Source organism: Netta rufina (genome assembly GCF_964035555.1).
Source record: "Netta rufina genome assembly, chromosome: 8".
NCBI lineage: Eukaryota > Metazoa > Chordata > Aves > Anseriformes > Anatidae > Netta > Netta rufina.
In genome coordinates, this window is record NC_140131.1 from 1,728,230 (window position 1) to 1,969,800 (window position 241,571).

At 46.5% G+C, this 241,571-nt stretch overlaps 2 protein-coding genes across 7 annotated transcripts; both read right to left on the minus strand.

Moving 5' to 3' along the window:
• Positions 1-780: 780 nt before the first annotated feature.
• PDE4B (phosphodiesterase 4B) lies at positions 781-154,416 on the minus strand (the record flags this gene model as incomplete). 6 transcript variants are annotated; one of them, XM_084291193.1, is made up of 16 exons in its annotated part: positions 781-2,829; positions 5,621-5,803; positions 6,873-6,995; positions 7,087-7,241; positions 7,941-8,040; positions 8,471-8,635; positions 8,769-8,867; positions 9,449-9,627; positions 13,075-13,168; positions 27,448-27,560; positions 53,952-54,001; positions 57,223-57,293; positions 57,377-57,413; positions 59,010-59,204; positions 151,728-151,963; positions 154,375-154,416. In XM_084291193.1, the coding sequence occupies 16 exons, from the start codon at positions 154,414-154,416 to the stop codon at positions 2,464-2,466; spliced, it is 2,208 nt and encodes a 735-aa protein (XP_084147319.1). In that variant the 3' UTR covers positions 781-2,463. The 6 variants fall into 6 exon arrangements, with proteins under 6 accessions (XP_084147319.1, XP_084147318.1, XP_084147320.1 ...); XM_084291192.1 differs by having other exon boundaries at positions 27,448-27,634; positions 53,948-54,001; XM_084291194.1 differs by lacking the exons at positions 151,728-151,963; positions 154,375-154,416 and adding an exon at positions 135,171-135,406.
• Positions 154,417-190,867: 36,451 nt separating this feature from the next.
• LEPR (leptin receptor) lies at positions 190,868-219,246 on the minus strand (the record flags this gene model as incomplete). The annotated part of the gene is made up of 18 exons (XM_084291140.1): positions 190,868-191,683; positions 196,404-196,479; positions 197,164-197,266; positions 197,842-197,937; positions 198,512-198,694; positions 199,860-200,076; positions 200,744-200,826; positions 200,915-201,074; positions 201,314-201,462; positions 203,467-203,666; positions 206,021-206,138; positions 206,314-206,610; positions 208,723-208,867; positions 208,956-209,101; positions 210,455-210,660; positions 215,139-215,256; positions 216,272-216,580; positions 219,207-219,246. 18 exons carry the CDS (start codon positions 219,244-219,246, stop codon positions 190,868-190,870), a joined length of 3,462 nt encoding a protein of 1,153 aa, XP_084147266.1.
• Positions 219,247-241,571: the final 22,325 nt, after the last annotated feature.

Genomic DNA, 241,571 nt, shown 5'->3' on the forward strand with positions numbered 1-241,571 from the left:
GCTTTCGCGCCTCTCGCCAACCTGGAGGTCAGCTGCCATCGAAGCCCGCTTACAGCTGGGCCCGGGAGGCTTTGATGGAGACTGGTTGTTAATTGCTGCTGCCATTAAGTGCTGTGTGGGAAGGAAGACGCGGCATCGGGGATCTGCGCTTTCAAGTGGCTTCGTTTCGGAGCCAGGAAGTCTGGGGAGAGCCCGGGGGAGCCCACGCCGCGCCGGCAGCCGGAGCACCTCGCCGCGCCGACGCAGGATCGGCCCCGAGCGCCGCGGGCACCTCGTGCAGCGCCCGCAGCGAGGGCGGCCCCGGGGGCCCAGCCCGGCCGTGCGTCACGGCCGGAGCGCGGCGCTGCCCGGGCTGTCCCTCCCGCACGCTGGCAGGATGCGTTTTTACTGGAAAGTCGGTTGTTTTGGGTTAGGCCAGGACATGAAAGCAGCCCACGGGCTCTGGTGCGCCGCCGGCCGCGGCCATCGCCTTCCTGTCTGCTGCGCCTTCCTGTCGCCAGCGCCGCGGCCCTGCTGAGGCTCAGGAGCAGCGCCCGGAGAGCTGCCCGTGGGGCCGCAGAGCCGCGCCGTGCCCCCGGGGCTGTGTCCCCATTCATAAGCCAAGCACAGGAAGCTGGATTTCGGCCACAGGAGGGGTGGTTTTTCCCTTACTCCCCGAGCTGCTCGCTAACCACGTGCCAGCCGGGTTCCTGTCGTGCCTAAAGCCACCGTAGGTACCTTGGGTACTCCCCAAAGTGACCTGCTCACACAGCAAAACACAACGCCGAGGAGAGCCGAAGGGCAGGGTCATGCTTTCATTTATTCACTTCATATAAAAATCTCTTAAGAATGCATCTGAACACAATATATAATACTATAACATACATTGTGTGAAACTTTTGAAAACAATAAAATAACCACCTGGAACAATGCAGTGTTCAACAGACATACAAACCCATTGATCATGCACAACTGTGCTATTTTCATTAACTAGTTAGTCACAAGTTGGACCAAAAGCTTGAAACATATTTTACAAACTGAGATTGACACCGCTCACGATGCCTAACAAGCTTTGTCAGAAGAAGTTTCACAGCACAATTATTACATCAGTTCACATTTTTGTCATAGAAATTCACATTGGGTTGTTCAGAAATTGGAACGTGACATTGAAAAGCCGGCCCACTGGCGGGGGGGGGTCCTTTTCCTCTTCCCCTTCCAGCCTCTCGGCGCCCACAGCCCCTCCAAATCCCCTCCCCTGGGGCCCCGCTCGCTGCGAGGACGAAGCCCGCGGGCGGCTGCCACCCGAATGCCCTTCCTGGGTTGCGTATGTCTCTTCAGCTATGTTCAGGTTCTTGTATTTTATGCAATACAAAAGGTTACAAGAAAAAAAGGCAACTCTTATTCCGAGTTTTCTACACAATTAACATCGCCGCCGACAGGCAATGTTAATTCATATAAATTAATAACTTACAAAACATTACAGTATATACATTACGTAATAAATACACTGTTATAAACAGTAATGGAGGTGTTAGAGCTCAAGGCAGTGCGGGAGGAGGACGGTGGACCTAAACCTAGGAAACGTGAACAACAGGCGAGAGAAACACAAACATCTGAGCGTGCAACTTCCACTGAGCCAAGGAGCTGCCGAGGGGAGCGCGTCACACACTGCCTTATTACGCTTACTGATATAGGTACTGCACGGTGCCATGAAAACAAACTACCCTTTGTCCTGTGCACACGGAAAGTAAAACCCAGTCGAGGAAAAAATACTGTTATTCCTAGCAAGCCAACGGAGAGGGCGCACGATGGCATGAAGTGGCTCTAAATGGGTCGTCTGGAGTAGTAAGGAGGCTACTAAAGGTGCAGCAATGCAAACCAGAGGGTGTCCTTTCTATTTAGTCTGTAAAAGTGGTTAACTGCAATAAAGTGACAGGTATTGCCCATGAAAAAAGGAAGACTGCTTCTTGTAACAGGAAGAATCAAAAAAGTATCCATCAATTTTGAAACACTTTGTGTTGCTCTTTATACTAAACTCCGTGTATTTAATAGACTCTTGAAAAGACATGAAAGTGTTTACAAAGAAGGCACACAGGTCTGCAGACAGGTGGTCAGGTGGACAGGTTTTATACGTAGAGTTATTAATCAGTAGTTTCTATCAGTCTAACTGGTATAAATTCCAAAACTAACAGTATAAAATCTCTCAGTTGTGTGTCATTTACTGTTCAGTTACGATTCAAGCCAGCTCCAGGACAACACGATGCTTTTAGCTGACAAGGCTTAAACCACAATGTAAATCATCTGGCAATTTCCTGAGCAATCATTCACTACACGATCTCCAACCCTGACTCCAATCTCAAGTAGCTGGGGAGAACTTTTAGCCAATGTTAGACACAGGCCTAAGACCCAGGCTGCAGGCGAGTCCCTTGAGACTGCTCGCATGCTCATTAAGTGTTTAAAATCCACTTACACAGGTACAGGACATTATGTGTCAACAGGAGACGTGTCTTCTGTCACAATTTCTATGTTCGCCTCCCTCTGTGACTCTTTTTCCCCCGGCTCGTCCACGCAGAGTGTCTTTGTATTGCTGAAGTAGCCGATGCCCTCTCCTTCCTTCTCGGGTCCGTCCGAATCCTCCTCCTCGAGGGTCAGTTCAAACTGGAACTTCTCCATCAGGCCCTGGCAGTCCCTGCTCCGCTCCTCCAGCGGAGGAGAGGGGCTCTGAGGTATCATGCTCTGGTACCAGTTCCTGTTGTCCTCCAGTGTGTCCAGGATGTCCTGGGCGTCGGGCTGCACCAGGTCAGCCCACGTCTCCCAAAGCGGGTGGACGATGTAGTCGATGAACCCAACCTGAGGAACACAAGAACACGCACAGTTAAGGGAAGGGAAGTAAATGAGTGTCAAAAGAGTTAAGATGACCATAATACACAATTTTTGCAAGGAAAATAGCTGCCTGGGAGCAAGCTCCCTGTCCCAGAACAGTCTGATCACCTCCTACCAAAGCTGCACCCCCAAGTTTGAGGCCAGGTTGACCTCTTGTCCAAAACCAAGCCTTGCATGGAAGGTTAAAGAAAAGCAGGAGCCACCTGGACACTCAGTGATAAGCTGCCACTCCCATCCCTGGCTGCATGAATGATTTCGAATGTCCTTGTAGGTGTCTTTTCCTGACCACTGAATCAACCGCTGCCGTGCAGGAGGCAGGGCGAGTTCCTGCTCTGAAGGCAGAACATCACTGAGGTCCTGCAGAAACAACACCTACCAACTGCCAGTGCACGGAGACATTTTAGACAGTTGTTGTCCCTGTCCTGCGAATTGGGGAAACGTGCTGTTATCTCCCACAGGGCCCCGTGCTGACTGCGGGCAGGGTTGGTGTATTTATGGCACCGTGCAGTCACACCCCAGGGGCTCCGTTTGGCTGGCAGTTGTGAAAATGGCAGTGTTCTCAGGGTGAGCACCGGCCCCGATGCTGAATGTCACTGCTTTTATGGACTCCAGTTTGACTTTTAGATGTATTTTACTACAGCGTGCAGTTCGTATCTGTCCTGAACATTTCTGTGGTGCTGCATCTTTAAGCACTTCAGCGTGTTTCCTCTGCGCTGCCAACGCAGCCACCTCTGCGGACCTTGTAGAGATTTCCCTTCCTGCCGCTTTATTTTGGAAAAAGTGCGGAAAGCAGGGTAACTAACCCTGACAAGAAGTCCTCCTTCACTGCCGTGGACAGACCACTGCTGCTTGGAGTGACGTGCCAGCGCTGGAAAGAGTGAGGCTTGCGGCCGGGTCCGTCAGTCCATCCGCCCGCTGGCGCGTAAGTTCTGAGCTAAATCATTTTTCAATTGTCTGACTAAGAGGACGTACGTCCAGGATGGAGAAAACTGAATGGCCATAAAGAGGATTGAAATTCTTCCGTCTTGGCAGCGCGTGTCACTTCTCTCCTCGCTCCGCTGGACAACATTTCTGTGCAGCAGGAAAATGGCTCTCAAAGGGGCCAGACTCAACGTGCAGATGTTTGCTTTGGAAATCACACATGCCTCCTTCAGACACAACAGGATGTCAATAGAACCATTAACATTCAATTGTAACGTACTGTTGAGGCAGCTTAAACAAAAAGGTGATGAAAATTTCCTGCAGCACATGTTCCGGAGCACTTTTAAAGTGAAAAAAAAATAAAAATAATTCTGTACGGTTAGCCGGTGGCTTCGCCGCCACCCAAAACGCTCAAGGGCTGCAGGACCCACAGCTACAAACTGGGTGCTTTGCAGCAAAGCCATTGTTCCTTTAAACAAACATCCCATATCACAGAATAGCTGGCCAGATGGCCGAAGGCTGATCTTAAAATATTTTGATGTAAAGAGGGAACATCCAGAGCTCTGCAATACTCGCACACTGTCTGCCCGTCGGTTCTTTGTTTCGCTCCAGGATGGAAATGCCACTTCCCTCCCCCCCCCCCGCCATCAGTTGGTATTTTGATGGCAGCCATTTCGTGCAATCCCTGCTCTTTTTGCATAGCAAAAATGCCATTTTGAAACCTCTATGAAGTGCATATGCGAAACGAAAAAAATAATTGGAGCTTACATGTGGAGCACATGGGCATTTTCTGGCCAAGCCTGGCCAAAGGATTCACTTCTTGTTAGGTTAACAAATAAGACAGATTTTTCCAACAAAATCACCATGCGGTTGAGTGAATAATTTTGAAACCACTTGGCTTAGCCCAAGAGGACATTTGGAAATAATTATCGTCAATTTTGTTACTTATTCAAGCTGAAAAACCTCGATGATGGCTTGCTCAAGTCATTTAAAAACAACAACCAAGACACCATTATATGAAGACAGGAATAAGTTTAGGCAAACATAAATTACCGGCTTCATTAGAGACCAGCCAGGTGAAATTTTATGGCCTGGGCTACAGGTCAGAAGAAATTTGACCTTTATATCACTTAATCTATGAATCAGAACTAGGAATGTGCCAGGTAATCTCAAAAAAAAAGAAAAAAGAAAGAAAGAAACATCCAAATTCTTTTTAAGATTTGTAGTGACTTAAACACCTATTCTTTGACTTCACAACGCAGAGACTCCATCAGGCCTCTAATGCCACTGGCCTCATCAAGAAGTGCAAAACTGTTCTGTACAAGCTGAAAAACAACCAACATTCAGACTTTTTCCGTGTCCTGAAATGGAGCTCAGCTTGGGGACGCTCCTTTCGCTGCCATTCAGTGGGACTGGCATTGCTATAAATTTCTAATGTGGGGTACAATATCGGGAGGTTTAGGAGGAGGTGCTAATTAAGAGCTAAGAAGGAGGCTGTAGGGTGTGAAGACAGAAGAGACCTGGGGAGATCAGAATCACACTCTTCCAGCCCGGGGAACAAAAGGAAACCAGCTCACTCTGGAAACTGGGACACAAACAAGGCCAGATAAGCATGCACTTAGAAATGAGGAGACGCCAAGGAGTACATAAAGGAGGCTGAACAGCCTGGTGAGTCTATATGAGCTTCAGGCACAGCTGCGTGTCAGGGTCAATCAGAACCAACCCTCTGAACAGCTGGCTGTTTGCCTAATTGTATTAGAGAAAGCAGATGAATTTTTGCCTCTGCTTTAAAAATACAAGCTTAGGCAATACAAAAATGCAGCTCAAGGCCAATTACCTGTGATTTTTCCACTGACGCTGTATGTTTGTCACACATTGGACTGATTTCCATTCCTCTTTCTCGTTCTTTGTCTCCCTGCTGGAAGAACTCCTCCATGATTCTGTCTGTCCACTGCCGGTACAACTCCAGAGACTTTGTGGGATTACTCAAGTCTGCACAATGTACCATATTTCGGAGAACCTGCAATTATATTAATCAGAAAACTCGTAAAATCAAATGGAAAAAGAGGACGGCTTCAAGCTGTATCTGCTTGCTTAATTCAGAACATTTAACCACAAGACTCTTTGATTATGCAACATTCCATAAAAATATTAACATCGTAATATCTCCGTATATGCGACCAGCTGCTGTGGTCTGCTCCAAAAGCAAACTCTGCTATATGATTTTTAGACAACCCAGTCCTTACAGAGGGTGCAGTGCCGGCGATGTTAATTACATCATATAGGTTTGTTTTTGAATGCAGGTGCTTCCCACCATTCAAACTTTATTTTCATGCTCTCATATGGTTAAACGCTCCTTCTTTATTAAATGAGTAATATCCCCTCCACACACACAAAAATGTGCCTGACTAACTGTGGCTACAAGGATTTAGAAAGCAATGGAGTGACCTGTTTTAACAGCAGCAGTCTTAAACAAAATATAAGGGCAGTTTTCCTATGAGACTGTCCTTAAGAAGCCGGCCATCAAAGCAGAGAGAGGATCAGGACGTACCTCGTCCTACATGTTAACCACGTAACCCCCTACCAGTACTGCTTTGTCATTTCTGTAAATCAAGGATTAGACTATACAGAGCGTACATCATCGATTTTAACCCAGTTTAAGAGTTGCTTTAGGTATGGAGTTACAAATTAAATTCTTGCAATCTTGCAATGCTATAACCATCCGGCTATACTTCTTTGTTACGATAAAGAAATGGAGGAAAGTGGGAAAGAAATTCCAAGAGCCCTCAAAAACTGAGCCTTACAGATTAACCTCAGAGGAACAAGTATGCTTGCAGTTGCATGCTCTAAGCATTAAAAATGTAAACCTTTCTACCTAAAAGACAGGAGACCACCTTGTACCACCTTGTTGGTCTCTGTGGTGCAGAACAGAAGAAAATATATCTACAGTTCTTGCGTGACTGCTGAAAATCTAGGTCAGCAACTTTACTATATATAGCCTAGTGAGAAGCCACAGCAAAACCAGGAACATGGTTTCTTCAGTACTGAACAAAATACACGAAATCCCTAGGGAGCCTCCTCTGACCTACCTGTATTCTATCTGTGTAGTTATCCAGAAGGAGGACTCCTGAACTGGTCACTTTCTTGGTTTCCACCATGGTCTTCAGATCAGCCAACAGACTCATGTGCTTGGACATATCTGTTGCCAATACCTTTATGAAAGAGAAAATGATCTCAGCAAGGGCAGCCATACAAAGAAGCCAATATTTTATTTAAGAGTAGCAGTGTGAGCAGAGGTCATACCATGTCAATCACCATCTTCCTCAGAGTCTGACGCTGTTTCTTGGTCAGGTTCTGGAAGATGTCACAGTGCTCTTCTTGAAGCAGTTTGAAACCCACAGCAAGATGGTGGTTCTCCAAGACGGATTCGTCGTTGTACATCAGGGCGAGTTCAGAATCTAGCAGAGCAACATAAATATGTGACTCCAGGATGAGGAGTGCGTGACTTCAAACAGCAAACGCTTACGCTGGGCACTGAAATGTTTATCCAAATGCAATAAATCGGGAAAGTTTTCTTTTTTTTTGTTTCACATGTGCCAAGAGTACGCAGTTTTCTAATCTAAGCACGTATGTAAATACCATAAACAGCCCTTTGCTTGGGTCTAATGAACAAAATAGTATTTGGTTGACTTAGTTACAGGCTTCAGAACCACTGACAACAGAAAGCATGAATCCTGCAAATGCACTTTCCAAAAAAGAACAATACACATATTTTGGAATCAAAATACATGCTTAGCCTGTTGCAGAATACAATATGAACCACAATATTTAGGCTTTATTGTTGTCAATAGCAACAGCATTATTAACCTTATATTAACGATTAAATTTGCACTCAGGATGGGAAGATTTATTATGCCTTATCAAGCAATAATCACAATATTCAAGGCCACTTTGCAAATTGCATTACAAAAGCTTCCCTTGTTTTGATAGGAATTTAATTTTAATTACTGCTCATTTCAAAATGTAGGACTAGTTTACTGCACAATACATTGAGAAAGCAACACAGTCTGAAAATCATAATTTGTGACCTCGCTGTAACGGAAAATGCACTCCAAGTTTGCAGATGAAGTTATAATTGTACTTGAAATAAAACTCACTTGTATTAATAAGAAACTGATTGGAGACACCAGGGTGATCCACATCATGAATTGCAGCTGCAAAAATTGCAGCAAGGATTTCCAAATCAGTGAAGACAGCCTAGGAAGGAAAAAAGAAATCTGTCAGAAAAGTCCCTATGTTTTCTTGCTCAACAGTTTGGGATGCTGATGTGGAGAAACAAGTTGTTTGTGCTTTCTGAATTACTTTTCATAGGATAAGGCATTTACTCAGAAGAAAGGTATACATGCAGCATGTGCCCTTTAAGATGAAACAGAGATTACAAATAAAGCTGCTGCTGAAATTGCTTTATGATTTCTTCCCTGGTAGGAAACTGAGCACTCAGAAGAACAGGCAGCCCACTGCAATTTTTTTTTTCCAAGTCTGAGTGCTATCAGTGATTGACTCAGTTTAAGGTTCTTCTGTGTTCATATAAGCAGTGTGCTGCTTTTAATCCACCATTCAAAACACCCCATGTTAAAACATGACCATCGCCCAACACAGACCACTGAGCTCAAACTAGGTCACTCACATCCAGAGCAGGGGTGGAGAGAAGAACATGGGTGGACTGGGCAACATCAGCAGCATGTAGGCTGTTGTGGTAAGCTACATCCGAATGGTAGTGGTCTTCTAGAGTCATCATGTACGTTACAAAAGTGTCCGATGAGATCTTGAATGTTTTTAGTAGGTCTCGCTCCTGTATAATAAATAAGTACAGATGTATGTATCAAATAAGGATGCCATATCGTGGAAGGCAACATAGCAGAAAGCAATTAGAAACTAAAATAGAGTTGTGAAAGAATAGCAAATGTGATCAGGAAACCACGAACCTGGAATATAGCATACATAATGCAGGTGAGCGGCCTGTTGTGGGAGTACCTGGCAACATTAAATATGTTGAGACCCCATTTATTCAGATCTTCCAGTTCCTTTTGAAAAGACAAAAAGAGAACAATTAAAATATTTCTCAAGACATTTCTGCATTTATCACTTTCACCGAGGCTTTTGCATGTTCCAAAAGTTTAAGCAGAGAATTCAACCCTAATTGTGGTAATCAAATAAGTGCATGAGCACACGTAATTATTAAAGTACACGAACAGAGAGTAACTGTGAAGTGCTGATGTCAAAGCACTTGTACAAGGAGACCACATTTCTCTGCACCAGGGGAATTATTTGTGATGTTTGTTCCCAGGTAGCAAGAAGCAAGTCACCTGATGGAGACAAAGGCCTCGTAGCCAGTTTGTTGCACATAGCGTTGTTTTATGTTCCCGTGTTTGATAATTACTCAGACTTCATCACAGTTTCTGATTATTTTAGTGACATTTTCAAAGAATTTGTCAACCTGGGAATATGCCATTAGGGTCTGGTCCCATAAATTACAACATCTGCAGTGGCCGTATCACTTAGGGGATACTGATTCCAATTTTACCTAGGGGCAGTCAATCCAGCCCACCCATCCCCTGCTTTGAGATCACACTGACTCTCCCAGAACCGTAAGGATCTGTCATACCTTGGCCAGATGGTCTTCCTTTTCTGTTTTCACACCAAATCGTGAAATGCTGGTATTATTTAAGCTTGAACTATGCATTAATTTTTTCACACCACTGATCTGTGTCATGAGCTGCTGTTTTTTCTTCTTCTCTCTGTCTTTCTGTGTGGGAGAAGGAATCTCCACATCATTCTGCTTGTCTGTAACAAATAAAGGTGAAATGAATCAACATCATTTGCAGAAACAGAGTGTGAGCACCCATCACACCCCTTAAAGTCAACCCTTACCCTCGATCATTAAATATGACTAAGTATTACCCAAGTGATGCATATTAGGGTCCATACCCCCTGCTCCTAAAATAACAGCCCAATAATAAATCGGTGGCACTTATTTATTAAAGGTTTGCCCTCTACAATTTGTTTTTTTTTTTTTTTACTAAAATGTGTAGAATAACATACAAAGTGCAGGGTACATCCCTACTGTCAAGTATGCTCAGAGATAATAGCAATATTATCTCTAAGGTTCGCAGTGGGGCACAAACTTGGCTGTGGAGATGTGTTTGATAGATAAATCTATCCACATCTGCGAGTTGCTGCCTTCACAACTGCTCCATTTGCTGCACTAAAATGGAGATACAGTGGCTCGGGACTTTGATACCAGCCATTTTTTCATGAACTTTTAAAATAGCCTACTGTAATCTCTTTGCACCTTTGCAGAACTGAGGACCTCCGGAGGGACTAGGCATCCAAGCATTAGTTACTTTTGCCTTAGCTTAATTAAAAATCTCCGAAATAAGAACTACCAGTGTGTCTGCAACGCTGCAATTAAGAAGGAAGCCATTATTCACTGCAACAGTCAAGCTGACATCAATGGGTGTTTCCCTTGTGTGCCTTTGCTGAACAACAGAAGGACTTTCCTATATATAATCTCCTTAGCAATGACTAATGCTAAGGCAGTGTAAAATGGAGATTCTTGAACAGAAATATCTAATTCATTAAACCGTGAGCTTCCCAAACTTGGTGAATTCTGGGAAAAGATCCTTTCAGAGTATCTAACAGCCTGAGGAGTAGTGCAGTGGAGAAGCTGAGGAACACAAAATAGGCAAAATCCTCAGAGGAAGACAATATAGCTACACAGTGCATATTGCTATTCAACGTACAGCACGAAGTAGCACTTACGAAAATATGGTAATTAATCTTAAACCTTTAATTGGTGTTTTCATCATGCCTCCGAGTTGGCTAACAGATCACGTTCGTTGCTTTCAGTGCCTAGCAGAGGGCACATGTGGATTCCTGTGCCTTAAGCATTATTCTCCAGAGGCTCCTGCCCACTCTGACTCGTCCTTTCACTGAGATGTTACTGCCTCTGCAGATCTCATCTGTGATCCCCATCGCACTGCTCGGGGCAGCCTCCCCATCCACGACTCGGGGACAGCAGGCACACGAGACCTTTCTACAACGCCCGCAGTCGCTGGAAGTCAAAATGCTGAAGGTGGGGGCTGAGAGCACCAGGACTGCTGCTGCTGGCAGGGCACTGCTTGGTTAACGCTGCTGCCTGCAGGCTTGCAGGGGGCTGGGGACTGCTTCAAGCTTCTGAGCAAGCCGCGTGGCCAAGGGGATGTCCCTGCAGCAGTGCTGGGAACCACGGCACCTCAATACCCCTTGCTGTTGTAGAAAAGGGCAGTTGATAAAAGGCTACTGTGCTCATTCCCATTTATATTATGGGGCCAAGGATAAACCCACCATTTTTAATCTTTGGCCTCGATTCAGACCGAAGGTTGCTGTCCTTACTCTTACTGACCAAATGGCGACAGCAGGACTGGCCCCACGGGCAGAGGACATTGCTTTATTGGGGTCTTCTTCAGCTCGTTTAATAAAGGCAACAGACCAAATGAAGTTATTCGATCTGGTTTTTGTTATTTATAAGCTACCCCCATCTTACAAACGCTGTTTGGAGATACATGATATGTCTGTTCTGTTCTATCCACATATTCCTTCTTTTTGGTTCAATTTCCTCGGTTTTAGACTCTTGTTATTTTGGGCATTCATTAAAATTTTAAGCCAAGTTTCATGAAAAAAGCAAATTCATAAAAAAGCTACAGCACGACTTCCCAAAGGAGCTTTAAGGTCCTTTTAAAAGCTTTATTCATTCCTTTCTAACACAAGCAATCGAGGTGGGAGCTGGCCCAATGTGGAGAGCCTGCACCACTCGGCGTTAACCCAGCCCCGAGTGGCCCTTACACTGCGAATACGTCACCACCATGGAGCATGTGAGAATAAGCAGGACAGGAATAAACAAGACATGAAGGGAAATGCAGTTCCCCGACCTAGCCTGAGCACAGGGAATAATACAGCCACATCAGCAGCAGCTCCAGCTCCTTAGCCCCTGCGGAGATGCAGGCTACCCTAACCTGGGTGTAGGTGGGGTTTCCTGGTACTGCATTCCCTGCACGCTGTCACGAGTGCTGTGTGTTACTTGCACGCCCAGCAGCAAGAATACACCGGGTAGTTCTGCTGCAGCGCGTCCTCCTCTAGAGATGTGCGCCTACTGAAGTGCTGATGCACAACAAACTCCCTGAAAATGCCAGGGTGGCTGTGATCCCCAGTAAGCTGTGCAGGCTCCAGGCTCTCCAGCTGCAGAAGTGGCCTGCTGGCTGGCAGCGAGGCAGCCTTGCTTTTCTTCCCTGTATTAATTCATGCTCTGGATGTCATGATTAAGCTGAGTGATAAGAGAAGACCAGTGGATTCCCACAAAGCAACTCCAGACTTTTACATGGATTATTAATGATGTGATGTGTCCTAAATGCACGCGGTAGTTCCAGTTGCAACTGGCTACTGAAATCACTTTAAAATCCCTTAATGGAAATAATTGTGTGTCATACAGTGAATGCATTCTGGGCCATCTCAGCCGCAGGGCATGAGTCCCCCGTGAGCTCCAGCACACCACACACACTCAGCGTCTCAAGCTATTGGGCTCAGACAGATATGGATGAGGGCTCTTTTTATAAGCAAACAATCACAAATTCTAGAGCTGTTTGAAATCACAGCAAACTGTATTTTTTGTAAAAGATGTATTTTGTAAGCACAGAGGATGCAATCCCCAAACCACTTAAATTCCTGTCGGTAGTCATGAGCTCCAACAGAACTAATGACATGCAAACTGATTTTTTTTTTACAAATATTTTTGACTTCCCGTGCAAAATGAGCAAATAAACACAGAGTAATAATAAAAATATCTGGGCTGGACTTGCTTGTCAGAACCCCTGACTCTGCAGGGGGAAAATGCAGTTTTATGAGGCAGAAGGAGCAAAGAGGAGAGTATGCAGTTGGGCTTGTGTGACTTTGTCCTTTACATAAGGTCAACACAAAAATCAAATATTGCACAATGCAGCTGACAATAGCTTAATTCAGCCCGAACAGAAAAATCTTTCGATTTGGAAAGGGAATTCCTCTGTGGATAACATTATTCAAACATTACACTGCTTTCCTCCCCATATCCATCTTGAAAGTGAGAAATCAAAACGTTTTAATAACGCTCTGCCTCAAAGCACCACTCAGAAATTGGGCACAAGTATAGACTGGTGGGTATTAGGCTGCCATTAATTGTTATCTTTGAGTCATCTGAAAGCTCGGGATGCAACGCCTTACCCAGGAAAGTGTTGGAAATGTACTCAGACACCTGGTTGCCGGAGCGGCTCATCTCGGAGAGGTGTGTCAGCTCGCGGTTCAGCATTCTCTTGAACTGGCAGGGGAGAAGCACACACACAAAGATGGCATTTTTCTGAGCACTGGTCTGAATTAATACAGCTTTAACTCTATTACAAGCAACACACAAACAATTTTTTGTTAAAAACAAAATTGTGGAGATATTTGGAACAGAATCAGTGACATATGGTTCGATTTAGGTCCTTCTCAGAACAACCATGACTAGATATTTCTTTTCAGCATACTACACTGCAAAATGCATTTCCAGCAAAGGCAGATATTAATTTTCACTGCCGTAAATGAGAAGATGTTTCAGGTAATCTCCCTGAAAGATCGAAGTCCTGTATCGGTTTTTATCTCCACATCCTGCAACCTTCTTTTGTTCTCAGTTTCATTATATAAGTTTGCTCCATTTTGCAACATGCAAGCAAAATACAGCTGCATATGCTCAAAACACAACAGAGGAGCAAATATGCCATAAATCTGAAGATCTGCTTGGATCATTGCAGTAAAACACAGGATTTAAGCATTTGTTCACCCAGATATACAAGACACGATCCTCTTAATTTTCTAATCACACATTTTCATTGCAGTATCATTTTATCCCACGAAAGTGAATTCCCAAAGGGAAGAAATAATTCACATACATGTATGCTGCATGCACCGTGCACACGTTTATCTCATGCCATACAGTACACAAAAATAACCAGCTAACGTGCATGTTCTCCTCTTAGGGGTTCTAGCCTAGAAATACAGCACAAAAAACAGGCATTTGTGATCCTTCCGGATTTAACCCACCTTAATATAACCCCAAGATACAGATAACAAATAGTTTGCTTCAGGCATTTTGGAAAACTCCACACCACAGTCCACAGATCCTTATGCAGAAATCGCCGGCAAGAGAGGAGAGCTCCACAAGCACAAGGACACCCCGGTTTCCCAGGCAGTAAAAAAAAAAATCAGCATTCACCAAGCCCAGAGATCCCCAAAAGCCCGGCAGTCGCTAATCCCAGACAAAGCCAGCCTTGGCACAGCATCTTTGCAGAGGGCTGAACGTGGGTGTATTTGCTAGCAGGAGAGAATAATGAAATCAGGGATTGCACGAAGAAACAAGAACTAATCCAAATGTATTCAGCGCGATGGCTTCGAGCACTTATGAATTATGAATCGTCCTGGTTGCTTAGTTGGCTGAAGGGGGTCCCCACTCCACATTAGCCTTGCTCAGCTGAACCGGCTGACAAAAAAATGATGCTGGTTTCTGAGGGGCTGCCAGCTTTAGTAACACAGCCATCTTTTTATAAGGAAGATTAAAATGGAGGAAGCTCTGTGCATATTTAAATAAGTCAAAGTAGGCAGCCCTCTCTTCTCCGGTTATGCTTTTTTCAAAAATCCTCTTCACGACAGAGGCTGAGGATTTTCAAGGCGAGTATTCGGATGGATCGTCGAGACCACGATTTTTCACATTTTCACTGCGATCGCTGTTTTTTTTTCCCCACGCAGCAGAGGGCAAAACGCAGCAATGTAGGAAAACGCACCTTTACAGCAGGGAATCTTTCAGCGAAGGAGTCTAAACTAGCAATAACCTTACATCGGTGATGTCAGCCTGCAGTCTCAAGGCAGGACTTTAATAAATTCTTTCTTTCTCGTTAGGGTATAGGCAAAACCCGAATTCCGAGATTTGCTCGTTACTTTCATTATGTGAAGCCAAAATACAAGCACTTTACAGCAAGCTGCAGCTGCCCTTTTAGCCTCAGACCAGCAGCACAGCGCGTTTTGGTGTGCGTGGCAGCGATCGCAGCGAGGAATCACCCCTTGGGGAAGCGCCCGCGCTGCCTTTGGGCGACCTCGGTGCCTGCCACACGGCCAGGGCTCCCAAAACAGAAGGGCAATCCTTCGTCTCCAATTATTTCCCTGCTCGGGCTGCTTTGATTAAATATTATCAGTGGTGCTTGGAGCGACGTCACGAGGCTCCCTGGTGTGCTGCGGGGCAGCCCCGGCCGCAGGGCTCTGGGTGCAGCACCCACGGCTCCCCGGCACCCCGAGGAGCGTCGCCCCATAAAAGCAGAGCCACAGCGCCTCGGGGCGATGCTGAGGAATGCCAGCACCTACAGGATTCCTCCTCGCCTCGCCCACTGCTCTCTGAAGGGGCTCCTTGGCTCCCGAGCTGTGCTCCCCCACGCTAAACTGCCCACCAGAGCGCCACGCTGGGCCCACAGCCCCCTGCCCAGGGGTGCTGCAGCCACTGCTCAGCACCAACCAGACGGGGTGCTTGGGTTTCGGCCACATGTTCACCTCAGTAATAATGATAAAGGGGTTTGAACCGTGCTGGAAGCACTGGGGGAAGGCGCCAGAGAGTCCTGCCCCAGGCCCCGCACTGGGGCTCCACAGCCGCAGCAGGCCGGGCTGCTGCGGGCAGCAGGAAGTCGAGCTGGGGGACAACACGGAGCCGTGGTGCTGTCCGTGCTCATCACACACTTCTTTAATCTCCTTTTAAACAGAAAAGCTCCTTTTAATGCCCGCTGCCTCCCCAGATCTCCCCCTCACACACAAGCCAGGCCTGGGCCTTGCAGCTGCCGTGACTAACCCAATCCCGGCCTCAATGCCCCGCGTACCAGCACCAAGCTCTGCCCCGTGACAAGACCAGAGCAAAAGGAGCTGTGAAGCCACCTTCTTGTCCCCCTCGAGCTGACGAGGCTCAGAGGCAGACAGCTGAGAAACCTTAGTGATGAGAAAACTCAGAAAACGAGTGGCAAAAGGAGTGCGAACGGAGCGGGAGGAAGCCTCTGGGATGAGGCGAGCTCTGCCCCGATCGTCCCTCGAAGTGACGTGTTTTCGTGGGTCACAAGCACCCGCCAGCAGCATGTGAACACCCCCACAGACCGACGGTGAAGCACGTGCCGAAAGACTTCTCTGGATCGAGGCCTTTATCTTTACAAGAAAAACACCATCATCAGATGGTCACACAAACAACTTTCAAGTCAAGTTACATCAGTTGGGTTTCTGCACAAACAATCGCCCCTTTCAGACAAATAATGCCAAGTGGTGGGCAAACATTTGAAAAAAACGCCCTTACCTCACAAACTGGCTTAATAAAGTACAAAGGGTAGCTCTTGCCTTTCACGGAGGCACAAAGCAATTAAGCGGCCCCCGCAAGGTCACACAAGCCATCCGCAGCAGAGATGAGGCCAGATAAAAGACCTTTGTACCCTCATATCTGATCTTTAACCAGAAATCTGTCCCCTTCATCTCTTCCAGCAGCCTTCATCTTGCTCACTTTTCCAGACTTTTAATCAGCACCCTTTTATAAACACAGACGGGCGGTATTACAGCACGGCTGGGAAGTCTGTCATTGCCAAACCCAGCCGAGACACCCACAGTGCCAGGTCTGTGCCCTGGGAGAACACCCCCGTGCTTCGTACCTCCCACCAGCATTTACCACCTGAATGATGCGGGCACCTGAGCAGGATTTCCTTAATAACACAACACACTTAAAAAAACCAACCCCATCTCGGCATGGAAGGAGGCGCGCTGATGGTTTTCATGGCAATGCCAACGTGCTCCCTGCTGGTAGGGGTCTGGATTTTTTTTTCCCCAGCTTCCTTGCACGTCAGGATGCTCTGGAGCGGTGATGTTTCCTCCGAGCTGCTTTGCCATTTGCCTGCAGCACCCGCGGGGAGGAGGCGTGCTGCTCCCTCTCCGCACAGATCAATGCGTGATGTCATGTGCAAACCCCGGTAACGATTCCTTCGTTGAATCGATCTGACAGCGAAGGGTAAAACAAACAGATTGCGTGCTAGCACTGAGAAAATACCAACTGCTTTGCCATTAAGCAAACAGAAGTGTTGCTTCTTTGGGGAGGGCAGGCTGTGTGCTTCAGAGAGCTCGTGCGCGGCGGCAGAACTCGGCTCGGCAATTCCAGCAGCGCGGATCAGCAACACGTGCCCGTGCGCTGTGATTTTCATAATTAATAATTATCTCCGTGTCTTTTGCAAAGGAAAGAGGCCCTGATAACCTCGCCGTACAGACGGGAGCTGGGGCGTGCCAAAGAGGCTGCGTGGAGGGGTGGATGCCCACCTGGCCCGTGCAAAAGAAGCAAGGGGCAGAACTGGGAGTTGTCCTGGGGCTCCGACCACTGCGATCAACACGTAGAGCTGATGAAAAGGGTGCAAATTCTGGGAGTGAAATGAAGCCCAAGCTGAAATTTGCAGTAACCAAGCACACACGGCGGCACACCTGATCTTCTCATCAAGTAATAGAAGTCTAAAACCATCTGGACAATTGTGTGAGAAAAAGACATCACGGTGGGGGGAGCCTTCCTGTTTCGCATGCTCTGAAGTAACTGCAGAAGTCATCTGAACCAAATTAAGCCTCCCAGAAATTGAATCATTCTTTGATTAATTTTTCATGTATTCTCTGGTAGAGGGAGTCACAGTTTCTCTCCAGCTTTCCAACCCTGCGTGCGTGTGGGAATTTCCTTGATTACTGCTCAGGAACTCGGCTCACAGTTCCCCTCCTCGCTCCTGACGCCGCGCCCTCTCAGTCCACGTCCTCGGCAGGGGCATTTTCGGGATGTGGTTGGCCCCTCCGGCTGCAGGGACGGGCCGAGTGCTTGCCCCAGCACCTGGCTCTGCGGCGAGGACGTGCCCACCGAGCAGGAGCACGGTGACAAGGTGGTGGCATTGCCACCAAGTGTGTGACACCTCCCACAACCTCATGGTGAGCCGGTACAGCCCCTCTCAGCCATCCTACCAAAAGCTCTGACATGGGAGATCGTCCTCGTGCATCAGTGTGGTAAATCCTACCTTTCTGGCTCTTTAGGGAAGAAATAATTCTCTTCCTTTTCCAGGAAGGTTCATCAGAGAGCTACACATACAGCTCTTGGCCTTTCCAGCCCAAAGCCAGTTCCTGCAATAGTCCCGTTGTCATTCCTGTTCCTATTCCCCCTTGGAGCACAGCATCAGAGGTGTTCCTGGTGCCTTACAGACAGCATAAAGACAGGAGGATGTATCTGCTGCTGATGCAAACCCTTTGAAGTCAATGTGTACCAGCTGAGGTTCCCTGAGGCCAAGAGTCCTTATTCAAACAGGCTGCCTAAAAAAGTTTGAGTCATTTGCAGGAGCTGAGGGCAATTGCAAGATAAAAGAGCTGCTAAGATGCTGTGGGGCTCCAGCCTGGAATACCTACGGAGAGCGGGGTCCCACCCCGCACTTTGATGGGGGAATCTCGTTGCAGATCTCCAGCGTGTAAAAATGTTTATAAACTCTGTTCCCGGTGACCCACCCTTCTGACGCAAATATTACATCCCTCGCTCTTCCACTGCGCTTGGAAATCCTTAGAACAAAGGGATTTGTGGTACAAGGGCAACTTTCGCCTTTGATTTCTACGCAAATGCAGCCGGGCTTAATCCTCCTCGGTTTAATTGCCCTGGTAAATCACTTCAGTTCTGGAGGCACAATTAAATCTCGGGGTAGCTCCCCTCGTGTTAGCAGCACCTCTCCTGGGAATGGCGGGCCGGCGGCCCCGGGAGCTGGGGAGGAAAAGCTGACACCTACCTGCCCCGGGACGGGACGGCGATGGGAATCAAGGCGGAAATCATTTACACGCAGGAGGGAAATTACTCATGCATGCAAACGACTACCAGGTCCGGCGGCGAGTGCGTAATGCTTTTGTCCGGACCTCTGGTCGGGCTGAGCGAATGGCTGCGGCACAGATGTGCTACTGATTTAAAGCAGTCAGAGGAATCGTGTCACCTGCGCTGGAGGAGCTGGGAGAAATGTTTTTAAATACCTCTCTTCCTGGCGTTGATGCGCCTTGTCCCGGACCGGTCCTCATTCAAACAGGCTGCCGAAATAAGGGCTCTGCAGCCCGGCACCTCGTTGCCACCGTTCTGCTTTTCACCAAAGCAGAGTTGGGAAGCCTGTTGATTTTGTAGGGCCGGGGTATTTCTTTTGTTGTTTTCTTTAAAAGTTTGCAAGCCAAAAGAGTGAAAGTTCTTTAATTTATCGGAGGAGCAACCCAACCTTTTGGCTGTGCTTTCCTGACGTCACCTCCCATACAAGAAGGATCGCCAAACCGGCCTGCAGCTGCCCTTGCTGCTCCATAATTTCCTATCAGTTTTCCTCTTCAAGCACTCGCACAGCAGACATCAGGAAGGTGCATTTAAATTCAATGTTGAAAGAAAAAAAGCAGCCTAATTTCACATTAAATCAATACTACGGGAGGAGGTTTTCAGACCTATTTCAGTGCCTGAAGAAAAGTGGAATGGTTGCAGTCAACAGACAGTCATTAAAAAAATCAAATGCTTTTGCAACTCTTTCTAGTTCTTGTTTCCTAAAACAATATAGTTTTTAATGTGCTAGAAACTATTTTTAATGAGATACAAAGTACTATTTGGTTTTTGTTTTTTGTTTTCCCTTCAGCTTATTTTTTAAACCAAAAAGTAAACACACGGTTATGAAATCTCCAATTTCACATCAAAGGGGAGTTGATTTATATACGCGTTCAAAGGAAGACTTTAAAGGAAAAACATCATGACCAACTTGTTGGCTTTGTGTTATTAGAATAATTTAGAAATCCACAATGTAAATGTTGATAAATAAATAGCACGTTGCCATAAATCAGCATGTGGCTGCTCATGAAAGCAATAACATATATCTGATGTAGACGGCATAATATTCAGATTTTACCCGTAAAGTTTAGCATTTCATCCGAAACCTCCCCTGGGTGGTATGCATTTATGCAACGCAGCACTTAAAAAGTGATGAAATGGAACCTGAACCACCAGCGTTATCGCCGGTACGCTTCCAGCTCATTTCCAGATAAATGAGACTTGAAATATGCAAATTGAATTAAAATGCCGGAAAGGAGAAACTCCCCGCACGGCCCTGCACCAGGCAAAGGCTGAGCGCTGAGCCCTGCGTGGCAGCGATTCCGAATTTCCTCATTTAAAAGCAGGCTCGGGGCACGTTACTCACTTGCTGGGAAACGGTGAGCCAGAAGAAGGAAAAAACCCCTCCGCCTGATACTGGGGGATCGGCAAGGTCATAGCGAAACCACCCTGTTTATTTTCCTGAAAATGCATTTGTCATGTGTTTACGAGGTGTGCCCGCCCCGCTTCTCGTTGGCACGCCGAGAAATGCGCGCCGTGCCCTGCGGGGCCACATCTGCTGCCAGCCTCCTCCTGCTGGGCAGCCCGCGGGATCTCCTGCCCATGAATTCAGGTCCCGGGGTACCCAGGGCTCTCCGTACCCCGTTTGCACCCAACAGCCCTCATTTTGGGTTAGTATTTGGTGTACTGACAGAAGTACGGCGCTGCGTGGGGCAGACAGGCGGCGTTGGGGAGCTCTGACCCCAGCCGCAGCTCCAGCCGAGGCTGCGGTTTTCTGGGGAAGCTCAGGATGGTTTCTGCTTCACCAGAAGTGCTCTCGCTCTCAGCCATCAGGCTCGTTAAGCCAACCAAGCTACAGCACAACTGTACCTTAAGCCCGAATGCCAGCTGATTGTGTTTTGTATCAATGTCCTCACCGGCACCCCAAAAACGCCTGGCACTGAAGCCCTTTACCTGGAAAACAGCATCCGTGGGACGGGGACAGGGCTGCTCCGGCACCGGGGCACAGGCAAGGTAAATCCAGCACCAGCCCGGTGAGCCCCAGCACCAGGCTGTCAGCCCTGCTCTGGTTTTGTTCTTCAGCCCAACAAGAGGCCCATCAATAAAAGCAGGAAGAAGCGAAAACACCGGTTCTGCAAAATTGTTTTTACGGAGTTTTAACCAGCTGAAAAAATGTTTGCCGTGCGTTAAGCGCGGGAGAAAATTGAGGAAGCAAGAGCTGAGGAGCAGCGGCCTGGGCTGAAGGCTAGGGGCTAGGAAGCACCAGCAAAATTAAAAACTGCAGCAGTTTGTTTGTTGACATAAAAACTTGATTAAAGAAAGCCCTGATGCAGCTGACAACATCTGCGGCCGTGAGAGCAGATAACGCTCCAGCAGGCTGCAGATCTCAGACCAAAATCTTTTGTCAGTCCCACCCATGCAAACCACACTGACGAAGCCTCAAGTGCCAAAGGAAGCCAAACAACTTCGTAAAACGAGCCCACAAACCAGAGCACCTCCCCGGCTCCTCCGCCCGTGCCAGGCAGCAGCAGGGCTGGCAGCGCCTCCCTGGAACCCGAGGGGGCCCCGGCACCCAAGGGGGCACCCCACGTCCTACCCACTGCCCGGGGACACGGGGCAGGAGGGTGCTGGGTGCCCGGATTGCCTCCCTGGCCTTGGACAGCACAGAGGGGGAAGTGTGCTTATCGTTTACCAAGAGGGCAATGCAATTAAAAGCGGGATTTTGTTAATCGTATGAAGCAGCAATTTAAATTTCATTTAAATTTGAGTCAGGCTCCGCAGTCCTCGCTTAGGCAAATCCGGCAGGGGTTTTACCTGAGTAGGAGAACAGGCTTTGGGAAATTCAAATCGTCCCGTGCCCTGAAACGACTTCTGGAAGGTGCTTGCAGGGATGCGAAACTCCGGCAGCTTTGAAGCAACAGCAGCCTGCTTCGGGAGGCACAGAGCTCTGCGGGCCTGGCGCAAGGCGCACGCCACCCCACAAGGCAGGATCCCCCCCCAAAAAAAAAGCAGCGGTTGGTGCCAAAAGGAAAACGAGCCCGGTGCAGGCACCGAGACCATACGAAAGGCACTAATTAATGTAAATGTATTCAAATGAAAAATCCTTCTCACACAGAGATAGGCAAATGATTCGCAGAGTAATTTTTACGTAGCGTTGGCCCAGCTGTGCTGAAATAGCAGCAAGGTGAGGCGCTTCTCGTTTGTTTGCTTTAAACACAGAGCAAAGGCTTTAATCAGAGGAATCTCTCCCTCTAAGAGCTCTGACAGATGAGCTTTCAAACCAATACATCTCCACAACATGTTTTGGCTTTGATAACACAACATCTTTCAATTAAGTTTCACTTAGTGAAAATATTTGGATCGCCAGTAGCCTCCCCGAGAGCAGTTGCTCTGCACCTGGGTGAAAATCGAGGCGTTTGGAGCCAGGCTGTGCCAATCCACAGCACCAGGGTCAGGATTAGGACTGCTCCGAGGACGAAACCCTGCTCTGAGACCCTTCCCTGCCTGCCTCCATCCTCAGCAGTGCTGCTCCTCCGAGATTTCATGCGTCTCCGGGATCCTCGCCTCACTTCCAGAGAGGTCACTGCTCCGCACAGTTACTCACCCCCGCGTCCTGCCCTCCAATCGTGATTCATTTCGAACCTGCCTTTGAGCTATTATTTATTTAAGCCCCACCCTGATGTGTTATAACGTAAAAGTCTGAGAATGCAGAACTTTAAGAGCCGTCACATCCGAGCACAAGCAGAAAATGGTAAGGGACAAGCGAGGAAGTCCCGGGCACCGCCGCGTCCTGACGGACGGCGGCTCCCCCGAAGGGCTCCTGGGAAGAGGGATTTGGAGCAAAACTCAGAGCCCCAAACCCTCAGCTCTGCGGTGGCTGTCCAGATGTGCACTGCCAGCACGGTGTGTGGCCGTGGGGTTGCCCTTTATGGGCTTTTCTGACCCGTTTATGGCACCAGCAAGATGGGATGGGGCAGCAGACACCGCTGGAAATGAAGCCCTTTGCTCCAGGAGGGGATCTCGGACAGTGCCCCTGGGTCCCCTCACCGTGCTGGCACTTCCCAAAGTCAGTGGAGCACCTTCCTGACGTGATATTTGGTATCGGAATCAGCTCAGCTGAGATAGCTGGAAACTGGCAGCCCACGGGGCTAGCAAGGCACAAATATCAGACTGTCAGACACGCCTGTGCAGGGCCCGCTGTTCCTCCCCGTTGTTGCGCCGTGTTTCATAGAAGCAGAAAGATTTACTGTAGAGGCCAGAGAGAGAAGGGGGAGGAATAGGGAGGATAAGGAGACAGCTGACCCCAAAGTCCGTGTGTGAGTGCAATGAGCTGACGCACACGGCGGGGGCAGAGCCAGCTCCCCCGCCTCCAGCACCCCGCAGCTCCTGGGGCTGCTCCCTCCTCACCCCACAGCCCTCACCCCAGCCTCAGGTTTCCCAAACGCTCCCGTTCAAAGCGAAGGGCTTGCTCCCTGCGCGCGGCGCTGCCACACACACGGACGCCACCCGGGAAAGCAAAGCCTCGGCCACAAACGGCTCCTACCGTGCTTGGCAGCAGCGATGCTCTCGTGCCCTGCAGCCCGAGGACTAGGAAACAGTTAACGGGAGCTGGAGCGCGCCGACGTCAAACCCCACACGGGCAGAGCCTCGGCGGGGAGGGCAGCGCGGTGCCAGGGGATGCTGACGGCGTCCAGCCCGCGTGTGAGCCCTGCTGGCCCCCGTGTGAGTCCTCCTGGCCTCCCTGTGAGCCCTCCCAACCCCTCGTCCGCGCATCTCTGCTTCCTCAGCGCCAGTCCCCGGGTGAGGGGAATACCGGCGTGCGGGGCTGGGTGATTCATCCCGGCTTGTAAAAACAGGAGACGTGGAAGTCTCTTTGTCTCGCTGGCTGCTGCGCGGCCCAACAGGCTTCTCTTTGTGAGGCGCTCGGCTGTTTTAAAGGATATTAAACAAAGGAAGTTACAGCGAAGCAACCCAAAGACTAAACAGCTTGGCACCGCTCAAGGGAAACATCACGTACGAAGCGGACAAGATTCGGGGCTGACTCTGGGGCGAACGTGGACGCTGTGCAGCCCGGCACATACCCTGCTGGCACCCGGCCCCGCGCTGCGCCAAACCTCCACCGTGACCCGCGCGAGTTTACATTAGTGCCCAGCTGTTTATTCAGCCACCGTCGCCTCAAAGCGAGGTGCGGCCCCTGCTCCTCTTCTCTGCCCGAAACGCCCGCTGAAAGGCACGCAAGATGAAATCACTTCTGTTTATCTTAGCGGCTCCCGTGCGACGCGGAGGGGAGCACGGAGAGAGAGCCTGCTGCTGCCGGCTGGAAACCTCGCCTGCTGGCAGGGCTGCGGCCAGGTCGGTCAGCTCGGGAGTAACGGGGGCTTCTTTAGGAGCCAGCATCTCCGAATTGAAGTAAGAGACTTGAACGATTTGCTCTGCGTGTTGCAACTGCGCCGGCAGGGAAGGGTCCTCCAGGGAACAGAGCGAGGAGCGAAACAGGTTCCCAAAGTTGTGAGCGCACGAGGAAGACACCCTGGTGACAGCAGCTCGGTTTACTCAGAATTAGCATGTTCCCACAGACCACAGAGGAGGTTATCTGCCCATTTCCTTACTGGACGGGCTGCAAGCAGCTCCAAACGAGACTGGTCTACCTTAAGGACGTGGCGAGGCGCTGCGTAGGTCCCGACACATCCACGTCACCTGTGACCTGGGCTATGCTCCGCGCAGGCAGGCAGGCAGCTCTCCGACAAGTAACACACCTCCCCTGCCCCTCATTTTCTGACTTTGACGCCCTGTAAAAGCTCGGGAGCTGCCCTGACCAGCGTTTCAGCTGGGAAATAAACTGTCCCTTTTTGCTGCGGGAGGGCTGGATGCGCTGAGCACGTCCTGCCCACATCCCAAGGCTATATTAGGCAACGGAGACGCGAGGGTCCTGTGCTTCCGCCTGCAGGACGAACGAGGCTGTGGACAGCTGCCTGATGCCAAATGCAGCATCGCAGCGTGGCCACCGAGAGAGAAAATACCCCTCGTTATCGAGAGGCCGATGAGTCACAGATCCCTCTGAGGCTCTGCAGTTGCCTGGGCTGGACAGGGTAATAAATACAGGGAAAAAAAGAATAGATGTGTTACAGTAACGTAAATACGTGTGGCCTGCTCCCACAAGCAGCACCGGGGAGCTCTAAAGGTCGTTTTGTTTCACTGCAAAGCTGCAGCGCCGTACCCTGCCCGCAGCCAAAGGTAAGCACAGTGTCAGGGAAGGGAATTCCCTTCGTGCTGCTTGCATTCCCCATAAGCAGGTACTTTTCCAGGTAGTTTTTTTTTCTCTGATTTAGGAAGTTAAGTGCTCTAACGGCTGCCACAGAGGACGGATAGGATGCAGGACTCCTGTCTGGCCACAGCACCAAATTGCTGCAGCAGGCACTGGTGCAGCCACTTGTTCTTCAGCAGGTAGTGAATGTGTCAGGAATCACGGACTCTGACAGCACACGGGGCACAGAGCTCCCATTCTGGCCGATTTATGTCCGATCCTCCTCACACCGTGGGTCCCGTCGTGCCAGCAGCAGTGCTCCCTCGGCTCACTCTGATGTCAGTGCAATCAGGCTCGTTAGCTCACAGTAAGATTAGCTGCTCATTTCCTCGCTTCTCCTGTAATTAACCCACGTCTTAAAAAAGTATACGCACATGCCTTAACTGATGTTTTCCGAAACCCATCAGGCTTTAGCCAGGATGCTGTCCTGCATGGTGTTTCCCCCCAGAAATTCCTTTTTGGTGCAGCACTTCTGAGAATCGCCCTGCAAACACGTATGCGGAGATCCTCCCTCCCCGGCTGCTGTTGTTGCAACTCTGGGTTTTCTAAACTACGTCTGTCAGGAAGGAGACAGGAAATTCGAGTCACACTTGCAACAGCTGTGCCATGCCTACTATCAGTCTCAAATGACGTAGTTTGGCTTGAGTGGCGCGGGGCCAGGAACTCGGCAATAGCAGAGGTCAGGAAGATAGGTCAGTGTTTATACTGCTCTTGCACTTGGGAGCATGCTGCGTCTATTTGCTTTCTTCCTATCTATACTGTTTCTCTTTCCGTTTTTCTTTAATAATGTGGAGCCCAAGCATCCTGTTTTCAAAACACTGGGCTGTTTTGGTATTTACCAGCGACGAGTTTAAATGCCTTTGACCGAGGCAGGCAGTTGATTCGGGTACTCTGTGAGACGAAGGCACGCTGCAGCCCCCTTCTGAGACGCACGCTGCCAACCCGGCCGCTTGTGGCACTGACAAGGTCACCACAGGCGCTGTGTGTGTGCCACCAAAACCCAAAAGCCCCAAACTACTTTGTGACCACATCTACTGCTGATGAGGGAAGCGGGATGTGAGACTATTTTATGCTCTTCTTTCATAGCCAGAAACGATACTGGAAGCTGACCAAAAAGCGTGGACATTGCAAAAACTGGTTTTGAAAGAACAAAGTTTTGGGAACATTTTTGCTCACCCAGATGTAAGACATTTCCACACAGAGGACCACAGCTTTTAATTACTACAATAAGCAATTTAGTCTTTCACCTTCCCGAATCCAGATGTAGCCCTTGGCAAAGAAGAAATCTCTCTAAATGAAGGGCATCAACGCCCACGTTCGAGGCGCATCTTTCTCTACAGCTTACACCCTTCCCAACTTTCAGCCTGGTATCTCTCACACAAACTCAGAAAAGAAAAAAAAAAAAAAAAAAAAAAAAAAGTATTCTTCACTTGAAAGCTCGATCTATAAACTTTTATTGCTTCCTTTGCCCCTGCACGTCGTAGTAATCGCTACCAGAGGGAGGAAGCTGAAATAACACGGGATTTGTTTGCTCAAGTTTTCCATAAAATCAGCTTATGATTCAGCACTTCTGATTTCATTAATTTCCAATTAGGAAAAAAAAAATAATAGCTCGGGGTTTGTGCCGTACAGCCCAGCACTGGGCTTACCCACAGCAGCGGGCTGCAGGTGTGGACGTAGCGGGCGCAGCTCTTGCACTGAATACGGAGCACACTCATTCTTGGGACCCTGTCATCTGCTCCACCGGGCAGCCCGTGGGTGTTAAGCAGCTCAGGAAAAGGCACAGCTGCAGAGACTGTGCTGGCGAGGGGATGGGGAGCTGTCGGATGCCCCCTGAGCTCTGCTCTGGTGCTGCTGGGGCAGGGGGTGCCTCGCACCCACCAGCGGCGGTGCTGACAGATCGAGGGCTCGCCTCGGGAGATCCCTCAGCAAAATGCAGCTGCAACGGCTTGGCTCAGAAGGGGAGCGTGGCTCCGGGTGCTGAGAGGGGGAGGCGAGGAAAACCAACTTCAAAAAGTAATGTCAGGAAGGGCGTTAGGACAACACGCTTCATTTTCTTTCCTCTGCGCTGCCTCTTGCCATACCCGGGGGACCATTTATGTCCCCAGGGTGCCCCTGTTGGCCCCACGGTGCGGAACACTTGGCTGTAGCCCCTCAGTCCTTGCGGGCAGCCTCTGGCTCCCGCTGGCTCGCTCAGAGCCCGTTACCCACGCACAGCCTCTGCCTTCGCACCCTCGCCACATGCTGCCACCACTTAATGCTTGCTGGAAGGCCAACAAAACCGGGGACATCGTGGCTGTGTGGCACCGCGGGTGGGTGGCGGTGGGTGACACCCCGGGGGGCTGCGGGCTCAGCACCCAGCCAGATGCTGACCCGTCCCCGCCGCCCCGCGCCCCTCGCTCACCTTGTTGGAGGCCATCTCGCTGACGGAGCGGTAGGTCTGGATGGTCTCCAGCTGGTCCAGGCACCAGTCGAGCTCCTCCAGCGTCTCCATGGCCAGCTTCTGGTAGGGCTCCTCTGCGAACAGGCAGACGGACATGTAGTCGGGCTGAGGCGGCGGCAGCCTCTCCATGCCGGAGCCGCCTCCAGCGCTGCCGGAGGTTCCGCACCGCTCCTTCATCATGCGCCCTCCGCCGCTCTCCCCCGGCCGCCGCCGAGCAAATCCCCGCCCGGCCCTCGGCCGCCCGCCCCGGCCCGCCCCGGCCCGCCCCGGCCCCGCGCCCCGGGCGGGGCAGAGCCGCAGCCCTCAGCCCGCAGCCCGCAGCCCGCCCTGCTGAGGCGCCCGAGGGCCGCGGCCGCGCTCCCCCCCCTCCCGCCCGCCCGCCTCCGGGTCCCTCCTCACCACCCCGCTCCCGGCTCTGCTCCCCGCTGCCCCAGGGCTGCTCCCGTGCCAGCCCCGCGGAGGGACGGAGCGGGTGGTGCGGCCCCCGCTGCCCCGCTTTGTGTGGTGGTCCTGAAACACTTCGTGTGGTGGTTCTGAACGACTTAGTGTGGTGGTGCTGCCCTGCTTCGTGTGGTGGTGCTGCCCCACTTCATGTGCTAGTCCTGCCCCATTTCATGTGGTGGTCCTGAACCACTTCGTGTGGTGGTCCTGAACCACTTCGTGTGGTGGTCCTGCCTCACTTCATGTGATGATCCTGAACCACTTCATGTGGTGGTCCTGAAACACTTCGTGTGGTGGTCCTGAAACACTGTGTGGTGGTCCTGTCCTGCTTCATGTGGTGGTGCTGCCCCACTTCATGTGCTAGTCCTGCCCCATTTCATGTGGTGGTCCTGAACCACTTCGTGTGGTGGTCCTGCCCCGCTTCATGTCGTGGTCCTGAACCACTTTGTGTGGTGGTCCTGACTTGCTTCATGTGGTGCTGCTGCCCCACTTCATGTGGTGGTCCTGAAACACTTTGTGTGGTGGTGCTGCCCCGCTTCGTGTGGTGGTCCTGACTCACTTTGTGTGGTGTTCCTGCCCCACTTCATGTGGTGGTCCTGACTTGCTTCATGTGGTGGTCCTGACCCCCTTCATGTGGTCCTGACTGCCCTGCTTCATGTGGTAGTGCCATCCTGCTTCATGAGGTGGTCCCAACCCCCTTCATGTTGGTCCTAACTGCCCCACTTCATGTGGTGGTCCTGACTTGCTTCATGAGGTGGTCCCAACCCCCTTCATGTTGGTCCTAACTGCCCCACTTCATGTGGTGGTGCTGCCCTGCTTCATGTAGTGGTCCTGCCCCGCTTTGTGTAGTTGGTCCTGAGCCACTTTGTGTTGTGGTCCTGACTCGCTTCGTGTGGTGCTGCTGCCCTGCTTCGTGTAGTGATCCTGCCCTGCTTCATATACTCCTGCTCCCCAACTCCATCTTCATCAACCCCAAGCACTCAGCCCCACTCCCCACCAGCCCTGACCACCAGCTCCAGCACCCCGGTGGCCCCGCTCCCCGGTGCTGCCCCGCAGGCCTCGTGCCCCAGCCTTGCCCAGCTCTGCTCCCGAGCCCCCCAGCTCCATGCTGGCCCCATTCCCCAGCCTCGCGGGTACCTGGTCCCCACCAGCCCTGCTCCTCGGCCTCCCCCAGCTCCGCTCCCTGACCCTGCCAGCAGGACAACGTGCTCCCGAGCGGCTCTTGCCGTAAAAGTTAAGGTTTACATAAGCGGATACAGTGAATCATAAAATCTCCCTATGAATGTAACTGCTTCTCATAACACCAGCGACATACGCTTTACCCCATAAATCTGTCAGACTTAATGAGTTCAGCATTTCTAATGGCCCGGGCTGAGCAGGTAACAGTGACATCAGTGGTCAGGATTGCTATGATATACAGCAAAGTGAATGCTCTACAGCACACGCGCTGGACGTACGCGTGCCCCATAGGCGTGTAGACCCCAGCCCTCCCTACAAGGGGTGCACTCCCCGTGGGGCTCCCTGCAGAGCCCCTCTGGAGCCTGCTGGCTGCCCCCGTGCTGGGAGCTGCTTTCGGCAGGGGAAATCCTCCTCGTCCTTACCCACAGCCACAAGGCACTGAGCTGCGTTAGCAAGCGTCGTGCAGAGACCCCGCGCTCAGCGTTTGAAGTTCCACAGCAGAAAATAAATGCTGCCAGGGAGTAATTGAGCAACGAACTATCAGGAAACACTTAGCATGGATAAAGAAAAAAAAAAACAACACTAAGTCTGAATCTCTGTCATCAAAGTTTAGTGTTTTTTTTTTCTGTGCTCACGGAGCTCCAAACATGGCAAGCGCTCTCTCTCAGAATGCATACTTCTGCGATACATATATCAAAAAGCAGGTAAAAACAGCCAAAACATACAGAACTTGAGCACATTCCCTTTCTAACAGGCATATTCTCCACCAACTACTTTATCATGTAAATTAGTTGAACTGGAAGGGCTCACATTTCTTGCACCAGAGAATGTTTGCATTGATAAAACTAACAGGGACTAAATCGTTATTTTAGGAATAGGAGAAAAATCATCTCACCAGGCAAACCAACAGGAGCTGGCCATATGTTTAAATAATGAGCTGCAACGTGTTATTGCAGAGTACTCTGCTCTAGGATTTCTAAGTAAGCAGAACCACGGCGTGAGCTATGAGTGCATTCCCATGGCAGGGAAGGAATAGCTTCGTGGAGGAGAGGGGTTCTGGCACCAGGCACCAGGTTAGCCCATTTGGGGGTTTCCAGCCTTGCCAGGGGTCGGGGGTGCAGGACCTGGTCCCTCACTGCCTGCCCCTACCACTCTGCTTCGCCTGAAGTCTTCACCTCCAAAGGATGGGAAGAGGAATCTGCCCTTGATAATGTACGTGTTTTGCATGGAAGGGTCCATGCTATTCCCCCGCTCTGTAGTCTGAGTTTAGTGTAGCAAAAGGGGGGAGAAAAATCATGGAAAATATGTCATGTGTTAAGGAAAACGATGAGAATTAACGCAAAGGGAAAATTCAGGTTGTTAGGTACAGAGAAAGTAAGTTTGGTGCTAGGCTACTGCCAGCTCTCCATTTCTTTTAGCTTTAGTTTTTATAAAATGACAGGAAAATACAACTTTATATGGGATTTATAAAGGCAGGACTTAGCATTTTTAGCACAGCATATTTGCATGGATGTACAAAATGCCCCTTGCTCCCCAGGGCTGCCTCTCGCTGGTGCAATCTGCACGCCCATGGGGATCCCTTGGGGCTGGAGTGAGGTCACTGGCCACAAAATGTGGCAAAATGCAGCCTTGGGCCTCTTGGGCCTTTTCAGGCACAACAAAAGGACAGGGGATTAACGATTTAAATGCAGATGTTTAGAAAACTGCCCCCTCAGGTATCTCTAGTCATTTCAATGGCAAGCCTGTGCTCAAGTGTTAGCAGACAGCTTTGCAAAGTGTCCCTTTACAGAAAAGCAGTGAGTTCTGCTACTGTTCAATTCGATTTAGTGCCTGGGCCAGCAGCGTGTGCATTTCCATGTGAAAAACAGGTTTTCAGAACCCAGCTTAAGAGAATTTGGGGTTTCTGCCCCTTCCCCAGCTGGCACAGTCACCTCGCCGCCCACAACTCCCCCAGGTCCCACGCAGTAGCAGCAGCAGGGCTCCCCACAGCCCCAACACAGCAGACTGCATGTCCCTGGGCTCTTCGGTTCTTAGCAGTCCCTTGTTTTTGACTAATATAATTTTTTTCCCATTCACTTTCTTAAGTAAATGATGCTACTGATCAGAGGCTCCGTCAGCTTCTCCACCCTGCCTACCCCGCCGTGTCCTGAGCCAGTGGTTCCTGAAGCCATGATGAGTGCTAGCTCCAAGTGCTCGGCCAAGACACCGAGCAAGAAATTCAGCCATGCAGAAGGAAAGATGCTATCCTGCTCGACAGAAGGGAGACAGAGAGAGCTCAACCCACCTGAGGAGCTCGGTGGCCTCTCCTCAGCAGGGACCAACCAGCCCCGGGACACCAACACAGATCCAACCAGCCCTCCTCGTGCACGAGCTGCTCTGCTCACTCACTGTGTGTTAATTTGTTGGGACTATTTACAAATACATTGTGAAAGCCCTGGCTGTGATTCCGTAGATAAAGCTAAATTCGCACCAGGTGTTTTTGAAATACAGCATGTCAAATTAAAACACGTTCTCCGAGCCCCTATGAAATGCTTCAAGTTACAGCCAACAGAGCAGGCAGATTTAAAGCTGATTAGAAGCTAACTTTCTATGGGAATGATCTTAAAAGGGAGCAACATAAATCTTCCAGCTTTCTTAGCAGTTAATATTTATGCATATATGTGTTAATTACATTTGAATCTTTTAAAATTGACAGGACATTTTGCTAATGATGAAGGACAACGCATGCTATAGAAGAACCCAGGACAGAAAACCTGAGAAGAACCAGCCCATCCCTGGAGCAACAGCCCCTGCAGATGACACAACTGGAGCTGTGATGTAGCACGATGCACCCTGCATCTGTAGGACCACACGCCCCGAACAGCCAGAGCCTTCCCCAGGACCCAGCGAGAGCAGGCTCGCGAGTCCTAACAAGGCAGGTCTGACCTACTGGCTTATCTTGTTTGAGTCACGGGAATCAATGCGCACACCGGGACATGCCAGCAGGGTCCCTACGTCAATACGTGTTTAGCATTAACCTCAAGGAAAAAAAATTACACGGGGTTTTCGACCAGTTTTTTTTAGAGGGAAGAAACTTTGGTCTGCGCCAGGCCCGTCCTCTGCATGTGCCCACATGGGGCGTTGAGGCCACTACGCAGCCTAAGTGCAGGGAGGGGGGCTCAAGAAATCAAATTGCTGCATCTCAGCTGGACAAAGGTAATCTTGCAAACACTGAAACATGGCCTCAGTCCCTATATCCACTGGAGGAGGCTGCACGGTGCCCGCAGCCCCTTCCTCTCCCTGGTTAACCCCGTGGCGGTGCTGGCGATGCTCTGGGGCCAGGGCTGACCCCCTGTGCAGGGCACAGGGGGCACTGGAAGCAGCAGGGGAGTTCAAAACACAAGTGGCAGAACTGAGGGAATATACAGAAGTGGAGAGAAAGCAAAAAGAATTGACAGGAGGAAAACGAAGCGCATGGGGATTATCTCGCTGAATGGCACCTGGAGTCACTGTCAGGCTGCACACCAACAGCAAACACAAGTTCAGATGCTACTTGACGTCTTCTTTCCCCAAAACCCACGTGAAACTCCCACGGGCATCAGGAGGACACCACCCCCCGCCAGACACACTGCTAAACCTCTCCCGAAGGTTTCGATAACCCTGCTGGTAGTGCACAACGCGCACAGTCACTGACGGAAGCAGTTGTACAATTTCTGGATATAGTCTCCTGGAATACTACATGACGTCTCTTCAACTGTATCGTGTTTCAGTTTATATTTGGGTGTTGCATAACCGAGCTCCTACCCGTAAAACTACCTCCATATTCCAACTGGCATTTCCGTCATCTTTTCCACTGCCATATGTGAAACCATTTTTGAGGCGGAATAAAGAACTAATTAACGAAAAGGAGCCCGCTTCAGTTTTACCACAATATTACACGGTGTTTGACCCAGAATTTAGCAGGAACTGGGGTGACATTTCATCTCCAGCCCTGGTCGCTGCCACTCCATTCAGAGGCCACGCTTGCCAAGCCCTCAGAAGAAGCCCAAAGTGAAAAGTTTTTCAATGGGCACTGTGAAAATTCTTATATTTTAATGCATTTATTTGCAAGTTATTTATGTGCCGGCATTTCACAACACCTACACTTTTGGTATTATTTGCCCACTATTTTCTTTTCATCCCTGCCAGACGATGAAACATACAACACTTCTCGCTAGAAAAGTGACCTGGCCGCCCATTTTTAGACGTTTTGTCCCATTTACTGACTCGCCTCTCTTATCTTTTCCTCCCTGCGAGAGCTGCTAATGAACGTGGCCTTGAGGCTTGTCGTCTCCTTGCATACTTGGGAAGTGAACCGTTTAGGAGATCACCCTCTTTTTGGGGAGCGATTCAGCTAAGATCAAATACGCACCTCATCAGAAGGCTCTTCAAGGGGGCTTGGACAACGAGCTCTCTCCTGGCTCTCCCCGCAGCCCTCTCTGTCCTCTGGCTGGCAGCACGAGCGCGCGGGCAGCCCTCAGCACGGGCCAGGATATCCTTGAGCACGGGGCCGACGTTATCTGCAGCTGCAGCTGCCCGGCGTGGTTCCTTTCTCAGCCCACAAACCAGCCGTCCCCCAGCCCAAGGCATGGAGCACGGGGCAGCTCCCGAAGCTTCAGGAGCAAGGGGCAGCTTTGACCTCAGCTCGCACGGGAGATGAACTGAGTTGAGAAGCACCAGACCCAAATGCCGAAATTCAAAGCGAGTCCTTCCCTCTCCTGACTTGTTCCTGATCCTCTCGTCACCCTCATCACTTTGAAATCGATAAGCAAAGACGTGGCTGAAAGTGGAAAGGCTAAAATGTTTTAAGAGTGGCCCAAACACCAGACCCCAAACAGGTGAGCTAAAACATTGGGGATAAGTGGCAGTTCTCTTTGCTCAGTAGGATATTGCCGGTGCCAAACAAGTTAAGTCTTCCACAAACTAGCAAAACACACCCAAACTGGTTCATATTGCTAAAGGTTACCATCTCGTGAACAGATTGTCCAGTCTGGAAGGTGAGAAAGGTTGACCACGAGTATTTGCAGACATCTGTACAAACTCAGCTCTCCTCAGCAATTAAACATCAAATTATGTACTGACTGTACGGATAAAAGACTTCCTCGTTCTGCAAAAAAGAAATAGTTACTACTAAATGCATTGTAACTTCACTCATAAACCCTTCAGACCTACAAAAAGCTGATAGTCCCTATGAAAAAATACATTTCACACTGAAAAATTCAAAGATCAGCCTTGTACAACGAAGGTTCAAAAGCAAGTCCTCGCAGCTCACAGCAGCCCCAACCTTTTACGGTGTTTGTTATTCCACGTGCAAGGCTGTTTGTGTGCTGTGCCAGTACGGCACCTTCTGGGTTATTTACTTTTAATTGCATCCTGGCTGCAATAAATTACAGCTATTTATAATGATGAACTTCTTGAACATTTAAGAGCGGCCAACCCCCAGCACACAGCTCGAGTCTGCCGGCACAGCAGCATCAGCTGGGGCGTGAGGGAGGGCCCTGAGCTCCCCAACACTCCCATTTGCTCCATTATTCCAGCTCATTCAATAAAAAACCAGGATCACTCTGTTTTAACCTTACCTCAAGAACAATTCAGGCTCAGGATCAAATCTGTTCATTTAAAATTAAGAAGAAAACTTGTGCCTCGGGAAAATTTAATACTGGACCTCACCCCAAACCAGCACGGACCACCTGCCAGTGGCACCAAAGCATCCCCTGAATGCACAAGTGTCACACACTGACATCATTTCCCAAAACCTGAAGCAGAACACTCACTGGAAACGAACTGAAGTGCCAGTATTACAGAGGAAAATGCTTACTACCTCCCACTAGTGTCAGGGAAGCAAACTGCCAGCACGGCACTGCTCTTGGTGGGCGAGCTGGGCTGCAGCCACCCGCCGAGCTGGGGGCTCTGGAGTCCGGTGTCCTCGCGTGGAAACACGTAAATGTGCTGGAAACTGCTTACAGGGACTGAAAACTCTGCCTTAGGAGATGTCCAGAAGCAAGCTCCCAGCCTCCTAACTTGTAGAAGTGTTTGGAAATAATATTAGTAACACTAAATAGTATTGTTAATGAGACTAGCAATTTTAAAAGGTACCTACTCCTCAGTGTCCATCCGGACAGAGCTCCGGTTCTAGAGGTTTTAGGCAGATGGGAATATTTTGCTTATTTACAAATATCTAAAATAACTCACAGAATACAAAAGTAAGGATATTCAGATACAGATGTTTCTTTAAAAACATAACAATATACACTAGGAGTCTTTAGCACTTAGCATGTGCCAGAGGATCTTAACACAACCCATTTTTAATTATATAACATATTCATTACACATTACTGTCATTGCTGTCATTGTCAGGGATGATAAGAAATGATTAAGAAGAGAAGGCAGATCCTCTGGATAATCATTTGAATGACAGATTATAATTTTGTGAGCAGCATAGATAGCACTAATGTTTACTGGAGGCTTCATTCACATTTCTCAGTCCTCGACTACCAGTGACTAAGAGCTTCTGCCTAAGCAAGCAACAGACTGGGATATCAGAACGCACCCAAAATGGTTTGTTGAAAATGCTGCCCTGGTGGGAGGCTGCCCTGTGTGACTCGCACAGAAGAGCTGAGCTACAAAATCCTGACCCACGAGCCTCAGCTGAGACCCACGGGATTGCAAACCCTGCTGCAGGTTGGAGAGAAGAGGAAAAGGGGAAGGGGAAGTGGAAGGGGAAGGGGAAGGGGAAGGGGAAGGGGAAGGGGAAGGGGAAGGGGAAGGGGAAGGGGAAGGGGAAGGGGAAGGGGAAGGAGAAGGAGAAGGAGAAGGAGAAGGAGAAGGAGAAGGAGAAGGAAAAGGAGAAGGAGAAGGAGAAGGAGAAGGAGAAGGAGAAGGAGAAGGAGAAGGAGAAGGAGAAGGAGAAGGAGAAGGAGAAGGAGAAGGAGAAGGAGAAGGAGAAGGAAAAGGAAAAGGAAAAGGAAAAGGAAAAGGAAAAGGAAAAGGAAAAGGAAAAGGAAAAGGAAAAGGAAAAGGAAAAGGAAAAGGAAAAGGAAAAGGAAAAGGAAAAGGGGAAATGGAAAAGGGAAAGAGAAATGGAAAAGGGAAAGGGAAAGGGAAAGGGAAAGAGAAAGAGAAAGAGAAAGAGAAAGAGAAAGAGAAAGAGAAAGAGAAAGAGAAAGAGAAAGAGAAAGAGAAAGAAAAAAGAAAAGAAAAAGAAAAAAAAGAAAAAGGAAAAGGAAAAGGAAAAGAAAAAGAAAAAGAAAAAGAAAAAAAGAAAAAGAAAAAGAAAAAGAAAAAGAAAAAGAAAAAGAAAAAGAAAAAGAAAAAGAAAAAGAAAAAGAAAAAGAAAAAGAAAAAGAAAAAGAAAAAGAAAAAAAGAAAAGAAGAAGAAAAGGGGAAAAAGGGGAAAAGAGGAAAGGAGAAAAAGAGAAAAAGAGAAAAAGAGAAAAAAGTAAAAGGGGAAAAAAAAAAAGCAAGAGTGTGGTGGCCTGTGTGATTTACCAGGGCACATGTGCGGTCACGGCTCAGACACATCCAGCAGACCCTCATTCCCCCTCACCAGAAGGAGCCTGTTTTAACTCAGGAGCGCCAGATCCGTGCCGTGCCCCGAGACAATCCCTCGGCAGCGCCCGGCATCACCCCAGCACCCGGCGCACGGCGCTCAGCGGGACGGGTTCATCACCCAGCGCCGTGCCCAAACCTGGCAGAGCAGGGAGCTGCACCCCCTGCCTCCCAAGGTAGCCGTGGTTGTTTGCAGATGGTGTGGATGCCTTCACATATTTAGCCCTGACAATGCTGAGTGAAGGGCTGACACTAAATAATTGATTTGTTTAATGTATCCTGTCAGTGCCTTCATGCCTGCCCGTGAGCAGAGAGCCATTTCCTTGAATTAAGCCATTGTTCCAGCAGAGCCAACAAACAGGCTTGAGAAAATTGTTCTGTGGATGGGTTTGAAAAGTCACAGGAAACAAAATAAAAGGAGCAGAGCACAACTGCAGAGATTCATTTCAAACCTAGAATGAAAGTGCCTGAGCCTCGTGGCGCCGTCCTATGCCTTGAAGCAGCCCGCGCCCTGTGAGTGCAGGGCTTTTTGGAGAGCTGCTGCGTGCTTTTTGGTGTTTGGGGCATCCAGGGGCCACGTTTTCAACTTTTTTCTCAAGAACAAAGGCTAGAAACCCCCCCAAAGAAGACCTGCTGTTACTCAGAAGCACCCAGCAGACCCCCCACCCAATGCCACACGGCACACGAACGCATCCCCTCGCCCCAAACACTTGTGTGCTCCCAGCACAGCGAGCCACGGGGCTGGATTTAGGGCCTTATCTCCCATCATGGGAACGACGAAGTGTTCAGATTCACTGTCCCCCCCCCCCAGCATTTCACTGCGTGCAATGAAACTAATTATATCTTTTGCAAAGATAGGTGCAGATGTGCTAAGAGAGGCACAAAGCCCCAGCACCTGCGGAACAGGTGGAGCCAGTCCTCTTGAGCAAGCCCCGAACAAATGGACGAGCCTGCCCTTCTGCCCCCTCCGGATCGTATTTTTGGGACTCCGGTCCTACCCGTCGCTCCAGCTGCCCCCTCTCACGTTTCTCACACCTGCAGCCGTCCCGCAGCGAGGGCTCCGTGCATCCCCCCGGCACGGCACAGCCGGGTAGGAGCCGATACCACGGCACTGCAGGCAAACGGAGGGCACGTGGCACCTCACAGACAGCAATTTTAGCAAAATCTGCTTCCAAAGCACGGGGTCCCTCTGTCAGGAACGGAGGTGAGGGTGGTGAAAGCCCCGGGAAGAGGCAAGGCACGGATCAGCTGGCACAGACCCGCCTGGGGAGATGCTGAAGAGGTGGCACCGGAGGAAACCCGGCTGTGGGGGGAAGCAGAGAAGAGCTCCACGTGGGCTCCAGAGCAGCAGGAACAATGGAGCCTGTATTCAGCGATGATAGAGGAAGATAGAGGAAAAAAAAAAAAACAAAAAACAAAAAACGAAGCGAAAGCTTTCTACGGCTAATTGCAAAAAATGGCAGGAAATGAGCGAGCTGCTGCTGCCAGGAATAACGCGCGTAATGCTGAAATTGGCGATGGAAGGGTTTGACGTGAGCCCCAACCTCGGGGAAAACAAGGCCAAGATTTTGGTGGGCACTTCTGGGTTTCGCCTTCTCAAGGCACTGAGCAGCAATGGAAACAAACGCCTGTCTTACCCGGCCGAGGAGTCTGGCATTCGCCCTCCAGAGCCATCATAAGGCACTCTAATTAAAGCCAGGTCCTTCCTGGGACACACGAGGGTGGCTGCCCAGAAAAGCTGCTGGGAAAACAACCCCAGAGAAGTGGCTCCGGAGAGGCCGAGGGTGCCGAGGCTGCAGCAGCACCCGCAGCAGTGGCAGAGGCTCGGCCAGGTTAGGACACGGGGCTGTGGCCGGGTCCCTCAGTGCCATGGTAGCCGCGATGTTTCTGAGTCCACAGCCGACGTGATTGCTGCCCGAGCACCGGGCCAGCTGCGCTGAAACCGGAGCCCCACCGATAAGCAGTAATATTAGCCTGGAGAAATGTCAGCGGGGTGTGTGCGTGGGGGTCATCCGCTCTATCTTTAGCCAGCAAAAAGTTAATCGCCTAAGCTCCCTGCGCACTCAGTGGAAAGTGAACGGGGACCTCCAAAGGGTGCTTCTGGTCTATTCTCAGCACGCCGCCTGCCAGGGGCTGAATCGCCCTCTGGGGGTGCCTGTCCTCCCCCCGCCAGCTGCACGAGGCTCCGAGCTGCACTGAGGGCCCCCCCCTGCCCGCAGCCATCAGGACAAGGCATTGCCATCCTGTTTGACAAGGCATTGCCATCCTGTTTGACCCCCCCAGTTCTGTCCCAGCGCCCAGGGGCAATGCTGAGGGCAGCGGTGCCGCAGCGCTGCTCCGTGTGCCGCCCAGGCTGCCCCGTGTGGCTTTCAGAAAGGCATTGCCCTTACAAACCTGCATTTACTGTCCTGACTTCATGTCCCTACACATCCAGAAATGGATGCCACCCTCGGTGGTGGCTGAGGAGTCTGACTGCTCCACGGTTCCCCGGGCCCCCTTTGCTTTTCTCGGGAAGGGGATTTCTTCCAGCCGTCACAGACCTTTCCCAGCTCCATGGTTTTCCACAAACGACTCAGAAGGGCCTTGCAGCCACATCCGCCAGCATTTCCAGCTTGTCTCCTGCCCAGTTGAGCACAGCCACCCCCTCCAAATTGCCCCTGACCTGCTGCTCCCCATCCCTCTCCTTCCCAAGCAGGCGCTGAGACCCAGCAAAGGCTTTGTGCGGGTCGGCTGTGACAAGAGAGGGCACTGAGCAATTCAGCCATTTGTGCATTGGCTCCCACTAGGCTGTTTCCCCCAGGGATCAACAGACCCACGTTTTCCCCGAGGTTTCCCTCCCTACTCCACACCGTAGTCTCTCTTTTCCCCTCTTTTCCCCTCTTTTCCCCTCTTTTCCCCTCATGCCCCCCACGAGCTGCGAGCCTGCGGCCTGCCCGACTTCAGCCCCCGCACCTACACGCTGCTTTTACATCCTTCCTTTGTTACAAGTCCTTCTTCTCACTCTTCCCTGCTCTCCTTTTCCACTTTGGTCCACTAAGAAGCTCCTTGCCTCATCGAGCTGGCTCCTGCTGAAATTCCTGATCTTCCTGCACAGCGGGACGGCCGGCTCGGCAGCTCGCCCTGCGTTTTCTTCCAAATCGGCCTGTAATTTTTAGGTCAGGCTGCATTCACCTCGTGGCAACGACAGAACCTGGAGGCCAAGCAGCACATGGAAGCCCTCAACAGCAAACAAAGCCATTTACGAGCATCTGGCACGCTGCAGAGCCCTGGTGCTGGGCAGTGCAGCCACCCCAGGCCTTGCTTCGACCGCGACCCCTGTGAGCACCCCAAGGCGAGGGCAGGGCGAGCGGCCACGAGGGGCCCTGCCCCTGGTTTGAGGCACAAATGACACACTTGAAGGAAACCCACGGCAAGAGGTCAGCCCGGGGCTGGGAGAGCTGAAGCCAGCCCGGGCAGAACTGGCCCAACCTGCAGCACCCACGTTGCACCCACCGGCACCGTGGGCAGCGGGGCGGCTCCGCGGCCTGGGCGTGAGAATCGGGTCAGCGAGGATCCACAGGGGCTGGCAACACACTGAGCAGACCCCTGACTGCATGTTTTGTCATGGATCTTCATTCCCCGAGGAAAAGTAACGCCAACATCTGTCCAGCTGAAAGAGAGACACCACTTGGAAAGGACGAGCTAACAAAAAGTGAAGGTCCTGAATGAAGCTCAGAAAGTACCCTCACATTTACTTGGTGTGCTTACAGGCATCAGATGCATGTGCACTCCAAAGCAACTGTCTAAACCTCAGCTTTAAATGTTACAGCATAAAGACAAAAGATCACGATTCCCCACTGCACCTTCTGCATGCCAGTGAGGTGCAAAAATGAGGCGTAAACACCACAAAAACAGTAAGGGGGATGACCAGAAGCCTACGGGACTTCCCAGAGAAGCCATTTCTCACCTGAAGGTAAACCTAAATATTTAATCTGAAGTGGTAACGAGTGAGGAAAGCTGAAGAAGCTCAGAAGCAGGATTTAGATCGGAGGGAGGGTCTCACCTGCAGGGTTTTAGCACCGGGCAGTGCCTGCAGCCTTCTCTCCCCCCTCCCGGGGCGAACAATACATCGTGGCCGCCACAAATCAGGAGCGTAAGTGACAGTGCTTTTATGGTGCCAAATGGAAGTAACAAAATGCAGGAAGCATTCTGTCAGATGTCACTTAGCAGTGATATCACGGGGGAATCTGGGAACGGGATTTGCCTGCATAGTAGGAATTCCTCGGTCCAGGGACAGGGAGAAGCAGAAATGGCAAGGGGGGCAGAATCTAATCTTGGCCTGGTGAATGAACAGGAAAGATTGCTCCGCTCCAACTTGAGCTCGGGGAGCAAACACAAGGTTTGGCACGCTCTCGTTTTCCTGACCAGGCTCGATTCCTTGTTGTCCTGCCTTAATCACAAGGCAGAAGGAGAAACACGAGGTAAGAGGGGGTACCTCTCCCCCGGAGAGCCTCGCAGAAGCGCAGAGACTGACGGCACACATGCGGGAGAGATCTCGAGGAGGAATGCTGGAAATGTTTTTTCAGATGACATTTTGCCAGGAAATTAATACATGCCTCGAACGAGTTTCTGAACGCAGAGCACAGTTACCAAGGCTGACACAAATGTCTAAATGAAGTGATCCCATCACTCCTCCGCTGGACACGCTCCTCAGAGGGCCGTGAAATCTGCCCAGGGGGCTGCAGGCTGGGGGAGGAGAGAACCATTGGCAGAAATAAGCACCAGACCCAGATCTAGGACCGAGGACGAGGATTTAAATCCCAATTCCAGCATCCTGTACACCACGGGGAGCCCAGATTGTGTTTTGGTTTCCCTGGCTAAACAAGGGAAGGCCGGATCACAGCAAGATGAACATTTTGCTGCGTGACTAGGAATGTTTGCTTCCTGAGCACATGGCGTGCATGTGAAGGCACAAGTGTGAGAAAGGCCCTGAAAAATCAGGATATGATTATGAAATTACCTAGCTGCCCACTTAGGATTTAGCAGCACCGTGCAGCGTATTATCTCACCGGGCGCATGTGGGCTGGCTCGGAGAGGGCTGGTAGGCTTACACGTGCAGGGAAACCGACTTGGATCCTGGAAGCAACATCGTTGTGCTAACAAGGCACTCCACCTAAACTAATTAGCCCTGCCTTTCAACAGGCTTAATTAGGTGGGGCACCATCCTGTGCTGTTGTGGCTAGACGGCTTCCGGCTCCGGAGCTGGCTCACCCACGGCGCGTCCGAAGGCTTCAGCACCTCGCTGCCTTGTGCTGTGCACTGATGACATGTTTCAGAGCAGGGGCTCTTGTCCACGTGCCCCCATGGCAGAAATCAAGGAGCTGGGGCTCTCCTGAGCTTTCTGTGCACGCATCCGTGCGAAACGCAGTGCCTGCGCCCCTGCCGATGCTCTGGAAACTCCTCCTTGGGAAGCCAAGCGCTGGCTCTCACAGCAGGCCTCAGACACAGAAGGAGCTATCTAGACAGGAGACCACAGCAACGACTGTAATTCAGCATGGGGAGAAGCCTTGAATGATGTAAAGGCCAAACTGCACCGTATGTCACTGTTTCATAAGGCTTTTGTAAATCACAGGTCAAAGCGTCTCCATCTGGATCGGCCACAGAATTCAGACGCTTTCATCCACAAAGCCATCCATAGCAATTAAACCCAGTTTTGAACCAGGTTAACCTGGAGATAATAAATCTGATGGTGTGCACGCTCTGTAAGAGTGAAAGTCCTTTGTGGTGAAACAAACACCGGGGTAGGGAATGGGAGAGGAACCTCAGGAACGAATCCTGGAACTACAAAGCGCGGTGCCTGACCTACCTGAAAAGCTCCTCTCAGCCACTGGCATTAGGCATGAAGACAAAGTTAATTAATAATCCTTAGCTCTTTATGAGGCAAATTATTCAGAAATTCTTACATGAGGGTCAGAATAAGGCCAGCCGGGTCACCGCAGCAATGTAGAACATGCTATTGGAAAAATGTTAGACCCGTTCAACTCTGATCCCTTGGCTTCTGAAAAGGTCACAGTTTAACATAAAATTTCATCTCAACTTAGTTTCCTTAAGGTCTTCCATAGGAAAGTAAAGAATGTGGCTCCTGAAAGCACCCTGGCCGTAACTCCCAGGAACTCTTTAGGACACACAAACCATCGTGCCCATACGCCCCACTCCCTGCCTTGAAAGCCTGGCCATGCAGTCATCCATTATGTTTTCAGCCAGCATGCCAGACACATTATATTAATTATAAAATACAATTAAATAGATTTTTTCATTACTAAATGTAATTTCTTGAAAGCATTATCCTCAGGGACGGAAGCTTAAAAATTGATTTTGTTTGTAATTTTAATCTGTTCTCCTGCCATAGACGTTTTCTGCGCTCACAGAGCAATGATGCCCACCTCGCTGATTTACCTGGCTTGAACTTCATGTCCTTATTCAGCCTCTCAAAATAAACGCGTGTGACTGTCATCCTCCTGCTGAAAGGCAAAGATATTGCTACCCTGCACTGAGCAGAGCCGCTCAGGTATGTGGCATGTTGCAAAAAATGCCCTGTTTTGACATATTTGGTTTTCAGGTGATACTCTGAGTAAGCCCTATCACCCGATCTGTGACTGCATGAGGCTGCACTGTGGGAAGTCGGAGGATTGCTCACGGTAGATCGTGGGCTGGTCACAGAGCAGAACCAGCAGAAATTGCTTGAATAATCTGGAAGCACATGCAATTTAAAAAGCTGTTACTTAATCCGCCATCATCCAGCTTTTGAAAATGAGGATATTTTACTTGTCAGCCTGGCGTCACTCAGCTCTCCGGGTGCACCCCGAGCCGTCCGGATTCACTTTTAACACATCCACACGCTGCAACTCTGCAAACGTTCAGAGTATGCTCTCAGGCACAAAACTACAAATCTTCAGACCTGCAGTAGCTGAAAACAGAGCTAAACTATTCATTGTGCTAATCATCTGTATTAATCTTCCCTAGCAAACCATTTCAGCTGTTCGGAGCTGTGACTCAGTGTGCTTTATGTTTACCAAACCGCACGTACAGCCTTTAAAAATAATCTGTTTAAAATCACAGATTAAGTCCCACGGGTAAAAGGGTGGGGAGGAAGAGGGAGATGTCAGTATCCTACAAACCAGCATCATTTGTTTTGACAGCTTTTAATATTCCATATTAATAGTTTCACGTGCTGATCTCCACCATGCCTCTGAATCACCCTCCGGCCGGGGCCATCACACCCTGGCCACCAGCTCTTTTAAAGATCTGTTTGGGACACGGGGCAGGACTGGACCACATTTTGCCTGGCAGACCCAGGGACACGGTGCTGGAATCACTACGTGGCCATCCAGAACCAGAAATGGGTTCTGTACACAAACATCAGACGACAATTTGCGTTTCTTCTCACAACTGGCTCATTTTAGCCAGAAAGTGGCTAAATGTGGGGGTCTGAGCCCCGCAGGACTACTTTCCTCGAGTCTGAGGTCTCGGTGCTGACCTGGATCAGGCCCTGGTGCTTGGGCTGAGCCATCAGAAAGCTGCCCCGAAGGGCAGAGGGAGGATAAACTCCAAGCCAGCACCAACAGGCAGCCCTCGAAGCACAAGTGCTTGCCAAATTGCTATAGCAGGTAAGGATGGCCTTCCCCTCTCAAATTATATTATTTAAGACCCTCAGAATATATTTATTTAAGGCCCTCAAAACATAGCTATGTAATCTTCTCAAGCCAAATACGAGGAAATCAAAATGTCAGCGACGCTAATGGCACCTTATTAACAACCTCAGTTAAAATACCAGATTAAATGGACATGAAAATTGAAATGCCCCCACTGAAGGTCAGATGGGGGTTGACCTACAGCAAATTATTCCAGTGGTTGCTGCTTTAGTTCTGTGCAATGTGGCACCTTTCAGGATTTCTTTCATCCAGCAGCATAGCAGAGGCACCCCACGTTAGCCTTGGCCGAGGTCTCGGCGCTGTAACTCACGCTACTTCTCTGAAGTAATTAATTCTGTGTCATAAGTTCAGTGAAATTCATACAATTTCTGCGAAACATCTGATTTTCAGCTGCCCGGGGCTTTCCATTTAAGGCAATTTGCAATAAAAGGCATTCTAGCGGCACACTAAATTGACCACATTTGGACGTGTTACAAACGCCGGCTCAGAGCGAGCAGCTGCTGCTGAAAAATGTGGTGCGAGGAGCATCTCCTCCCCGTGCCAGGCCTGTGGCTCCTGATCTATAAAGTGTGATTAACGAGCTCCTGGCTTATACCTGGGTTCCCGCTGCACATAGATGGAAATATTTAGGAGTTTCACACGATAGCGTTGAAGCCCAGGAAGCCGCTGACAGTTGGTGACATTCAGGCATCAGGAATTTCGGGAAATATCCTGCCCAAAAAAACGTGAATCAAGGAGAAGGCCCAGCTAACGATCTGACTAGGATCTGGACGTGGACCACGTCCCGTAAAGAATTACTGCTAAAACAGCAGACGCTCCGGTTAGGCTGGAAACTTGGGTCTGGATTTCTCCTCTTCCAGAAGCAGCTTTGGGAAGAAGGGAAGGACAGCCCTGCCCAAACACCAAAAGTTAGCAAAATCCATGAGCGACAGCCTGCACACCTTTACTCCCTAGTGCATCCTCAGCTTGTGAGTGTTTATTTGGGTTTCTGCTAACGGGACCGGCCCCGGGCCGTGCTCAGCCCATTCACACCAGTCCCTGAGGGCTGTCCCAGTGCACGCTGCCGGTGCCCATCGCAGCAGGGCCACCACATAGCTCAGATCAGGAGCAGGAGGCCAGGCTGGCTCCTCTGCTTCTCGGAAGAGCACGCTGCTTTTTCAGAGAAGCCAACAATTGCTGTGTCCTGCTTTCATCAGCCTAATGCGCGGCATTTGAAGAAAAATACGTTGGTTGTAAAATGTGACATTTCCGAGCCATTTTGGTATTAAGTGCTGCGCTTGTAAAGCCTCCCTGAACACATGCCTGCAGCACGAAGGGCCGAGCTGGATTCAGTTCATCTTAACCGAAACCATTGGGGTGTCTGGAGCATGCTCTAAGGCCTGGGAAGCTGGAGCCAAAGCAGCCTTGGGATTCAGAGTCTCCTGGGCACGATGCGAAAACGTCTGTTTGGGGAAGTTTTTGAAGAGTCTGGAGGTGTGCTAGAGGAGTTTTCATCTGCACAGACGTTTGGTTTCCTCTTGCAAAGCTATGCTTATGACAGCAGGGTATTTACACTAGAATATCTATATCAGAAAGCAGAGCTTTTAAAAAAAAATAAATTAACCACATCAGTATTCGGTACTTAATAATGGCCACCGATTGTGGCTCTTAGTAAACAGCAAAACCCAAATAACAGACATCTAACCTTGGGTCAGACCCTACGCCCCTTATGGCTGATGAAAGGCTCTTTGCCTCTGGCCTCTGCCAGGCCCAGTACTGAACACGAAACCAAAAGGCATTAATTAGCAAATCAATGCATTGCCAGGTTTTGCATGTTGTTTTTTTTTTTTTCATTTTGAATTCCTAAACTGATTAAATGCCTGAACGCACGACCAAGTCAATCAACGATACCTTTAGACATGAAAATATATCCCAGAGGGACGTGTTTAGATGCTTTTTAAAGTTCACCGCTTAAAAATGTAAATCTTTGCAAGCGTACATATTTTTCCAGTGAACTGAATTAACTTAAGAACCTAGCATGTTTTATTAATAACCATAAATAATTAACAGTTGTTTCCTTTCTGTCAAAAAAGCATCCCAATTATACAATACTTAAGGCTGTCATTCACAGACACTTCTCGGAGAGAAAACAATATTACACTAACACGTTTCATTAACTATTGCCGTAACATTCCTTACCCGTTGCACAATGCCATTATGCCCGTATTAATAGGCATAACACGCTCAGCTATACAAATCTGCTTCAGTCGATCAGGAAATGAAAAGTCACTGGCAATAACACCCACATTTCTGGGTGACCTGAAGGCTGCAGGCAGCCGGGGGGGGGTCATTGCTTGGTGCTGCCATGGGGGGACCCCCGAGTCTGAACCACAGCTCGGAGGCTTTAAAAAACTTTTAAAAAAGCTTTAAAAAGCTCTTTTCTTTTCAATCTTTACAATTGCTATGCTATCCCGTGCAGTTAGCTTTGGTGGCAAAGTGTTTACCCCGCTGAGGACACCAGGCAGATCCAAACCCTGTCCGCCGAGGCCGGCGCTTTGCCCTCTCGCGTCCCTACGAGCTGGAAACTGCTGCCACCAGGACTGATAAGTATCAAACGCTCAGCGGGAGCGTTTGCCCGGCCACGGACCAAAAGCTTGGGCTGCTGACAATCACAAGACAGAGTCAGAAACGCTCACTTTGTAAAACACAACAAAAAGGCGACTTACGCTCGGAATCAGATCCCGCAGGAGGACGCAGCTTTGAGCATGGGGACTGCCCAAGGACAGGCTGCTGCCTCCGGGACGTGTGCGGTGCATTACCCTGGGAAAGTCTCGGCACAGATCCTCAGATGCAGCCTCTCACACTCCCATTGCCAGCTGTGTCCGGGACACAATGCTGCAGCACTGAGCTCAACCTCGGGGGAGGAAGGAGAAACTTATATATAGCTGCTGCGGGGATGAGCCATGGGTGCTGTCGGGAGCCCGTTTCAGCTCTCACTAGCTGGAAAATGCCGATGACATGGAAGCTGAAGGGGCTGGGAGCAGTGGGACAATGAAGAACCCTATTCATCACTAAGGCATGCACAAGCTGTGCCCCGCAACCTAAAAAAATAACTCCGCCTGCCAGCAGTTTGGTTTGGGTGCTTTTGTTTGTTTTGGTTTGTGTTTCTTTCTTTTTTTTTTTTCACAGTCCAAGTACATATTTCTCAAACTCATATGGAACTGATTCAGTGCATTGAGGACCGCGATGTCAAAATCGCACCCACAACCACTATCATCGTTCTGTGCAGAAAACAAAAGAAACACAGATTTTATCAACCCCGATATTAGCCATGGCAAAGCCTTATTGTCTTCACGGAGGCCTTAAGCAATCCCGCCCGAATGGGAGCTGAGGGAAGCAATGCAGGGCTTGCAGGGCTTGACCTGTGTTTAAAGAGCAGAGTGAACGTGGGGACACAACGCAAGCACGCCGCTACGAAGACCTCTTCGTTGCCACCTTGGCTTCGCACTTGGCTGGGTCATTCACAAAGAAACCAGCCAGCAGCCATTTCAATAACCTACGGCTGCTTTTATGGCTTTATGCTACAGAACAAAGTGTGGGATCGCCAGCGGGATGACCACCTCGACCAAAAACCAGTGTTTCGGCTCCTAAACTCTGCAGCCGATCCCGACATACCTGCTGATCTCGCCAAGGGACGGCTGCTCCCTCCAATGCGTGAGGGTGCCCCTTGCTCATGTCCTCAGCTCCCCAGCTCACCGCCGACGGCCGGGGCCATTCCCAGCACGGGGCCGGGAGCAGCAGAGGTGGCACGGGGCCGTGGGTGCCCCGGCAGGGCCAGGAGCTCGGAGCCCAGCCCGCAGAGCCCGGAGCAGCGCAGGAGCACGCGGGGAGTCCCGCTGGCACCCGCCGGTGGCAGCTGGGCCCCGGGGAGTGACAGGCTCCTGATGGCAGCAGCACGTGTAGCATCTTCATGTGACATCCACAGGTGGGGCGGAGGGGAAAAACAGTTTTCATCTGTTGCTATGGAGCCGTGATTAGCTTGTGTGTCTTCAGAGCCTGCCGAGGAGAAACGACGGCTATTTTCTTATCTAGATGTCATGAAATCAGCCCTCGCAGAATTTCGGGAGTCAAAAGGCTAAGCAGGTTTGCCTGAATACCCTCTGTTACTTGATACACGAATAAATCTAGCCGGGAGACCTAAAACGGGTGTCGTTTTTCAGCTGGGAGTTGATCACAAAAAACTACTCTTTAGCCTCATTTGGAGTTTATGTGCACAGTAAGGCAGCGACAGCGTGCTAAATAAAATGCTGCCATTATCTTTGCAGAGAACAAGCCTCAGGAAATTAAGGAAAAAAAAAAGAAAAAAAAACACAAAAAAACTGGTAGTATTGCAAAGCACGGTGATTTCAGAATAAACTTTTCCCTTATTCCCTCCAATTGCTAAAAGAAAACCTGATGTTCCTCTTTTAAAATGTGTCTGCCTCTAGGTCTTTGGCACAGGTTTGCTGATGGGAGGGCCGGCAATCTATTTAATGACTGCATTGACGTCAATAGCATAACTGAAATACTTACTAAGATGCATGAGTCCAACTTTCAGGGGGTGTGTGTTCGCAGGCAGGAGCAACACACGAAACGGACTCGCCGTGGGAATGAACTGCCCCCGCCGAGCGGGGATCAGCCCCCCGACAGCGGGCCTTTTCCTGCAGGTAGCTCTTAGGGCTCGCTCCGAAACGCGAAACACGCTTCTCATTTCCCCCAGCAGCCCGCGTCACCCCTTTGTTCAACAGCCCTCGTTTTACTCGGTGGCGTCACTCAGCTGCTATCTATCTGATGTCTTCGGCCGTTTTGCTGCTTTCCAAACCATCTGCATCACCAGGGCACCGCAGCCCTTAGCAGCAGCCTTTCCAGATAAGCTCCCGGCCCCGCTGCCGCGCGGTGCGCCATCGGTTACTCCTGGCGCGGCTCCCCGGCGGTGTGCGGCTCCTCTCGCACCCTTGCTGAAAGCCTAAAGCACGGCAGAGACTTGCACAAGCTGCCCCCAAATCTACAGTCCCCATCTTGCAGTCCTCAGCCAAACTCCCGGCCGAGCAAACCACGAGAACAGAATTTCGGGATGAATCATCTATTTTGTAGATGCCCAGAGCCATTGTCCGCACGCCGAGCAGAGGAAGTCTGGTGCAAGAGCACCAGCTCCACGCTAATTACACGGGATTTATAGATATTTGTAACTTTGATGCACAGGGCTTCTGAACTCCTCCAGAAAGTCGGGGCTCTCATTAGCACGAGCACCAGCTTTATCCAGTCTTTTGTTTATGCTTTATACAAATGTTCGTGCACGAGTCTGTGTACGTCTTACACCCACATAAAAAATGAAAGAGTACGAGTTTTGAGTTCGTGTAAAGGCATGTGAGAAGTGCAGACAAACGTGCGGATGAGCAGGGAAGCAGAGACTGAGGCACAAGCAAGAAAAATACCAATCTTTCACTCCCACCCCCAGAGAGGAATTTTAACAAAGCTTTAATCCCCTGAGCCCTGAAAAGCCGGTGTGTGACATATCCCAAAGCGCTACACCCCCCGAAGCCTCGGGTTGCAAAGCCGATCAGCTATACTATATTGCTAGGTATATAATTAATTGTGAGGACATACGGTAATTATTCAGTGTTGAAAGTATCCGAGGGGCACTTGGCTGCCTGCTCCTGGGAGAAGTTTCTGCAACCCCCCCAGGGCCGCAGGGAGGACACCGTGTAGGGGACCCGCGCACAGCACTCCGTGGGCACTGTCCCAGCCTCCCGAGAGAAATGCTGGGGGAAAATGACCCGTGCTGGTGAAAAAATGACCTGTGCTGGGGGAAAATGACCAGTGCTGTCTGCTGGGTACCCATCTGCCAGCAGAACTGGGCCACTTCTCCCCAAACCCCTTGGGAATCCAGCAGTGGCTTCTCGCTCCTCCTGGCATCCCCATCGGTGCGGTGTTTCCTCTACGGCCCCAGATTCATTAGGGCAGCAGTGCCCGCCAGGAATCAGGGGCCTTTTACACACACGTGGGAAATGAGGGGCCTTTTATGGTGAAGGTGAAGGTGGAGGGGATGCCCTGAAGAGCCTGGGCTGCTTTGGGCAAGCCAGGCATGAAACCAGGCCCACAGCCACCACCGCGCGGTGATGCTGAGGCTTTGGTACTGGGATTAAGCAAACAGTGGGATCCCATGCTGGTAAACAGGATGGTAGGAAAAAGTACTGGGAAAAGCACAAAGGAAATGAAACTGGAAAAAAAAAAAAAAAAAAAAAAAAAAACACAAAGGAAACAAAACAGATGGAGAAAAGATGGCACTAAACCGGGTGGAAGAACGAGAGGCTTGTGCTGAACGTGGCTGCCAGTGGCAGATGATTTAGTTTGGAGGAAATCAGGATCAGCAACGAAAATAAATATGGAGGAAGGAACAGAAATAAGCAGGAACTGGCAGACTTGTTGCTGGTTACAGACTTTCTTGGCTGAGTTAACCGGGCAGGAGCTGAAGCTTTCACTGCTACCAGGGGCGGAGGGAGCTGAACCGCGGGGAGCGGGCACTGAGACTGAGGGAGCGCAGAGGTCAAAGCAAGGAGCTGTGGCAGAGCCCACATTAAAAAAAAAAGGAATATATGAGAAGGAAGCATCACAGACATGTGCATGACGATGGTTTTATACCTTTTGTTGCTGTAACACCAGAAGAGGTAGCGGGCTGGCAGCTGCTCCCAACGCTGGCACTGCACGACGGCACTGCGCGGTGCCACGGACTGCTCAGGAACCTCACGGCCCTGCCAATCCCCATTATCCTCCCCAGCTGTGAAGTACATGAGCTAATTAAGGATTTATGTACTTTTTGCTACAGCTTCATATTTCCACGTTATGGCTTCTCAGTTAATTCATAAAAGCAATTTTGTTTGTTCCTGTGATCTGCGCTTATAACAAAATAACAGGAAAAATCTGCCAGATTTACTTAAGCTGATACCAAGGACAAAACACAGGATGTCCAATGCATATTCCTCTTCCTTTTATGGCTGTGGTTATAAGGTTAAGAAAGCTCTGAAATCTACACTGACATCAGGATCGGCTTTGAAAGCCCTCTGTCCCATGAAAAACCTGACCAGAATTTTTCACGGTTGCGAGAAAATGAAAGCAAAAAGAAGAGGAATTTCACGATTTCGACACAGCTCATTCATTTCACCATGGGCCTGGGTCCTGAGTGATGCAACTCCTCGGGAGCACACGAGCCGTGGGTTTGGCTCCTCTCTTTTTCAAACAACTGACAAATCCCGTAATATTCCGCCGGAGTAAACAGCTGGCGCGAATTACTTCCAGTGCAAACGCTGAATGCAATTTGTCTCCCTCCAGGGTAATTTTATTAATGTATGCCAGTTCGCTGCAAACCCCGAGTTCTGTACTTTTCATAACAGGATATAAATCACTCCGCTAATGACAAATAAAAGGAGACATATACGAGGTGCTCATACTGATGTCAATTGATGGTGGTAGATCTGTGAATCAATGCGTGACACGGGAGAGCTAAAATAAAAGACCGAGCTTTGCCGGCTCACCCGTCTAGGGAACATAAACACATCTCATCTCGAAACACATTGTTTCATCTAGAAGGATGTAACACAGCCTAGTCCCAATCCAAACATTGCTGTTTCCTTCTCCAAAACTTTCGGGACAAACACTCGGCACCCTTTCAGACACAGGAGCCGCTGGCACAGCAGTGGGAGTGTTCCGATAGGAAAAGCTCTCCCTCTTTTCCTAATTTCCAAATCAGAAGCCATCTAGGGGAAAAGAAAAAAACTGCACACACCGAAAAAAAAGAAAAAAATCCCTTATAAATCTTTGCTCTTTCTGCATTTCAGTGGAAGCTTCCTTAGAAAGCACGTGGCCTTCACTGCTTCCTCAGCTGGCCTCACCTGGGAGCAGGACGAGGAGCGTCCCCTCTGTCAGCTCCAAGCCTCGTAACCGCTGGGCATTTGCTTTTTTCACACCTCAGGTCGGATGTTAATGCAGTTTATTTAGACAGACCTGTCCACAGAGCGCTGAAACACTGAAAATCAAGAGTCAGGATCACAAGGGCTTGGTTAAAAATGCTAAAAGTTGGATTCTGCTCAGTTGCTTTCTCTTTCTGAGCTTTCCAGAGTAACCCAAAACTTCCCCGACAAGTGCCAGACCCTTCAGTCAAACAGGGAGCTGAAATTTTCACCTATCCCCAGTGGTAGGAGCTACTGCTACGTCCTCAGAAATGTAGAAAAATGTCCACAAAGCGTTAAAAAGCAGAAAGCTACCGTTTCCACAGAAAGTGCTAAGAAAATTAATCAAAAAAATTCCTGGAAGGGAATTATCTCCCTGTTATCAGATCCTGCAGCCTATATAAACAGATCCATGCAAAGGTTATGAAATTTTCCGTGAATTCTTTTACCTAGGCCACAGAAGCAAAGTCTTGCTAAAACAGATCTTGAAATAAAGTGACGAGTTGCATTCCTGCTAGCCCCGACTCGATGCTGCTCACAAGACAGTGCGTGAAGGAGGAGCTGAAGCTCGCATTGTCCTGGTCTCTTTCTGCATCTGAGATTTTCCACACTCCAGCAACTCTTTTTGAGGAATCTAACCCAGAAGCCTCCTGTGCTGTACGTGTCCCCAGACAGTAAATAATACCCAGCATGAGAGGAAATGATAGTTCTCCAGGCTTCACACGCTGTAATAATTAAATTTTACTAGTCCCTCCTAGCGCTGAATTATAAGAGAGGCTGAGATTAAACCTTACACACAAGCACTCCTCCAAATCTCAGCTCCTTCTCTGTGGGAGTAACATTTAAATTAGCGTCAGCAGGACCAGCTCGGATCCTGAGAGGGGTCCCACAAGCACTCAGGACCACGAGCTGCACACAGTGTGTCCAGACCCTTTGCTCGGGGTTATTCACCTCCCTGGCTAAAGCCGAACCTGGGCGTTTGCTGCAGTCCCTGACCCGAGACAGGGATGAGGACAAGGTGACAGGGGGACACAGCCCACAGAAAGGGAACAGGCAGGGAAGACGATGCGATCAGCCCCCCTTACTGACTGCTGCTCTCTTGCTAAATGCAGGTTTCAAAAGAGCACAAACAAACATCGTAACAAACAAAAAAAAAAAAGCCATTCTAGGGCAGCCTAATAAAAGCGGAGGAAGTTTCACCTGAGAGAGGTTTTTGAGATTGCAATTTTTACATAGAGCACATGCTAACAACTGAAATAAACAGGATAAGGAATACAGCTGTGTCTGAGCCTGTTCGAGGCTTGTAGGCTGCTGCTTGTCCAGGCCTGCGCAGCACAGGGACTCAGAAGAGCAGCAGTCACTGTGGCCATGACTATCAAACCAAAATCATGTTCGCCTTTTATGCTAACACACAAGGATAAACACAAACCCCAAACGATTACAATAACAACAATCTGGGCCTGATGGTTCTCCCGTGTTGGTTTCGCACGAGTCAACCAGAAGCAGCACTGGAAGCCCAGGGCTGAGCTGGGCTGGGGGAGCAGGGAAGCAGCCCTGAGTGAAACGATGTGCAATCAGCCTTCCTCTTCGTTTGGCCCTGGTTATCAAAAAGTCACACACCTACCTTGTAGGTTAACTCTGGAGACAGGTGGCTGACTCGTTGCAGGAGATCTCCTAAAAGGGATAAAGAATACTCTATAAATAGGCTTTATTTTAACTCTTCAAGTACTGCTGCTGTCAATTCCTGGAGCTAGAAGCCCTTTTCCATGCCTGCAAAGAAGCCAGACCACTTTCAAATGGCTTGGCAGCTAATGAGCAATATCAATATATCTGTTAGAAAAACCCAAATGTGTCCTAAGCACACACACATGCTAGAAAGAGCGTATCTCAGGAAAGATGTGCCAGCATCCCACGCTGCCTTGGCAGCTTCGTGGTCAAAACATGCCCGGAGGTCAGCAAGGGCCAGTTTCTGTGATTGAAGGGCTCGCTGGGTCCCAGAATCAAGGCTGAAAGACAACAAAGTCTGGACTGGACCCTGAAGTAATGTCAATTGTTATACCAATATAGGTATAAAGCTTTAAATTAGGATTTAACAGCTTGAGTTGCACCTGGAAGTAAATAAGGAGACACTGTAGTCACTAGTGCAAGCTCTAAAACCAAGCTGAATGACATTTCTTGACTAGGAGCAACAATTTCATGGGGAAACTCTGGATTTCAGAAGGACCAAGCGCTATCTGAAAAATCAGCTCAAGTTTAGCAAGCAGGTTTGACTGGAAAAATGGAGCAGTATTTATCCAAACGTCAGATGATTTCATTGTGACATTCGCCAAACAGTACGGTTAATTTTTCACATTGAAACCATAGTTTACCTATAAAAAACAGAGTTTTTTTAAAAAAAAAGAAGTTAAAAGGAGTTAACGCAAAACCAAAAATGCTTCATTTGGGATTGAACGTGGTATTTCAGGCTGACCAGAAGTGAAACTTGGCGCTTTTCCTCCCCAAGAAGTTTCTGATATGTTTTAACTGAAGCCGGATTTCCCCCTGCTCTCTCTTAGGCAACCTCCTAACCCCAATTTTTTGAGTCAGCCACTGAACCGAAACATCCATTATTTGCCAGCTCTCCTTTGAAGCTCAAATCAAAGCAAGCGAGCAGCTCAATTCTGCTGCACTCGTAGCTCCAGGGGGTTCTTCAGAAGTGCTCCAGGAAGGCCTCGCTAGCCAGGTAAGCTCCGTGTTTGAGTAAGGCAGCGAGGGTCCTGCTCCAAAACCTCGCTCCTGGCTTCCCAACCTGCCGGCAGGGCGAGGGCGAGCGGGGCTGCAGCGAGCGGCGGCCCCACGGCCACAGCACTCGCCTTTGGGGTGGGATCTCAAGGGCTCGGCTTTTCTGGAGGGAACCACGGGCCACAGATTCTTCGAAGGGCTCAGCCCAGCACGTTGGATGCTGACTTTTCTAAAAAGCCTGCCCCGACCTGCCCGTGCTGAGCCTTTGAAAATCCGAATCTTGAAATCTTTGGAAAACAGAAACTCCTCGGCGGGGACACCGCGCTGCGGCTGCGGCGCTTGCAGCGTCTGGAGAGCCGTGCTCCAGGTACCTCCAGCACCGCGCCGAGGTGCTCAGACGTGCCTTCGGGGGGCAGGGAGGGGTGAAATCATACTCGGAAGGGTATTCCCCGTGTCGGAGCCTGAACAGGGCACGGCACCGCACCCAGCACCCTCGAGTTACGGCCGGCTGGGCCCATCCTGGTTTGCAGAGCTGGCAGAGGAGCCCCGGAGATCTGCGTCTCGATGCCACTGCCCCTTCTGGGTCACCACGTGCACGTGGCTCCTGCCTCCCACTCCTTCTTCCTTGCCGACGGGCATCTCGGGGAGCTGGCACCGGATGCTTTCTGACCGTGTCCTCGGCCGCATCTGCCAAACTCAGGCACTCCGAAACCATTCATCACACTCTCCTCTTTTCCAGGCAGGAAACTGTCTTAAAAACCCCGATGTTAAAGTCCAAAAAAATAAAGAGTTCTTGTTTTTCATTGTTGTTTTTCTTTTTCTTTTTCTTTTTTTTTTCCCAGTCCTTAAGATTCAGATTTTCCAGCATGTAAATAAGTGGGACAGCATCCTCTTTCTCCTTCTCAGGACAGAGGGGGTGGAGGAGGAGGAAAAAAAAAGGGGCGAGGAAGGGTTAAAGAAAAGCTGCGATTCTCATGATCCCCAGAGCAGAAGTTTAAGAAAAATACCACATATCATGAGACATATGATAAAATCATGAGCTGGCAGCACGGCCGTAACCCAGCAGAGCTGTTTGGAAACTGTGCGGGAAGCTCCGCAGCGCCTGGAAGCACATTCCGCCACGGACTTGGCTGTTTGGCACATAATGGCTTAAGCATTTAATGACTTTTACTTTGGCTGGGCAAATGACTTTACACCTCAATCAAATCTGGGAATGTTTTCACAAGGACACTGCGAGATGCCTCTGTGTCCTACAGGTTACGCCCTCGCTTCCTTCCGGCCCCGTCCAATTTCAGATTCCTCGTTAGGAACGAAATGCTTCAACTATTCAGAAAAGCCAAGCGGAAAAACAACAACAACAACAACAACAAAAAAAACGGATCTATTTTTTCAGCCATCTGTTTTTCTATTAACCTCCATCTTGGAATGCGGCGCTCGGTTTCCGATCAAAACTCGCCAACAGCAATCAACGGGAGGAAAAACCTCACGCCCAAACCAAACGCCGGGCCGTGCGTGGAGCGCAGGACGGTGCCGGCAGACACAAAGTGGTGTGCGTGGTGCAGGAGCAGGAGATGCCACCGATCTCAGGGCAGGACATCTGCAGGGATGAGCGATGCTGGTTTGGGGCAGAAAGGCTCTCCGGGGGCAAAGCAAGGCAGAAAATGATGACAGCTGGTGCGCTGTGAATGGCCAAGGGGAAGCGGGGGTTGTGATGGTGGAGTTTGCTTCTCCTGTTTCGGGGTTTCTCCTGTTCAGTGTGAAAGAAGCCATCAAGTTCAGACCCATTTGGTGTCTCTGCTGCTACGGGACACCGCGTGGACCTGACGGTGGCATGGGCAGGGTGGCTGTGCCCGTGCGGTGCCACCACGGCCAGCCCAGGCGTCACCATCCACCTCCAGCCTCTCCTCCCGGTGCCCGTGCTCCTGGGGAACACCTGAGGCAGCACAAGGCAGCACCCCGGGTTGAGCTGGATGGCTGAAGAAGCCCAAAAGGGAGCGGTTTTGTGCTCGGGGGGCACAGCACAGCCCCTCGCACCCCCTCACACCCTCATCGTGCGGCCCCCAGGCTCCCAGCGCAGCCCCTGCCTCTGGGCGCCCTCAGGTGGGCAGAGAGGGACCAGCGGCGGCCCCAGCCCCTACCCTGGTCCTGCACGGCTCGGAGAAGTTTGTGCTTACTTGTTGGCCGTCCCGTGCAGGTTGGTCAGCAGCGTGAAGTTGTTCCTGACGCTCCTCAAGCTCGCCAGCACCTAGGGCGAGCAGAAGCAGGCGTCAGCGCTTCTCCCACCCAACGCGTCCCCGGCCGGCGCGAGGCAGCGGGCTCCCGACTCACCTGGGCGAAAGGTGTGACGATCAGGTCATCGCCGTGCCTGGGGGAAACAAGAACACGGCTGGGTCAGGCACGCTGCGGGGACAGGGACCCTGTGCCAGACCCGTTTACCGGAGCAGGGCACTGATGCGCGCCGCCGGGCCACGGGCTCGTACCCAACCCCAGCCCCGAGCACTCTTGTGATGAATTTGTACCCCAAGCAACGCTTCAGTCACCCCAAGGAGTGTTTCAGAGGGGGGCCTGCACCCAGAACACAGCCTTCAGCCCCTGCAGCCTTTCCCTGTGTGACACCACACCAAAATGACAGCGCTGGGAAGGCCTCGGCTCGCCGGGCACATCCAGGGACGACAAGCAGCCCGGCTGGATTGGTAACGCAATAAAAGCCAGGAAATTCAAAGCGAAGGCAGCACACTCACACCGCGGTGGAAAAAACCACCACGGCCTGGGTAAAGGTCGGCTTTGAATTTCCTGGCTTTTGTTGGTTTGTGTCACAGTCTTTAATGTTATTCAAACACCGGCTTTCGCCCGGCCGTTTTCATCATGGAAGATGTGAGCGCAAGTTCTGAGAAAAACACACGGCCACCGTCACCATCAAGAGGAAGGATTTTTCTTGGCAGTAGCGCACAAAGCTCTTGTGTCTGTGTGATAAATCCCGTACAAAGGGATCTATTTTTCCCAAACTGAGCGCAGAGTGGGCCGAGCTCCTGCTGCGAGGGGCTGACCTGACCGTGGCTGGAAGGCAGGGAGAGGCGGTGCGCTGGCTGCACGGAGGGATGCTCTCTTCCAGGGGAACTCATAATGGAGCCTGCTGCTACCTAGATTTCTACTTCACAGCAAAACCTGTAGGGCCTTCTTAACAGCCAAGTGTTTTTACGAGCACTTTTTTATGGCTTAATGGTCACTTTAAAACTTTAAACTGCCTTTTAAAACAAAGGGCTGCAAATCCAGGCCATTCGTTTAAGCTTTGTGCGCTGAGTTATATTGATCCTCTCAAGCCAACCATCTGGCTCGGCTTTCTGCTTTATTTTTCACTCAGTTCTAGCAAACAACTCATGACAGAAAAGGGGACGGAGAAGAGGAACGCTGTAAATATGCGTACAGTCATATTTCTGTTTTTCAGGCTCATGGCGTGCGGTGATGTTAACCAGGCACCGAGAACGCACGGTGAGAGCTGAACGGAGAAAAACAAGTGCAGGAGGGCACAGGCACACATCCCCTTGCAGCTCACAGCACGGCTTTGAAAGCTCTTCTACTGGATTATGGAGAAATGTTAGGAAGAACTTCTTCACTGAAAGGGTTGTGAGGCATTGGAACAGGCGGCCCAGGGAAGTGGTGGAGTCACCATCCCTGGAAGTCTTCAAAAGACGTTTAGATGTAGAGCTTAGGGATATGGTTTAGTGGGGACTGTTAGCGTTAGGTCAGAGGTTGGACTCGATGATCTTGAGGTCTCTTCCAACCTAGAAATCCTGTGATTCTGTGTGATTTGGAGGATGCGATGGGAAAAAGGCTGTCGTGCCTTGGCAGGCTGTGAGAGCACCTGTCTCAGGCGCTAGGGCTGTGAAATGTGGGAGCCACGACAAGCCAGGCAGAGCTCCCGTTCGCTGTGAAACACAAGGTGAGCTGAGTTTGTGCTTACTGTTCACTCGGGAGAGAGGAGTTCCTGGACATTGTCTTTGGTGACAAGTCGTAGTCGCTGTCCGAGCGGTAGAGGAAGGACTCCCTGCGCTGGCTGTGCCCCGGGAAGGCGGTGTGCAGCACCAGCCCCGAGGAGGAGCTGGCCTGCGGGTCCAGCGGGCTGCGACCTGGGGACGGGCCATTTTCCACGTCGAAGCTGCAAAGAAAGCACAGAGCGTGTCACACGTGCCTACCAAAAGCCATTTTTTGTCACTCCGGCTGCCTCGTGCAGTGCAGAAGATGCAGCGTTGCCTTCACTGCAGCCTCCCACCGCTGTATTTCCATTGCGTGCCAGCAGGGCTCTGCATTAAGATCCAGCATTTACCCTTGAGCTTTCTCCCCTGAGTTCACTGCCCTGTCCCCTGCACGTGCTCTCAGCCTGCAGCAGCCGAGCACCAGTGCCGGGCTCCGCAGCTCTCCCCATGGCTGCACAGTGCGCACGAGCCACATGTGCCAAAATCTCACCCCACTCCTTGCAAACCTCACGGGGACTAAAGGCACTGCATCGAACAGCCACACACTGGCAGCACCACGCTGCCCTCCTCCACCTTTTGAGCAAGGCTTTGAAATCCTGCCTGATGCACTCCCCAGATGTGTGACCAGGTCCCAGCCACGCTGTGTGAGCCAGGTTGGGACCCTGGGACCTTGTTCCAGCTGGGAAGCCCGAGGCTCCGTCCTGCAGCAGGAGCCGAGCCCTCGCGCTCCCCTTGCCCTGCTCCCATTCCTCCTCTCTCAATTTTTGCTGCTGGCGACCCCGCTCATCCCATTGAGCCAAAAGCTCCTGCCTCAATTAATTTCTTTTCTTTTTCTTTTCTTCTTCTTCTTTTTTTTTTTTTATCTGCTCTTTTACCAACGACTGCTTGAGTGCATTTTATTTCTGCCCACAAAATAATTATCAGAGGGAACTCAGCGCTGTAACTATGCTGTCCACAAACTACTACCAGCTGATAATTAATCTGTACCTACTCAGAAAATTAATGCTGATTACTCCAACCATTTTATCACACATTTCCTCTGTCATGAACATTAAGCTTACGGACACAAATGGAAACACAGCATCCAGGTAAACCTCAGCATTTCGCCGGGCACAGCCGCTTCTGGCGGTTTGCTGACAGGCATCAGCAAACACTTGGGGAGGAAAAGGGAAAATGCAAGCTGTAAAAAGTGTAAAAGTGAAGGGAGAAAGGCAGAGGGCAAGGCTGGCAAAAAGGGAAATTGCAAAGAAGACTGCACAGCAGCAGTGGCTGGAGGGGATGCACCTGAAATCTGTTCTTGTATGGCTTCTCTGCCTCGAGGTGGTGGGAAACGTTCAAACCCCTTCCTCTCCCCTCTCCTACCCCTCTTTCAGCATGAAGCTCTCTGCCAGCCTAAAGCCATCGGGCACAGGAGCTCCCACCCAAGTCCTGTAGGATTTTTAGTGCCTTCAGGGGATGTTTCATGGCCCGAGGTGAAGGAGCCCCAGTGCCCAGTGCCCTGGGTTGGAAAATATCAGGGATGTCAGACCTTGGCCAAGACAGAGCTCCCCAGGAAGCAGCCTTCCTGCCCCATGAAGCCTTCCAGATTTCGGCAGCATTTGTGGTGTCTCAGGACCAAGCATCGCCACCCCTTCCCCTTCCTTGGGCCTGATCCAGCTCTTGGCCAACCGTGTCCTCAGCCATCGAGCTAACACAGGATCCCCCTAGCAGCAGCGACAGCTAGTCAGGATTTTGTAATTATCCCCCCAGAGGGTGGGCATTGCCCCCTTTTTGTCCTATTTTGCCCGTGAACGAGCGCCGCAGACGTGGCACGGCCTCTCTCCTCCATCCCTCTGCGCTTTTTGGGAAAGAAACCAGGATGAGAAGAAAGTGAAGAGCGAGGAGGGAGGCAGCAGGTGGCAGGAGTTAGCTGCAGCTCGTTCCCTGGCTGGAGACCCAGGGAAGGATTTGATGGCACAGGGAGAGCGAGCGGAGGAAATACGCAACAAGCCGCCGGCAGGAACCACGCTGAGCCGTGGGACACAGCAAACCCCTGTGCACTGGTCTGGAAAATAAAGAAAATGAGCAAAGGCAAGCCTCCACTGCCCAAACCCTGCAGTCTGGCGGCGATGTCTATGATTTCTCTACATTAAAAATTGCTGCAGACCTTTGGCATAGGGGAAAAGCCCAAGCAGGGCCTTGACCCTTCACCCTCCGGGCATCTTCGCCAGCGTGCGCGGCCGAGGACGGGTCCCCAGTGCCCTCTCCAGCACTCCCAGTGGCTCCCAGCCCTTTCTGCTGCCTCCCCCAGCAGGGGATCCCCAACGTGCTCCCTCCGGGAGCATCAAGGTGTGGGAAGCTCTGGGTTAAGGCTGAGACACAGAAATGGCTCCGTGGCTGAGGTGGGGTCTGGAGCCAAATGGCTACCGTGAGAGCCCCGCAGCCTCGCGCTTTGCTTCCAGATCTGTAGCATAAAACACACGGGCAGACACATTTATTTCAGTCTGTGGAGCCAGGCAGGCTGTGTGGGCTTTGCTCGTACGAGGAATTTACACGTTTCCCCAGGATGACAGCACTGGCACGAGCCTTCCATCTGCTCCGCTCTCCCGGGCTCACCCCGAGGCACGAGCCCCGAGCCTCTGGCTACGGCCCCACCTTCACCACGGCATCAAATGGATTTCCAAAACACGGCATTTTGGGACGTTTGGGCAGACTCTGCTCATCACAAAGACCCTCTGGCAGCCGTCACCACCCTGTTCCTCACAAGGACACTCAGCTGGAACTCTGTGACCCCGAACAATGAAGCAATGCCGCTTCTTACATCCTCAGATCTGCACAGGCACGGCCGCTTCTCCCCGCTATCTAATTTCGTGCACCTGTTTCCCGTTATCGGAACAGCTTGCTGCTTTTTCCGAACGATCTTCTGCGCAGAAAGGGCTGTGCTGGAAACCACCAGCTCTTAATAAAGGGCGCACGGGCTGGGCACACCAGCATCAAGCACGCTGATGGCTGATGTGGGTGCACGGGCACGGCGCTCCGATGACCGGGGGTCCCCATCCTGCACCACCAAGGGAGCAGGCAGCTGCTCCCAGCTCGGCCCAGGCTCAGGAGCAACTGGGTAAACTGGGCAGGAGGGAGGAAGGATAGAGCATGGTTGGTTCTGGGTCCCTACCTTCCCACCAGCCGCTTGCTCCCCCCAAAAATGAGAGGGTTCAGAGCCAAGCTGTGCCACCACAAGGACCCACCACGGGAACACCTTGCTGCTCAGGGGCCTCCTGAGCATTCAGATCCCTCGCCAGGTGTGTCCCTGGAGAGGCTCCCAAGTGGTTTTTATCCCTGGAGCCCAAATGCTCATTCCCCTGAAACACAGCTCCCGAGCTCCCCGTGCCCCCATCGCCGCCGCCTGGCACAGAACGTCCCCCGGGGCTCGCTGGAGCACAATAACACAAGCTGCCGTCTGCTGCAACGCGTTACTGAGCCTCTGTGGGTATTACACAGCAAAAAAAAAATGTGTGTTCCTTGACTTGGTGCTGTCTGGGTGCAGAAGCTCACCTTCCAGCAGCTCTCCTGCCCTTCAGCAGCCCATACCCGTGCGCAGGAGGCAAACAGAAGGGTGGGCACAGCCCCGGCGGCTCCTTGTGCCACCTCCTTGCCCTGGGTCTGTTGCAAGCACTGCCTCAAACTCGCAGCTACCAGGGCTGTCTGTGGCTTCTCCTCACTCTTTTTTTCTCCAGCAGCACCAGTGGAAGCCAGCCTGCCCCACGGTGTGCCCCATGGTGTGCCCCACGTGGGGCTGCAACAGCCCTGGGTGCGGCCGGGGAAGCGCACGAGGGAGGCAGAAATGAGTTTGGATTTTCTCTTAGCGTGGAGGCTTCCAAGAAACCTAATCCTTCTCGTGTTTACTGCAGATAAGTAGCTTGACATTATCCTGTAACACGTTGACATCATGTGGCTGGTTAAGCCCCCTGCAGAAGAACTCCTGAATTTCAGAAACCAGCGGTTATTTTCCCAAACGCGCATCCCCGGCCGCGTTACCGTCTTACGGTGGTTCACTGCCAGCCAGCTCTCAGAATCACAGGGCACAGCCAAACACAGCAGGCACCCTCCCTGCTTTCACTGCCAGCAAAATGAAAATGCAAATGGTGTGTGCACAACTGGAGTGTGCACGACGGGTGTGTGTGCAATGGGAGCGTGCACGACCACTCCTTGCACTGCCACCTCCTCAGGGCTTTCCTTTCTCCTTCCAAAACCACCCCGGCTACCACGCCACGGAGCAGCTGAGGCACAAAAGCCTTTCAGTCAGTCCTAAGATTTACCCTTTTTTTTGCACTAACCTGTTAAACCTCCCTCGGCCCATCCACGATGCCCGAAAGTCAGCTGGTGACTGCGTGGAAAGCGGCTGCACCGAGAATCGCGCCCAGCCTTTCTGCTTGATTCATGAAATAACGATCTGACCCGATCCGTGCATTTCTTCCTGTAACTGGTGTCTGTGCTCCCGCCAGCAAAAGGACAATAAAATGTCCTCGAATGGCATGCAGATTGTTAAATCCTTTGGGTGCTCAGCCTCCCGCAAAAATAATTAATCTGGTTGGGTACATTGCAGCAAGATTTCACTTGCTTCAGATCTCTCCGATGTCTGTACTCCTCATCTCTTAAATCAACAGCACCAGACACTGCACATAACAAATGGCCATGGATACTGGATGAACTCTCAGTATCTCAGAAGGCCTCTAAACAGACTTTCAAGGTTAATACTAAGTAATTACTTTTATCCTTTGTTTCCTTTTTCTCTCCTCTCTTCTCTTCTCTTCTCTTCTCTTCTCTTCTCTTCTCTTCTCTTCTCTTCTCTTCTCTTCTCTTCTCTTCTCTTCTCTTCTCTTCTCTTCTCTTCTCTTCTCTTCTCTTCTCTTCTCTTCTCTTCTCTTCTCTTCTCTTCTCTTCTTCTCTTCTCTTCTCTTCATTTTCACTTTCTGCTATTCAGGTACATGCCTTAAAATCAACCTTGATGACTCTGTGTTGGCAAACTGGCTCCACCAGAAGAAAATCCTCCTCCAACACGAGGAGAAGCCACAAGTGGTGGGCAGCAAGGGGAAAACCTCCCCCTGGCAGTGACCGATTCCTGCAGCCCGCTGACACGGTGAACATATGTGGAAAAAGCGAGGGCTTCCTGAGCATGGCAGGGTCCCAGGGTTGGTCCTGACAGACTTGCCAGCTGGTGATGGCAAAACACTTGGAGGCAGTAAACGTCTTTATCCTTTACATAGCATACCCATTATTTCTCTTTTCTTAATGGCTTTAACCTTTCTCACATCCTTGCAGCTTGCTCCCCGTCCCAAACCAAGCCTGACCTGCTGCGTGCCTTTCCATCCAGCTTCTCAGCCACCTCGCACCTCCTCTGTAGCACTCTGCGCCTTAACAGCACTGAGCTGCCACGTGTTTGAGCTCCTCATGGAAGATCAACCTTCTGCAAACCCTTTGGAGGGCTCCAGCCCTGTGCCTGGCCCGGCTCGTCCATGCCCCGCTTCTCCAAAGCTCTGGTGTGGCAGCAGAGAGCGTGCTGCTGGCACCCGAAACATCCCATAGTAACACTCTCGGTTTCTGCAGACCTGCAAATCTTCCCGAGACCCGCTGCAGGGCTCATTTTGATCTTACTTAATTAACAGTCTCTTAGAAGATCCGTTTCATGCTGCAAAGGACTGAAATGCAAAGCCATAAATACTTGGAGATTAGGAAAAAAAAGTAGTGGAGAGCTTGCTACAATCGATTGCCGTTACGAATAATGCAGTGGGTGAGGTTTTCAGTGTGAATAAGCATAAACGTGTAGGCATGACACAAAATCACTACATCTGATCGTGGCTTGAGACTCGAAGCCATCACAATTAAAGCTCCGTCCTTCCGCTGATAGAAGTGAGACACCCTGAGAAATCGGTGTGTTTAGGGAGGTTTGCAGTAAGCTAATGAAGGGAGAGTTGGTAGAATAATCAAAGGGCAGAGTGGGATCATTAAAAAAAAAAAAAGGAAAAAGAGGAATTGCATGAAAATTGCACCTAACTGTAGGCTTTTAACCCTTCCTGGGGTGAAATGCTGGCGGGGGCACCTGCCCGCCCCAACCAGGCTCAAGGGCAGCCTCTGAAGCTCTGCCCCTTGTTTTTTGGGCTGCTGCTGCCCTCCGGCAGCCATCGGGCTCGTTCCTCCCCGCAGCACGAAACCGGCCAGCTCCCAGGTTAGAAAACCTTCCTGTAAATGTGTTTGCAGACTCGGGACTGGACGGTGTCCAAGAAAGCAATCAGTCACGGGGCGAGCCGGAGCGTGCGCTGCCTGCCTGCCAGCCCCGGGGAGCGTCTGGAAAAGATCAAGATTAGAGGCAGGGGGTGGGAGGGAGGTAACGGGTATTCCCTTTGTACCGCTCCGTCGGGACCAAATGTGACACGCTATATTAATAACCTGGCGTCAGCCAGCCAAACAGCTGACCCAGGGGAACATGAAATACCAGGCAGATATCAAGGGCCTGGTGGCAAGTCATGTGAAGAGCAAACGAGATAGCGGGGTGCTGCGAGATGCAACCGCAGGACAAGAGCTCCGTGTCAGGCCCTTTTGTTCCCGGCAGAGCCAGCCCCGAGCACTTCGTGGTTTTCATCTTCTGCTACTTTACATGGTCAGGGGAGGCAGCTCGGCACACACAGCAGGAGGGATGGAGAGGGAGAGGGCATGTGCCAGGCCTAGGTCACCCTGCCGAGGAGCACGGATTCACTCCTGGTGTTTGGCTTTGGATGGCTTCAGCGTCCTTGCAGGGTTTGCTTCAGGTTCTGAGCCTGCTATAGTCAGAAATGTCCTCAACAGTTTCATCTAACAATACACTTTGTGTGCTGTTAAGCAGCCACACACTGAGATCACTCAAATTCTATCTAAACGTATACTCACGCTAGTCTCCAGAAGCAGAGGCAGAATTAATTCCCATCCCTTTTAATTGCAAGGTGGAAGCCAAGAGGCACCACCACTGAGACAGCCTGAGACCACAACCACGGGCCCCTGATAGCTCTCCTTCCACCAGAAAAGTCACCCAGGAGTACACAAAACACACTCACCTCCAGCTGAAATATGGATTTCCAAGGTTGCTCTCACGGAAAGTTTTCAGCTGCAGCAGGCTCATTTGTAATATGAGCACAATTCAAGTAAACACGCAGGTTTTGTTTAAACTGCCTTGAAATTAATGCTTTAAGTTTAGAATGTGTCCTAGGAAGATTTTAACCCCTGGAATGTCAGATTTAACACTGTGCTAGCCCATGCTGTGCACACTTAAAGAGCTGTACGGGAACACGACACCCAGGGTCTGCTCACACTGCTTTAACAACAGGGAATAGGAAACTGCGTGCTTTAGTAAATGGTGAAAAGGGGAAAGTAATAAAGGTATTTTCACATGTAAGTCCTTGTATACTATTTCCTATTGCATATTTGTACATATAAATCTGTATTTTCTATGTTCATGGCACAGATACAGTTTTCATCAGGCATGTGGCCTGCCTCCCCGCCCAAGGAAGGGTACGGCTTTCAAACAAACCCATGATGCAGAAATGTGGATGAACACAACTCAGCTGCTTAATGACTGTCAGAATTTAATCGATTAGTTAATAAACCCCACTGGTTCACCTCAGAGTTAACCCAGGAGCAGTGCTCCTTCCTAGACTCTCGGAGCAGCTCCGTGGCCGTCTGAGTGGCCTTTTGGGGTACTTGAACCTCTTGCCAGCATGCAGACGGTTCAATAGCAGCATTCAAGTCTAGAGTAGCTGGACTGGCTGCACTCAGTCTTCACAAGAGGATGAAATTCTTGCTGCAACCTAAGAAAGAAAAATCACTTAGCACAAATAAGACTTTTTTTTTTAACCGCTGATTAAATAGATACTCACAAGATAGAGCACAATGGCTTTGATGGAGCCGTTGCAACCTATTATATAAATCCTCATTCATGCCCATGAGAGCTTTTCCTTTTCTTTCTTAATAACAGAAGAGAAAACGCAGCCATGTAAAGGATGTTAAATGGCACAAAGGTGTGTGACTGGTAAGTTCACAGCCCAGAGCAGCAAAAGGACCGGGCGCTGGGGCTGGAGCCGTCGGTGTCCGTGGCCAAGCGCTCACAGAGGCCGTGCTCTTGGGTGCCAGGAGCTGCAGAATTACTCCTCTTCCGAAGATTTTGTCTGTTTACAGAACTAACCCATGGATGCACAGGAGTGCCCACAGGGAAAGCAAAACGTCCTGTGAGGGGCTGGTCAATACCTGGCAAGCGTCCCTTTCTCTATGAGTGCTCCTCCACCGTGCGCCCACCGGCAGAGCCGAGCATCTTGTGGCCACGCAGGGAGCTCAGCCCGGCCCCACACAGCCCTTGGGGACCTGCAACCCATGGGTCCAGCCCAGAGCCGACCCCGTGAGTCCCTCGAAGCTCGGTGTGGGCTCTGAAGCCTGTGCAAGCACAGCTTTCAGGACTGCTTTAGCAGACAGGTTTTGTTGTTCAGCACGCAGTGCGCTGCACATGCTGTTATACCGACGTCAAACCTGACTGAAGGTAATGCTTCTGCTACAGCTGCGGCAATTTTCTGTGTTTCCCCCTGAGAATGATATTTTTTTTTTTTTTTTCAGAATCCAGTTCTTAACACATTTACTCTGAAATAAATATATAATATGGCACCAGCCATCAGCTGGTCTCATTAGCTGGGCTTGCTCTACCGGTGCTAAAGCTCGTCTTGGAAACCTGCAGTAAGCGCAGAGCTTAATAAAGCAGTTTTTAAAGCACCGTATAATTTCGTTGCAGTAAAGCAAAAGGGGGTCAGCTTGTTCTCCTAGACTCCACTCCAAACAATTTATCGTCTTTACAGATGAAACAAATGCAGGCAGCCCTTTATGACTCCAGCGAAACTAGGCCATTCAATACGCGCCCACTTCAAAACTCCTCTCACAGACGGCTATTCATTCAGCTGATATTTATTCTCTACATTTTCAAGAATGCCTTTTCATGCACTCCACGCGGCCAGATACAGGTACTCTGTCCCCCAGCAAACCTCTGCTTCCCCGAGTGCCTCATCACCAAGTCCCAAATCGAGCCAGGAGCAGAGGGCTCGGTGCCCTGCACCGGGGAGCCCAGCGGTGGTGCTGAGGGACCAGGCAAACTGGCTCAGCACCAGTACCCTTGGTGGGACATACTGGGAAGCGTGCTGATCTTTGGGACCCATCACTGTAATGGAGCACGTAGATCAAGCCCCTTCCTCTCAGCTCCTCGGCACCACAGAAGTTTGCAGGCTCCTGGCAGGCTCCCGGTCCCCAGACACAGCTGCAAGCAAGCAGAGCGACACGACACTGCCTAGCCTCTGGGTGCTGTGCCAGTAAAACCAGGAATTTAGCTCCCTGGAGTTACCGTCAGCGTAGACTCATGCCTTCTCCTCCTGAGGTCACCCAGCACTTTGGCTGGAGTGGACAAATGGTACCGGGCACAGGGCTTCACCCCGAGCCTCCTGCAGCGGCACCGGAGGAGCCCCTATGAGCTGCCGGGGCAAGGTAGCTTGCCCCACAAGCTAATGGTGAATGAAAAAATGACCTGGAATTTCAGTTCTGAATCTGTTTTTCTTACTGATTTCCTCTGCTGGTGTAAGTCCCAACACCTGAGGCACTGCTGAGTTATGTCTTTGCAGGGATAAGGGGGGGCCGTGTCTGCAGTCCCCAGAAATTCAGTGCGACCCTGTACGGTGTGAGCCTCGTACATGCAGTATGAGGCTGAGGAGCCATCCCAGGGGGTGATTGGTAACCACCTTCCTTTTTTTTTGGGAATGGGTTCCTGCCAGCAAGCTGCCCCTCACTTTTGCAGAGCAGCAGTGCTGCTTTTTCTTGGGGAAACACGGACGAAGCGGCGCTTGGCAGAGGCACTGTTTACGCAAACAAGCAGAAAGTGGGGGAGGACGTGGGCGGCAGCGTGCGTTCCCTAAAAGCTCGTGATTTCCTCCTCCCTCTCCGGGGAGAGCTGGGAAGCGGGAGGCAATGAGGACAACTCCTTAACCAGTTACAGACCCAGCCCTGCTCCTCCCAGGACACGAGGAGCCAGGGGCTGCTGTGTGGAATCTCCCCTCCGACTCATTCCCAAGACTGGGTGATTCTGCCCCAAACATTGATTTATAAACTTGCTGAATTAGTGAATGATGTTCCAAATAGCTTTGCAAAAAAAAAAAAAAAAAAAAAAAAGTAAACAAGGTAAGATTTAATCTCTCCGCTCTTCGTGCATTAAGTCATTCTGAGGACTTAATTTTAAAATACAGAAGTGTTCTGAGAATGTTTTGTAATTACAAACCAATAAGAAAAATCATCCAGGAGGAATAATTACATAATTTCTAGATGAACTCACAGCTTAGAAGAGCTCACAGCTTAGAGGAGCAGTAATAAATAGATCCTCATATCATTACTGTTGCTGCGGCTGATGACTCACCACTGTTACTGGGATCATATCCCAGAATAGTCATGCTACTCTGTGTACTGCATACAAAATTAGCCATGAGGGACTTACTATTAAATGAAACAGATTTGGGGTTTTAGGATTCATGTGGTCATAGCATAAAAACAAAAGCTGTTAAACATTTTACCGGACTGCATCAGGGCGGCGGTACCTCCTCCTGGCCGGACAGACGCAGCCCCGCGGGGTTTTGGGGTGACAGTCCTGTGTCACGCCCTTCTGGCTGGGCTCATGCAGGGCAGCCCTGTCCCAGCCAGCAGCTAAAACCTGCCATCTCGAGAGAAAAATGCAAGTCCTTTGGCAGAAACGGAACGGAACAAGTGCAGGTGTCTGATACAGCTTATGAAAAGGAAAGGGATCATCTAGCTAAAATCGGTGTGCCTTCCCGAACCAAAGCCAATGGTGGATTGCTTTGATGGAGCCTACCTTAGATGCACACCAATGCTGAATGAAAAATTGAAATGTCCTGCTACTAAACCAGCCCCTCGGCCTCCAACAAACCTGCTAGAGACAGCAGTGGTTTGCTCTCAGGGATCCATCCACGCTTGCACATCACGTACGTGGTGTTTATGCTTACATGTCCCACTTAAGGGTGGTTTGTTTGGACTTGTCAGTGCATAACACAAGTTGTCAAGCTGTACAGCAGATGTCAGGGTAAAAAACAGATTTGGGAAAAATCTGGGAAAGCAGCCCCCCAGCTTCTCAGCCTCACTCCTGAACGCGTCCTGTGCTTCCATCCTCAGCACTACCCACACCTCTACTGACACGCACATAGCCCTCCTCACAAGCGGTTCACTGGGCAGAGCATTAGGGCAACTGAAGTTTATTTTTCAGCTGAAAAAGTGCCCTCTTCTTGTGCATTATAAAATGAACAAGAGAAATATTTTTTGATAATTTTTACAAGTTTTATCCACTTTTGAATTCACTGTAAATTCCTGCATAATAATCTCAGTCCCCTCTCAGCTCTCACAGCAAATGACGCAGAGCACGTGCACCACTGATATGGGCACACAACTAACATTGTAACACTGCTCATCATTTCTCTTCCTGTAAACGTGCCCTGTTCTCAGATTTCCACCCGTTTTGTGTGTATCCTCTGGGTAAAATGCCAGCTATGACACAGCACACCGACCGCGAGCACAGTCCCACCACATCCTCCTGTGTTCATCATCATCTCCTGGCCTCTCTGCGTGCTGTCGCTCTTCAGATCAGCAGTGTTTTCACTCCAGCCCCCTCCTTGGGTCATGCTGTTCCTCTGTAAATAGCTGTAAATGTTCTCTTCCTGGCTCTTTCTCAGCCTTATTGATTTTCAGAGTGCCCTTGTACTAAAACCCGCCGCATCTGGTTGGAGTTTCTCTCCACCACTCAGTACGAATGTCATTTATTCCCTGCCTCTATTTCTCCTTACCGGCTTGGCAACACTTCTCAGTTTAGTGGCATCTCTTCATTTAATTAGCTTGCTGTTTATTTTGTTTTCCAGATCATTAACAAAAAGGTTAAATAAAACCATATGCAGCACAGTCACTGAGATACCAACCGAGAACCTGCCCGCAGGACGCCACGTGGGACTTCAGCTGGATTGTGGCGAGGTAACTGCAGCGAGCCTTTACGTTTATACTAGTTTATTTCTGCATTTACTCAAACCGAGGGATATTTCATGGAAACTAAACTAAATAAATAAATAAATAAGCAAATAAAATCCACTTGCTGGACTGTTCAAACACAGTGCAAGTCCCAGCATTGCTCACTGAGCAGTGGGTACTGATGACCACTCACGATCCCGCCCTGCTCACAGTAATTGTCTTTGGTTCTTTTGCCCTTCAAGCTTTGACATTTCACTCCTCCTCACCACTTTCTGGCAGGATTTTAGCCAAGTGTTTGCTCATGCCCCAGTTACTACAGGTGGGCAGTGCAGCTGGAGCCGTAGCAATCAATGGGGAGATGAGCTTGATGCTTTGGAGAAAGGAAAAAAACAAACCCATGGTGGGTTCCCCATGCTGACCAGCCAGCTCGATGCCCTGCATCCTGCTGCTGGAGCCATTACCAACGTGCTACCACCTTAATGAAATTAATTCTAGCATTTTTATACGAGCTACACCTTGAGATATTGCCAGCCACGCTATCTCCAGGCCTTCATTTTGGGATGTTGGCTATTTTTACAAAAAGCCACTATGTCGATTTCTTGAGAGAACTCCTATTCTGTCCTCCAAAGCAGCACACAAACTTACCAAAAATGTTTGTCTTCATAGCAAACCAACAAGCTAACTAAAGCAGCATTCAGATACGTGACGTTTGCTTTCCATCAGACTCCGCTAAATGTCCTCACGCACCAGGCCATGCAGCCGTATGCTTCCTGCCAGGAATCATGAAATATCCCGAGTTGGAAGGGACCTGTGAGGATCATCAAGTCGAGGAGATCCGTCCCCATCGTGTGGGGCCGCAGACCCACTCCGAGCCGAGGCCCTGTTGGTGTGAGGTGTGCTCGGGGCTCTGTGGGGCCCCCCGGTCGGCTCCATCATTTCGAAGCACCTCATCCAGCCAGATCCTGCCTCCTCCAGCACTGCCTTCATCCTCACACACAGGAAAGCAGAGCTGTACCTGTCAGAGTTTCAGAGTTTAGGCCATAAAAGTTCTGCCGATCTCTGCAGACGCCATTTCATGCTGTGAGGGGTCACCTCAGGCCTTGAGGAGCGGCCTCTCCCTGCAGGACCTTGCCGGGCCGCCCGGCCCTCTCCCTCACGACAGCCAACGTGGATCCCCCAAGTTTCTCTTCATGCTCTATCCAAAGCCAAGCACCGTCTGTCAAGTCCCGCTCCTCTCCCCGTTCCCCAGCTTCTGTAAACAAGCCCACCAGCCGCATATGCTGCGCTTTGCTCATGTTTGGGCTTTTGACAGCGGGCCAAGCACCGAAATCACAAAGCTTCCTTCTGCGCCAGTGTAGGCAGCACAGTATATGCACGTAAATGTGGCAAATCATCTCTTAGTGGGCTCTTAATGATGACAGATTTTAATCCTGTGCAAGTAATTGCCCAGACCACCACCTATTCAGTTCTACACACATGTGCTACATTTGCTTTTTCCAGTCTTCTGCTTTTTCTGTGCCCTCACCCCAAAAGCACGTTACTGAAATCACCAGATAATGCCTTCACTACATTATATTGTCAACCTGTCATGTTTTACCCACAGCTTCCAAGCATAGTGCATAGTGCAATCAGGCCCTTTGGACTGACTCAGCTCCCTGCCATGTCCCTAACAGGCCTGCACCCACCGCCTTCCTCTGAGATACCATGAGTGTGCCATGGGTTCACATGGCCTCCAGCTTAGAGAAAAAAAGAATTTTTTCTCATTTAATGGCAAATCTGGGGTATTTAAAACACTCTGTTTAGGTACTACAAGTGTCCCAGCAGCTCTCAGGGAAGCACAGTTAAAGCTTCCTAACCCCAAAGCCCTCAGACACTTGTGTTACAAACCCAAGTTTGGTGCTGATACTGAGCCCAGGCACGGACACGGCGCCGGCACCCACCAGCCCCGGGAAGGCAGGAGTGCTTTCTGCCCTCTCCAAGAAGTTCTTCTTTTTCCTGCACTTGCATTTCGCATGCTCTGGAATGCAGATGCTTGTTTCTAAAGCTTGATTGGGATTTCCTGCATAAACCTCTTTTACAGAGGTTAATAACGGGGATAAAGACTTCTTGTAGCTACAAGCGTTCAGTTATCTGTTACAGCGAATAACGGGATGAAAAAAAAACAGGCTTGCAATCTGGATCCTGCAGAAAGCAGGAGGGAAATTTTGTATACCTACTGCACTGCTTTTGATCATATTGGGAATTCTAGAAGGCGAGTGAGGTTTTTGGGGGGCTGTGGAGGCTGCATGGAGCTGCTCTTCTGCATCTTGAACCTTTGCCCCGTTTATCACAGGTGATCCCTAATGCTTATTGTAATTGCCCTTTTAGTTAATGAAATACTAACTACATGTGGGATGTGAAAATTGAACAAAATAGGAAAAGTTTTTCAAGAAAAAAGCTTTGCTTTTATCCTTGTGAATTAGCTACCAGCGATGCATCCCACAAATGGGCACCGCTCTGGGATGGCAGCGAACGCACCCATATTCGCACTGCCCGTACCAATGCTGGCCTGAGGGCACAGCAGGGACGTCTCAGGAACATCATTCCTGTCCCACAAAGCTTTCACTCACATCTTTAGGCCCACTCTGCAGAAATGCTGCTGCTTTCTTAAAAGCTCTTGCTTGCACTTAGATACAAAAAGGAAAAAATCAGTTCTTAAAAAGAGAAGAGAAGGATTCCTGATGCCCACCGGAGAACCAGAAGCCTGATCTGTCCAGAATCACCCTTCCCGTGTTTGTTGCCTTTCTGTGAGAGCCCAAAAGGCAGACGGGGCTGGCTGGAAGCTTCACGGGGCACCTGTGGGCCCGCAGAGCATGGCTTGGCCGCTGCACTCACCCAGGTTCATGCGATCCCAGCCCGCGACGGCTCCATCGGCGCCGCACCAGGGCTCCGTGGCCAACGGCCCCGTTAGAACTGTTCAGCTCACCCAGAGTCTTCTTTTGTTCGGTGCAATTAGCAATGAAAACGGGATTAAAAACTGCAGGTGGTGAGCGAGTTAAAGCTCTCAGATGGAAGTTGAATTTTTTGGGGAAAAAAAAAAATCCAAGGTGGCAAAATCGTTGCTTTTCCTATGAAAGGATTTAATTATCATTTTTACAGGATCCCTCTCCTTCCCCAATTATGTCTATGTTTTGTTGCTTTTTTAGGTAGCTATCAATATAAACTCTAGAAAATAAAAATATCTGCAAGCCTCTAATAGCAGTTCGCCCTTTTTAGCTCCTTTTTCTTTTTAGGGAAATCGCACCACATGTTCCATCAGTCTAATGAAAGATGAAAACGAGCCCAAGAAGCAATCGAAGTGGGATGCCATGCAATCCTAAGGATTCCCGTCGTTATAAAGTTACGAAGATTATTTCATTTGCATTCGAGGTAAATAATGTAAAGATGATAATGCAGCTATGGCAAGGGAAGCACCGTTGTTCTAGGTGCTGCTTTCTGCCTCGAAGGAGCAGCTTGGGTAACACAGGCAGGGACACCAGGATGAGGCTCAGTACGGGGAAGGCTGCTAGACCCCTAGAGACTCCATAAGAACCCCTCCGAAAGGAGCTTTTCGAACAGCAAAAGCAAACGCCCGTCTTTCTTTGGATTGCTCAGAGCCAATTAAAGCACAATTATCCTATTGTTGAAGATCACGCTTCAGCCAGGCATTGTCTTCACTGAAGACACATTTCAACAGCGCTTTCTTTTTGCTTTTTACAGCCATTTGTGAGCATAAGAAAAATATTTGGCTTTCTCTTCCCAAATTGTGCCTACAGATTTCTGAGCCGCGTCCCTCAAACACACCCCGTGCATATAAAGCGTTTCTTTGCTGAAGAGCCTACCCATTTACTGAAGGCTACGGAAATAACACCCGAGGAGAAGCAAATCGTTGGGGCCCCGCAGGTAACTTGGAGGAAAAGGGGTTTTAGGCAGGGCAGGGGCCCTGGGGACACCAAATAGGGACAGACACCGGTGGCTGCGGGGATTGAGGGGATCAGACCGGGCCCTTCAGTGAGCAACACCTGCCAAGGGCATCGCAAATACTGCACGAACCGAGGCCAAAACGCTGTTAGCCTCGGACCGACTGCCCGAGTTTCATGCCAGCAACACTTGTGGGGTCCTTCCAGAAGAAACTCAGGCAGAGGAATTGAAAGGATACGTTAAACATTTTTGATTTCAATAGTTCAAGAATAAATTTACAAAGCAGGCTCAGTCTATGTGCTACTGTGGTCTGCAAAACACTTTCAGCTTCACGTCCTGCACCCCTGCCCCGCACCCGGACCCATCCCCACCAGCAGGCACTGACCACGGGGGTCCCAAAAGGGAACATTATTTATAGTTTCCAAAAGGGAACATTATTTATAGTTTCCAAAAGGGAACATTATTTGTTTCCAAACCAGAGTGTTATTCAAACGACTTCCAGCACTGACCTGGCCAGAGACGGAGCAGCACCATCCCAGCCATCCTTAGTGTCTGGTTTTAATTATTCCTTTGCAACGTAGAGCAGGTGCTTACTCACTTGCACACCCACCCATTGGTGCATGGTGGCTGGGTTGATTAATTTTAATGAATACATTTTGGATAGCTCAGGATGATGACCAGTTATGCCGCCACCAAAGCCTACAGCACCGCTGTTTTTTTTTTTATTCAAGTTTTGTTAAAGAGTTTGTGTATGCATGATGGGACAGAGGAAAGGGAAGCTCAAAAGAGGACCAAAAATGTATTAAACAAGAACAAAATGCCTGGTCTAAACCACCCTAAACTGTACTGGTCGATCACATCAGCTCGGTGGCCCCCTTGTCCAGGCGCCTCATTTACAGCCCTGACGCCTGCGATGGCGGTGCCGTGGGGCTTTATTTCAGCTTCCCAGAGCTAAAATTACTCCTGCCACTCTCGCTGTGTGCTGTGCACCGTCCCCGACACCTGCAGGCTGCAGCTGCAAAGCATTTCCCACCCCATCAGCCCCAAGCAGCTCCTCGGAGCCATCTCCAGACAGGTTCTGCTCCACGTCCTGCCCCCTCAGCAGCCCCTGCTGCTTTACCCGCGTGGCGGGCAGGCGTATGGAGATAACGCATTTAATAATGCATCAATAACGCATTTGTCCTCTTCTCTAAATATTTACCTCTTCAGTCTCCAGTCCCTGAAGTGCCACCCATGACTACCAGCCTGGTGCTGGACCAGGAGAGCACCTGCACGTCTGTAGGGTGCCGCCCGGGACCTCGGGGTTTGCATTGCCCACGCTGAGCTACAGCTTCATCACAGAGCCTAGCGCACAGGGGCTGCAGCAGGATGTGTTGTACGAGCAGTAATAACAGAGAATTCATTCTAGGTAAGAACAGGATACACGTTTGTATGTGTGAGATTACCAAATATAATCCTTGAACCTACAGAATAGTGAATTCTCTACATGTTCTGTACTCTCACAGGGTAAATATCGTTCTGTATAGGGTCATCCACCACGCTATCCGATAACTTCCTACCATAACCCCAAGAGCAGAGCTCCAGCAGTGAAACCAGTCCCGTCCAGGGGCAGAACAGGGCACTAGGACCCGGCCCCGATCCCCCCAGCATCGCCCCCAGCCCACGGCCGCCAGCCCAGGGCAGAGGCAGAGCCACAGCCAGCTCCGGGCACTGCGGTGCCACATCCACTGCCCGCAGATCGGACAAGTTACAGAGGTAACGCCACCAAAGCGTGCAAGGGAAAACACGTTTCAGGGGCTCCTTTACTTTTTTAGAAGAAAATATATTTTCTCACACAGGTTTTACAGACAGAAACCTCCCTCTTTCGGTTTTGAGGTAAGCCTTGCAAAGCAAATAGCTGAAAAATGGCCCTCACATATGAAGATCTTGGAAAGCGACTCAGAGGTAAGCACGACAAGGACAGATTGCAACAGAAATAATTAAGCACAATACAACACTTCCCGTCCTTTTCGTGCTTCCCAGTTCCCCGGCGTGAGGGTGCCAGCGGTCCCAGATCGAGATCTGCTCAGATCTGGGAGCAAAAGGAAACGCTCAGCGAGCACCAGGGAAATGTCAGGGCTGAGGAACACGAACGTCCTCACCAACACCTCTCCGCTTTCTGCAGACGTAAAGCTGCACGCTTCCAAGCTCCTGTGCCCACCAGAATTGCACCGATCCAGACAAAGCCCAGTACCAAATGACCACTTACCAAATCCACGAGTGACGGCGACTGCGCGTGATATTAATATTTAACATCTTCCAGGGCGGTATTTCTCTTCCAGTCGCCTGAAAACGCTCAGTACGTTTCACGCTTACTCCCAACTTCTGTCTTGCCTAAGTTTTATCAGCGGCATACAGCTACTTGCAGGAGTTTTTGTTCTTTCTGATTACATGTCAACTCCCATTTCAGGGTGGATGTCACTTTATACACGAATGCAAATGACTTGGCAATCAAAACGCGAGGGTGCCGCGGAGCAGCCTCGGCAGACTCCCATATTTCTTCGTCTACAGCAGAAAAAAAAAATAAAAAAATCTATTTCTGGCAAAACCCTGACTGTAGTTTCCTGCTCTCATTTGTATAATCCCTTCCAATGACACTGACACAGGAGAAAAAAAAAATAGAAAAGAAAAGCGTGCATTTTCCAAACTCAAGAAGCATCCCCGTGTTCCTGTTTATCCTTCCCAGGTCACGCTCATTGTTCACTCAGCCGATGAACCCGAGTTTCCCGAGGCTCCCGCGTCGCGGGGTGGTGGTGGCAGCGCGGGGCAGGGGGACAGGGCACCCCTGTGAGCGCAGCACGTGCCGGGGACACCAGGAGCAGCCCCGATGACGAGCTGGGAGGGAGCAGGGCTCTATGACAAAAGGCCTGGCTGAGCAGTGACATCGGACTGCAAGAACCGAGGAAGCTTTCTGAAGGCTTCAGGCGCTCTGCAAGGGGCTGTGCTGGCCATCCTGCATAAACACCGGCGCGCTCGGCTTCGTTCCTGTCACCCGGGGACGTGTCGGAGCTCACGAGCGGGGCCGCCAGCTGCCTTTCCAGCCCCCTCCTGCTGGTCGGAGAGGTGCTCTGGCGCTAGGAAAATCCTCCCAGCAGGTACGTCCACAGCCGCAATCTCAGCCAGAGGCTCTGAGCAAGAGCAGATTTCTACCTCTCTGCATAAAGCGGAATTTTACAGGATTTCCATCGAAGCCCTGCTGCTACCCATCCGGCCCCGCACGGCTCGCGGAGCCCCTGCCACCGCCCCGGGGACGCTGCCGGGGACAGCCCCGCGCCGCCGAGGGACCCGCGTGGTGACAGGGTGACAGGGGAGGGCTGATGAAGGACGGGGAACTGAAACCGCCGGCAGCAGCAGATGCCCTTGGGTGGCTCGGGAATGCTGGAGCGAACCTGCCCGCCCCGCGCCGCTGCCAGGATGGAGGTGACAGCTCCCGAGGTGGGCTGAGATGTGCTGCCCGGCGTGCTGCGTGGGGCTCGGCAGTTCAGAAACACACAGTATGGATGAGAACATTTTCCATTTTCCATAAAATACGCCAAAAAAGGAACCGTGCCTATAAAGATGGAGTAGGGTTAACCAGCACGTCAATAGTTTGGACCTTCCCAGTTGGTTTGCTGCATCTCTACGTTTGTCTGTCTTGGAATGGGCCAATTTGACATGAAATGGTGAACTATTTTGCCTTCTACTCTGTGCAGACTGGATTTATGCATTTTATATATGAAAAAAGCCCACAAACATGTATGGATGGAGAGAAATACGCAGATATATAGCCATACCCAAACCTGCAGCCCCAGTAACAGACCTTGGACAAGCGGCCACTGGTACACGCAGCCAGCAGAGATGTCAGTCCTGCAGTTATGGCTTCAAAAAGGGAATTTCCATCTCCAAAAGTCATGCTATGCTATAAGTGGAATGCAGACGTCAACGCTTTGGGGGCTAACAAACTGCCACCCCCACAGTCACCCCCACGTCCCTCCGCAGGCTTCCCACCCCTTTGCACCAAACAAGCTGAAAATGTTCACAATTTCATGAGGCACATGGAAATTCCTAGGCAATATGCTCCTGGTGCCCTAGGTGATCCTGCCCTTTTCTGCTTTTCCTTAGCTCTCAGCCTGGCACATTGAAATATCAAAAAAAAAATAAAAAAAAATAGCCTTCAGTGTGATTCTCGTTGGTTTTGTTGAAAAAGACCAAAGGCATTCACTGTTCACTTGGTAGCAGAAGTTTCCGTGTGCTGCTGCTTCTCTTCCATCTACTCAGAATCTACTGAGATTCTGCATTTTCTGCCCCTGCTCCCCTTTCTGCAGTATCTCATTTCACGTTTCCAACCCTCCCTTTCCCTCGAGCACCCTGAACTTGATGTGGATAATTGCAGGGAACACGGCAGTAATGAAACGCTGGCTGGGTGGGAAGGACCATGTCTTTCTCCTGTGTTGTTTTTTTTCTCCTACAGCTACTCAGACAGTTGAATAATTATCCCCCATTAGAGACCCAAATGAAAAACCAACACGACACACACGAATGTAATTCCAAGGCTACGCTCAGGAGCCACTTTTCCCTTACCTCTGGGTCTCGTCACGAGTGCCCTGCCTCCTCCTCCCACACCACCCCTATCCCACACCCTTTAAAAATCACCAAACCGCTCATTTTGATCCTTACCCAGTGGGTGCCACAGCTGCGTGTTTAATGTCTATTAATTAGGGCTCTGCAGGCCCTATTAGAGATGAACCCTAGCCCCATGGGTTCACCTTGGCCACCCCAACGCCCGTGCTCGAGGGAAACACCTTGAGCATGTTTTGTGAACAGTTATGGGGATTCTCACAACCACTTGGTAGGAAAGCAGCACAGAACATTTCTCCCGTCTTTCAGACAGGTTACATAAGGCAGCTATTGTGCAGCCGGAACGCTTTCACACTGGCTTCAAACACTCCAGGTCCTCCAGCACTTTGTTACCTTTTTCTCCCCTCGATCAGCAGCAGATTGCTGCAAAGGCTCGGGAATGTTCTCCGTCCCCCGAAGGTACAGGTACAGTGGCCTGAAAAAAGCTGCCCGATATTTTTGACATTTTGAGACGAAACAGAAGCACAACACCTTTATCCAAATGTTCGCATTTCATGGTATCTCCAGATTAAAAGCCTTATACACATTCAGAAGTATATCGGGGTTTTCACTCCAAATAAATAAGATATTAAAACACCAAGATGAATATTTTGCCTTCCTTCCAAGGTGTTAATAGTGGCAGATCAGGATAAAGCACAAAAATCCTATCTTATAATCTGAAAGCATGTAAAGCATGCACCTGTCAGAAGCAAACTTCCCATCTCTTGCTGCTCCTGGTGTTTTATTAGCTGTTTTGCAGAGCAGCACTGACCCTTCTGCAAACGTCTGCGTCGTTGTTTCTTCCAGCACACGCAACTACCAGAGGCTGATTACAAAGCTGCCCATTGATTTGGAAGGGATGTGATTGCCTGGGCACCAAACAAGCCACTCGGCCATGCAGAAGGTTTTCATTCATTCTTTCTTTCTGGCCACACTGATTCATAATGATGACATCCTGATTTGCAATGCAAATCCCCTTTTTTCTCTAAAGTAGGCTGCCCAAGGAGCGCTTTGCCTTACCAACCCTTACCTTAATACCAGCATCTTCCGTGTAATACTGGAAAATATTCAAGACATGCAATCATAAAGCATAGAGCCACTTAAAATGATTAACTCATCAAATGTAAATTTACGATAATCTGTTTTTTCTTTAATTCTTACATTCTGATCACCAAATAACGAGCTATTCCTGCCGTAAGCTGACCTGTGCTATGCACAGACCCCAGGCAGACACAGCCATAAAGCCCCCCGGGAGCAGCTCCTCTTTTCAAAGCAGACACTTCTCCTCCAGCTGTCTCGCGAGCACCTTCCCTCCCCTCTTCCCGTCACCAAAACCCTGTTTTCAAACGGGGAAAATTCAAGCGAAGCAGCTTGATGTGGGAGAGGAGGTGTTTGAAAGGAAGCCACGCAGCTGTGCTGCACAGAGCCGCCCAGGTGCACCAAACGCGCGACCTGGCTCTTAGATTCTACCGCAGCCCAAAAAAAGCAGCATTTACGTAAAAAAAAATGCATTTACGTAAAAAAAAAAAAAAGCCTTTGAGCTGAGCAGGTGACTGCTCCGGCATTGAAGCAGGCAGCGTGCTTTATGCTCCGGCTGGGAGCAGGTACGGGAGGGAACAAAGTGCAGCTCCCTTCAAAGGGAAACCGAGACTCGGGCGGGCTGCTGTGCGCATTTGGGATGGTTTCAGGTGGAAACCAGCGCTCCCCAGTTCATCCAGGAGCCAAAAGGGAAAAAAAAAAAAAGAAAGAAAAGCTGGAAAATGAGCTCAGTGATTCTCGATCCGTTCTGCAACTTCACAGCGAGCCTTTCTGAGAAGTTTCCAACAGAAATAACGCAGCGAGCTGGTGCCAGCAGCGCGTTTACCAACGCAGTGCCATGTTCTTCGTGACCTCCTCCAGATCCCAGTGCTGACCTGTCCCACAGCCCCTCCGGGACCAGTCCCACCCACCCCTCACCAGCAGAGCACAGGACGGCATTTCAGAGGGCACGATTTTGGTAACAGCACGCCAAAACCTTAAACCTAAACCTTGTACCTTCAGGGGGCTTTGATTTTCTATTCCATTTTGGCTACTTCCAAACTCTAAAGCTTTCTCAAACCAATTTGTGGCAGAGATGCTGCAGGGGGCGTGAGCTCCCACAGCAGCGTGCAAAGTACCTGAACCAAAACCAATAATCATTTATCTGGTTGAAACTACCGCAAATTTTTCAAAACGAGCTTTATGCCTAACTCGAAATTTATCAGCTCTCGATGCTCCGGTTCTTTTGAGATGCAGCTGCTGCATTACCTCGGTTGGTAAAGAAACACTCGCTGATGGTTGCTTTCTGGATGGAATTTGGTGAAGTAACAGAGAGAAGGTGCTGTAGGTGTGTGTATGTCGGGATATCACCACTGGCGATTAGAGGTGAGGAATCGCAGGATTAAGCAGCAAGGTTTTGAACATCAGGAGGCTTCCCAAGCTTCTCCATCGGTGGAACCACCTGGAGAACCAGATCCCGACCAGCAGCCTGACCCCAGAGCCTTCTCTGCCCTCCCCACCACTTCTGCAGGCCAGGGAGACGAACTGAGCGGTGGGCCTGAGCACTTGTGAAATTAAATACGTAAAACTGGAGTGATGTTTAGGTACCTGTGAACAGGGCACAGCACTCATCTCGCTCGGGTTGTGTCGGCTTGGCACGCCTCTCCCCCAGCACGGCTGTGTGCGTGAAAGGAATCATCGCCTCTCAGCACAGGTCACAATATTATGACTTATTACCCTCAACACTTTATTTTCGTCTTTTTTTGTCTTCCGCCCTTTAAGCGGCAGCGTTCGAGAGCATTAGCTTTCATAGCTACTTGAGTGAAGAAGGGATATTTTTACATTACGGCAGTTTGTGGTAAAACAAGCAGACGACAATTTGGGAGTGCAGTACTTAAGGAGCTATTTCCTGACAGGAGACGAGGGAAAGCAGCAGTTTCCTCAGGTACTCAGATTGCTCCTTTCTGCTCGCTTCCCTCATGCGAGCTCCCATCATGCTCTCAATTTCCTTTCAGCACAAATCCATCTGCATGAAAATATTTTAAAATATTTTCTCTTCCATCCGATGTCGTGACAAGAAAAAAGCCCCAATACAGACAGGGAAATTTAAGTGTGTTCTCCGTGCTTCCCCACTTGCTACCAGGTATTTCACATCTGCTGTGAGCCATGGCCTTGAGCAGACACGATCTGGCCACCACATGCTCAGGGCAGGCTGGTGCCAGCCCAGCAAAACCAGCAGCGAGGCCACAGCTGTGCCACGGAGCACAGGGATGGGACATAGAGAAGAGGCTCGCACCTACAGGTCCAGAACAAGGTCTTCGTACACCTTTAACATACGTTACAATCCCCAATTTTTGAATTGTCACCCTGAAGAAGACAGTACGATATTTGGAACTGCAGTCAGCAGGGAATCTGCATTTTCTCTGACCCCTTCTGAACCAGTTTTCAGAAGCTAAATCAACCCCGCCAGAGTTATCAATGTTATGATTTTGTTTAACGCATCACTCCCTTGGTGTATTGAAGTTCCCTTTCAGTGAGAAGTCTCCTTAACAAAGAAGTAACTGATATTGACAATAGCTGTTTTTTCATATTGAAATGACTCTCATTTTAACTTCCAATGTCAGAATAATACGCACGTCTCCACCTAATTCATTGAAGCCAGCAGACTTTGTGCGAAATCCGAACACTAATACTTCTGAAACAATTGGCAAACTCCATGAACGTGCCATGGGTACACCAGAGAAGCACGCTGTGAAACGCACACAGAGCACAGAGCAATGGTTTGCTCGGAGCCAGGTCCACGGAGGGGGAGCTCTGGGGTGGCACACAGTTATCAAGAGAAAAAATAATCAATCACCGGAGAAGAATTGAACCTGGTGAGCACCTGCAGGACAGTGCACCCCAGGGAAAGCTCTTCGCAGGCAGCCCTTGCAGTTGTGAGCAGAGGACACAAAATATGTGTTGTACAACTGCTGCAGTCGCTGCAGGGAGGTTCCCAGCACCGTCCCCAGAGGTGCAAAACCAAAAGGCAGGAGAACCACCCCTCCAGCAGGGGATGGGGCGGTGGGAAACCAGCTGTGCAAAGACCGAAAGGATGGACCTAAAGAGCCACAAAGCAAAAGGCCTTCTTACAGTCCCTGTGATTTTTAGTTTCTGAGTTTGTTGTCTGAGGTGACCCTAACTAGAGAAGAGGGATACACAGGCAGAATTTGAGGGTATCTCCTTTTCCTTCCAAGCTGGGAACTTTCAAAACAGAGCCCCCAGAGCAGGCTACAGGCGAGCACTCTTCCCAATCTGCCATTTCGACGTGCGCCCAGCACGTTTATGTAATGCTGCAGCACAAGGAGCCTTCGCCCAGATAACAAAACTTCTCCTGTCATCATTAGCAGCAGTGGGAAGGCATCTAACTCCCAGCGCTTGTGCTGCCCTGGGCGATGCTGGCACTACAGAACCTACACAGAACCTACACGCCTCTCCTGCCGTCTCCCTGCAGACGAGGCTCCAGCTTTAAAAATCCCAAAGCGCCGCTCTCAGCTTGCTGAGCCCTGCCAGCAAAGACTCTGCAGCAAGCCGGGGATGTCGCTTTTCCAGAGAGCAAGCTCTGCCAGCCGATGCCCTGCAGAAAGCACACATCTGTTTCGCTGAAGTTCGGCGTTAGAGCAGCACTTTGAAAGAGAAAAGGTATTGCGCATAATTTAATGCATATTTATCAGCTTCAAATAGACAAAGCTGATTAATCCAGCTTGTCTGCACGATTCAATGCTGTATGTAGAACCGGGTGCATGGTTTCTGCAGACAACAGGGCTGAAATGAGGTGCTTCGACCCCAGGACTGCACAAACCGTGCCCCTCGGCCTCTGGGACTTTTCTGTGGGCTGCTCCTGCCTGGCTCTCCGGATGACCTACGGGATATGCTAAAAAATATTATTCCCAGAACAGATTTCATGAAGGGGTTTCAGTCCTTCGAGAGACTTACTCACGCAGCTCAGAATAGTGCACGCCGCAGCCCTGATTATTTATCTGCTGTTCACTGCCTCTTGCATTCGCCACCCTCCACGTGTCGCAGGCACGGGCAGAAGGCACGCTCCTCCTATCTGCTTCCCACTTTAGGGAAAACACAAATGCAACTTTTCAACATTGGCATCTGGAATTTCTAAAATTTGTCTGCCCGTTGTGATGATTTTCAACTACTGCTCCTGTTTCCCTGAAAAAAAAAAGAAAATTCCAGAGGAAATGACAAGGCGCCTGCACTCTTCAGCGCAGAACACGTGCCCACAGCAGACTTTTGTAGACTGAGACACATGACAAAGCAAAAATGTGCCTACCCAAAATACACCCAAAATTCCCTTATCTAATATGGAAACTAAGAGCAACATGTAAAAAAAGAGCTGCAGTATAAAAGGGTAGGTGCGTTATTTTAGAATAAAGCGTGCTCCCATGACACTGCACGTTTTTTAAGAGCACTTTGAAACACGTGAACAGAGGAGGTGCTGCTGAAGCAGGCTGATGAGTTCTGTGATGCCAGGATTAGCGTGCTGCCTCTGGACCACTTCTTAATGCAGGCTCAGGAAAACACAAACCCAGATGTTTTTGGAGAAAGGCTCCGAAGACGCCGCAGTTACCTTACGACACTTTTATCTCCCAGGAGCCTGGTTATGGAATTTTCTTACAGGAAACATTTTATGCAACGAAAGTGCAGTGCATTTGTTTCCTTGGAAACAAACCCTTTCAACCTTCATTGCACAGAATCTTAAGCAAAAGAAAACTCTGTAATTAGGCCCAAGGTCTAGCTATTTTAAGCCAGCAAGATGTTAAATCACAACTATTTTATTAGCAATAGAACACAATGAAAACACGCTTACCTCAATTATGGGAGTAGTAAGTCTTCACATCAACCAAAACAATAAATCCATTGAACTACACCAAGAAATATAATGACTTGCCCATTTAACAGAATTTGGGAGACTTCGATTTGGCTATGCCGTGCGCCAGGATTAAAAGCAAACCTCTAAGTGACAAACAAAAACGAAGCAACAAATAAGTAACATTTATTCATTTAGGAGACTTCAAAACCTTGAATAACCACCTGTGTGCTGCTGTTAGTGCTTGTGAAAACAGCATTTGGCCGCACAGGCTGAAGCTCTATCCAGCACCACCGACCTGCACTTTTGCTGTCAGTACTTTACCCAGGCTCTTACACAAAATGCTGCCACAGAATCAGAACTAGCACTGGTAGCATTGATCTTGGCACCCCCACCCAGACCAACAATGCACCAGGAGTTCAAGAACCAAAACACTGTACTCAGAGAAAGTGGGCAGGTTTGCTCGCTACAATTATAAGCATGGTCTGAGGAACTTCATTAAAGGGAACTAGATAGTTCAGCTTAAATATATTGGATAATTCTCTTCTGCTTATGATTCTTTGATGTTTTTCCTATGGAAAAGTTCCGTACAACTTCAATTTAAAAGATGCAATTGAATTCTACAAAAAAAAACTCTGAAAAGATGCTATGAAAACAATCATATACTAAATCCTACTCTGAAGTTAGTAGTTTTTCCTAAAAAGTTTTAAAAGATTATTCTCTAAGTCTGTAATTTTACTGCATTCTATCATTCTATTGTTGATTTGAAGAATTTTAGGAATTATAAAGTACATTTGCTAAGCACTGAGCAGATTATAATGCATCAAAACATGATTCCTGTTGAATTCTACTACTTGGGGGGAATGGATGATAATAATAAAAGAGATTCAGGAAAGTTTAACCTCGTGTTCCATACAGCACAACTGAGCCCAGCAGCAAGAACAGCTCACAGCGCTCGGCTTTTCTTTGCCATTCTCTGGAGATTCTCTCACTTGCTGCTGATAGATTTTCCCTTTCCTTGTATAAATGTTTTAGAATGAGAAGGATTTATGCTCCGACCATCATGGCTTTTTGATTAAACATTACACCGCGGGGTTTTTTCCACAATAAATAGAGCGATTTTCAATAAAAGGCAGTGTCATGACACTTCTGCACTGAATCAGTTGAGCAAACAGAGGGAAATCACAGGGAAGGGAATTTTCTTCCCGCTTGCCCATTGGAAGTCTGGCAAACCGAGCTCCCCATGAAGTGTGCAGGTTGTCAACTTCTTTAACTGGTGTCTGGCTGGCACCATGGCAGGACCTTCCAGAGGCTGATTGCTGCCGAAAATGCCGCGATGCTCCCCATGAGGGGCTCCTGGCTTTGGGGGATCACAGAAGAGCTCACTTGGGCTCGCCATTGAGTAGGGTTTGGGTGTGGGAGGTATCTGCTTGTTTTCACAGCTGGCCCCAACGTATTGCCACAAGCAGCAGCTAATGTGACATTTCACATTAACCAGAAACGAGCTCTGCTATAGGACAACTCTCCTAGGCTTAGGACAATACAAAAACAGGCTCTGGGCAGGAACCATCGTCATGGGGAAAAGACAATGAGCTCACGTGTAAAGATCCTGTTTTAGTCTGCTTGGAAAAGTTCTAGAGCCTACCATTTCTGCAATGGTCAGAAGCTGCCTGAGATGATTAAATCTATCACAGTGCACGAGGAAACACAAGTAGCCTTGAAAGAAAGCTGTTCTTCTACTGGAGAGCTGGGAGGCCATCTGCTCTTACCTCTACAAAAGCTCTTCCTATTAAAGACCAGGATTTAGAGAGACACTGACATTACAGGTGTATTAATAGAGCCAGGCTGAGCAAGGTTTCCTACCTTGTGGGTGAAAGTAGCTCCCTGCACAGTAAGCACTGCTTCGTGTTTAGGTCGATTTAAGACGAAACATCTCCCTCCTTCATTCAGATGTGCCTTCTTTCAGTGGAAAGCTAGAAAGCGACACCTAACACCTTCCATATTTTTGGTGCTTCTCTCTATTATTCATACAGCAACTGGAGACCAGTGTACTGTTAGAGACGTGTTATCAATGTTTGCACGATCGACAGCAACTGCATAACCCTAAGCTGCTGCAAAGCCACCCCGATGTAGCACGCCTGCAGTCATCACCAACAGGCAGTTGTGAAACATCCTCTGCTCACATCCCAATCCTCCTGCAAGCAGGGGATCGCACGCTGCCTCGTTATGAAGGAAGAGGAGCTAGTTAAGGCAGAGTGATGACCTTTTCAAATGTCAAAGCGCGGCTGGTTGGGCGCTGTGAGCACGCACCCCTGCCCCAGCCCCGGCACTTCCATCAGGAAAGGAGTCAGCAGAAGGGCCAGCCAGTCAAAATACCAAATATTGCTGCAGAATGCAATGTGTTGCTACTTTTCCCAAAAGAGCAGGTTAGATATTAAATTCTCTCTCTCTTCTGAAAGCGAGACTGACTGACACAGCGGCAGAAAATTCAGAGATGGATCTAGTCCCCTAAATGAGGCAATTCACAGCTGATAAATGACACTTCTCTGCCTGCCTAAGAAATGCTTCATTAGAAGTTCAGCTCAACCCCTACTGTTCAGAGAGAACAGATCCACTTACTCAGAGCCGCGCTGGATCCTAACACCTCCTAGACAATGGCTGTGTACAGCTCTCCGTGCTGCACAGCCACCCTGCCTGCTGAGACAGAAAATTGCCTCCGTTGTCACAGAAAATACATACACCGGGAGGCAGGCAGCGTGGAAACTATTTTGGTTTTGAATGATGGGAAGATGGCTTTCTTCGTGTTTTTATTACTCCTCCAATCTCCAGGGTATATCAGACTCTAGCAGAGGACAGCGTTACGCAGAAGGGAACGCGTTTCATCAGCAGCATGCGTAAATAAATGTGGTGGAGGGCAAGGTGGGCCACAGGCCCATCGTCACTCATTTGGAGCACTAGGAACAAGACCAGCCCGTGTCAAGAAGATGAAGCAACTGCCCTTGCTTGTGTTCTCACGTCAGGTTGCAAAGTCACCGCGGATCCCGGCCTGTGGTCCGTCAAGAGCTCCGCCACGGCCTCAGACGTGAACGTCAGAGAACCTGCGAGGCTTCAGGGCTCAGAACCAGCGTCCGCAGCAGAGTGGTGTCATTTGTAAGGTGAATTTCTTCCTGACGGCTGGAGAATGGAAACTTGGCCACGGCCTGACTTTTCTCCAAGTCCACTGCGGGTGAAGCACATCTGGGATATATTAGTCTTCTGCACGGGTCTGTTTAGACGTGAACACTGGACCAAATGGCTTCTAGACCAGTGACTACGGATTATTTTTACATTAAGAGAGACCAAAAGCTGTTCTGTCTGATATTAGCTGGGAGTTGTACCTTGTGAACAGAATCCGAAACCAGTTAAATGCCGTTTCTGCTAAAGAAAACACTTGCATATAGATTAATGTTTGTCTAATTGTACATGACAGTAATTCCAGGGAGGGGGCTTCAAGTGGCACTAAGGAGGCTGAGGGGCTGTTAATCTCACAGCAGCCCCTCCGTGGAATTTCAGCTCCACATGAATAATTCAGCTTGTGTAAAAAAACCCAGCTTATTATGTATTTTATTCCAACTTTTTCATTATGAAGTTTCTCCTCCCCATGGCGGCTCACTGCTTTCAAAACGAGAAGAGTAATTTTTTGTGCTTTCACTCTGATTCCTCTCATGTTGCACCAGGTTTTATCTCTTCCTTTACCAGAGGGAAGCTGGTGCATCTCAATGCCTTTGACTTCAAGGAGACCTCTTCAGAGCACCTGGAAATCTGTCCTGGAAAGACTAGGAAATGAGAGGCTGATGTACCAGCAATAGCTGGGAGATCTGACTGAAGGCAGCCACAGAGATAAATTCATATTTTGCTAACAAATATTTACCATAACTGGCTGCTTTTCTCCAACACAGCACTCAGGAAGAGTAGGGCACATAGGAGCTGCGATAATACTTGTTAATAATAATCCAAAGTTCATTTAGAGTATAGGTGGATAATTAAGAAAGCAGTGTTAAATTAACTCCTGTTAAATGCACTGGTGTTTGTTGGGAGAAGTTGTCAAACCCACTGCTCGGCAGCCACTTTCATTATGAAAAGCTTTCTGAAAAGTGAGTGTGTTACCTCCAGCCCCGAGGAGAGCCAGAATCGGTCTCTGGACCCCTGCAGGACCTGCTGGCCCCCAAGGGGACGAGCTCTGCCTCCTGCCAACGCCGAGCTGGGCACTGCCTGCTCCAGCCCAAAAAGGCTTTGAACACACGGCCAAACACTTTCTTTTTCAACAAAGCACGGAATTGGCTTAAAAGTTCATTTACCAACAGAACAAGACCGCATCTGCTGAAGCACTCCCTTGTAGGTAACAGAACACCAGGGACCAGTCGTGGTTTCTGAGTGAGGGATTAGATCTGCCACTGCAGATCCTGGATGCAGCACGAGAAATCCACGAGCATCCAAGAACAACCACCACAATTCTACCAGTCATCTTCCAAAACTCGCCTTCAGCAAGCCCAACTTCGCCCCCACGCACACAAAATTGATCCTTTCATGCAGTACACACACTAATCACTGTAAAACCCCATTTCCCTCATTGTCCCGGTAGCTCATTATGAAGTTCATTATGGCTTCGTTATGAATTTCACAAAGCTAAAAATTAGGCACATGTAAAATGCTGCCAAAGTGTAGTGCTTTAATACTGAAATGTTATATGAATACTGAAAAAATAACTATGGACGGATCAAAAAAAAAGCATGCAAATTCAGAAGAATCAACTCCAAGGAAATCCATTCACACCTGCCAACGTGCAATTTCTCTTTCAGCACTAAGGGTATTCACTTGCCCAACTTTCTGTTCCTGCATCCATCCAGGACTGCCACAGCCTTATTTATCACCATACCTAGCTCCCACCCCAACTCAGCTTGAATCCACAAATTAGGCTTCTCCGATCTGGCGTCCCCTTGCAGGAAAGCTCAAGATATGAATCCCATCGAGCTTGGCCCCACCATGCCAGCGTGGAGGCCTTGACCATGAAGGAGCAGGAGCAGCCACTGCCATGCAGCACCAGCCACCCCCTGCCTCCGCTGAAACAGCCACACTCCAAAAATATTTACAGCTAGTTGGAGTTTTTGCAGAAAAAGTCTTTAGTCGACCAACCGCGATAACAAATTGCAAGCTTTTTTCATTTGCAAAAATTTACTGGAACTGATATTCATTATTTCAAACATGAGTAATAAAAAAAAATGAAAATCACATACTAGGAAAGCATCAAAATGACAGCGGCAGCAAATACATAACTCCAAAATGAGAATTTACTCTTTATAATGTAGCAGAGGTCTTTTTCATTGCAGCAAAGCAGTATGTAAACTAATAATTTAATGTGCAACACAAGGTGTGGCATAAATTAAGAATTAAACAACACTTTCATACCCAGAATAAGCTTTACATGATATATGCAAGCATAAATTTAATAGACAGTTCATCTGGAACTGCACAAAGATGTGAGTCGATGTAAGGTGAGGAATGGGTTTACCTGAATAAAAATTCACTGCCCTGGTGTGGGGTGCATATAAAACCCACTGAATGTCTATGGAGAGCCGCAACCAGAACTTACAGCAATAACTACAGGTAAGTACGACATAAAAGTTCATCAGGGAAGACACTGACACTAGTTAAGACAGCTGAGAAACAAAAGATGGAAAAAGTTGTCCTGCCTGCAACCAGCCCACTCCTGGGTCATAAATGCAACCACAGAGGCTGAGCAGATACCAGCTGAGACAAAGAGGTTTGGGTTGGCTCCTCCTCTCCTCTCCCCTCCCGTGCATTTATTTTAAATCTTTACAGCACAAATATACAAATGCCTACGTAGGACAGAAAAAATCTGTTGAATAGTTTACCTCATAGTAACAAAATACATTCCAAATCAGCACCTAGTGAGAGTTATCAAATGAACAACTGAAGAATCTATCAGTGTATAGTGAAGGCAGGCAATCCATGGAAACCCATGAATGCATCCTTCTTTATTGAAAATCAACAGTAATTCAGAGCATCCTCTTGCACATCGCAGTAATGTACATCACCATCTTTAAACTTTCCTGAATGTCCCTGCTGCTTTTGTATTCATGGCATTGCATTATTATTCTGAGCAATTCAGAGCTCTTTTACTGTTTATATTTATTTTTCATGAGCATACACGGATCGCATAAGTAGAAAGAGTGAACTTCACTTGAGCAAGGATACAGTGCATTGAGCCAATTCAAAAGGGAATCAAATTAAAGCTCACAAACCTGTGAATCAATTTCTTCTGGCTTTGGTTGTTGTATTTGATGCCTCATCTGTAAATCTGGAGGTGAGAACACTATGGGATTTCACAAATGAAGGATTTTCTCTGCGGTACCATAAACTTTTCATCTCTGTTACTGCAACAAAAATATAGCAGCAGAAAACAACACTAATATGACTCCTCTGTCTGCCTCAATTTGGGCTTGTAAAGCCAGACTGGTGCCTAGACATCCCCAGATAAATAAGAAAGCAAACTTTAATTTATATAGTCCACTGGTCTTCCAAAAGAACCAAGGACAAACGTCTTTGGAAGATTTAATGTTAAACGTAGAAGTACTGCTATACAGTTAAGCGGTGCCCAGTAGTGGCTGGGCAAAACAGAAAGAGTGCTGGTCGTCAACTTATTAGGGAAAATTGGGAAGACGCATTATTCTGTAGGTATATTACGGAGATCTCTCTTTGTTTTATTCCAATGGATGGTGCAGAGTTAAATCAAAGGATGCTGCTGAGAAGAACCCACAGGAAAGAAGCAGTTGGCACAGACAAGTACCTCTACAGGGAATTCCAGTAGGGCTTGGGAGGAACACGGGGGGCTGCAAAGTCTCTGCCCAGCTGCCAGGAGAAGGACCAGCCCATTCTCCAAGAAGGGTTCAAGTCCAAGGAGCTGCAGATGATTAAACCCTCAGCCTAAGAGCAGAGACGCAGCGAGCAGTGACACCGGGATAAACACAGCGTGGAGCAAAAATGCGTTTCTGCAGATGTGCCAGAAACAGTTAAATCTTTGAGAGAGAGACAGAAAGCTGCAGGCGAGCTCCAGGTGAATATCTACAGCATTTTCCTGCTGTTTGATACCTGTCTCCGAGCACTTCATTTCCTTGGCAAAAGCTATTTGCATTTACCAGCTTGTCTCTGATCTGAGGTGCTCGACCTGCGTGTGACAAAACAGGCTATGTGGGACGAATACATCGACTCAGGCTCCTGACTGGCCTGTGTGTGGTAAAACAGGCTATGTGGGACGAATATATGGACTCAGGCTCCTGACCTCATGGTGCCACAGCCCCACAGGGCTCCACGGGCTCCGGTCCCCAGCCCAGCGCTGCCACAGGGCCTGCTCCAGCACTAGAGATGTGGGCCTCAAGGCCAGGGAGACCCACCACAGGCCAACCCCCCTTCAAACAATGCTTTAACCTTTCAATGAAAGCCATTTAAAATAGATTCCTGACTGTCCATCGTTAGGGACCAGTGCTAGGCCCATCACACCCAGAGGCATTCCCTCACCTGAAGCACGAGGCAGCGGCAGCAGGGCCGGCTGGGGTCCGGCCGCCAGGTTAAAGCCGCTCCTCTGAAGGCCGTTCAGTAAAAGTCATCCTTATTTACTGCCTCTGAAGCTGGTAAGAAGCCGAGGCGACGATCCAGCCAGCAGAAACAATGGCTGAAAATGAGCCACTTGCCCCCTATCAGTCAAGTAACAGCAGTCTAAACATTTTAAATACAGCGTTCGCCGAGGAACCCATAGTGACATCTGTGTGGGTGTTTTAATACAGTTGGTAAATAAAATGTCTTCAAAAGATCTCTCCAAATGTGTACAATGGAGACCGCTGAACAGTGAATTGCTGACGGAAAGGGGCTTGTGAGCTTCGGTGGGATTCCACCAGGAAACAATAAAATCTGTATTACAGTGTCTACCCCCCGCAGCATCCTGCAGAGACTGAGCTCGTGGATAAAAATACACCGTTCTGCAGCGGCCGCCAGACTTACCCAGGAGTCTCCGGTGAAAATCTGAATTGTTTTATTTTTTTTTAGAAAGCCTTCAGAGCTGATGTCTGCTTTCCCCTTAACCAAATCAAAAGAAGTATGAACCAAAATAAGCAACTGACATGTATTGGAATTAATATTACAGTGATAAAAACGCAAGAAACGCAACTGCCAAAATGAGCGTCCCAGGCTCAGTACGTATCAGTGGGCTTCCAGAAGAGACAGCACAATACGCCTTCGTTTCTGTAGGTATATGCTATAATTACTTTTCCATTAAAGTACTGTGTTGTTTGTGGCTTTGCATTGGACAAAAACAGACTTCTCAATACAATCTTGGTACATTCATGGACCTTTCTGCTAGTCCAAAGCTCGCTATGCACAGGAGCCAAGGAGAAATCTCTCCACCAGCAACAAGCAGCACGGAGAAGGGGGTTAAATCCCCTGCCACTGGCCCAGCTCAGGGTGGACAGAAGCTCTGCAGCTGCACAGGGGGCACTGCTGATGTCTTTAACCTCTTCTGCTTTCTTCTGGGGGCAAAACACAGATGTGACCTTTTCCTGCAGGTTTGAGGTTTGTTCTGGGGCGCTGGAAACCACTGCGGTGGTGCGTGGGCACCCTCAGACTGTCTCTGGCATGCGGCTGCAAAGGGCTAAAGGAGATGACTCAGGTGCTCTCTGGCTTCCTGCTGATCAAGACTGCACTAGAAAGGCTTCTTTGCTCGGATGGGATCCCTGCTATGCTCTTTGTTGCTGTGGTTTAAACAAGAAAGAAAACTGCCTGCAGTCAAGAAATCACCTGCCTGGAAAGAACAGGACGTGATGCAGCTCCAGGCTTAGGTCGCTGAAGGATGCACTGAGAATACTGAGTCGCTCCCAGGGGCCCGACTGCCACAGATGCTAATCGAGAGGAAGAGTTGCCATCAGCTAAACACAAAGTCCCCTCTGAATTAAAAGTTGGTGGGCAAACTACAGGCTAGGAAGCATAAAAATGCTGTTGCCATGAGCTACAAAAGTTACTTTCACATAGACTGAAGCCCAGGTGTCAGAAAGAAGGCTCTAAAAAAGATATTAATTTCTAGGAACCAACATATAAAATTTATTTATATCCTCTTACTAGAGGCAAATCTAATACAAAAGTAGAAAAACAGTGGAACACATTCTGATACCTTTACTGCCAACTCAGATAACAGCATTAGGTTTCAAGCAAAACAAAATGTCTCATTTTTTTCCTTGCAGCCTGCCTTGCTCCAGGTTACGCATTAACCTGCTGCATTTGGGAGGCAATAGGATTGTGCCGCGTGTGGGAGTCAGCAAATTAGATTGCAAAGCTTCTTTGAAAACAGTCTTCGCACAAAGAACACAAAGAAATTAAAATAACGTAAATGATTAAATTGGATAAGATTTTCCTCAGTTTTCTGTATTTTTCCATGCAGGTATCAGTTACCACCTGAACAAAGATTGCTATGACAGCATTTTTAATTTGGACAGATCCTCTCAATAATTACATATTCCTACATTCGATGGTAATTCTATATAAAAATCTAGTTTAAGAGGTAATAGTGGGGATCTATTTTTCACCTCACTTTTTATGTTTAAGGCAAACGATCGGGATGTAGCCTGCCTTCACCTTGCAGACCTCAGCTGGCTGTGAGCACTACCCTGCAGCCCAGGCATGGAGGAAACCCCAGGAAGCCCACCTGAATGCATTAGGCATGCAAGTCAGTCACCTCTTTGGCTAGTTGGTACCAAGATCCACTCCTTCACTGCCTGCCAGAAACTGATGAACACCTATTTGAAATATTTGCAAAAAAGAGTAATGCTGGTTACAGCCACGACGGCGTGCAACGTGAACTACTTACATGTACATCTCCAGCCAACTTTCCCATTTTCTCCTCTATTTTCGTCTCTTTTCACAGCAGTCCTTTGAGACCATTTTTCCTAATGGTAATAGGCAGGAGCTTGCAAACATTCCAGCTGGGCTAGAGTACGAAATCAGATTAGTTCATAGCTGCACAGTATCTGCCCTTTTCCCTGAGATATCTGAGCTGGCCAGTACGAAAGGCCAGGCTCCAAGGACGCTGCTGGGACCCCAGAAGCCACAGACTCGACACACTTGGGGCTCCAGGGGGACTCTGGAAGGCTCTCACCCGAGCCTAGGCCCCGCTAGGCCAGCTTGCTCAGGACCAGCACCACGACCTCCCCACCTCCTTCTCTCCCGGCGGCCGTTCAAACCCATTTTTCTCCACCAGTGCCGATGTTCCCCGTGGATCTGCTGGCAGCGGGGAGCTGGTGGCCTCGTCGCTCTGGGGCCTGCCATGCCTCGGGCTCGGCTTCTTGGCCAGGTCCCCCCGAGGCCTTTGTGGTTTCCACCTCAGTGGCGCCCAGCCTGGACTGTCACACGCAGTAACCCAATGAAACCATCGGAATTTGTGCCTTCCTGTCAGCCTACATGTTTTTAATTATTTTCTTCTTGTTGTTGATTCAATCTATGCTGTTTTGCCTTCGCTTGGAATTTGGTTTTCATTCCAGAAATCGCTGCTATTTTTAAAAGTGTACTCATCATTCCCATCAGCTCTTTATGAACAAACAATAGACTTTTTAAATATTCACTGTCTCATCGGAATTGATTTTAATTTGAACTGAAGCATAGGGATCATTTATGTTATCAAAACACATTCATTTTTCATGAGGGAAGTACACATCTTAAAAACACGGACCTTAAAAAATACTAATGGCTTAGTGAACACCCACATAACAGCAATAAAAAACATGTATCCTTCAAAACCATGATATAAACGCTTTGTTTTAAAAAATATAATTGACTCTCCCACTAATGCCACTAGATATTTCCGTGAAGGACACAGGAATAATGTGCCGAGAATGAGGGGAAGATGTTATCCACCCCTTTTGTCTGGCAAATACTCAGGCTGACCAGAAGCACTGAATGACAAGGCTCAGCACACAATGCGTGGCACCTCGGCCGTGCCTAGATCCTGGGCTGGCCAACTTGGGAACAGATGGGTTTGAACGGACACGATTAGTCCCATGACCAAAAACAACACCAGATTTAACTTATTTTGGCAAAAGTCATTTGTTTACTCTCACAAAGCACATGGAGATATACATCAATCCCATCTGCATATACCAAAAAGAAAGCAGGAGGATTACGTCCCCTCTGCATGCACTAGCAAGGCGTTCGGGTTATATCTCCAAAGCTTTGGGCATGAATTATTAACCACTCTAAATGCAGGGAACTTATGCTAGCTCATACCACTGCCCTGCTGTGCCTGGACTTTTAGGTTCCTACTTAGGATGTACTGCGTGGAACTGCTCCCTTCCCCTTCACCTCTCTGGAAATGGAAGAGCCACCACAAACAGCCCTGTCCCAGGGACAAGACGGGGAACCAGAGGCTGCTGCAAGGCCCTGGCAGCAGCTGGGGGCCCCCGGGGACACCTCAGTCCCTGGCAGCCCTGGTGCTTCACTCTGGGTCACAGTTTCAGGGAGGGCTCCCACAGGGCTGGCTGCTTGCACCATGCTCAGCTACAACCTCAGGCTGCCGGACACCTGGGTGAGGCCTGTCAACATCCTCCCTGAAGTTATATTTCAAAAAAAAAAATAAAAATCAGCCAATAGTTGTCTAGAAATACCTCTCATTTGAGTCTACAGAACAAAAACGCTCTTGCACTCAGTCTATTCTTTGTTAAAAATAACAAAACCAAGACAAACGCGCTGTTGAGGGAGGTGATTTTCCTTCCCCCGAGTTTCACGAAGAGCTCACAGGGGCAGCGAGGCAAGCGGCGAGTCGCGGCGATCTGCCCTCCCCGCTGCATGCAGGCGCGTGAGTCACGCCTGATGTCAGGGACATGCATATTTATTAACCCATCCGGAGGCATGAGCAATGAGTGCTGCTAATGAGAGACGATCAGGAAATTTTATCACGACGTCTTAAAGGATGATGGCAAACATGCAAAAACCACCCAGGAAATGGGAATGGGCTGGGTGCACCAAGTGATTAACAAAACAGATTACGCCAATTAAGTGATGATACACAAAAGAATTATTGTTCAGGAGCATGGGGAGGACTTGCTTATTTCTTTCTATGTTTTAGCAAAAAATGATCTTTTTGAACTACAGATGGAAAAGGTAGATTGAAAAGAAGTAAATACCTCACAGGAACAAACCTGCATTTCATGAAAACCATTCCCTATAACTGCAATACAATAAATTAAAACCTGAAATTCAAATCCCTGCTATTAGTTCTAAAAAGATGTGATCCATTTCTTTAGGGAAGAGGCATTTTGTTTAGAACTAACACAGAATAATGCTTTTATAATTCAAAGCTAACGCATTTATTATACGTAAGATCTGAACTGAACAGACTAAGAGAAAACAAAGCCCTCCGAGAAGGTGTCATTGAAACCCATCCTTGATTTACATGACGACTTTCCGGAAAACAAACAGCACACACAAGCACTTGTCAATATGATTTCTCCCTTACACATCATAGCTTGATAATTCTTCTTCATTGCTCCTGGTATTTCCTATCTGCAGATCTGCTCAGCTGCCCCTCGCTTTCTGACAAGGCCACCAGATTACAGCAGACAGAAGAACAGGAATTTTTGATGATTTTTCCTGAATCTGCTGAGCATTTTGGGTTAGAAAATATCTCCCCAGACACTTTGGGAAATTAAGACAGAACTGTTCCCCGAGGAGCATTATTCATTTTTTGTCACGTAACCCACGTCATACCCCAGTTGCAGCAAGAACTCCTCGCCAGCGCTGACGCTGCCCTGCAGGGACGTGTGTACACCAGCGGCTTCCTCTGGGTCATTTATTCTATCAGATTTATAAAACCCATTCAAAAGCTTCTCTAAACTATTCGTTGCTAATAAAACTTCAGAGCGTCAATTGCAAATCTTACCGAGATGTACAGGCTGTCGGCTATGATGTGTTTGCATCGTGGATCTCAGGGGCGGATATCAAATGGCTAAGCACAGGAGGTTTTATAAACAAGCCGCAAACGCTGTGCAGCGTTACCCTTTATTCCCTGGGCTTTGCCAATTTGCTGTCACAGACGGGGAGCAGCCTGTAAATTTTTAAATATTCTTTCCGGAGTAACACAGAAACAACTCAACTCCCACCAAAATGGAAGGAGGAATTGATACTCGTACACAGGAGAGGTTTTGTTTTGGGTTAAAAACCCTCCGGATGGGCTCCTTAGCAGCTGGGGGCTTGTGGTGGGGGGCTGAAACTGCATTTATTGACCTGACGGCCCGCAGTGGCACACACCAGCAGGGACGGCGGCGCTGGCAGGGATGGCTAATGGCATCCTCCTCGTGACAGATGACAGCGCTGGAGCAAGAGATCAAAAACTTCACCGAAGGCCTCAGCAAGAAAGCGTGTCCTTTCTACCCAGCATCTCTAACGGCACGGTTCTGCTAAGCCTGAGAATGGATGAATTTCATTCTTAAATGGAAAATGAGTTGCTTCTCTCTATATTGCGATATTTAATCCAGACTTTTTTCATAACAGGCAAGATGAATATGGTTAGCCCTGCGAAAACCTGATTTACAGGGACAGTGCAGACATTCCTGGTGCTTTCTCCTCCTTACCCTCTGCCAAGTGCTGCAAAACAGCCCACGTGTTGCAGAAATACGGAAAGGAAACCCTGACTGTCTTGTGACATCTCATTCTGGAAGCTGTCGTGCCATGCAGACGTCACTGGAGTGATTTTCTTACCCACATGCCAGGAAGGAGAACAACTTCTTGTTCCTGACACCCACCCCCTGGGAAGACGCCTGCAGAAGGAAGCCTAACACGAAGCGCCACCTCTCCCTACGACCTCGTGCCAAAGCCCTGAGGCACAGCGTACTGACATTTGGTCAGCACAGGGAACACGGGGCCTGACAGCCCGAAAAGTCACCCAGGGATGAAGGGACATCTTTGTTTCAGGGCAGCAGCAGAGGAGGTCGGCACATTCCTGCTTACACATGCTGGTGGGAACCCCCAGGACATTGTCACCCGGCCTCTGCATGGAGAGCAGCTTGGGAAGAGCAGGAAACCTCCATGCCTGGAAATCTGCAATTATTTTGTATTCCTTTGTACCTGACAAGGATTCTTGCTTAAATGCCACTTCTCCTACTTCCCTGGACTTACTTCTTGCAGACAGACATTCTTTGCAAGCTCTGTTCAAGGAGCACGAAATTTACTTGATGCGATGTTTAACGTAAGGCTAAATATTTAACGTCTCCTGCTAACAAAGGGAACCAGACCCCTTGAAGACACAGTACAGAAAGCAAATGTTTTGGTGACAGTGCATATAGGAATAATGTTGTGTTTGCGCGTACACTGCTAGAAATAATTGGGATATAAACATAACGAGCAGTGACGAGCAGCATGGGAAGCAGCATCTGGCAGTGGGGTCAGCTCCAGACCAGACTACATTTGATTTTAAAAAGGAAGATAGAAAAGAACCACGACTTTCTGAAAATGGCAAGATGGATAAAAATGCATGAAAGAAAAGGCGACCTTTTAAGAGCATTTAGCTAAATACAAAGACCAGTTTCTATGCGGCATTTTCAAGGTGAATTTCTGCTGCTCCGCTTACCCCAAGGGCCCCTGGGTTCCCCAGGGGTGAGCACCCTGATGTGTAAGGCCACCTCTGCCTCCAGCCGGGCAGCTTGAAAGCTGCTGTGCAGACTGAAATGGTCAACGGGAGGCTTTAAGTGGTCAAAAGTCAAAAGGAGTGGTCAAAAGAAGTCTGTTGCTACCAAGAAAGATGGAAGATAAACTTCTTGAATTTAGTTTGCCTGGACTATGTACCGTGGTGTTTGGAGACCTTACAGGCAGAGAAAACCCTATAAAGTGACCATTTTGTGTATCTGCAGACAAATAATGTCAACAGATAGAAAACATTTGGCTTAGAAAAGTAAGAGAAAAATGAATGGTTTTGCTTTGAAACATAAAAAACCACCAACAAAACACCAAGATATATGCATTAATGTAGGGTGCCTATCAGAAGGCAACAACTGATTTACTCATATTTTTCCCTGGCTCCAACGTTCATGCCTACGCTTCCAATAAGCAGTGCTGCCTAATCATTTCAAAAATTTCCAAGCAACCACCAGTCCAAATACACACTCTGGTTATTTATAATATCATTTGCATATCAAGTACATTTTAAAACGGAAATAAACTTTCCAACACCCAGTGGTGCTGGTGTCACCAGTGCATGTTCTCTCCCAGGAAACAGAAACTGTTGTCCACAGGATTCATTTAATCAAAACCTAATTAGCATTCAATAGCAATTCTTTAGAGCCTTAACTGTGTTTGTGTCAACAGCATAATGTCCACGTCCCAGTAATTTATCCAAGTGATTTTGAGAGCCATTATGTATTAAACAATACAAAGAAGAACCTTAAAGGTATCTGGTATTTTTCCTTTTGCAGGTTTTTTTAAATCTAAAAATGCTGAAAGTTTCTGGAGCCCTTCTGCTCTCCTCTCCTGCTAAGTACTGAGTAAATACACGGGTCTCTTACTGGATAAGAGATCGTTTTCATCTCACTCACTTTGAGACCAGTTAACGGAGAAGTAAGGGGAATATCTTGGAGGTAAACGAAGCCCTGCATTTTTCAGCTGCAAGGAGATCTTACCTTTTTACATTTCTTGTACGCAACATTTGCTCCCGCGCTGAATCTCGTTATCCAGCAGCAGCCTGGCTATTTTTCTTTTTTGCATTTGCCCCCTCTCTGTGTTTTATGCTAAATATTTTAAGATTGCTGTGAAATTATGGTGATTCACACCTAGATGACACACGGAATTTCTCATGAAGAAAGGTGCTATATATGCATTTGCATTTTTATTATAAAGCCTAAAATCTCCACTTTCCCTGAAATGGCATAAATATTACATATGGCTCTTACATTTGTACACCTACAAAAGCAACGGAAAAAATAAATGCAAGCAATGCTTTATGGCAAGAAACATCACAAACTGCTTGTGCTACTGAAACCAATTATTTGTAAAGAGCACAGCCTGACATCGAACTCTCTTATGCCTTTAATTACATCATTTGTAATGAAGACCCGATTATGTATAAGCATAGGATGACATTATTTTTTAAATTATAGCTTAGCGCACAAAAAAAAAAAAAGTCTACGCTGGATCACTACCTTCACATATAACCCTCTTACATTTTATGAATGAGCACAGTGCTTGGGAGAAGGAAGCAGAGCGGAGTGGATAAACGCGAAGCCCTGCACCCTTCGCAGGATTATGTTAATGCACGGGGAGCCCAAGCAGTGCCATTGTTTCGTTCAATTTGTCGCACAAGCTGTCGTTGTTTTCTGGTGCTGTGCAAACTTAATGGAAAAGCAAATCCCTGCTCCAAGACACTTGCGCTAATGAGCAATAACAGAAGGTGCAACCCAGGCAAAAATCCCCCCTCCAAGCCCCGAAGAGAGGTTGCCTTCATGCGCCTCGCCCCTGGCCTCTCCGGCCTCCTTCTTGTCCTTGTGGAAATCTGGCCAAAACAGATTTGCATTTGGGAACCTAAAAACTGAAAGGCAGGATAGCACTAAGCACTTCTGTATTTGTGCACTTTGGCAGACTATTTGCATTAAATCTTGTTACCTGTCCACTGAAACTTGAGTGAGCGCTTAGAAAGTCTACCCCATAGCATATTCTACTTCACAGTCATCTCCAAATCTCTCTCAGTTAACAGCCCCGTGAGGCTCTAGCCTCACATCATGTTCATTGGGTCTGAGACAAGAACTCCTGGCGCTTTTTCTCCTGATCACAGAGGAACTGAGAGCAGCCTCGATGGAAAATCGTTCCCTTGGCACCAGGTTCCCTTTGCACGGTGACAATGACACTTCTCCATCCATCTCAGCGGACCAGGCACTTGACATCCCATAAGAACAGATTAGCTCATCAAATGCTTTATGTACAGTCAAAATAAACCCATTAAAAGAGAACAGTCCTCTCGAATATGGTGAGCAAAGAGATGGAGCGACTGGGTGACTATGGGCACCGGTGGGCACCTCTCCCATTTCATTAAGCAGCGTGTACTACAGTGAATTGGAGAACCTGAGCACACAATATGCTCTATTTTCCATCTAATAAAAGCAGAGAATATGATTATCATACCAACAAGTTCAGTAAAAGCAACGCTGATCTCTTCACTCAGGGCTGCTTTCGCCTGTCGGGGAAAGGAAGGGAATGGTATTTTCTCAACACTTGGGGAAACAAACAGACAAGAAAAAAATTGCATAATTTGCTTGTTTATCAGACTGCCCTTCAAGTTATTCTCTGTTTTGCCTTCATTTGCCACCTGCTTTAAACTCCCTCCTGATGTTTAGAGCAGGGCAAGGAGCTGTCTGTGCTGCTCTGCCGGGGACAAGCAGCAGCACCGCCGCGTGCCCCCCTCACTGCGCTGCTCGACACAGGGCAACAGGCTGCCCTTGGGTGAGCCAGCAACGTGGGATCTGGATGTTACATTTCAGAAGTAAATGGCTGATTCTGCTGACCCGTTTCTCATTCTCACCTAAGGATACGATTCAGCTAGTCTTTGACATTAAAGGATTCCGTGCAAATGACGTGGCTCCTTGGTAAATCCTTTTTTTAATTAAAAAAAAAAAGTCTATTTCAGAGATTTCCTTCAATAAAGAGGTGAATGATATTAAAACACAGTCCTGATGACAAGCAATTACAATTAAAATTATAACGGGATTTTAAGCCGGACCAGATGCTTGTTGAAGGGAAAGAAACAATAGTTGTTTTCTTAAGAAAAAACAATTCTCTGAATGTCCATGTTTCCATAGAGACAACCTCTATCCTTTTGTGCTTACTAATCTATCTTGGTCGATCAATACTTTATGGTAATTGTTTCCATGGTAATTGCAACTATAATAATCCCCCTTCTCAGTAGAAAAGGAATATATAAAAGCAAAAACAAAACAACTTGGGCAACACAGACTGCGTCTGTGGAAGTGGCAGCACAACGCACGCCGTTATCTTGATGAGAAGTTAAAATTTAGTGCTCGACTGACCCAGCTGGAGCTCACGGCTCAGGTGCTGAAGCTCCATCACCAGTTGCAGGATGAGGACGCAGAGATGCTCCTGCCCAGCGCGGGGCTCAATCCTATGCAGCACGATGCAGCACGCCGAGGAAAATAAACCACCCAGCACTCAGCACTGGGTATCACCACGTGTGTCTCGGGGAGCAGCCCCAAGCCCCTTACCCGAGCCAGTAACTTCCAAAAATGATCACAGAAACGTGCGTTACCGTTCCGCTAAAACCAGCAATAAATAGGGCGGCGATGCAAACTTCGTGCTCCTCTTGGGTCAGTAATTCAATTCCAGTAATTCGTCGCATGAAGTTGTATCTTTGGTAACATTATTTCCTGGCTGTAAATTTTTCAAACTGGCCTCAACGCGTAGCTCTGCCTTTCCAGGCTTAGAAAAAGGATCTATGAACGTTACTGCCTTTTAGCAAAGAACGAGGCGTCACCCCCAAACTGGTATTTCCACACAGTTAAATCCCAAAACAGGCGGGTAAAGGTAACATAAGGTAAAATGAATTTCATCAATATAATGATTAGCAATTAGCAGCTAGCTAAAGAGGAAATTACCTAGAATACTTAGGGAAAATACTCCCCCCAAATTAGGATCAATTTAGCCATTCCTGATCGCTTTCCAATTGAAGCAAGGAGAGCAACAGTATAGAAATTAATTATGTTGATTATGTACTTGATTACAGCGGATTAAAAAGCATTATACAAGTGCTGTTCCCATGGCAGTGTGAACTGTGTCAACACTTCACAGACCTGTGCCATAACAGCTCTGTAACTCCAGCCCGGCTGCATCTCCCTCTGCAAACACGAACCCGGTCAGATTTATTTTCCGTCTCGGCCAGGCGAGGATGAGCTGGGTGCTGGGGCTGTGCATCGGGTCTGCTGTATTTATCCAAGTGAAACCAGAGCGTGAAGCACTCACCAGCCCCAGTTTACATTTGCTCGCTCGTGGTGGCTGACACGCATCTGCAAAGCCCACGGCTTAAAACAAAAATGAATGGAAAAAAATACAAAGACAAAGCTCACTGGGCAGGAAGACGGGCAGGAATGATTGATTTGTTTGTGACAACCCTGACACAGTTCTCCAGAGTGGCACAGCGGGTTAAAATCCATGCTGGCAGGGTCCCTTGCAGGGGCACTGCTGCTGGCAGGGGTGATCAGCGGGAGTTTTGGGGTCGTGTTCCCGTCCCAGAGCCACAAGCTCTGCACAAATCCCAGCCCCTGGCCACAGCACAAGAGAAGGAAGCCAGCAGTGTCTCTGCGTGAGCCACACCAGGTGACAGCATCACCTCAAGCACTGGTGCAGGGGCCCAGGGCTACGTGGGACCAGATGCGCCGAGCCGGCTGCTTTGCCTTCTACATCATTTTAAAAGGTCGACGCATGTTTTAAATCCACAGCTGATCTGCAAGAATGCAAAAAAAAAACTTCAGGGGGAGAATCCTGCAGGCAAGGAAAAGGCTAATTCTGCTGTACCAACCGCTGACCTGCTTCCAGAGCGGAGTTACCAGCACAGCCCCGCGGACGAGGAGCTGCCAGCCCCAACACGTCAGCAGCGCCGCCGCAAGGGCTGACCCCTCGAACTGCTCCTGCAACGTGCGGCGCTCAGCACTGCAACAAGGAAAACGTGGGCAGCGGGAAGATTATGAGCCATTTTCCTGACTAGCTTCATGCATATTTTATGAGCCATTCTCTCGAGACACCATACCAAAAAATTTGTACGCTCTTTTTTTTCCCTCAATTGCTTCTGTGATCCAGAACTGTTTTGCAGAAGTGGTTGCAGCTTGGTAGGAGGGCAGAGTGGAAATGCTTGAATTGCTTGCCAATTCTGTATTTTATATTTTATTTATATATATAGATATATATATATAAATATACACACACTTCAAAAAAAATACCTGCCATCTTACCAGCCTGCAACCTGACTGATTTCCATGGGAAGAAACAGAGAGGCATAAAGAAGGAAACCACTACGCCCCATGGCTGTAAAGATTAAAAACATAAAAAACATAAAGATTAAAAACATAAAAAAGCAATGAAAGCACATAATCTTCATTTAAGCAAGTATCTTCTAGTACCTGAATTGCTTATGGCAAAGGTCTCATCAAAAGTCCCCTAAATGCTCCAGGAGGTAGCACTGAATACTGAATTTTGGATCTTTTAGTGGGTCAGAACAGTGCCCGAATCCTTATAAATAACAGTTAGGAAAGGTTAAATTTACAAAAAGTTGTGATTTAAGTTTAGGAGGGAAGGACTCCTGTAAGATTCCACCTAATGACCAAAAACCCGTGACAGCAAGCAATACCTGATGCGGCCACTTCGGCTGGCCCTGTCTTATATTAACACCAAGGTGTTTTGAGTTCAGTTACAGAAATGTTCCCTGTGCGTTTTAGTGAGAACCCCAGACTGTCGGCCCCACTCTGATAGCACAAAACAATTAAAAAAAAATACAAAATCTGAAATACATATGCTTGTCTTCTTAAAGTTCTCATTACTGACGCTCATTTCTCTTCCTCCTCCTCAGGTAGCAGATGGAGTAGTACAAATCACACGCCAGCATATCCTTGGGAAATAGTCTGAATAAATATAGCCAGTTTTAAAAACTCTAGATAGCACAAATATGAGGAGAAATAAGGCTGAATACGTGTACCATACTGACTGCCATGCACCAGACGAAGTGCAAATGCAATTTAAGAATTGAGGAAAAAGTGCATACAGCTGAATATGTGAATAGTGATACTTTATTTTCTTATCTCACTGGAAAATCAGGCTTTGTGTGGAAATGGATAACACGACAGTGGATCACGTAGTGTAAGAGCAGCTTTGCAACATCCAGAAAGCCAGCTTTTATCTTCTGCACTGCCAGATGATAAATTATTTTTTTAATAACATAACAGAGCCAATTTTCTGAGAGCCTTTCCAGAAGTTCCTGCGGAGACTGATGGTCTCTAGCACCAGCCCCGGTACACCATGCAATCTGTAGATGAAAGGATCTTAAAAGCACATCATCTAAGGCAAGGGCTTCCCATAACTACTAGCTGTTTAGGTCTCTGAGATCCACTCCTTCCCCAGAAAGCCCGAGATGCAGATGCTCACTACCTGCAGGCTCCGAGCCAGCGTCAGACCCGAGGATCCTGCACGAAGAGAGAGAACTATCGAGTCACAGAATCGTTTAGGTTGGAAAAGATCTCCAAGATCATCAAGTCTAACCATTAACGAAGCACTGCAAGCCTTCCTCTAAACCACATCCCCAAGCACCACATCTACACGTCCTTTGAAGACCTCCAGGGATGGTGACTCAACTACTTCCCTGGGCGGCTGGTTCCAATGCCTCACAACCCTTTCAGTGAAGAATTTTTCCCTAATATCCAACCTATACCTCCCCTGGCACAACTTGAGGCCTGCTCAGATCTAGCAGCTGGCACATCTGTGCGTGTATTTTGAACTTGGTGCTAACAGTGACTAATTTCAAAAGGCTTCAGCCATGCTCACCAATTCCTGCTTAGAAACCAAACAAGAGACAGCCTGCTTATAAGGCCTGCACTTCCTCAGGAGATCCAAAAAGTTGCTGACATTCATTCTCCTTCTTAGATCGATGGAAAAAAATCTTATAATCTTTAAATGTTTTTAAAAAAATTGAAACAATGCCGTTTCACCTGCAAGAGAATAATAAGACTGATGGCATCTCTTCGTGAAGGATGTGAAGATGACTGGCTTTGCTATCATGCCTGGTCATGGGAAAAGCTGACCATTTGTAAATATGCATTGTATGTTAGTAAAGGGTTTGTCCTAGCTGAAAATCTAGACTAGCAATAGAAAACATGGATAGAAAATAAGAAATATTTCCAACTGGAGAAGTGTACCTAAAAGCTAAGTATAAGAACTGCTACCTTTATTAAATACAGTAATTAATTAGCTACAGCTAGACAACATTAGGAGCTCAGAAAACTCGTGAGGTTTGGACTTGCTTCCCTTGCTGTGGATAGGGACCAAGAAGTCATCAAGTCACTTCCCTCATTTTCTGCCCTGGTGCTCAACACAAGGACTCAGACATGTTTGAGTTGCACAGAGGATGTTCCTTACTCTAACAGTCTTCTGCTAAGACTGGAACATGCATCTGGAATAATAGCCTCAGACAATAATACAGAATACAAATGCCAGGATACATTAGACCAACCCACAAAACAAAATCAATAGAACAGCAACTTATTTTGCTCTTGAGAAAGCTGCTCGGTGAGCTTATTCCTCCTGTCCTCTCTTACGTGATTTCTGCTAAAAAACACCTTCAGGATTTTGCAGTGAGAGGGAGCTGAATGAAAATTAATCAACAATTTCCACTGAAGATGATTTACGGATAAAAGAAACTTTGATCTGAGGAAGCAGAACAAGAGCAGTGGCAGTGCCTTTGATGCAGACGATGGACTGTTTTCGGCAATACCGTCTTGGTCGTGCCGTTAGTTGAGGGATTTACCTTTCTTCTTCGGTTGAAACGTCTTTTGCCAAATAAAATATAATGTTTTGATCCCTTTTATGTCAATTATTTTGCGTTGAATATATTGACTCAAGTCTTTGTTGTGGGTGTTGCCAAGAGTGGAAAGTTCTTCTACATCTCCTTCCTTTGAAGAATGTTTCAATATTAAGTATGAGTAAGCCAAGGATGGCGATGAGTCAGACCTATCACTCAATGCAAAGGCAGCTTTGAACTACTGGAGATGACACGGAAGCCCTCAGGTGTACCAGGAAAAACGGATCCCAATGTTTCGCTCAGCTGGGAGAATCACATTTCAAGCAGCCTTGTGGAACACGGTGCAGAACTCCTTCATTTACTGCATTTTCTTAACATACAATCAATGGAAGAAAACGCACCTTAAGCTTAAAACAGAGTATGCAAATCGTTACGCAACCCTGATCATTTAATATAAAAATTATGTCCAGCTTCTAGATTTGAAAAGCCCATAGGAATTAGAGAAAATCAAATTCGCTAGCATTTCTGTTGAATGTATTCCCTGAAGTCAAGTAAAATTGTCCTCAAATTCTCCCAGTTGTATAAAAAAAAAAGGTCTGAAGATTACTCAAAACCTGTGGCTCATTTTTAATACGAGAGACAAAAATGTTTAACATCAACCTTACTCCCTGACAATATTTTGTCAGGAGAGAGCTATACTAATAATATTTATCTACCAATATAAATAACTCATTCCTTTTGAAAAGGCGTTCAGATGTCCAAAATAGCAATTCATCTCCCTGTTTTTGTTAATCACCAGCAAACTGTGAATTTTCATGGGGAGACGACAGTCCCTATGAGGGGGTCATAGGGGGCACCTCATCTGGGAAGCGGGCGCGGGCCTCCCCGTGTTAGGGGCTGCTCCTTCTCAGACCCTGTTGTGTTATGACCCCCTGTCCAACAGCTCCTTCACAAACAGAGGCGGATTTGCTTCTCTCGCATTACGAACGTGATGATTCCCTTGTAATCCCATTCCTTTTTTCACACCGCTCTAGGGGAAACTGAAATGGAGCCGACAGGCCTTGGCATACGAGCAGGCAAAGACTTTGGAGATGTTATTTAGGGGTCAGCTCTGTGATCGCATGGCAATGACAGCCACTTTAAGGGCACATCAGTGCTTCTACAATGGCCTTCACCCCCTTTGTTTGGCCGTGACAGGACCCATGAGGTGCTGGGCCACAGTGGCGTGGGTCAGGGCCTCCCCTGTGTAGCACGATGGCTGCCTCACCGCCACCACCCCGAGCCTGGGACAGTTTTGAGAAGCCAGGGAGCGGTTCAGAGCAGGTCATTAATCTGTATGCAAACGAACGGCGGGCACAAGGTATCAGCCCGCTAAGGACCCTCGCTCAGCAAGGCAGAGCAGCTCCGGCTCTGTTTCCCCGACGCTCCAAGTGCTATTTTCGCTGAATGACGCCCGCAGTGCCATGGTTACAGCAACGCCGCACAAAGCCTCGCTCCCGCCTCTCCCGCTGCTACCAAGGACCCCTCAGCTCAGCACAGCCGCTGCCAGGCCCCTTCCTTCCCCTCGCTGCCACCTGGGGACAACCCCGCTGCCACCCGGGGACTTGGCGAGGGACCCGCGGGCCCGCGGCCGCTCGCCACGTAACGGTGTGGGCACGGGCCGTCGGCTCGGCCCAGCAGTACTTAACAGCCCTCGCTCCCTCATTACATTTTAATGGTCTTTGTTTTATTAAAAAAGTTACTCAGCACTTCGGAAGGCTCCGTAGCTGACCACGAGCTGCGCCTTGTTGCTGTGCAAATTTTTCCAAGCCCCTACGTCATGCCACAAAGAGCAAGCGGGCAATGCCACACAAACAGGCATTTAGTAAGCTCCGCAGGCTCTAGCAGAGGTCTTTGAACCTTTCTTTCCGAGATGTGTAATTTAAGCCTATTCTACATACTGTTTTTCCCCATTTACAAACACAAAAAAAACTAATTTTTCATCTCACCGGAACCTTACCAAGCTCAATAACCAGAAAATGGATTCTGAGCACAGTTAAGCAAACCTTATTCAGACAGAAATCTCATCAGCTGGGCTTTGCAGTATTTTTTATTTTTTTTTAAAGAATTATTTGCTTATATCTTGACACTGTTGTATTCAATTCCAAACCTTGTTTTGAATTTCAAACTCTATCCCCTTTTCTGCTACCTATTGGTCCGTCCTGAAAAGAAGATTACTCTGGTCAATCTTTGTCTTATCATGCAATTTTCTCATTTTTCACATTACTGAATACTAATGTAATTTCACTATTATCTATTTTCAAATCAGAACTGAAGAAGAGGTTGGCTTGGGGTGGGCTGGTTTTGGGTTGTGTTTTTTTATTTTTTTCCAAGTTAATGACTCCCACCTGTGTCTTTCATGGTAGAAGGCATTAATTAAATCTGCAGAATTTCAAACATTTTCTTGACATAATGGTTGCTTACCCATTATCAGACTACCATTTTTCCCTCCACCACTATGCTTAAAATAATGAGCAAGTGACAGCCATTAAATGTCAGCGCAGAGAAGTGGCAGATCGATGGAGAATGACTTGTGCCTGCGTGTTCTCCAGCAAGTCTGGCCACTGTGTCTGACACAGTATCAACACAGATAAAACCAGGGCTTTATCAAGTAAGTTTGAAAAGGGCAAAATCCACAGTTTGTTTTCTTCTCTTTTTTTTGCCTATCCCCCCCTTTGTATATATGTATTTTTTTTAACTGATCAGCCGACAGCCTGGCACACGTTAGTGTTCAAAGAGCCTCATGCCCACCCTTTGCCATGATAGCCCCAAGGAAAAAAAATATATAAATAAAAATAAATAAATAAACCTCAATTTTTGTGAAAATCTGCTTGCATTTCAAACTTTCCGACCACCAGCAGCACCAGCCGCGCTTCAGGCATGCCATGCCTTACTTTTTGTCCTAGCAAGTGGCAGGTGCCAGGCAGGCAAGAGCAGGTTCCCCCAGCAGCACAAGGGGCTCGCAGGAGGGTTTGCACCATCCCTACGGCCATGCCTCTGGGTTTAGCTCCTACTGACAAAACAGCGAGTGAATTACTTCTCTGAGATTTGTTATAACTTCATTTTTTTTGATTTTCTCTCATGCTTTCTTTACCAGTGAATTAGTGCATGCATTACAGAAAGCAAGGCTTCCTACCGAAATAAAACCAAGAGAGGTCAGATTCACTGAAGCCCAAACATCCTAGCACTGCTAAAGCATCCACATCCCTCACTGCTCCTTGCCAGTTCCTACACAGACTTGTTCTAAGATTCCAGCAGAATCAGACACTATGCAAGAATACCTGCCTGAAATCAGTGCTGGTTGGCTTTAAGTCCTGCTGTAAGGTACAATCTGATAACTTGTGTTGATTAAAAAAGGAGTACCTGCTGCTGCTTTCAGCGTTAGAATAACTTCTGGTATTTCACTCAAGCGACTTGGATGTCTGATCACACAAACACATCAAACTGCAAGACAGAATGGAAAATTCCACTGGAAGAAACAGGCACTTTTTTTTTTTTTATTTTTTTATTTTTTTATTATCGGCTGGCATTTCTTTTCCTTTATTAGTGTCTGCTGCTTCAGGTCTCACAGCTGCAAGGATGCTTTGTGCGTGTGCTGCCCACCTTGGCATTATTCAGCAGAAAACACAGCACTTACTTCTTACAGCTCTAGCATCTTTGCAGGACCTGGTACCAGCACCTCGTTTGGCATGTGCGTAGCCCCATAACGCAGAGGCATCAGGGGAACCCAAAGCTCCAGCATGCCCCTGCCTTCCCACCCCACCCCACTCCGTCCCCTCCTCATTTCAGCCAAGTTCCAGCTCCCTCCCACCACCCGATGTCCCCCCAGCTCCTCTGCTTTGCTTGCAGCAGCACCCCCCTGCCTGCCTCTGCCACCAGCACAGTTTCCACGTCCTCTCCTCACGGTAACAATGGCAGCCTCCACTTCTTCTTCGGGATCAGGGAATTGTAAAGCCATGCAAGTTTTCGTTCAAATATCTTACAGAGCTATTCTCAAGCCTGAAGGAGATGAGACGTAAAGGAAGAGCACTGTTTCAATTTAAATATCACAAAGCACCAAAGGTACTTGTTTAAAGGTCAACACTCCCAACACATCTCTTCTAAAGCACTACAAATAACAGCAAAAATCCTTCCTTGTCTCGATGTGCTGTTAGATGTCTTAAGCATTCTCCCTGTGCCTACGGTAAGAATTACTGCTTAATGAAGAAGGGGACGTTCACAAATCCCTCCCAACAGAGGCTCTACCTCAGTGGGAAGGAACAAATCAATTCACTACCTGGAATTAATAAACACCCTGAATTCGTTCTCATTCTGGCTCACCCCCAGAAATACGCAATCATTTGCCATTGTTGATTTGTTTGCATTAAGCTTTACTGCACACACTGACACCAGAATCAGGCCAACCTGAAAATCCCATAACTTGTTTAAAAACAAGAATCTCCATTCACAGCCAGCGAAAACAAAAGAGATCCCAGCAGAAAGGGCTCCCATTGCTGGGAAGCAGCGATTTGATGGCACTCAATGACTCCTAGGAGCAGAGCAGAACCTCCCCAGGCCCAGGACAGAGCTCTCCCCAGGTACCAATTCATTAGGTCAGCTCAGAGCACTGCATCCCTCCCTTCGGGTGACCTTGCAGCCAGGGGCCAATGCTGCAGGACCCTCACGTCCTCCCAGTTCTCAGAGCACAAATGGCATTTAGAGGCTTGTATGAAGAGATGCTGACAGCGAAGAGAAAGAATCTTTGTTTTAATCCTCGAAAATGTTAGGTAACATTCATAACACACTTAATTAATAGAAATTATACTTAATTTTTTTCTAGTGAAAATTGCATGACTTTATCTTACAGAACAAAATCCTTGGCGAGTGAACACACCACATGTCACACCGAGCAAAGCAGCTATTAACTTACTCTTCAGTGACACAAAATAATGTTCTCAATAAAATATGCAGAACACAAGTGACACTAATACAAAAGAAGGATGGCTTGACTGCGGTTCCCAGCACAAGTCCTCCTGAAGTTAAAAATAAAACAAACAGAGTTATAGCACTGAGGCTGGTACCTACGTGGTTGCATCCATTCTGCCAAGTGCCGTGGCAAGATGCATTATAAACAAAATAAAAACTTGTGAAAGATGCAATGCTGCTGTATTTCAAACCCAGGACAGGCACATCCAATTCTGTCCAGAACAGCTGGAATCAAACAGAGGAAGGGATTATCCGCAAAATTATAATTAACCTTGTATAAGGTGTTCCTGGCTAACACAAAGAGCTGTCTTTATTCAGTTCTGTAAGACAGTAAAAGAACCAAGAATTAGATTAATGATACAAAGATTTATACATTAGGAAGAAAGACAGCTATGAAATGAAATCCTGCCCATGCAAATCTTGGTGTTTTTTTTTGACATCAGAGGGCGAGACGTTCAGCCCTAAGCAAGCCCCCTAACCCATTTTAACATCATCTGAAACAACAAACGATGGTGAAAAAAGAAAGAGAAAAAAATTACCTTCTGGCAAGGATGGCAAACAGCACATAAATGCACATTATTTAACTTCTCAGTGAGAATATTTAGGAACAGCTGCCGTCCCCTAGCAGTATTTTTGTCTCTACAGTCAGATGTGAATGAGTTTGGGGGATACAGACACTAACTGAAAAAATTCACCAAGAATGAGAAAAGGTGAAAATTCCCGAGGGAGAGTTGTGTATTTGCCAGTTTCTCAACCCAATTAAAAATGTCTATTTAAATAACAATTATCAGGATTCACAGACATCATTTGAATACTTTGAACAAAGCAATTTCCTTCTCACCAAAGTGCTAGACAAGACAGAGTTACGATTTTTTTTTTTAAGGGGGCACAAGACCATTAGGAAGATTTCCTATTTCGGGGATTTTTTTTTTTTTTTCCTCCTTGGGGGGGGGAACCAAAGGCAGGCTGCATTGTTTCCATGGTCCCTTGATTAACTGCCATAGTAACTAGGTGGTAGTGGATCTGGAGCAGGCTCCCTCCTATTTTCATGTTGATTGTTACACTTGAGGTGAGAGCACAGGGGCCATTTCTTTCCATACTCTGTATCATGCAAAACACCTGAACCTGTTTGTAAGAAAGGAAGAAGGAATACAGCAGTCTACAGACACAAACTGGATCTTTCCAGGTGAAACTGGGCTGGAAGGTGTGCTCCGGATGCACCTGGGGCTCTCCAGCCCCAGTTGGGCACTCGGTTTTTGGAACCAGCCCCAGGTTGAACCCTCAGAGCTGTGACGTGGACATGAAGGGCCTCACCACTGCTCTCCTCTCCCCGTTTGCTCTTACTGAGCCCACTGCTTGCCAATGTGGACCAAACCTCACTGTGCTGATGGCAGCTTTGCCGACAGCAGACCTTAAAGAGAGAGCAAAGTCAAGCAGCCTGCGCACCTGCCTGCTGCGGAACAGCATTTTTCTCCCGGAGAACCTGCAGAGCTGAAGACAGCTTCGCAAATGTCACTCCCCAGCAGATGTTGCGCTCTCATTCAAGTATTTCAGAATCTGCACTTCAAAACCAGCACAGATCGCCCTCCTTTGGAGAGGGGGCTTTGGTCTCACCAGGGAGAAGGGACTCGCCCGGTGGAAGGCTCTGAACCTGTCTCCTCCAGCAGTGCAGATGGGGAAAGGAGGCCGGAGAGGTCACCAGAAGAGGGAAGACACCACCCAATAAATGGGACGAGCCCCCTGCAGCCTCTCACGGTGCGCCCTGGAGCCCAGCAGACAGCAGGGTGCCCGGGGCGCACCTCGGCACGCGGCTGCAGGGCGCCTCGGCTGGGATGTGTGACCCTGCTGCCTTACGTAACCGCAGCCATCAATCCATCCAGCAGCTATTTTCCACTCTGACCTCTGGTCCCACACACCAGACACAGATGTGAGGTGAATTAACATCCTCGCGGGAAGCGTGGAGGGAGGTGCTTTCATGACAAGGAGTACGAAGCCACCAGCACGTGGCAGCTGCACGACCAGCAGGGAAGCAGGGAAGGAACACAGGTAAAAGCAGTAACGTGGGTTAGGATCTCCCTTCTCACTCCACTGTACACCCTCACCAGCTTATTTTAGTGCAGATGGAGGTCAGCCCCTCGCCATCCCCCTTGAAGTGAGGTCCCCGTTGGCTGTTCCTCGACTCCCAGCCCGGCTATGCTGCATTTAGCCTCCTCCAGCCTACCAGGACAACTGCCAGAAATGCACCTCTTTGCTCTGCTGCTGTTCTACGTATATTGATTAAAAATAACCACAGAACCCAACACCTTTTTAATTAATATCTTACCTTGACCCTGTCTAACACACTTTTTCACAGTAAAATTCTGTAAGATCTCATAAAAACAACATGTGAAAATGCAAGTGATTTGTTGACCTCCCAGGATGTTTCCCCAGACTCCTCTAATGTTATATTTGCCTTTCTGGACACAGAGATTACAAGCAACAACATTGCTCAGCCAGCCAGATCGAGATATGTATGGCAAGAGAAAGAATATTATTGTAACAGATTACAATGCACTGAACAATATGCTTCCAGTGCTGTAGGCAAGAGCATCTATCCACTCTGTTGGCCTAATATCAATAATTCAATATTAACGCTTCTCAACAAAAGTAGAGGCTTTCCAGGGGAAGTATTCTTCAAATGTTTATGTCTATACACAGCCCTGACACGCAGATCAAAACCATGAAATTGGTTAAAAATATTCTAAAATTAATTTAACAATTATAGTTGGGGAAATGATGAATACAGATTAATGAACCACAGCTTGTGTTAGGAGTATTTCCTCAAGTAAACAAGCTGCAACACGCACACGTGTTAGTGTGGTTGCTTATTCAGAGGCACTGAAATTCCCACAAGAAAGCGATGAGGAAACCACCTGAACGTTCATGCTTCTCAAGGGGAAAAAAGTCATTCATGTGTAAGTTTATATGAAATAAATATATCTCTTGTGACTCTTTCCTTCCAGAATCTGACACCATGTTGGGGTGGGCAAAGGAGGCTCGTTACAATTCATCAGTTTTCTCCCCTGGCCTGAGAAGGTGATCATGGGTGACCTGGGGCGCTGCACTCCATCTGTGCTCACATCCTCTCCTCTTTTCTCATCATGTAGAGTGAAATAATTTACATTATTCCTGGTGGGAATTGCTAATCGTGGTTATGCCAAAGAGAGCTTCAACAAAATCTTTTTCCTTGGTTTAGACTGGAGGCCAACAAACTAGGTGTACTTGATGCCCATAAATCCTGACCATTCACTGAACCAGAAATGAATCATTTATACCTGCAATTTGCATTATTTACATCAGTGAAATACTACTTAAAATTCATAAAATAATTTACGGGATGGCTATGAACGTCAGAAATAAAAAAGTACAACAGAAATACATTGTGAAAACTGCGTGTTACCTCTCCTGCTGTGTTTTGTTAAAAGCACACCGACAGGCACTGAAAACAATCCCAGCAGAACGATGCCGCAGCTTGGTTAATTTGTGCTGGAAGCAGAACACAGACCTGGGGGTTGTGGTGCAACTTTCTGCTTTCACCCTCATTTTTACCAGAGGTCATCACCTCCCCACAATCAGACAGCAACTCCAATTTTGGACTGGTTAAATTTCCTGTTATTTCGACAAGAAAACTGAAACAATTTTCATTGTTACTCCATGTGGACATTCCAGTGGTATTTTCAGCCCTTAAATGTTAATGCATTAACTGAAGCACTACTTATACTGAAAAGCAAATTGTTTTTCAAAACCCTCATGAAATCTGGCTCCACAATTTCCAGCGGTGCTCTGTCAGGGACTGCAGTTTTAACCCTGGCTGTTTTATACGCAGATATTTTGTGAGCGGAGAAAAAGTATACACACTGCGCTACTTAACAGCATAATCTGCAGGACAACGGATAGCTTATTAAGGGACAAAAGTCCAATTAAAAATATTAAATGAACCTAAGCAGCAATTGGTATAAGCACTGGATTTAGTCTGCTAGTGCCTCAGTCATGGCACGGTGCCCTGCAGTGCTGGTGTCTCTCTCCCCCCTGTTCCTCTCCAAAAAACAACAAAAAAACTCCGCAAGCCTGGGATGTATTTGGTTTTAAAAAAAAAATTAATCTCTTCTTACAGATCTGATTTGTACTTTGGGATAATCTCTTCGTGACAGCTCTCCGAAACCTTCAATGTAGGAAAAGGGGCCAGCTGAGGAGAGAACGAGCCCTGCCTAGGTGCTCACAGGAGGATGGATTCCTGCTCTCCCTGAGCAGAGCTTTCCCTGCCCAACACACTGCGGATTAAACGTTTCTGGAACACGTCTGTGGTGATGGTGTTTGGGGAGCAGCAGAGACCTCGGTGCTGTAAAGGTGTCAACAGACTCGGGAAGCGATGCGACAGACCTGGAGCGACGTTATCATACACGCGTGTGGTGGAGGACTGGTCAACAGCCAAGTGCCTTTCAAAACGTTAAACGTTCTCGCTGAGGAAGGATTAAGGCTGATGAGGCAGAAATTACATTTCCTCGTGTAGGTGGCACCATATGGGAGTTGTCACAACACATGCTCCTGCAGAGGCACGTGTCCCAGCGCTCTGCTGCCTCTCATACACGGGGACTTACCCCAGCTACAGCAGAATTTGTGCATTAATTACCGAAACCTTAAAAATCATCTTCTGGGAGGGCACCGGGGTCCCTTGGGGTGCCTGGCAGAGCTGGGTCTCAGCCCCGGGGACGAGCCTGGCCTCTTGGCAGCAGCACCAGCGCTCCGATGGGGAGCTGCAGCCTCGTGGGCCCTTGGGGCTGCAGTACCCACAGAGGGGTGTCCCTGACCTCCACCTCCAGGCACAGCGTGTGCCAGGACCTCTCCTCTCCCAGCAGGAGGGTGGAAGGGGCCTGGCAGACAGCAGGGGCTGTCCTGCAGCCCATGGTCCTGTGGCTCGGCCCCGTGAGGCCTACACGCACAGCACGGCAGGAGCCATTACCTGGCTGCTTGGAAGGGGCCTTCTGCACCAACAGCACCTTGGAAACATTCAGCACAGAAAATTCCTCTCGGTCTGTCCTCAAAAGACTTAAATGTGATGACCTAGAGATTAATCTTCTGCCTGCACCATAAATCCAAGCGGCGCAGCAGGAGGCCCACACATGTCACGGCAATCAAAACAGCTCAGCCCCACCAGTTCAGGGAAGGATTACTGCAGTGGAATGAAAAAAAAATGTTTTAACAGCTAAATAAGCCAGCCAGCGTCTTAAAAATACTTAAAGATATGAAGATGTCCACTCTGTTTCTGATCAGAGAATGAAAGATTAGAAACGTGAAGTCAATATATTCCACCTGGGCTCCAATTCCAGGCTCATACACTCTCTGCGAGTACAGATTGATGAAGCAGGAACAAAACAAATAGATGCTAAGGCTGCCTAAAACCTCAGCCAAACAAACTGTCCACAGGAAAACACACTAGCGTGAGAGAGACAGGAACAGCAGGACAGAAATGAAATTGGATTCTTTAGTTCATATGTCTAAAACATGAGAAATTCCCTCGCTTACCAGTAAACGTTAGTATGAGAGGGATAGGCCTAGAAAAACAAACTGAGCGCTGACACCCGAAGTGACAGTGTATGCCACAGAGGAATCATGTGGCTTTGAAAGGAAATAAGGCAAGCATAACAGGTCCAGTGGGATTAATATCAAGAAAGACTAAAATCAGAGGACACTCATCTGTTAGGCATGTCACAGCTAACACAGTCACTGTGATTGCCAACATTTGTTTCCAGGTATTAATACAAGCAGTAAAAAACATGTCAGAGTGGTAACAGATAAAAGCACTGCTAGGAATATTGGGATGAAATGAAGAATAAAGGTCTACACTACACAAAGAAGCTTCCAGACCCTGATATTCACTGAACAGGAACAGTGCATCAAGCTGCAGAGGCTCTGATACTGAGGACATCTATCCCAGACATGCAGAAATGCTCGTCCGTGGACTTCCCAGTAACCTTCCCTGATGGTTACTGGGACCAGTAATGGCACACTTTGGGCCGGGCCCACGCAGGGACCCAGAGAGCATGGAGCAAGCTGAGCACAGCAAAGTGTGGGGAATATAATGCTCCATAATGACCAGGTGCATACAAAATGGGGTAAACATCCAAAAACACAATAAATAATCACTATTACCTTAAATCTATTCTGTTTGTGCATCCATAACGCAAAGGTACTTCTCTTTAGTAAGGATCTACAGACTTCCAGGGAGAGGTGAGGGGGAAGAAGGACCTCATTAAGGGTTTGGCTAACAAAAAAATCTGAGTTACTTTTATAGCCTGTTAATTCTTTTATTTGTACTGTATGCATACATCCTATTTAAGATAAGTATGTTAAATCAATGTAGAGAAGGTTAACGGATTATTTCAAAAAATAACTTTGTGATACTGAAAAGTATCTCAAGACTAAAACTAATAAAAAATAAAACAATCTTAGAACGAAAATACGATCTCTTTCCTGTGAGACCTATGACAGTTTTTCAATAAAGAATATTAGAAGTTTGCTATAAAGGAATTATTTTCTGCAAAATATATTTATAATAACCCTTGATCTGCAATCACTATGTTCCTGTTAATCAACATGTGATTAACCCGCACCTTCTGCTCTGTACCAACTCCACCTTACCAAGGCTTTGCCAAAGTGACTGCCATTTCCAGCAGCACAAAAGACATACTAATATAACTATACAACAGAGGAAAACTAAAAAATATGTTAAGCTTGACTGGGGTGCCCAGCTGGAGAATTAGAAGAGTCCCAATTTGCAGACCTATCTCAAACCCAAGTCGCTGGGAGCTCTGCAGCTCATCAGAACCAAACCCAGCCATGACAACCTGCTAGCAGACACCACCGAGTCTACAATCTAACCCACGAGGAATCTCCCAGATCTAAATTGTGGCAGGAAGCCAAAGAACTCAAACCAAGCACCCCCCAAGACTACGTTCTTCAGCTGTCCTGAATACCTTTGCCACAAGGGCTGACGATTCAAGTCACCAGAACTCGCTGCCAGCTGCAAACGCTCTCACCAAGAGACTTTCATCCAAACACAGCAGCTTCTCGTCGGCACGCCCTGTTATACCACGCTTGTATTTATTAAGCACTAATAAGTTTTTAATCTTGGTTATTCTTTTCAGTTGAGTCATTACTGGAATACTTTATTGCCTTTCTGAAATGATTAACAGCAGTGACCTTTTCAAAATTTGGAAGGATCTTTTCTGCATGCTAAGTAAGAACACAATGGCTTAATTTAAACTATAGCACAAACCCAATCTGCCTGAATAATCTCTGTCAACACTCACCTAACATTAAGAAAGTCAAATAAAAATGCACAGTCAGTAGCAGGTTTGTTTTTAATTCCTCTGTCCTTTTTAATATCCTGCTCTAGGCAAGAGTTATGGGTGACAAAGCCAGCCATAGTTATCACATCAATTTAACTTCTGTGCATGAAGCCAAATCCAATTCAGATGCGAGAAGCTGCAAAGATCAATTTTTCAACATGACAAAACCCTCGCTGCTGCAGTTGCCCAGGTCCCAAATCCCAGCAGATTCGCTACGCGAGGCCAGGTGACCACAAAGACACCTCTGTGCTGCCTCTGACAGAGGAATAAGAAAATTGGACCACAGAAGCACAATTGTGCCAGCACAATCAACAGAAGTTACTTGAAGGAGATGTCTGCCAAAGAAAAAGCTGACTGAAGAGTACTAAACAGCTCTGAAACTTTAAGTGATCAGTGCTATTTCTTTTCACCAAGATGAAATGACGGGTAATTTTTGTGAACAGTTCTCCCTCAAAGTAGCCATATCCACTCAATTGTTACCAGCTGCAGGATTCCCAGCCCAGGGCCTTTATGTCAAATGGGGAATATCAGATAATTGCTTGCACTTGGGTCACACTGAAAGGGAAAAATAAAGTTATTTCCAATTGCAACACACTGCTGTTTTTAGAGATTGCTGTATTGCTTTAGACCCAAAGTTCCTTCAAAGCACGTCTACTTGGAAAGGTGAAGAGCATATGTTGCCATGAACTGCTCTTTAAGTCTCTGAAATGCTGTATTCGGCTTTGAAATTTAAATTTCTGAAACGTAGATCAAGAGATGTGGTATGAAAATAGGCCATTTGCAGCACTGGAAAAGCATTTGTATTAAAGCCTTCTGTTCTACGTGGAGGCAAAGTACTCTTGAACATTAAAGTCGCAGCTTGCATTCTTGTCCCTGTTTGAGATTTGCTTTTCTCTCTCTTATCTCTTTTTAACCTTTGTCTGCGGTAATTGTTTTTGTTAAGTCTTGTTAATTAAGACTGTGAGCTCATCAGGGAAACCTGCCTCTCCTTTTGTTTCCCATTCCTGTAGCAGCCTGGTAGAAGTGCAGCATCCAAAGGCGTCAGACGAGAAGCCCACCAGAAGCACCGCACGGCATTGCGGAGCCGAGGTCCTCCATCCACCCGTCCACCTCCAGCAGAAGGCTTCTGCCCACGGAGCTGTGGTTCTGCCAATGAAGCTGGTTTCCTGCTCTCAGTGGGAGATTTTAATATTGACAATTAAAAACCCGCTGGAATTAAATCATTCCCCCTCTCAGCCCAGAGCTGATGCCCTTCACGCGCTCTCAGCCGTATCGCAGCGCTCCTTCCCACCCCGCTGACTTCCCAGTTTGGTCGGAGTTTCGCTAAATGCTATGTATTTATTCTCTTTGTCTGAGGCCTTGAAAGTTGGCTTTTAGTCTGTATGACAGGGCTCATAAATTAGTGACTATGAATTATTCATTAGGTATTTAACCAAATGCTCTACCAAAATGCCCAGTGGCTGCAAATCTAACAAAAATACATTATATATTCTATTTTTTCTTGATAAAACACTAAATACTACTTTCTTTTTTTCCAAAATTTCCTTAAGGCATCACTAGCTTTTACCTTAAGTGATACTAGAATAAAAGGCAGATTTAATAATCTGTTTCAGTTTCTTATCTTCCCTTTTCTTGAACCATTAATATAACTGAAAGCAGAAATGTAACTCAGCTTGTTATCTTTGCAAAATCAAATACATTAGACAGGGTATTATTTGCCTCAGGCAATGCCATTTCAAGTTTGTATCACTCCTAGCCAGGACCATTCAGTTTACAAAGAAAAAAATTTGGATTTGACAATGACTGCTGCCACTTGTCTACAATGAGCAATTGCTCTTTCACCAAGCAATCAGTTTCCACCCCAATACATTTGAATGAGCAAACCTGTGGTGTTTATTACATAGGAAATATTTTCCCTAAAGTCTTGAAATAATTAGAATTTGTTTTTCTTTGCCACGCTAGCAAGAGAAATCGGATATTAACCAAGACCCTTCTTATGAGAGCAATTCCATCTTTAACAACTTAGAAATGAGATTTTTAACAATGAAATACAGCGCTCATTTGTTTGCATGATAAACACGAAGGGAAAGAAAACCCAGCAACCAAATGCCTGGGCCTTAAACCGTGGGCTGAGGGCTCCACACGTCATCAACCTGGGGGAGCTGCTCTCAGCTTGAGAGTGGTTGTGAATGCCTGGTCCCCTCTCAGAGACAGCCTCGGGGCTGAACACTATGCTCCTGGTCTTCTACAGTTTGATTTACATGATCGATACGTGACATCACTCCAAGACTTCTGAATACCTGCCTTAAATCATGATGCACACATCTTTAAATGAGTTTTCAGTCCTATTTATTTTTTTTCTCATTTTCTTCCTCGCTGCCTTCACAGTTACTAGCTCAACCTTCAATACTGTGCTTGAAAACCTGCGGCCTTGTCGTCTCACTCCGTCCCCCATCCCTTCTGCACAGAGGCCAGAGCACAGTTTCTCAGTCTGATTGCTCTTTTGGGACTTACATTACAAACGAGAATAAGTCAGCCAACAGAAAGCCTGAGCAGAAATCCAGGTCTGACACTGGAATGTGAACGATGAGAGGTCAAGCGACAAAGGAGGCAGCGAGCAGTGGAGCGATCTAGGTCGAGGCTGATGGAAATCCTCCGACACGGGAGCACAGCCGTCAGCTCGGGCCACCGGGAGAACCTGTCAATTCTTCCACAGCTGGTGTTTCAGAACAGGGCCAGGATCCTCATTCATAATATTTTTCAAACTTCACTTTGTGAATTAACATCACTTTAAGTCCTTCTAGTTCATTCTGAATTATTTTAACCGCCCATTAAAACCGAATTCCTTTCTCAAGTACAGCTTGAGGCTATTTTGAGGGAGTACACTACAAAGGGAGCGTGCTGTCAAATTCGGTTAGTGGTTAATAGTACGTGAATCCAAACAATATAAATATGCTCAGAACACAACAAAACAACCCATCGGAAAATATTTCTGTCCTACAGAGCAAACTCCTGACGTTTTTCACTTAGCCTCATGTGGAGTCCTAGGTTACAGAATTCCAGAAAATGAAGATTTAACCCAAAGTACAGAGCCTGTTGTCAAAAAATCTTCAGTGCTTTCCAAGCACAGCTGAAGAAGATTCACATCCTGTTCTCAAAAGGTGACCGGCAGAAAGCACTTACAACTTGTTACAGAAATTTCTTTCATTGTAAAATAACAACTGACAAGTAGAAGACAAACAGGAATAATCAGCCGTGGCAGGCATGCAGCGTGCTGCAATTGCGAATGCATACAGCAACACAACAGCTTTTTTTTTTCTGGGATATGCAGTAAAAATAGCAAAGCCTGACATTTAGCGATTTTTTTTTCCCTTATGGAGGCAGTTTTCAAGTAGGGTAGTGCAGATTGTCTGCACTCTTCTTGAAAACAGGGCCAAGCCCTAGGACTCGGTGGTTTCGAAAGGTGCTTCTGCTGTAGGCAGGGACTGTGAGAAAACATCCTTGTGCCTGGAGAGGTGACTGCTTAACGCTTCCCTAAGCCAGAAGAAAAGACAGCAGCTGACTACAAGCCCTAGCCGTACAGATATTGCCAAGCCATTGTATTCAAGGGAAGCTTATTGCAAAATAATTTCTGCAGGAAGTGTGGGCTGCTCATTACAGCAACTCTCAGTCTGCATCACCCAACGTTACCTTCTCCACCCTGTACCCCCTTTTCTTCTTTGTTCCTTCCTTGTTATTATTGTCAGTGTCATCACTTGCATCATCACCAACACGATGGCGAAGGGATCTCTTGAAAAGGTTATTATTATAAAAAAAAGTATTCCTCATACAGTCTTTACACCATTTAAGGTATACATATCTGTCTTGTAAATACCAATTAAACAGCAATGGATTTATTTTGTTGTTTTTTTAGGGAGTGTCTTTGTTGTTTTGTTTGTTTGTTTGCTTTTGGTTGGGGGAATTTTTTTTTTTATTTTTTTCTTGTAAGGACATAATTCGTCATTTGTTACCAGCTGTCTTTGAAAGCAAAAATAAACAATGTCTAAGACTGAGAATTACACAGCATTTTGAGCTTCTGTCAGCTTCATCTGGAACATAAGGAGCTCAGTATCACACAAAAAGGCCTGTAAGAATTTATCAATACAGCGTGTGGCCTCAGGATGGGTTTGTTAAATGAACGTGTATGTTGGTTTAGTCTAACAGCAAGCTGCTGAAAAAGTAAGCAGCAAGCCCACAACGGCTTGAGGCAACCCATTCTGCAAACACTGGAGGGACAACGCAAGAGCCACTTGCTTCCACGATCCACCTCTGACCTCCAACAGCTGAGCAGAACAGTTTGTTAAGGGATCCAGTCTGACAATGCAGACCTTGACTAGATTCGGAAGGACACATTCCCTACAGGGGAAGAGAGATTTTAAAAACAGACCAATGCCCAGACCTCAAAAAATTAAAGGTGACCGGGGCTTGCTTGCTGCCATTAATTTACAGTGATCGTAGTTAAGACACGTAAAATTACCAGTTGCTTCGAAATCTTTCCTGCTTATGTCAACCACTAAAGAAATACTGAAATAGGGGATGCTATCCACTTACTCTGGTCACCACCAGCAGCCCCAGTTCATCTCCAGAGCACTGCAACTGGTGCAAGGGGACGGCTTGCAGCCCTCTGCTGCAGGCTGGTGGGAAGCACAGGGCTTCCAGCCACAGTACTCAGCACACCACAAAGGTGCTGAGAGCTCTGCAGTTGTGATGGCCATTGGGAAATCAAGCCCTTGTATTTACTCATCGTTATAATAACTAAATGCTGACAGAAGTGAGCCTCCCTAGGATTAGCTGCCTCATCTGCTCTTTACGCAAATATTCCAATTCCCCATCTAACTTGCTTGAGAGGGGACAGAATGAGGCAAATAGGCTGAGAGCCTCTTAAACGAGCACTCACTCGTTAATGTCCAGGAATTAGATCTTCAGCCGATCCCCCATGTGTGTCTCAATTCCTACAGCGGGACTCCCAGCCACTCAGCCATTACCAGACACCATGCGGATCTCACACTGAGTGCCATGCCATTTATCCATCAGCAGAGAGGTGTCTCCATCTGTGGTGCATAACAACAGCTTGGTTTTATGACAGAGAGGAAACATTGCTCTAACTCAGCGTACTCATATTGATGGTCATTATGCTGCTGCTTCTGCTTCTGTGTGAGCTGCAGTATGAGCAGCCTTTGGTAAGAACAGGGCCACGTTCCAGGTTGGAGGTAAGGGAATCCCACAGAAATGTGTGTGTCCAGATGAGCAAAATCTACTCGACTAAGGTTATGAAGCTGCAACAAGAGATGACAACGTAGAGAAAGATATTTAAGTCAAAAAAATTACATTACCAACTTTGTGCTTTTTGGAACTTGACTTTTCAGGATAAAATCCTAGCTCTTGAAGAGCTAGAACAGGGCTAGGGGGTAGAGGGTAGAGGGTAGGGCTAGGAACAGAAGTGTATCATGCCGTGAACATGTTTTATTTTCACCTACGTTTTACAATGTTGTTTGAATAGTATCAAGATCTGGATCTACTTGAACTTACTAGCTAGGTAAATTAGTCCTCCCATGGTACTTTCTTCAACATTTAAACAGTAATAGTCTGCATATATGCTTGCAAGTCTTTGGCAAAAATGCATTCAAATCTCTTACAGATGATTTAATAAAGGTTGTGAAAGCTGGCACTGAAGCCTATCTAACCTGTGCCTCACCTGGCTCCTGCATACTCACAGAAACCTGCATTTTTAAAAAGTAGATGGCTGTATCATACACCCCTTGGAGGCTGGCAGTGTATTCACTAGCCACAATTCCTCACAGATGAAAGGATCCTGGAGGCAAGAAATGTGCAGCTTACTAACACCAGCTCCTCACCTGAGATAAACAGACAAAAACCTCCTCCGAAGCCAGAACACAAACGCAGCATTTCAGAGGTGACGGTCAGATTTGGGAGGCTGAGGAAAAAGTGAGGGTCAGTGCTTCAAAGCCTCGCCTCTCCCAGCTGTACTGGCCTGCAATTCCAGCAGCTGGCTCTGCTGGTAACTACCTACGGACTGTGTGACTTGCCAGTGACGGGCAGGCACTGCGTCAGTCAGAATCGATGCGAAGTAATTTGGAAACTGCTGCCCGCAGGATTAGTGTGCTGCCCAGCTCCTCCTGCCCAGCTCCTCGGCCTCTCGTATTCTTCCTGCCTTGGCTCTGTGCTCCCTGTCAGCCTCTTCTTGAGTTTCCTCATCTTACATCTGATTGTTCTGTCCCCATCCTCCTCAGAAAAATACAAAATAAAGTAATACATAAATGAGACAATTACTCTTAATTTCTTCGTTTTGGTAGCTCTTCTTCCTCCATCCCATCTTCTATGCTCAAAGAAGAGAAACGCTGCAGTTTATAGAGAGAATGGCAGTCTGAACTGGATGCTTACTTGGGTCTATGATAAAAATTAATTTTAAACCATGACACATAATTTGACCAAGAATTATCACTCTGAGAAGCAGAGATCTGAAAATACACTTGAAAATACAAGGGCTGAATTCTGAATCATGCTGAGTTCCCTTAAACCTCATTTCTGTGGCATAAGCTCCAGAACGCACTGGGCTCAGTACAGATTCAGATCCTCCAATTATCCTGGTAATAATGAATCCAATAAAATGGGAGAGCTAATTTTACATTATTGTTATGAAAGAAAACTTTCCCTCTAACCTAATGAAGTTGTCCATCATTTATGCAATTATTACCTGCATATGTACAATGTCAGCAGGGTTCATTAAAGCTTTTCAAAATGAAGTAGCAGCAGAAAACGTTTCTAATTCACACAGAGAGCTCTTTACATGGTTCTTTATATACTGAAGAGAAAAGGCAGGGAGCAAATGTTCATTTACAGACTGTGTTCTGCACGTTTCAAGAACATACAGTAAATACTGTGAGACTATGGTAAAAGCTGCATGCCAATATTATAAAAGGAGGTCATTTGTTAAATTTTTTTTTTATGTTTGCATGCACTTTGACAACCTGTATCAGTGCAAAAGCTGTGCCTAAGCTAAGAGAAACATCAATTGATTTCTGTTTTGTTTTGTTTTAGTGATAAAATGGGATTAATTTCTCATGTTTCTTTTCAGAGCGTTATGTTTTCAGATGGCACGGCACGCTTGCTTTTCCATCCCAATGTCTAGACAGCTAGCTACGTCAGAAATCAATAAGATGAAATCCAAGAAGTTACACACAGCCTTCACTATCAAGACAAACAGGCGATGCAGTGCAATGGAAATTATTAAGTATATAAGGAAAAATCTACCTGCTGTACATTTTCATTCAGAAAAAAAGACTTTCCATTCCTGAGGTCTGCACCAAGATGCATCATTTACTGTACACAACTGGCAATGAGAAATCATCATCGTAGCAGTAACCGAGCTACCCAATGCTGGACACACGGAGCTGCTGGAGGGGCAACAAGAGCCCCTGCACCACGTTGGTACAGGCTGATTCCACACCAACTGATAAAAACGGTTCACATCTAGGTCCTTTAACTGTCGTGCAGATATTTTGCCTTCGTAGCCTTAAAATCTGTTGTAGAGAAAGCTGCAATAAAATGCTCTGTTGTGATAAAATGCAACTTCAACAACAGAAAGTGTGCGGCCTTTACCCGATGCTCTGCTGAACACAGAAAGGTGAGGTCAGTTCCAGGGAGCGCAGGCATCCTAACCTTACCCATAAAAGCTCTCTTTTCCTAGCAAAACAAGCTCTAGACAGCAAAGTAAGCAGCTTCCTAACAGCAAAGGATCACGGCACCAAGACAGCCCCTGTCCCCAGCCCTGTGCCCAGGACAGCAAGGCCGCAGGAGGGGAGCTCTGGGCCCAGGGCCTGGCAGGCCCCGTCGGCCATCCTGCACCACCAGCCCCTCACCTGGCAGGCCAATCAAACGTTTAAAACAGTTATTTTTTACCATAAAAAGAAAATAAATCGTTTAATTCATTGCTGGTTTTGCACAGTCTTATTCTGGTGTTCTTCAATGCCTGACCTGCCCCTCAGCCATACCTGTCCGTGGAGCTGAGAGAAGAAAAAAACTCTGAGAAATTTAAAATTGATTTTTCTTTCAGTGCTTCCCAGGGGTAGAGGTTTATCAGACTCAAGCTTTGCATTTATTTTGTGGAAAAATAAAACCGTATTTCATACGAATATTTTTGTATGGGCAGCTGTGACAGTGCTTCACCCCCAAACACCATCAGCAGCTCCTGTAACCAGTCTCCTTGTTCTACCTTCGCATTCCGCTTGTGTCACTATGTCAGAGCGTTGCACAAATGCCTATTATTTACTACCAGTTATAGCCTTGTATTATGCTACTGCAAACTAACACGTGTCAAGCAAAGCTGCCTCCTGGTTGCTGAAGCACCATATTTTCTGTCAGGCCAGACAGCACAGTAGAAAAGGCAAGAAGCGAATTGTAAGGCGGAGGGAACAACATGGATGCAAACAATTCTGTCTTACGCAGCATCTCATGGTGCTTGGTAAAAGCTCAGCTTTCTGCTTCACTTCTGTATCTCAGACTCATTCATGTCCTCACTAGGAAACCGAGAACAACTGTGATTTTCACGTTGTTAACTTCCTGAATCTGTTCTCCAATTTCTACTTCTCCAGATCTATGTTTGCAAAGACGCCTGTCACACTCAGCAGAGCATTTTCTGTGACACTGCTTTAATTCACCTCTGCCAAGATCATCTTCTGACTACGGCAAAAGCCTTGTGCTGCGACCCGTACAGAAGGACCTACAGACTTGCCCAGGGCGACACAGAAACCTGCCATCGTGCTGGAACCGATGGGATGTTCTCATAAGATGATGCAAGGTAATGCAAGTAAAACACAGACATCATTTTGGAGAGCTAGCTGTGGTTATTCAGAAACAAAAAAGCTGAAAAGGATAAAAAACAGTGAAGAAGCAGAGAACATATAGCTCTGCAGTGAAGCTAATCTACACTGCATAAATTATGTGGCAGACACATTCGTGCTTTATCAGTCTGTACTGGCAACCAACTCAAGCACGTAAGAAGCAAACCCCGCTTCCTGGAAACGTATAGTGCAAATATAAATCTGTAGATGCTATCACAATAATAAGTTTCACATATCAACATAGCTTTCAACAAAGCTAAATTCAACTGTAGAACTTTGTTAAGAAACCATTTTAGCACAGAAAACACTGACTGGGTAGCTGAGGCTGGGCGTGCGAGTTGCTGCTCTTGGATTCTCTGCGTGGGTCTGCAGGTCTCAGCCACCAAGTCAGGAAGTCTCATGTAAGCCAGGTATCAAAAATGCCAGAAATACATATTTATTTATTTTTACATTAAGGTAAGGAATACCTCTGGGACTCATATCCACAGGATCTGAAGAGGCTTTTATAAAGGTACCCATTTTATCTGCTTTACACGTAAAATTTCAGATTTTGTTAACAAAGCTTAATAAAGTACCAAAAAACATTCAGGAAGGGGCAAATATGATATAAATCTTCATTATCTATGAATCCACAGACACCTAAACCTTCAAAACCAGGCATCTTCCACTGAGTCCCACTCTTCCCTTTGAGCAGGGGAGGAGGTGGAGGTAGGGATGCAGGACAGACAGATACTCCTAAGCCTGGTGATTTCTCTGTGAACAGATCCACTCTTTCTATCTCCCTCCCAGAGGAACAGCTGAGCTCATCAAAATCAAATTATCATTAATATCATAATCTCTTGTACTTTGCGTGAATCTTTAACAGCTGGTAATTATGTTTTTGACACCAAGATAAAAGTTTGTTTTCCCACATAAAAGGTGGGGGAACGAAGGAAGCTTCTCCTTCCCGTCCTCCGTGGTTGTAGGCAGGGTTTAGGAGCAATACGTGCAGATGGGACAGATTTAAAGATTACGCTGCTGGTTTTGTTGTCGTGTGGGCTTAATTCTGTTGTTTAGTGAGCTCTTCTCTCCTTATTTTCATGCCCCTTGGAACCTTTCCTGCTACCTTGTTGAGGTTGCTCAACCCCCATGGAGGAATGTATTCAGCAGAGAAAAAAAAAGGGAACCTTCTGTTTTTCCCCTTCCTTTTCCCTACTCACTTCAGTTTGTTTCTCCAAAGAGTTTCAACAGACAACTGAGCAACATAGTTTGTCCGATACCAGTGAGCAAGAGAAAGCAAGACAACCATCCTATTTCTCCAAAAGAAGAAAAACAAACTTGAAATCACATCAACACCCAGTGAAAAACAAAACCAGATTTGTTCACAGAAGTTAAGGCAAGCATGTTATTCAACGCCGGAATTAAGGAAACGCATCCTGCTATGTATACAGCAAAGTTGAAACGCATCCAAAATCTTATCAGAGGGAGACGGGCTACGAGAGACTGGCTTTGCCTCAAAACCAGAAGTGAATCCAAAAGGCAGGTGAGGCCCATGAAGCTGGCCTGCAGCTCCCTGCCCCACAGGGCCATGCTGTGGCTCCATCCCATGCCCGAGCACCTGATGGAGCTGGTGGGGACCTCGGGTCAGAGGCACAGGTGTGTGAGGACTGGAGAAAGTGATGGATCTGATAAACATGCCTGTTATCCTCAGCGATTTCAAGTACACAGACAGTCTCCAAACCCAGAATTTTCTGAAGCACTGCTGCAGTGTTGGTTGCCACTTGGAAAGTCTTCAGTATTTGGTTCTAGAAGCACAAGGATCAGAAAGCAAAACAAAACGTGACATCATTTGATAGCTCTGATGTGCTGACAGCATGTCGTGCAGCTCCAAGTAATTAAACCGATCAGTTGTTATTCACCAGGCTTGGAAAAAATTCAAATGCTACCCCTCTGACTGGATTGTGCCATACTATCTAACTTAGTAAATTCCATCGCAGAAGATTATTTTGTAATGAAAACAGATCATGTTTTCCAAAAATTAAGGCTAGCATATGATTTAAATTTTACAGCATGCTTTAAAAAGCAAATATGTGTTGGTATTTCAATCGCATTGAAGGATAACCAAAAGAAAAAACAGAGCAAAATGTCCTAGTGTACCATTTCTGTTCTACCCTGTATTTTCTTTACATAATAGATAACAGCTATAAAGGAAAAGCAGGCTTAAACTTACCAAAAGGATGAAAGATAAATATGAATTAATTTGGAAAAAAACAACAACAACACAAAACCACAAGTCTTAGATAAAAGACAATAAACATTGTATTCCAAGAAATCAGTTCATTAAAAAGCGAGTGCTCGTCACACAACATAGCTGATGACTGACTATATGTTATGAAACCAAGTGATCTAGATTGTATAAACATTATTGAAGAAGTATAAATAAACTTGAAATAAATATTTAAACAAAGCTCTATGACAAGCAGCAGAGCACGCTAGAAAATTGCTACTGTCTTTTAGAAGACATTGCTGGATCTTGCAGGATTTTGCAAGACATTGCTGAGGATTATGCTTTGGGTGTAATCACGGGGATAGCAGCAGTACTGATGAAAGTAAGATGGCAGATCTGAAGAAAATAAAAGCTGGTTTTAGAAGTACTGCTTCGAAAGTGCTTGGGCTAAGGGCAGGATGCTCCGTGAGCAGTGGGTAGGGAAGGTGATGTTTCACCTGAAAGTGCTGGGACCGAGCACTTCTCCTTGGCTTCTGGAGATGCTTTCGTCTCTCCAGAAACTGCAGAGCAAACTCTGCAAGCAGGCAGCACTGCGTGTTCCACATGCAGATGGCTCGTGCCGCGTATCAGTTCACACCAGCTACTGCCTGCTCTTTTCCTCCCCAGATCCCAACTAACGCAAGTGGTACCAGTGGAGGCGACACGAATGAAGGAAGAGGATGCAGGCTTTCCAGATCTCCAAGGCAAAAATGATGGATGTTAAGAAAGGAAGAACGAGACCTGTGGATTCTGGTGGAGGAAAAAGAGTGAAGGCTTAACAGTTTCTGTACTCTTAGCTTATATGAACGAGGTGCTCAAAGACTGGGCACTGAAACACCAGCCATGGCAAACTATGGAAGGGGTTGCAGGCAGGCAGGGATCAGCCTGACGGATGCTTGAAGGCCACTATGTTGACATGTTGGTAATGTACTCTCATATGCACTGTCATGAGAACTGGATCCTGAGGGAGAAGGAAGATTTAGAAGATAGAAGCATTTGAATAATGGTCTTGTTTAAAATATATAGTTTTTTTTTTTTCTTTCTTTTTGGGTAAGATCTGATGATCAGACTTTGGAGAAGCCTGGTGATGACAGAGATCTTATCAACATAATCAGGAGAAAAAAGCTGAAATGCATTTAGTTAAATAGGAAAGAAAATGCCCAGAAAAGACAATTAATTAATAAGCAAAGGAACAGAGCAAGGGAAGACAGGAAACTGAAAATGAAGGGCATAGAGGAATGAGCAGAAGATTCATCAAGTACTGACATTAGCAGTCAGGATGAAGGTGGAAGATCATAATTTACCGCATCACTAATCCCCAAACTGCAGAAGTTTCCTGTTTACAAGGCTGTGGAGGTTATAGATTACATGATTTTTAACAGCATGGATTAACTGCCTTTTTGTTGTTGTGCAGTTTGTGTTCCTTCTGCGTTTACTCCCGAGGCAATTCCTCTCCTGCCCAGACACTCCATCCCAGCTCAGCACAAAGGAACACCTTACATAAACGGCGTCTCCGTTCGGCTCAGGTGATGAATGTTTGCATGCACTGCACAGCAGATTTACAACGAATAAGCACATACCGTTACCTCGCTGAAAGTCCTACTCCCAGCACACATGCAACATAGCTCCACAGACACCCTCATGAGACGTTATATCACAATTAAATAGTTTAAGTTCCCTCCTGTTTTAACCCAAACTGACGGTATGTCTGGATCAGCTGTCTGTCTTGACTGTGTTACACAAGTAGACGCACTCATACCTTGTGGAAACCTTTCCTTGCAAGGGCGACTTTTGTTATTTTGACAGTAGTTGACTTCTTATCTAAGGTTAAAACACCTATGTGCAATTAATAACCACCTGATTTGAAAATCTTAAAAAAAGGAAGAGCACGAGAACCTTCCACTCTTCCATGAAAAACAAACCCAGCACACTCCCAGCTCCAGTGCTCCGAGCAGAGGCCATCAGCTACATCTGTAGTGTGTGTGTGTGTGTACACACACGCTGATTGCATCGGGCAATGCAGACACCCAGGCTGGCCGCATCCTGCTCGACTCATTCCCAGCAGTGCTGCTTTTCCACGGCACGCCTTTCTCCAGGCGTGCAGGTGGGGGTACGAGGAACAGCACCCCACTGCTGCAGTGCTGAGAGATATGACAGATGTTCGAGGAATTCATGTGCATAGACATAAACGCTGCTGCCTACAACCAACTACAGTGCTACGCCGAGAGCTTGCAGCATGCAGCAGGCTGGGCAGCTGTTATCACTGCCTGGACAGACAAGCAGAAAGTCTGTGTGATTCCAGAAGTATGACTTGAATCGCAGGCTGCCGCATCTCAAAAGCATCTCAAACAAACAAATCAACAAAAAAAGCAATCAGTTATCCCATCACTGCTCGGTACAATTCCCTGATACCAAAGTTCATGTTTTTTCCTCTTGTTTTTTGTACTGTTTAACAGCACAGTACAACTGGAAGAGCTATTAACACATTCTATGCAAGTATCAGAGTTTTAGTAATTCACTTTTTACTAAATTACAGAGCGAATTACAGCTTTGAAAGGTTAGAGCATGACTCAAACCATTTCAAAATAACACCCTAGTTACAAAAGTGGCTGACAGCAATGGGTATTTCAGATACCCCAAAACATCTGGCCCACACAGACCTAAGTGGGATAGCCTCGTCCTCCCTCCTCTGATCCGGGCTATGGAACAGGAAGGTAATTAACACGGCTGGTTTAAAAATCCTCAGGTTACTGAAAGTTTTCTGGTTTAATTCTCCCAGTCAACTGGTGCGTATTTTAGAGTGTTGGAATTTAAAAAGTGGGCTTCACAAGGCATATAGAGCAAGTTTAGGAAATGAAGCAATGCAGTTCTCATTGGCTTTCCCCGAGTCGTGTGTTTTGGTTACTGCTCGTGACATGGCTCAACCAGTGCAAGTGACAGTCAGAGGCAGCTCACAGGCACCTGTAACGGCATGCAAATGGACTCGGGGCTAGCAATTAGAAGGGAGGGGAAAGCTCTTAGCTGGAGCTTCTGTGAAAATGGCTGAAAGAAGGGATGTCAGAAGCCAGCAACAACTGTCCAAAGCCACGCATCACCAAGTTGAAGCCCTCGCCATGATCTAACCCCGGGAGTCCCCTGCCCACACAGCCTGGTCTGTGCTGTGCTGTCATCTGCAGCCAGCGCTGACGGGCGCAAAGCAAAAAGGTAGCTTGAAGGATCTGAAATCAATTCGTACAGTCTACCACCAACAGCAACATAACGCCCGGGAAAGTTACTGGCTGCCGTCTTTGTTCAGCAGAGATTAGCCACCGAGCACATGAATAATGGGCTGGATTTATTCTGGAGAACAGAAGCTGAATGACAATCGTAGAGGCACTGCATTATACATACTTTGGCTGCCTTCTGCTCTATTCATTTAACGCTTGCAGCAAGTGCTGTGAATGAATCTCAGTGTGTTTTCCACTTGGAAGCACAGCTACATACATTGTTTTGCAAACCCGTCCCGATACCCGGCAGATCTTACCACGTATGTGCCACCGTGAAGCGCCGACGCTGCCGGATGCTTTTATTCACAAGCAACTTTCTGAAAAAGCATGGAGAGTTCCTCGGCGAGCTGCGAGGAGAAATTTTCGGAGACGTAGGTCTGTTCCCGGGCAGCTTGGGAAGCTCAAGTTCTAAATGCATTTGCTCTTTGAAAGTCCGTATGTAAATCTCCGTCTCCGGAGTAGCGAGTTCCCTGGAAGAATCTTTTGCTGTCATAGCGTAGACGTTGTGTGAGCTCTCACCATTCAGCAACCATAACAAAAACACATCACGCAGGCATCGCCGCAGATTAAAAACGCTGATAAATCGGCAAAGCTTATCCCACTCATTCACGAGGCTGGGTTCCAAATGCAAAGGCTGCCTAGAGCAACAGCAGCATAAATCGAAGGACGATAAGCCAGCGCTGTCAGAAAAGCCTTTATCAGCCCAGCTCTCCCTCTGAAAATGCGCCAAAGTGTTTCTGTGTCAGCAGCCTCCTTGTGGATGGGGCTGTCTGCAAGCTACACACCGACACTCGCTGCATTCATTCAGCTGAGCGCACCAGCTCATGAAAAATTCATAAGGACCCTCTCCTGATCAATCCCTCTCACAGAACGCTTGGGCTTCTTCAACAACACAAAAACGCTGGGTTTTGGGGTGGATGCCGATAAAATCAAGGGATTCCCAAATCGATCACCAGCCAAGGGACCCGATTCATTCAGGCCCAGGGTGTTTAACAAAAAGGTCTTCATTCAGAATTAGTTTGAGCCATACCGCAGTAGCTCCACCCATGACGTGCTTATTGGCTCGATATTATTTTGACAACTGGACTCTGCCCGGCTCCGTCTTGTGCTGCGAGCGTGTCGGATTCTCATGAAATGTTAAAGGCTGTGACATTGTTCCCGGGCACGGCGAGCACACCCCAGGATCGCAGCTCCTACAGGAGGCAGCGCTGGCACCGAGAGATGCGCACGGCGCCCGGGGTGGGCCAGCAGAAAAGGTCTGATGGGGGAGTGAGGGGGGAGAGAGCAACAAATGATATTCTGCAAGAACAAAGACTGTGAGGATGCACGCTCCGCAGATGAAGCTGAGTGCTGGCGAAGCAGCACTTGGTACTGTGGGATCCTACCTGTGGTCAAGGGGCAAAATCAGTGCCAGGCACCGCACAGCCCAAGCCCACCACCAAACACCAGCACACGGCGAGCAGAGGGAAATGCTGCAGGGTGGGGGACCTGGCACTTCCCTGCGAGGACAATGCACATTAATTAATAATAACTTAAGCCATATCGCTGTTTAGAAACACACAAAAAATCTGTTCTGCACAAAAACACCACAAAAACAACTTCTACACTTGTAAGGAAAAAAAACAAACAAACATGCAAGGAAGTTAAAGACGAGATGATAACAGTATGAAAACACTACAGAGAGTGGCAGAGCATCTTTTGAGCTGGTCAGAAGGATGTGACCCTTTAAACGTAAACACAGTAATTCTCTTTAAAGGAGGAGGAGAAAGGAAAGAGAATATCCAGGCAGGCTAAGGTGAAAGGGCTCTGATCTGCGCGCGGGAGGCTGGCTGCATGCTGCAGGTATCGATTACACAGCAAATCACCATCAGTTCCCGTCGGCTTTTCAGTCCTATCCACAAACATCTTGCAAAATCATCCACATGCCTTTGCAAAAGCATTAGCATGCCTTCCCCGGCACCAAGCACAAGGCTTTCTGTAGAGCTTCCCTGCACGGCTCAGACTATAGGGTTACCAGACATTTTGCCCACCCTTGCCACTAAGCTATATGCAGTTATTAAAAGAAAAAAAAAAGATAAGTACCAGGATCTGCCGGAGCCTAACCTAAGGATACTGGAAATGACAGTGCTATCTGATGCTTAGAGGCTCACACGGTAGCAGAGAGGAACGTTTAATGCTTTAGGAATTATGACGTGTCAGACTGTGATCTGTTATTCTTCATCTCGACTGTACTGACAGCCAGTGAAAGACAAAGGGAAGCTCGAGAGCTATGCTGAATGATAAATAAAATCCGTGCAAACGCTCAGAATCTGGAATTCCAGACAGGAAAAAAATAATTTTCTAACTCACCGGGGAGCAAAATGAGATACTGGAGGGGTTTTGTGCCAATACATCTTATATTAGAGAAACAGTGTTTCTGTGCCTTTTCATCCAGCTATTCAAATGGCAAGGAGAGAAGTGGGGAGCCCACTCTTAAAAAGCACTCTGCAATGAAGCGTGCTGTACAATGGCATGCTCCTCGTACTGCACGTGTACTTTCCCTACCAGAATTCAGAGCTGTTTCACGAGCAGTGTCCATTAAGGGAGCGCTTCTCATTATTTGGACACCATAAATTAGTAATGAGGTGTCAACCCCACAGCCCATCAAGGACGCTGTGGTAAAATGATGCACTGAGGCTGTTGATGGAGGGAAGAAAAGCAAGAAGCATTAAGCTAGGAAGATGGGAAAGGAGAGCATGGGGAGAAGCAAGCCCACATCTCCCTTGTGGAAGCACGAGGAATGAAAAGCCAAAGTGCCACCCTGCTTGGGGCAGCCAGAACACCAAGCTGAGGTCTAGGGTGCAGGGTGCTTGATACATAACCAGTGAGTATTCCGCAGGCTGACCACGGGCATGGCAGATATCTTCTATTAAACATCCTCCAGACCTCAGCAGCAGTGGGATCGAGTGGCTGCCTGATCCAGGCTGCAGAGCAGCTCTCCATTTGGGCTGCCATCCCTCGTGCTGCCAGCCTCTGCCGTTGCACACACGCTGCGTGCAGCCGACGTCTACGCAGTCTCTACCCATTTGTAGTACTGGAGTCCTGTCAAGACACGCTGCTTTGCTTCGGGGTAAGCCAAGAGGTGAGAACAAGAACATCAAGAGACTTGAACTAACTGGCATGAAAGCTTGGTATCAGAGTAAACTTGGGGGTAATTCTGAAAAAGGACAGTGCTTGCTGAGGTTATGGTCAGCAACAGCAAACGAGGGACACGTACGGCACCGAACACCTGCAGAGGTTACCAGGCACAAGGACCACTTTTCTGAAGTTCCCCTTGCATAAAGACAAAAACGGGCAACGGGCATCTCACTCGTGTCCAACCTCCTGCAGCAGTCCTGAAACACAGCAAGGCAACACCCTGCCTGTTCTCACAGATCACCGAGCAGTAGGGGCAGCAGCCCGGGAGTAAGAAGCAATTCCAGATCGTCCGAAAAGTGACCAGCAACACAAAGAAAGAGCTGTGGAGGCAGAACGGGTGATTCAAGAAGGGCCTGGTAGTGATGGCAGGAAAAAGAAGCAGCTCGAAAGAACAGAGGAAATTAAGGAATTTTCAAAAGTTTAAGTGTACTTGGGTGATTTGTCATACAACCCTCCTAATGTACCAAAGCGCCTAGGATTGCAGAAGGGCTTTGTGTTTCTTTTTGGAATTACTGATATGGGTGGAAAGCAACATTTTCAAGCATGTAACTCCTCATCAAAGACTGGTCTTCGTTATGTTGAGAGCACACACAATTGCTAAGCAACAAGAATACATACTGCTTCCTTACAGTACTGCTACTATTTACCTGTTGGAGTTGCCAGGATAAAACAAAATGCCAGGGAAGAGACAACGGTGAGAAGTCCTGCATGCTTCAGTAGGAAACGAAGAGAGGTTAGTTGGCTTTGCACAGCGTTTCCAGTCAGTGGCAAATTGGGCAATTCTTCCATAAGGCACACTCCACAGAAGCACGTTTAGATATAACCAGTTGGGAAGCTCTTTCCCCGTTCCTCAGGTCATTGTTCCATCCGTACACATTAGCGAGGCATCCCAAAAGGATAACACTAACCCATCAACAAAATAATTAGAAAAATCTTCCAAGGTATTGCAGTTTGCTGGTGCTATTTTTACTTTTCTTTTTTTTTTTTTTTTAATAAAAAATAGACGAAGAAACCTATATAAAAACACATTTTAATCAAGTACAGTCTCCTTCTCAGAAATCCCGACTTTTAGTACCGTATCTTCAGGAGCAAAAATAAATATTTTGAAGAACGTTATGTGTGCCAATCACTAACAAATAGAAAACAGATTCTCCCTGCATATTTTTTTATTTTTGTTCAAGGGATTTGAAGGAATTTGAAGTGCTCCTGAAGCAATAAAGAGAGTCCGTTCTTTTGTACTTGCTGTTCCTGGAAGGGCTTTGATGGTAAATGGGGAGAGCACCAAATTCCAGTCCCTCGTACACCAAGCAAACAGATACACATATATGAAAGTCAGGCATCTGTGCAAACACGGGGAATAAAGGTCACCCAGGAGAGTTGGCCATCTCCAGAGCCTTCATTAGCAGCTGATGATGCACAGGAAGGGAAGGACTCAGAGCCAGTATCGGTCTTTTAGACCATAATTTGAACATGATGTTAAAAACTATTTGGCCCATGATATTATGGAATCTCACAGCACTGCTGCTACTTAACAGTTGGATTTCTGCCCCATGTACTTGCTGTTCCTGAAGATGGCTGAAGGTAGAAAATGGGCTGGGAGAGGATCTAAGATGGACCCCCAGGAGAGAAGCTCGAGGGGCCCATTAGCTCAATTAGCTCAGAGAGAGACAAAGGGGTGACCTGATCCTAAGTAGGAATCCTAAGATCCTAAGTAGGGAGCGTAGGGAGCACTTAAATCACCTTCCCTCTCCAACAGGTCAGCCAAATCATGTTTCCATTATAAAAGAAAAGGGTTGATAACAAAGTAGGAGTCATCATGCAGGAAATTAGAAAGTGGAATTATAATTGGGTCATGGAAATAAGGGAAGAGTTTAGGGGAATGGGGCAGCAGAGGAACATCTGAGCTTGTAAGGAAAGAACAAGATTCAGACAAGAAGAGGAAAAGGAAAACAAGGTAAGGGAGAAAAAAAAAGGTCCAACAATTTTCTGTTGGACTAAACCAATAAAGACACATGATTAGAGAGAAGCAGAGACGATGAGAAGGTAGATGAGAGTAAACAATATGGGAATAGCTACTGGGACTGGAGAGTAATTCAGTTAAAAAGAGTGCAGGAGAGCAGGGAATAAATCTGCAGTGGAAATGTCACAGGGCTGCCATGGATGAGATCTTCAGTTTGAGACCTGAGGCAGAGGATGCGATTGCTGTATGAGCCAGCAATGGCAATAGGTAAAAGCTATACAGGCTATGGGAGGCAGGCAAAGATGCAAGGGGGGAAGGAAACTGGAAGCAAACTGGGAATGACCAGGAGGAAACAGAACAAGATCAAATGGCTCAGTGAACCAGAAGGTGCAGGTAAGTGGCCAGGAAAAGGGGTGCCAAGGAATGGTGTTTCTACGTGGAGTTAGAAGTCACTGCAGATGAAAACGTAAGGATGGGGAACACCAGCACAGGGCTTCACAAGGAAGAGCTGGGCAGGCTCTGTGAGAAGAAGAGCTAGGTGAGGCAGCACTGCTGGCCACATGGAAGACACTCGGAGAACATAAAAAGTCTGCACAGCCAGCGTTGTACATAAGGATGTTTGTACATAAGGATGTGTGATGCAGAACTCACACCCTCCCAGTGCTGGAGGTAGTTCCCAGGACTCTACAACAGAAGTGGAGAAGAAGGGAGAAGGAAGGTGAGGAGCATAAGCTGAAGACAGCGACACAAGTGGAAAAGATAAAGCGTGTGCTTTGTGCCTTTTTTATTCCAATTCCATCACGACCGAGCACCATGCTGTGTCTGCTCCACTGGCGAGTGCACTGGGCACACCAGAATCAGAAGCAGCAGTCGTTAATTCTTCCCATCCTAATCCTCACGTCACCGTTAGCTCCCCTCAAAGCAGCAGCAAACCCACTGATAGCCTCTACTTAAACACACAGCCGTGACTGACAGCTTTAAACCACCACACCAAAATCTGATGCTTCGGAATAGGAGTTTAGCCTGAATATTAAGAATTTGTCATTCTAATTTAAGATGCGTTCAATCAGCTCCAACATCCCACAACACGGAAGAGGAAAGCCTCAGCACAGCCCAGCAGTCACACTTCCAAAGCTTGCAGTACAGACCTAGTCTAAGGACTAATAATAGCATTAATGTCACAACAGAAGCATTACCTGGAAGCTGGGAAGAGATGCTGATGCAGTGAACTCCTTCAACCCTCCCTTAATATCTTCCTTAATAGAGGCCCAATGCAGGGAACTGTCTTTTGGGCTCAGAAAAGGGAAGCTTTATGATTTGTTTTTTTATCTAGTTTTGTTTTAATCTTTTTACTTAAAAAAAAAAAAAAAAAAAAAAAACCACCCTCATGCTCTCTCCCTACCTGTTTTGCTCAGTTGCAGTGCCTGCTGTCTCACGAGCCAGAACTTCTAAAAGATGGCCCCTGAATAGCTCCACGACAGAAAACTTTAAATGACATGTTTGAGGATTTTTCTTGTATTTTCCTGAATGTTTCCAAAATTGAAAAGCTGAATGAGAGGCAGAAATACATCACTAATTACTGGTTTGCAAGACGAGTTTCCCACATTTAAGGGAAAAAAAATAATAATTACAATTCACTGCAATTTATACTACCATTGGGAGATAACTTTTTTTTTTCTATATTCAATAGTTTCAAATTATATAGCCTGAATCTCCGTTCCCACAGATTTAGGGGCCTCTGAATTTTCCTGAGGGGCAGACACCAGCAGTTCTTGCACTGGGCTTTGACGTGACGTTTTGGAGCGCTATAAATGGCCACAGCAGACAGAACCACAGCACCTAGCAACACTTACGTGTGCAGCGTAAGAGCTGAGCCAACTGCAAAAGCAAGAAGCAACTGGAAAAGTCTGTCTGTGTTTAGTTCAGAGAGCCTGGACGGACAGCAGCACAAAGAAATTGCGTGCTTTTAAGAGCTTACCAGGACCCGCTCTATCTAGAAGGCGTCCTTTGGAGTTCTTCCCGTTTAATTAGCATCCAGTTGCTTTAAAACAGATTATTCCGTATTTATTAGGCAGCTCATTCGTTAATTTTGGGTTTAGACCCAACAGCTGTGGTCTCTGCATACCATTTCCTAAGTTTTTAAGTCTTTAAAACATCCAGTACCTCCACCAAGCTGAAGGAGATCCAGAATCCTTCGTTTATTTGTGACTAATCACAAAACCCCATCCCTAAGAAAGACACCCTGAGAGTCCGTGGTGGCTTGGACGCCCGGCTGCTCACATCGACCTGGCCCTCTAGGTCAAGCAGACCCCTGCACCATCTGAATTTCTTGCACTTTTTAACATTTAAACAAAAAATTACAGTTTCTTATGGTGCCACAATGCCATTTTTTCATGTGGGCCTTTATGTTGTTACCTCCTAGGAGCTGCAAATGAGGAGATAAATTTACGTATTAAAAACCCCTGGGGCATGATGGAAGACACAGTACTCATAGCAGTAATTTCCTTAGCAACTTTGTGCTTGATTTAGAATATTTCTTAGGAAATTTTAGCTGCCGTCTACGTTATCCCTAGTGAGTAATCCCTTATGTCAGCCCGATCTGTATTACTTACGATTATTTTCTGATTTCAGAGCCATAGATTAATACTTCACAATAAGCAAACTTATTCCTCAAAGGCATAAACCTCGGTGGTGACTCTGGAGAAAAAAGAAGCTAATGCAAGGCAGTCGTACAATTTCACACATCCCTTACGGACGAAGCGATCAGAAAAGGCTTTCTGCTTCTCCACAGACAGCTCCCGCTCAGCAGCCAGCCTGGGCTCTTTGCTCACTTCTGCACCGTGTCCAGGGGCTCCTGACACTGTTCCTGGCCAGGATGTGCAGTGAGTCGGTCAAGGAGCCTCCCTGCTCAATACGGAGTGCAAACAATTTTCTAGTTTTCATGCAATGAGAATGAAAATGATCCAAGACAGTGACAGGCGTGAAAAATCGATGTTGTTCTGTCAGAGCAACGTGCTTCCTGATAACAGATAACCCCATCCAACCGTGTCCCCTTCGCCAGCTCGTTTGGGCACTGCAATGGGAATGGTCCAACAACAAATGCCCAGCCCTGGACAACCCCTTCTCCTCCTTTCAGAGAAAGGATTTAAGCCACTTCCACAAGCAATCATTTTTTGTTATTGGTCTCACCTGATGGACAGGACCCGATAACTCCACCATTAATCTGGATCTGATTAGTTCCAGTACTTTACTCTCACTCTCCCGGGTTTAGTTCTGCTGTAGTTAACTGAGAAAACATCATTCCTGCTCGCACACGAGTGATTTTGGTTACTGTGCTGTGGTTCAGATCATCAGCTTGTCACCTCTCTCCAATTAAACAGTGGAAGGTTTACAAATGCATTTATTCATAACTATTGTTCCCTTAAAAATCACTACGTTTACTGTTCATCTGCGAGGCTGGAAGCTCCAGCTTTGCCAAGTGTCTTGAGTTTTGGTGCTCGGAAACCGTACCAAAGGCACCGCACACCGCAGTCACAACTCACATCCTGCTTTATCCATCACAGCTCAATGGGAGGAATAAATTCACAGCCACAAACCTAGAGACCAGTGCACTGCCAGTGCCAAAAAAAAAAACTATGGTGAAGAGAGGAGCCAGCCTTGGTCCCTCCAAGAGTAAAGTCTCAGGTTTTCATTATTGGAAAGCCAGTGGTAGCCAAATCCAACCTAAGGCACTTTCCATTGTTAAAGGGCTGCAGCTGGAGCACGTGGCAGAGCCACAGCCACGGGGCGAAGGGCTGGCTCCGCTGGCGTGCCCAGCATCACCGTCCTGCAATAACCACGGCCACGTGGGACAACCCAAGCCAGGGATGCAGGGCTGAGCACTGACAGAACGAACAGGTTCATCATGTCCTGATAACCAGAGCTCTCGTGTCTCAGGGGAGTCTTGGCAATCGGAGAAACTGCTCACAGCAGATCAGAGATAACTGAGTGCTGTTAAAAAAAATGAGTAGCTTGGTTACAAGTAGTTAGAAACGTGCTTTACAAGTGGACTTTGCTGAGTTTGGGCTGGGGAAGAGTGCATGGTGCATGGGATCCTGCTGCTTACGCCATGGATCCGCTGCGAAGGAGAAGGCAGCTCTCCACGTAACAGCACAAGCCGGTTCTGATCTGACTAATGATAACTTCATCTGAAAGGAGAGAAGTTTAGAGATAAAAGAAAGTTGTGTCAAATTCTTGTCTGATTCAGCTTTTATATCAACTGTATTTCCATAATCTCCATTTATTTTATATTCTTGGGAGGATGAAGTTTGAACATAATATTTCAGAAGCCTCATTGTCTTTTTCTAATTAACAGTGACTCATTTCTTTCCATTCTAGATACATTTCAAGCTGTCTTACTTCATTCTGGAGAGAGGTGTATAATTATAATTGAATCATTAAAAGCCTTTTCTGTGTGCCGACAGCTACCTCTGTTTTGAACGACTAGTACCTCCAGGCAAGCCTTGCAGTACCAAACTTCTGGATCATCTTCAATAAAATTCGTGTCCTCGAGTTGCAATTCATCCAAAAAAAGGGTTGCTATCATTTTGAACATGTAAGCAGACTAAAATCCAACAAATCAAATAAGTGCAAACTACAAAAAATATTATACTGTAATAATTTGCAAAAAAGACATTTTGTACAAAATTAAAAATGAGAAATAATGGAAATTAAAACCTACGACTAATCCAATACTGTGTTTCTTCTGAAAATTCCGCTGTACCAACCATACCACGTATAAATCACAGTTAGCCAATCTAGGACTTCTGGAAAATACAAATATCAAAAAATATTCCAACTGGGACAAAGATCCAACTTCAAAAAAAAACAACAGCTCCAGACGATGTCTAAAAATAGGCAGTCAAAACACTTATCTGTGTATTTTTTTTTAGCTGAGCAATATCTGCAGCGATAACTCGGAGATAACACCTTATCTCTGCAGCACTGGGCATGCAGCCGTACCCAACCACTGTCCATAAAACGAGCTCGCAGCGAGCCCCGTGTATTTGGGTTCCCCACCAATTTTCCCATCGTGAAGGATCCCTGGGACTCGGTCTCACGGGAAGACTTGCTTGCAGTCCACCCGTGAGGTGTTAAAGGGAGCTGGGGCAGGAGAAGCAACCATGACAACAAATTCAAGGAATTTTCTTCTTCCCATGCTCGACAGATACCCCCTGCCTCCCACCTGGCTGAACCCAAACAGATTTAAACCTCAGTGAGCTTCTTGATGTGATATTTATGAACTACCTCTAGACACCATAGGAAGTGTATCACGACAGAACACTTTCAGCTTTTCAGAGACGATCTTGAGGGGCTCCCAGCACCCCAAGCTCCTAGGAAACCTTGTGTTCAACACCAGGAACGAGCAGTTCTTAAATGCAGCAGGTAACATTTCAAAGGAAGCTCCACGGAAGAACAAACAAAATCACTGAGCAGGTAAAATCTGTTAGGACTGTTCCCAGTGTTTCATTTCTTACATCCCAGTCTCTTACATCTTTCTTGCTAAGAGACCTAGAACAAATCACGGTAATTCCGTTACTCAAACCTACATCGCCATACACGTTGTCCAGAAACACCACAATGTCATTAAAAACTACCTTCCCTGCAGAATATACAATATATTATGAGGAATACAGTTGACCTCCTTTCTTCCTTTTTCAGGATTCATGCATGCTCTGGAAATGCAGCACAGACTTCTGAAATACAGGCAGCATGTTCAATCAGAAGAACCGATTCTGCTTCACTACAAGAAAATAGGATGGGATTTATATAGGTAATAAATGCTTTGGAGCAGATGACGTTCAGAGGTCCCTTCCAAGCCCAACCAGTCTGTCATTTAGATATTTTTAAGTATAGGTGCAAAGAAAAACAAATACGATTTTGTTTTTTCCCCTCTAGGTTTTCATTTTTCACAAAGCCAGCTCATCTATTTTTTCCTCCTGTTCTAGGGTTGCAGCACATGCCCTCAGTCCTCATCCAGTTGTATTTGCAATGACCTGTGAAATGAAACTGCAGCCTATTTCATGGGGTGAGCAGATCTCCATTCCCTTTCCCCCCCCCTAACTTTCCGTGCCTGCCCCTTGGCTCAGCACCACCAGCATGGCAGCGGCCGAGCCCAGCCCCAGCTGAGGTCAGTGTCTGCTGAAGGTGTGGGCTCGGACTCAGCCGCCCCAAATCACTCCGAATTTTGTTGTTTTGGGTTTAATGCTGCATCCGATGTGCTGCCCACGATCACCACCTGGAGAACAACCTGCAGCACTGCAGGCAGCAGCCTGGATGCTGCACAGGATGGATGGAGCTCTGCACCCTGCTGCAGCCATGCACCGACCCCGTGCTCTTCCCATGTCCCCGCGTCCTACCAGCTTCAGCAAGAGTTTCAGATGGGCATGCAAAACAGAATCAAGCCCTGAATATTTTGCTTTCAGCTTTTGACCACCACCAGTTTGCACTGGCAAATGACCAGCGCTAATGCAACAAGCTTACACACACAGAAAGCACAATAGTTTACTGTGGTTAATCACAAGTGATGTAAAAAATTCCTTAAAAGCAAAGATTAATGATTTCTTTTCTTCTTTTCTTTTCTTTTTTTTTTTTTTAAAGTGAAAAGCACACAACCTGAAGAGCAACCCATTCTATTAGCCTGCAACTCCCTACAAACCTCAGTCCTCACTTCCTGCTCACAGAAGAGCGAGGCATGGTTTGTGTTGGACAATTAGCACAGATGTTCCAATACAGCATCTAACACCATCATCTAAATGTTTAATAGAATTTCTATGCCCTGAGAAATTGCACTCATTTGTTTATTTAATATTAAGTGTACCAACTCTTTACAGAATTCTCAAAACTGCCTTGTTTCCTTATGGCTTGGAACAGCCACATCCCCTGCTTATTATTATATCATATTCTTATAAACAGCTTATTTCCTTATGACCATGAAACTGTTTTGTTTCAGCACAGAAACTTGATGCATGATGGCCAGTGCATCTCCACAGCCCATCGAAATGGTGTACAGGAGAAGTGCTCGCTGCCAAACCCAGCCCAGGAGCTGCTAAGGATCAAAGAACGGGGGAAGAGAATTATTTTGAATGCCCCAGGTGTAGCTACAAATGCATCGTTCACACCTTTGTTCTTCTTTCTTGCTTGGATTTATCATCACAACGCTTTAGTTAGGAAACATGGAAAAGGATTGCTGCAAATATTTTAACAACTGTAATGAAAATAGAGGCAGTATTTGTACAAAAGCCACTTATAAGGCTTCTACTTTCAGACTGCTGCTTGAAGGTCTATATCCTATCTCCTATATCCCTTTTCCCCTGTACGAATGACAGAAGCTGTTTGGTATGGGCACTGCCTTGCCATTTTCACACAAAATGTTATTACAGCACAGCCAGCTTAACACTGCTGCTTTGGAGTCAGCCTGCCCATTTTTCTCTTTATTGGTTACAGCAGCACTGGTCTCCAGAAAATACAATTCTAACATTAAAGAGAGAGAGAGAAAGAGAGAGAGAACCCTCGGGAGCTGCTTTATTTTTAGGTCCCCATGTATCTTCAGTGAAAATGTTATGCAAGTCATGGCTCAGCCTCCCACAGTTCTTACCTCTGTATTACCACCAGAAGGTGAATTTTGGGTGATTCCAGAAAAAATGTGGCAGCAAAACACTTATGAAAGGAATGAGCTATGCCTTACTTCCCCCTGCCCCTCCCAAATAACACGTTCTGTATTTGAACCCTGTTATTCCTTTCTTCAAATCACAGTCCCCGTCACCCCAGGAACAGCTGGACTCCCACAATCACATTCTCAGCACGTCCCCTAACACAGCACTGATGGCGCAGACGAATTTTGTACTGTCACAGTGATGGCAGAACCAAATCTCACCTGACCAACAAAGCCCAGTATTTTTAAAAGGAAGCAAAGTCTTGGAGCCGCTGCGATATAATCTGGCCGTGTTCTCCAACGAGATGCAAGGTTTCACAGAGCTTGGTAACATCCATGCGTGGTTATTCCGAAGTCCCCACCTGAGCTCCTGTATCAGAATTAATTCCACTCGATTTGTTGGCATCCTGCAGTGGCCAAGAGGCAGCACAATCATCTAGATTGTGATCTTGCTCTAGTACGTGCTGCTGGAAATCAGACGAGATCTCTTAGGTACATAGGGATTGGGGCTGGGAAAGGTTGGTTTGCGTTTAACTCCATGAAGTTAACATACCCTGTGCAGCAGAGGCTTTTGTACCAACAAGAAATGGGAAAACTGGTAGAAACTGGCTCAGCAGAGCGCACACCCCAACTACACACAGCAAGCATCTTCCCAAGGATTTGATGGATTTAACAGGAGAGAAGTGACCCCAACAAAGGCAGAGGCATTGCACCCCTTCAGAGCGTTCACTAGAGCAATTCTTTGGTGATGAGGTTTTGATTTATCCCTGCGTCTCCAGAAACCACCTTATTGCTTTTCTGGCTAAGGTGATAAATTTCCACAAAGACAACAACGGCTTGTACAAGCAGGAAACAAAACCCCAAAGCAAAGGGATTTCTTTGTTCAGCACACAATGCCCATGCAAAGCCTCACCTGATGGAAAACACCAAACATAATGGTGTAACGAGGAATTCATGTTTCAGAAAGCAAAGTCAGCTGATGCCACGAGGAAGCTCTTCTATAAACTTACAGTCATTAAAAAAAATGAAAAGAGAAATTTGCGCACAGCCGACAAATGAAATAATGACATTATTTCAAAGACTCATGTTTCATGTCATAATAATGAGGTGCTTTGCAACCGTCTACGGGATTTTGTATGCACAGAAATAGCTCGCAGAAAGCTCAGGTAAACCTACACACTTCTCCACGAGTCTTCTAGAGAGTGTCTCCACGCTTCAACTCAGTGAGTCCTCAGGAAAAAAAAATCATACTAAGTGAATGTCAACTTAAATCACGATAAATCTTATGCATCCAATAGTCCCTATAGAAAACCCAAGTTTGGGCCTTACGTTGTTTATGCATTTTACTTGTGTGAGCCCCGAATGTCCTCAATCAATGCCATTTGCATTTAAATTTAAATTTCAGTGGAGATTTTCCTATTGCATGCCCCACTAAATCCATTTCTATAGAGCTATCAACAAACTTCCTTTGCACCAGCCATAGCAAGGCTGCACCTCAGGGAACGTAGGCAGCAGCCAGGAAATGGGGCCCAAAGCTAAATCCAAGGGATAAATTCAGGGAACCCTTTCCACGGCGCAGAGACAGGGGTTACAGGCCTAAAGCAGTGGGACCTGAACACTCAGCACTGGAGCAGTGGTGGCAGATCAACCTCCTCTTCTGTTCACGCCGCTCGTAAGATGCCTCTCACCCCTCTCCTCAGCTGTGTCTTTTCCCTGCAGGACAGCTCCAGCCTCCCGCGCATTCCTAACGCAGTAGCAATAATGGTAGTTAATTAAGGGTAGTAAATAATGGGCTCTTGCCACGGTGGCCTGATGCTGCCTGTTTTAACCTCCGTTCTTTCCCTTCAGATCCTTACCTTTTGATCTGCTTTTTTGACCATTAATGAACGTTGAACTCGTAATTCCAGCAGACTTCTCTCCTGTACCGAGGATTTTGCTGCTGAGCAGTAATACTGCTTTGCAGTTACAATCCCTTCATGCTCAGATACATCACTTTGTATTTATCTACACTGAAATTTTCCTATCCTTTTATTGCCCACTCACTGAGTCTCTTAATGCTCATATCACTCCAAAGCTGTTCCAACACAATGGCACAAACTGGGCTTATATAAATATAAGCTGCCTCTGGAGTGTATTTGGTGCAGGACTGTACCACGGTATAGAAGCCAAAATAGCTTAGGGACCGGATCCATCTTGCACCACTGCTACACTGACACATCTCCAGCACGACTGCGCTCCCTCAGGGCACGCTCGGGCCCCAAGTAACCTGAAATCCTGTGGGTAAGCAGCTGCCCGGCATGGGGAACAGAACTGGGCCAACCTATTCAAGGCCCTCGATGACCAGAACTTAAAACAGAAAATGGGGCAGTTTAGACCCACTTTCTGCCCAGCTGTATGAGCAGTCAGTGTAGGTGGTTCCCAGGTCAGAAAGGTGAGGGAGAGGCAAAGACACCTGCCTGTTACGGTGTGTTGGAACAGCACTCTGCTTGCAGAGTCACACTAACCAGCAACCCCAATTTTCTACATGGCTACAAGCAGATATGCAAGATTCAAACAAAATTAACAAGCCAGAAGCTAATTGCTTTCTTATGAATGATAAAGAAATAATAGTGACCTGAGGATCAGCTCTAAGTGCCTTCTCTCTGCCCGGCATACTGATCCCGAAAAAACACACCTGGTACAATCCACGCTGATCTGATTCTCCTGTAAGGGAAGAGAGGCGCGGCAATGCCCCCTTGTGTCCCGATGAAGCTAATCAGAAATTCACCGCAAGTCCTTGCATTTTCCTAAGTCATGCATGAAGGTTTATTCAAAGACCAGAATTAATTCATTCTCAAAACCACACCTTATGAATAGGCTCTGCGTCGTCTTGTAGACAAGATTACAAATTGCTTAACGTGCATGAGAGGGAAACACTTAAAATGCTCACAAAAGGTGAACCAAACCTTTCACTGTCAAAACACACAATCCATTTGAAATTAGATAACTCATTTTGTTAACTTTATTCACAGCAGTTAAATGCAAATATTGAGCAAAAACACCTGTTAATTCCTCTTTGATTTCCTTATGTCAAGTGCATTGTTTAAAATCCTATTTTCAATAGGAAAACTGCTTTTCCTAAAGTACCGTAACAAAGGAATTTTGGAGGTCTTCCAAAAAGAGTGCTGAGCTTAACAGAAGCTAAAACCAGATTCAGAGTTTGAAATAATGAAGTGAATACACCTTCCAGCCAGCAAATGAAATGGAGAGTGGAGGATTTAAAAACTAGAACCCAAAGCACACTCGAAATTTACGTTAAAAGGACAGTGTTTATCATTGCATTGCAAGGCCATTTCAAAAATCATATGCTAAGCTGGACATCTGACTTTATGTAGTCATGAAATTCACTGCAATGCCAAATCATGAACACTTACTTGTCTACCTCTCCTCGCTCCAGATCAATTTCCTTGCTTTGGTACTTTGCATTCAGTTTCTGTTTTGGAACTCACCTCTTTGCAACCCCCTTTAATCAGCTCTCCTATAGTTTCTTCAGGACTTTTCTTGAGCTTAACACCAGTTTCAAATGCTTTTCCAAGCCTTCCTTCTAACACTTTGACAGAAAACAGCCAGAGAGCTAAAGTCTCATTCCTCAATCTGTTTTAAAAGAGTGTATCGCCATCATAAGCAATCCACATCTTCTGTGGGTGGAAAACTAATAACACAAATCCTTTCACCCAGATCAGAATTTACAACACAAAAGTTTCATGAAGATTCATAAAAATGTGAACAAAAGAGGTCCATAACAGAAGAAGAGTTTCAAAAAGGGCTGGCAGCTACTCCGCAAACGTAAGTCCATGATAAACCAACTGCTACACATCAACAATACTGATTAATTTACACATTATTTAATGCCTTTAAGAAAAAAAAAATAAAATAAAAATAATAGAAAACAACAGCAAACCCTCAATAAATAACCACACGAGGTTCATAAGGAAAATAACCTACCAGTCTTGGTAAGTGGTGATCGCAATACTTGGAGGTGTCAACAAAGGCAGAGTTGTTGGTCTACAGACGATGTCTCTGTCGGGTGTCCTTGCTTTTTCTGTTTGTCTTTGGGATAGTGGGGGTAACTGCAAATTGCCAGAACAACACCTTCTTCCTCTCCAGAGGTCTATGCCCAGAGCATGGCTAGAAGTACTGTAGGACTTACTCAGCCCACACTCCAGGTAATCCAGAGCATTCTGCAAAGAGAAAAGCCAACGAAATTCTTCAAACAATCAGTTTCTTCCACACGAATAAACCACACTCAATTACATCGTTCTACAGTCACAGCTACTCACAGAAGGTAATTGTTTTATGAAATCCTGGCAGAGTTTGACTGCGTTGCATTGTTATTTTATCAAGTTATGAATTAACTTGAAAACTCATTCATAACTCATCTAGGCTAAATTCTAATCTAAACAAACACTTCAATAATCCAAGTCACTTCGGTAATATATTAAACTTTTGATATTTTGAACTTTTTCAAAGAATAGTCCACACAACATCCACCTCTTGTATCATTCCACTCCACAGCACAAACATACTGGTTTGCCACTTTTTTTTCTGATGATTCACCAGGCACAGAAAAATGCTAATACGGGGCTTAGGTACATCTTGAATCATTGGCGACTCGGTGAGAAGAACTTCCTGCTGGGCTACCCTACCCTATGCTCGTCATTTCTAATAGAAATATTTTTTTTTCCTCTCAGATCTTCTATTTATTTCTATCTCAAAGCACCAACATGATCACAGAGCTGGCCATCAGTCTTCCCAAATCCAAGCCAAGGTCTTCCCAGAGCAGAACAGCTCTGCAAGAAGGCTGTCAGTTTTGGTCTTACAGAATTTAGCTGGTCCAATACAAATGAGAATAGTTCTGTATTGTGAGCAGTTTAAACTGAAGGATTACTGTAATAGGTGTGTATATATATGACCACCTCTCTATATTTTTACTCTTCTACCTGCTTCTGAATTTTGATCTCTTCCCTACTCTCTCCACCCCCTCTCAGACCTCCCTCAGCCCACCTTCCAGCCTCCCCAAATCCCTAGGTTCACTTTCTGGTCCAGCTATTCCCACTGCATCCTTTCCTCCACCTCTCTAGCGAGCACTGAGTGTAGGAGGATCTGCCTCAGCCCTGGAAACAGGTTGAGCATTGAGTGACAACAGGTAACTGGTAACTTTGAAAAATAAACGAGTGGTGTAAGGTTCCATAATCACTTCTTAGGTCCTTCAGGAACAACTACAAAGTAGCACGAGGCCACCCGTGCCTCCTAGTTGCTAATGGGAAGTGTGTTCTCCAAAGACATGGGACTATGGTACTGCCTGCCCTCCTACTGCAGCAGGGACTCTCAGCACAGGAGTGAAGGACAAAAACAACATGAGAATGGCACATTACGAATTTCCTCAGCTTTCCCTGCTTTTTTGCCCATCCCACAACCACACAAACCATCCAGAGAGGAAACAACATGGCCCACAGTTACTGCACTCCATTGTAGTCTGAAGTGCTACAGGGCATGCTGGTGCAGGTTCCTGAAGTTACTAAAACACCAAAATCATAATGACTTAGATAGAAGTTCAAATATTTGGCATGCTACGCTTTCAAAAATCATGCTAGAGAGCTTCAGTGATCCAAACCCTACTCTTCCACAGCCTAAAATCTGATCAAAAATATTCCTAGGAAGCCCAGAAAGAAAAGCCTGGCTTCTACAGTAGGATCTGACTTGACATGCCTTTATGAGTAATTTTTGTAAGATTATTCTTTTTGTTATTATTTAAGAAATGTACAGCAGAGTGTTCGAACTTCCCATTAGATGTCAGATGCCTGTTTTCATTATCAGCAAGGACTGAGTTGGCTACAGCAACCCCACCATCACGTGGGGGCAAACTAACCATGAAACAGTGCAACATATGGTCTGAGAGTGTAAAAGAATCACTTATCTACTGGAGGAGAGCTATAGGATACACTGGCTCTGAAGTTCCACTCCTCCACTGTATTTTCCTATACATTCCTGTGGTTTTCCATTTTTGGAGAGTCCCAGCTGTGACAAGCAAGACGATTAATGCTGCAGTTATCACGCCATCATTACAAGCTGATGCGTTTCTCCAGAGAATGGGAACTGGCATTTAATTAATAGCGGATTATGATGATGATTAGCAAGTGTAGTAATGGAATAACACATGCATAGCATTAGGTGTTCAGCAAATACAGTAGCAAGAGGTGTGGAAACACTTGCAAGTATAAAACTACTGCACATGCACAAAGATGGGATCCAGAGCAGAGCTTCTGCAAGATATGGAAGTGAATGTTCAGTCCTCCCAAATGTCATTATTACACTGAGCAAAGAATAATAAAGAATGTGCTCTGCATAAAACTCTTCAGAACTCATAGTGTGGGTGTTTGTTTGTGCTTTTTTCTTTTTTCCCTTTTTTTTTTTTAAACATGTGTGGGCCTTATTTTATGCTTAATATATGAGCTGCAAACAACTCTAAGAAAATCAATGAGCGACCGAAGTGAAACCAGCTGATACTTACCAAGTAAGAAAAGAACAAACTTTTGACCTTACTTCTATAAAGTACTGGGATAAATAAAACACACCTCTTGAAGAAACATACCTCATCTGCAGTTACTGTCATGACACTTCTGCTTTTCTTCATTATTGAGATTACAGTGCGCCCTGCTATACGAACTTCTTGTTCAAGCCGATTTCTTCAGATGAGCAACCTGAAAGAAAGAACAGCTGCAGCTGTAATTTTGAATAACAAACCATTTTTGATGACAAACTATGCAGCTAACTGCTGGTATCATGGCTGATTCATAACTTACTGCCCATTTTCATGTAACACTTGGCAGCGGATGTTATGCAAGCGTAGCTCTCCATTAGTGAAAGGGCAATTTAACATCTACTCAAATCATGTTAAAAGTAATCAGTATTCACAAGGCTCTATAATCTAGGCAAGCCCCGAAACATATCCAGTAATACAGGATCAAAGCCAACAGGTCCCACTTGTAGAGGATTTTTCCTTAATTGAGCTCTTTGCAGGAGTACAGAAAGTCCTAGGGAAAGGCTTCAGCTGGCTCTGAGAGAAGCCCGTCCGAAAAACCGTAATTAAGAAAAAGAATTGCACTAGCATTTGGTTCTAAGATTTAATTGTAACTCATGGCATTATTTACTACCAGACTGGCACACACACAACAAATACTTCAGCCACCGAACCGCGGCCTTCTGTCGAGGGTGGCACGTAGACAAATCCAGCCATGCAGCCAGCCGGAGAGGAGCAGATGTGGCACCACAACTCAGCTCCCAGAGCTCTCCCCGGGCACACAGGGTGGCAGAAAGCAGCACCCTGCTCCCCTGCCCTTAGTGCACAGCCCCACGACGGGGCAGGCACTGAGCACCACCCCGCAAACCTGCCCTTGGGTCCCCACCTGCGGCGGCAGCACGGGGACAACAGAGAGAAAAAAATATCAAAATAAACTCAGATTAAACCCTGCCACAGAGCCAGCGTGGTGGCTGTGTCTGACTGCAGCTCTGGCCCTCCTCGCCTCGGGGCTCACACATGCAGCACACGTCCCTGCTCACCAAAGTGTCAGGAGCGCTCAGCTCCCTGCCAGACGCCCTCAGGCAGAGGGCAGAGAGCAGCCTCCACACAGGGAAATAGGGCACAAAATCTGGCCAGGCTACTTCCCGGCACTGCTGCTCCTGCCTGCAAACCGTATCTGGCTTGTAAGACCTGATATAATTAATTAGATGAGCAGCCCAGCAGTGAGAGAAGTTCACGCCGTGTTAACAGCACAGAAGTCACACTACGTTATCAGGAAAAAACTTAACAATCCGAATCCATCTTCAACAACTGGGAGAGGTTATCCAGCTGTGTTATAAAAAAAGGAACCCAAAAACGACAGCGGACGGCAAACGAGATGAGACACCAGTAAAGATGAATTCACAGAGCAGGAAGAATAACTCCGGCGTGACTACTGGCTGCCAAAAATAATATGCAGCCCTCTGCAACACAGAGACAAAATTCACGAGCAAGAACAAAAGGAGGAAGCGTTCTCCTGAGTGGCTCAGCAAGCAGCTCACAGCTCGCTGGCACAGCGGGGTCCCCAGGGCCTCAATGCAGGACGCACGGGCACAGCTCCCTCCTGGGCAGGACTGCCTGTTTTTACACACCTGCTGGAATTTGGCACGCTTCGGGTGTGCAGAGGTCCTCAAAACGTGGCTGCTGTCAGCAAAAAGGCTGGAAGCTGTGCTGCTGGGGCACAGGGAGAGAGATGCTCGCAAGGCCCCGTTCCTCAGGCTGGCGGTCAGCAAGAAATTAAGATCTGATGGATTAAGTAATTCAGAAGGACTAATATGGCCAACTCTGCGTAGCTCATACAGGAGTGACGACCTAAATAGTTCATATAGGGTCTGTGAGAGAGATGAACAACCTTACACATCCTGAACGTGGGCACGGGGAGCACCAGGGAGAAGACACAGTGAGAAATGCCACCAGGATCACCTACCGCAAGGAGCACGACAGGGAGAAGTAAGAAAGTGTAAGTAAAAGAAATAACTGCAGGAGACAAGTACTGAGGAAAACATTTTTGGGAAAAAAAAAAATGAAAGAATGCGAGATTCAGGGTGTCCCTGGAATTGTGCTGAACTCCGGGATCAGAACAGACCCCGGATACGAGGTGGGGAGTGAGGGACCAGGTTTATCAGCAGTTGGTTCAGTGGAAGCCAGAGCCCTCGCACACCACCACTGCCTCTCCTTCCTAAGTATTTATCAGTTTGTCAAAGTAATTTTAAGCAGAACACGAACAATTATAAAAAAAAACATATAATAAAAACCTAAGTAGTTTTTTCCTTGTGCCTTTACACAAAAGATCTGATACCTGGGACAAGCATCTAAAAAAATAAAAATACCAAACCACAAAAATTCCCCACCCCAAAGAGGCTTTACCAGAAGTGTTTTTTTTCCAGGCACATGTTCTAATTCATGTAAAATGAATTACAGGTACAGATTTTCTCTCTTCTACCCAAATTCTCCAAAAAGACACCATCCCAGTGGGCCAGCTAAGTGTGGGTAACAGGGAATGACTTTGATTTGGTATTAGACGACAAAAAGAACTCTTTCAGTGCCACAGCTGGGTCTAATCCATTTTGCTGGCCTCTATCTCAGGAAGGTATGAGATTTCTGGTTACACCAAGCTGACCCAGGTCCTGCACTTGGCCATTTTCGTGCTCCTTGACCACGTTGTTCAGACGTGACAGTGACTGCTGCTGTGATTTCGGGGTGATGAAGCCAGATCCTGGGGGTGTGAACGAACAGCAGGGTTCAAAACTGGCAGCTGACAGCGGTGCGGATAAAACTACATGGATGCATGTGATAAAGCCTGCTTTTCCTACACGCTTCTTTAAAAATAGCTATTGAACTCATCCAGTGTGAAATCCACTATTTAAAGAAATTCCTAAAGTGCATCTCGATGTGCAAACTCTGCTGTGATTTGCAATACCAGGCACGTGTTTCGCCGTGACACTGCTTCCCCACACGTTCTGGCCTCTGCACGGGCAGGTTTAGAGCCAGAGGGTGATATGGAAGCAGGCTCGCCCTGCCACCCCTCCTGATGACGCCCAGACACATGGGAAGATCACATCTGACCTGATTGCTGAATTAATTGAAAAGCCTTCCTAAGGAAGGGCTGCAATGAAGGAGCTGGTCTGACCACACGGTTACATCACCTGTGAGCTGGGCTCACCCTCAGATAACCTGATTCTCTTTGGAGATCAGCAGAGCTTCACAGGACAAAGCGCATCCTCAGACAGGGTGACAGTCACCAAAAAAACGTGGCAATCTCACATTTTGCTCTCCCAGACGAAGCACGTGGACTCTTGGAAGTTGCGCAGGGCTGCTGGAAGAAAAATAAACCTTACGTGGACTTAGCATTAGCCAAAGGTAAGCTGAGATATACCTAGCAATTGATACCAGTGATGGCTTCTTATTTTGCTTTTAATAAAACCAGCAACTCTAGAATACAACAGCAAGATTCGCCCTCAGCTTGCTCGGAAGGTCAGCTTGCTTGCTGGCAAGGAAACGAGGTCAGGGCCCGCAGCACAGCAGCGCTGGAGCTGCACACCCAGAGCAGGAGCAGGCTGTACCCACCACAAAAGCACCTTCAGGGAAATAGCAGCCAAACAGTTCTGCTGAAATCACATTCCCTGAAAAATTAGGCTCAGAAATGTAGTTACTTCTGCACCACGCACACACACAGCAAGTCTTGAGCCACTCAATAGTCACCTGTACGTTTTTCCCTTCCACCAGTTTAGGCTTTTGGCTCTTGTTTTCCAGCACCAAGCCCTGAACTTTTAGCAGGGTGATCACCACAATTCTGTCCAGCTACCTTTGTACAGTCCCCAGAAACACCTACATAAGATTTGCCCAACCAGCCCTTCTCGCTATTTAGAGAGAGAACAGTTATTTGTTTTGTCCTCTGGTCTTCTCTAAATTCTTGTGATCAGAAACAACGGAACTGCTCTGCAGTTCTGAAAACCCATTCCCATTTCCATGAATCACTGGGAAGGCTACTGCAGACTTGCAGCACTACACAGAACAAAACCAAGCACACCTACCCCCACAGATGCTTGGGACTTAGGAAAACAGAAAAGACAGAACTGCCCTAAGAGAGAAAATGAGGTTTTTGTTTGCAGTTTGTTTTTTTTTAATCACCAGCATTCTTGCACAAGTTGTTTGCTGTAGGAGTGCTAACAACCTACCGATATCACCCAGCTAGAGAAGAGCCTGCTCCCCTTCATCGTCCACCACTGCTCAAAGCTCTCCTGGAACTGGCACCCTGTGAAGTGGGGCTCGGTCAAACCGAGTCTGAATTAGGTGATTTACACAAGAAGGCATCTGTGTGATGTAATACAACTGCAAATTTGTCTCCAATTGGTAAATGAAGTCAGGTCTTTGATTTTAGAAAGGCAATGCCATACCCAGGGTACTCCACGTGCATATTTGAGAAAGTTCTGTAAAGGCAGGATGCTGCAGGGGCAAATCAAAAACTTCTCATAAGCCTCCCTGCCCATGTTACCGCCGGGTAAATTATCCTTATTAACACAGTGTCTTAACTTTCATTAGCAGGTTGCTTACTGAGACAGCACCGAGGTTAAGAGGGCTGCAAAGGCTCATCTTCTCTCTGGCAACCTAATCATTACAGCTGAGAATAACCACGGCAGGCTACGCCAGAAATCCCAGTAACTCTTTGGTTTCCAGCAGCGGGGACGGTCAGACTGCCATTGCTCCTCGTTTGTTGCGGGCCCGACAGCAAAAGCAGTGCTAATTTGAAGGCATTATTACATTGCTCACTGCCATAAGGCCTCTGCAGAACGCCACTGGAATACAAGCAGTGTTTTTTCATTATTACTGCTACGGAAGTACAACCGTGTTTTTTTCAGGAATTTTTTTCAGACGAATGTTAATAGCCTGAGCAGAGCTAAAACCGCTCTGCTACTTTCTTCACTGCGTTAATGGTTTTAAAATCCTATTTCTAAAAGTTTGTCTAATATCGTGGTCAAAACCAGTTAGTTTAAAAATCAATTTTGATGGCAACAAAGGCCGCAGTTAAATAGCGGTAGCCACCAGCACACACATGACTCCCGAGGTAATTACTTCGGAAAGTGAAGCACACCATTAAAAGACACAATTTATACCTTCCTCGTTCCATGTGCAAATGACTAGCAGAGCCTCCCACTCCTCGGAGTGCAGCTGAACAGCACTCAGAGCAGAGAACAATTATTAATTATGCTTTTTAAAGAGACTGTGACGGTTTAAAAATACAACAAAAAACGGTGCAACAAAACGCACCTAATGCAAATCCCCCCCTTTAGACTGGAAGGTGGCTTTAAAAAAACACAAAGCCAACAGACTTCATGTTCCCCAGGTGTTTTTATGAGAGAAGGAGCCCGGTTCACTGAGCCTTGCTGCTCTCCCCTGATGCCAGCAGCACAGACCAGGCAGGATTAGCTTGGGCTGGCTGAACAGCAAGGGGAACTTCACGCTCTTGCCTCCTGCCACTGACTTCTTACCTTCCTGAACTCACTCCAATATTGAGTCCCAAGGGCAACAGCTCTAAAATCCACCGAGCAGCTCTCTTCCCCCTGCAGTTTCCATGGGGAGAGGCCACTTCAGAAAGCACACAAGCAGGAGTTTTATTTCTAAAGCCCTGGAGCCATGCTGTGAGCAACACGCCGACCCTAGCCACAGAAGGAGACAATCAAGGCTGCAAGCAAACAGCATCCCAGCATGAACACATCCTCCAACACCCCTAACAGAGGAGCATCCTTGATCCTGAATTTTTTCAAGTCTTCCCTCACCCTTCCTGCTGCCGTGCCTCGCTCCCAGGTAGCTTACACAGCGGGCAAGGGGCTGGGAGGCCTCACAGGGCGGCGACGCTGCCTGCTGCAAAACCTCCTCCTTGGCAAACAGCAGCAAAGGTTTCTGCGGCGAGAACAGGGAAAAGAGTAACCAGCTTTTCCTGAAGCAGACATTAAAAAAAAATAAATTATTGGAAGCAAAACCAATGCCCAGTTCCAGGGCAGCCAGCTGCCGCCGTGTGTCTCTGGCCCGCCTGCATCATCTCTGCACCAGGAAGGGTTCTGCAGCCGATAAATTGCATTTTCATAACTTGCCTATCACAGCCTGCACGTAAAAGACAATGCCAGAAGGAATCCAAGGAAGGAGAAAGATGAGTCTGAGAGATCTCTCCGTGCTGTTAAATGAGTACAAAATGAGGCTACTTCTGGGCTAACAGCATCTCTTCGCACTCGATGCCTCGTTTCTAACAGCTCTGCCTGTCTGCAGCATCATTTTTGTTAGTGACAAACAACGGATTTATTATTTTTTTTTTTAGATCACAGATTTTGTGCAGGAGTAGCTGCTATTACTCTATTATTAACCACAGGAATAACCACTCTCTGCTGCAGTCTCAAAAAAACGTATAAAATGAACAGGAACACGCACGTCATCTCGAGGAGAAACGGCCAGGCACCCACAGCAAAGCTCGCTTGCCTCTGCTACCTCCTACCCAGGTTTGGTACACGCCGAACCACAACATCCCTGCAACACTTCTCACCCACAGATCTCCAAGGCTTTGACGAGTGGGCTCAGTCTGACAGCAGCGGACACACAAGCAGGGAGATGGTGAGCGACTGACTCAAAATCACGTAGCAGTCAAAGCAGAGCTGGAAAGAAAACAGACCCAGCTACGCTCACCGCTGCACAGGGGCGCCCAGGAAAAAGCACACGGAGCAGAAGAGAACCTGTTTTTAACTCACATCCCTCCCCTAGCTCCCCTGTTTACTATTCATCTAAAAGCAGCTAAATTCTGAGATGTTGAAAATAATGCAGTTGTTCATTTAGAGCCAAGGCGCTTGTGTAGCTGCAGGATGTAAGGCTTGGTGGAGAGCTAAACTCTACCCAAAATTCAGCTCTAAGGGCACCTGACACGCTGCTCTCACTCTGAAGGGTAAGTGGTTCATCGAACGGCCCCGGTTTTCAGAAAGTCTCCTTTCCACACAGAAACAGAGAGTAAAAATTAAATTGCACAGCCTCATCTGCAGAGGCAAAGCCTGGCACTCGGAGTACTAAAACAGACATGATTGCATTAGCGTAGCATGGCCAACTGCAAACCTGATTTACCCCAGTTCTTCCACGCTGGCTGTTCCAGATCGGAATATCCTGGCAGTGCATCCCATAAAAGTCCCCCGATGAAAGCAGCAAGCAGCAAATTATGCTCGTGCTGACTGTCCCTAACAGCCCACCGTGAGGGACAGAGCTGGAGGGTGGGAGGAGAACAGAAAGTGAAGGCACGTAGCTGAGGGCACGATGGAGGAAAAAAAGGGAAAGCAAAGAAAGGAGGGCACTGCAAGATGAAACACTATTTCATTCAGTCCTTACCTATAAGGCAGTGGAAGGGAAGAAACTACCAGAAAACCATCAGGAGCGACCTTGTACTCGCAGCTAGCAGAGCCCTGGATCAATGGCAAACACCCTCAGGATACGGCAGTGCTGCAGTGAAAAGCAGCACGATGACAGCACACGGGGAAAGGGCATGAGTGTCAACAGCCAAATTCTGGCAGAGTGGGGAAAAAAAAAGCCCCAAACTCACACAACGTATCCCTCAGATTTCCAGCAAAGGAGCTGTATGAAAGAGATTTCATATTTTCCTTGGGGAAAATAGACCAAATGAAAAGCCTTCGGCATTCTTCAAATGCACAGATGTTTCCTGCCAACCACTGGCTAAGACCACTTCCATTAAAATCTTTTAATTCATACACTTCAAGAGGCATCTACGGCCCCATTTTTGTATTCTGAACAACTACTTCGCAACAAGAGATCGAAAAAAGCCTCATTTACAAGAACATTTAAGCGTTTTTATTCCAGGATTTTCTTTTAGCAGATGTCACTGTTTCTTTATCCTCCTGCTATTTTGTTTCATTCAGTATCTGATATTTTGTTTGTTGGGAAAATATTTGCATTTTTCTAGATTTCAGGCTGAAGTTATCAGCGTTTTTTTAAAAGGAAAGAATGGTTTAGAACACTGCAATTTTCTCAGAAATCAAGTGCTATTATGTTAGGTGAAAGTGGTAACACCAGCATTTTCCTCAAATTTCCCATTGTAATTTTCCCCCCCTAGTTATTTAAAGCTCTTCAAGCCCTTAATTATGTGGGGTGATACTTCCAACACTCAGTGTCTGCCTCGTGCTGCATGGTTTAGAAAGTTTTGATCGAATTCAGTCACTTCAAAGAGTGCAATTAATGAGGAGCTCACTGTTCAGTAATCTACTTGCAGCATACCCGTGCTCAGAGCACAGGCTTCACACTTCACTGGGACAAGCTCGGAGCTCTTCTGTGCGGGTCACCAGGAAAATTCTGGCTCTGTACAAATTGTTCGACGCTGAAGTTGCACAGTGAAGTGCAGAGCTGGAAATTCCAAAAGGCTGGGATGTGTGAGAGCCCCAGGGTGTCCAAAGCACAGGTAGAGGCATCCCGACCACCAAAAAAAGTGACCTCTGCTCTGCACGGAGTTGGGCATGTGGAGAAATGACAGCAGCTGAAAACGGGAGCCTCGATGAAATGGGTCAAAGTTTTATCTTTAGATGCAGCAACTTGTGGCTTCCTGGTCATCTCTGACCCATAAGGCAAGGGACATTCAGGCACTGCTTGAGGAGGTGGCTGGTAGCTGCAATTAACACTGCTCTTTTATTAAGATTGGGAAATTGAGGGGTGACAGGCAGTTCCTCACCCTTCCAGCAACAAAGGACAACTCCGTCTTTGAAATATTTGGGTTCTTTTTAAACAGGTAACACTACTGGCCACAGATCGTCACGTACTAGCTCCTACACTTTTCTTCCAGAAATGCCATATTTGGGTATTACCAGTACAGTCTTCTTTCGAACTAACCTTCCCCTAGAGCAGAATATGTTGCTACTTGTTCCGATGCCAAAAAGTCAAAATAACAGCATGATGCAGACTCAGAATGACCTACTGTACCACATCGCACCAGCCTACAAAATGCTAGGAAGTCACAAGAGTGCCCTAGCATTTGCAAAGGTTTCCTGGTTTGTTTGTAGGACGTGCTTTACTCAGGCAAAAAAAATAAATTAAAAAATAAAGTGTTGGTTTCTTTGGATGGCAACGTGGACTTTCCTTCCGGGCAGGAGAAATGCCAACTTTCAAGACAAAAGAAGTCCTGCGTGTCCTATAACCTTCTCCTACAGCAACATCCCACTCTGGAGACCTGACCTTGCTGCTGCTGCTGCTCTGAGCAGCAAAACTCCCTCTGGCGAGGCAGCACCACTGCGCTGGGCACTGGAGAAGAGGCTTGCGAAGGTGGCCTGGATGGTTCGGTGTCTGTGCTCAGAAACGACGCCTCTGTCTGGAAATACTGCAGCCAGATTTCAGCCCCGCACGGAAGAGATTGCCATGGAAACATGCCCCTCGCTGTACCCTCTAGACTCACCTCTCCAGCGTGGAAAAATCTTCAAACCCACAAACTTTTTATAGCCCTGTGAGGCGACCGGAGGCTTTCAACACAACTCCCAGGCAAGAGGGTTTTATGCGACAATTAAGGGAAACGAAACCTGAGTAACGACGACGTGCCTGCTTCCTTTCATTTCTTTAAACTGCTGTAAGAAAATAAAGGTAAGGATTTTCCAAGATGAATAGCAGATTAAGAGGATAGATGGCTTACCGTGGCTCCTCGAAATCATTAAATTACCACCCAGCAATGTGAATCCTCAACGCATAAACAGCACGGAGGAGTTTTCAAACGCCCGTCTTTGAGGATTACCTTACTGAAAAGCCAAAGGGCACCTGCACTCCTGTAGTAAAACAGCAGCATTAAATTACTAGCTGGATTTTAAAGCACGGATTAGTCTCCATGCAAAATTTAAAGCAACAGATCAACAACTTTCTCACAATTCGGAAAACGCGTTGGTTAAAAAAAATGCTATCAGCTTGTCACCTCGCTCCTATCACCCCTGTACAGGGCAATGAGAGATCCAAACAACTCGCAGGAAGGAAACTGGGATCCCAGCAGCTTCCCCTCCCTGGGCACCTCCAGACATAAGGTACTGTGGGGCAGGAGCCCACAGCATCCCCCATGCCTATTATGAAGCTCTCTCAGAGCCACCTAGACAGTGATTTGGGGTGAGTTCTGCCCATTTTCTTCAAGTATCACTATACAAAATCAGGTGTAGATGCTGCAAAGACGAGAGCTAACTTCTAGGCAGACATCCTACAGGAAAACCTCTTGGTTTTTCGCAGCGGGTGGCATAAACTCGTCCCCCTGCTGTCACCCGGGCTGAGAGCCCGGCCTCGCCACGCGGGCAGCGCACGGCCAGGCCGCTGCCACACGCGGGCTCCCGCACGCCTCCCCCCACGGCTGAGTCACTCGGATCGTACATCTGAAACCTCAGCCTCCCAGTTACTATAACAACTTAATGGATTTTCTTTTTGATGTTATTAATTGCGTTCAGTGTCAGCTGTTCGCACGGGCTGTCGGAGGAGGCACGGCGTGAGAGCTTCTGCTTTCAGGGGCCTTCACCTTCCTCACTCCAACGCTCAGGTGCACCCCATAAATCTCCCTCCAGCGAGGTAAGGAGATGCTCCTATTCCCTCTGTACACAACTCAGGATGGAAGAAACGTTCCTTTTTTCCTGTGATCAAGTTAGCTGCCTGTGATGAATGCTGTAAGGCTGTACCCTCAGCTGTATTTCTGTGGTACATACAGCACAGGTGGAACCTGCAAAGTGGCATCTATAACACATCCCAGAAGAAAAAACTGAGCACTTGGCAAGCAAAACTACCCAGCACAAGCAAAGCAGCGGTCAGAAGGTTTTATTAGGGCTACCTTTGAAGCCTCAGGGTACAGACGGGCAGGCCTCTGCTGCTGGAAGGGGCAGGGAACGCCTGAACCACGAGGCAAACCCCAGGTTCAGGAGCATCGCAGCAAACGCAGGGATTGAGGTTGTGGAAGACAGCCAGAGAGTCAACGAGTGGAGATCACAAATCACCTTATCCACATTGTTGGAAAAACATCTACTGCTTGCTTTAAAAAAGTCCTACTTCAAAGGGCCAGACCGTAAGCACGGGGACAACAGAGTCCAGCAGGGAACCCTGCACGGCTCGGGAATAAAGCACCCGTGCTCCTCTCCCCGGTTAGGTTTATCCTTCTTAGCTGTGGAGAGCGGAGCTGCAGCTATCTGCAGAGCCACTGCCACACATCATTCAGGATAATTTTAACCCCACAGACATATGGAGAACACTCCTTTCACCCTCCTCTGCAGAAAAAGCAAAGAGGATCGGATCCTACAGACTTTCCACAGGGAAAAAGATCTTCTCCAGAATTCTAAAATTAAAAAAAAAAAAAATCATGGAAACAATAATAAGGATTGATCATATTTACAGTGTAAAGACATGCACAACATTTTAATCAAGCACCCAATGACAAATATGAGAACACATGGCAAGTAATGTTATGCTGCTTGCAATTATTTATTTTTTTTTATGTCAAACTGCTAATTTCTACGAATTTAATTACCCTGATTACAATGTACACTTCTTAGACACCTACGGGTACCCTTTTAAAACCTATCATTGTAACCATATTAAAAAAAATACTCAAGGAATATGTCTGAAGTAGAAAGCAGTGTGAAGCAGCTGTGCATGCACATGACTGCGTTTCACGGCATCAATCCTTCTGCAACTTGCTTGCTCCGAGACACGATATCAGTAACGAAAAATCAGATGAGTTTGGTTGCCTGAAAAGCATTCGGTTTCATGAAGAAAATCTGTTTTACAGAACCACAGAGAACTGGTACAAGTGTAGAAATAAAAGGATTGTGCTCCTGAGCAGTGGTGGGAATAATTACTAGCTGTGTTTAGCCTGAAGTCCTGGGGAGGGGACTGCCAAGTCTCCAAGAAGCAGCAGGCTGGCCTTAGGATGGTCCTAAAGCTGCTCTTTGCCAGATTTCCCAAATCCATGACTAATTTTCAGACTGGAAGATCCCTGCACTGCTCAGTGCACCGTAAGGTACTGAACAGAAGAAACTCGAGGTGTAACAGCTCGTGGCACACCACTCTGTTCCCAACCAGGAGATGCTCAGACGCTGCAGAGTGGCTATTGCTGTATCAACCCAGCCTGTTTACCTGGAATCCACCTCTTTCAAAAACCCTCAAAAAAACAGAGGTGAAGCCCAGCCCGCTCTGCAGGCAGACTTTACAAAGACGTGCCTGGAGCCAGCAGCACTGTGGCTTTAGAGGTTTCCATCTCAGCTCACCATTTCTATTCTGTTTCTGCACCATAAGCCAGGAAAGGGAGCGCTGGTGCCTACGGACACACAGGTCTTTGAGCCATTAGGCAGCCACAAGACCTCCCAAATAAAGAAGCAATTAGGCATCTCCGCGGAGTAAAATGGAAAAAGTTACAGCAAGAACCACTCCAGGGATTGCACCGTGATGCAGCCCCATCAGACAGCGAATTGTGGGAAGGCAGAAGGGAGATTTCCTTGGGGTATGGCTGCAGGGGCTCTCTCTGAGGCATCCAGCACAGGAAAGGAGAGCCCTAAAAGAGGAGCGCAGCAGGAGACCCATCACAACTGCTACCTGCTGTGCAGGAGGAAAGGAGAATGTGTTTGTGCGGGTGAGGAGGGCCGTGGAGCTGATCCATTCCACGGAGAGTTGTCTGGAAGACGCCTTCTGCTTGTTCCTTGCTTCATAAATAAAGCAACGTAGCTCACAAAACTGTGCGGTGAATTCCCGCAATTCCTCCTGGTAACGAGGACAACCAGCAAACCCCACAGCACTAACAGCTCCCACCACAAAGGAGAAGCAATATTGAACTTAGCAAAATCTGCCAAAGATTTTTACTGATGGGCACAAAGTCAACAGGAGCGTGCTTAGGACTAAGCTACCACTTTTTTTTTATCACAAAGTTTATTATTTTTACATTAGTCTAAAGAAAAAACGTATCTTTTGCTTAGCTGGTGCTTCCCAACTTCCATTACGTGTAACTGAAGTGGGGAATTAATTTCCATTCCAGCCAGGCAACGTGGCACAAGTCCTGCATCAGAACAGTACCAGACCTGTACCTGCACACACGTAGACCAGTACTCGTACCAAATATTTCCTACACTTAGACTGAACAATTACAAAACAAGGAAAGACGCTAAAGCAATGCATCTTTCCACCTCCTTCCAGTTAGCTATCTGCTTGTGTATTTATCTGTGACCTGATTATTTTTCCTTCTTAATAAACGTCTGTTTTCCTGTGAATTTGCCAATAGGATCCAGAAGTACACCAAGCAATAGGTAAACAAGTATTTCTTTTTATAGTTCTGCTCGATTTGATTCGAACACTGCTTCCTTCTTGCCTTTCTGAGAAAAGGCATTTAAAGTGTTCAATTTATATCCGAATTGATCCACCAGTGACCCACAGGCTGCCTGAAAAAAATTAATAGTCTTGCAGCTCCTCCAAAAATTACGGAAATGAATGAAAACTAATGAAAAATGTGAAAATGCACAGGGGCCCACTCACCTACGGGCAGGGGAAGCATTACTCAGACAGCAGGCATCACGTCAGATCTGTACCGGTACAGGCAGGGGATTTCGGGACACCAAAACATTATGCAGAGGCTGAAAGCAGATGTAAAGCCCGGGATGGAAAAAGAAGATCAGCGTTTTGTAGAAGTGCCAGGCTAATTATTCCGCATATTTCAAGTTAATGGCCTTCATCCAGAGGTCCGCAGGCTGCGTACGTACCTAATTCATTAGCAAAGTGCAGCGGTGACAAAGATTTATAACAGGGATTTCTGAAGGGGTTTTAGTACGAAATTGAGACAGAGAAAATGAAACGGGCACATTCACTTCCAACCCTGTATGCCTGGGGAAAGGAAGTGGGGAAGGGAATCCTAAAAACTATCATGGCAGAATATTAATTATTATTATAGCAGTAGACCCAGGCTACTAAAAAGCCCAGGCTTTTTGACAATGGACCTCTTTTGGAGCTGTTTCAAGCAAGAATCCTTCTTCCAAACCTCGGGGTTAGCAGGCAGGATGCTGCTACACCAGATCCTCTCTTTGCACTGTTCCTCCCAACCAAAACTCTCTGGAGAACATCTAGGGCTTTCAAGGATGGCAATGCTGGAACAAGCTTCCAGCTCTTCCTTGAGGATCCTAAAAGATAGACCCTAAATACCCAGAGAGGCATCTTCAGCGAGAAGAGAAGCGCTTCTGGAATCAAACCTGACAAAATAACACCTCCCATCCTGGTTCTCGATGTTCTTTGCCTCCCATCCCAGAATAGCTAGCGTTGCTGTGAACCACAACGCCAGTAGCCATGCTCAGATGAGAAATGGGGAATCTTGTGCTCGTTCTGTGACAATTTTCCCAGCTGATGTCTCCAGTGACTGCAAACGCTACGTGCGGATGCCTTTTCCTCAAGTGGAAAGACCAAAATAGGTAACAGTGGGTTTAGATCTTGCACCACACACAGGCAGCGTGAGATTTATGATTAGTATTCCTGAGCACAGCGTGCATCAGGAGGATATGATTTTCTTTGAACAGAATCCCATCAAACAGAGCAGCTTCACCCTGAAGGTTTCCATATGTTTTATACTTATTTTCTTCTCAAGAGCTCTTGTGAGGTTGGATCATTTTCTGTTTCTTATTTGGGCTTGTAGTTTGAGAAATGGTTACTACCAGGGATTAATCATTTCAGATTCCCCTCTTCCCGAAGTTCCTGTTTTCACTATTTATAAGCACTCTCGAACGCGTCCCTGCTGCAAGGAGCTCCGTTCCCAATTTATCTTTCACATTTAACAAGTGCTCTGGCAACTTCAGAAGGTTCTTCTGGTACTCTCTATTGAAGAGGTCCACAGCCTATTGCTTCCTCGAGCAATTACCGAGTTACAAAAGCATGAATGAAACAAAAATCAATTGCAAGAACTTACTTTTCAATCTGACTACAGTGCCGTTACATCAGCTGATGCTCTGAGACCATTTTTCACTGGGTGGCCACCAAGCAGGCAGAGAGCACTGAGCCCACATCAATCTGCATGACTCAGATATTGAACTTTGCTAAGCACCAAGATAGCTAGAGCAGGTTCTCCGCATCAAGTGAGATTTCTCTCCTTTTTCTGAGCTTTTCAGGGTTTCCGTCCCCAAACAGACCCTGTATGCCAGTGAGAAAACTCTGCAGCTCCAGCAGCTCCCAGACCCCAGCATGCTGCAGCCAGCCTCGTTATCTGGGTTAGTTTCCAGAAGAAACATTGCTTCTTCTGGCTGGCTGGCACCTGAGTTCACTTGGAACCCCAGGCAAAAACAAAAATGAAAGCAGCACGGTTATTTATTCTAGCCAAGAAAAGGGTCAATTTCTTGTTTACAAGTTTACAAACACTGCTACAAAGGAAAAACACTTAAAAGAATACCGAGGAGGAAATCCTGGCGCTGAGCTCTCACTCCTTTGCAGCTCCTTCACGCTATCTCTGTCTGCACAAACCACATAACCACGCCAGCAGATCACTGCCAACAGGGCGTGTTGCGCTGTGGCTTCGGAGAAACATTCAGCATCCCCTGACCTCCTAAATGTCATCTCTGAGAGGTGACTTACACAGTTACCCGATGGCATCAGCAGTCTTCAAGACCACATTGTTTGCCTGGAGTTGCTTTAGGTGGCCTCTCTCCTTCCCCTCTGCTCTTACCACTTCTTTACTGGCAGAACAGAGCCTCCACTCAGTACTTGTTTCACAACGTACGCTTTGAAAGTCTCGTGCAAAATCATTCTTTCCTTGCAGGCACCACACCAACCAGCCCCGTCCTACTTGGTGCACGTTTTAAAAACATTTCTTACAAAAGGGCGTTAGTCCCTGCTGCCTGGTGACCTTTTTAGCCAGCCTTTTATTACCTCTCCCGCGTTAACCACAGTCATTCCACCCCTGCCGCCGCTCGCTAATGCTTGGTAGGCGCAAGGCATGCTTTTTGCCACAAATAGCCACTGTTCCCTGCAAAATCTGCTGCTTATAATCAGGTCAAAAGAAGGGTATTATCAGCTGTGCTGCAAATAATTAGAGAGCAAACGAGTACACGTCAACTGTTGAGCAGCTAAGTCAGGTCAGTTTAATGCTCTCAACAGGCAGCTATTTGCAACTGGAGTGTATTCCAGCAAATGATATTCGAAGTATTTCTCCCAAATGGCATCTGATAGTTCGTATCCTGGTGCTCCCATTGAAGTGCAGCCTAGGCCTTCAACACAACGCAAAGCCACAGAGGAGGGTTTCTGTCCTTTTCCGTGCATCGTTAAGGAATTAAGGCTGCCCCAAGAACCAAAAAGCTCGGCCACCTCAACTTCTGGCTGCATTGCAAAGGATCCTGGTGCCCCTATTGCTCTGCTGTTATCAGAAACTCACTCAACACATGAATTAATGTGCCATACACTGAAACACCGGGATTTCATCAAGTTACCTACAGCCCCGAGGAAAACAGAACTGCTGTAAGGTTTCTTGCAAAAATCACGGAGGCTCTCACCAATCTGAAATCAGAAGGTCCTCTGAGTTAACTTGTGTTTCGTGACAAAAAGAAACTTTAAAAGACTCAACCAAACAGCTGGGCTTATCAGCAGGCTTGACCACGATCTCATCAAGACTCCTCTTCTGAGGCATTTTCCCCTGTTGATACCAGTCCCTACAGAAAGAAATGATCCACCTGCCAACCCCGGACCCCAATTTTAGCCATACTACAAGTTGCTGTAGCACTTCTACAAGTTCTACACAGAAGGAAAAAAAAACACCTCGACTCGTGCCAGATCTCACCTGTTTTCCAGTGGCTTTACACGCGGTGCTGTGCTGAACTCTCGGGTACTTCTTCCCCATCAAAATCTTCTGTAGCTGCACAGAAACCAAGTCCCAGTTCCAAACCTTCACTAGCATCCATTTACCTCACAGCCCATCCCAAGCCCACTTTCTGATGGTGAGGCCACGTCCTCTCTGTTCTCTCTGCGGAGCCTGGCAATAAATTCACCGCCTGCGGTCCCGTTTCCTCAGTCCCAGCCCTACAGTCTGACTTTCTGACCCCAGCTTTGAGCCATGCCTTCCTGTGAGCACGTTGGAGCTCGCAGAAGCAGCACAGGATGCATCAGCCCACAAAATCACCAGCGCCACAACCTCGTGACTCACCCGTGCACCAAAAACCAACCGGGGAGTCAACGGCGCCGACGTTTGAGTTAGCCACGGGGGCTCTGTTGGATCTAGGAGGGAAAAACAAGAGGACAAAACAACAGCAACCACCACGCATAGGAAGGAGAGGGGGAAAAAGACAGCTGCGTGGGACTTTGCTGGCTCTTCCTCCCCTGAGTTAATATTAAGACAAAGTGCATCGTTGGTGCACAAGCATGAGAGAACGCCCGGCTCGGAGCGCACACGTGCACTGACAGAATTACACTTTTTAAGCATCTGAAGAGCCACGGCTCTAATCCATCGTGATCCACTAATCTATTTCCCATCTCTGACAGCAGCGCCAGATGCTGCAACAGGAAGCGCAAGAAATTCCACTGCAGGCAGGCACTGAATAAGCTGCTCTCCTCGAAGTTTCCTCCCGGCCTTAATTCTCAGAGACTGGCTTCAGCTACACAGGCCAGACGTTTACATCTTTTGTAACGCTCCAAAATCATCTCTAGTATTTGCATATTTCTGGACTCTTCTGTGATTTATGGAAATGATTTTGGATCTGGCCAAGTCCTGTGCTTCCAGAACACTCTGGCAAATAGTCCTTCAATCTAATTCCAGATCTCATAAAAAAAATTAACGAGTTTGAACCTTTCCCATCTCACCACATGCCTACTTTTTCTTGTATATTACCAGGAGAAAGGTTCTGAACCATTCTCTATACCATCCTCCTACTCTGTTAACCCCAACAAGGGATTTACTCCTAAATATCTTGAGATGTGATGGCACCGAGGGCTTGCAGGCGAACAGAACCGGTGGGACTGCACAGCCACAGAACGGCTCCAAGAGAAACAAGAAGCAGGCCTTTCATGCATATTTTTAGCCAGCAGAGTGATACTATCAATTTAATCCTGTTTTTCTTTTTTTTTTTTTTTAAACAAGCTTTTAGAGCTGGAAAATATTTTCATAATTAAGGAGCTCAGTTAAAATATGTTACCTAAACCAGCTACACAACCATTCCTCTGCACTGCCTGGAACCAAAACATTACAGCAGCAAGAATCTGAAAGTGAAGCTGACAAATTATTTTAATTCTCTAAACTGGGAGAAATGCAGAAAGAAAAAAAAAAAAAAACGAGCATGAGTAATAACATCAGATTAATATCCTTTTGCCTTAGAAGCAATATTTAATACATGCAGACACACATTTGTTTGCAATAGCCTCCCAGTTCAGGGGAGTTCTTTCATGTCGTCAGTTCCATGCCTTTCCAATAGTTTTTTTCCCCATCTGCTGAGGCTATATTTATCCCGCTGTCATAATTATACAGTTTCATTTACTGATGTAGCCAGTGTGAAGACCTGCATGCTTTATTTCTTGCACTACAGACACTTCACTTAGACAAATAAAGGTGTCTCTCCACACCATTTTGTCACTCTTTCCCTCGGTGCACAAGAACTACCACGCCTGTGCTGTAAATTTCCCTTAAGCCTGACACCACGAGCCCATTACACACCGCACAAGCGGTGCCAGCAGTGCAATAAACCCCGCTCGTGCTGTGCGAGCACGGCAAGTTTCGCATTACCCAACAGAAGTTGAAGAAAGTTCTGAGAGCGCTCCTTTCTGCATGCTGGCTGCTAACTGCCTGCTCTGTAAAGGAGCACAAAATTAGGGAAGTGGCATTAAAAGGGGCCACGGCAATGCAGAGGGCACTTCCAAGCAGCACAGCTGCCAAGCACATTTTCTCCACAACGCCCAGAACCAGATGCACTGCAGAGCACGGCAGCTAGACGATTTCTTCCTGCTAATAACTGTACAGGAATAATAAATATACACTGTCCTATTACAAAGAACCCAGAGGAGCTGTAGCGATAGCTTGTGCTGTGTGGGTAACTCCGAGGCAGCTTTGTGTGGGTAAAACGAGTCATCCCAACTGGCCAAGTTACCAAAAATTGCCAGTTTAGGAAGGATTTGATGATTCCACCCGGGTTACCCATCTTAAATATGGAAGGTAGTTGATTGTAACGACTTTTAAATAAGACTACTGTTCACAGAGACGATTAGTCAGCTTATCTGTTATAAGCTTCCTGACAGATACGTAAGGCTCTTCAGTAAGGATTTGAATACTGAAGGAGAGGCCCACGTGCGAGTTCCAAGTTTTTGGGAAGCACCGAGGTGGCTGGGGAGGAACGGGAAGGTCTGGGGCACAATGCTGCCAGTGCTGGGCAAGAGGAGGAGCTGGCACAAAGGCAAAGTTAGCACCTAAAAGAGAACGGGATGTATTTGCAGCACCCTATTTACTACCAGAAAGTGAGAAAAGGGTCCAGAACAGCACAGGACCAGGATTTGGTCCACTTCCTACGTCCGTGACACTGCAGTCCTAGCCTGAACCTTGCACCTGGGTGCAAGTTCAACCTCAGCATGTTTTTGGAAGCAGCAGCCAAGCGAGGCTGAATCTTGTATTTCAGTTCAGGCTCAAATTTAAACATTATATTAAAATGGTTTACCGGAATCCAAGATGTCCAAGGACGGGAATAAAACAAGGTACAGCTGTAGCCTGGCGTACCTGAGCAGGCAGGTGGCAACACACTGAGGCAGATCAGATGACATGAGAAACAGACAGGCAATTACCATGAAAAATCTGCTATATGCAGACAGTATACTTAATAGCGTACGAGGAAAGCCCTCTTTGCACTAAAGAGCTTAGGTCTGGATGAGTTATAAATCAGAGATTTGTTTACAATCCGGCCACCACCTCTGCAGCTGATGGCGAGGGACGCAGCAAACAAGGCCCTCGCTCAAAGCCGTGGAAGAACTTCTCTGGGTCGCTGGATTTAAAACCTGCAAATGCAATTATTCGGCTTATTCACCATCGCTTCCTCTGGACATCTGAGTTTCAGAGAGGAAAAAAGACCAGCCACGGTACGCGTTGTGCTGCTCAGAGAGGACAGAAATCTACCAGGACTTCTCTCCTCAGCACCAGTGGCCACTGGGGATACCCTGGTAAGGAGCTGGAGCCTCTCGGGGCCCATTTCCAACCCTCACCCTCAAGCAGGAGCAGAAAGGGCACTGCTGGGGCTGCGGGGCCCTGCCCTGGGCAAGCACCAAACTTCCCAAACCTCTGGGCACCGAACTGCGGGACGGAGAGAACCAGGCACCCAAATCCACTCCAACCAGCCGCCAGCCAACGCAGTGCGTGGCAGCGAAGCCTGGAAGAGAAAACGCTGTGGAGAAGTCAACGTGGGGAGCCCTGAGCTGTAAAAAGGGGCTGTGGGGTCCCTCCACACGCAGCCCTGCTCCCCGGCCTCGGGGGCACGAGGGCGGCGTGAGGTGCTCAGCCCCGGCACCCCGTTTTTTCCCTCCGCAGCTCCCGCAAGGAAGCGATTCCGGCAGCAGGCTGGCCACGAAAACATGAAATAAAACACGTTTTTTCCTCCTTAAATAAATAAATAATTAAAATATACATACATATAGACTACTGATTCCCAATGCCGGGCGACTCCACGCCACCAAACTTACCCAAACCACCCCCACCGACCCACCAGCGACTACGGCCGGCGGAGGGCAGCCCCCAGGGTGCCCCCAGCCCCCGTCCCCACCACCCCCGGTCCCCCCCGGTCCCCCTCGGTCCCCCCCCGGTCCCGGGGGTCCCCATCCCCGAGCCCCCCATCCCCGGGGGCCGCTCACCTCCACCGGCGTCGTGGCCGCGGGGCTGAGCCCGGCTCGCCGCGGGGCTGGGCTCGCCCTCAGCCCACCGCAGCTCCTCCGGGGCTCCGCGGCTCCTCAGCGCCGGTAATGGCAGCGGAGGCTGCTTACCGGAGCCAGCTCCGCTCCGTTTTCCCCTCCGTTCCCCCTCTCTCCCCGCCGGCAGGCAGCGGCTCCTTCCCCCGCGGCCGCGGGGCGGGCTCGCCTCAGCCCCGGCAGGCGGCGGGAGGGGCGAGCGCCGCCCGTGAGGAGCGGGGCCGGGGAGGCGCTGCCGGCCCCCGGGCAGCTCCGGAGCCCTCACGCCGAGGCCGGGGCTCTCCTCTCCTCTCCTCCTCCTCGGTGGTACCGGAGGGGTGCTGCAAGGCCTGGTGCTGCCTTCCTCGGAGCTCGGTGGCCGGCCCGAGGCGATGCGGGAGCTGTGTCCCTCATGGGGGGGGCTGCCCCGCAGCACGGAGAGCTCTGAGGGGGGATGTTAGGAGTCGCTGGGAGCTCTTTGGCTCTGCGAGGTGCTTATCAAAGGCCGGGCGATCTCCTGATGTGGCTGATTTAGGGTTTAAAAGAGTGATTTGCTTCCCCCCGCAGTTGGGGAGCAACACTGAAAAGGCTTGAAAGGAGCAGCTCCTTTCAAGGAGCCCCAAAACGCCAGAATCCAAAAAATAAAATGTAGCCATTGTAAACCCCTGTGGATTGCAAGTTAAATTCACTACTTGTAGATGACACGGAGCCTTGATTTCAGTGATTAATGACTACAGTGTCTGCAGGCTGAACAGAAAGCCGCTGTGTTGTGGTTCTTGCTGAAGTGCTATCCCCCTAGCTGAGCATCCCAGAGATTCAGTGCAGACCAGACCAGATCTCGATAAACCAGGCTTTATGCGATGCAGGGGAAGAGAACAATGTTGAATGAAAGTTTTGTACCACACTCATAAAGGGAAAAAATTAAAAAAAAAAAAAAATGCCCCTATAGCAATTTAGTTATCTTGTGGTAAAATGAAAAGTTAGTAACTGCTTGCTGGATTTCCACAAAACACATTTAGGAAGCTTTTTAGCATACACAGTACATATCACTAATGACTAGTAAAAGTTCCATTTTTAACTTTTTTCCACTCTTGAATAAGGTGGAATTTATTTCTGTACGTTTAATGTAAAAGAGTGTAAGGCTGCTAATAGTTATAACTCAAACGATGACTTGTATGTACTGTATTCCTTCCATTGCCTCACATCACAAACAAGGGTGAAGAAGAAAGGTAACCTCCAAGAATACACGATGCTGTAATGCCAGATATTTTACAGCAACTGAAAAACATTCCTGTGAAATCGTTTTGCACCTTTAACACTTATCATCTCATCCTTTTCTTTGCCAATAAAATACCGCTCCTGACATTTCCTAGCCTATCAAGCCTGCAGTCTCAAAAAAAGAAAGATTTGCACCACTTCATCTTGGAGAGCTCTTCGTAATGTACTTTCTTGGTTGGAAGTGGAACCCAGGATGCTTACGTTCATTTGTATGAGCTACATTTTGTTCTCACGTAAAAGCAGGATATCAGAGGTAGGGGCAAGAGGGACTCAGCTGAGTTCCTGCAGAAACAGGAGCTGTCACCTTGCAGTGGCCACCCATCTCTGTGACCGCCTCCAGTTCCTGCAGAGCAACACCACTTTGTGCCGTACTGCTTTAATAGGCAGCTCTCGGGGGGATAATTCACCCCAGTGCAAAGCCACGGTGGCCAAAGTAGCCTGTGTGGCACTGTGTGCAGGAGCTGTGAGCCTCTGCCAGTCTGATCTAACCTTCTGCACTTCATGGACCACCACCATTTCCCCCTGCTCAGCACTGTGTGTCTGAGAAAAGCATATTTCCCACAGCCACCCAGTCTGAGTCAGGAGACAGGACACCAGAGAAGTCACCACCTGGCAGCCTGTTCCTCTGGTTGCTCGCTGACAACAAGCAAATACGTACGTAAGGCTCTGATGTGAGCTTGTCTGACTTCAGCTTTCAAGCAGTGTTTCTTATTGTGCCCTTCCCTGCTGAACAAAAACTCTAACAGTATTTAACATGGTAATCAAACCACAGCTTAATCCTCTTTCTGGTAAAATAAACAGATCAAGCTCTTCAAATTCCTTATACATGGCATGTTCTCCAGTCTTCAAACATATATTTTGTTTTTTGTTTTTTGTTTTTTTTTTTTTTTTTCCTAGGCCTGTCAAAACCTGTAAATACATTTTACAATATTTGGGCTGCAAAACTATTTCTAGTATTCTGATAACAGTCTTATCAGTTCCATAAATTACATTGCCACTCTCACTCCCTGCTTCCTATTTGCACAGCTAAGGATCACATTAGCCCTTCTTTTGGCATTTGAAATAATTTTTTTAGCTACACACAGGAGCACTGAGTAGAAGCAAGGTGATTTTTTTTTCCTCTGTATGCTGCCTTGTTCAGAGAATCACACGTAAAAATTCTGATGAAAGTAATGGAGTGTGAGGGTATAAATGTTGTGAAAATCTACAGTGAGGTTGAGGTCAGAAACCCTTCCATATATTCTGTATTTAATCTCCATGTTCTAGGTTCAGGTGATTCCCACATTTCCTTCCTTGCAAAATACATCTCAACCTTGAGAGTTTCATATAGTTTGCACTCGAAGAAAACTAATAATTCTTGAAATAACTGTAGCTTTGGCTAGTGAATTCAGTGCCTATCACTTCTGGTAAGGAGTTAAGTCCTTGATTGTTGGGTTTGGAACATTTAGGAACATCACCTCCAAGTTCTGCTTAACTAAATGAGCACTGACTGTACATAAGTCACAACAGGACAAATATAATGGCTCTAATCCTAAAAGAAAACCTTGTCTTCTTGACTACAAGTCCAAGAAAATGAGAATCTTGCTCTTAGCCCCCCGCAGCCTCCAGGCAGCGTGCAGTACCTTTTAGCTCCCTGGCAACAAGACCATCCACCAGTTGCTGTTTTGGGAACTCCGACTGAGCTCTGAGGCCTCCCAGCGGATGGCAGAGCTTCCCCTGGTGGAGGACCTGGCCATCACTGCCATGGTCCTCCTCTCTTCACAGATCTCCAGTCTTCTGACATCCTATCGGAAACAAACGCTGATAGCAAAGGCTGATACTGGGAGGATGAAATTAAGAAATTTCTTAGAGCTCATGCTGTGATCATATCGCAGGCTGTGTTATTCTTATCTTCCTCTCCCGAGTCTGCCAATCCTACTTCAAGGAGTCGTCCGTGGCATTAAGATATTCCACCGACCCTGAGAGCTCATAATCTGCACTGCAGCTGAATGCTGAAAGCTGCGAGCTTTACTGGTCCTATACTGCTGCATTACTTACCAAATACCACTCCTGAACACAAATATTTCATTATCGAGAAGCTCTAAACATCCTAAAAGGCTCAAGGCTCACATATTGTGACTCAAGTCACAAGACTGATACCCTGCCAGCCAAGAGAAAGGATTGTGTGTGACTTACACAGACTAATACTACATGATCAGTGCTTTGGCCATGCTCTGCAGACGTGTCTCAAACCTTCAGACACACACAGTGGCAGGCAAATCCTGAATCTTCATCCCTCCTGGGGGCACACCAGGTTATCCAGGTGGTGTTCACAGCCAGGCCCCCCCGTTCCTGTACGAGCCCACAGAGAAGCTGCCCAGAGGCCTCCTACAAGCGCCTCTCCCTGAGGTAAGGCTCAGAGCCCAGCACAAATTTAGGCCAAATCATACAGACGAAACAGTTTTAATGGCAGCGATGAACTGATTTCTTCCTCAGGAGGTAGGAGGGAGGCATCTGTTCTCATTCTCCCTCAAGTTGCTTCACGGTAAAGCTTTAGGCCCTGGGATCCCACTGCCTTCCACACAGGAATTGGCAGGGAAATTACTCAGAGGCTTCAAATGCTGTCTGGAGGGGGACATCTATGTCCCAGTAATGGGCCTTGTTCCTCCACCGTGTTCCTCTCACCCTGCCGGTCAGCGGCCTGCCGTCTGCTGACAAACCCCAGGTGCCAGCCATGTGGAGGCCACGCGCAAGCGGTCGGCTCAGGCAGCAACGTGAGCATTTTTGGATGTGTTGTTGACACTGAGTTCTTGTTTACTGGGGTCTGAGTAATGTTTTTCATCATCTGCAGGTGATGACTTGATTTCTGCCCCATTCTGGTGTGTGATGACCTGACCGATATTAGGCATGTCTTCATCACCTCTCACAGTGCAGCCTTGATGTGAGTGGAAAGGGAGCTCGCAGCACTTCAGAAACACCAGCAAGCATACAGGACACTGCCAAACGCCACCTCAGCACCACCAATAATCACCCTAAGCTCTAATTGCCCATAAAACCAAGTGCAGTGCTCTCACCTTGCTATCACTCCGTGCTCCGAGCCCACCGTAGCCAGAAGGTGACCCAGCAGGATGAAGGGCACCACTGACACCATCGTGGCTGGCAGCCGGAGGAGGGATGCTACGGCTCTGTGGTCAGCAGGTAGAGCTGTCACAGGACCAAATCCCAGGATACGCAATGAAACAAGGCGTAAGTGCCATTAAATGTCACCACTTACTGCTCCATGAGAAGTGTACATCTCTTAAGCTTTGCTTTCTCTACAACAACAACAAAAAAATAGGGCAATGTATATGCAAAAGAGGATGGGAAAAATCCCACCTACCAAAATAGGCCACGCTGTTGCATCCATATTTTTTTTTTTCCTCTGAAGAGACTAAGAGAGATAAAAAATAAGCTGGCAGATGCTAGTCATTTTGCTTAATGCACTCAGATACCTTGGCGATAAATGTGGTGGGAGAGCTTGTATAGAATAGAATAAATGGCTTCAGCGAGGTATTGTCAAAACAGTAAAAAGAAGATATGTTTCCTATTAAAATAGAGAGGGAGTAAAAGCAAATGTGTTTTTGAATGAGGACGGCTGGTATTAGCAATGCTAAAAATAAGGGGAACACAGCCCTTACTTCACTGCCAAAAAGAAAAAGGAAAATTTTCCTGTCTCTAAGGTGAAATTACTTCCCTCCCCCAGCCGTGCTGTGCTGCTTGGTTAGCTGGCGTCGCACCACGAAGGACACCACTGGCAGAAAGGTTTCTCAGTTCCCGTGGCTCCTGTGCCCTCCACCATCCCAGAACTGCCACTGAGGAGGTGCTTCCCATCCTTTTCCTTTGCAAGACTTTCTGTGATCCCTCCAGAGTTCCTCTTCTCACCAAAAAGATGACCGGGAGATGTCTTGCTACTGCCAGCAGCACATGGAGAAGGCGCCCAGTGCCTCACCCTCTGCTGCAACCAACGTGGCCTTGTCATCTCCTCTCTCCCCTAAAGGCCTTGGTTCCAGCAGGGGAAATAAGGTGAGAAGTGATGGGAGGCTGCAGACAGGTGGGAGATTTATAGGGCAGCATGGAAATAGGGGGAGGAAACAAATGCACTGAACTCAATAAGAGACCAGTGAATTAATTCGTTGGGCACAATTAATGAGTGTTTGTGCTCCCACCTCTGCCCTTCCACTGCAGCTGAAATAGCTGAGGAAGCTCTCACATACCAAACACAGGGGAATAGGATGGGCTGCGATGGCTGCTGTGGTCCTGAGATGAGGCAGTGAAACCTACCCTCCACATTTAATACCAGCAGAGTTGCTGCTTTTGCTTCCAAGAGCTGAGAGAAGACAGGCTGAGCCTGATTCCCGATTCCCAGGGCAGGCAGGTCTAAATTCAGGCAGCCCCACCACCCGGCACACCGCCTGCTGTAGGAACAGATCACCTAGGTTTTCTTATGAAAAACAGCAGCAGCTTACTAAACCCCTGAAGCTCATTTTATTAATTTAAAAGTCTTCTAACATGCAGTGCAGCTTCTAAACAGAGCCTGGTTTCTCTGCAGCCCTCAAGTAAAGCTGAGGTCAGGGTGCAGCCACGAGAAGCCCTCATTTATCAGGCAGCATTGCTGCACGTGTAGCTCCCAGCACTCAGGATGCTAGGTAGGGACATGGGCCAGGGGTGGCACGAAAGGTTTTGTCCTAATCTAAGGCCAGCGAGGGTAATTCCACTGGTGACCTCTCCTTCTGAAGGAAATTTGACTGTAAAATTTGGTTCTCATTGCCAATGTAATGTTACAGCCTCTATAGACCAGGCTCTACAAGGGAGGTTGGGCACCGGGGGAATTCATAGCCTTGGGGCATCGTAGACATTAGCTGGGGAGAGCTGGGTGCTGTGTAAATCACACATAACGAAGAAGAAAAAGACGCCAGCAGGAAGGTGGATGATTTTATGCCTTGTTGCCTTTATGCCCCAGAAATGCTGGATGTTCCCATTCATTCACATCAAGGTTCAGCAGCTGCTTTCGTGATAGGAGCAAAAGGCGCCACTGCCCCCGAAGGATCCGTATTGATTTCACCAGGGAGGACAGGACGAGACTGTTTCCTTCAGGCACAGTATTTAGCAAGGAAATAGAAAGGATGCCATTTATCCAGCGCTCTGCAGCTTTTCCGCAGCCTTCCTTGTTTACACTGCTGCGTACGAGCACTTTGAGCACTTCGCTCCTCTTCCTCCCCCTCAGCCTCCCAGTGTTCGCTGGCAGGGCTGGCAGGCACCAAGAGCTGATTCATTCAGCCCAGCCCCACAGAAAACCTAAATCCCTGAGAGGGTCAAAGTGAAAAGTGCTGGGCGATGGTCAGGGTGACAGCCGGCAGCGGGAACCTGCTGCTGGACATTAATCCTCCTGGCGAGGGCTCCCTGGCTGGCAGCCCAAACCCAGCCCAGTTTGTGAAACTGGGGGAGGGAGGGCTGCTCTGTTGGGTAGATGTGGAGGAATTCTGTGAAAAAAAATAGCCACCAACAGTATTTTTCAGCTCGTCTTGCATAAGAGACGAGGCTGGAAGGCCCCTGTATTTTACAGAGGAACCAGCTAAAGATCCCTCTAATAAACTGATCTGATCACAAGCAGTACAAGAAATGAAGCCCTGATATTAAAGCTAGCATTCTTCTTCCATTGGAAAATGGTTGATTTTGCAAAGTGTCTGTATTCCAGCCACTTAATGTAAGTAAACCATATTTTACATGGAAGAGGAGAACGGATTTACTTTGAAACTGATATCAGAGGGCCAACCCTACTATAAAACACAGGCTAAGATCTTTTATCCTTAGCAGATACTTGTTACAACCACAAATTTCGATAAAACTCCACCCCAGTCGTTCAGTGGACTGTACTTTCCCCACACCAACTGATGCAGTCCCAAAGGACACTCCTTGCACAACCCATTTTCCACAGCACAGCATGGTTTTGCCAGCTGCACCGTTCCCTTGCCCAGCTCTCAAAACCCCGGCGGGCACGCTGCGAGGAGCCTGCTCTCCCTGCCCTGCTGCGAGCAGGGAGCTCCCAGGGGCCCCTCCAGCCTCGGTTATTTTACGATTCTGTTCACGCAGTATTTTTTCTGGCACGGTGTTTGCAAAATCACCCACCCAAACTGGGTATGTATTCATCCAGATCATCTGTTCTGCGTGCCGTTTCCTGACGGCTGCCGAGGAGAAAGCACTTTGAGGGATCTCAAGTAAATAAATAAATAAATTGGCTATCACATTTTGTCAGATTTAGGCCTGATCTGTTCCACTGAGGCCCCTATTGCCTTTGCCATTCCTCCAGGCACATTCCCAAGCCTCCGTCCCGAGGTCAGCCATGCTCATGCTGGGACCAGCAGGGCAATGGGGCTGCAGGGAAGGCTCAGGCAGGGGCCGTAAAGACCTGAGAGTGCCCTCAGCACCCTGCCAGGTTGTCTCACTGCCCTGCAATGGAATTTGTGGTCTTGGATCATTTATTGCATGGACTTATTGCCAGGAAAGGATTTATACCTTCCCTCGCCTTGCAGAGCTCTTTCTTTGCTCCCGATGACAGCAGCCACATCACCGTCTCTCTATCCGCTGCACGAGGCACGTACAGCAATATCAGCCCATCTCTCACACTGCCACGGGTACTGAAACCAACACCTCTTCTGCAGGCTTTGGCTTCCTTTTCCAGGTCTTGCTCTGCAAGCGTGAGCCTAGAGTGATGTCTGTGACCGGGCCGGCGATGCCTTTCATCACAGAAGTCCATGAGGTGTCCAGAGGAGAGGTCCCCACCATGTCACACCTCCAGCTCTCATTGTGTTTTCATCAGCCCTGAAGAACGGGTGGCTCCAAGTTGCCCGTTAAGGGCCACAATTCGATTTGTAGCAAATTTTGCAGTGTTTTTGCTGAAAGAGATAAATCCAGCAGCAGGATGCACGTGGCCCTTTGTGCTGGCTGCCACCGCTCCCGTGCTGCTGAGCCCTTTCTCCAGTTGCTCTCTTGGCTGCTGACATATTGCTGCTCTCCCTAGGAATTGTTTTTTCCTCTTCTGGGCCTTTAAATGCCATAAACAGGGCCCGAGCCAGTCGCAGGAGTTTGCTGTTACCTGCCCTGCACCTGCTCTGCCTGGGACCCCGTGCAGGAGCAGGCAGACACACAACCTGCAGCTTCAATCTGATAAACGCCCAGCAAAGTGATTTTCCTGCCTGTCAGGAGGGTTACAAAGATAAGGTCTTATCTGGCTTTCTCATCTCCATCTCGATTTTTTTACTGCTAAGATTTAGAAAAGCACCTCCAAAAAGTGCGCCTAATTCAGCCAGGGTACAGCTGCACTCACAGCAACAGTTTTGCAAAATAATTTACTAGACAGGTAACTAACGTCAGCTCTCTAAAAATAAGCCCATGCACTACCCGTTTAGACTTTAGACCCCAATCCTGTGATTTTTTTTTTGATTTTTTTTTTTTTTTTGGAGTGACAAAAGATCCCCCACTGAAGCAAGAAAAGTCCCTCTGTCCTTCATGCACTGCACTACAAAAACACAGAGCAAATTAAAAAAGAAAACCAAAACCTTCTCTGATTTAGCCTGACGATAACTGATCCAACACAAACGAGGTAGACGAAAACAAGACCAATTAAACATCAGCTCTCAGAGCAAGGAGCACAAACCCTACCCCTGGCAGCTCAGCAGCAGGTAGGGGCTGCCGTGCCGGCCGAGGCCGTGAGCTGGGTGGCGCGTGTTGTGCTCAGCGCTGAGGGTTTGTTTTGCTCCTGCACGTGACGGCAGCAGCAGTGTTTGCTCTCTGAAGCCCCCTGCGCTTTCCCTTGGATTCAGCAGTCGCCGAGAGGAGCGCCGAGCACGCGGGCAGCTGGCTGGTGTCTGCCGGGGATGGCACCAGCAGGATGGAGGCTTCAGCGATGGATGCGCGGGGTGCGTGGGCAGCTGGGAAAGTGCGGGGCAGGAATCTGTTCTTCCCAATGCTGTCAGCACCGTCGCCGAAGCAGAATTTCTCCTCCCTTTGCTCGTTACAGCTAGGCAAGCTTTTAAGAGCTCGTTTCTCGCTAGCAGTGGGCTCTTCCCATTTGCCTCAGCCCCTGACCCCAGCCTGGCTGTGTTTCTGGGCCCCGTCACCGCTTAATGGCTCTGGACAGCACTGCGAGGGGGCCACAACGCAGCGCTCACCTCGAAATAGAGCTTCAGATGTGCTGAATTTAGATCTCTGCAAACGCTCGTGCAGTTTTACCCTTGCTAATGCAACAACGTAGGAGTGGCTGCTGCAGCTAGATAGCTCCATGCGGTTTAGAGAGCAATCTATTGAAACCCCAGACAGGAAATTGGATGTTAGTCATCGCGGAGAGATAAGGATAGGGCTCCTAATTCACCACCTCTTTTCATATCTAACTGATCAGAAAAAAAGTGCAAAAGGGACCCATGTTTACGAGACGAGCAGCAAATAAAATGTGGCATACATGTTCAGGGTGCATTCCAAAATCCTGTGAAGTGAAAACAAAAACAAACTCAGCACACATCCCTCAGATACAGCCGTAGGAAACGATCTCTCTGCAGCCATAAATCTGTACCTGGGACCTTTTGCTGTGGGAAAGGGGTTTTCATCACTGTGTGGCTGGGGGCGGAGGGGTGGCAAGCTGTTCTGGCAAAACAGCATCAGGTCTCTGCACCTCGCTCCTGACATCAGCTGGGCTGAAAACTAAATAATTATTTCATTGCCAGGCTCTTCTGGCCCAGATCTTCAATCATCTTTTGAAGCTTGAAGTAAGTCACGGCGTCTTTCCACCACAAGCCCCAGCCCGTGCCGTGTCTCCTGCCCACCTATGCATGCGGCTCCCAGCACTGCCTTGCCAGCTCTGATTTGGGAGAACTAACAGCGAGTCTGTTCCTTGGCTCCCCCATCACATCCATTCTTCTTCACGAAGCGACGTCGCTGACAAGCCGCTGGTTTCAATATTGAAATGAGTTTCTCTGCTGAGAGGCAGCTGTGTAAAAGCAGCATCAGAAAGTTTTGTGCTTGGTATCTGCCCTTAGTGCTCTGCTCGGGTCTAAAGACATCAATGGATGTTTTAAAAAACGTTTTTCAAGTGAAATGAGCTCAGTTTGCATTCGGAAATGACCTGTCCGTGACTGTGCAAAGAAGCACCATGCATTGCAGGTGGTGAAAGGCCAGACAAGGCGCTCTGTTTATGGCTGCAGTACGAGCAGGGGTGTGCGCTGCTGGGACCTCGACCACAGGCAGCCTCAGCACAGCCCAGAGACCTCGCTGGCCGGGCTTCTCATCAGCATTAAGAGCCCCCCAGGATCTCCCTTTCTCTGCCTCCCTCCACCGTTTGCTTTCCCATTCATTCCCTAGCAGCGGGGCACCGCATTCTTCCATAAGCCATCGAGGCTGATTTTCAGATTTCCTAGTGAGAGTTTCTCAGTGCCTCTCCCTGCTTTGCTGATGACAGCTCTTGCATAAGAAGCTCCTGATGGGTCGTAATTAATTAGAGTCTCACACAGACAATTCCCTTTTTTTTATTATTTAGGATAATTACTGAACAGAATGACACCTGCCAAAACCAAGCAGGCACCGGGTCAAGCAGGGAACTCGGTGCTTTATCACACCAGGGCCTTCAGATCTCATTCCACCCTGGACAAAATTACCTCCTGTTGCTTTCCCAGCAGAAGGAAGGACGGAGGAATGGGACACGCAGTAGAAATCTGCATTTTCATTAGGTGTTCTGCAGTAGGAATCAGGAGGTGGAATATCCTCAGCAAAAGCACAGTCTGGGTAACTATTTGCAGCACAAACTGTTCAGCTCTGTATTTTTAAAGCTAAGACCCGCAGGAAGGTTTCTCTAAAGCTTTGGGGAGCCCGGGGAATGCCTCCTGTGCCTGCGAGGGGCAGGGAGGGCTCTCGCAGCACCCCTGCTCCGTGCCGGCCTGCGCTGCTCCTGAGCCCAGGCTCCCCTTTCCTCCTCAGAGAACTGCTCAGAATCATTAAGGGAACGCTTTTATAACCAGCAGCTGTGATTCACCACCAGATAATGCTCTTAGATAACAGGTTCCTCCAGGGCAGGGATATTTTGTTCGCTCTCAGCCTCTCGGGCCCTCCACCATGGCCTCCCCACACTGAGGCCTAGCAGAGCGCTGCTGGGGTGCTGGGGGCAGCTGAGGCCTGGCCGGGTGCTCCAGTCCTCCCCCAGCACCTCCCTGCTTTCTTTGTACAGATAAACGCATAAAATGCTCTGACCTGTGTCCTCCTGCCCCATCTCCCCAGCCCCATCCATCCGCCCAGGTTAGAGCAGGGCCCCCGGGCAGAGCCCCGCAGCAGCAGCGGATGCAGAGGGAGGGATTTGGTCCTTTCACCCAACTCCAGATGACAAATGACTGAGGATGGGAGCAGCCAAGAGCACAGGGATATTCCAGCTCCCTCACCAAAGACTCGTGTTCCGGATGAAGCCACCCCCAGCCAGGAGAGTGCCTTGACCCTGCCCGGGACCAGCTGCAGGCTGGTGGCACCTCCATCTGGGAGCCTCCTGACATAATCATCCCGTACCATAAAGCAGCTCTGTCATCTCCAAGGTCCGGTCATGGGAAACTGCAAAAAAAGAAAGTCTGAAGATTTTCCCCTTTTAAATAACAGCTTGGAGACCAGGTTCACCCATGGGAGCCCACCAGCAGGGGCATTACCGCCCCTCGCACACAAAGCCTCTGGAAACTCAGACAGACAAACTCAGAGTTAACATCTACAACAAACATTTTATTCACAAAAATAATTACAAAATTCTTCTGACGCTGTTGGAAGGTGGTGTTTCGAGTTATATTCTCACCAGTGGGAAATGATTACTCTAAATGTTCCAGAAGTGAACGCCACATTTGGAAAAGAAATTAGTTCCCAGTTTATGCAAGAAGAAAAGCAAAACGCAGAACCCATTTTACTGCAGACTTTCAAATCCAAGGCTGATTAGACAGGTCAATGACTCAAAGACAGACCAACAAATGTACAAAATGGGGAAAACAATTTCTTGCTGCTTCACACATCAGTCGCGCTAAAAAAAAAACGGGCAGTTAACTTTAGCTGCAAATGACCTGTAAAAGAAATAGCAAAACATTAATTTTCTTAGATAAATGAGCTAGACTCTTGAATGCTCTTCAAAATTAATTTGCAGGAGGTTAATATTAGGGCTTAACGTGTACTTCTGAAGCTGCACATGGATCCTCCTAATTGCTTTTCCTGTTTAAACCGAAAAGGCCTTTCCTTGCCACAGAGCCATGGCAAAAAATGTAAAAGAAAAATGTCTGCAAAATGACCAATTTACTAGCACTGGTAGAAGAGGGGGGTAACACGGAGTTATTTGTAGCCGAGGCATAGGTGTGTTCATAGGAAAGCATTAACCAGTTCACTGCTAGGGCAGAAATGTGCAGCCAAGGCCTGGGTGCGTGGTGGTGCCGTGCCCCCGGGATGTCTGAAACGCGTTTCTGTGGCACCTCCCTTCCCTCACCGTGCTGCAGGGAGGCAACAGCCAAGATCCAGCCCCGGTTCGCAGACCAAGGGCCTGGCACAAAGCCGCTGAGGGATAGCAGGAGGGCTGTCTGCCATGGGAACAGCCCTCTGAAATGAGGAAACAGCCGTGCTCTGACACCTGCCCATCTCTGTCACCCCCAGGAATAAGCAAACGAGATTTGCTCCCGCATAAAGCAAGGGCATGGCTGCCCTGCGAAAAAAGTAGACTGCTGTAAATGTGGAATAAAACGTTACCTGATGTGGCACGGAAGGCACTCAGCTTTGGTAATGAGTAAATTGACCTAAAACAGGGGGAAAAATGACGCTGAGAAAAGGCAGCTGTAGCTGTAGCTGCCCACGGGCAGAGCTGGGGGATGCAGGACACGCAGACTTGGGCCTCATACAGAAGTGAAGAAAGGTGAAGAGCGGGATCAAATTCCTGCTTGACAGCTCTGAGCCACATCAGAGCCCTGCATGGAGGGGGCAGGATTTAACTCCTGCCTTTTCCCATGTACTGCAGCCCAGGAAAACCCTCCTGGACTCACTCTTTGGATCACTCCCACGCTTATGGGTGCTCCCGTCCCAGCAGTTACTGGATGAGGACTCACCCTGAGCACTCAGTGATAAAATCAGTGTCAGTTTTTCATTTCTCAAGAAAGATCTTCAGATGCAACCAGACAACTTTGCAGGACACAATAACTGAAGGAACCCACGCTCCGCGATGAACCATGCGTTTATCATCCCAGTTTATGGAGCTGCACGAGGTTGATGGGCGAGAATGGAGGTTTCCCACCCCCGATTCTGAAGGAGTGCACGAGGGGTCCCTGTGGAGGTGCCTGGCTGCAGCTTCGTGTGCCCAGGGGATGTCGGGTTTGGTGGGCAGCTCCCAGGCCCCGCAGGCTGTGCTGTGTCACATCCACACACTGGTCGAAGTGGGTTTTTCTTCAGAGGAGCTGTGGTTTAGCGTTCTCCTGCTGCTGGCTGCAGAAGCACGGCTCACTCCAGCAGAGCAGCAGCAGGTACGGGACCTGCGACAAGGCTGCCCAGCCCTACAGGAGCCCTTTCAAGACTCTGGGCTCATCCCTGCAGCTCCAGTTGCTCTTCCAAGTCACAAGTTTTGGTCAGCTACCTCCCCGCACACCCCCTTTTCCTGAACAATCACACCAGGCCTGTGTCATATCAACATTCAGAAACAGACACCCAGCGAGAACCAGGCTAGCAGCTTGTTTGAGAACAAGTTGTGGGTTTTTTGTTGTTGTTTTTAAACCTTATCTTAAATTTAAAGTGCAACTATATAACTTGCTTTGGTCCCTTCTGCCCCATCGGATTTCTTATCACTAATACACTAAAATATCTCCACACTTCTACTATTTACTACTGTTGCTGAATTTTGCCCTTTTGTTTTTAATTCCCCAAGTAAGTTTTACAGCAATTTAGCTCTGGAATACACAGTGTTTTCATCTTTCTTAGCTTTTCAAAATAGCTCTTTGAAAAAGTACGTATACAAAAATATTTATTAGCTATGAGATAGAAAAAATATATTTGGCTTCCAAGTGTGTGGTTTTGTTTACCTACAAACACAGCTGGGATGCACGATCTGATTCTCCTCCTAGCCAAAGCTGAGTGGAGCACGGCTCCTGAACTGACTTCATGTCCGTGGAGCCAGGCTAGCTCCCTGCAGATCAAAAATACAGGATTCTTGGATCAAATTACTGCCTTTTTTACTGTGGTTCTTAGAAAAATAAGTTTGGAAGAGATGTTAGTTTTACCACAATACCCTTTGTACTAGAACCTCACGGTCAACAACAACGTGGGTGCTCAGCACATGCCTCTGCCCTCACAGCCCTTCTTACAGCTCTTTGATGCTGCTGCTGAACATTTTCATCTTACTGAAAAAGAGACAAGGTAAAACCAGCCCCAAGTTTGCCTCCGCTGGTCACGGCCTCCCTTTCAGCCACTGAAGGGCAGGATTCCCACTGCTTTTTCTTGTGGACCATCTGCGTACTCACAGGCTCAATTAAATGCAGGTGCCAGCAAAGCAATCAAAACATCGGGATTTTGGAGAAAAACAAACAAAGCCACTGGTATTTGAACAGTACCCGAGTTTGTACACAGCCGAGTTTCTCCCCCCAGACAAAATGTGGGCACCTTCTGTTTCAATATGCCCTTTAATGCTACGCTTTAGGCCACTCCTTTGTCTCGTCCTTGGACTCCCCAACAAAACCTAGAGCAAGAGCAAGCTCTTTCAGTGCTGTTGGCCAACATGTTAAATAGAGATTTTATTATTATTTTTTTTTTTTAATGAATGAAACCAGAGCTGTGTTTATTCAGGGCACAAACAATGGCAATTCCCAGCCACTGAACAGTGTTTGGGGACCTCCACACCCACCTCCTCCGCCTCTCCCAGCTGGAGGAAGGCTCCTGCCACACGCTGAGGCCACGCAGCTGTTGTGCTCTGCCTGCACAGGAGCCACGGGAGCAGCACCAGGTACAGCTCCCGAGGGCTGCCAAAGCTGCCCCCAGCCCACAGCACAGAGCCTGGGGGCTGAGAACTGTCTTTGGGTCGCAGCCAGTCCTCACCTGAAATCCCGTGGCACAAAGCCCAACTGCAAGGGCAGCTCTGCACCGGGGTGCTCGGATGTGCGTGTAACAGGAGGAAACTATTTGGCACCAGTGGCTAATTACTTATATTTATATATCAAATATATAAAGGAAGGCCCCTCGTGTGAAACTTAGGTCAAGAAGCAGAATTTTCTTCCTGCTGAAATCCTGGGACTCAAAATGCAGGATTAGTCACACAACTTCCAACCAGGAGAGCTCCTGAAATAAGTCAGGAGAGGGAAAAACGGGAGAACATATCAACACCTAAAAAGCCACGACGAGTACCGAGTTATGGTGTGATGACTTAAGAGCTGTTCTCTGTGGCGTCTTGCACCTTGGCGGCAGGCATCTGGAACTGAGGCATGTAGGGCACAATGGCTTTGTAGTTAAAGCCACTTTGGATAAATGTGTTTAAGCTAGGAGGCGTGTTCCGAAGGAACCCCACGTCTCTGAGCAGATCAGCTGCGTGGAACTGACACATCACTCCGGAACTCTCCGTTAAAAAAATGTCACTCTCTCTTTTTTCAAGTGCTGCTATCCCCAGGTAATAGAGGCTTCGCTCAGGACTGCCTCCATCTGGGAAGGTGTCATCCTGATCTGAAGGCTCTGAAAACCCCTCTGAAGAAATCAGGGAAAGGGAAAGAGTCTTGCTGGGCCGACTGCCAGGCTGATCAGGCAGCAGGAGGAAAGCCTGGTTTCCCACCTCCCAAGAGCTACTTGAGAAAGCACCTGCAACTGAGGAATCTTCGGCCAAGAAGCACCTCTCAAAGCAACTTCTGAGATTCTTCTTCTCTTCATAAAGCCCCCCGCATCTGGAGTTGCTGATAATAGTAGCGTATTTTATGTCGGACTGCCTTGTGATTTCTCCAGCGATTTGGTCATTGTGAAAGCTCTCAGAGAAGCTGCTGCTAGTGAAATGGCTGCTAGAACAAGCAGAGTCGTGCTCAGAGTCTTGGATTTTTGTAAACATGGAATTGATTACTAAAAAATCTTGTGTATCCTCTTGTTTCAACACTTTGGTAACACTGATGTCTTCCAGCACTATTTCTGGTTCCAGAAGAAGAGGCTCAAATGACATTGCTTCGGGGTGCTTGATAAAAAGGTGCTCAAAAGTTTCAGGCTAGAAGAAAAGATAGATTTTAATGTTCATCTACTATTTAATAGCTTTAGTTCAGTACGAAGTTACTGATCTTAAGAATCACAGACAAAACCTCCATAGTTTTAGTAAGAACATATTGAAAATCCCCTAAAACACATTTCCTCTTTTCTTTATGTTTGTGTCTCGGTGAAGACTGAGGGGAAAGACCAAGTGAGAACCTCTTCGTGTGGCAAGTGCTGCAAAGCAAGCGTGCTGTGAAGCACCCAGTCCTCCAGCCAAGACAGTGCGTGGTTTAAGCTGAAATACAAGCAGCTGAGTGGTCCCAAATGTTTTGACATTAATAAACATGCACATACTGTTAAAAACACACGTGAGTGCTTTGCAAGACAAAGATCTTATACCCTTAGATTTTCTTGGCTTTTTATTGAGGCTGTATAAACAAATGGTCTTAAGTCATACACATGCCAACTGAAGTAACTTTTTCTGCTAGGATTATATTATTTGGGGTCAAACTCAGTCTTTCTGTAGCGTTTTTAGAGCATTCCCATCTAAGTAACAGCTCTGCGTCTGAACTGCACGAAGAGAAACATGTTTATTTTGGAGAAATGTGTGCTTTGCTACTACCTAATGTATGTACATGTAAAATACACAACAGCGTGAACAGAACAGAACAGGAACTCCTAGCTACAAAGGAAAAGTCACTTGAAAAACCATATATTTCCTAAGGAATTCAAGACAAAACAAATAGATAAAAACAGATTTTGTGTATATTAGCAAACCATATTTTACAGCAGGAAAGCTGCCAAAACAACCAGGAACGTGTCAAAATACTTAGGCTGGTATACAATTATAGAAGAGAGTACTAACTTCCACGGCTCGGGCTGCTGCTCCAGCCTAGCTCCCAGCAGTGACAATGCCCTCGTGTGGCAAAGCCTGTGAGCAGGTTTCCACCAGCTCTGGTCCTTGCCCACACGAGCCCATCACCTTCCCAAATTGGCATCTCCCAGGCTTCGGATCGTGTCAGGAAGCACACAGAAAACTGGCCAGCTATTGAAAGGAGCTGTGGGGTGCTATGATGCTGCATGAATCAAGCTGTACTAACCCTAGCTTACGTTGCCCACTGGCAGCTCCCTGCTCCCTCACCAGCTTGCTAGGGACTCGCACAGGCGCTGCTGTGTCCAGCAGACAAGTGGTCCAGGCAGGGGACACTGCCCCAGTGGCATTTTCCAACAGGAGACAGAGGCCAGCCAGCAATTTTGGAACAACCTGACCACCACACAGCCCTCCTGCCACCAGCAGCTGGTTTGTCCTGAGCAGGGATGGTTTATTTCCTTCCAAAACCTGCTTCCCTCTTCACCCCCACCTCCAGCAGATGTTCTTATAAATGCATGTAGGCACCACAGAAAGCACGTCAATAGTATTGCCTGCAGAGATTAAATACGTCGCGTTCCAAGACAGGTACAAAACAAAACCACAGCACATCAAGAATTACAGAGTAAGCTGGGTGAACAGGGATGGATGTCCACAGTATACACAGGTATGGTATAACCTGGGCACAAACTGTGTTCAACAACAGCCAGAGCAGTTCTGTAAAACTCAGGATGAAAATCACAGTCCCAGGTCACCAGTTCCCAAACTCTGCTAACCAGATGAAACAGGATCCGAACAAAGAAGGAATTTCAAGCAATGTTGTGTTTTGCCCTCCTGGTCAGTCTAGGTTTTACCTTGCACTTGTCACAGCCTTGTCAGGAGCTCTCACACACAGCAGACTATCTCTGTACGCCAGTTATCACGCCTGAGACAGGTTCAAGTCGAAAATATTTTGCACTCTAGTTGCTAAACACAGACACAGCAAAATATGCTGTTGGCCTAATTCCATCAAGACCAGATTGTGACTGTACAGGCTTTTAGCTTCACATGCTGCAAGTAACCCTGTGGACTTGGTAGGATAATTTAGATATGCATCGTTCTTTGAAGGATTTACATGAATTTTCTTGGAAAGCACACGTACTTGTGCTTTAGTGATCTACAACAGTAGGCACTAAAACTTTGTTTATCTCACTAAGCAAGTAACAGAACTTTTCATGGTTCTGACATTCTGTAAAGGCTCACAAGACTGAGTCTAGATGTAAGATTTGCCTGTTTTAAATTGTGATTTTAATCTCTTGCTACCGTAAGCAACACAATCCCGATAAAGGAATGCTCTATAAATGCAGTTCAGGAGCACCCTATCCCAGCATGCTGCATTGAGCACACAAAGTAATGCTCAGATGTTGCCTGCAGGATTTAGTGTGGCTACGGACCAAGACAAAATGTGTTCCGCAGCAGATGCCTTCAGAAAGGCATCAGAACTTCCCAGTAGCGGTATGCAGGCTGTTTGTGTAATCAATGGTTATTACAGGGAGGGAAAAATACCACGCCAGTCCTGGGCACTGCTTTTGCTAGTAGAAATTGCATGCATACATAGAAACGCAGAATTTGACCCTAAATACACTGCTTTGAGGAACGTGTTTCAGCCTCGGACATCAGGAAACTAGCGAGAGGTGATCATGCTCATCTGGGGACAGGCACTATCCCTTCAGTGCAATTAACATTAAGCAATATTTTCCAGTAAGATTAGTTCAACGTACCAAAGAGGCATGCTTTTTTTTTTTGCTAACAAGCTGTCAAAAATCATGTCAAACTTCAATTTCTTTCATACTTGCATGCATCGTTTCTTTCCAATTAATTATGGAACAAGGCATATGAATACGGAGCAGTATCACCAGGGTGTCAGCGTGGGCATGACATTCCCCTCCTAGTTAAAAACATCATCAACTTCGATACACTTATTTCAGCTCTAGCAGTTGGTGAGGAGAATCATTTCCAATGTGTCAAATCCACCGTGCAAATTCCATACCCCTTTGCAATCTGGAATAACTGGGATTGTCTCGAGCTTCTGTCGCTACAGATGAAAAGATGAAACAGACAAATACAGGTGTGCTGGTGCAACTGGGACTCCTGCAGCTCACAGCTCTTTGTTCAAAGAGCCCATCCCCTCCCAGGATGCAGCCATGGAAGCAGACACGTCAGCCCGGCCTGGGATTTAACAAACTGCACGAGGACAGCATACTTTGCTTTCTAGACCAAACCAAGAGGCACAGGCTCTGCTACCACCAGTGACTGCTGCTGCAAGGCTGAAGAACACCCAGTCATCCTCAGACCATGACTGCATCTTCCCCAACACAGATGTAAAGTCAGAGATTACTCAGGCAGCTGCACTGACATTTAAATGTTTAAACGATAATGAATGAAGAAGCCATACAAACAGCATGCATACTGGAATTCCCAGGAAAAATCAAGCAAAGCACAACGCACGGTTCTGCATTCTCTGAGTTGCTGCTGCACCCAGATACTTATATAATTTCCAAAGACCTTAACAGGAGAGCCCTGTACTTGTGCAAATACAAGATCTGATCACCTCGATGTGCCTGCAGTCAGTGGAAACTCCCAAGCTAGCTCTCAACTAGAACAAACAAATATTTGATTAGAAAAATAAAATCAACAACAACAAAAACACCTTAATGTGAAGCCAGTTGCTAGACAGATCCTGCTTTCAACTGGATAAATCACACAGAATCACAGAATTTCTAGGTTGGAAGAGACCTCAAGATCATCGAGTCCAACCTCTGACCTAACGCTAACAGTCCCCACTAAACCATATCCCTAAGCTCTACATCTAATCCCAAACCTGTCTGATATCTCTGCTTCCACGGCTGCATCCTGGGAAAGGCTGGGCTCTTTCAACTCCTTTTGAAGGCCAGGGCTTGAAAGCATCAAGCCTGTTGCTAGTCATAGCCTTAGTCAGCAGGGCACTAAAAACACCAAATCTAAAGTGTTTCTGCCTACGCAAGTGACAAACTGTCTTTTGATCTGTAACATGGCACTTACTCCTAATTTTTGCAAGGGTATTTTAGATTTTTGACAGAGCTACTTCCAGGATTGATTATATTTAAGCAAATCAGCATTGTATTGTATCTGTTTCCTGTCTTCTGAATATAAATAGAAAAATCTTCTAACAATTCTGTATAGGAAGCCTGGGAGCTGGCCCAATGGTTCTGCAGGCAGTGACCATGATTAGACTTCAAAGAATGTCCATTCTCTGTTTAAATGAAATAAAATAAAAGATGAGAAAAGAAACCTTCACTGGGAATGCAAATTAAATACCTGAAAAAAAAATCTTCTGCCATGAGGTGTTCTTTATTTTAGTAGTAACAGGCCTGGATTTAGATTGTTTCAGCAATTACCCATTGTCAACCTGTAAGACTGTGAGAAACTTAGCAAGCTGGCTAAATCCATGTAACGGCTCTTACCTGCCACGGCTCATCACATCACAGCTCAATTCATGTGCTGAATGGAGAGGGGGTTTACCCCAGCAAAAAAATATGGCCATTGATGCAAATGTGGCACTCACTGAGATAAATGAGCATTCCGCCTATGGGGCACACTCTGATTCTACAACTGATTTGCTAATAGCCCTGAAATTTAAACTCCCTTCATTCAAGACTGATACTGGTCTCTGGTCCTAGCCCATTTCTACAACTGAAAGGTCTGCTGCATTACTAATTCCAGAGGCTCCAGGTAGCTTCATTTAAGTAATTCAGGTAGGTTTTGGTTTACCCAATACTCAGAGTTCAGTAGTGAGCAAAGAGCAGCCTGACCCACAGGGTGGGGGAAGAATCATTGCCAGGGAAATGCATACCTTCTGAAAATTAACTCCTTGTGCCCAGGAGCAATTCTTGGGGTTTGGAACATCTTCCCAAAACAGTTTCTTCATTCTGAAATATTAGGTAAATTCTGGAGTTGGTACTGTTCTCATACATAATGCATTTTTGCTCTATCAGAAAAGGAACATGTGCAATTTTATTTATCTAGAATGCTATGACAATGAAACAATCTTTTCACATATTCTAGATGGTCAAAATTCAATAGAAAAATATCAAAGTGAGATACCATATGGCAGTTTTGTAAGTCATAAAATGTACAGGCAGTCTTTGCTGAGTAAGACCCCAACCCACATTCCACAAAACTCAGATGGATATATTTTTTTTTAATTGGCTTTATTTGTAATGACAATTAAATCTGGGACACACAGTGCTTCAAAGCACTTGACACTCATTAGCTTGTCCACAAAACACTGCAAAAGTAAGCAGTGTGTGGTACAGGCTGAAGTGCTATTTCCCAGTGAAAAAGAACAGCACTGATCATCACCTTACTTTGAGGACACCAGCCCTGAAAGGTCTGACTTTTACAAGGTAACAAGCCTGTGCACTTGAGACATTTAAATTCTTGGTCCTATATTCCAGAGTCCACTGCCTTTCAGTACATCTCAGAAGTACAAATGATAGAAATAGTTCCTAGCTTTCCCCAGAAAGATGCTGGCCACCAGTTCTGCAGACATACAGCTAAGCTGCATCACCTTCTAAAGGCCTTCTGTGACTTTTATATAAAAATTAACTTACCTTTGGTGTGAAATCAGCAATGCTCCAAGCAACAAAACCAAGGTTGAAACAACTATTGGCAGAACCATATAGAGGCTAGCATTATTCTGATTTTCATATCCATCTGGAACTAAAAGGGATGCAGATAATGCAGGAAAAATAATTTGTCTGAAAAGTTTGTAAATGGGAAATAACAAACACTTATATAAACAGTAGAAACAACAGCTTACGTCCCCCGTCCCCCTCTCCCTCCTCCCCCAGAAAAAGGCTTTATCAAGTTTTATTGCAGATCAATGAACTTTTACCTTGAGAACAAACAGACAAAAGGGAAGGAATTATTTTAAATCCTGAGGTGACTTCTCCATCTCTGGGGAAGGTCCCCAGTGCTCCCTCGTTATTGGGAAATGAAATCAGAGCACATAAGAGAATAGCCCATAATTGGAGAATGAAGAATCACAGAGACCTAGGATCTCAGCTATTAAGCCAGGTTGGTGGGAATTCAGTTGCCTCCCTCACTCAATTAACTTCACACAGTTTTCAAATTAAAACAACTGAAATCTCAAGCACTTTATAGATGTATTAAAATTACCCTATTACTGAGTTTCTTCTGATAAGCTACAGACTTCTTCCATTTACATTTAACTTTTACTATCAAGCTCCTATTTCATAAACAACATGGAGAAAGATGCTGTAAGTCACCTTTGGTAAATCGATCTGTCACTCTGGATTTGCCAACTCCTCCAGCAAACACGGGGTACAGGCTGAAGTGGTACTTCTCAATTAGAATAAAGTGATCTGGAAAGAAGAAGTCAGCCTTTTGAATCAAAACTATTATCCTGCTATTAAACAATGACCTCCAGAGAGGCTCTGGTCACATATCAGAGTTCAGACCAGCCCAGAGGGGGCAGAACAAAAGCCATCTTTTATAGATATGCACTTTAATATCAAAAGATTAAAACTAATAATCTTTACTGCATAATCTAGCATTATTTTTTTCCATGGAGTTAACGCTTTTATGCAACTATTACACAATTTTCTAAGATTAAAGCCAAAAATGCAGATGGAATTAACACATATTAACTTACATAATTAGCTGGTATGGTCAGTATTCCAGAACTAATTTTATCGTATTGCCAAAAAATGAACACACACCTGAGCTTCATTCTTTGTCAACCTGGATTATGAATGCAACAGTCAGTCCTTTACAGTCAGTCCACTAAGGATAATTAAAAATTGTTCTACTGTTCCTTACCATAAAAAATATAAATCAGAAACAGAGATGGGGGAAGGAATTTGAAAGCTCAGAAAAATGCTACACTCTTCTATTCAATAACAACATAACGCATTACATTTTCAAGTACACACTCACCATAAATATAATATTTGCTAGTATTCGGAGGAACTCGCACCCATTTCATCTCCTCTTCTTTGTTAAGGTTTTTCCATTCAATAACAAAAGATGTTATCACATATGTGTGAGGTGAAAGCGTCCAAGTCAAAATCACACAGGTGCTGTTCACTGGGTAAGCGATGAGTGACTGCACTACATTCACTGACAAAACAAGGACAAAAAAGAGTGAATTACGTGAACTCTGACAGGTGAGATGAGACCTGGCTTAGCAGGAGAGGTGTATACTGCAAAATGTATGACAGTTTTGGAGCTTCATTATTTACTACTTTAGTTTTTTGTTTGTTTAGTGTTTCTGTTTGTTTGTTTTTATCTTTATACAATAAAGCTTGATCTTTAGTTCACATAAACAAACTTAATTCTCTGTAAACCACGCTTCACTGGCTTAAACCAACTAATCCCAAACACTAAATAGAACAAGTTTCTTAACAAACATTAAACAAATAGCCTGGTTCTTACATGCACCTCCTTAATTATCAGTCCTTAGCTAAGAAATTATCAACAAATGGACTGTCAACGTTTAGCTGGTAAAACACACACTGGGAGCCTGTAAGCTAAATCCCAATAAATCTCTCTAAGTAACATACCCAGATCACAGTCCAGGCAGACAAATGCTTCCCCTTACATCTGCTACCAAGTACAGGCTTTCCAGAACATCCTTATGCACAGTACCAGAAAGAATTTTACCTATAAAAATGCTTCTAAAATTGCATTGCAGCAGTAAAGTTCTATGAATAGACTGCAGTAACGTTTCCCACATTATACATTTGCATATGAATGTTACACAGTTGAAATTGTCAGAACCGATAGCCTTTATTTTATTAATAAAGCAGAATGCAGCTGAATCGATGAAAAGGCTGCCCAGGGAGTAAAGCCAAACCTCTGAGAACTATGCACTCTGGCACCCTGTCAGGTGAGCAGCCAGAGAAATTAGACCACATTTCATTTTGGAAACAACAAAACATTCCCTAGCAGGAATGCTGGGTGTTCCCAGGACAAAGAAGATGGAAGAACAGTTTTACAGTATGATTTCATTTTTATTTGATCAATTACTTTAGATTCTGTCAGTGAAGGACAACTTTTTTCCCCAAATCTAAAGTTCATTACAATTTTCACGTGATAGAAATTTCATTTTTCAAATAGCTCTGCTGGTGAGATACAGAATCTGATTCCCATAATACAGATGAACATATCATGTTTTTTCTTTTAACAAAGGGATTTTTATTTCAAAGAAAGCTTTGCCCAAAAGCACCACAAGGATTCCTAACATATTCCACATCGCAAAATGGTAACCAACTGGTGTTCTTACCTGTGCTCAATTGCTGTGATAGAGTTAAATTAAAATTCCTTGAAGAAACTCCAATTGAATTCATGGCTAAAACTGTAATGGTATGTGTGTGTTCAGTCCACGGAAATAACCAGGTAGTGCCTTTATCGACATATTCTGACCACGTGGTGTTTTCTGATGTCTGATGCTTTATGATGTATCGGCTCACACTGCACAGTGAGTGATTCTTCATCAGTGGCTGCAACAAACATCGGCATTAATTAATTTCCCAGTCTTTGATTTCAAAAGGAAACATTATTTGGGCAAAAGGTGTTGGTTTTGAAGATTTTTAAGAAAACATGACCCAAAAAGATATTTTATAGACCATCTATTTTAGCAAAGACTCTGGAGTCCATTTAAAGACTTCTCTATCTGAAAGCTGGCGCCCTTACTTGCTATCTTTCCACTGAAGGGGGGGAATACAAGGAAATAAAAAACTTTCAGACTCCTATAACAGGTCACAATTTAATGTTAGCATTTTCCAGGACTGAAAAAAAAAAGATGACTGTTTGCACACCTAACATCGCAGCACATACAAACAGGAGTGGCCAGTCACTGATGTACTTTTTCCCCTCTATCCTGCGTTAACCTTTTAACACAGCTTTGCCCAGTTTACATGCCATTGCTGAGGTGTTTGAACAGGCAGCTGTCTAGGACTCAGTGGCACATCCTGCTCAGAGCACTTGGTTAGCAGAACTTGGCAGCCAAAGCGTGCAAGCACACTGCGTACCAAGTCCCATCTGCAGTGACCACCCCAGTTTGCCTCTCAGGGCTGGGAAGCACGTGCTTATCAGTTTTGTAATTCTACCAATGCTTTTGGGTCGTGCATCTTCCAAAATGAAAGACCAAAACCTAAGTGTTCTCACCTTCCACAGGAGGGTAACATTTTTCTGCCTCCTTGCTGGATCTTCAACAATAACTCTCCAAAACTCAGGGCCTTGTAAGGGAGCTGCAAGATGACAGTTTTGAAAGAACAGTGCCACATCGGAGTCTGAAACTGCACCAAGCATCAGAGCATGCTATGAAAGCACACGTACCTTTGATATCTCTCACAACTGCATAAGCTGATCTGCTCCAGTTGCTCCAGTAACCTAAACCATCCAGTGCTCTGCAGCGGACCTGAACAACATACTCAACACAGAGTTTCTGAACCTTTATCATAGCAGATCTCGTTGGCAAATTTGAAACTTCATACAGCTGTAACAGAAGGAAAAATATTCAGAGTAAGAACAAAAGGTTGTTTAGGCATTTGTTACAATCCAAACTCCTGAAAATAAATCCAGTGAGAAGTGGCCTACTCAGTCACATTTATTTGCTAGATAATGCACATTAGAACTGGGATTCACTGCACAAAACAAACTCCATAAAGCCTAGCTGACACCCTAAGTGACACTGCAGCAATTCACACTTCAATGCAGATTTTAAGAAAACAGTACCTCCCATGTTAGTTCTTCTCTCTTCTCAGCATATTGAATCTGAAATTTTAGATCATCATTGGTAAACACAGGGTTTGTCCAGCTCACATTCAGCAGCCCATCATTTCTGGTGATTTCTGCTTTAATGTCAGAGGGAGGAAGTGGCTTCACTGGAAAATTGAAAGAAAAAAAAATACTAATAACTGTACTGACATTTCTCACTAAATCAAGTCATTGTGGTCTACCTTCTTCCTTCCCAAGGGTGGAAAGTAACACCACGGCCTCTACTACTCCACGTAAAGTTGGATCATGAAGCAAACACAATACTTCATCTGAGACTAATACAAAAGATGTAGCCTGCCACTAATAGGGTGCCCCAGTGTACAAAGTAGAAGCCTGTGTGACCCCAAAAGGCAGATCTTATAAAGGACATGGACAATTCAGGTTTATAGAAACATTAATGAAGATTTTACGTGAAGGTTTTATTTTCCAGAATTGTACAGTTTGTTAACAAAGCCAAGTTAGAATAAATTTGTTTTGACCACTGAGCTGGTGATGGAGGAAAAAAACAAGAAAAACTTGAAATAAGCTTTAAATCCTGGACAAGGCCAAAATGCATAGGTTTTGTTTTACTACAATACAGAGCATCCTTCATCCAATGTAGGTCATTGCTTTTTCCTTGAAGGGATGACTTGAGAAAACCAGCCTCCTGAAGGTCTGTGGGCTGCTGCAGCTGAAGGCCTGCACTTGCTAGCACTCCTCACTGGGCAGCATCACATAAAGCCGCTACCTCTCCCCAGAAGGAAACAGCCTACCAACCTCTTACATCCTGCAAAGCACGTAAGTCCCTGACACAGTCTAACAGTACAGCCATCCAGGCAAATTCCAGTTTTTTTGGCAAATCTTCTGAGCAGCTAAAGTGCAGGATCTCCCCCACCGACCCTTACACCACTTTTATTTCTGAAGCTCAAGGCTCCAAACAATCCTCTTTGAACTAGACAGAAGCAACCCTGAAAACCACAAGGCCACTAAAATAGCAATAATCAAATGCTAAATCCCATATCCCACTTAGCTATAAATGCATTAAACTTCTCATTTCCTTCCCATAAATTTATTTTTTGCTCCCTCTATTTAAAATTTGAAATGAAAAGCATACTTTGGTTTAATTTATATGATGTGCACACTTCTCCCTCCCTGCCCCCCAGATAGATATATATTATTTTGCTTTATTACATGTAGCAGTTTTGTGGTCTACCTAGAAGACAGAAGGAACTTATCTATTGCAAACACTAATTCTGGGTGGGAAACTGCGATTTCCTCTTTGGGGATGGATGTAGAACAATTTTTTTTTTGCAGAAGTCACACAAAGCCAAAGCTGCAATGTGTTCTCTCTGCATATGTTCACATTTGTGTCCAAAGCAATACACAGTCCAACGAATGCTCTGACTCACGGACCAGACAACAAGACTTGCTTTGCACATCTTGCAGTGTTTGAAAACACTCAAGCACTGTTTCTGCCTCTAGCTTTCACACACATTTAAGTGCTCTGTGTGTTGCAAAATAAACTTTGCAAAAGCAAGCAAGAACATAACCAGTTCCTGTGATTTTAAACAGGAATGAGCAGGCATGTAAGTAATTCACATGTAGCACTACGCTGCATCAAAGCACGGCCTCCAGAGAATCACAGTAGGGCTGAGGCTTTGCACCTCCCTTCAGTTATTTACAGATACTGAGATCCCCCAAGCCTTCTCTTTTCCAGGCTGAGCAGTCCCAGATCTCTTGGGCTCTCCTCATAGGAGAAAACCTTAACCAGCTGAAGACCAGAAAAGTTAGCTAATCAAGAATCTTAAAGATGAGACTGATCTTTAAAATAATCTTTAAAATACTCTTTTTTTTCTGTAGATGTTTTTGCAGAACACTTGAGGACAAACATGCAAAACTGAATGTTTCATAGGTACGAGCTGCAGCTACAGTCTGCTCCTGTGCCAAGCAAAATCTATGGAAATAACATTTAATCCAATGTTTTTTAGAAGATGACACTGAAACTCCTATGTTTTTATGTTCTTTCCACAATGTAATACATTTAAAATGCTAAGAAGTACTTTATCTATACCATATAAGGTATGAAATCCAAGGTCACAAGCAAAGAAAGACGTGCAGAAATCTTGACCTACCCACATCTGCTGGAACGACACAAGTTGGTGAGGACTCAAGTGTTCCTAGCGAGTGCTTAAATTCTATCCACAGGGTATATCCAGATAAAAGAAAAATAGGCTGAAATATGCACTCATAAGAATGATTCCTCTGTAAATGGCATTCTTTCACCTCTGATTCTGGAGGGATACTTGGAAAGTTAGGACAATAAATTTTGCTCCTTAAAAAGAGGGGAAAAAAAAACGTTAAGTTAATACACTGCAACAACAGGCTGCTCATGGCATCAGTACAATAGAACTCAGAAGGCAATTAATACAGATGGTGTCACTGGAAACGTGCATTGCTTTTTTTTTTTTTTCAATGATAAGTTCAAGATCCATCCAAACTAAGTCTGCACTGAATGCAGACTTAAAAGCTCTGGCTCTTCACCTGAAAAAAACAGCAGGATGTGGAAGCCTTTCCCCAGTGCAAAATCTTTTGATAACAGACTAACAACGTGAAGAGGTACAAAAAGAAAGGTACAGGCATCTCTAATACTCATGAATCTTGTTACTGGAGTGTTTTTTCTTAACAAGGCAGACCTCCAGCTGGGCATAGTGCCTTTCCAAACACCACCTTTTTTGCATTGGGGGGGGGGGGGGGGGGTTTTGGGGGGGGGGGGGGGGGGGAGTAGGAGCTGAAAGGGTATCAATGCCAGAGGGTGGTTTTTAAAATCCCACATGTGGTCAGTATCACATCTGGCCACAGAAGAGGAGACCCGGGCTCTGCACAAAATGGCAGTGACACTTTATCTGAGCTGGGAAGCAGTTTCAAATTTCTCCTAAGCTTGGGCACAGCTCAGACTCATGGTGAGAGTGGCCAGATCGGGTATTAGCTATTCAGCCGGACCACAAAGACCACAAAGTTAAGACTTAGGTCCTTCCTTTCCTGTCAACTATAGCTAATACTGATTAAACAGTTTCTGGTGCTTTGAAGGTTCGTTTAGGCATTCTGTTTTGTGTTGTTTCTGTGTCTTGGGTAGTGCTGTAGTGTTGGCAGCACCGACTGTAGAGGAAGACGTAGTAACAAGCCAATGAAAACAAAACACCAACATGCAAAGCTAGCACACCACATTGCATCATGATTCAGCTGTAAATGGAATCTCATCATAAGAAGAATTGCTGCATGCTCTTGAAGAATAGTGCATGCTCTTGGCAACCAATATGATGTGTTCTAGCCTGTATCCGAAGGACTTTCCTTTCTAACCTTTATCCTGAGGACTTGCATATTGTCCTTGTCTCCTATGATCGAGCTTGGACAATTTTTTTTTTTTAAATGAGTGGCTTGTTTTACTGTTTTAGCAGGTTTCAGGCTAGTAGACGTTCATTTTGTATTTTTGTTCACAATATGCAAGAGAATGCTATGCAAATGGTGATGCTTTTTTCATAGCTATAAACCTTTGTAAGTCCTATCCTGAAACTTTTTGGTAGTCACTACATTCATGTGGGTTCCCCATGAACTTCAATTATTTATTTATTTGATCTTTCAGACCTTAGTATTAACAAAGCAGAACCAGACACAAACACAACTCAGAAAAACCCCAAACAACCAAAACAAAGCAACCCAACAGACGGAAGGAAAAATCATATTAAATACTATCATTTGGCAAGCATTTTCAGTTCAGTTACTGTTCAGTGTTTCATCAGGCATGAACACTGCAGCAAATGGACAGGTTATCATGTAGCATTCAAAAAACACAAGCCACCTTTTATCTGAACCTGAACAATGAAGAAGGGTGAGAATAAAACCATGGAAGAGCAGCACAGTGTTTATTTCATGGGATTTATGATATGGGGTGGTGATGAGAAAGGAAATAATGATATATTTGTGAAGACAGTCAAAACAAAACCCACCTTACTAGTCAGTTAGTCTAACTGCTAATACTGCCCTAAAAGTCTCCACATGAAATCTCAACCATTTCAGTTATTGCTTTAGTCCACAAAATCCTGAGAAATATTCATCTTGGTACGATAATATTTCAAAAATTAAACCCACCTTCATTAGCAAAGACAGCTCAGCTTTCCAAAGGATTAGGCTCTGAGGGCTGGTTTAAGCTTATTTTGGCAAAACTTTTGCATAACTAGTCCAGCAAACAGTCCAGTAAAACAAAAGATTATTCCTCAGGACGGGCTGTCTGTCTGTCTTGTTTGTACAAATACTAACATGATTTTAGGAAAACTCTCAAAATCAATGTATTAGTAACTCAAAGGGATTCTTTTTATTTCATGGTAAAGCAATACTTTCACAAGCACTAATTGTATGAATGAAGATGATTATATCACTGATTTAATAATCAATTTTGTCTTTTTTAAGCTTTTTTTTTCTGCAACCCACTCCAGTTTTCTTGTGTGTCCAAAAGACAAAAAAAAAATAAAGCTCTGGAAAAATAATGCCTCTGGAGTCCCAGCTGAGGAAAAATCCAGCTTACAGAAACTGTGCACATTTCATAATTATAACTACTCAGAATTCTTTGCTGTTAAAGTATTTCCAGGGTAGCACTTTCCAAACAAAGAGTGCATTTAAAGCTATACACACCTGTAGTATCTTAACTGCAAGGAACTCCCCACGAGCAAAGTGTTTGGGTTTGTGGACCATCTGCAAGTCATTTTAGTTAAGTACCCATCAGTTTCACATTTGATATTGATATTCACATCTAATTAAAAACACATTAAATGTTTATTAATAAAGATATACTTCTTTATACAGGAAAACATGCATTACAAGTCATAACTACTTGATAAAAGCTCGGTAGAGTTTAAGACTGAAATATTCTAACCTTACTATTAAAATGCACCAAAATTATAATTTAAAATCATCTGGAATCTTACCTACTACATATAATTCAGCGTATCTATGATGACATTCCCTATTTTGATGACAACAGTACAATGCGTTATAGAAGAAATTTCCTCTAGGTTTTGTTGCTTTCAAGTTGAAAAGAGTAACTTTGCTTACGCGATCATTCACAAGCGTATACTGACTTTCTGGGATTTCTTCTGCTAAGTTCAGCCACCAAACAATCTTCCTTGACAATACGTTCTTGGTTTTGTTTTTATAGATGCAATGAAATGAAACATTAGAACCAACACTGGTCAGTATCTTAGAAGGGAAGTACAAGACTTCAGCTACAAGGAAGGAAAAAAGTCCATTGAGATTAGAATCAGAACAACAACAACATATATGTCAATAGAAAATTGTATTATCCAGTTGTATTTCTAAATCACCTACTTCTTCCAGCTTAATAATTATTAATCATTACAGGGCAGAGGAGCAGAAATAGGCCGTTGACTGTCTCCTTCTATAACTGATGTCTGTAAATTCTGATAAAAATAATCTTTAATATCACTACGCAAACAGAAATTAAGTGAGTAGAAAATCACTGGGGAGTAGAATGAAAAACAATGCACAGCAGCATAAGTGAAATAGAGAGTCATATGGGCTCCTGTAAATTAAATCTTGGGAAACTAGATCAACACTGCTACTTCATACTCAGCCCACTTTTTTTAAGGCATCAGGTCCAACTAAACGAGTGTGCTTATCCACTTTTGAAAAATCATCTTATTTGAATGCTGCAAAAAGTACTTGGTACATAGAAAAAGTTAGCTTCTGTAGCACAACTCAACAGTGCATACACAACAGATTTTAAAATTGTAAAACTGTCCTCAGGTAGAAGTGAGAGAAGATCCAATTGAGTGAAGAGCAGTGTGTAGGTTTGAAAAAAAAAAATCCACCTATCAGAACCCTGAAAGGATGTCGAAGGCATATGCTAGCTGAACCATTTCTGTAATACTGGAACATAGGCTTTGAGAGATTTGCTATTCAGAAGCACAGAAAAATCAAGCTTTCCAATAGTTAGTAATCCTGCTCCTATTAAAGTCAGCAGGAGATTAAACTCTAAAAAATTGCTTTACAATCTGAACAACGTAGTTGATACCAAATGGTAGCAGTGATTCAATAAGCAATTCACCTAGGCATAAAGACACTGATTTTGCAAAGCACATACACATGCATAAGTTCAGCCTCCATCAGTCAAATACTTTGGGAAGCTGCATGTGTTATACACTGGCTGAAAATGAACAGCTTGTCAGAGACCCAAAGCCAGCATCAAACTCCCTAATTGGCCAAGTTTGCTTTTTGTAGTTCAGGAACCACCTCAGATATTTTCAGAACTTTTCCAAAACACAGACCCTCTTAGACAGCTGAGAAGACCTAAAATACTGTCATTGTCAGAGACTTTCTTATTAAATATAAATCAGAACATGAAACTAGTCAGCTGTACAAACATGTAACTGCTTGATTTCAGCACATACTCTTCTGGCAGTCGCGTGCACACCTGAATTCAAGGCAGCATTCCTGTTAACAACTACCAGCTGCGCTGCACACTCCACTGGTCTTCCTCTGGCTCATCCCAACATTGGCCATTGGGAAAATATGTCAGTTTGAGCCTCCTGCAGTGAAGCAATTACTCTCTCTAGGCTGCATCAGGCTTATCACAATGGGGTTATTTTGCTGATGAGATGTATGTTTCATACAATTGCATATCCCAAACAGGATTACAAAAAATAAAGAAATCTAACGGTATCTACCTCTTTTACATACATATTTGTTTCTCAACACACTCAGAAACCTCTTCTGAAAATAAGAGTGTATGTGCACATGAGAGAGAACACTATTTTGCCTACAGCTACCAGGTGTACATCTAGGTACCAAAATGGATTACATTAAATCTACAAACCCTAATCTGTATTCTGCACTTTTACTTCAGCTACAGAGCCTCGTGCTAAACTAAAAGTTAGAGAAAGCATTAAGAGAAAAATTGTGGGGTTTTTTTTGTTTGTTTTGTTTTTTAAAATCGAGTAGAATTTAAACACCGCGGTCCTTTGAAATGGAAAAGCCCTTAGAAAAAGAGCTGCTGGGTCTGAATAGGTGCCTGGTGAGCAAGTAACAGGGCACATATGGAGGTGTCATGAAGCTGACTGTGCAGTCTCCACACATTAATCATTTCATGCAAATGTTATGCAAAGCAAAGAGTAGGAGCTCAGGTAAATTTATATCAGAAGCGAAGCAGCAGGTTAAACAGTTTCCAGAGGAATTTTCAGCCCAAATCATGCACATAGTGTAGTGCATCTCCCTGGACACATGCTCACACACAGCAATCCTATAAAACAATACCAACTGGAAAATCTATTGTATTCTGAAAGCCTACTTACTACTCAGGATGACTGCACATGACCTACCTCCCAATTTCAGATTATACGGTGTGCTCCAGTCACTCCAGAACCCTGGACCATAATGATTCTTGCACCGCACTTGAGCGAAATTGGAGGAATCAAGCAGCAAATTGTCAATGGCCAGTGAGGTGTTTAAAGCAACTCGAACCACCTAGTGGATTATCAGGAGCCATTACTATTACATAACGATTTAGGGAAAAGAAAGGGAAAGGCAGAGGGACAGAGCTGAGCTGACTCACCTGCCAGCCATTTGGACCTGCGTTTCCAGAGATGTTCACTTCGTACTGGAGGGGATACGGCATCAGCACGGGGTCAGACCAGCAGATCCTCACTTCACCTTTCTCTGTCATTTCTAGGTGCAGGTTCAGAGGAGGTTCAGGCTTTACTGCAGACAAATTAATTGACAAGTTTACAGCTAACCTCACTGCCTGTGACTGCCAGCTGTAATGACCTACCAATTCTGGATTGTCTTTCATGCCTTTTCTTTAAGTTCGGTTTTCAAGAGTTGCTCTGCAGATAACGTGTGACAGAGCAATGTCATGTAATATTACTGGGAAGTGTACTCCTACAGCTGCCCTGGGGCTCACTGGAGTAGAAGCCTGCACCTAGCAATGCTGGACTAGATATGAAGTGGCCATTCTTTGATTTCTTTGCTCAAGTCACCTCATGCAGGTGGTATTACTGGAAACTCACTCAGTTTACTGAACAACTGCCATTATTTTCAGCACAAACGCAGTATACTAAATCAGAACTTATTTTTTATTACTAATCCAAATCCTCTATACCATCCCAATGCAATTAACTTACTCAAGACCAGCAGAAAATACTGATGTGGGTGGAGGCTCACAGCTTTTAAAACAAAAAAAAATATAACTTTTACATCACACTTCTGTGCGTCTTATTTTCCAAATAATTTTTAACTCAGCTAAATCTTGGCAGAGCACATACTAATATTATGCATTTTTCAAATATATTCCGTTAAGCAGAACAATTTAATAATATCATTTTTAAACACTGGCAGGCTCGACTCTGAATTTTTATTTTTTTCCTGTGGCGTTACTTAAAAGCAACACGACACATATGCAACCTCTCATCTTCAAAACTATCTCACCCAGAGACTTTTAACTTGTTCTGTCTGCCAAGCACATCAGTCAGAAATAAGTTTACAAAAATTCTATTTTCCCCCCTCAGCTGACAGTCCCTACCTTTTTAAAATTTGCCAAGGTCTGCAATAACTGTGCATACTGGAGAGGAACAGATATCAAATTCATTATGCCAGTAGGGTTTTCATTTGGTTAAATATTAGAGGACTTTTTTCAACTTTGAAAATGCTGGAATTGTACGTGTAAGGAAGAAAGCATAAGAACAACAGAGCTGCTAGAGAGAAGAGAGATTCTTAACTGCAAAGTAACATCAGGTACAGGTTTTTTTCTTCCTCACTTTTTAATTTAAGTCCTCAGCAACACAGAAAGTTAACCTCCACCACTGCCCCAAACTCAGGCACAAAGAAGCCCCAATTAGAAATGAAAGCTCAAGTATGTTAAAGGTTGTCTTTACTGACTATGGTTTTGTACTAGAGCTTCAACGTGAGTTAGACAGCTAAGAAATGTGCATGGCACCAGCCTGAACAACTGAGACAGCACCAGCAAATCTCTTCCTGTTCTGCCTGTGCACTCCTTCTCCACAAAGACATCCTGCTTCCTACTAAATAAATGTTTAAAATGTATGTAATACTTACTGATATCTATGGGCTTGACTGCCATCAAAGGCGACCAAAGAGGTGTTACCCCAGTCACAATCTTCAGCCACATGATGTAAGTGTAGTTGAGTCTCGGAGAAGGCACGCAGCATTCACACTTGCCGTACTCACTGCAGCCACACTGAGCAGCCACGGCAGCCCCCTTCAGAGAGCTCGTAGATACATCTCCCAGTGGCAGATCCGATCTAGAAGGTAAAACAAAAGCAAAACAAAACAAAACAAAAAAAAGTTTGTTTGTTTGTTTTCTCAATGCTATTTCAATAGAGGAGGTTTGTCCTCTGGGTAAGGTTTATTTACAAAAAACTGTAATGAGAAAAGTTAGAAAGACAGTAATTGTAACTAATTGTATTTGCTGCTTCTCCCTTTTTAAATGGTTTAAAGTAGTTACGATGATTTAATGAAAAGTATTCCTAAGGACTGACCTTAAAACAAACACATTACCATACTAGATGAGACCTGTAGTTCAGTCAGATTAGTTTCCAAATCCTGATGACAACCATTACTAAATGCTCCTTGAGTACACAAAGTTAGTTACCCTACCCTGGACTAAATGCAGTTCTCTGCCACTCCCACAGAGTTTTCTTTTGAAATCCTACTTGTGGGGCACCAAAATAAAATCTAAACAAATGTAATGTTCCTTCTAGCTTCTGCTACCATTAAACATTATATGTAATACAATAGCCAAAAACTCTTATCCCAGTGAAAACAGTATTTGAAGTAACAACAGGCTAAAGAACTCCATCATTCAGAATGTATTTAGTACTAAATTTCAACAACTTACATTACTCAGGAAAAAAAAAAAAAGACATCTGTGTTCTCCAGAATCATTAATTTTGTGCTGAAGTTTTCTAGAAACAAAATTTTTCATCTATTTACTGTATAAAGCAGGCACAACCAGAAGAAAAGCCAATGGCTCCATACCAGGCAGATCTTCCACCCCTTTGTGTCAAGAAACTACCAAGATCTCACTTCTGCACTGTAGGCTTCTCCGACACCTCGCTGCCTCCCCAGGCAGCTACACAAAGCAAAGGAAAAGCCTAAGCCACATTACCAGACACACTCCCAAGGGAAGATAGCCAGACACTGAGAAAGAAGATAATGATCTCTGCATTTGGAAGAACTGGCAAGACACAGGAACCATCTCACAACACCGAGTTTGGGATAAGATCAGTGGATGACAGCTTTCTGAGGGGCCCCCACATCACCTCATTCCAAATTGCTAAGCCAGGGCTAAACACATGAGTCTCGATTACAAGCACAACAACAGAAAGCCAAAGTATTTTGGAGAACAGCCACAGCCAGGGATTGCACGAGCTGCCTGTCATCCCCAGTTTGGCTGCAGATGGATCCAGTCACAGAATAACCATTGTTCCCAAACTACAAATACTGACTAGAGAGGAGTTCATGCTTATACAGCCCTCAGAAGTTCAGGAGAGGTCAGTGTCTTCATTCAGTGGGGTGAGAGGAAGAACTCTGGATAAACTTAAAACAAAGCAACAGGCTGTTAAAAATGGAGTTTCCTATGAAACTTGCAGCACGCTGAGCTATAAATCCTGCTTCAGGAAGCACTTCACATCTCACAACGGTAGCCACATCCAACTTGTTGGGGAGGGGGGGAGGAAAGATAGAGGGCTTAGCAAATACACGAGTGCATATTGCTGTCCTCATTCAGTTTTACAGTGCTGGCTGGGGGAATCAGAGATTTGTCTTGGCACTGAGGGATGAGCAAAAAAACAGACAGGTACTAAACACACAGACTTTTGTGAATGGATTCTAAGAGCCCACCTCTGACATTCAAGAGAAAACTAATGAACTGAAGTTAAGCTTTCAATAGTTTACAGAGAAGGGAAGGAAAATGTGCAAAGGCGATGTGAGATGTGACTAAGATGGAAACAAGTGGCTAAAGCACAAGACACAACAGGAGAAAAAAACATAATAATGCTTGGCCTGAGCCACAGATGTAATTAACACGGGCATATGTCCAACACCTGCTCTTCTTTTTTACTCTAAGCATCATTTTCAGTTGTGCAGGGACAGTTCTTTTAGTCAACACATTAAGTGAAGGCCTCCCAGATGTTTTCACACATACTTCAGAAAGTGTTGATATTTTTGCTAAATTACTCTGTGGCCCTGTACTGAATTTTTAGACTTGAATGAAATGAAAATGACAAGCTGCAAAATATCTCTCCAGAAGTTCAAATTATTTCTTGAAACTGGAACATCTGACTGAAAACAAAGGGTCAGAATTGTTTTAGAAGAGATAGAAGAAATGCAATTCTTCTATTTTCAACAAAGGAGCAACAGCACATTTGGGTAGCGATGTTGAGGCCTGTGAGAAGTGAGGTCACCACTGTAACACTGCTTCTGGTATTTCTCTATACCGTGCTTGTGCAAGTGCAATCTTTATGGATGAACTGATAGAGCAAGGCTGTCTGGGGTTGTAAGGATTTTCAATAAGTATATATACATTCATGTGAAATATAGCAGCTCTTGGTCAACACTTCTCTGAACAAGCTGCCCCTTACCATCACAGAACACCTGATGGCTGCCTAGCTCACGAGATGCCAAGTCTCTAAGGAAAGGTTCATATTCTGCAGTTAAAGAACACTCCACGTAGAAATGATGTGCTCAACCAAGGCACCAGTCTTGAGGTAAATCGTGTGATTTATCCCTCAGAACCCAGAAGCCTAGGCCCAGAAGTCAAGCAGTGCCCCACAGGTACTGTGAACAGGGCAGAAACACGAGCACACCCGATGCATCACCATCCACCGAAAGGGCAAATTGTAGGCAGCGCTCAAAATTCAACCGGGAGCATTCATCTGTGTCACTGCAAAAGGATCCCTAAGGCTAAGTGATTTCAGTTAATGTAATTACCATCAAGGTTTGCAGCATTCCTAGAATACATACAACTGGAAAGATCATTCACTTTTGGGAGACAATTAACCTAATTCGTCTAATTATGTTTCAGAATAATCTTTCTCCTCCCAAAGACACACTGCTGGGGGAGGTAACAGGCTATCGTAGCACTGTTTTGGACAGACCAAAACATTTCCTATTCAAAGTAACTTGGTATTATTACAAGCAGACAAACTGTGGATGTGTAGAATAAAAAAGATACATCTTTAATCCTGAAAAACTCAAAATTGCTGAGGACTCAAACTTTGTGATGTTGCTTCTTCTAGGTCATTATTTTCATACATTGCTTGTCTTATATGTGAGAATTCTGGCCTAAGCTCCAGACTCCCAGGGAGTAACACATGCCAGGAATGCATATTTTTAAATCTGGGAATGTTTTCAAGGTATTTTGGCTCATGCGAATAAAACGTTAAGGTATCAGCAAGCCAAGAGGGGAAGCTGTCACCTTCGTACAATCTGAAATGCTTTGCTAGCTGTTCCCCCAGAACACAGGAACCCTAAAAGAAAAACATTAATGTTAAGTTCGGGTAGTGAAACTTGTTCTCCAGTGTCAGGGACTGCACGGCATCTCGCCTTTTCAGCTAAAAGTAATCAAGTATAGAAATGCCACAAGAACTCTAGGGAGCCTTTAGGGCCTCCTCTCATAAATCGCACGATACTTACTGAATTCCCTTCAAAATACAAAGAACCTTTTCATACCAGCTGGGACCTGAATCTGCTGTTCCATGGATGTCAGGCATACCCCAAAAAAATCAATATACAGATTACTACGCTAGGATTACTGGCTGAGATTTTCCTACTGCAGCTGAGACTGAATGGAACAGAGGCAGATCTACTTCTCCCACAAACACACACGTAGCGGTACGCCACAAAGCGAAGTGAGGAACACTCAAAGTGGGAACCCACTCAAAATCTGGTTTCAGCTTTAAGGCATGATGCCAACTAAACAACCACACTTATTATCAATTAATGGTGTTGCTTCCTACACTGACTACAGATATAATTTGTGGTAAGTGATACCTGTCATCCAGTTCTGTATTTTAAACAGAAGTTGTCACCTGTAAATTCAGCATGGCCAACTCTTTATACTTAGCTTGTTTCCTGAAGAAATTCAGTCTGCATGTTCACACTATTCCTTCCAACCTACCAATAATACAGGAGAAGCAGCGTGGTTTTGGAAGTGTTATCAAATAGATTGGTTTAAAATCAAAACAGATGGGTTCTGTACCAAAGATGTGCCCACCCCCCAGTCGGGATGATTACCACGTACCACCGTTACAGGGAGTATTTACTCCAGTGACAACTACGCAGGTGGGTACCGCTCAGCAGCACCAGTGTGATCACAGCAACATTTAATACAATCCCAAGTCACATAATTACTCTGTGAGAACATTATGGTCAAAAGCATCAAAAAGGCAGAACCAAAATCACAGCTTTAGAATTAAGTGTAACAGCAAAGGTATTTTAGCAAGTCAGTAGGGATTTCATTAAAGCATTTCAAGAAGCATGGTAAGAACAGAGGAGAGGGGCCCTCCAAGCTTATCGTTTCTCATTCAAAAATAGAACCACATGCTTTCCTCTGTACTGCCCTTGATTACTTTGAGATAAGGCAAGGTATAAACTGCATCACCAGCTTGTAAAGCTAATGCTACTAATGTGCTGCAAGCCTGGGAGACTAATGCTGATGTTTTTGAAAACGCTTTTGGATTTCTAATGCCAACAGTGAGAAATTTAAGTCTGTACTTACACAGCGTATAAAAGATTAACCTTCAAATCAGGTCTCAAGTGTAGCTTCAAAAACCGGAGGCTACAAACTAACAGATCCAGCTTGCCTTTAATCCAACACTCAATGTTCCAATTTGAATCTAAACAAAAGAAGAGAGAAAACATTTCTCAACTATATGAAAAGCAAAAAAACAACAGAAGAGTCAGAGTACAATTCCCTAAAAAAGAGACAAGTAACAGATACTCATGAAGGCAAGGCTGGACCCCGCATACGCAAATGTGTATAAACAATCCTTTTTCAACTGGGGACCAGTATACAGCCTTAAACACAGAAAAGGTTAACCACTTGTATGGTAACAGCCTGCTGCATTCTAATTAGAGAAGGAATATATTTTACAGAGCTATAGGGACAAGGCAACAAGGCAAAGTAAGAAATGAAGCTGCTGCTGCTTGAAGATTTTGCTGCTAACACGTACAGCCTCTGTGTGGCTGCACTGCATACACTCTGTTCACACATGCAGTTGTGTGGCATACACAACTGCAGCACATTTCGTGTGGCAGTCTTTAAAAGAGATTTTTTCTCCCATGGGACAACACTTGTAAAACAGAATTCTACTCTGTCTAAGTCAGCAGACAAACAGGTCCCTATGTTGCTCACATAGTGTGGTTTACAGAGGGAGAAAGACAGTCGAGGAAAAGTAATTCCATCAAATCCATGCACAGATATTTACTAAAGGCATAGCAATCCAGTCAGGGAAGAAGGTTTTAAACTCCTTCAGGAGTTTAAAGCCCACATCCACAAAAAAAAAAATCAAACTCTTTTCCAAAACATCTAAACACCTGTGAAGATTTGGGCTTGCAAAATGTCCCATTGAGGATGTCCCATGGGCATCTTCATGAGCAGTGCTACATATTCAAAGGGAAAAAAACAGTTTTCTGTCTTTCTACAGAAATTCTGAATGACATGTGCTATTACCACTTTATTTTGCCTTCCACTGCAGACTTCTGATATATTATACTATGTTGTCTGCTCTGGATAAAAAATAATACCCATTAAAACAAACAACAAAAAGCTACTAAAAAAAAAACAAAAACAAAAACGCCTTTTTTTTTGGAGAACAAGTAACTTACCATGCCTTTGACTGAAAAACCTACCTCTTTCCTGAGAAGCAGAGATGCTGATTTCTGAAGGAATAAACATCCTTGGCTGCATGCTTGCTCTGTACAAAGAACAATCAATGTTGTTATCACTCCAAAGGCAACACAGAAAACTTTCTTCATTCATTAGCAAGGGAGGGTTGGTTTCAGCAGCTCCATGCTCTCTCATCAAACCAGACCAGCTCTCTACAACTCCAGCAGAGAAAGGACTCAAAATTGTCTCATTCAGCAACATACAGGGTAACGTAAAGTTCCTGGGAAGAATCTGATGGACCATACAATGGGCAACGGCCACGTGAATGAAGTCTGCAAATAAAAAGACAAAGGAAAAAGATACCAAAAATAAAGGTAAAAGTTTTTATCACTTGACAATGAAAGGAGTGGCCGATGTTACACAGAAACACTTTCATTACAGGAAAAAAAAAAAAAAAATCAAATCATTTCCAGGGGCTTATCTCCTCCGAGCTGGAAACAAAAATATTGAAAATCACACCCTCTGAACTGGTGTCACAACCGCCAAGTGCCAGCTTCCTCTCCCAGAGTCACTACAACAAACATTTTGTTTTCTCAACCTCTTCAAATAGGTCAAGATCAAGACTGTAGGGGAAGCATCACTTTGGGGTAAACTGGCTTCTGTTCATTTAGAATACACCAAATCCTAATTCTAAATTAACACACTCTGCTGGGATGTTTGCAATCCAGCTCTTAATAACATGGTGCCATTACTGCAGCAAAAAATAATCCCGTTGTAAATATAACACAGTCACATTGGAACTGTTAAATTTCACGGAACAGCATTACCAGAATATATGACTGGACGCAACTATGCAATGCCAGAGCATTATCTGGGAAATGAGATGTAGGAAAAAAATGGTCACAGAATCAAAGATCTTTCCATCAGACTTAGATTCTTCAAAATAAAAGTGCTCCGACCACAGTCATAGCTCTTGTTAGTAAGCCATGGCTTGAATTGCACTAACAATGATTCTGAGAGTGATGAACGGATCACTTTTGGAAATAGCTTACTGTAAAACACTGAATGAATGCCAAAGATTAAAGCTCCAGTTACAGAAAGGCATGAGTGTGATTTGTGCACTTCTTTGCTTTTAGCTTTTTGCTCAGTTAGGGCATAAATATTTTAAACCACTCATTAGGTAGAAATTAATTCATACTCTATACCTTGCAACATCTAAAATAATAGTAAAAAAAATCTCTATCACTGTTTGATTAATAGTGCATAGGTTAATAATGTAAAAATACAAAATGAAAGCTTTTTAAAAGTAGATGCACACTGCATTAAAAGCAGACACCACATCACTACGCAGCGCGTTGAAGTGCTTCGTTTTGTCTTTACACAGATTTTGTAATGCCAGGCTCCTGAGGGGTTCTGCTCTTTTCTCCTGTCTTGTTTAAAAGAGTTTGTGCCTCTGTAAATATCAGCTTCATTAGGCTCCCTGGCACCATACGGAGGATTCAGTTGACTGAACAGACTATTAGTCCAAAATACATGATTAAAAAAAAGAACAAATGAGTAAGTGACGTGACTGCCTACGAAGCAGGACAGTTAACCAATATACTGCCCAATTCACGGAGTCAATTGAGGGGTGCGAAGAGATTCCTGCCAAGTCACCTTTCTCCTAAAAAACATATTCTCCCTTCTCTTATCACACTATCAACACCACAGGATTAATTAGATCCCGTAAATCAAAATGTATGCAGCTACTTGCCATTTCCGCAGACGTGTTTAAAAATAAAAGAGCCATAATGAATTACAACACAGAATGTTTGGCATAGGCTTGCTCTAGCTTTTAAATGCCTGCTATCACAGCATGCATTAAGAACACTTCCCTGCTCCAGACGGAACTGTTTCTCTGTGCCATGGACACATGGGAGGCCAACACACACAGATCTGCCTCTCAAGTGGCTCTGTATTTAAGTGCCTGGGTTAAGAGAGCTACAAAGATGCTAACCACGGGTATTTGCTTATTTGGACACAGAGATGGCCAGTCAATAGATGCACTGATTTTCTGTCATTGCAGGCCACACAACAGCTCTGAAGCTTAATGAAAACTCCCTGAAGCATTCAGGTTTTCTAATGAAAAGGTGCACAACATCTTTAGATTACATAAGGTATTTGAAAGAAGAATTTGTCATCAACACAATACTTGACACTGCATGTGCACTGCCTAATGATTTCTTCATCTTTCATGAAGACAAAAGAAGCAGATTTTGAAACTAACTTCATTGGATCGTGGTATCTGCTTTCTCCATGAAGATTATCATCAAATCTTTAAGTAGTTTTTTTTTTTCCAATCAAAACAATGAAAGGCAAAATACCATCTGTCCCTAAAAAAGAGCATACACCAGCATTGTTGTGGACATTTCCCAATTAGAACAACAGCTTATTACATTCATCAACATTTACAGTGAGTTAAGCACTCTTTAACAGCATTGTGCACATGAAAGAAAATGTCAGCTACCAAAAAAAAACGAAGCTCAAACTCAAAGCGACACCTTGGCTACACCGAACTGAGCAGAAACTTTGTGGTTCCAGTGAAACCTGGGTTTTCCCAACTGCTTTTGGACTTGTTAGGGTAACAGAACAAATTGCCTGTGAGTTTCTCATCTTCCCAAATTCTGATTGAGGCATTTATCTGAATACATTTTGACCCACCAGATATATTCTATTGATATATCCTGATCTTGCAGATCAACTGAGCTGCTTTTTGGGATAATGTACAAAACACAGCCCCGAGAGCATCAACATTTCAGCTCTGCACAATGATAGATCAGGACCTTTGCATATACTAGCTGCATATTACAAGATCCAAATGCAGTAATGTGACTTGAAACACCACTGCGAACAGAAATGGTGAGTACCTTTCATGCTAAACCATTTCCAACAAACTTATTTTTAACACTGGTAACTTACCCAACAGCACAGCCGTGGTCAGAATGATTTGCCAGTACATCTTGTTTTGAAGAGCTGACCTGAAAAACATATAGAAAATTACCTGAGAATGATAATTATCATCAGGGTTTCATTACGGTGCACTTCTTTTACTTTGGTCTCCACACCTTTGTAACAGAAAGCAACAACAAAATCAGAATGTCATTTGGGAATAAAACCCGTTAACACTGCTCAGCATATCAATTAAATATCAATGCAGCTTTTTTTTTTTTTTACATCATTTGAACTACATAGTGCCTTATTCCTCCAGGCTGACTGCCCAAAAGATACTCAAGTATCTCTTCCCCCAAGAAAAGAAAAAAAAAGTACAGCATACACAAAAGCATCCAAACATCAGTTTGGTGAAGACTTCACCAAACTTTACACTAATATTTAAATACTTTTCTTTCATTTGAGGTACTTCGTTCTTCTTGATTTTCATATTTTAGCCACACAAATTCTGTTGAAGCCCAAATATAAGCATTTTATACTTAAAAAAAAAAAAAAAAAAAAAAAAAAAAACACAGTTTGACGGGGTATATCAGAGCAAAACACACAGACTTTGGTTGCCTTTGTAGTTAACTAGAACTGGACAATCAGTAAAATGAGTCCGACGGAGAATGTTGTGGCGAGAACTAAGATTCAGGGAGCCCCTCCAAAGGCGTGCTCATTCCTTACATAATTTTGAGAACAATTTCCTCGAGACCATCGATGCTGCCAAGAGAGCTGGTGCCAACGTATGTAATCCCCTGGCTTTTTGGTTTGGGGCAGCATGCACTGCATCACGCGGCGCTGCACGAGGATACCTGGTCTCGGGAGCTGTGTGGAAGCAAATTGCCTTGGTGGTGGAGGAGCAGGAGAAGAAGCAGGGCACTCCCTGCTCGTCCTGCACAGAAGGTGAGAAATCCTCGCTGTCTCACCCCGGACAAAGTGCCAGAAAGCCACCACAGGGCAGAGGGGCACCTGCACACGGGAACTGGTGGCTGCTAATAAAGCCAAGGGGTTTGGCTGAGGAAAGGAAAGCTGCTCTGTGCCCAGACTCCACCCAGAACTATCTCACCTCTCCCTTAAATCCTTGCCAGAGACTACCAGGATCACACAGGGACCCTGACACTGCTTTAAGCCTTGCCCATGGCTTAAAGAAAAGGCAATTTGATGGGCATAGCTGTCTACCTGCAGCAGCAGAGCTCTGAGCGGGGCAGCCACAGTATTTCTGTAGTGTTGTCTCCCTGCGAGCTCTCTTACACGAAAAGCCCTTGGAAATTCAGCAGGGCTGGAGCCAAGCCGTTCCTTCAGCACAGACTGTCCTCTTTCTGGGCTGAAAAATGAGTCAGTCCCATCCACTTTTCTCCCCATTCACCCAGGTTATAATCAGACTACATTTTAAGCTACATTTTGATCAATTAAAGAGGAAAGCTCAAGATTTCAAAGGCAGTGCTCCACAACCCCTACTTTGGAGGAAAATTTGCCTCTCAGCAGAGCTGTTACCAGGCCAGCCTTCCCTGTACATCTGCCATTAGCCAATTTCCTAATAAGTGAGCCATGAAGGCCAGCGGAATTAGACTAGCTACAGCCTCCTATTAAGCCTGCCATTTCACGAAGATACAGGCTGGGATTATTTCCAAAAGCCTATGATGAAAGTTACCTAGTTTTTTGAAAGTTTCTGACCGGAGGGAAAAAAAAAAAAAAAAAAAGCTTTTAAAACAATTTACTTGGCATAAACATATGCCATTCCCATTATTAAATCTATGGTTTAATGAAAGCCAGTCCATTTTCCCCTTTTATAGGCGCGACAAGAATTTGCAGTTCGTAGCTCAACCACTTCTCAGTAGGAACTGGCAGAGACCACTTCCATATGCTGTGCAAGGAAATCAGACATCCACACCAAAGGCTTATAGAGTTATTGGTATGTCATGGACATTATTGAAAATGTCTTTAGAGCTCTTACTGATCACAAGTAAAATATTTCCACCAACCAAAGCTCTAAATGGTCCATAAAGTCACAGCCCATCATTGGGTCTCCTGTTGTGAGATCCCATACCAAATGAAGCTAAAGCTGCCACCCAGGTACCTTGGCCTTTCTGTTCCTAGATATTTAAAGAAAAGAACCTCAATTCCAGCAGCCATTCGTACTCCACTGTACTATTTCAAAGCAGGACGTGCAGCATCAGTGAAACACTATCTCTCACTTGTCCCCAGATGCAGGAAGGCAATACCTCCCACAGACTGAAGGGAAAGCAACCACAGATGCCCAGGACCACGGACACTTCAAAGAAGAAAGCTGTAGTTACGCAGTCTCCTGAAGATAACAGCATCTTCACTTCCTGCTGCCATATAAACATCCAGATAGAGCAATCAAAGAGACTCTGATATCAGCACCAATTTAACCATAATTAACAATATTTGGGCCAGAAGGCAAAAACGTAGCTCAGACCACTTCAAGATGATTTATTTTTCTCCTTGTATTGCATCGATGTAAGCAGATACCACAAAGTTGTTGCTTTTAACCTCTGGTCCCAAAAATACTCTCAAACAAAAAAAACAGTGCTGAGCAGCATCAAGAAAGCAACACAAACTACAAGTCATCAGCACGAGCATCCCTCCTGAATGCTTTGCACAGAGGCTGGGTAAAAAAGAGCTACCTGCAGGTAATGCCCAGGATACGACCAATGTCCTACTGGACTGGGCAGGAGTACCAAACACCTTTTGCAGTGAGAATATTGAATTTACCATAAATCCAAACTGCACTGAAAGAAAGATCCAAGTTTTACAAGAATCGCTAAAGGAACTGGAAGTTTAACAAAGGAACATTATGAAACCTTGTAACTACTGCTCTGTCCTGCAAAGAGTTAACACAACGAGGACAAATGGTTTTGTGCATATTGGGGGAAGTCTCCACACAAATGGGAAGAATTGGGGCCTGCTTTAACACATTGGCCTTAAGATACTGCATCCTGGAACCACCAACTTTGGTGCCGCGCAGAAGGTGACATTTTCCACTTTCTTACTCTCCCTCTCCATGCTCACTGATGTAGAAAAAACTTTAGTTAAGGAGAGTTCAATGGGATTTTTATCAAGGCAGGAAAGCAAAACAGCAAATACGATAAGCAAGGAGTATGATAATGAAAATGAGGTCATCTGCTACAGGTTGGCTGAGAAGTCACACACTTCACTGGCACACTAGCATGGGAAACATCTTCAGCACAGCCTGAAACACGGCTGGTAATCCACAAACACCTGCTCAATGGGCTCAGAAAAACATACTGAGCGTTTGGCCTTGCCCTCTGAAACTGCCCTTTTCCTCATTTTTCCCCCCAACAGCTTCTTGTCTTGACAGCTTACACTTCTGCGTGTCTGCCTCCTGCACCACACACACACACAAAACCAAACCACAAAGTTAATGTGGGAAGAGGACTGCCGTACGAGGCAGGTGTGAGCATCAGCCCAGCCTGGCCGTGAGCGAGCAGCGTGCCCTGACAGCTCTGATCTCACCCTGAAGCTCTCACCCAGCCTCACAGGAGCAGCGGGACGAGACGAGCAAACGCAGCGGGATCAGAGCCTCACGTAGCAGCGGTTTGTCAGCGAGCAGTCTCAAACCTACAGAGAGTTGCAGAAACTCAGCTGCCAGGATCGCATATTTTCCCTCCAACAATGTACCCACACACATATACAGAGTCTGAAGGTTTTTTTTTTTCCTTTTTCTTACTCCCATCCTCCCAAAAAAAACAACAACAGCTGCTAGTTAATGGGAAACAGGAACATAATACCACGAGCATACAAACTGTCCCCGACTTTTGCAGGCTCTCTGCTACAGCTGTTTTTAACTATTCAGAAGCTCTCGATTATGCATACAAATATTTGAGCAGTAATGCCTCCATACAGCACCTCCTGGCCTGCTCTTTATGGGGTTTTCCATTCCTGTGGGGTTCTGACAACACACCGTGATTTGGGGTCAGCCCTAAATGGGCATGAATTTGTTGTCATTTAGCATATGCAAGCAGCATAAATAAGGAGTTCAGAGCAAATGAAAAGTACAATAGCAATGAAAATTATCTGAAGTTTTTGCTTTCAGATCCCAGCAGAGCTTTAACCAGGGCAGCAGGAGATGCCCACCTCCCCCCAGCAGACCCGCAGCAGCACCACCCTCGTCTCCAGAGGCAGCAAAAGAAATCCCTGCTGAGGTAAAAGGCTCCGGCTCTGCGAAACCCAACAGCACCACGTCCCAAAAACGCCCCAAACCCACCCCAAACACCCCCCGGAGCGGGTTCTCCCCTCGACGGGCTGCGGCTGCCCCCAGTTCGCGACACCAGAGCCCCTCCAGCACCCACCGCAGGCAGGATCCAGAGGCAGAGCCCCCAAAACACCTCAGCAGAGCCCCCAAAAAACCTCAGCAGAGACCCCAAAACACCCTGACAGAGCAGGGGGCTGCGGCTCGGCGCCCACCGCGGGCGGTTGCGGTCAGAGCCAGCGGCTGCCCCCGTGCGCTAATTACCCGTGCGGTAATTAACGGCGGGGTCCCCACACGCAGCCCGTCACCATACTCGCGATTTCAGCGCGGTTTCTCTCTCTTCAGGCGCTCAGCCTCAGGAGGGAAAGAAGAAAAGGAGCAGAAAGGTCCGGCCGTGGGCACCGCGCCGCCCGCTCCCGTCACGAACCGCCCCGCGGCTGCCCCAAGCGCCCCGCTCCCGGACCTGCTCCGCTTCGCTCCCGGTCCCCTCACGGCCCCATACGGTCCTTCACGGTCCCATACGGTCCCTCACAGCCCCATACTGCCCCTCACAGCCCCGCTCGGGGCGCAGGAGCCGCCCCGCCTCGCCCGCCCCACCTGCCCCCGGCTCCCCCCTCACAGCCCGCCCCGGCCCCGCCGCCTCGCCTCAGGGACAAGATGTCGGAGGGGCCCCGTCAGCGCGGGGCGGAGCGGGACGGGGGCTCCCCCGGGTACTTCAGCTGAATTTTCCTCCCATGGCAGGGGGCCCCGGGGGAAGTTTGAGCCCCACACAGCCCCCGGGACGACGGGGGGCTTCACCCCACGGAGGCAGCGCCCCCCGCTCCCGGGTGAGGGCAGCGCGGGCAGGGGGGAGGCTGACAAACTCCTGTCACAACGGCTCCCCGCGGCGTGGGTACTGAGGAAAGTTAAGGGCAGTTCTTACTTTTTTCCTTCTTTTTACGTGAACAGGGAACCTTCGAGGGACGACCAGTGCTGCCTGGAGCCACGGAGACGTTTGCTGGGAGCTTAATGAGCGCTCAGCCGCAGCAGAGGCTGTGCTCGGGGGCAGGCTGCTAATGCAGGAGGTGGCAGCGACCACAGGCACAGGCAGTGCTTTTCTGACCAGTAAGATATTTAATGTGCTTCCCGAGGTTCTCGGAATTGTCACAAAATGATAGGCATAAAGGTTGTGAAGTACTGATCCTAACACAAACATCCTTGTCAGAAGGACAAAGATTTAGTGCCCTAAACAATCTGACGGACACGCTGCTTCTAACTGGCATATAACTTCTAACTTCTGCTTCTAACTGCAAGCAGTGTGGTCCAGCTCAGTTTTCTCTATTTATTCAATTACATACCTGAAAGTGAGTGAAGGTACCAGAAGTTAGTCCTGAAAACCCCGTTCTTTAAAGTTGTGAAAATGTTAGTGTTATTAGCTTGTCAGAGACTTCCAAGGTGTATGTGAACATTCGACACAATTTGTTACATTTAACTATTTGAACCCAAAAGTGTGAATACCACAGTGTTCGCCGCATGCATTCATGTAAGAATATGATTTTGATCAAGAAATGTGATTTTAAAACTTAAAATAGTACAGATACAGGAAACATACAGGAAACTTTAAGTAACACCACATAGTAACACCATTTAGTAACACCACATAGATTAATCTTTTAAAGGAACAGTTATTTATAAAGTGTCTTTTATTAAAAGCAACAACAAAAACTTATTTACCTGAGACAGCATGTAATGTTGGGCAAAATAATAAAAGTTTTGCCATCGACTTCAGTGCAGTGATGATTTCACCTGCAGTATTACGGATCATTTGAATTAGTATTTGGATTGATTTTTAAATGGTAATTTGTTCTAAGATTATTTAAGAACAAAAATCAGAGCTTTATTTTCAAAGTATCCTTACCGTTCCTGTGTCCTCAGTTTTTCTAAGCATATTAAAAAGGAAAGTAGCTTAATCTGTCATCTTTAAGCTGTATTGGTTATATACAAAAATTGTACATACAGTTCATGAATGTACATGAGATATGCATGTACATAAAATATACATGCATAGTTATAAAGTAATGTCTTTGGTACATATAGATCCAGATAGACATAGACATACAGACTGGCAACCCAGTCATATGCACCATTTAAAAAAAAAAAAAAAAAAAAGCAGTAATCTGTACAGAAAGTCAGAAAACATGGCGTATTTACATACAGGATGATATGTAGAGAAGCCTGTTCCTCTTTTCATGTAACAAGCAATCATTTCTGACCAATTTACCAATCCAATCCCTCATATTTGCAGATAGAAAACTTGGATCATTAGTTTTGCATGCACTGCAATGAAACCTTCAGAAGAAGATGGTCATCGATACTTTTATTCTTCCAGGTTCCAGCTTACCCTACATGCAGCCCTGTTCACTGAAACTCCTTGTGGGCATACACCACAGTTTAGCATGACTAAGATTCACTGTCTACAGAGGACTTGCTGGTCCAAAGCAATTTGTTCTGAAATGTAATCTGGATTTACTCATTAGAATAAAAACTCCTGCAGAATTTATTTTCTGTTTAGAATTTGGCTATTAATCAATGGAGTTTGGTTTCCTTAAACACCTACATTTCCAACTGGAACTGATTTCTGCATCACAAAATTGTCAAAGAAAATGTGGTTTAAAAAAAAAAAAAAAAAAAAAAAGCAGTAGGCTTTAACACAGTTATGAACCAGTTGGAAGATAGATAATTATTTCTCATTATTTTTTTTAATTGCATTTCTGTGAACCACCTGGACACAGAGAGACTACTTTAATTTCTTCTTTACTATACTGCTCTTCTGCAACTTACAAATCCTGAGTCATAGTGAAGAAATTGACAGTGAAAATTAATAACTAAAATTAAATTTAAATCCTGACCTTGAATTGCTAGAATGAGCTTTCCAGCTATTAAATTGATAAAGACCAGGTCTGAAGTTGGAAAAATGAAAAACATCCCAGGTTATGCAAAATGGTTTGAAAATGAACAACGAGCACACTGTAGCAATCTGTACTTCTCCAAAAAGCTACACCGTTCGTAGCTTAGAAGCTACCTTTAATTAGAAGTCAGAAGTCCAGTAACTAAGTGAGATAAAAGATTTTTTTATGTCACCTTTTTGTACGTATGTTCTTTCTTCTAATGCATAGCTATGGGCCCAGTTATGCACGTAAATTTCCAGTTCAGATCAGGCACACAGTCGAATATACACCAAGAGTACTTTGTCTCTAACAACAGTCCATGCCAGAAGTCACTAAAGATATCACAAATGAGACTTGGAAAAAAAAATACTAAAACAAACAGCAAAAGTAGAGATTAGGTTACAGATTAAAGATAACCCCCTTAAAACAAACAGCAGAAGTAGAGATTACAAATTTGCTATAACCCCACAGTGACCACAGAATCTCCTTACTTTGCTGTAAAGATAACTATGTTGACCACAGTAGCAGGAAGGATAAGAGGGTAAGGAAACTGAAGTTACTATAGCCACAGCAGGGAGAATGCTGAAAGGGTTAATACATGCAAACGGAATTATGAAAAAATAGCACGTAAAATTGCAAGTCCCAAGCACTGGTATTTTAACTGAATTTGCTAGGAAGTAGTACTGTAAGAGTCGAGAACAAATAAATAGTGCTTTTGTATAAAAGGGGAGCATGATAAGATCTGATTTCTAAAGCATACAGACTTTATAACAAACTGGGGGAGAGGGGTGAGAGCTGGGGAGTAACTCCCAAGCAGAAAGAATTATAAACCACTTGAAGCGAAGGACAATACTGGCATGAACTAGATGGGTATAAACCTGCCTCAGAAACATTTATTCCTGTTATTAAAATCTGAGTCCTGGCCAGTAGAAAAATACTCATTTCTGGAACAACCTCTAATCAGAAAAACAGGACAGAAAAGAAACAGTTTAAGTGAGGGTTTAATAAGTTAATGAAAAGAATAATTATACAGCTTTGTACCTCCAAGAAAATTGGATAAAATAATCTAGACAGACTGTCTTAGCCTCAGGTTTCGTTGCTACCAGTGAGAGTTCCTTGAGAGTTAAATTACCTATTTCACCCCCATTTCATAGCCCTTAGTACCCCTCCTCATTATATCAAGGAACTTAAAGTGATGACTGAACACAGCTAGAAAATATGTGCTTACCCTTTTTCTTGGAAAAGACAGCAAGAGTTTAGAGCCAAGGTACCAGAGACTGTTAAGTCCCAGATACGTGCAGCAGAGGTTTTTATGACATTTTTTATTTTTAGCAGTATTGTTTTAAAATAAATGAAAAAAATCCGTTTCATAAGCTATGAAGAAAAATATTTTGATTTAGCTACTGCAAGCTCTTCTCGGTAAATAGACTCAAATGTCTCATCATACCATCTATTGGCTTGTGTAAACAGCTCCACTGTGGCCGTAAACACAAACCTACTGACTGGCTTTAATTTATTTATTGCCTTTCGGTAATTCATGATCCATTTCCTCAAAGCAGCAGAAGCCAATCTCTCTCCTCATTAAAAGAATCACCATCTCGAATTGAATATAAATTCTATTTTTAAAATATTTCTGCATTCTGATGTGACAGTTTCAGAAATCTGACTACATGCAATTTCTGTTCAGAGGCTGGGAATCTGATGAAGCTTTTGTATCCTGGACTTCCGTAGCACAAGCAAAAACTGTCACAAACTGGCTAATCTGCCACATCCGTGCTAGGTGAGATACAGGACAGGCCCACGTGGAAGTAATATTCTATTTAGGTTGAAACATCTCAAGACAAATGTTTGACTGAGTAAATTTTATTTCACTCTGCCATATATCACCGGTGTTCAGTGAAGGGAAAAAACATCCCTACATAGCCTATCCTAGTGCATAATTATTTTTAAAGGTTTTCTTTCTTTTTTTCTTAATATCTAAACTAAATCTTCCTGCAGCATAATCCTCTTAATTTTTTCATATATTTGGGAAAGACAGCAGATGTAATCCTCCTTTAAGAAGTTCCTTTTTGTATGTTAGTTACGTTATTGTCCCATACTGGATGTAAACCAAACAGCTCCAGTTCCTTCAGCCTTTCTTTACAGATCACCTCTTCTGGAGACCTGCTGAGGCTTACAGATCTCCTTTGGTCTCATTCCTGCTGCTCTCTTGTCTCAAGGGCGATGTCCAAAGTTGGAGCCAGAACTCCAACTAAAGTCGTAGCAATTGCTACGTAAAGGGAAAGGACCAGCTCACGTTTTACACAAGACAACCCTGTTTACTCATCCCATGTGGGTGTTTGCTTTTTTTTCCCTCCCAGCTGTGTACCTATGTTGACTCAGGCTTAGTTTGCATATCTCCCTAAGCCTCGGATCTTTCCTGCAGAACTTCTGTTTGTGCAGTTGATTATTTCTAAGTACCTTGCACTCGTCTTTATTGAATTACAGCCTATTTATTTCAGATCATGTCAGCAATTTGTCAAGATCACTTTTAATTCTAATCCTGTTCTCTAAAGCGTTTGCAACTGTTCCTAGCACTTTGTTATCCAAAGATTTAATATGCATACACTTTTCAGGTACTCACTGAAAACATCAGACAGTTTTAGGCTTCAGGTGCACCCCTGAACAACCTCCCTACCTGAAGTCCATCAGCCTGAATTGCTGGCTGAAGGTTTGTTCTGTTCTTGTTTGGTTTTGAAAGTCCCTTTCTTTTCATCTGAGCACTTAATAGAAAGATGTCCCTGCCCATAGCAGGGGGGTTGGACTAGACGCGGATGATCTTTAACCCAAGTTGTTCTGTGATTCTATGGTTTAATGTAGGCTAGACTTCCCTGGCTTGTTTAGGAGAAAGTCATGTGAGCATCAAAAACATCACTGAAAATAATATACTCTCATATTAGAAGTTTTCCTTATCTGCAGGAATTCTTCTCATTACCAAAAACATTTTCTTGCTGACCCTAATGGAGCCGTGGGGTCCGATCTGTTCTGTATTTGTCTTTCTGATTTACCCCTACATGCTTGTGTTATTCTTTCACAAGTCCTCTATAGTAACGTAACACAGCTTTCAGTTCTAAAAAAAAGTTTCACATTATATTCAAAATATTTTCTCCCCTGCTAACTTTACCACCTCTAATTCACTTTGAAGCTGATGATGTTTACTTTCATGTATACTTTTTCAAGAAAATGCCAACTCCCCTGGACAACTCCACTTGCTAGACTTAATTGCCATTTGATATTCACTATAACTGATTTTGCTGGAGTCTTCTTTCCCAAATAATTTTGTCTGAGTCTTTCCTTCCATCCTGAATTACCCCCCGAATTATCTGCTTTACCAGTGCAGTTATCACTTTGACCGAATACAAAAATTCCCAGTTTCTCCTTTTTCTCCACACTTTATGCATTTGCATACAGACATCCAGGACGATAAGCCAGCTGCCCCATGATTTTCCTCTTTTGCTCCTGTAACCGTATCTTGATGAGGCTCCCTAGCTCCTGCACTTTTTCCATGCTCTGAGTTTATACTTAACCATTGGGCCTGTGCCATCATCCACTCTGAGTCTGAATTTGAAGGAAAACCCCTTGGTTTGGCAGGCCTGTGACTAAAGACAATGTTTTCCAGTGTCACTACAGCATCCCCTCTTCCTAGGGCTTCACCCTTCGTGGAAGTGGAAGTTTTTGGAGAATGTCTTTATAAATGCAAACAGCAGTGAAATTTATTTTCTCTCAGCCTCCACATTTCACCTCAAACTTCCTCCCTTGAAGCACTATAAAAATAGCAAAGGTCCAGCAGCCTTTCAAAGACTTACACATAGAACAACAACAAAATACCATGAAATACCAAGTCCCGAGTGTTTTTGTAAGGCACCTGAGAAGACTTCAGAAATCCACATGCAATTGACAGAGCAAGAAACATGTAACTGTACGTAAAGTTTCAGACAGAAAAAAAATCACGATGTTATTTAGCCTTGAAGGCTTATTTATTTAAATAAAGAGGCATTAAACCAATTCTTTCCCTTCCAGGAGTCATGCTGGATAGAGTCATGTAGCCTTTGTGTTGGAGGACGATGACAGTACCCTGACTTCTCAGAACAAAAAGTGACTAATCTCCTGTGCCATCTTACATCCATACTGATATCTATTGTAATGCTAATCTTGCTGCCAGGTAGTACAGCATCCACGTCTCTTCTAGGCTTGTAGCAAAGCCTACAGGCTTCCTGCTCAAGAACAAAAAAATAATAATAATAGAAAAATATATATTATATATGCTATTTTCCTCTACTGAGGAAAAATGGTCCAACCATCTCCTCCAACGTAAGAGGAGGGTGCCAACATAACAAGCCTAAACATAAATCCTTTTCTGAGGCTTACAATTCTAAATAAAGATGCAGAAATCTGAAACATATTCAACCTTAGTAACTTCATAGAAACTTAGCACGTATGCATGTGAAAGAGCTAGAAGAAGTGTTAGAAATTCAGCACCAGGTTAAATTTGTCAGTCCTCAGCACAGCTGAGCTTCTTCTGGGTGTGTAGCATGGGTTTTGTCATCCTCCCCCACCTTTCTAATTCATCTAATTTATTCCTGCTGGGTTAACCAACTTGTGTTTAGCCAGGTGAAAGAGACTGACTATAGGATTGCTGTAGAAAAATCAAACGCTCTTATTCTATGTAAAAACAAATCGTGTATGTGTGTGTCTGAAGTTTTTCTAAGCCATTTAATGGCCACCAGAAGTGAAAAGTCTAGCTTTGTTGTTAAGTCAAAGATGGACACTGCCTTCACAGTGGTTTCCTCCAGGGATATTCTTGCTGCTGCAAGGAAGTTTTGCATTTACTCTTCCTGCACCTCCTAAATGGCATCCAAGTCGAATCAACCAACCAAAATCTTGCTGCTGCATTAAGACCACGAACAGAATTAGCCTTCACTTTTGGACACCTACAGAAATGCTGTCTGCAATCCACACTGCAAAATTAAAATTACATTAAGCAGAGGTTAAGCATATTCTGTACAAAAAATGCTCCCTCCTGAAAGATTTGTGTTTTCCACAGCTGTACAAATACTACAGTCATATACATTGACTGATACAATAAATTGGCATCAAATACACTAAAAAAAAAAAAATAAAATAAAAAAAATAAAAAACTAAGTTTTTAGAATAAAAATAAAACAAAAAGTGCTATTATAACCATAAGAAAAGATAATTGAATAGACATTAAAACTTACTGAGCATACCACAATAAAACACAACCAGCTAATTAAATGTATAATTAAATGTATAATTAAATGCATGTTCCTCCTTTGTTGGAAACCCCTAGGAGCTGTGTGCTCAAATTTCCTCCCCAGGCTGATGCAAGCGTATCTATACTAATTTAGTAAAGATAATCCTAGAGACACACCTCTTTAATTTAGAGCAGAATGGCTCCTTCCTGTTATTTATTTGGTTCTAGGACAAAAAGTTAAATTGTTGCTTTGAACTTGAGAAACAAAGGCAGCCATCTGAGCACACCGGCTCACCTTCCAGGAGGGAATCGTTCACGGAGAGCTGTCAGAGCCTTATTGACCGTGATTCACCTCGGGGGCATACAGGAATGAATCACAGCTGATAACTGCGGAGATGGTGGCAGCAGAGCGCCGATCCTAAAACCCTGACTCACCCTCAGACACTTTACCCTAGCACCAAGAGAAACTTGTGAGCAACTCTGTGTGGTACAAATTGATCTCTTTAAAAAAAAAAAAAAAAAAAAAATCAGTAAAAGTGGTATCTTTGTCTCACATGATGGCAGGATAAGACCAGTTTGTCTGTGAACAGTGGAACTGCCCGGTCAGCAGAGAAGTTATCTGAGTGCCCTGGTAACTTGCTGTTAAATGTAGATGTCCATGGGGAAAATGAGAAGTGGGATCCCAAATACGTGTCTTTACAGGAAAGAAGAGAATTCACCTCCTTCTCTGACACTGTGCAAGAACCTAAAAGTGTGTAAACACTTCTGTGAGAAACAAATCCAGGTACAATTATTAACAACTAATTAATGAATTCTCTCACTGTCACTCCCCTAGCACACCTGAAGGATGTCAGCATCCCACGACCAACACCGCAGTCCTTAGTGAATCTGGCGGGACGTTACTAAATGCCTGATGGAAACACACAGAAGCAAAGGGAGGAAATCGCTGCCAGGCTAATGTAAGAATTGTTGGGCTCAGAATATTAATCCTCAATGACATACTCTGGGCACTTACAGAAATGTGTGCATTTGAACACTTCATTCCTTACACAGAGAGAAAAAATTGGAGAGAGACCTAAATAGATGTAGATTGTGGTATAAACAGCTATTGCCATCTTATATGGAAGCTTTTCAGGCAAGAAAATAGTTACAGAGGATGAAGTAATTCTGTGAGTCATATAGACAGAAATTACACAAAACTGATAAGTGTCTGAGGATAATAAAGACTTTGAAAATTATTCATGAGAGGAGTGTTAAAGCGTTTGATTCATACGCGACAAATTGCCCACTTTTGCATCATGCTTTTTCACACATTAATAATTCAAGTCAATAGATACATCAGGTTTCTGGATTTTTCTTTCCTTGTGCTTTTAAACTCCTGTGTTACTTCTCTTAACCATCTCCCAGTTTATGAAGGAGGTCTGTCTGAAGCAAATATATAAACAATACTAACGATACTTACAGACTGCTGCCATTTTAGCAGGAAAAACGTCATCTTCTGGACACATCAGCGCCACACCAGTTCACGAATTGGTGAGCAGTGCACAAACACCAATGTGGAGGCTATCGAGAAGACAGAGCCAGAAAAACAGCCAGGGCTGGAACAGATCACAGCAGTAAGTGCATTGCACTCATGTCCTAACACCTACTACCAGTCGTGATTGCCTCTAGAATTCAGTTTAAATTCTGGGACTAGCCACAGATCATTTTATGATGCCAAGACAAAGGTGTTCTTTTATCAGGGCAAGGAGAACTCAGCCTCAACACGCAGGGCAGCACAATGAGTGTGCTGTGGCAGCCCGACACGCAGAGCTCTGGTTGCTGCCCACCTCCTGGGTCCCACAGGAGCTCAATCCCTTTCAGGCACCAGCTCTCTTAGCAGCACCCCCCATGTTTGCTGCCCCAGCTCAGCAGTAGCAGGTATTTTGCATGGTTTGCCAAGCCACTGTTAATTGATTTTGTGCAGCTTTTTGGCAGCTGCCCGTTGTCAAGCTATTGCAGGCCTCAAATCTTGGTCTGTATATTCATGGCTAAATCTGCTTCGTAACTGAGTGGCTACAGAGGATATGCTTTTTTCTGCTAGCTTTTAGAAAATTGTGTAATTTGTCCCAAAGTAGCTGCAACAAAGAAAACTCTAAAAATATGAATATTTTACTCAAATATTGAGCAAAGTCCTACTATACTGTGTCCAGTTTTAAGCTACTAGTTTTCCAACATTGCTCTAAACCACATCTTTAGGCACTAATTTTAGTGGGAACTTGGCATCTACCCTTTGGGACCCAGGCCTGACTCCAAAATCTGGCAGTATTTTATGCATATTAAGATGCACTGCGGTCAAGACCTATTAGAAAGCACATCTCGCATGCATCTCAAAACCAGATGTACTGGGTTGCTGAGACACTGTGTTCAGCAGTGAAGACATTTCTGTCTCAGTAACTTTTCAGAGCCAGATGTGACAATTTCAAAACATCAGGGACTATGCCAGCATTAGTAGCCAATAGTTTTGGAAGGAAATCAGAAGAACGGAGTTCAAAAAATGGGAAATGGGTGGACCCCTTTCTATGCTGAGATGTTGACATTGTGCATGACTTGTTTTCTACAGAAATAATAAAGGGTGATAAAAAAGGAGCAGCATGAAAAAGCAGCATGAGAAAAGAACAGCAAGGGTATAGAAACTGTGTGGTGGGAGGGAGGGAAAAAGGGGCTAGGAAGGGCCAGTATGGGAGGAAGAATGAACAACAAGCAGATGGATCCCACTGGGGCACAAATAATGCGTATAGATATCCCCGGTCATCAAGATTCTCCTTTATTGATTAGGTATTTTAGCCCAAAGGTCTCCACTTGACACATGTCAAACACAGGTCAGGTTTGATTATTTAGCTCAGGCAGGTTTCCCTTCAGAAAGGTCACATTTCATGCAGCCCCACTCCGTCCCAGGTCAGGCTGCAGGACATACGAGTGGCCAACACTGCGGCACCAGGGGATAACCCCAGACAAGCACCAGTGGCCTTTTCCTCCACCTTGCCACTTTGCATTTCTGCCACTCTACTTTCTTTATATGTGTGTTAAGGAGAAAAAAAAAAAAAAAAAAAAAAAGAAGAAAAAAAAAAGCCTATTGAACATGATTCTGTGATTAATCGAATGTAACTTCAGAAGGTTTGGTTTTGGGTAGGATTTTTTGATGCTTAAAAGGGAACAAAATAACCTACATCCTGTTCCCACACTCGAAGTAAAAACAGTAATAACAAATGGCCCATTTCTGCAATTTAAAAGTTTTCAGAAGGCCAGGGAAATGCTATCAAGTTAACATGATTACTAAAAGCGCTACAGGAAAACACACATTGACTGATCCTCATAATGAGTTTACCTGCAGACTTCCTCATTACCTGCGCATTACAGAAAAGATTTAGTGCTGAGAATACAATTAGCTCCAGTACCCTATAACGCCTTGCACTGTAACTCAGCAGAGATGTGTGCAACAAACGTGGCCACTCGGACGTCAGACACACAGATGGAGGAAAGCTAGGCTTGCTCTTTGAGGTACTTACACCAAGCCTTTCACTGAGAATCAGAAAGTTCAGGACCTACTGGTGAACGATCCACAGACATTGGCTTTTTTATTTCTGTCTGTTGGTGTAACGATCCCTGTCATTAAAGAAGTGTGCATTGACATCAGTGCTGTCACTATGACTTCCACCACTAACTATCACTTCCACGAGGGAGGAAGCATTCCCTGCATAAGCAGAAGGCAAAGTTAAAAATTCAGCTACCTGGACCATTTTTCACACCAAATCAAAGAGGATGAGGAGGATTGCCTTACTTGGTGGAGTCACCATCCCTGGAGGTCTTTAAAAGACGTTTAGATGTAGAGCTTAGGGATATGGTTTAGTGGAGGACTTGTTAGTGTTAGGTCAGAGGTCGGACTCGATGATCTTGAGGTCTCTTCCAAACTAGAAATTCTGTGATTCTGTGAAAGTGTGAAGGGATAACAACACCTTTTGTGGGTTAGCTTTCCAGTTTCATTTTATTTTCAAGATAGAATGTTTTAGCTTTTTGAGTTCTTCCCAAAGAAATTAATTCTAGACATGTGTAGGAGCAGTTTAATGTTTTATGCATACAAGGGATTGAAGTGTAAATATGGCTTCATGGCTGAACAATGGGTATTATTAAGTTTCCATTGGTCTTTGTGGGAGAACAGCATACAGGAAATCAGCAGGAAACAGTTAAAAGATACTTCATCACAATTCGTAGTGGTTCTCAAAATTACATTTTATTAAGAAAAGTTCTTTTATTAAAAAAAGGTTGCACATAGACAAGTTCATATAGCAAGTGTGGGGTGTTGCAGAATTCTCGGCCGCAGCTGATGGCACCATCTGCTCCTCTGTAGGACTGTCCCGTAGGATGTTGCTGCGTCTCCAGCGGTGTGTCAAGGAGAGGCGGCCAGGAGCGTGGCATCATGGGCTCGTGTCCATGTCCAGCGCTGAGGCTAGCAGAGAAGCAAAAGCACTAACAAGAGAACCCCTGTGTGTTGTGCCACCCCCCTCCTAGGCCCACCCTGTCACCAGCCCCACTGTGATGTGGCCGTGACATCAGTGGGGCTGGTGCCAGCGGCACAATGTGGGAAGGGACTGGGTGTTGACCTTCCTCAGCATGTGGCCGTGGAGTCCAAGGATCTCTCCTGTAGAATGTTGTCATGTCATGGGCGCGTGTCCGTGTCCAGCGCTGAGGCTAGCAAAGAAGCAAGTACGGGCAACAAGAGAACCGCCATGTCTAACACCAGGCGTCTCCTGGGCCCACTGCGATGTGGCCGTGACATCAGTGGGGCTGGTGCCAGCAGCACAATATGGGAAGGGACTGGGTGTTGACCTTCCTCAGCATGTGGCCATGGAGTCCAAGGATCTCTCCTGTAGAATGTTGTCGTGTCATGGGCTCGCATCCATGTCCAGCGCTGAGGCTAGCAGAAAAGCAAGTACGGGCAACAAGAGAACCGCCATGTCTAACACCAGGCCCCTCCTGGGCCCACCCTGTCACCAGCCCCACTGTGATGTGGTCTGACATCACCAGGGCCTGTGCCAGCGGCACAATGTGGGAAGATTGGGAGTTGACCTTCCTCAGCATGTGGCCATGGAGTCCAGGGATCTCTCCTGTAGAATGTTGACATGTCAGGGGCGCGTGTCCATGTCCAGCAGTGAAGCTAGGAGAGAAGCAAGTACGGGCAACAAGACATCAGTGGGTCTGGTGCCAGCGGCACAGTATGGAAAGGGACTGGGTGTTGACCTTCCTTATCATGTGGCCATGGAGTCCAAGGATCTCTCCTGTAGAATGATGACATGTCATGGGCGTGTGTCCATGTCCAGCGGTGAGGCTAGGAGAGAAGCAAGTACGGGCAACAAGAGAACTGCCATGTCTAACACCAGGCGTCTCCTGGGCCCACTGTGATGTGGCCGTGACATCAGTGGGGCTGGTGCCAGCGGCACAATATGGGAAGGGGCTGGGTGTTGACCTTCCTTATCGTGTGGCCATGGAGTCCAGGGATCTGTCCTGTAGAATGTTGATGTATCATGGGCTCACGTCCGTGTCCAGCGGTGAGGCTAGGAGAGAAGCAAGTACGGGCAACAAGAGAACCACCATGTCTAATACCAGGCCTCTCCTGGGCCCACCCCATCACCAGCCCCACTGTGATGTGGCCTGACATCACCAGGGCCTGTGCCAGCGGCACAATGTGGGAAGATTGGGAGTTGACCTTCCTCAGCATGTGGCCATGGAGTCCAGGGATCTCTCCTGTAGAATGCTGACGTGTCATGGGCGCGTGTCCATGTCCAGCGGTGAGGCTAGGAGAGAAGCAAGTACGGCAACAAGACATCAGTGGGGTTGGTGCCAGCGGCACAATATGGGAAGGGGCTGGGTGTTGACCTTCCTTATCGTGTGGCCGTGGAGTCCAGGGATCTCTCCTGTAGAATGTTGACACGTCTCCAGCGGAGTGCTGGAAGAAGGCTGTAGCCATGGTCTTGCTCTGTCCTTTTCCAGGATTCTATCTGTAATAATAAATAAAAAAAACAGCTGGAGGGGAGCGGCCGCCCTTCATTGCCATGGAGGGCCTCTCCTCTCCCTCCTCAGCCCACACTCATCTGGCTGCTCCTCGGCCGGACTGGCCGGACTGGCCTGCTGTGGCCCTTTTATAGCCACCAGGGCTGGCTGCACCACGGGCTCCCCCTGTGACATGGCCACCGCCAACATTCTGTCCCCTGTGACACGGCCATGGCATCACCAGGACCCGTGCCCACTGAGCAGAAGAAGCGGTTAAATAAAGTAAAATAAAATAAAATCACAGAATCACAGGATTTCTAGGTTGGAAGAGACCTTAAGATCATCGAGTCCAACCTCTGACCTAACACTAACAGTCCCCACTAAACCATATCCCTAAGCTCTACATCTAAACGGCTTTTAAAGACCTCCAGGGATGGTGACTCCACCACTTCCCTGGGCAGCCCATCCCAATGCCTCACAACCCTTTCGGTAAAGAAGTTCTTCCTAACATCCAACCTAAAACTCCCCTGGCGCAACTTTAGCCCATTCCCCCTCGTCCTGTCACCAGGCACGTGGGAGAACAGACCAACCCCCACCTCGCTACAGCCTCCTTTAAGGTATCTGTAGAGAGCAATAAGGTCGCCCCTGAGCCTCCTCTTCTCCAGGCTGAACAAGCCCAGCTCCCTCAGCCGCTCCTCGTAGGACTTGTTCTCCAGGCCCCTCACCAGCTTCGTCGCCCTTCTCTGCACCCGCTCAAGCACCTCGATGTCCTTCTTGTAGCGAGGGGCCCAAAACTGAACACAGTACTCGAGGTGCGGCCTCACCAGAGCCGAGTACAGGAGGACAATCACCTCCCTAGCCCTGCTGGCCACACTGTTCCTGATACAAGCCAGGATGCCGTTGGCCTTCTTGGCCACCTGAGCACACTGCTGGCTCATATTCAGCCGACTATCCACCATCACTCCCAGGTCCTTCTCTGCCTGGCAGCTCTCCAACCATTCCTCTCCCAGTCTGTAGCTCTGCTTGGGGTTATTGCGCCCCAGGTGCAGGACCCGGCACTTGGCCTTGTTGAACTTCATGCAGTTGACCTCAGCCCATCGGTGCAGCCTATCCAGATCCTCCTGCAGAGCTTTCCTACCCTCAAGCAGATCAACACACGCGCATAGCTTGGTGTCATCTGCAAACTTACTGAGGGTGCACTCGATGCCCTCATCCAGATCATCGATGAAGATATTAAAGAGGACCGGCCCCAGCACCGAGCCCTGGGGGACGCCACTAGTGACTGGCCTCCAACTGGACTTGGCTCCATTCACCACGACTCTTTGGGCCCGGCTATCCAGCCAGTTTCTAACCCAACGAAGCGTGCGCCAGTCCAAGGCAAGAGCAGCCAGTTTCTTGAGGAGAGTGCTGTGGGAGACGGTGTCAAAAGCCTTGCTGAAGTGAAGGATATGATCTAGATGATTCAGCTGTGCAGGAACAGAATTAATGAAATGTGTTCTGAGGGAGATCACTGGCCTCGTTTAGCAGTGCTGGATTTATGTCACATTAATATGTGATGGTCAAAAAGCACAGTGTTTAAGAGAACGTGCTAATTTCTCTGGAAACAAGAGCTCTCTCTCAAGGCTACCCATACATCTGTCCTGCTTGGTCTTACCGCATCTAACGGTTGGCTGTGGGTGACCCCACTACAAGGTGGGGCAAGGACAACAAAATGAGAGTGCTCAGACAAATCAATCACCCAACCTGTTTCTGGTTAAAGAAATTGCTCTCAGAATGGTTTCTTAGATGGTGCGTCTGAGAAAGTCCTCACAGAAAGAGCACTGGGTATTTTTAGCCCTTCCCTGTTAAACATAAGGTTTAAGTAAGTGGAAGTCAGAGATGGAATCCACATCCAGGACCTATTAGCACTTTACGACATAATTCTTTCTAAATCGCCACTTCTTTGCCTTGTTTTCCATCTTGTTAATACAACCCATAAATCCGTGTTTAAGTGTTTTTGATGTGTGGCTCGCCCTTGGCTCAGCTGCCTTCTCGTGATTCCCAGAGCTGACAAGAGCTCGGTCCCGTCGGGGCGGAGAAGCAGGAGCTGGCTGCAATCACTGGCTGTGGGGGGAACGTTCACTCCCTTACTGCAGAGAAACGGGAAATGCCAGCAGCAATTAAAGGCAGAGTCGCTTTGGGTTGGTTTCGTGTTTGTTTGTTAGGGAACCCTAGCTATGGGTACATGTGGAGCAGGGCCTGCACACAGGGCAGGCTCAGAGGAGGGGTCCGGGAGCCCCCCGAGCAGCCCCAGGAGGCAGGACGAGGGCTGGAGCCAGGACTGCTGCCAGCAGGGGCTGAGACAGAGCCTGGGACCTTCCGAGCCTTCTTTGTAGGGCTGGGTCCTGTGGGAAAAGAGACACGAGAGCAGACAACGGCCCTGTCCTGAGCAAGGAGAGGAGCAGACACCTGCACCGTAGCTCAGGCATCTAGAGGGGGCTGAGTTATCTGACCTCTAGCCAAGGCTATTTGCTGAATCCCAATTAACTTTACACATCGTTCACTTACAAGACTCTACCCGAAAGGCTGCGCATTTTGAAATGATTGTTTCTAATGAATATCTGTCTAGCTATTAAAGAACCTTGTAAACTAATGTGTTCTGCTGTAGATTTCAATTAAACAGCAAAATATTTATTTTTTTTGTAAGAATGCAGCCTTTCTTGAAGGAGTGGATAGAAGAGAGAGCACGCTCTGGCCTGCCTGAGGTATGTTATTTTGTATAATTTGATTCAAAAGGTAAAAGTCACTTTATGCATGCATGAGCAGTATTATGCATTTTTAGTATTTGTAAATGGAGCTAAGAGCAGAGTTCTCTTCCAAAATTTATGACATGGGAGATTGTTTTATTATCATGTCCTTGTCCTAAAAACATCCTCACCCCTTGTTGCAACCGTCAGCAGTTATACTGTTAGAAAAAACAGCACAAAGACAGACTGGCCAGGCAGGGGGACACTAGAGCAAAGCTGTTAAAACAAGGACAAGCTGTGAAGTGCTCTCCTGCAGTGAAGGGTCCTCTGTGAAATGCAGGGACGTGGATTTGTGTGACCACCGTCACCCACATCCCCTGTGGCAGAAGGAACAGACACCGAAGGAGAGGGACAATCCATTGCACAAAGTGACTCACGAGCATACTCACAGCCTGCCCTCAGCCCTTAGGGGCTGCAGCATCCAACAGGATTTGGCCGCTTGTATCTTCCCTTCCCTGCCCCACTGACCCCAGCACCAAATTCCCACCAGCTTCAAAAAGGAGAACTTGATCAGGAGCCAGTAAGTCGCAGTTATTGCGGCTTTTGTTTTTATGTTGTGTAAAGGCCTTTTTTTTTTTTTTTTTTTGATGGAAAACTGGTAACAAAGAGCCTATTACATGGTGAAATACCAGTCTCAGGCAGGAATTAAATGAGTAACAACATCACAAGCCCAGCTTTAACAGTCAAAACAAGAAATAAGCAAATCATATAAATGTCACGACCAACCCTCTTATTTCAAGCACATGCTTTGCAGAGCATGATAAATACCATTTAACTTCTTTCCAAATCCTCAAGCAAACAAAAACATCCAAGCATGGTGTCATTTATTCATGTTGGCCGAGGAAGTAAGTTTGCCAGTACAGTCGAAAGAGCAGCTCCAAGCAAGTGATAAAAAGCAAAATTCACAGCCGTGGATGGCCGCAGCCATATCCAGCTTGTTAAGAATCCAGCTTTTTAAGAACTCCATAGAAGTGAGAAGTTAAGTTTGTAAGCATGATTTTTTAAAATTTATTTATTAATTTTATAACCCAGGAAAACATGCAATTAAAAATACAGTGTAACACCTTCCAGTTCAGCTGTTGCAACAACAGCCAACAAAGACACTGACAGGGTTTCAGACCTCTG